Here is a 288,358-nt window from a genome sequence, read left to right as displayed (position 1 = left end):
AGACAGTCTAAGGTTAAAGTTTTTGGGGTTTGGGGAAGAAACCACAGAGCCAGGTAGAGTATTCCAAACATTGACCACTCTGTTGCTGAAGTCGTATTTTCTGCAGTCAAGTTTGGTGCGGTTAACCTTGAGTTTGCATCTATTGTGTGCTCTTATATTGTTATGATTGAAACGGAAGTATTCATTTGCAGGTAGGACATTGCAATGTATGATTTTATATACTATATTTAGATCGGACCAAAGGCAGTGTAGTTCTAGATTTTCTAGGTCTAGAGTTTCAAGTCTGGTGGCATAAGGTATTCAGCAATGAGTAGAGGAGCAGAGAACTCTTCTTGTGAAATATTTCTGGACTTTTTCAATTGTGTTAATATCAGATATGTAATGTGGGTTCCAGACTGATGAGCTGTATTTGAGTATTGGTCTAGCAAATGTTTTGTATGCTCTAGTTATTAGTGTAATATTACCAGAGAAAAAGCTACGTAAGATTAGGTTAACAACTCTTAATGCCTTTTTGGCTATGTAGTTACAGTGGACTCTAGCACTTAGATCATTAGAGATGAGTACTCCAAGGTCCTTGACAGAATTTGGATCCTCAACAAGGTCTTGATTATTTAGCTTGCATTTTATTTTCTGATTTTTTTTGCCAATATGTATGACAGAGCATTTATTTGTTGAGATTTGAAGTTGCCATTTGACTGACCATTCTGATACATAGTCAAGATCTTTTTGAAGGGTAGCAGTGTTGTCTGTGGTATTGAACAGCTTTACATCATCAGCGAAAAGAACGCAATTGCTCTTAATATGATCACTGAGGTCATTTATGTAGAGTATGAAGAGAGTTGGTCCTAAAACACTGCCTTGGGGGACACCACTGTTAACAGGTACATAAATTGATAGGACACTCCCAATTTTGACCATTTGTTGTCTGTTTGACAGGAATGCTTCTATCCAGTTACATAGGTGTCCAGAGATACAATAAGATTTTAGTTTTAGGAGTAGTTTGTTATGTACCACTGAATCAAAGGTTTTACAGAAGTCTATGTAGATTGCATCTATTGCATTGCCCTGATCGAGTTGTGTAGTCCGTATGTTTTTGCAGTGTAAGAGTTGCAGATTACAGGATAGTTTTTTTCTGAAACCAAATTGTTTATTAGAGAGCAGGTTGTTTGTTTCTAAGTGCAGGATGATGGATTGGTTAAGAATTGATTCCATGACTTTACAGGTGACGCAGCATAAGGAGATTGGTCTGTAATTTTCAACAAGGCTGGGGTCTCCCTTTTTGAAGATGGGGATGACCATGGCCTGTGACCATAGTTTTGGCAAGGAGCTGGTCCTGAAAGATTTTTCAAAGATTATGCTTAGAGGTTTGGCTATGGTAGTGGATAGCTTTTTTAAGAAGTAGGCACATATTCCGTCTGGTCCAATAGATAGAGATGGTTTTAGATTGCGTAGTGCTTTTTCAACATTGTCTTCTGTAAAATCAATATGTATTAGATCATTGTAGTTGTCTGTGGTTTGACTAGGAAGTACTGAGCTTGATCCATGTACCTGTGTAACATATAGTAGCTTCCAATAATATAGGGTATCCGACTGGGAAAAGCTGTTTTTTGCTCGTGACTTTTGTCCTGCAAAATAGCACTGAGCCATGGTTTAGCTACCTGGGAAGATTTGTGGTTTATTGAAAATTCCTATAAAAAGAACTCAGTCTCCAATTGATTTGGTTTTTCTGGATTTATTTTCTTAGACAGTTCTGTTATCAAATGGAACTACACTCAAACACCATTTGCAAGATGCATGTTTTAAATGATTACGTTTTTAGTAATCCCTTTATAAAGATAAAGCTTCTATTCTATTCTATTCTATTCTATTCTATTCTATTCTATTCTATTCTATTCTATTCTATTCTATTCTATTCTATTCTCATTCTCATTCTCATTCTCATTCTCATTCTATTCTTTCCTAATTTCATTCTATTCTATTCTATTTTTCCTAATTCTATTCTATTCTATTTTTCCCTATTCTATTCTATTCTATTCTATTCTATTCTATTCTATTCTATTCTATTATTTATTATCCTATCCATTCCATTCCATTCTCTAATGTAGTCTAGTCCATTCCCATATGTGCTGAATCAGGAAAAAGACATTTAAAACGATGGATTTGTTGAATACTTTTTAAAAAATTACAATCCCACTATTGTTTAAGGAATAGAGCTGTATATATCTGAACAATCGTTGACCATATTCTGTTTGATGAGCCAGGAAATCTGCCTCACTCCTGGTCTTTCCTATCCCTTAATACTCCACACAGCCCAAATTAAAATATTTCAAAGGACATCCTGTGCTTTCATTTCCAGCTGACTCCCCTGCCCCATTTGTTAAAGTGGGGAGTGCCACGTTTTCATTACTGAGAGACAGACAGCAAAAAACTGTTGCCTAAAAATCCAGCAGACAGATGCATTAACTCCGGTAATCCTTTCCCGTGGTTTAGGAGACGCCACCCAGATTTATTAATTAAACCCAGTTATCTGATGGCTACTGTGAATTAAGCATTTCCTTGTAATGGTTGTAATGAAGGCTCATTCATTAGTAAATGTTTCCATTACATTTGAGCTGAAGTGCTGCTGCTGGGATCAGAGGCTGTGATAGAAGGAAGAGGCAGATACCAAACATATAAACGAGTTAGGGAGTGAGAAAAAAATCTTGATCCTATTAGGAATAAGGTCTCTTGCTATGACTGTCAGCTTCTCCATGAATCTTCTGCATGGCTTTACTTTCTCCCAGTTGGTTCTCTTGTGCAATATGCAGAGAGTAACACCAGTTAATTGTGAACACTTGCTTTAGGGATCAAAATAAGAGCATTCATTGAGCAAAATTATAATAAAATTACATTACACTCACTATTGTTGAAACACAAATGCTGGGTTCATGGTAATCCACAACGTAGGTTGTTTGGCCTTCATGTGTTGTACAAGCCCTTTCACTATCCTTTGCAATCCCTGGTTTATGACTTAGAGTTCAGGAATGATGGACAACCCATCATTTGCCCCAAGGGCACATTTATTCTCCTGAGGGCCACAACTCTGGAGAATCCCCCCCCTCCATGTATCGTTACAAAAGTTTTTGAATGAATCAGAAAGGATTTCAGGAAAGGTATCATTTGTTTGTTTGTTTAAACATATGACTCAATAAATAAAAAACAAGCCATAAACATCACAACAAAATAATGTGATATATGACTAAACATAAATGAGATTAAATGGCTTTGTTTTATTGTGATTCAGAGTTACTTGCAAAAACAGCTACTCCATTTCACTTTGGACTTGAAGGGAAATGAAAGTGTTTTTAATTCATCAGAACATGATAGATAGATAGATAGATAGATAGATAGATAGATAGATAGATAGATATGATAGATATGGATGATAGATAGATAGATAGATAGATAGATAGATAGATAGATAGATAGATAGAGAGAAGAGAGATAGATAGATAGATAGAGATAGATAGATAGATAGATAGATAGATAGATAGATAGATAGATGAGATAGATAGATAATACATAGAGAGATAGATAGATAGATAGATAGATAGATAGATAGATAGATAGATAGATAGATAGATAGATAGATAGATAGATAGATAGATAGATAGATATAGATATACATAGATAGATAAGATAGACAGGTGGTAGACATAGATAGATATTAAGATCCTACTCAAAAGTATATAATCTACTAAAGCCCTTAAGAACTGCCCAAACTCTGCTTTTCATTCCTCTCCTGGCTAATCAGAAAGATGCTTTTTCCTCTCCTCTCCTCTCCTCTCCTCCTCCTCTCCTCTCCTCTCCTCTCCTCTCCTCTCCTCTCGTTTCCTTTCCTTTCCTTTCCTTTCCTTTCCTTTCCTTTCCTTTCCTTTCCTTTCCTCTCCCCTTCCCTTCCCCTCCCCTCTCTATTCTTCTCCTCTCCTCTCCCCCTCTCCTCCCCCCCTCTCTATTCTCCTTCCTCCCCTCCCTTCCCCTCCCTCTCTCCTCTCCTCTCCCTCCCCTTCCCCCTCCCCCTCTCCTCCCCTTTCCTCCCCTTCCCCCTCCCTCCCCTCCCCATCCTCCTCTCCCCTCCTCCCCTCCCTCTCCATTCTCCTCCCCTTCCCATTTCTCTGCATCTTTAGTTCTTCCCAAAGTTACATTTGTCAGAGAAGCAGATTATTTTAACATGCAATATAATTGTATACAATAAGGAGTGGGGGGAGAAATATATTTTACATGCAATAAATAATATTTTATAGGCTTTTCTTTGGCTGGCAGAAGAAGATCAGATTTGCTGAAGGTTTGATCAAAGCACAGCAAATCCTTGGAGGATTTGCAGCCACTTAATTTCTTGTGCAGATAGGAAAACTACTCTGTAAACAATTGCATTGATGCCTGCTTTAACCCACTTAAGAATATTACACTTTTTAAATAGGTGCCATTAAACTTTAATTATCTTCCAAGTGGATTTGCACAGCCTAACTGCAGATTAAGCTTGGAGAAATTTGGCTAAAAATGACAATTATGTTGAATGTCAGAAATGTGCCTCAGAGGTCATTTCAACTCTGTGCAGTCTTGGTCCACACATTGTATAAACCAAGATGTGATGTAATCCTGGTTTGTTGAATAAGCCACAATAGTTAGGATTCTAAAAGACGATAAGCTGTAAATCATGGTTTTCAATGAACTTGGTTGACCCCACATGTTAAGTGATACTTTTAAAAAGCAATTGATGCTATAATGGATAATCCACACTCAGTTCAGACTCTTCTCCGTAGCCCTGGAAAGTGGTTTTTTTTTAAAAATCTGCCATGGACTGATATAAATAAGCATGAAATATATCTTCATTTGTGTATTATGGACGTGCAAACGAGATATAATTTGAATTTGCAATTAGACTGAAATAGTTGGCTGGATTTGAATTTGTAATTCAGTTTCAAGAAGCAAGTCAAATGTTAAAAATCCATTCCATTAGTTCGACAAAAGTGTGTTCTGGTATGTGTCAAAACCAACTGACCGGGGGGGTGGGGTGTGTGCTGGTTTGATTCTGTTTGAAGATTCTGTTTCAGACAGACAAAGCCATTAATTCACCTTTAAACCAAAGCTTTGAATCCGAGTTCCACAGGGCAGTATAACATCTAAGAAATGCCGATTCACAATGGTTGTGAGCACAGCTGGAATTGCCTTGTTCACAGATGTGCACTCACATTCAAAGTTACAGATATGAAATGAATTTCTCTACAAACAGCTGGTCCATTTGGCAATTGGCTCCCTCTGCTGATTCAATGGTTAAACAGCTGTGCTGTATTCTGGAAAAAAAATGTCATCAAAACTTTGATCTATAAAAAGTGCAACTCCAAACAATCAAATCTAATCTCATTTCTGTTTGATTTCTTCACTGATTTCATAACATTAATTTCATGGACTTGGGAGTGATTCGTAACATTCAAACAAATTGTTTTCCTCAGGCAGAAAACGCAATGCATCCAGCTTCAATGATATGATATTATGTGTGTGTGTGTGTGTGTGTATCATATAATACACACACACACACAAATATGTGTATATGTGTATGATTTTTTTTATTTTTTAGTTATTAAATTCATATGTCATCTATCTCACTACCCACTACATCAGGGATCACCAACCTTTTGGACTTTAAGGACCACCAAACTCATAATTTTAAATCCTGCAGACCATGAATATGAATTTTGACTGACGGTGGCTTGCTGACGTTGGTGAGAAAGTCGGTCCCATATTCCAGAGTTGCAGTAGTCACAGGACTGGCCCTTTGGTCATCCCAGAACAGCTGCTCCTCCACCCGGGTGCACCGGCCTGCTATGGACTGGAGGAGCTGCTCCGGGATCACCAAAGGGCCAGTCCTGTGACTACTGCAGCTCTGGAATATGGGACCGACTTTCTCACCAATGTCAGCAAGCCACCCCAGTGAGGATTTCCCTCCCCCACCATTGGTCTTACCTTCCAGTTCCAGCTTGCATGGCTCTATTCAAGGTAAGGTTTGCACTTGGCTGTAGGGTGGGGGTCAGCGGGTGGGCAGGCCATGTGGGCGGCACAGCCTTGTGTTTCCACGTAGCCTGGATTAATTGCTTTGGGGGGAGTGCTTTGGAGGGGACATTTCTCTGCGGACCACCCACATTTTCTCAAGAACCACCAGTGGTCCCTGGCCCACTGGTTGGCGACCACTGCACTACATTGATAAAAGATAAATGTAAAAAATACATTTAAAAATTTAGAGGAAGGAACAAGATAAAAGAAAAACTGCAAAAAGCAAATAAAGAAACAAAAGATAATTAAAGAAGCAACTTCTGGTCCTACTGTATGCTCAATTTGTGAAGACAGGAAGACGATGTAATTTGTCTCGCACACAAAAGTGTGAATAGCATTTCAGAACTTCCTCAGAAAGGACAGGTGTAGCTTCCATAACTCCCGCCTCTGAGCATAGAAGCAGCCATTTCCGGCAACTGCTAGCTCTGTGTTGCTACTGAGGATTATAGGGTTTGGAGTAGAAGATTTGATTTCTTCTTAATCTATTCGTATCATCACCCATCTTATCTAAGCAACTAATTCAGTTGGCTTTTATACCCAGAATTGAGGCTGGGTGTGCAGCAGGATTATTAAATAAGCAATGATGAAGAAACATTGGAATAATCACAACAGAGAAATAGATTGTAAATATGACAGCAAAAAAGAGAAAATTGACCTGCCTTGTTAACCCAAAAGGTATTTTTGTAAAAGACTGGCAAACTTTGATAGACTTTTGGCTGAAAAATCACAAGGTGATTTCTGGATACGTTGACCGAGAAAAAAGGTTAAATGTAGGGTAGAAAGAATTTCCATAATGTAATTTTAAAACAAGAGAAGGGATCATAAGTTTGTTTATAACGGCTGTAAATACAGGTGAAACTTTTCACAATATTCTAATTTTCTGAGATTGTGGACTTGGGGTTTACATGAGCTGTAAGCCATAATCATCTCAATTATGACACATCATGGCTTGAACTATCTTGCTTTGCATGTAATGAGTCTACCTCATATATTAGGTTCACCTTTTAAGTTGCATTACTGAAATAAATGAACTTTTGAACGATATTCTAGTTTTTCGAGTTTCACCTGCATATAGAGACACATTACCTTTCTGCCCCCTGCAGGAACAATTCTTTCTCAGAAGTGCTGCAGCCTGTCAAGTAGTTTCTAAACCACCAGATGGCAGTATAACAATGGAAGAAATTTGGAGCCTGGAAAGGGATAGAAGCATTGGCCAATAACAAGTAGACAAATCCTCAAAGAGAGCTAAAAAGCCACTACAGAGATTTGAGTTGCTGAAGTCACAATGTCCCCCAGCTATCATTATGAGGACTAGATAGTTGACTTAAGGCTTTAGGATGATAATCACCTAAAGAGGAGGAGTGGGTAGAATTGGGATTAGAATATGGAGTAGAACCAAGAAAAGTTAGCTCATCTCAATGATGGGATTCAAATTTTTTTAATATAGGTTCTGTGGGCGTGGCTTGGTGGGCGTGGCATGGCTTGGTTTGCATGGCAAGGGAACGATATTGCAAAATCTACATTTCCACCCCACTCCTGGGGAAGGATACTATAAAATCCCCATTCCCTCCCCACCCCACTAACCTGCTTTCCAGCTCCATTCTCCTGCGCAGAGCAACAAAAGAAGACTCAGCCGATCATCTGGGACTCAGGAGGCAGAGAATAGATGGGGTTGGTGGGGCCAGTCAGAAGTGGGATTTGCCCGTTCTCTAAACTACTCAAAATTTCTGCTGCTGGTTCTCCAGAACTGGTCAGAACCTGCTGAATACCACCTTTGGCTCATCTCATCTCCATGAAGGAAAGCGGAGGTAGATGTGTTGACCTCATATTACTTGTACTGGCATTACGATTAGCAACCAGGATTTGGAATCTGCCACCAATTTGCAAGGGCTGGATATCTTTAAAGCTACCCAGAGAATAAGACTATTGAGAGGGTTTCTTTAACTGAGAATACGTGGCAAAAGGTTGGATCCTTCAACAGTGGGAATTGGAGTTGCCAACTGGCTTCTTCTTCTTCTTCTTCTTCTTCTTCTTCTTCTTCTTCTTCTTCTTCTTCTTCTTCTTCTTCTTCTTCTTCTTCTTTCTTCTTCTTTCTTCTTCTTCTTCTTCTTCTTCTCCTCTTCTTCTTCTTCTTCTTCTTCTTCTTCTTCTTCTTCTTCCTCTTCTTCTCCTCCTCCTCTCTTCCTCCTCCTCCTCTTCTCCTCCTCTCCTCCTCCTCCTCCTCCTCCTCCTCCTCTTCTCTTCTTCTTCTCTTCTTCTCTTCTTCTTCTCTTCTTCTTCTTCTTCTTCTTCTTCTTCTTCTTCCTCCTCCTCCTCCTCCTTCTATCAGGTTGGCGATCAGTCTTTCCTTGAAGGATGCCGTATTTTTCCGAGTGTCGCATCCCATGTCTGAAATAGTTTAACTTTTGCCTCTTTGTGATTTTGATGATTTCCCTTGGTGGCTTGTCATCTCCCCATTTCAGATTTTGTCAGCCCAGTTTATACGCAACAGCCACCTGTAAATTTTCATATCAAATGCTTCTAGTGTCTTCAAGTGGCTTTCTGTCAGAGACCAACTCTCTCTACCCTGTAGAGCAGGATAGAAAAGATGCAGCATCTAGCAAACCTGGTTTTCAATCTTAAGCTGATGTCGTGACTGCAGAAGACCTTTTTCATTTTGAAGAACGCTGTTCGAGCTTCCTCTCTCCTTGTCTTTACTTCAGGCCTCATGTCCCCAGTTTTCATGTAAATTAGAACCGAGATGTGTGATCCTTTCAACTATTTCTACTAGTATTCCTTCCAAATTTATCAGTGGTAAATGAATGGGTTGTTTGCTGAGGCTAAATTTTGAAAAGGGGTGGAAGGGAGAGTCCACTAGAGCAAGTCATCCTGGTGATTGTCCCAGATGACATTCTGCTTCCATGGACCCTGCAATCAGCTCTTCATGATTGACCAGTTGTGTACTCACACTTGGTTGACCAGTTGTGTACTCATGTTTAATTGAAATGATGGAGATAGGAAGCAAAACAGGCAATGCAAAGAATTCAGGAAGGCTCCTTTACAACGAAGTGACTCTCGCTTTACCCAAAATTTTAGTTGATAAAGACATTCAGGTCAGAGTAGAGTTGGTCTGAGTCTGTTTTCGTAACTTTCCCAGATTATCTGATCAAAATTGTCATCAGTGGTGAAAGTCTTCTTGGTGGTTCCTTGATTAGGCAGGGAAATACACTTATATATAAACAGAGGGAAAACCCCACTACGTTCTATTACTGATGAGGTTACCTAGCTGGGTCATGAAATGTCTGTAAGAAAATGGCCACACTTGGAGAGCACCAAGGACACCACAATTCAACCCTGAGCTACAAATATTCTAAGCTTAGTTGTTGCTAATCCTGGTGCATATCTGTGGAATCAGTCTAAACACCTATGTCTGTATCTTCCTTCCTTCCTTCCTTCCTTCCTTCCTTCCTTCCTTCCTTCCTTCCTTCCTTCCTTCCTTGACTCTTCCTTCCTTCTTTCCATCTCTTTCCATCTTTCTTTTCCTTTCTTCCCTCCCTGGCTCTTCCTTCCTTCTATCCATTTCTTTTATTCTTTCTTTTGCTTCCTTCCTTCCCTCCTTGACTATCCTTCCTTCTGTATCTTTTATTCTTTTTTCCTTCCTTCCTTCCTTCCTTCCTTCCTTCCTTCCTTCCTTCCTCCCTCCTCCCTCCCTCCCTCCCTCCCTCCCTGACCCTTCCTTCCTTCTCTTTCATACTTCCTTTTCCTTCCTTCCTCCCTCCCTCCCTCCCTCCCTTCTTTCTGAAATCAGGTCGAAGCCGAAGGCCTGCCAACCTAGCCTGTCAGTCCTTCATCACTTCTAAGCCAGTGCAGACAGAGCTATTGAGTCACTGTGAGGGGAGCTGAGAGTGACTCAGCCTTTTCTTCTCTGCGAGGTGAGAACAGTAGTGATGTTTTTACCTTTTCTTTTGGGCAGAAAAAGAAAGCATCTAAGGGGAATCAGAAGCAAGCTGTGCTGCCAGAGAAGCTGATTAGTAGGCTGGTCCACGTCCTTTGGACCGGGAGGGCTGTAACCAGGGAAATAAGCCATGCAGGTCCATGGCTTGGTTCATAAAGCAGGACTAATTCCCTCTGTTCTTCCCCCTTCATAGACTCGCTCACCCTTGTGAGTCTCTCTCTCTCTCTCTCTCTCTCTCTCTCTCTCTCTCTCTCTCTCTCTCCCTGTCACTCAAGGCTCCCTTCTTGGACCTGGGAAAGGATCTCACCCTGTGATGCAATTCTCAACAAACAAGTTAGAAGAAGCAGGATAGCTTTCTATTCATTAATGTAAAAATCCCAGGTTGCATGAATTCCAGGAGCAAAATTACTTGGAGATTTGATTCAGTTTTCCTGAAGTTACAATAAAATAAAAAAGGCACATGGAATTCTTTATTTAGCTGCCTATGGCATGTCAGTATATATATATATATAGTATTCAGCTTTGTTCAGGTATTTTCCCACGTGAGATTCTGCCGAAACGTTGCTACAACTTTAAAAGTACAACTACAATGACGTGGGAAAATACCCGAACAAAGCTGAATACCATACATGTAAGTACCCGCGAAAACTTAAGAAAACACAACATTAAGACAGCATTCTGCACAAACAGAAAAATATCCACCATCCTAAGAAACCCTAAAGACAGAATCGAGTTAGAAAACCAAGGAGTATACGAAATCCCTTGCACAGCCTGCCCCACCACATATATCAGACAAACCAACAGAAGAATAAGTGCACGCATTGAAGAACACAAGAACTCAATCAAAAAAGAAGAACCGACCTCTTCCCTGATCCAACACCTCAAAGCCACAGGACATGAGATTGACTTTAAAAATACTAGAACTATCACCAAAACCGAGCACTTCAACAACAGAATAATCAGAGAAGCCATAGAGATAGAAAAATGCCCACATAGCATGAATAAATGAGATGATACCTCCCGCGCACCAGCCATTTGGAAACCCGCCCTTGCTAACAAATGAGTACCTAACATGAAGAATGACACCAGACCCACACCCACGAGGGCCACACAAGATGCTACCACCACACCTCCATGTAGAAAGCAGACTCTCACCCACACAGATGATGAGACACGACCATGGACCAGAAGCGGTACTGCAGCTGCATCACTACCCGCTTCAAATCCCTCCGACCCATACATGAAGCGAACGGACGCCCACCATGAAGATGTGGCATGACCACGACCGTGAAGCCAAACAACAGGATCACAGCTCACCAGCTCAAATCCCCCAGCAACTAAGACTAACCTGAGCACAACCAAGCCCCCACCTGAACAGAACACAACCCCAGCCAATCAGAACACAGCCAACCCCCCAACCAATCAGATCACAGCCAGGCCCCCAACCAATGAGAACACACCCCCACTAGCAGTTAAAAGGAAGAAGCAGCTGCAAGCTCACATTACTCCGAGAAGCACAAAGCCGAAGACACAAGCCTGAAGGTGACGAGTGAGATTTCGTCGAAACGTTGCCAAGATACTTCCAATTTTACGTGGGAGAAAACCCGAATAACCAAAGATCCATACATATATATATGTATGGATATATACATATCCACAGACGAACACAATACAGAAGCCTGATGATGGCAGATGAGATGTTGCTACAACTTTAAAAGCACAACTATAATGATGTGGGAAAATACCCAAACAAAGCTGAATACCATAGATTTTCACAGGTACAGGTATGCAGGTCTTGGCATGTTTGGGTCTTTTCCGTGTAAGGTTTTAACCTTACCCGGGAAAAGACCTGAACATGCCAAGACCTGCATATACTGACATGTATATATATATATATATATATATATATATATATATATATATATATATATATATATATATATATATATATATATATATATATATATATATATATATTTTTCTTAAGTTTTCGGTACTTACATGTATGGTGTTCGCTTGGTTCGGTATTTTCCCACGCATTGTAGTTCTTTAAAGTTGTAGCAACGTTTCAGCAGAATCTCATCTGCCATCATCAGGCTTCTTATGTGTCCGTCTGTGGGTCAGACTTTACAGTGGTTTCAGATTTAAATTTGGGGCAGCCTATTGCTGTGCCGGAATGTTTTTCTTCATCCTGATTGGTTGGGAGTCTTGGTCTGTGTTTATTGGTCTTGGAGTTTGCTGTGTTCTGCTTGATGGGTGTTTCTGATATCTTCTGTCTGTTTTTGGCTCTTTTGTATTTTTGTATTTTATATATATATGTATGTATGTATGTATGTATGTATGTATGTATGTATATGTATATGTATATGTATATGTATATGTATATGTATATGTATATGTATATGTATATATGTATGTATATATGTATGTATATATATATATGTGTGTGTGTGTGTGTGTGTGTATGCGTATGTGTATGTGTATGTACATATATGTGTGTGTGTGTGTGTGTGTGTATTTTGCCTATTAATAAAGTTGGAAAAGGGGCTACCAGACTTCTCCTGATTTTTTGTTGCTTCCATAGACAAACACAAGCTCTCCTTCTATAATATCTCCCTCCCTCCCTCCCCTCCCCCCCCTTTCTCTGCCTTTGCTTCATGGCCTAGAATCCTTAACTGAAATTGAAATAAGAGCTGAAAGGACACAGATGGAAAAACGAGATGTTTCACAGAGAGTTGGGGAATATCAAAGTTACATTTCTTATTAGGACATCAACTGATGTTTTGTCTTTCAGACTGGGCCATAAGAACCACTGCTTGCAAAGGAGCAAACCTCTTCATTTTTAACCGATGCTGTTTGTGTAGGCTTCTGCCCATCCGTTAAACCAGGTGGGAATTCTTCCCCATTTCAAAAACAGGCACCCCAAATTTCCCACAGACCCATCAACACGGGCATCTCCTTGTCTATGCAGACTGCACCGTCTTCAAGTCAGAGCCACCATCTGATTGTTGGGCAAAGAAGGAGTCGAAGCTGTGTTTCAATTAAATATGAGTACACAACACTATGCCAGGCTTTTGAAATTATCCTCGGAGGAGGTTGTCTCTTGCTTCGGTGCTTGGCTCCGAAGCTAAAATATGTCCCCATTTTTATTGCCGGTGATCATTTATATATGTGTGTCTTTATTATTTTTATTCATAGCTGCTTCGGTAAAAATTTTCTTATAACAACAGCAACAGCAGTTGCTTTTTACAACGCCTCGTTAGCTAGTCCTTCATTTGGAATTCTTCCTGCCTCCTTGAGCAAGTCAAGACTGGTTGGGATTGGGACACGGAGCAGGCGGTCACACACAAAGACAATTACTTTCATTTTGGGCAGGGTGCTTTCTGGGATAGTGTGTAATGTTAAGGAGGATGGCATCAACCATGGGGCCAAGCTGAAAGTTCTTCTTTATAGGGATCAGTTCGGTTCACTTATGTAGGTCATCTAAAGCATGGGGTCTCCAACAGTGGTGGGATTCAATTTCTTTTTACTACCGGTTCTGTGGCCATGGCTTGGTGGGCGTGGCAGGGAAAGGATACTGTAAAATCTCCATTCCTTTCCCACCCCACTAACCTGCTTTCCAGCTCCCTTCTCCTGTACAGGGCAACCAAAGAAAACCCAGCTGGGACTCAATGGGAGGCAGAGAATAGATGGGGTTGATGGGTCCAGTCAGAGGTGGTATTTGCAGGTTCTCTGAACAACTCAAAATTTCCGCTACCGGTTCTCCAGAACTGGTCAGAACCGGCTGAATACCACCACTGATCCTGAGACTCTTCTGCCCAAGTTATTTCCCCATTCTCTCTCTCTCTCTCTCTCTTCTCTCTCTGCTCCCCTAGAGGAAAGTTATCTTTGTATGCATTTGGGCAACTTGTGGACTTCAACTCCCAGAGTTCCTCAGCCAGCATAGCTCCCGGGAATTCTGGGAATTGAAGCCCATAAGTCTTAAAGTTGCCAAGGTTGGAGACCCCTAATCTAAAGAATGCTGCCTGGGGGAATTCTGAGAATTGACGTCCAGAGGTTGTTAAGTTGCTAAGCTTGGAAATCCCTGATCTAAAGCGGGGGTGCCAAACTCAAGGCCCGGGGTGCTTAGATCTGGCCCGTGGAGCTGCCCTGAAAATAATGAAGGACCGGCCTGCAGTGCCTCTGCCAGAACTCTGTGTTAGCTTGCAGAGGTCTGCAGGAGGCTGTCACAGCCAAAATCGGAGCTTGGGACCCCGTTTTCACTGGCAAGGTACTCAGGTCACCACAGGCACCCCCAACACAAGTGATGTCAAGCTGCCCATGCCCACCCTGGACCCCCAAGGTCGAACACTAACCCTGATGTGGCCCTCAATGAAATTAAGTTTGACACTCCTGATTTAAAGCATGCTGGCTGGGGAATTCTGGGAGTGGACGTCCACACAGCTTAGAATAGTTAAGGTTGGAAAACAGTGACTTAGAGCTTAGGGGAAACACTCCTACTTCATGTGCTAATTCTAATCATTCATCATCATCATCCATTTTGGCTACAATCCAACCTTTTTCCACTGTGGGCTGCAGAGGACTTTACCAAGCATCTTTGCTTTCCTTTAGAGGCCAACCAGGAGCCTAGTTTTCAGCAAAACATTTTATTAGTAGACATGTCTTTAAATAAGTCACAATTAATCAGTGGAACGACTTGCCTCCAGAAGTTGGAAGTTTTTAAGAAGAGATTAGACAACCATTTGTCTGAAATGATATAGGGTTTCCTGCCTGAGCAGGGGGTGGACTAGAAGACCTCCAAGGTCCCTTCCAACTCTGTTGTTGTCCATTACTTTTCAAAAGCCTAGCAAGGGTCTTCAAACTTGGCAAGTTTAAGACTTGTGGACTTCAACTCCCAGAATTCCTGAGCTAACATGACTGGAGGAGGAATTCTGGGAGTTGAAGTCCACAAGTCTTAAAGCTGTCAAGTTTGAAGACTCCCTGACCTAAAGAGAAGGAGGCACCAAATACAAGGATCGTTGGAAGACCTTAAGTCAGGGGTCTCCAACCTTGGCAACTTTAAGCCTGGAAGACTTCAACTCCCAGAATTCCCCAGCCAGCTGGCTGGGGAATTCTGGGAGTTGAAGTCTTCCAGGCTTAAAGTTGCCAAGGTTGGAGACCCCTGACTTAAGTGACTCAGCCAATTTGGGTATTGTTTTCTTTTTTTTTGTAAAATTGCTTGTTTAGGGTTCTGGCTTCCTCAATCAAAGATCACTTCCTCCTCCCCTCTTTCTTGGAATGGCATGCTGAGGTAGCTATAATCACTAGTTATTTCCACCAAGCTTGGGAATCAATACTGCCCAGGGTCTGCCTCATAATCAGGGTGAGAAACTCCTTTCTAGCAATAATTCTATGGAAAGTCTATTGATTCTGACACTGCTGTCAGCTAAAAAGCTTCCCACCCACCAATTTTGACAGTATTGTGCAAACCCAACTCTCTTCTCGAAGAGTTACCAAAGCAAATATTTTGAAATCTGGCTATGGGATGAATGAGTACAAATGGAGATACCACCAAACTATCAAAGAGAATGAGATCTCTTTTCAGACTAGATGTTTTTTTTAAAAAAAACAACAACAACAACAACAAATTCAGGAATATTGAAAGATATGTTAGTCCTGAGTTTGCAAAGAATAACTTCATCACAATTGTTTCCACCATACATTTAGGGGATAATGGAAAACTGGCTGGGGAGGATGGGTTTGTGTGTGGAGGTGCCAGGGATATATAGCCACATCATAAATCCCACCGTGCCTTAGTAGTTCATGTTAGGACACAGAGAAGTTTATAGATTCTGCAGCTGCAGCTAGAAATATTAGAACCTTGTGGGTGGCAGCCAGGAGAAAGAGAGAGGTCTATTTCCAAATGTCCCAAGCCAACAACCACAAAAATGTAGGGATAAAAAGCCCATTGTACTGATATAAGCAATGCTGGGAAGATGGGGAGAGTATGTCATGCAGACCCTTGAACATTCTGTGCCGTAGACCGGTGACGAATGGCCGTAAAGATGGATAAACTAAAACCCAATTTAATAAACATTTAAAAGAGCAGCCCAATAATGGTAGAACATCTTGAGATCTTTGCTATCCGGAAGGCAGGAATTTATTTGGTTTTCCATAGCAACTGACCAGGATGCTACCCATCCCAGTGTTGGACAAGATGTAAGGTGACTACTCTCACCCATGGATGTTCAAGGGGTAACGACATACTCTTAACCCAACCTACATCACAGAATGATGGTTGAAGGACAGTTGGAAGAGGGAAACCTATGTACGCTGCACTGTACTTTTGGAACCTAGCAATAAATAACATGATGGAATCCAGTCATCTTCCATAACAATCTTGATCAATGGTGGGATTCAATTTTTTTTTACTGCTGGTTCTGTGGGCATGGCTTGGTCAGCGTGGCAGGGGAAGGGCACTGCAAAATCTCATTCCCTCCCCACCCCACTAACCTGCTTTCCAGCTCCATTCTCCTGTGCAGGGCAACAAAAGAAGACCCAGTCGATCAGCTGGGACTCGGGAGGTAGAGAATAGATGGGGTTGTGGGGCTAGTCAGAGGTGATATTTGCCGGTTTTCCAAAATTTTCGCTATTGGTTCTCCAGAACTGATCAGGATACCAGTTCTGGAGAACCAATATACCACCTCTGATCCTGATGTGGTGGGATCTGGTGATGAAATGCAGGAAGGAAGGGCTCTTTCCCAAGGAGCTAAAAGGCAGATCCGCCTCGAGTCTCTGGTTTGCAGAAAGAGGCCCAAAAGGGTCCTTCCAAAATCTTCACAAGATTGGTTTGATATTTATGTCTGGTAGGATTCCTGTCTATGGGCGAACAGCAATGAAGAAACTACTCTGAGCAATTCATAGCATTGCTCTTGGTTCCTTACACCTGACACTTATCTTCAGAGTTAGCAGGAAGCCAATCCAGGTACTGCACCTCCATTTTGTAAATAGAAGCATAGAATCAAGATCACATGAAATATTAATGCCATTTTTATGAAACCCTACTAAGACCACAAACTGGAATACTGTAACTGATTTTGGTCACCATACTATAAAAAAGATGTTAAGACTTTGGAAAAAGTTCAGAGAAGAGCAACTAAGATGATCAAAGGCCTGGAGACTAAAACATGAAGAATGGCTGCAGGATTTGGGTCTGGCTCGTCTAAAGAAAAGAAGAATTAGGGGTGAAATGATTGCAGAATTCCAGTATTTGAGGGGCTGCCACAAAGAAGAGGGGGGTTCAAATTATTCTCCAAAGCACCAGAAGGCAGGACAAGAAACAATGGATGGAAACTGATCAAAGAAAAAAAGCAACCTGGAATTAAGGAGAAACTTCCTAACAGTGAGGAAATTAACCAGTGGAACAGCTTCCCACCAGAAATCGTGGGCTGCTCCATCACTGGAGGTTTTTAAGAGGAGACTGGACAGTCACTTGTCTAAGGTTATATAGGTTCTCCTGCTTGAGCAGGGGGCTGGACTAGAAGACCTCCAAGGTCCCTTCCAGCTCTTCTCTTCTCTTCTCTTCTCTTCTCTTCTCTTCTCTTCTCTTCTCTTCTCTTCTCTTCTCTTCTCTTCTATCCTTTATTCCAATATTCTATTCTATTCTATTCTTATTCTTATTCTTATTCTTATTCTTTTCGTGCCTGCAGGGAATGACAAAGTCAAGACAGAGGCCCCAACAGCAGGATTAAAGTTTCTCCTAATTTTTATGTGCATTGTGATATGCAATACCCATAAAAAGCAAGTGGCATTTTCATTGCACTCTTTTGGCCATCACATTGTGTTTTTGGATCATACCCTGTGGACCCCCTCGATTTATTCAACCCATTTATCTCATTGTTTCTATTCAGAGAGGAGTTTCATTTTCCACCTGCCCTTTTTTCTTTCGTTAAAGCTGGCTTAGTTCTCAGAGGAAGAAAGAGAAACGAGGCCCGCATGGGAGACTCTCAATATTTGGAGGAATTTTAATCCTTATCTACAGGACAAGCTCTTTGTCCAATCGGCCTGAAATTTGGCAGATCTGAAGCTGGGAGAGGAAAGAGAATGCCTGAGAATTTCAATCCACGTTGGACAGAAAGATAAAAGGCAGCAATAGCAGAGTGGCTGGGTCAACCATTGTTTATTTTATTTTATTTTATTATATTTATTTATTTTTATTTTGTTTGTTTGTTTGTCAAGCATGTATGAGAAAACAAGTGTAAGTATGAACATAACATATAAACATATAAGTATAAACAGGTATAAGTATATGCATAATAAATGAGTACGAATAAATGGGAACAGTAGGACAGGGATGGTAGGCACGCTGGTGCGCTTATGCACAGTCCCCTTACAGACCTCTTAGGAATGGAGTGAGGCCTACGGTAGACAGTTTAAGGTTAAAGTTTTGGGGGTTTGAGGATGTAAAAACAGAGCCAGGTAGTAAGTTTCAGGCATTGACCACTCTGTTGCTGAAGTCATATTTTCTGCAATCGATTTTGGAGTGGTTTACTTTGAGTTTGTATCTATTGTTTGCCTGTGTGTTATTGCGGTTGAAGCAGAGGTGGTATTCAGCAGGTTGTGACCAGTTCTGGACAACCGGTAGCATAAATTTTGAGTAGTTTGGAGAACTGGCAAATCCCACCTCTGACTGGCCCCGCCCCCATCTCTTCTCTGCCTCCCGAGTCCCAGCTGATCGGCTGGGTCTTCTTTGGTTGCCCTGCAGAGGAGAATGGCGCTGGAAAGCAGGTTAGTGGGGTGGGGAGGGAATGGGGATTTTGCAGTACCCTTCCCCCAGGAGTGGGGTGAGAATGGAGATTTTATAGTATTCTTCCCCTGCCATGCCCACCAAGCCACGCCATGCTCATAGACCGGTTGTAAAAAAAAAATTAATCCCACCACTGGGTTGAAGCCGAAGTAGTCATTGACAGGTAGGACATTGTAGCAGACAATTTTGTGAACTAAGCTTAGATCAGACCTCAGGTTCTAGGTTGTGCAGGTCCAAAATTTTGAGCCTGGTAGCATGATGATAATGATAATAATAATGGTGATGATGATCATAATATCATAATATCATAATAAAATGTAATAATAATGATACCTCTCCCCTCAAATCATGATTACAGCTGAATAAAAAAATGAAAGAATTGAAATTATTTCCATTCCCCTGCCCACAACTCAGCTCTTCAGCCACAGTTCTAGATTAAAAAAAAAAAAAAAACTATTTCCAGAAGCCGGCACAGAATGAGCAAGTAAAAAAATTCAGTGCTCTGTGGTTTCTTTGAATTACAAATCTTGCTGGTAGATCCCAGTAAGATTGCATAAGGGGAAAAATATGCACCAGGATCATTTTGACTGAACTACTCTGCCAAACAGACAAACCAGAATCTAGAAAACAGGTTTTTTTTTTTAAAAAAAAATAAAACAATAAAACCAGGGGATGTATCTATCATGGGCATTAGAAAAGGAGGACAATACGATCCAATTTATTCTTAAAAATGGGTCCAAAGTATTCTGCTGAAACATTTTCCAGGGGATGGAAAATCCTTGGTTGGCTAAACATCGGGAGCTCGGTCTTCCAAAAAAAAAAGAGTTGGAAACAGCTGTTTGGAATCAGGCACTTGGCTCTGAGCGATGAGAAAAAGGGCCCATCATTACGTGAAGAAGATGCTGAACTTGGACTACGCTGCAGTTGGACTGGGATGTGAATGTATATGTGAACCAATAGAAACGTTTTACTTTGGGAAGATCACCAATGCAGAAGGTTTGCCAAGGGATGATCACTCCAAGACATACATTTCTAGAGGTATTAACTCACTGATGGAACCGGCGCCTTCATCGTAAACAAAACTTTTGAAATGCTTTTGTTTTTGAACATGTCTGACACGGAGTGAAGTTCCCTGTGATGGATGCACCTATTTTTTTATTTTTTTTTAGGAGAGACAGAGACTGACAGTATCTTGATATTATGGGGCTTCCAACATTTGAAATAAAACTATAGTGTCAGCATTCCAGCAAAACCAAACTCCAATCAAAAACTCAGAGACAGGCATTTTCTCGTTCCATTTTTTTAAAGTTGTCATACTGACACATCTGGGAAAACCCAAATGTGAGAGTTCCGGGTTTTCCCTCAGTAATTCAAAAAGCCACTGCCTTCACCCATCAGTTCATCACATGGTCCAATCACCAACCGTCCCAACTTGAGACATCTTCTAAACCAGGGGTCCCCAACCACCGGGCCCCGGACCGGTACCGGTCCGTGGAACATTTCCTACCGGGCCGCCGGTTTGCTGGGCACCGCCATCTTGTTTGATGAGAAAGTGCTTCCAGGTGAGCTTTTCTGGTTGGAAAGCGGCGTTTGGGTCCTGAAGGAATCCTCGCGCCTTAGTTTCATCGAAGGGGGTGGCTTCGAACAAACTAAGGCACGAGGATTCTTTCAGAACCCAAGGCAAGGCGAGCCGAGCGACCGTCCCGGCCGTCCCGGCGAAGCCCATCGACAAAGGTACAAAGGAGGAGTTGAAGGTGGCGGGAAGAAGCGGGGGATAGCTGGCTGGCCGGTCGCTCGGCTTGCCTTGCCTTGTCATGCGTGCTGATGCCGGTACCGGGCCGCAGATCATTTTGTGATGCCGGTACCGGGCCGCGGCACAAAAAAGGTTGGGGGCCACTGTTCTAAACCACTCCTCATCCAGGTGCAGGAAAACCATGGCCTTGACCGAAAAGAAGAATGCTATTATGTCTAACTACATATGCTCCATGAAACCCTCCCTCCCAATTTCCCAGGCACAGGAATGTGGTGGCATGGAAACTTCTGGTGTTAATATGGCTTCCAAAGCTGACATATAGATCATAGAATAATAGAGTTGGAAGGGACCTCAGAGTGTAACACAAACATAACAAAATCCAAAACGTAAATAAATGTCCTTTATTGCCTCCAACTTGGCCCCACTGTTCCATAATTCTCAGTTGGAGATAAAACATACTCAAAAATAGTTTTCAAAAGAAAGCAATACAGTCCGAATTTAATGAGCAGATAAAAGTGAAATAAAAAACCAAACAAACTACAATGACGAAATTTTCACAATGGACCAGGATAAGTAATTATCAAATTCAAGGAGATAACAAGGCACAGTCTGTTGGAAGGATGCCAACAGATAACTTCAGACCAAAATAAACACGCTTGCTTATGGCAATGCTGTGTTGTAATCGTCTCTCTTATATAGTAGTCTCCCCAGCTGCAACCAATGAGGAGGATCATGGCCGGTTCTTCTCTCGTAAGCCAAGTTGTTTCCTTCTCCATTCCTCCCTGCATGTCCTAGGATGCAGAGGGGATGGGCCTAGCTCTTCCTCTGACTGCCCAGCCAGCCTCAGGCCTTCACCAGCCTCCTCTACAACCTCCAGAGCCACACTTCCACTCCCTGTCGGCTGTTCCTCCTCTCCCTCAGAGTCCAAATCTACCAAGGGCATGGCACCTTGAAGTTCCTCTATTCCAACCCCCTGCTCTAGCAGGAAACCCAATACAATTTCAGCCAAATGGCTATCCAGACTCTTTTTGAAAGCCTCCAGTGATGGAGTACCCACAACTTCTAAAGGCAAGCTGTTCCATTGGTTGATTACTCCCACCTTTAGGAAATGTCTCCCTAGTTCTAGGTTGCTTCTCTCCTTAGTTGGTTTCTATACATCGTTTCTTGTCTTGTCTTTTGGCGCTTTGGAAAATAATTTAAATCTCTTATCTTTGTAGGAGCGCCTGAAATTTGGAACACTGCTATCATGTCTCCCCTGGTCCTTCTTTTCATTAGACTAGGCACACCCAACACACCCATAACTTATAGTAAGTCATCAGAGATCTGTAAAGGATGGAGTTAGGGATGAGAGAAGGAAGGAAAACAGGAAGACAGAATCTGGGATGAGGAGAAGGCTGGAACATCGCTAATTTGGGGAATATTTTTTTGCCTCTGGTTATACCATACTTCAGGAGAAATGTTGAAAAGCATAGCCCAACCTCCTACTTAGGTAAAAGGTAAAGGTTCCCCTTGCACATACATGCTAATCATTTCCGGCTCTAGGGTGTGGTGCTCATCTCTCTTACAAAGCCAAAGAGCCAGCGCTGTCTGAAGACGTCTCCATGGTCATGTGGACGGCAGGAGTAAATGCCGAAGGCGCACGGAACGCTGTTACCTTCCCACCAAAGTGGTTCCTATTTTTCTACTTGCATTTTTACGTGCCTTCAAACTGCTAGGTTGGCAGAAGCTGGGACAAGTAACAGGAGCTCACTCCATTACGCGGCACTAGGGATTTGAACCACTGAATTGCCGACCTTTCTGATCGACAAGCTCAGCATCTTAGCCGTTGTGAATGCAAATTAAAATAATATTGACAGAAGAACACCCAATCTCTGCTTAAGCCCATCTAATAAAAACATAATATATGCATTCCTAGATCATATTCCATAATGTTTTCCGAACATTAATTTTAGTGGAAAAAAGAAACCTTAAAAAATTGAAGAGAAAAAAGAGGGAAGGGGAAACCTCTCTCCATTTCCCTGAATACTTTCTCAGATTGTGCAAGATTTGTCCATTTCACTGGCTTTACTAATACAACCTGTCTACTTTGTGGGAATGAATAGTTTCCCTCAATTGACACAATGCACTGAATCATGGACTAACCAGAAAGGTTGGATTCGTAGACAGATGAAGAAAACAAAACGGCATCAAAACAAAACCAAGCTAAAGACTAACTAAACGTTGCATGTGATGTGGTTTTAATTGCTAAATCTTTGTCAGCCTTACGAGCGAAGCCAGGTCAGGGAACAGACTTCACAAGGCCTCCTAGAACATCCTAGAATCTAGACATGTGCTGAAAAGGGAGCACCAGTGGTGGGATTCAACATGTTTTACTACCAGTTCTGTAGGCGTGGCTTGGTAGGCGTAGCTTAGTGGCCGTGGCAGGGGAAGGATACTGCAAGATCTCCATTCCCTCCCCACTCCTGGGGGAAGGATACTGCAAAATCCCTCTTCCCTCCCCACCCCACTAACCTGCTTTCCAGCTCCGTTCTCCTCAAAGAAGACCCAGCAGATCAGCTGGGATTCAGGAGGCAGAGAATAGATGGGGGCGGGGCCAGTCAGAGGTGGTATTTGATGGTTCTCTGAACTACTCAAAATTTCCACTACCAGTTCTCCGGAACTGGTCAGAACCTGCTGAATGCCACCTCTGGGGAGCATGTGTGGGGGAGTGCTGGAAACCAGAAGAGTGCACATGTCACCTGGTCTTCCATTTTTTGGCACATGTGTGGACACAAAGACCAGCTGGGAGGTGTGCATGCGCATGCCGGAAACTGGAAGCTCAGCTTCCCGGCTTGCGCATGTGTACCAGGGAGCTGCTGTTCCGGTTTCCAGTGCTCCCGCACACACGAAGTCAAGCTGGCTGGCGCACACTGGAACCCAGAAGAGTAATGGGCAATGGCTGGTATGCCCAGAGAGATGGCTCTGCATGCAACTTCCAGCACTCGTGCCATAGGTTTGCCATCACGGATGTAAGACATGGAAAACAGCTAATTCATGTAAAAATCTGTAGATAAACAGATTACTAATAGATCCTTTTAAAGCTGAATAGATGGTCATTGAAATAGCCCAGTGGGACTAAGATTCTCCCACAGTCCTTGACTTATGATCCCAATTGAGCCCAAACTTTTTGTTGCTAAGTGAGACATGTGTTAAGTAAGTTTTGCTCCTTTTTATGACCTTTCTTGCCATAGTTGTTAAGTGAATCACTACAGTTCAGTTACTAACACAATTGTTAAGTGAATCAGGCTGGACTTTGCTTGTCAGAGGGTCACAAAAGGGGGTCCCACCATGACCTCAGGGCTTTGCAACTGTCATCAACAGGAGTCAGTTGCCAAGTATCTGAATGTTGATCATGTGACCACGGGGATGCTGCAATGGTCGTAAGTGTGAAAAATTGGTCATCAATCACTCTTTTCAGTGCCATTGTAATTTTTAATGGTCAGTAAATGAACTGTTGTACATCAAGGGCTACCTGTCATTCTTACAAAAATCTGTACACAACATTTGCCCCAAATAGTATAGCTTCTCCTGCTTCAGCAGGGGGTTGGACTCAAAGACCTCCAAGGTCCCTCCCTAGCTCTTGTTCTGTTCTGTTCTGTTCTGTTCTGTTCTGTTCTGTTCTACTCTACTCTACTCTACTCTACTCTACTCTACTCTACTCTACTCTACTCTACTCTATTCTACTCTCTATTTACTAGATACTTCTCTTCTACTCTGCTCTGTTCTCCATTCACTTTATTCTTCTACTCTACTCTACTCTAACCTACCCTACTCTGTTCTTATTCTATTCTGTTCTGTTCTGTTCTGTTCCTTCTCTATTCTATTCTATTCTATTCTATTCTATTCTATTCTGTTCTGTTCTGTTCTGTTCTGTTCTGTTCTGTTCTTTCTGTATTCTATTCTATTCTATTCTATTCTATTCTATTCTATTCTATTCTATTCTATTCTATTCTATTCTATGCTATGCTATGCTCTATGCTATGCTATGCTATGCTATGCTATGCTATTATTCTATTCTATTCTATTCTATTCTATTCTATTCTATTCTATTCTATGCTATTCTATGCTATGCTATGCTATGCTATGCTATGCTATGCTATGCTATGCTATGCTATGCTATGCTATTCTATTCTATTCTATTCTATTCTATTCTATTCTACTCGACTCTATTCTTTCCTAATTCTATTCTATTCTTTCTTTATTCTATTCTATATCAAACAGATTTGTAAAAAGAAAAAATCTCCTATCCAAAAGGAATCTGGAAATGAATTTGAAACGGTCAGAAGGAATAGGGAATACTTAGAAAGATAAAAACAACAACAACCCAGCCATGGAATTTCCATTTTCCCTTCAGCTCCTCCAGACAATAGACCCCATTATGCCGATTGGACGTGGAATTATTTATTAACTCAATCTTTCTTTAATGGCCCGGGTTATGCACTCCCTCTGATATCAGTGATGGAAAAAGCTGCTGCTTCCTTTGAAGTGTTAGGGCTGCCTCAGCTATTTTCTCATAGCTTCTCCGGCATCACAGAAACACACAGCGATGGAGCTCCCCTCTCTCGTTGCGGTGCTTCCCTCCAAGATCATGGAAGAGAAGGGGGGAATATGCCTCTTTAATGATCTTTCAGTGAGTCTGGCTGCCGAGGGCAGTCCTGTAAATTAAAATAGTTTCTGACATCGTGAAAGGCGCGGGTCTGGAGGATTTGCACCGTTGCCTTTTATCTTTTGACTACTACACTCCGTGGCTGCTCCTTCTTGTAGATGAGGAGAATTATCTCTATTTGCCAGAGGGTATGGTGTGTGTGTGTGTTTGGGAACACAGAGAAAAGGCCTTTCTTTCCTTTTTGGAATTAAGAAAAAAAAAAAAAGTCTTTTGAGAACAAGCTTTTTCTGGAGTGGGGGAAGTAGAAAATGACACTCCGGAGACCAGAATAAGTCAGAATGCAAAATTCCACCTTTCCTTGACCTTGAGAGGGTTCAATCAGAATACAGCTGGAAGGGACCTTGGAGATCTTCTAGTCCAACCCCCTGGTCAAGCATGAGACTCTATAAAATTTAAGACAAGTGACTGTCTAGACTCCAGGGATGAAGAACCTACAACTTCTGAAGACAAGCTATTCCACTGGTTAATTGTCCTCACTGTTAGGAAGTTTCCCTTTAATTCCAGGTTGCTTCTTTCCTTGATTAGTTTCCATCCATTGCTTCTTGTCCTGCCCTCCTGTGCTTTGGAGAATAGATTGAACCCCTCTTCTTTGCAGCAGCCCCTCAAATACTGGAATACTGCTATCATATCACCCCTAGTCCTTCTTCTTTTTTGGGGAAGATGTATGCATAAGAGTTGGGATCCTTATGGTGAGACCAAAGATCTGTCAATCTAGTATTCTGCAACCTTAAACATGACAGGCTACCCTGTCCTCGTAGTGGGATGGGAGGCACATAAGTGACATATCTCATGTTTTACAAAAGCTTCGTTTTATTTTACATGTCCACAAATTTATTTTACACGAGCACGCCAGCCTCACACCAGTGGTGGGATTCAATTTTTTTTTTACTACGGGTTCTGTGGGCATGGCTTGGTGGGCGTGGCTTGGCTTGGTGGGTGTCACTTGGTGGGTGTGGCAAGGGAAGAATGCTGCAAAATCCCATTCCCTCCCCACCCTATTAGCCTACTTTCCAGCTCCGTTCTCCTGTGCAGGGCAACAAAAGAAGACCCAGCCGATCAGCTGGGACTCAATGGGAGGCGGAGAATAGATGGGGCGGGGCCAGTCAGTGGTGGGATTTGCTGGTTCTCCAAACTATTCAAAATTTCTACTACCGGTTCTCCAGAACTGGTCAGAACCTGCTGAATACCACTTCTGTCTCACACCTAAAATTATTGCAGTCCACCTGGTTTGCGTGCCTTGCCATCTGATAAGACAAGCAGCTACGTCTCGGAGAAAGAGGAGGTCAGCCCTAAATCACTCGCTCTTTCAAGTCCATACAAGCCTTGGCAGCTATTATTTGGAAGGAATATCTGGAGTGTGTAAAAGCCTGGTGGGTTTTTTTTAGTCACAAACAAAATAAACTTGCAGAAGAGAATCAAATTGTGCTTTCAAAACATACTTTTAAAAAAATGCAGGGCATCATCCAGACTGATGAATGAAAGCAGGCCAAGGCCTTATCTAGGTCCAGAATTCTGGGTCCTTTCAATGGCTGGTGTGATGCAATCAGGGAATTCACAAGCAATCACCCCCACCCCTTTTCACTATCAGTCCTCAGTAATTGGGACTTAAGATACACTGCCTGTGCATCAACAGGTAATAAACAGTTGTTAAGATTAAAAGCCACTGATTGCTCGATCATCAAGACAGAATCTGGTTTTTGAGTCTAAATTGGTGGCCATTATCAAATCTTGATGACAGCAGCAGAAATCTTCCTGGCTGTGAAACAAGCCTCTCCTTGCAAGGGTGGGAGCATTTTTTAAAAACTTATTTAGAGATGCGCACCAGTGGTGGGATTCAATTTTGTTTTACTACGGGTTCTGTGGGCATGGCTTGGTGGGTGTCACTTGGTGGGTGTGGCAAGGGAAGAATGCTGCAAAATCCCATTCCCTCCCCACCTACGTTTGCTCTGAATATTAAGTGACCTGGTAGCAATGCATCAACAGATAAAATATGTTTCCAATCAAAGCTTTTCAATACACTAAACTGGCTCTGAGCATTGCCAACAATCCCAGTCAGCAGTTCTATCTGCTTTGGCTTGGAACAGCTATTAAGAAAAGGAACTGAAAGTTTCTGATTGTTATTTAGAGGGACACTCAGCCAGGCACTTAAAGCCTCTGTTTAAAGATGTCCACATCTCATTTAAATTTATCCGACAGCTCCATAAGTGTGACAGGACACTTGATAAAAGCAGAGCCAAGGGCTTTTGAGATGCAGGTTGCAGGGAGAGAATACAGAGCTTCCAAACAGATGACAAAAAAATTGTCAGCGTTCCTTAGCCGTGCACACTGAAGGACCAAAGTGGAGGCTTTGCCTATAATTCTTGATTTATGACCACAATGGGGAGCAGAATTTCCATTGCCAAGCCAGGGGGTTATTAACTGAGCCATGCTTGATATTATAACCCCTTTTTTTTTTCTTTTGGCCATGGCTGTTTAATGAATCATGGCAATTGTTAAGCAAATCTGGCGTTCCCCATTGATTTGTCGGAATCCAATTGGGAAAGTCACAAATGGTGATCCCAGGATCCCTGTTTTAAATACATGCCGGTTGCCAAGTGACCTAATTTTGATCAGATGACTTGAGGGTGGGTGGGGGAAGGGATGGGATGCTGTGGCAATTGTAAGGACCGTTTTGTAAGTCACTTTTTCCTGGGCTGTTGGAATATTGAATGGGCATTAAACAGATAGTTGTAAATCCAGATTACCAGGAGCAATTTGAGGCATGTGGAGAGATTGGCTGAGTCAATGTGAGATGCAAAAGTCCATTTCAAATCAGTGCTCACCAGAGTCCTGCTTCTCATCCTCCACAGCACACGTGGGCAACGGACATGTGGGTTGGGGATTATGGGAACTGGAAGAGGAAAACGTGGTATCTTTCATAGAATATTGGACTTGAAAAAGAACCCAATGTCCTTATCATCCCAGTTGAATAGCTATAGCTCAATTCTAAGATCTCATCTGCCCCTATCTAGATAGAGTCTTCCCAAACACGGTGAATCACTATAGGTGGTCCTCAATTATCTGGACATAAGTCAAGAACTACCTGTAGGATGTAGTGGTTGGAATGATGGACAAGGTTTGGGAAGACCTGGGTTCAAGTCTATTTTTGCCTTTTGTATCTGCCTTTCTCATTCATAACTTGCCTCCAGAAGCTGTGAATGCTCCAACACTGGAAGGTTCTAAGAAGAGATTAGACAATCAATTGTTTTGAATAGCAATAGCATAGACTTATATACAACTTCACAGTGTTTTACAGCCAGAGGTGGTATTCATGCAGGTTCTGACCAGTTCTGGAGAACCGGTAGCGGAAATTTCGAGTAGTTCAGAAAACCAGGAAATATCTCCTCTGGCTGGAGATTTTATAGTGTCCTTCCCCTGCCACGCCTGCCAAGCCACGCCCACAGAACTGATAGTAAAAAAATTTGAATCCCACCACTGTTTACAGCGCTCTCTAAGTGGTTTACAGAGTCAACTATTGCCCCCAACAATTTTGGGTCCTCATGTTACCCACTTCAGAAGGATGGAAGGGTGAGTCAATCTTGAACCTGGTGGGATTTGAACTGCCAAATTTCAGGTAGCCGGCAGTCAGCAGAAGTAGCCTGCAGTACTGCACTCTAACCACTGTGCCACTGAGACTCATGGTATACAGCAGGGGTCCCCAACCACCGGTCTCCGGACCGGTACCGGTCCGTGGATCATTTTTTACTGGGCCGCAAAGCTTGGTCGCTGCCATCTTGTTTCTACGGCGCTTCTGGGTTTTCGGTTGGAAAGTGCTTCCGGGTTTTCAGTTGGAAAGCGGCGTTTGGGTGCTCGCGCCTTAGTTTCGTCGAAGGGGGGGGCGGCTTCGAACGAAGAGCCATTCCGATGGCGGTGGAGTCTCGCGTTACTCAGGTACCGGTCTGTGGAAGAATAAATAATCGTGAAACTGGTCCCTGGTTCAAAAAAGGTTGGGGGCCACTGCTATACAGTTTCCTGCCTGATCAGGGGGTTGGACTAGAAGACCTCCAAGGTCCCTTCCAACTCTGTTATTCAGTATTCTCATTTTCTCTTAGACCAGCTTTCACCACAGGCTTATTGTTGAGAGAGAGGGTGGGGGGGATGTTCATAATCACAAGCAGCAAAACTATTCTAGTCATAGATCAAATCAGACAACATTACAGAGACATAAACTTTGTCTTTTTAATACAGACTCTGTTATAAATAAATCGAGATTAGTCATCTTGTCCTACGATGGTGCCTTTTTGATGGTGTGTCCTTGTTGCTAAGTAGCATGATTTAGCGACTCAGTAAGTGAGTGTGGGATCTGGGTCTTCTCTAAAGAAAGCTAAGTACAATTCCTCTGATTTACTAAGCAATTTTATTTTCAAAAGCAGCCAAAGCAGCTTTTGGCTCAGATAGGGATAGCGAAAACATTCAATTTCTCCTGATTCAAAGCAGCAAAGACTCTGCAAAAAATAAAATAAAATGGAATTTTGTTGAACCTGCCTCCAAAGTTGCTGAAGGAAGAGCATTAAAGCAAGCTGTAGAGAAATCCATCAAGAGTTATAATAGGGACGGAAATGAAGATATTTCACTAGAAGAAGCCTTTGCGTTTCTGGTCATAGTTCAGTGGATCTATACAATTTGCTTCAACTGATTTGGAAGCTCAGTATTGGTGAGCCAGTGCCAAATATTTCCTTGGCCTTATCCAGAACTGGTGTTAGCAGAAACACAAAACAAAAGCCACAGGAACGTCATGCCTATTATTTCGGTTTCTCAGGCAAAGGCCGGATATAACTTAGCAAACTGAAATACATAGTACAATGTGTTCCGAACTAAGCAAGCTCGTTGGCTTGCAATTCTAATAGTTTTCTTTCCACGACAGGTTTGTAAACCTGCACTTCTGATTGGCCCGCTGATAGTGGATCGTGATTGGTCGTTTTGGCTGATCTGATTGGCTGACAGCGGGTCGCCGCTGATTGGACGCTCCCAGCGCGGCAAACTCAAACCATTGGGTGTTGTGACAGCAGCCAGCTCTATAAAAGGAGCTGCTGCTGCCCAAGTCTTTTCGCTCTGTTCTGAAGTCACTAATAAAGAGTTGGAGTCACTATTTCGATGCCTCGTCTCCGTTCTTGCGCCCACGTTCCCAGACATAACACAATGAGAATAAGATGTGGCTGTTTTATATTTTGTACCTCGGAAATCTTGCAGGAAAGTGAGAGCGTCCCGTGGATAAAATGCATCCAGGTTTAAGACTGAAAAGATGCTTTTTCAAAAGGATGAAAAGTGAAACAACGTCCAGGAAAAACTAAGAAAGTCCAGTTGCCTCTTGAAAAAGCATCTTTGGGACAGCCATGACCCGGATGACTGAGAATCTCCATAGACACCTATAAGATTGGATTCATACATCATGCTGTGTCACAATTTGCTTAAGTATTGTTTGTTCCACAAGCCACCACCAGGGGTGGGATTCCAATTTTTTAACAACCGGTTCTGTGGGCATGGCTTAGTTGGTGGGCGTGGCTTGGTGGTCATGTGATTGGGTGGACATGGCTTGGTGGTCATGTTATTGGCTGGGCGTGGCCAATTCAATATCACTCACATCGAGGCACGCATCTCCTCGCCTGGCCTTTCATGACTGTGGGGATGCTGCAACTGTCGTGTGAAGAACGGCCATAAGTCACTTTTTTCAGTGCCATTGTAACTTTGAATGGTCCCTCCACACAAGCAAAGTGCCAGCAAAGGAGGAAAAAAAAACTCAAGAGAAGTTCCTGAGACAGGAAGTCTAGTTCTGCCAAGAATGTAATAAGGGTTAACGGAGAGGCAGTTTCTGTAAGCAACACCAGAATGTTTCCTTCCTGCCTTCCTTACAGGATTAGGCCAGTAATTTCTTCTAACAACCAGTTCTCCGAACTACTTAGAAGGTTAACAACTGGTTCAAGCGAAGAGGTGCGAACTGGTAGAATGCATCCCTGGCCACCACAATTACTTGAGTTCACATGTCAGACTGTGTCATGAGTGATGATGCTGTTTGAAAAAGTATTCAGTGTGGGAGTCCAGCATACTTCCATTTAATAGTGGGTGGGGTTTGCCTGATATTTTTGAGCAGTTTACTTATTTATTGATCATATATATGTAGCCATCCCTCTCATGGAATATGAATCTGGGCAGTGAACAGTGAAAACACCTCATAAAAAATAACCAAAAAGTATTTACAATTAAAAATGCCGGTCAGAGTGAACAATGACAGAGTAGCTGTCAGGATTGGCCATGCAACCATCTCACTAATTTACAATACGATCTCAAAGTCTGATGACACAACCATGTTTTAAGGCAGGGGTCTCCAACCTTAGCAACTTTAAGACTTGTAGACTTCAACTCCCAGAATTCCTCAGCCAGCAAATATGATTTGCAAATATGAGGAATTCTGGGAGTTGAAGTTCACAAGTCTTAAAGTTGCCAAGGTTGGAGACCCCTGTTTTAAGGGACTTCCAGAAGGATGGGAGAATTTGCCACGGCCAACTCGCCATGGGACAATTTAACCATTCAATTTAATTATTTCAAATAAATAACAATTTATCTTTAATTTTTGTCATTCCCATTTCATTCTGTCCCTTTTTTCATCTCCTTTCTCTAATGAGTCTAATCCCACCATTTCTTTGATATTAGTGTAACTTTCATCCTGCAGCAACTTGTCCTACGATGGATTGGCCATGGAAAGTGGGCCAGCAGTGAGTTGGCCACAGCAAGTTGTCTGTGGCAAGTGGGCCGAGGCACAGGGGTCAGGTTGATCATTTTTGGAAACACAGGTGGCACACTTTCAAAGATTCCAAAAACATTACCTTACACTTGTAGTTACGCATAATTCTAGAAATAGAACATATTTCACTTTGATAAGTTGACAGTCCTTCTGACCCAAATCTGGATCCCACTTCCTATTCAGCAATTAAGGAAGCAGTAATTAATTTCATTAAGTAATTAAGTAACTAAGCAATTTGCTGATGCAAATGTGAGGTCATGCCTTCCCTTTTTACTTCCAGTAATGGGTGGAAGACTAGCATGACTGGACAATTGCGCTATTATTTACTTTCACCTTGTTTACTCTTTCGATTTGGGTTGGGCAGCAGGTAAGGAGAGCTGGATATACAGGTAGATCAGGTGATTTGCTGTAGATCAGCAAGAATAGTTATTTAACAATGCTAGCAACAAAATTATATGCTTATGCTAAGAAAAGAAAGATACTGTTTTGGTAAATTACAATATTACTAGCTTGATACCCGTGCTTTGCTACGAAACTATGTGGATAGTTTTAGTTTTGGGGGAGGAAAATAGGGGGGGGGATTCTGCTTCTGTCTAGCATCCATTGCTATTCATCTGGCAATGTGTGAGAGAGTTGGGGGCTGTTTGCAAACTGAAACAGTATTTGCTTTATGAGCAAGAAGGAGACAAGGAGCCTCGGTGTGGCTTAGCTCAACTGTTCTGTACTAAAGCTGCTTGGTGCTGTGAAAATAAAACTGAAACTCTTCTGCTTGTGTTTTGCATATGGAATAGATTTCTTTTCAGGTGGGGAGTGGGAGTAGAACTCCTTAGTATCAGAGCATGTTAATAACAATAATAATATAGGATATACTAATGCTCTGATGGTCATTTCGAAAAATCCTTTCTTTGTGAGTACCTAGAAGCCAAGAGGAACATATGTGCCAAATTTTAAGTTTGTAGGCTTTACGGTTCTGGAGATTTTGTGATGATAAATGAGTAGTATTTCGCTTTTATATATATAGATATGGCTGAATGAATGAATTATAAATTATATTTATATAATGAATTATAACAATCTTAGGGGCCCAATTCTTTATTTCCCACTTTGGCAAGAAAAGTTCCTGTTTTACAATCCAGCAATCAGTCTGCATCTCTGACATAGGCCTGTTTTAGTAATAAATAAATATATAATGACATGTTTTTCCGTTTTTTCTTCTTTTGCTTTGCCTCTAGCATGCAATTTATAGTTCTTTTTAGTCACCCTTAAATGTATCTTAATTTCACTTTGCATATGAAAGAAAATCATTTAAGAGATGTGAGTTATGCAGAGAACTAAAACACAGAGACACAAATGCTGTTTTATTGAGCACCTGTCTACAGAATTAATCCATTTTCTAGCTTTACACAGTACATTGAATATAAAAACTAACTAAATGACCTGGATCTGCAAATCAAACTATATTACCATTCAATAACCAAGGATACAGCTAGCCAGATTTAACACAGGGGTGGGATTCTACCAGTTCGCACCTATTCCCTAGACCCGGTTGTTAACATTATAAGCAGTTTGGAGAACCGGTTGTTAGAAGAAATGACTGGCCTAATCCTGTAAGGAAGGCAGGAAGGAAACATTCTGGTGTTGCTTACAGAAACTGCCTCTCCATTAACCCTTATTACATTCTTGGCAGGACTAAACTTCCTGTCTCAGGAACGTTCTGGAGTTTTTTTCCCCTCCTTTGCTGGTACTTTGCTTGTGTGGAGTGACCATTCAAAGTTCCAATGGCACTGAAAAAAGTGACTTATGACCATTCTTCACACGACAGTTGTAGAATCCTCACAGTCATGAAAGGCCAGGCGAGGAGATGCGTGCCTCGATGTGAGTGATATTGAATTGGCCACGCCCAGCCAATAACATGACCACCAAGCCACACCCACCCAGTCACATGACCACCAAGTCACTCCACCAACTAGTACATGCCCACAGAACCGGTTGTTAAAAAAATTGAATCCCACCCCTGATTTAACATGTTGCACGATTGCAACAGGTTCTTAATTGATATGGCAGAACTTAAAGTGCATTCTGGCATGGTCATCTTGACATATCTTAGAAATCAAACACTGAGATCTTACAGAGATGCAGCCATTCCTCTTGAATCTTATGCTGTCACCTGTACATCAAGGTATTGGATCAACTGATTCCTTCACAGAGATCCAAGACAGTGCTCTAGACAGGCAATCTTGTTTATTGGACATGAAAACATTAATCATGGTTTGGCCAATATTAAAAGGAAGATGAAGTTGCACTGTGGGTGGGTTGCCGGTCTGTTTTAAATATGATCTCTCGAAGGCCAACAGTTGATTAACCGAAGTGGACAATCCATAACTTTACAGTCACTCACAGCTGGGGAGGAAAGGCATTAATCTGAATGTCTAGGGCAGTGGTGGGATTCAATTTTTTTTTTTTTACTACCGGTTCTGTGGGCATTGCTTGGTGGGCATGGCGAGGCTTGGTGGGTGTGGCTTGGTGGACGTGGCAGGGGAAGGATAATGCAAAATCTCAATTCCCACCCCACTCCTGGTGGAAATCCCCATTCCCGCCCCACTAACCTGCTTTCCAGCTCCATTCTCCTGTGCAGGGCAACCAAAGATGACCCAGCTGATCAGCTGGGACTTGGGAGGCAGAGAATAGATGGGGGCGGGGCCAGTCAAAGGTGCTATTTGCCAGTTCTCCGAACTACTCAAAATTTATGCTATCTGTTCTCCAGAACTGGTCAGAACCTGCTGAATACCACCTCTGCTGTAGAGGAAGCTTACTTTCATATTACAGCTGCATCTGTTCCAACACGATATAGATAGATAGATAGATAGATAGATATAGATAGATAGATAGATAGATAGATATAGATATAGATATAGATATAGATATAGATATAGATATAGATATAGATATAGATATGATATGATATAGATATAGAATATATAGATATAGATATAGATATGATATAGATATAGATATAGATATACATACATACATACATACTACATACATACAAGTATATATATTATGAGCAATGAATACACGAGTCATGAATAGAGAGGAAGGAAAGGAACCCAAATGAAGAAACCTGTTTTCTAGAATAAGCGAAGCAAAGGAAAACTGCTTCTTTCTTTTCCCTGCCGTTCCATGATTAATAGATTCTGTGATTCATCTTCATAATCAGTTGATGATCAGAATTACCCACCTCCAGCCAACATACCATTGCATAAACATTCCCTGGAAGCTTCACTCAGAAATTCTGTCACCTGCTGTGATAATGAAGAGTGACTTGGTTAGAAAACAGCATCTTCTTACACTAAGATACCATATATCTGTTTCCCACAGGGCTGGGCTGGCCTCATCAATATGGCAAAGCAGCATGATGTGGAAACACAACAAGCAAAGGAAGTAGAATTCTAGAGAATGGTATTGCCAAAGTTTCAGAATGGGGTATGGTCCTCCAGTGGTCCAGGAAATGAGGCAGAATAAGAGAGTTCAAAGGGACCTTGGAGGTCTTCTAGTCCAACCCCCTGCTCAGGCAGGAAATCCTATATCATTTCAGACAACTCTCTTCTTAAAAACCCCCAGTGTTGAAGCACCCACGATTTCTGGAGGCAAGTTGTTCCACTGATTAATTGTTCTGTCAGGAAATTTCTCCTTAATTCTAGGTCAATTCTCTCCTTGATTAGTTTCCATCCATTGCACTCTTGTCAGAAGTTTCCATTCATTGCTTCTTCTTGAAGAGAACAAGTGCTCACATCCCGTTTTTGATCTACCGTATTCTTAGGTCATTTCTCCATTATTACTGTGGGAAGCTCCACCCCTCCTAGAAGAATGAAATATTTTAAGAAATATTAAAACAGCCAGACTATTATATTTCCCTAAAGGAGAAACATGTTTTTAAAGACAGAAAGCAACCCCCAAGTCCTATTGTCCGATTGTCCCCATTTATTTGTACCTATTTCCTGTATTCTTACTCATGTTTATACTTATAGCTATTCTCTTGTAAATAAAATAATATCTTGACAAATAAAATAAACAAATAAAAATTTAAAAAGTCTTTCTTAATAGTCCCAGTAGGACTGGGCCAGCCTATCTACAAGAAAAAGAACTTAATTCCAAGGTGATGGGATTAAAACATGACCTACCAGGACACAATAGGATTATCTAGCAGCAGAGCTAGATCTCCATTGAACAATCTCTTAAGGATGTTACATAACCCAGCAAACTTCAACCAAACTTGACTCAGACAAACATGACACCCCATGGCCCCATAGAAGTCTGACAACAGCCAATAGAATACATGTTCTTGCACAGGAACAGGAAGCTCAAGTGCAAAGCCCAAGAGAAGGTGTATATACTCCTCACTCTCAATTCCATGTGATCAGCTGCCCAGAACCATGTGCTTGGTGTTCTGTTTCACCATTAAATCATCTTTCCAATCAGTCTCCACGCTCCCAGTGTCTTTATCCTGGCTTGAAACTGAACCAGGTGGATATTTCTTCCATTACCTTAGAGCAATGTTTTCAACTTTGACCATTTCCAAAGGTGTGGACTTCAACTGAAAGAATACTTATCAATGACCATGCTGGTGGTAGAATTCTGGGAATTGAAATTCACACACTTGGAAATGACCAAGATCGGGCAACACTGCATTAGAAACTCTTTTGGAGTCATTTAACCATTGTTGAGCCAAAAGAAAGATAATGAGGATAGCCTAACTCTTTGTCCATATCAACTCGTTCCATCTCATCTAAGCCAAAGATAGGAGCTGTGGTGGTGCAGTGGTAAAATGCAGTATTGCAGGTTAACTCTGCCCACAGCCAGGAGTTTGATCATGACCGATTCATCCTTGACTCAGCCTTCCATCCTTCTGAGGTTGGTAAAATAAGGACCCAGATTGTTGGGGGCAATATGCTTACTCTGCAAACCATTTAGAGGGCTTTAAAGCATTGTAAAGTGGTATATAAGTCTAAGTGCTATTTCCCTTTCTAAAAACTTGAATATCCTTGTAGCTATATCCTCCATATAAGGAATGACAGCTTATCACCTAAACTGGACTTAGGTCAATGTGTGCATTTGTTTTTTCAAATGTGCAAAAAAACTGGGCCCCTTCTACTTCTGACATATTTTGATTTATAATGTACACAAATCAGGGCAGATACATTTTACTGTGATCCTCACCCTTCTCTACTTTTAAGATGTTCTCACTGCAACATTAATCTCTTGTCAGCTTCTTTTTCTGCTAGTCTGAAGATTATTCCCCTATTCTAGGAAAGTAGACAAATCTTTTCAAGTATTGCTTACACCACAGCTGCGAACATCCATCATGTCATCTTTCAGTTTCCTTTCACTCTGCAAGTTGTATTAAGGTTGCTGCCTAATGCATCAGATTTTATTCCCTCTCTGCATATTTATCCTTTTGCTAGACTGGATTTTTTATTTGTGTTAATTGAGTAAGAGAAATGTCTGATTGTTAAAAACTTGCCCCCCTGAAACAGCATGGAGTTTGGTTTTGACTAGTAAGAGCAAAGACAAAAACAAACACATCCTCCATGTGTAAATAATTTTTATCAGGTTTTTACGGTTTACCAAAGTGACAGAAATAGCATATTGCTTTATTTTTGCTTAAATAAGCAGTATGTTTTCTGTTTACCCATTTCCGACCACCAAAACCTTTTCAAAGACTTGAATGTTTGTTTAATCATTATTTTGATATTTAGAAGTTAATGGTCTTACTTCGTTTTAATTTTTTTGCCAGACAATAGGTAGTTAACCTTATGCACAACTTTTCCTTATGCAGATGGAGCATTTGGGGTTTATGAAAAAATAATACAAGCATACTAAACAGCCATCTCTTCAAAACACTTGTCAATCACAGAGCACTCTGATGGGTGGATAATTTTCCCTTTGACAGTGACTTCTAAGAGGGTGTGTAGAAGTATATTTATTTTGGTTGGAATAATAAATTAGCAGGCCAGAATGAGGTTCATACTGTTAGCTTTTATACTCAGAATCCAAAACAGGTTTGATGGGAGAAAAAACACAACTAAAGACGACCAATTAATGTAGGGGGGGGCAGGGAAAGCAAATGTGAATTAGAACTATTATAGCAATAGCACTTAGACTTACATACCACTTCATAGTACTTTATAGTACTCTCTGAGCACTTTACAAATGCCAGCACATTGCCTCCAACAATCTGGGTCCTCGTTTTACTGACCTTGGAAGGATGGAAGGCTGAATCAACCTTGAACCAGTCAGGATCGAACTTCTGGCAGTGGGCAGAGTTAGCCTGCAATACAGCATTCTAACCACTGTGCCACCACAGCTTGTAGCTTATAAAAAGTAACTTATCAAAGTTTCTATTATAAAAGCTACTAACCTTTTAAAAAGTGGTAGGTTTACTTTCTGTTCAATCCTGATCCCAATGCAATCATATTTTAAAAATTTTGTGAAATCCTTCCTGCATGTGGCGTGGAAATCTAGGCAATGTGGTTGTTAGGATACAGAGGATGGATGAAATTGCTTCTACTGTATAGGGCAGGGGTCTCAAACTCAATTTACCTGGGGGCCGCTGGAGACAGAGTCTGGGTGAGGCTGGGCCGCATAAGGGATTCCACAAAAAACGTTGTTAAAAAAATATCATCAAATGTCATCAACAGTTAATGATTTCTCCAATACATGAACTGTCCTGAACACATGAATGGAACATTGAATGAAGATCATGAACAGTTCCTCAGAACATGGCTTCTCCAGCTTACTCCTTGCTGCCAGAGACTTGACAACGCTTCCTCTCACATATCTGAGCCACATTTGGCTTGAGAGAGGAGGCACTTGAGACCCTCAGTATGGCTTGAAGATGATCATCAGTAAGTCTGGACCTGTACTTGGGCTTCTTAAAGTTCAGGGTGGAGAAGAAGCCACGACGAGGAACGGCGGGCGGGACTTCCTTCAGAGGTCCATTCCCCCTGCGGGCCACACTAATATTATACTTTCATATCACGGTGGGGGCCACAGGATATCGTCCTGTGGGCCGCAATTGGCCCGCGGGCCGCGAGTTTGAGACCCCTGGTATAGGGTAACTTCAGGACCAATCATTTGCTAGGGGTTGTCCTGGGTGATGGGCTTTGAAGTCCAAAACATATTTAGTAGACACCAGGTTTTCTACTCTTGCCTTAGAGGTCATTGATTGGAATTTATAAACCAAGTTGACCATTCAAAAGTAGAGATAACTTCCCTGCAATGGAACGTGGTTGGAAATTGCCCATTTTTGACGGTCTACCCTAATTTTTTTTCTTTCGGTTAACACTTTTATTGAGTTATAAAGAAATATAAAATACAAAATGCAAAGTTAATAGGGAAGCAATGGGGAGGGGAAGGGGAAGGAGAAGTGAGGGAAGATGAGAGAAAAAAGAAAAGAAAAAGAAACTTTGACTTCCAACTCTCTCTCTGTTACAGTAAAATCAGGCATTAACATTGAATCACAACTTTTTCCTTTTTCCTAATGGTACAACAAGCCATTTCTATAAAAATCTACCAGTCTAGTCGGTAAATCCCAAAGTCAGAGTTTCTATAGAAAGAGAAGTATGGTTGGTCAGGGGATTTTATAAATCTACCACCACCTCATGTTCTCTGCTCTTTTAACTTTGCTGTTGAATACCACAATTTTTCCTAAGGAACAGTTCACAGCACCAAGGAATTATGAATCAACATTGTGTTCTAAATCAGGGATCCCCAACCTTTTCGACGCCGCGGCCCGGTTCCGACATCAGCTGGGCGCCGCGGCCCGGTACCGGCGTCAACTGGGCGCCGCCATCTTTTTATGACGAAAAGGCGCTTCGGTGACGTCACGAGCGCTGTTCATCATAAAAGATGGCGGCGCTAGCCTTCTGGTGAGCTTTTTCGGGTAGAAATGGCTTTCTACCCGGAAAAGCTCACGAGCGCTGCGCCGCCATCTTTTTTGACGAAAAAGCGCTTCCGGTGAGCTTTCTACCTGGAAAAGCTCACCAGAAGCGCTTTTTTACCAAAAAAAGATGGCGGCGCCCAGCAACCAGCGGCCCGGTAAGGCTTGTTCCGCGGCCCGGTACCGGTCCGCGGACCGGCGGTTGGGGACCCCTGTTCTAAATAATATCCCCCAGCCAGAGTCCGCAAACAACAAGCTTTTTATTTCAAAAGTGTTTTTTCTTCTCTCTCTCCCCCCCCCACTCCCCCCCTCTCTTTTAAAAAAGAGCTGTATTGGACAACCACAAAATAATTTCACAGGAAGGGAAATGTTTGTTTCCTCTTCTGGCAAATAGGGGGTCTTGGATTCAAAGAGGAGCAGTGATGAAAAACACCTGGAACTCAATGCAGATAATGATAAATCTTATATTTATGCAGGCCGGGTTAACCCAGTCTGCTCAAGAACTAACAGAAACATTTTCACACTGTGCTTAGGTTGTGCTAATCTTTTCATGGCTTTGCATATTGTGCAAATCTAACTTGTTTAATTAAATTATGGCTCAATACATTGTGTAAGGCCAGAAAATGGGTTATTTAATGACTAGTTTACCACTGTGGCATCAGTGCAGCTTAGGTACCGTATTTGCCGGCGTATAAGACGACTGGGCGTATAAGACGAGCCCCCAACATTTCCACTCAAAATATAGTTTTTGTTATATACTCGCCGTATAAGACGACCCCCCCACTTGGAGGCATGTTTTTCAGGGCAAAAAAGTCATCTCATACGCCAGCAAATACGGTAAGTTGTAACACTTGGGGTATTCTGGATATAATTCTTGATTGAATTAATCCGCCCCTTTCCCCCAAACTTACAAAGCCACCAAAATGCTTTAGAGAGGCAGCTTCGCCTTTCTCAGGCTGGCACTCAATTCCTCTCCCTTTCTTTGTGACAGCCCCCGCGTGCGTGCCATCGGGACTCCAAGGGTGGGGGATGGACAGCTGCCAACTCTCTCTCTCTCTCTCTCTCTCTCTCTCTCTCTCTCTCTCTGTGTGTGTGTGTGTGTGTGTGTGTGGTGTGGAGGGTAATTCCGGCTATCTCTGGCCTCCGTTCGGTTTTAAAGTCGCTTGGCCGGTTCCCAAGTCGCAAGCGCGCGCTGGCCGGGAGACGCGGCGCTGGGTGACAGCTCGGTGCAGAGGAGGCGGATCTTTCTCTCTTAAGCGAGGAGGGGACAAGAGGAGGGACGGGACGGGACAGGGGGCGGGAGGAGGTCCCTCGCCTTCTTCCACCGCCCACCGGACCCTTTTCTTCTCAAGGGGACCCTGGAAAGCAGCTCGGGAGCCGGGTGGCCCTGCCCAGCGGGGTCCCATCAGGAACTTCCTGAGGACACCCCCCCCCTGCCCCAAGCACAGCCCTCCCGGTCTTTCAAAGAGAGAGGGAGAAGCGGGAGGAGCAAATTGCCGCCCCCCGCCCCGCTGCCCAGAAGGAGGGGCGCCACAGTCCACCCCCACCACCTTCTCCCTCCCACTCCCCGGGCCATTACGCGGCTCGGGGCTGGCTGGGCGAAGCGGCCCCGCCAGAGACCCTCCCGCTCCACCCCCACCCCACTTCCAGATTGGCCTCCGCAAGCGCCCCGAGCCGGGCGGAGGGTGGGGGGGAGGAGGAGGAAGAGAGACTCCGGCTGGGCTTGAAGGGGCTTCGCAAGTTGCGGAGCCCCGCCCCCGTCGCTCTTGCACCGAGTGACAACGTATTTACCGGCGTATAAGACGACCCCCCCACTTGGAGGCATGTTTTTCAGGGCAAAAAAGTCGTCTTATACGCCGGCAAATACGGTATATGAAATGCATGTCTCTGTATTCAGAAGAATAAGTTGGAAAAGGCTTTTCTGCTTAAGAGTATCATGTTGATTGTTGATTCACTGAAAAGGCACACCCTTCCCATTCTTTGCCTGGGTTGTATTGGTATGTGATAAGTTGCATTGTAGCATGATTGCTTCCATGACAATAACTTTGAAGAGATTTAATTAGAGTTACTGCTGTAGTTCTAGGAATGCAGTGGCTCAGTGGCTAAAACACTGAGCTTGTCGATCAGATGTTCGAATCCCTAGCGCCCATAATGGAGTGAGCCAGTGGTGGGATTCACTTCTGACAGGGGAAGGACATTGCAACATCCCCAACCCCTCCTCACTCCTGGGGGAAGGTTACTGCAAAATCCCATTCCCTCTCCACCCCACTAACCTGTTTTCCAGCTCCGTTCTCCTTTGCAGGGCAACAAAAGAAGACCCAGCCAACCAGCTGGGACTCAGAAGGCAGATAATAGATGGAGGCAGGACCAACTAGAGGTGGTATTTACCAGTTCTCCGAACCACTCAAAATTTCTGCTACCGGTTCTCCAGAACCTGTCAGAACTGGCTGAATACCACCTCTGGAGTGAGCTTCCGTTACTTGTCCCAGCTTCTGCCAACCTAGCAGTTCAAAAGCATGTAAAAAATGCAAGTAGAAAAATAGGGACCACTTTGGTGGAGGTAACAGCATTCCATGCGCCTTTGACATTTAGTCATGCCAGCCACATAACCACAGATACGTCTTCGGACAGCGCTGGCTCTTCAGCTTAGAAACAGAGATGAGCACCACCCCCTAGAGTCAGAAACGTCTAGCACACATGTGAGGGGGAACCTTTACTTTTACCTTACCGTAGTTCTAGGCTGTGACAATCCAGAAGGTCATTAGATGGCAGCAAAGGGTGCAGGAAACTCTGCTGCCATCTAGTGGTCCTTTGGATGTTATATATATATATATATATATATCAACAATAATTCTAAGCAAAAAGCAAAATGCTTGCCTCAAATGACTCTCAGCTTATCTGCACCTGTTTGGAGGCCTTTCCCACTTTCCGTTTGTGCATGCATTTGCTGAAAGATCACCACTCCTCTGCTTTTCTTTTGTGAACAATGCACACGTTTAACAATGGCACTGAAAATGAGTCCAATTCTCTTCTCCCGAGCAGAGATCAATTTTCATGAATAATAGAATAGGGAGACTTGAGTCGGTCAGGTTTAGAATGGCATTATATATCCCTGGGAACGCAAGGCCTGGAAACTTGCTTTACTTGCTGGGCAGTAACAATCATTTTTGTCAGTAAGGCTGAGTCTGGTTCCTAGCCAAAGCAAGCAACAGAGGCAATGCTCCGAAATGTTGTTTCTCCTGAATTTGCTTGCTGATTAGTGAAGAAAAGTTGTTCAGCACGTTTTTATATTTATTAGTGGCACTGAAAGGAGGTATTTTACTAAGGACGATTTTCTAAACTGGAGATATGCTGATATGAAATTATGAATAGAGAATTTCCCCCAAACTTTAAAAATTGTCTATTTGTATTACAGAGTTTGGGGAAAAAAAGAAATGAGAACAAGTTATACTATGGCTCATAATAGCTATTAACCAAACCATATCTTAGCCTGTTGTGTAAATCAGGCCATGTTAAACCACAATAAGATTGATTCTGGCTTAGCATGTAGTAGAACACAGCTCAATTTTTTAAATAATTTTTTTAATGGTATTTTTTTTTTAATTATACATGCTATGCCAAAAAACTGAAAGAATAAAAAATAGAAGGTACCGAAAAGAAAATAACAGCAAAAATAAAAATATAGTAAAGAAAAAGAAAATTATATAAGGAATGACTTCCCCCTTCATTACAACAAATACAAGCAATTTTATGAATATTTCCTTCTCTTAAAATACCACTAATGAACTTCTCTTCTCATATCTCATCTTATCTATAAAAAAATTCCTTAAAACCTCATCATTTCAATCCTGATAAGCAAAAATCCATTACAGGTTACCAGAAATAATTTCATATGTGTTTTAACCTTGATCAAATAAACCAATTTTATATTCCTTCATTTTACTTTTAACAACATTGTTCTTTAGTGCCTTCAAAGAGTCCTAGAACTTGATTTTGTTTTTTTCTCCAACCCTTCTCACAAAACCCTGCATTCTTTAGCTGATGGGAGCATCACTTCAATCCAGCTGTTTTCTTGTAACAACTGGCTTGTCCCTTAAATTCATCCCTTACAATGTTGTTCAAACTACTGTTGTGGAGCCCATTGGTCAGGCATATCAGCCTCTCTGGCTTCTCAAAATAGTGTGAGTTTGAATGTTTAGCAATCATTTCTATTGCTAGGAGTCGAATAACCCTCTTTAACCAAATTCTGCAGCCACCAATAAACTAACAAACTGCTAGAAGTCAATGATGTTTTCGAATGAGTAGAATAACTAGTTTCTAAAATCACAATTATTCATGATCATTGGTGAGTTAATCAATCAGGTCAGGATGTTGTTCTCTTGTTTCCTTGTGCAACTCCAATCATTGCAAATCATGGTTTAGAGTAGGGATGCACACTAAAAAATGTGGTTCATGGGGTCCTTGTTTATGATTCCCAAAGGGACAGGATTAAAACATTCGTCCCTTTTCTTTTTGCATTCTGGGACTTTGGGGGTTGTTAAAAGGATTAGGGTCTGAGGGATAAAACTGTGATGACCCGTAGTCTCTCAAAATAACCCCAAACCCAAAACATATATTAAACTCCGGTAAAGCCTTCAACTTAACTTCACTGTTTTATTAGGCACAGTTTAAAGTCACAAAAGTAAATAATGAGGCAAACAGAAATCCAAAACAAACCGCATTGATGAGAGTTCTGAAGCAAGCCAAGATAACTAATTATAAAATCCAGAAAAATAACCAAGAAAAGTCCATGGGAAGAACGCCAGCAAAGATAAGCCTCTTTCAAGGTGAACACTAATTGACTCCTGCAATTCTAACTGCGCAGTTGCAAACTTATATACATAGCTCCCACCTGCAAGCCACGAGGAGGATCATGGTAATCTCCTCTTGAGTAGACCTCGCTTTTCCCTGATCCTCTCCTCCCTACGTGACCTAGGATGTATAGGGGATGGGCCTGGATCCTCCTCTGACTGCTCAGCCGGCCTCTGCCCTTCCCCAGCCTCCTCCGCCACCTCTGGAGACACACTCCCACTCCCTGTTGGCTGTTTCTCCTCTTCCTCAGAGTCAGACTCCACCGGGGGCATGACAAAAACATTCAAGCTAGCACTGTGGCAGATAAAACATTCAAGATGACCAAAGGCCTTTTATTTTATGGGTATCGTAGGAGTGACACATTTTAAAAAGGGATAGCATTTTAATTGCAGTCATGGCTACTATCTTGATTTTTTTTGAACCTCTTGCAAACATCCCAAAGAGTGCCTTCACCCTCCTCACCGTAGGATCCAGAGAATCCAATTCCCCCCAATATTTATGAACTGCAGCTCTCAACACCAGCTCTCCTTCTACAGCTCAATGTGTGGCTTGAACTCAGCCATTCTGTGGCCTAGTCAACTAATTAATTAAACAAACTGAGACCTCTCTCAGTGTTCACATTCAGGCAGGAAGTTAATTGCTCTCTCATGAAAATTCCTTTTGTTGTTATTCAAGCCTCCACCGAAAAACATCTTCCGATGTAGTCGGTGGTGACCCTTTCTTTCTCCCAGATGATCACTTAAAAGAATAACGGAAGATGACAGAGCCTGGGAAAAAAAAAAAGAGGAGATGCATATGGAAGTATCTCTAGCAATTTCATTCAACAAAGGTCCCATTGTCTGACCCTGTGGGATACTTGATTCGCGTAGCCATGGGGGGATTCTGACAAGCTACTGCAAACAAGGCAAGAGTTTGTACGGACTTCCGCATCCAAGAACGCCTCTCATTCCACCAACCACTTGAAGACCTTACAAAGGTTTGTGGGATGAACCCCTGCACTGATGATGCAGAAAGCTACAATTTATTTCTTTTCCTTGCTGGAATGGAGCACTAGGAATGTCTTACACTAATGGGAGTGACAAAACGGCTTGTTTCTGCTCATTATATGCAACTCTTTGGTACCAGCCACTAATGAGAAGTTGAAGAGGGAAACAGCTCAGTCAGAGATGGAGAAGAGTACTGAGGCATGTTCAGTGACCCCAAGCATTTTGCCATGAGAGAAGGAGAGAGAGAGAGAGAGAGAGAGAGAGAGAGAGAGAGAGAGAGAGAGAGAGAGAGAGAGAGAGAGAGAGAGAGAGAACAAATTAATACTGATTTATCTCAAGAGTTCTGCCTTCCCCTGTAATGCACGTGGACTGCTCAATGTGGCTTGCAATGGTTCGAATTAGAACAACCTTTGAAACCAGTAAAAAAGAGAGAATCTGCACAAATGATAAAGTAGGCAGGTGCCTAAAAAGAGAAGCAAGAAGATCTTCTCCCATTGTAGATGGCTGGTATGGAAGTTTCAAGGTTGCAACTTACAGTTTCTTTTTCCACGTTGCCCAGTTCACCTGTGCACTGTCTGTAAGAGAATTATGAGGGACTCACACATGCCCTGATCCAATCGTTTATTTCAAACCTACCCTGCGTAAAAGCTCAGGGCTGCAACCTAATGAGGACATCCTAACAGAACAGGGCAAAGCACATTTCCAGGTTCTCCCAAGACATCTGTAAATCAGCTGTGCAAAGTTCTGAACAGGAAAATATTAGACAGATTTTACGATGTGTGTCTTTCCCATGAGATCAAACGGCAAATATTACATGCAAAAAAAGGAATTTGTTTTGGAAGAGAATGTTTTAGAAAGAATAGAGCTGGAAGGGATCTTGAAGGTCTTCTAGTCCAGCCCCCTGCTTAAGCAGGAGAACCTATACTATCTCAGACAAGTGACTGTCCAGTCTCTTCTTTAAAAACTTCTAGTGGTGAAGCAACCACAACTTCTGGTGGCAAGCTGTTCCACTGATTAATTGTCCTCACTGTTAGGAAGTTTCTCCGCAATTCCAGGTTGGTTCTCTCCTTGATTAGTTTCCATCCAATGTTTCTCATCTTGCCTTCTGGTGCTTTGGAGAATAATTTGACCCCCTCGTCTTTGTGGCAGCCCCTCAAATACTGAAATACTGCTATCATATCACCCCTGATTCTTCTTTTCTTTTGACTAACCTGACCCAAAACCTGCACCCGTTTTTCATATGGTTGATCCTAGTGAAGGCAATAGACCAGGGTATCCAACCTTGGCAACTTTAAGACTTGTGGACTTCAACTCCCAGAATTCCTCAGCCAGCAAAGCTGGCTGAGGAATTCTGGGAGTTGAAGTCCACAAGTCTTAAAGTTGCCAAGGTTGGACACTCCTGCAATAGACAATCACACTGTTGCCAGAAAACCAGTCAGAAAAAACTATGTTTTTGTTTTTGTTTAAATCCTGGAAGGCTTACCTTAGAGGGACTTTTTTTTGTTGAAAGAAGAGATTTTGCTTGTTGGAAGCCAGTCGAGAAGATTGCAAATGGTGATCACGTGACTCCAGGATCCGGTAACTGTCGTAAGTACATGCCAGTTGCCGACGACTTCAGATTTGATCACGTGACCTCGGGGGCACTGTTAAGCATGACACCCAGCTGCGAGTCCTTTTTTTCAGCACTGTAACTTTATATATGTTGAAGACTATCTGTATGTATTTCTGCATAGTGGTGGGATTCAATTTTTTTTACTACCGATTCTGTGGGCATGGCTTGGTGGGCATGGCGTGGTTTGGTGGGCATGGCAGTGGGAAGGTTACTGCAAAATCCCATTCCCTCTCCACCCCACTAACCTGCTTTCCAGCTCCGTTCTCCTGTGCAGGGCAACCAAAGAAGACTCAGCTGATTAGCTGGGACTCCGGAGGCAGATAATAGGTGGGGTTGGCGGGGCCAGTCAGAGGTGGGATTTTCCCGTTCTCAGAACTACTCAAAATTTCTGTTACCAGTTCTCCAGAACTCGTCAGAACCTGCTGAACACCACTTTTGTTTCTGGAGAAATCAAACCCAGTGTGTTCAAGAACGCATTCATAGGTTTTTTTCTTGGACTTCCTCATGCAAGACACATCTGTTGTAGTGTTTCCCAAATGTTTAACACCAGTGACGCATGCTTGGAGAAGGGGTGCAAAAGAGCCATCCTTTGTAAAAAGCAGCCGAGAGCAAAGATGCCAACCCATCTGCTGCCTGCTAAATTGGCTCTCTGTTCTGCTGTCAGTTTTTGCAGTCACTCCTTTTCAGATTCATCAGGCTTCTTGGAGATGCGCAGCAGCCGAAGGCTTTTGGCGGGGCGGCTGCATTCTGAACTCCCCCCCCCCGAATTTCAGTCTGGAGAAACAGCAAAACTGCATGTGGGAACCTGACCTAAGCTCTGGGAAATATTAGTTTTAAAAGGGTGATGGGGGGGAGGGAATCCGGGGAATGAATAGGGTGACTTTACGCCCTCGGCTTCCGGAGAATCATGCTGTAGGAGGTCATGTCAAAGGAGAAAAAGGAAAGGAAAAAAAAATCCATGAACTTGTCTTCATCCAAATGCTTTCACAACTAGCTTCCAGCCTGCAGCTAAGATCGAGTTCTGCAAATCCTGGTTTCCTTCACGCTGCAATTGAAAACCACCCCAACCGTAAATTCTAGCGCAATGGACAATTAAAAAAAAAACAAAAACATTGCAGGCGAGTGAAGATTCCCCGCTGGCCTTTTATTCTGTATTCCATTGGCTTTTTTTTTTTTTTTTTTTTAAAAATCTCAGCCACTAGATTCCAGAGCAGGAAAAGGTCAGGGGGCAAAGGTCACGAAAGTCAGCTTTTAGATTGATTATTTTGTGCTATTGGCAGCTTCCTCCTAGGGACGGAGCCCTGGCATTGGCTGCTAAGACTGGAAAAGATAACATAAGTGAGTCTGGAAACATTACCCAGGAAATCTGAAGAACCATATTGGTGGGTGTAATTTGGGAGAAAAGAAGGCATGATTTCCAACACCCCTAAATAATTTTCTGGGGTAGTTTCAAGTCCTCCTTGGAGAATAGAATAGAATAGAATAGAATAGAATAGAATAGAATAGAATAGAATAGAATAGAATAGAATGGAATGGAATGGAATGGAATGGAATGGAATGGAATACAATTAGAATAGAATGGAATGGAATAGAATTAAATTAGAATAGAATTAGAATTAGAATAGAATAGAATAGAACAGAATTAAATTAGAATAGAATAGAATAGAATTAGAATAGAATAGAATTAGAATAGAATAGAATAGAATAGAATAGAATAGAATAGAATTAGAATAGAATAGAATAGAATAGAATAGAATAGAATAGAATAGAATAGAATTAGAATAGAATAGAATAGAATAGAATAGAATAGAATAGAATAGAATAGAATAGAATAGAATAGAATTAGAATAGAATAGAATAGAAGAGAATAGAAGAGTTGGAAGGGACCTTGGAGGTCTTCTAGTCCAACCCCCTGCTTAAGCAGGAAACCCTACACCACTTCAGACAAATGGTTATCCAACATCTTTTTAAAAACTTCTTTGGGGCCATGTCTCTGCAATTTCTCTGGCAAGACTTTTTAGAAGTGGCTTCCTTTGAGATGGAGAGAGAATGACTAGAACTCAGAGTCTTCAGGTTTCTATCCTGGTGCCTTAACCACTATTAAATCAGAGTCAGAATAGAGATGGAATGGATCTTGGAGGTCTTCTAGTCCAACCCTCTGCTCAAACAGGATACCCTACCTGGCCCTATACCATTTCAGACAAGTGGCTGTCCAGTCCCTTCTTAAAAAGTGATGGAGCACCTACAACTTCTGAAGGCAACTTCTGTTCCACTGGTTGAGTGTCCTCACTGTTAGAAAGTTTCTCCTCAATTCCAGGTTGCATCTCTGTTTGATTAGTTTCCATCCATTGTTTCTTATCTTGCCTTCTGGTGCTTTGGAGAATAAGTTGACCCCTTCTTCTTTGTGGCAGCCCCTCAAATACCGGAAGACTGTTATCATGTCACCCACAGTCCTTCTTTTCTCTTGATTAGCTATACCCAGTTCCTGCAACCATTTTTCAAGTTTAGTCTCCAAGCTTTTAATCACCTTAGTTGTTCTTCTCTGCTTTTTTTCCAAAGTCTCAACATCTTTTTTGTAATGCAGTGACCAAAACTGGAAGCAGTACTCCAGGTGTGGTCTTACTAAGGTTTTATAAAGCAGCACTAATACCTCACTACACTACAGTGAGTTCACTATACTAAGCTAGCTCTCAAACGCAATTTATAATCAACATTTTCCAAAGGAAATTGCATCTTTCCATGAATCTGAATATTTACTTGTTCACCATTTTTTCTAGAGCTGGAACTGGCTGTCTTTTTTTTAAAAAAAAATGCCTGAAAAGCAAAAAATAAAATAAAATAAAAATCAAACAAACTCAGATTAATTCTCCGATAAAAAGCCTCCCTTGTGAATTTTCCCTCATCAACTCATCCCCACATGGATGACCTATTTACAAAGTCTCCGGCATGGGAGAGGAAAAGCAGCCGTAAAACTTGGCTGGAATATGCACAAAGCAGAAGGATAAAATATTCTGTTCAGGAGCCATACGTGCACTTTAGTCTTAGGCAAATTCATTCAAAAGTATATGCCATTTATTTAAATGGAAGTAGCTTCTACATGCCAGCTTACGATTTCTGAGACAAAAAAGTCACTGTATTGCATGGGGTAGCTGCCTTACTTTTTCCTAAGGCAACCTTTGAAACAGGGAAATTGTCTAGCTTTCAGACAATTGGGCCCTTAAAATGCAGCATTTCAAACCATTTTGATTCCTTCCAGCTCCATCTCCCTACTGTACCAAATTCTTAGGATTAGCAAAGTACATTATATAAAGCTGTGGTTAAATCTTTTTTTTAAAATGACATGCAGAGTGCTTCCCTATCACGAAGCTGCTTTTCTTTCTTCCTTCCTTCTTTATTGTACTGCATTTGAGAAAAAACAAGATAATTTTCTATTAAAATTCAAGGTTTTATGACTACACCGCTGAGTGTTGTTTTACTGCCAAGCCGGCAAAATCTTGGACATCGCCAGTCTTAATTGCAAAGGGGACATGACGGAATTCCCAGAGATCAGGGGTTCCATAATTCATGAAAGGCACAAATGGCAATGTATTGATCTCATACAGAAATCCAGAGGCAAACCGCTTAAGCAGAGTTCAAGTTGAGTGCAGGAATTGGGAGCGCAGATGCTCCAAGTGTGTGTAGTGCTGGAATGGTACTAATCACCTTTGACAGCAAAGAGAGGAAAATAATACATGAGCAAGTTGCATTAAATAGAGTATAAAATATCATCTGGCAATATTATATTTAAAAAATATAATATTTAAAAATCCAAATGATTGCTAATGGTTAAATTTTTAAGTGATGACCAGTGGTGGGATTCAAATTTTTTTACCACCGGTTCTGTGGGCGTGGCTTGCTGGGTGTGGCAGGGGAAGGTTACTGCAAAATCCCATTTCCTCTCCACTCCACTAACCTGCTTTCCAGCTCCGTTCTCCTGTACAGGGCAAACAAAGAAGACCCAGCCAATCAGCTGGGACTCAAGGGGAGGCAGAGAATAGATGGGGGCAGGACAAGTCAGAGATGGTATTTGCTGGTTCTCCAAGCTACTAAAATTTCTGCTACCAGTTCTCCAGAACTGGTCAGAACCTGCTGAATACCACCTCTGCTGATGACCCTTTAATAGTGAAATAGTAGGTAATCCTGTCCATCAAACAGACATGCAAACAAACCTTCCTCAACATGGAACATTCTTTGTAGCTTTTAAATGTGAATGAAACTAATATATTTTCTTTTCTCTTTAATTGGCTTTTTATTTAAAGATTGTTGTTAATTTATGTATGGATAATAAAACAAAGAATATAGTCAAAATGGATTATGAGGATCCTAGTGAAAAGTCTAATCCCAGTTTCTATAATTAACTGAATAGATCAATATATTGAAAATAACAAATGATTTAGAAAGATATATATATATATATATATATATATATATATATATATATATATATATATATATATATATATATATATATATATATTTGTTTTCGAGGTTCTCGGTAGATGTGATTTGTATCGAAGATGAATCAGAGATAGTCTCATCATCACTCAGGCTTGGCTTCAGCTCTGAGAAGCACAGAGCTGAAGACAGAAGCCTGAAGATGATGAATGAGACTTCATCAAACGTCTAGATACTTCCAATCTTAGCGAGAAAACCCAATAACAAAGATCCACACACATATATATATATATATATATATATATATATATATATATATATATATATATAACACACACACACACACACACACACACACACACACACACACACACACACATACACATACATACATACATAATGTGACATAGTAGTTAGGAGATTGTTGTTATTAAACCAGAATGTGATAATTATATAATGATTATATTATGATAAATTTTGATTATGGATTAAAGGGGAATAAATTGAGGGATGTATAAGATAAAAGGGTGGCATACTCTAATTGATACTTTAAAGGGGAAATTTTTTGGAATTATTAGATTTAAGATGGAATTTACTGAATAATGAAATAAAAGTATGCCACAAAATTGCAAATGTGACAGATAAAAGTATAAAGGTATAATGAATTTAGAATTAAAAAATAAGAATGTTAGACTATAGAATAAGATTTGAGAACATTTATAGAAAAAGGAACTAAGATAATATATAAATTGAAAATGGATTTAATAAGTGTAAAAAAAATAAGAATAATGGAGAAAATTTGCTGGAAAATGGAAGTAATGATATGATATAGCATGGAATGTGAAAGATAAATATGTACTAAGGTCATGTTTGTGTTGAAGTGTAAACCTAAAACCACGTTGTTCACTGAAAGAAGTTTTTAATACATAAAAATAATAAAAATTTATTACAAAAAACAAAACAAAACATGGAACATTCTTAAGAATGGCTGACAGTCTGGGTTGACGTATCACAATAAGTCATGGTTTGCTTAATCATAGCTTGTTGACCAACATCAGCTAGGTTTACACACAGAGTAAGCATTTTATAAACCACAAGTGGTGTCTAAACTCAGGCCAGATGTTTTGGGACACCAATCTTTCATTTCACTGTGTTTTGAGTTCTAAATGTGGATCAGAAATGGTTTTGTATGTGTTGAGTGCTTTTCACAAGATTGCCATTCTTACAGTGAGTGATTTGAGTTAAAAGAGTGTTTAAAGCTCGGTGTATTTTCATGCAATCTTTGCCCCTATTTTAAAAGTCCTGAATATACGCAGTCCTCAATTTATGCCCATAACTGAACCCACATTTTTTATGCTAAGCGAGACATTTGTTAAGTGACTTTTGCCCCATTTTATGACCTTTCTTGTTCAGTTGTTAAGTGAATCACTGCAGGTGTTAACTTGGTTGGCCCCGGGATACTGCAACCATCATAAATATGAGTCAGTTGCCAAGCGTCCGGATTTTGATCATGTGTCGATAGAGATGCTGCAATGGTCATAAGTGTGAAAATGGTCAGAAGTCACTTTTTTCAGTGCCGTCGTAAGCTCGAATGGTCATTAAACAAACTGTTGTAAGTCAATGACTACTTTTTGATCACTTTTTGATCACTGGCCAAAATAATCTCTTTTTTTCTGGCTACATCAGAAAGAAGTGGTTGCTAGAAAAAGGGATGCAAGGAAGTCCACCCTGACTTTTTGGCTTTGGCCCTCTCATTGCTGGTATACAATACGATATTCATATATTACTATTTTGACAACAAACAAAACCTTTTGCCTACAAGTGATTAAAATCTTAACTCCGATTGTGAAGCAAAATTCCAGCTCGTACACAGAAATGTGATGCTTTTTTTTAAGTTCCAAGGAGGCTGCAAAACAACTGTGTCAGTTTAGTTCAGACTTGTAAGAATAGCTGTTTTGGATGTTGTGAATTAATAAAGCTGAAAGGGAGGGAAATGCCCCCCCGTTTTGCATTTGGGGTTTGAGATTAAATGAGGACGACCCTTTTAATCTTGGCCCAATATGTGCTTTTCCAAAAGACATCTAGACTTGTTTTTCTTTCCTTTTAGGCTTGGCATGTGAAAAATTCAGAATAGAAAAATAACTTTATTGTCACTTCGAATGTACACTAATCGGCATACATTAAAATGCGTCAAGAGTTTGCAGCAATCCAACCAGCACACAAGTAAATAATTCAGCAGGATTCATTTATAGAAGATACTTCTTTATATACAACAATATAAAGTATGATGCATGTATACAATACCCATGCAGCAGAAGCCAGAACCAGAACTCAGAATCCAGAAGTCAAAATCACAGAAGCTATATTGTCATGGTCCATAATAGGTGCTGCTTCTTAGTCACCAAACAGTTCCCATTGGCTGACTAGTTGTTATGGCTCTCCCAGGTCATAATCTCTTTCTATAAAAGCGAAATACCACTCACACGTCATCACAAAATCACCGGTACCTTGAAATACAGGTCTGTCCTTAGATTTTAGCCTTAGTGCCACCATGGCCACTCCAAAAGACCACCAGCTGCCATTCCCCGGGATGCTGTTGCACTTGCACCCAGCACTCCCAAGTGTTCACCGCATGGCTCTTACCTTTAGGCAATATTGCCTTTCTGTTGCAAGGGTGGGCAGTTAGTCTTCCCAAAGTGCTGAATGAAAAACTGGGGCTGTTGTGGAGAGCCGTACCAATAGGGCTGAGAACGTCTGTAGGCACACACATGCAGATACATAAATTGAAAAAAAAAAAACCTAGCAATAGTCTTCAAAATAAAAACAACGCACTTGTATTGTGTACACGGAGCATGCTTATTTACGTTTGATTTCCGATTGGCCTCACGTGGGCTGGACAGGAACTGCTCAAGGGCCGGATGTGGTTGTAAAATGCCCAGATATGTTCTGTTGACAGGTCCCTGCAGCTCCTCCAAGCCAGTCTGGATCACGAGGCCTCCACTTCTAATGCTGTTTCTGCAAATGCTCTTCTGTGCCTTCTGAAATCCATGCGAGAATAACAGAATTGGAAGGGACCTTGGAGGTCTTCTATCCCAACCCACTGCTTTGGCAGTAAACCCTAAAAACTTCTAATGATGGAACACACAACTTCTTGAGGCAAGCTGTTCCACTGATTAATTGTTCCCACTGTCAGGAAATTCTTCCTTAGTTCTAGGTTGCTTCTCTCCTTGATTAGTTTCCATTCATTGCTTCTTGTCCTGCCTTAGGGCGATTTGGAGAATATATGGACTCTCTCTTCTTTGTGGCAGCCCCTTAGATATTGAAACACTGCTATCATGTCACATAGAGTCCTTTTCATTAAACCAGACCTACTCAATTCCTGCAACTGTTCTTGGTAAGTTTTAATCTCCAGTCCCCTGATCATCTTTGTTACACTTCTCTGCACTCTTTCTAGAGTCTCAACAACATTTTATATCGTGGTGAGCAAACCTAGATGCAGTATTCCAAGTGTGGCCTTGCCAAGGCATTATAAAGTGGTAGTACCTAACATTTCATGCAGTGGTGGGATTCAAAATTTTTTACTACCGGTTCTGTGGGTGTGGCTTGGTGGGCGTGGTAGGGGAAGGATACTGCAAAATCTCATTCCCTTCCCACCCCAGTAACCTGCTTTCCAGCTCCGTTCTCCTGTGCAGGGCAACCAAAGAAGACCCAGCCAATCAGCTAGGACTCGGGAGGCGGAGAATAGATGGGGGCGGGGCCAGTCAGAGGTGGTATTTGCCGGTTCTCCGAATGACTCAAAATTTCCCCTACCGGTTCTCCAGAACTGGTCCGAACCTGCTGAGTACCACCTCTGACTTCATGTCATCTTGATCCTGATCTTGACACTTTGGAAAACAGTTGCTGTTAGTAGTTGGTGAACACTGGTGTGTCACCCCCAACACCCCCAATGTTGTGACATGTCATGGGTTTGCCATCAGGAGGACGTTGAGGCTCACACGGGCCACAAAGAGCAATTTTAACCTGCAATCGTTCAAGCAGCCCATGATACGGATGTCAGCAGTTCCTACTTGTAAACAAAACTTCCCCTTGAGCCAAAGCATAAGCTGTGGTTATTCAATGACTTCCTTCCACCTCATTCCGACACGGTATCTCTGGACTGCATTCTGACTCCGTGGTAAAAGAATTTTACTTCAGATTGCTGGTGATCTGACCGCTGCTAAGATTGCACATTCCTCCAGCAGAAACTCACACACCCCCTGCAAAGAAAACTACAGAAGAATTTTCCAGCTGTCTTCCTCATCTGATAATTTTCTACACATATATACTTTTTTTTTTTTTTGGCGTTAATTCCTGCAAGCTGTCACTTGCGCCTAAAATGTTCCAGTTTGGTATATTAAACGGGCTTGTTTTAGTCCCAAGCTTATTTTCTGATTACTTTAGCAAGACAGGACAGAATACAGAATCAAATACAGGATGACAGACTTGGAAGGGCCTTAGAGGTCATCTAGTCCAACCCCCCCACTTAAGCAGGAGATCCAATATCATTTTCGACAAAATGGTTTTCCAGTCTCTTCTTAAAAAGCCTCCAGTGTTGGCACACCCACAACTTAAGAAGGCAAAATGTTCCATGGGTTGATTGTTCTTGCTGTTCCTTAGTTCTACGAGGAAGTTATTCAAGTGTGGAAAAATCCACACCTCAGTGGCATTTATCATGGTGTGGGGAAATCAATACGCCCAATGACGGGAATGGGACCTGCTCAGCCCACCTTGTCAGTTTGTTGTGCTTTTATACTTCTGTAGTAAAGCAGGGGTCCCCAACCACCGGTCCGCGGAACAAGTCCTACCAGGCCGCTGGTTTGCTGGGCGCTGCCATCTTTTTTTGATGAAAAAGTGCTTCCGGTGAGCTTTTCTGGGTAGAAAGCTCACCGGAAGCACTTTTTCATCAAAAAGATGGCGGCGCCAGTGCTTCCGGTGAGCTTTTCGGGTAGAAAGCCATTTCTACCTGGAAAAGCTCACCGAGCGTGCGCCGCCATCTTTTATGAAAAAGTGCTTCCGGTGAGGTCACCGGAAGCACTTTTTCATCAAAAAGATGGCGGCGCCCAGCTGATGCCGGTACCGGGCCGTGGCATAAAAAAGGTTGGGGATCACTGTAGTAAAGGACGCATAACGGAGTGAGCTCCTGTTACTTGTCCCAGCTTCTGCCAAGCTAGCCATTCGAAAGCATGTAAAAATGCAAGTACAACAATAGGGACCCCTTTGGTGGGAAGGTTAACAGCCTTCCGTGCGCCTTCGGTGTTTAGTCACGCCGGCCACAGGACCACAGAAATGTCTTTGGACAGCGCTGGCTCTTCTGTTTTGTAACGGAGAAAAGCCAGAAACGACTAGCATGTATGTGCAAGGGCAGCCTTTACCGTTTACCTTTAGTAAAGGACTTGACCCACAAAGGAGGCTGGAAAATCATTTGTGTGGGAGCAGAAGATGCGAACTTAACCTTTCCCTGTGGGTGGACAGTGTAGTACACACCCCTAGTTTACAGGCCGATCCATATATAATTGTGACATGTGTTCATTAACCAGAGTTTATGGCTCGATGTACTGGGCAAAGTCATCCAGCGGGATTCCTTCCAAAAGCCTCCTTTACAAAGCCGGTCTGAGCCAAAGTTGACACTAAGGAACGCAAGCCACAAACCAACCAGCCACATAATGTGCAAGACAAACCCGGCCAGGACGCTTTACAGGCCCACACTGATGCCTCAGCGAGTTGCGGGTTGGCGTCTGAATCCCCTTTCCAAGCAGTTAACCCAGTGGTGGGATTCAAATTTTTTTTTGCTACCGGTTCTGTGGGTGTGGCTTGGTGGGCGTAGCAGGGGGAAGGGTACTACAAAATCCCATTCCCTCCCCACCAGGGGTGATATTCAGCAGGTTCAGTCCAGTTCTGGAGAACCGGTAGCAGAAAATTTGAGTAGTTGGGAGAAGCGGCAAATCCCACCTCTGACTGGCCCCACCAACCCCATCTATTCTCTGCCTTCCATTGAGTCCCAGCTGATCGGCTGGGTCTTCTTTGGTTGTCCTGCACAGGAGAACGGAGCTGGAAAGCAGGTTAGTGGGGTGGGGAGGGAATGGGGATTTTGCAATATCCTTCCCCTGCTACGCCCACCAAGCCACGCCCACAGAACCGGTAGTAAAAAAAAATTGAATCCCACCACTACCCCCCACCCCACTAACCTGCTTTCCAGCTCCATTCTCCTGTACAGGGCATCAAAAGAAGGCCCAGCTGATCAGCTGGGACTTGGGAGGCAGAGAATAGATGGGGGCAGGGCCAGTCAGAGGTGGTATTTGCCAGTTCTCCGAACTACTCAAAATTTCCAGATTCTCCAGAACTGGCCAGAACCGGCTAAATCCCACCTCTGGATTAACCACAATCCAGGAACATTGGAGTCGGTTCAACCCCTTTCTCTGTGAGCCCGTTTGGCCAGCCCCAAAGGCACGTAGGCCACCATTGAGTCCAACATTTCTGTGGCTGAGATATTCGTTAAGTGAGTTTTGCCCCATTTTATGACTTTTTTAAAAAGTGTTTTAAGTTGATAATTGAATCACTGCCCTTGTTAAAATTAGTTAATATGGTTGTTGGCTTCTCCATTGGCTTGGCTGGTCAGAGGGTGGAAAAAGGGGAATCACGTCAATTCCGGGATGCTGTAACCATCATGAGTTGGCTAACCCCGCATCCACATTGGGATCACGCGACCTTGGGGGCTGCTGCAATGGTTAAGTTGTGAAAAACGGCCACAAGTCACTTTTTTCAGTGATGTTGTAACTTCGAATGGACACTAAATGAACTGTTGTCAGTTGAGGACGAACTGTCGGGTTGGGGAGGAAAGTGGAGAGAAAAGGCCACCGCCAACAGGCTTCCCCAAGGATGCCATTGAAATTCACGTGATGCCCTTTCGCTTCCTTCCACCTCCCTTGCAGACGCCTTGTTGGAAGGAGAGGGGGAAAAACCGGCCGTTCCCCATTTGCATCCACAAAAGCAGGAATGCAGCTAGCTGTCTGTGAGCCAAAGCAGGTGACCCTATACAATCTCTCGCTCTCCCTCTCTCCTCTTCCCTCGCTCTCTCCCTTTTCTCTTCCGTCCCTCTCTTCCCTCTTCCTTCCCTTCCTCTCTCTCTCCTCCCCTCTCCCTTCTCCTCCCTCCCTTTCCCCCTCCCTCCCTCTTTCCCCTTCTCTCCCTCCCTCTGTCCTTCTCCCCTTCCTTCCCTTTTTCCCTTTCCCTTCTCCCCTTCCCTCCATCCCTCTCCTTCTCCCCTCCCTTCCTCCCTTCTCCCTTCCCTCCTTCCCTTCCCTTCTTCCCTCCCTCCGTCCTTCTCCTTCTCCCCTTCCCTTCCTTTCTCCCTTCTCCCCTTCCCTCCCACCCTCTCTCGATCTCCCCTTCCCCCCTCTTCTCCCCTTCCTCCCTCTATGTCCCCTTCCCTCCTCTATCTCTCCTTCTCCCCTTCCCTCCCTCTATCTCCCCTTCTCCTCTTCCCTCCCTCATTCCCCTTCCCTTCCTTTCTCCCTTCTCCCCTTCCCTCCCTCTTCTCCCCTTCCCTCCCTCTATCTCCCCTTCTCCTCTTCTCTCCCTCTTTCCCCTTCCCTTCCTTTCTCCTTCTCCTTCTCCCCTTCCCTCCCTCTATCTCTCCTTCTCCCCTTCCCTCCCTCTATCTCCCTCTTCTCCCCTTCCCTCCCTCTATCTCCCCTTCCCTGCCTCTATCTCCCCTTCCCTCCCTCCATCTCCCCTTCCCTCCTCTATCTCTCCTTCTCCCCTTCCCTCCCTCTATCTCCCCTTCCCTCCCTCTTCTCCCCTTCCCTCCTTCTATCTCTCCTTCTCCCCTTCCCTCCCTCTTCCCCTTCCCTCCTTCTATCTCCCTTCTTCTCCCCTTCCCTCCCTTTTCTCCCCTTCCCTCCCTCTTCCCCCTTCCCTCCCCTATCTCTCCTTCTCCCTTCCCTCCCCTATCTCCCTTCTTCCCCCCTCTCCCCTTCCCTCCCTCTTCTCCCTTCCTCCTTCTATCTCTCCTTCTCCTCTCTCTCCCTCTTCCCCTTCCCTTCCTTTCTCCTTCCCCCCTTTCTCCCCTTCCTCCTCTATCTCCCTCTTCTCCCTTCCCTCCCTCTATCTCCCTTCCCTCCTTCTTTCCCTTCCCTTCTCCCCTTCCCTCCCTCTATCTCCCTTCCCTGCCTCTATCTCCCTTCCCTCCCTCCATCTCCCCTTCCCTCCCTCTATCTCTCCTTCTCCCCTTCCCTCCCTCTTCTCCCCTTCCCTCCTTCTATCTCTCCTTCTCCCTCCCTCTTTCCCCTTCCCTTCCTTTCTCCCTTCTCCCTTCCCTCCCTTTTCTCCCCTTCCCTCCCTCTTCCCCTTCCCTCCCTCTATCTCCCTTCTTCCCCTTCCCTCCCTCTTCTCCCCTTCCCTCCTTCTATCTCCCTTCTCCCTTCCCTCCTTTTCTCCCCTTCCCTCCCTCTTCCCCTTCCCTCCCTCTATCTCTCCTTCCCCCCTTCCCTCCCTCTTCTCCCCTTCCCTCCCTCTATCTCTCCTTCTCCCCTTCCCCCCTCTATCTCCCCTTCCCTCCCTCTTCTCCCCTTCCCTCCTTCTATCTCTCCTTCTCCCTCTTCTCTCCCTCTTTCCCCTTCCCTTCCTTTCTCCCCTTCCCTCCCTTTTCTCCCCTTCCCTCCCTCTACCTCCCTCTTCTCCCCTTCCCTCCCTCTATCTCCCCTTCCCTCCTTCTTTCCCCTTCCCTTCTCCCCTTCCCTCCCTCTGTCTCTCCTTCTCCCCTTCCTCCTTCTTTCCCTTCCCTCCCTCCTCCCTTCCCTCCTCCCTCTCTTTTTCTCTCCCCAATCCTCGGAGCCCAGGAGCAGCGCCGCACGTTGGAAGGGGGGGCGGGGCTTCGGAAGTCGCGCGGCCCCGCCTCCTCCTGCCCCCCCCAACCGCCGCCCCCGCCGCGCGAGAGGGGGGGGCGTGGCCTGCGCGCGCCTGCGCCCTGGCCATCGCCCGCCACCGTTGCCTCGTTGCGGCTCCTTCTCCTCCTCCTCCTCCTCAGAGGCGAAGGTGGCGGACGGGCCCCGCGGCGCTGAGGGCTTCTGACCGGCGGGCATCCTTGGCCGTTTGCTTCCTCCCTTCCTTCCTCCTCCTCCTCCTCCTGCGGCTTGTCCCCATCGGGCACCCCTGCCTTCCCCCTTCGCCGAGCCCCGGCCCCGAGCCGGGATGCGCCCCGCCGCCCCGCGCTGCCTGGAGGCGGCCCCGGCGAGGAGGCGGCGCGGGTGAAGCAGCGGCGGCGGCGGCGGCGGCGAGAGGGGAGCAGCGCCCCTCGACCCGGCGGAGGTAAGGCAGGAGCCCCGTGGCGGGCGGACCTCGGTGCCCGTTTCCATGCGGCAGCCCCGCTGCTCTGCCCTGAAGGTCGGGCTTGGCTGGCTGGGAAGGGAGGGGGGGGGCTGCTGTAGGGGAGGATGGGCGTTGTAGTCCCGGGGTGTGTGTGTTTTTGGCTGCCCGTGGGGACCCTCCCGAAGCCCCCGACCCCCCTCGAGCCCTTATCAGGACCCCCAAGCCTGGCTAGTTCTTCCCCCCCCCCCTTTAAAAAATACCTTTAGGACTTTCTGGAGAGGTGTGTGTGGGGGTCTGTCATGGAGGGAGGGAGACCCCCAACCCTTAACGGTTGGGGTCCTTTGTCAGGCGGGGGTTCGTGCAAGGCAGCGGGTGAAAAGCGTGCTTTTGCACCCAGCCATTGTGTGTGTGTGTGTGGCTAGAGGTGGGGGGGGCGCGGGAGAAAAGGGGGAGGCAGGCACTACATGTCTTGATCCGCAGCCCCCTTTTCCGGAGCTTTCCGTCTGGGGACCCCTTCCCCACCCTCCCACAATGAGCCATGAGACCCTCCCCTCCCTGCACCCCCCCAAAAAAAACTCCTTTTGGGTCGAGATGGCTCGCCTCTATCCAGAGATGGGACTCTATTGGAGCATTAAGCTGGGTTTGGTGGCTTGATATTGGCCAATGTACCTGTGACTTTGCGGAGGGTCTCCCAGGGGAACCCCAGACCCCCCCTCTCTTCCCCCATGCACAGATCTGCAGCTTGGAAATGTGAGGGAGCTTGGGGAGGGGGAAGAGAAGGTGGAAGCTAGGCCTTGGGTTCAAAACCTGCAGTGGGGGTTGCTTTCTCCCTCTTAGTCAAAGGTGCCCAGGATTGAGTGGGATCTATGGGATAATCTTTATTCTTTTCCCTTTCTGGTTGTTTCACCCCCCCTCCCTTTATAAGGTTTGGGAGGGGGCTACTGCTCAGTAACAACCTTTGCAAAGGTAGGCTGGCCGCTCTCCCGCAGGGGTTTCCTTGAGTCAGGGACTGCATGGTGGGTTACTTTAATCAAACAGGCTTTGGCTAGGATGCTGCTACCTGGGGGTTGGGGTTGGGGGGGGGGGGAGACGGTTATCTACAGCCTGGACCAAGGAAATAACAAAAGAGACTCATGCGGCACCTCAGAGATTTTATTATGACGTAGGTTTCTTGCGGACGACACTCTACTTCATCGGACACATGGGCCGTTGTCGTGAAAGAATTGCGTACATAAAACCGTGGCTCGGAGCCGTGTTGCGTAGTAATGCTCGCCTTGTTCTGTGAAGGGCCAAGGACTTATGGCTTTGAGTGGCTCTTTCAGGATCTGAGTCCTTTGTGACTTTCCCTTGAATGAGCTTTGGCACATAAAACCTTAAGAGAGAATTCCAGATGCTTCATAGTGCTTGAACAGTGTTTGTTGGTTGTATGTTTCTGTGATTGGGTGGAAAATAAAAGACTTCCATGGAGTTGGGCAATCTTGTCTGGTGATGAGGATTTCAGTTAAGTTTGAATCAGATATTGCAGTTTTAAGGCTGCCTTGGAAGTATGGGCATTCAAACACCTCCCTTTTGCTAAATTGTGTTCAGCTAGGAACTGAAGTTCCGTGACATCTGGATCTCAATCATTCTATAATCCAGTTTTGCCGGAAATCTATTGATTAAAAATGACACAATAGTTGATTTCCCATACTAGCAGAAATTAGACTAGATGATAATTTGGTCTAATCCAATGTCATGTATCTCTTCTCTAGAACCTTAACATTAATTATATTGAAGTTGCATGCTTGGATCCCTTCTCCAGTCTTTCTCCTGCACATTAGTTTTTTTCCCCCTCCTGCTTTGAAGAAAGGATGTCTCTTACGACTTTCCCTAGAGTTCCAAATACAAAAATCTGGTCTGGCAAAAGGTATTTTTCCAGAAGGTGTCATGATGGGACAGATAAGGATGTCACATTGTGAAGATGTGAGCAGGGGTTAATTCAACTAGGTTTCACAGATATTTGGGTCTTGGGAAAGCACAAGGAGATTGGTTGTATACCTTTAAGGAAAGTAACTTCCCTGTTTTTGTTTTTTTAAGAATTTATTTTTCTGGGGTGAGGGATGGAGAACGATATCACTGGCAGTGACACTTGAAAGTTTTGTTGGAATAGTCATGAGTGGCTTTATGGTCCCTGGTGTTCTGCCAGGCCCTAAAATAAGGACATTGCTTTACAATCAAAGGACATCGCAGTATTGTGCTGTGATAATTCTAAGAAATTCTTGAGAAGCGCCTAGTTAAGAAAGTTGATGTAAGACTGTGACGGCAAGTGCTGAATGATTGAAAGAGAAGGGTATTCTAGAATGTGCTAATGCAGCCATAAAACATTATAGTTGTGGCTTCTATCGTGATAAGGCGAAATTCCTTCATAAGCAATTGTGTCGTTCATGAGTGTTGCAATGAACAGAGGCTAACAAAGGACCTGTGCCATTTCAGTCTAATTATGTGCAATGAGTGCAGGGTCTTGAACTGATGCTTTTTAATCTTTTCTGTTCAAGAAGCTTTACGTAAAAAAGTTATTAGGTTTCCAATGTAAGCATTGCAAACAGTCTGTTTTGTGGATGGATAAATAGAATGTTTCCATTGCTTTATTTTTTTGTTTTTGTTTTCTCGAAATGTTTAATGCACAGGGCTCCTTTTGAAACTTTGTTTCAAACGAAAGTTGCTTCCTTTTTGTTGTTTGGGGAAGAGAGTGAAACAAGGTTTTTAAATACTTTGTTGCTCATTTAAGCCTCTTAGCATCACATGAAATACATAAATATATTAAATGACGATGACAATGAAATATGTATAGTTACAATCCATAGAAAGTACGTTAGTATTCTGTGGTGGTTTGTGAAAGGGGAGCTTTTGATATTCATGATATATAATATCTAAAATTTTGTGAAAGGATGCATAGAAATAGATTTTGAACTAAATATATAGAGCATAAATGGAACTTTTATGTTTGGGCATCTTGTTACCATCTGGAAATAACATTCAACGTTGAGAATTTTGAATGGACAGGAATATCTATCTTATTAAAAGTCCATTCTGTATATATATTTCAGCAATTTTTAGTCTTGGCAATTATCAAATGCTAACTCATATTCACACACACACACACACACAGTATATGGATAAATGTGCAAATACATATACAAATACAGCCTCACTAGGACTGTCAGTAATACGTACCACTGATGGTTCAGGGAACTACATTTTAATAGGAAGACTCCTTAACTGGGTATATATTTGCAGACGTATAATAGTTTGCTGCAGCTTTATGGCTAAACACTTTCTCCATGCAATTCTTGTAGTATTTTAGGGATACTTTCACCAAAGCAATGGTGCTGATAGGCAATATATTTTATTTACTAATACTTCAGTGCTGCAAATAGTTTATGTGAATGAACTGTATCATTTTCAATGATTGTGAAAAAGAAAAAAAAGGGGATGATCTGGATTTCTGTTTGGAAGATTTCCTGTCAGTCGATAAGACATTAAATATTAATAGCAATAGCACTTATATACCACTTCACAGTGCTTTACAGCACCCTCTATGCCAGGGGTGGCAAACTCACAGCGTCACAGTGATGTATTGTGATTTTTTCCCCCTTCGTTAAACTGGGTGTGAGGGTGGCTAGCACGCAACTTGCATCTGGCCCACGGGCCGCAAGTTTGACAGTTCTGCTCTAAGTGGTGTACAGCAGGGGTCCCCAACCACCGGTCCGCGGACCAGTACCGGTCCGTGGAACAAGTCCTACCGGGCCGCTGGCTTGCTGGGCGCCGCCATCTTGTTTTGATGAAAAAGTGCTTCCGGTGAGCTTTTCCGGGTAGAAAGCTCACCGGGCACTTTTTCATCAAAACAAGATGGCAGCGCCCAGCTGATGTCGTGCACCGGGCCGCGCCATAAAAAAGGTTGGGGATACCGGGCCGCGGCGTAAAAAAGGTTGGGGATCACTGGTGTACAGTGTCAGCATATTGCCCTCAACAATCTGGGTCCTCATTTTACCAACCTCATGGAAGGATGTAATTAAAAGACTGTAAGTCTTTATTTGTTTTTTAAAAAAATATAATACTTTGCTAAGAGGTTAAAAAAAAAAGATTGAAGCTACGTGCAGCATGGGATAAATTCCTTGATATATTTATACATCTACAACCTTTTGAAACAAGGCTGACTCATTTGGGAAGGAGAAACACACCTTCTGCTTGCAGAGGTTGCTGTAGGTAGATTGAGATGAAGCCCAAGTCACTGTAGGTCGTAGTCCTTCAGGATCACAGATAGTTCTAAAGGATTCACAAACTTTCTCTGCTTGACATATGCGAGCCTAATTGTAAGCAATCATGATCCGTTTGGCTTTGTCTCAGCATGTCACGAACCACAATACTGTGGTTCGTGAATTATGATTTGAGTCATAGCATAATGTGCTAACCTAGCCCAGTTGTGGTTTTTTACATTATAGCAAGCCAGGTAAACTGTGGCTTTGCACAAAACCTGATCCTGATCAGAGTGATCCCTGCAAGAGGAAGATACGAAGGTATTTCGCTTGTTTTACTCCTCCCAAGTGAATCATTTGGGAAAGGGGAAGAGAGAGGGATGATCCTCATAAGGGCTTGTAGCATCTCTGTCTCTTTCGCTGCTGGAAACCGGAACTGAAGTTGTATGTCGGTGGCACATTAGCCACGCACAAGAATGCTGTTGTCACAAATATTTTATATCATAATCCTGTTTGTTCCTCATCCTCTCTTGCGCACAATATGCTGAGACAGTGAGAAGATGCCCTAGCCCCTGTTTTGGTTAGGCGTCTGTAGTCTTGGAAATAAATGGGGAATAATTATTGCCCGCAGTCTCATAATACCTTTCATAGATTTTTTATTTCCCCTCGAGGCAGAATCAACAGCTTTTGTGCCAACTAGCAACCGGTCTCAAATGCCCTTTTCCTGGGCAAGAAAATAAAGAGGGTGTTGGCTAGCTAATTGGCTGCAGACGAGTTTAGAGGAAGCAGATTTTGTAGGCCCATCTTATCCTGGCCTTGGGCCACAGTGCAGCATGGAAAGAGTCTTGACTGCTCTGATGCCCTTTTCCGGAAGACAAAGAAAGATACCATTGAGACCTCGGCATATTTTGTTGGAATCACTGAGAGTTGGAACAGGGTTTTTCACTTATTTCCATCGCTGCTAGAGGTTCATTACCAGGGAAGGTACATCTATTTTGATCTGAAAGATATTCATTTAAATATGAAATCTTGCTTATGAGGGCAAATACAGGGAACTATATTTAACATGCTGATAACTCTTGGTTTCTTGAAATGATGATAGGGGTGGATGATTGTAAGTAAACAAGGGATAAATCCTAATAGGCAGCCAGTTCAGTCTATTGGTGAAGGTACCAGACTAGGAACTGGGGGACTGTGAGTTCTAGTCCTGTCACAGGCATGAAGTCTGTTTGGTGACCTTGGTGGGCCAGTCATTGTTCCCCATCCCCAGGAAGAAAAAGGCAAAGTATTACTGAAAAATATAGCCAGGAAAACCGCAGAGGCTTTTCCAGGCAGTTTCCAGGAATTAACATCGATCTGAAGGTGTACACACACACACACACACACACACACACACACACACACACACACACACACTTCCTAGATACAGGGAGACCACTTTAATAAAAAAGTGGTCTCCCTGTATCTAGGAATTGAGAAGATATACTATTGTAATCAAGGTTCTCAGTTGAGGCTGTTACCAAGAGCACGGGTCAGCTTTGGCAAGGAATGCTAACCATCTAAATCATTTATAGCTGAAATAACTCTCTGTGAGCAATAAACTAGCTGCAAAGCCCCAGTATCAAGGTCATATTTTTGACCATGGAAGATTACAGGTAATCCTTGGTTCATGATGGGTAATTGGGACAAGAATTGCTGTCCCTAAGCCACATAGTTGTTATAGTGGGACGTCAAGTGATTGTGCATCAATTCTGATAGATCCAGTGGCATCCGTTAAGTGAAGCGCTGCAAGCTGTTAAGCAAGAAAAACAAGTGGCTGCCATTTGCAGTCTCCTGCCAACTTCCCCGTGGATTTTTATTTGATGGAAGCCAACAAAGACCAGATGAGTATGTGGGTATGCTGTGGCAGTCAGAACTCTGAAGACTGGTTGTAAATACCACACATTCAGTGCCATCACAAGCTTGAACAGTAGCTGAAGTTAAGCAAGGCTACCTGTATTGGATGATTTTGGACCAGTAAATTCCACAAACCAAGAAGCCAAACATTGCAGTTTTTGTAAATCGTTATATATAGTGTTGTTATTCATGGAGGAAATGCATAGCAGAAAACTACGGAGGGAGAATAACTAAAATAATATAAGGATGGTCTTAAAAATAAAGTGGGAAATTGGTACAGAATGCTGTTTTAAGGGAAGCTAAATGGAAATTGTATGTTCCTCGCTCTTAAAATGCTGTTTGTTCCCTGAAACTTAGAAGAGCTAATCAGTAATGATGATCCAAAGCTAGATAGAATTATGGTCTGATGGTTTTGTTTCTGGAATAATAATTAGGTTTGTATGTGGCCCAATTCTTAACAACTCTACTTGGGGTTTAGTTATTAAATAACTTTATTTCCTAACTTCCTGTAATATTTTATGCTATTTTTAAAATTTGTTCAAAGCATGAAGACAATTTTACTCATGCTAAATACGATGTAGTAAATATTTACATTAAAGCTGAAGAACAAAATGTTTCATGTACTGCAACTGTGAATCACTTATATCTGACTATTAGAATTTACTTTGCAAAGTACACTTTTTTACTTTGGTAAAATTGAATATAGCCAAACACTAAATCAGAGAGTCACCAATTCAGAATGCATAACTTCCAAATCATTAGTCCTTTTACTGCAGTGTAAATGTAAGTATTTGTGAAATGGCAAAATGTCTATTGTATCAGTGGCAACTACGTTAGATACTGCATTATCATATAAAAGCCCATCCATAGATAAGCTGACCCTTAAGTTTAAACCAAGATTTCATGAAAAATGTGCCTCCTGTGGATAAGCCAACCTGCGTTTTTCATATTATTTTGATTAGAAATTATGGTCTGCTTATCTGCAGATGGGCTTTTATGCAGATGTGAATCTATGCAGTAAATATGAGTACTTTAAAAAGGATTACCATATATGTTTGTGGATAAGCCCATCCACAAATAGGCCAAACCAGATTTTCTGGGTGCATTTTGGCATCTTAAAATTCTCATTTTATTTGTGGGTTATGTACATAAATCAAAATTAAGAGGATTATTCATATATTGTTGAGATAATTTCTCATATATATTGAAGCAATAGCATTCCCTTCCTCCCTCCCTTTCATTACCTTTGTTTTATGCATGCATTTTGACTCATTGTACATACAGCTACATTGGTTATTTCAAGAAAAATGATTCAGCACACATATCCAATTAGTAACCACACTTTTCTCTGCTCTGTTGATTAGTATCTTTGAAGTATATGAGTAATAATTCCCTGCTGTTGGAAAACGTTTTCCATGCTTCATAAATATTGTCATCTATGTTTGCAATAAATAATACGTATGTGGCTTGTTGTCTGTGTGGCTACCATCTTTTTTCATATTCTTCTGTAGGCTAGACGCCATCCTGAATTGACTTTTTACAAGAATGTTAAATGTTGGCAGAATTCCTATGACCTCAGACTTGCAACAAGTGGGAAGATGAAAACATTCTGTTTGGTGGTAATCCTGAAAATGAATTTGAAGAAGAGTGTACAAGTTCCAGCCAGTTTGTTGATTTGATGTAGCAAATCAAATTTAATTTAAAAAGTTTAATCAATGTAAGATTTGATTGAATACTTTTGAACTGAAACTTTACACAATCCTTTGAAAGTCACTGTCACATCTTTATTTTGATGGATGGAATTTGCAGATTAATTCATTAGTTTTAGAACTGTAAATAATTTTTCCCTACTGTCCAGTTCATGCCATACAGACATATTACTTTTAATAGCACAAATCAATCCACTTCAGGAAAAAGGCCTTGTCATTGAAGCTAATAGACTAAATCTACCATGATGGTCCAGTATGGATTGGTAGATATTTTTCAGCTTTCCAGTTTAGAGCTGAGAGAATGTGATTAGCTCAAAGTTACTCAGCCATCTTCACTGCCTAAGGGAGGATTAGAATCTGGGTCTCTCTGCTCATAAAGCACCAATTTCTCTCATTATACCATACTGGCTCTCATGTAATGGTATATGTACTTTAAAAAAGTGACTTGTTACCTTTCAGGTAGGTAAATTTAATTACTGTAGCATCTACCAATATTATATTTGTCAATGTGTATACAATTGATTTCGTGTGGTTCTTGCTTTTAAGAATTTTTGAAACAAGTAAAATATGATATGGCTTTCCTAGTATAATTGTATTGCTTGCATCACTCACAGATTTAAAGAGTGGAATGTAATATATGAAAAGAAAGTAAACTATCTGAAAGAAAATATGGTTCTTTTTTGAAGTATGGACCAACACTAGGTTCATCGGCTTATCTCTGTATAAGCTCTGAGAGATTTAGAACTGATGACTTAAAAACACAGAGGCTACGATGGTTCGGCCATGTGAGTCGCGCCAAGGAAGAATCCATCATCAAATCTGCGATGAAGGTGATTGTCGGAGGAGCGAGACCGCGTGGTAGACCTAAGCAACGCTGGATGGACACGATCAAGGCCGATCTAGAGATCGAAGGCAGACCCGACATACGTGGCAGACAGAGAGGCGTGGAAGCAGTACTCAAGGACATTAGCGGACCTCGCCAGAGCGCGAGACAAACGCTGAAGAAAAAGAAGAGAAGAAGAAGAAGACTTAAAAACACAGAGGAGATTCTAGGGTATTATCATTAAATGATGCATACACAAGCTTTGGATGTAGCACTTAATTATTGTAATGGATGCATCTTTGTTCCATTGAAAAAAAAGGTAACAAAGGAGTTGTTTGTTAAGTACCATAGAACTGGCCATAATAGCTCCAGTGACCTTTAAATCTTAGTGGCTCTGGATCTGCAGGAAGATTTGGAATAACTGCCAAGAGATGAGATCTGTTTTTCAATCCCTTTTTATTACTGTAATTTTCCTCCTGGAATATGTTTATGCCATGGACTTTTCATTTGGACGCAATGGGTGCCCTTTTAGTCAACAATATTCTAGCTTGACTATTGGCCCCACTCCACCCCAAAAATTCTCGCACAGAATATCTTTTAGCAAAAAAAATAATAATATTGCTGAAGCATTTTTGAGGAATAAAACATGATTCCTTCTGGTGGATTTTCAGTGGCAAATGTCACTTCCACATAAAGGATGTAGGAATCTCTATGGAAAAGTAACATGGTGTTTTCTTTTTTTTTCTGGATGTTGTGACAGGGATACAGGTTAACAGACTTGGATGTGACCTTGTAGGTCAGCTAGTCCAACCCCCGTCCCCTGCCCATGCAGACCCTACAACATTTTTGACAGATGGCAGTCCAGTCTCTTCTTGAAAGCTTCCACGGATGAAGCTCCCACAACTTCTGAAGGCAACTTCTGTTCCATATGTTGATTGTTCTCACTATCAGAAAGTTTCTCCTTATTTCCAGGTTGAATCTCTCCTTGTTCAGTTTCCATCCATTATTCCTTGTCTGGCCTTTGGGTGCTTTGGAAAATAGTTGACCCCTTCCGTTCTCCAATATTTGGCAGCCCCTCAAATGTTGGAAGACTGCTATCATGTCTCCCCTGGTCCTTCTCTTCACTAGGCTAGCCATGCCCAGTTCCTGTAACCATTCTTCATATGTTTTAGTCTCCAGTTCCCTAATCATCCTGGTTGCTCTTCTCTGCACTCTTTCTAGAGTCTCAACATCTTTTTATAGTGCAGATGCAGTACTCTAGATGTAGTCTTACTAAGGGTTTATAGAGTGGTATTAGTACCTCATTTGATCTTGACTGTATCTCTCTGTTAATGCAATTTAGGATTACATTGGTTTTTTTGGCTGCCACTGCACATTGTTGGCTCACATTCGTGATCTCGTGAGAAGTCATCTGAGTATGATCTCTGGCATTTTCCTAGTTCCAAAATGGGGAGAAAACAGAAGTTTATTGTATAATGTCATATAGTAGGGGTAGGAAAAATGCTATGCCCTTGGGGCAGAACTTTTGGAAAACCCAGGATTTAATTTTTCGGTTTGATCTTCCTAATCATTCCAAGGGTGATTTGGTAGTTTTCTAGAAACGAAAACAGAAGAGGGACTCTTTCTTTCTGCTTGACCTTAACTGCTTTGTAAACAGACTGTTAAAAATATTTTACTGTTAAATGGTGACACTCCCGTCCAATGCCAATTTAAGGTATGCATCCAAGTTTACAAATGTTTGTTCCCCCCATCCCTCCTTAGAAGGAAAAAAATTAGAGATTTGGGATTTAATTCATACACCTATTTTTTTTTTTTGGGGGGGGGGGTTGGCACATTTCCTAACTGTAACAAATCTCTACTGTATCTGCAGATATTCTACTTTGCCAAAAGATATATCCATTTGCTTTCCTTGTGAAAAGGGAAGTACTCTGAAGCTTTGAAAAGCCAAATCAAAGCAAGGCACTGTTTGGGGAAGAAACCTAGACCAAACTGTGAACCAAAGCACCTTGCTATCTAATGTGGCAGAGTAAATTCCAAGCCAGATACTTTTATATGTTCAGGTTTTGCCTCAGCCCACCAGGGAGATGGAGTTCCTCCCAAAATGGAAGGGAAATCAAAGCCTTGTAACTCTTGTTTAGAATATTTAACACTCCCCAAATAATGGTGCAGGTTTTCCAACCTTTCTAAATAATTTCCTGCAATTCAACTTGCTCGAGATTGTCTGGCTTTCATGCTTTTCAAAATCAAATTTTCTTCCCTGGGTATATTTGGCAGGTGGGTATAGTGGAGCCAGATCATTGCTTCTTCTGATTTTGGGTTTGTGGTCTTGAGCTAATATAAGTATGAGGTTTTGAAACTTTTAAAGTAATATTAATCACGATGGCATAGGTTCAGAGTCTGTTAGTTATCTAGGATTTAAGCCACATTCTTTGCTGAGAACCGTGCTCTTGTTTGCTCTATATATTCCTAATCAGATGGAACTCTGGTACATGTAAGGCTAAACCCTAAACCTGTTTTGTAATGGCTGTAGGCATTATTGCATAATTTCTATTCGCATTTCCTGGGAGATGTCTTTGCCTTAAATTAAATTCTATCTTATTATTGTTTGTAATTGCTCTTCCATAGCACTTCTGTAACCATTAAAACCCTTTGCTCCAGGTACTGTCTTTCTCGGATGGGGAGTTTTCCTCTTGACGAACAAACATTTCTTGCTCAGCTCATGAGAAGTTTCTAAAGTTTCTAAATAAATACATGGTAATTTGAAGAAGGAAAAAAATGGTTACATTTTTGGTTGTGAGTGTTTATGCATCTCTGCCAACAATAAGCTACTTCTTTGCTACTATTCAAAGATCCATTTGGGCTCTTTTCATGGTCTTTGCCTATTGGTTGAAAACGATGGCACTGGAAACTGACTTAAAACTGGTCCTCACAGTTATGACCATTTCAGCATCCCAGAGTTCACATGATCACCATGTACAACCTTCCAGCCAGCTTCATCTAGGAAAGCCAGTAGGAAAGCTGGATTCGCCCCATAATCGCAGCAAAATAAGATTTGTAAAATCGATTCACTTAACTGCCTCGCTTAGCAACTGAAGTTCCAGTCCCGATTGATGTTGTAAGCTGGGGACTACCTGTCAACTAAATTGATTCTCACTATACTTGCCTAGAATGCTTTAATGACTCTTAAAATATAGCTTAGCATAAGTTTGTGCTATTTGTGGGGATTTTGGTCAGTGTATACTCAACAAATCTGTGGTGTTAGGTTTATGAATCTGAATGCCTTTTAAATCAACAAATGGCAAAATTTTGGAGCAAATGAGAATTTCCTTTGAAGTATTGCCACACTCTAGTTGCTACTTTTGGAAAAGTGCAGGAAAGATACCTCCATGACTGAATAGTCAAAAAAAGTACATGGCATTTATGCAAACCACCTTAGAATGTCTAAATTAAAACTGCAGTGTCCTTCACTATTCACAGAAGTAAGAATAAAGCTGTGATCTCTACTTCTTTAAAGGAACTGCATTTTCCTGTCTGGTTGCCTTCTGCAGCTGCTGCCTGGTTGTGGGAAAAGACCCAACTGCATGAAAGAATAGCACACAGGTCTTTCTATCTGTGCCCTTGCGCCTTCCAAAGTACTTTTTTGAAAAAGAATCTAAACAATTGTGTTGCCTGTGGCAACTGGCAGCAGTACTTTCAGATTGTGTTCAGTGTGCTGAGCCATATTGCAGTTCGTCCCATTTTTCCTGAATGTGAATCAACGTGATTAGCAAACTGTATTTTACGATTTAGCATAACCTATGTGTGTGTTTTAATAAACTACAGCTGTTATGCTTCCTAGCATTGGATATTAGCTTTTAATTGTGACGATGCAGTTTCTGAAGTAAAAAGATGGGAGAGGTGCAAGAACTAGTGGCTATACATTAGACTCTGGTTGCACGATTAGGAGAAAGAAAGAGAAAACAAGAGGCATGTGAGATTTCCCATCAATTTTCTTCATCATCTAAAATTTTATATTCTTAAGCTTGTCTTCCATTCATTGCTTTTTAAACATCCGATTGCCGGTCTTCTGATAATATTGTTGCCCTTTCTGGTACTCTTACAATTCCTGCTTGAAATGTAGTGAAAATGGCCTTGGCAGTATAATTGTGACCTTCTTTAATGTGTGCGTGCGTCTCTGTGAAAGTGTGTTTTAGTGGCTACAGCACATTTGGAGGAAGCTTCCTTTAAACTCTAACATATTCTCAAGATTTCTTTACTGGGTACACATTATCAGCACAAGGGAGAGAGAAATATTCTGATTCAGTGTATCACTTTATAACTTCATCATTTTATAGATTGGAGTCATCTTTTTAGAATCAAATCTGCTACCACTAGATCTGGCTCCAAAATAGTGGATTGTTCTTTATTTTCAATAGCTCTGCCACCTACCCATCCATCCACCCACCCACCCACCCATCCATCCATCCATCCTGGGAGTTTGGAAAAGCACTTCCCGTATAACTTTAGAAAAGCTTCATATTTCTCACAGCTATTCCTTCATCTTGCAACATGTGGAATAGTAGTGGCTAATGATCCAGAGTTACTTGGACATACTGTCTTTGGTGTTAAATCTTCTATTTTTAATCTGAGTTTGTTTTTTTTTGCATCAAAGCTTAAACCATTTGAATAGATGTAAGTAAGTATTAATCATGTTTAAAATTGTGAGCTGTGTATGTGGCTCTCTTATACATAGGCTTTGAAATGTAGATTGAGACCTGGGGGTTTTCTTGTCCGAACTGTATTTTATATGCACGTTTAAGAAGAGGTCACTCCTTGAGCGTGAGAAAAAGAAGAATTTTGAATTGCAAAAGAGCGTCCTTGTCTTTTTGAAATGTTTTGTGAACAGCTGAACATGATACGCTATGTTCTGGTCAACTACTCCCTTGTGTTTGGGAAGTTCAACCTTGGAAATAGGAATGTTTCCTGCTGTTAATTAAAACAGTGATGATTTTGAGCATCCAGAAATAATTTAACATCATTAAAATGTTGAGGATAGATTTAAAACTGAATAACCACTGGAAGTTTAGGAAGTTAAGGTGGTATTTTAAAAAGAATGCTTTCACAATTTCTTTTTATGACAGTACTATACAAGGATAAATAGTGCTCCATATTCATATATGGAAGGAGGTAGATTTAAAATCTTTTATCCAAACTGGTTTCTTAGGCACAAGACTATTATCTATTATTAAATTCTCCATCAAACTGATGAATTAATTTCTCATTCAGAAATTTGTATATACTGCGTTGTTTTAAGAATCTCTAAAGTGGGAACTTAGCCTGTAAAGGAGGTTAGGCTTAAGTGCTTATAAGTGGCCCCAGTTTGTTCAATAAATTCTATGACCTTTGGTCAGATCATATCCAGGTCTCATAAATCCTCTTTTATTTCTTAAGAGTTACTATTCAGATATCAGAAAAATAGGTGTCCCCAGTTTTTTTGTTTAAGAAGGCCGTCTTGTTTTAAGAAGAAAAATTCACCCCAGCCAAGTTTATAAAGTCATTATTCACATGATGTATTGCTTGTATGTTGTTAGTAATTATAATGCGTTATAGGAGCCTATATTATGGATAAAATCTGGAAATTTGGGTAATATCAAAGGAAAATCAAACTATCAGAGCATTAGTCTATGGCTATGGAGTTCCAAATAACTTTTATCCTATTTTAGTTAGGGATTATTGCCAATTGAAATTGAGAATGAGTAAAAAACAACAACATCCTACCTAATTACATTCAGCTGAATCAGTCACTAATTTAGCCATATATATATTGGTAAAGGGATGCTTCTGACAAGCTTTCCCTCCCTGCTTCTCCCTGCCTGCACAGAAAGCTTTTTAGCACTGATCCCTGACATTCCCCATAAATTAACCTGTATGCTTTGGAACAAGAGGCCTACAGCATTTCATACTGAATCAATACATACATTTGTGTATAAAATGTACGCTCTTAAAATGACCAGGAATTTAAGGGGGCAGGGAGGAAATGCTGAAATAGCCTTCCTTTATAGATTTTATGATGTGAATCTGAAAAAAAAACATCATACTGTAAAAGGCATGAAGAACCTTTGTGACAATTGACATAATCATATAAGCATTAAAAGTGAGCGTTAAAAGCTTTATATAAGAGTAATGTATCCAAGGCATTTATTGAAATGAAAGTACCGTGCAACCACATAGAGCAGGGATGTCAAACTGGATTTCATTGAGGGCTGCATCAGGGTTGAATTTGACCTCGGAGGGATGATGTGGGCGTTGCCAGAGTGGGTGTGGCCGGCTTGATGTCACTCATGTCGGGGGCGCCTGTGGCAGCCCGAGTGCTCTGCCATCAAAAATGGGCTCCCGAGCTCCATTTCTGGCTGCAACGGCGTCCTACGATGGCCCCCTGCTAGCGAAAATGCACGCGGCCCTCCCAAGCTCTGTTTTCGCTGGCAGGGCTACCGCAGGGCTACCCTTGCTGTTTCCAGGATGGCCTCGTGGGCCGGATCTAAGCACAGAAACAAAACCACATCAGACCTGTTTAATACTTGGATGAGAGACTGCTGTAGAAGTGTTCTATAACAGTGATCCCCAACCTTTTTTACGCTGTGGCCCGGTACCGAATCAGCTGGGCGCCACCATCTTGTTTTGATGAAAAAGTGCTTCCGGTGAGCTTTCTACCCGGAAAAGCTCACCGGAAGCACTTTTTCATCAAAACAAGATGGCGGCGCCCAGCAAGCCAGCGGCCCGGTAGGACTTGTTCAACGGACCGGTACCAGTCCGCAGACCGGTGGTTGGGGACCCCTGTTCTATAAGGCTAAATATTCTGGAGTGAACCAGAAAAGTTTTTGAAAGAAGATAACAGCCAGAAAAACTGAATGAAATATCCATGGCATCACTAGGAGTTGAGAGTGAATTGAAGACCGCTTTGTCTTCTAAAGCAGGGGTCTCCAACCTGTGAGCCACAGTTCACAGCTGGACTGTGGCCTGTTGGCCACTGGGCCACATGAGTGGCTGGCCAGTGCGCCCGCTCATGTGTGCGCGCATGCCCCCACTTGGTCTAGTGACCGCAATAGTCTTGCGGGCGCTAGTGTCGCAACGAGCTTTGTGTTCATGCTCGCGGCTCTGTTTGTATCATGCTCATGGCCCATTGCATGTGCATGTAAAGGCACCTGACCCTGCATCCACCAGGCCACCAACCCAGAAAGATTGGGGAACCCTGTTCTAAAATGATCATTTAGCCGATATTAGAAAAAGAGACAAGAAATCTGGGGTAATCTAAAAGCATCATCACAAAACTCATGCATCATCACAAAATCTCCAGAACCATAAAGCTTACAAACTTGAAATTTGGCACGTATGTTCCTCTTGGCTTCTAGGTGCTCACTAAGAAAGGATTTTTCGAAATGACCATCAGAGCTTAGTATTTTGTATATTATTAGTATTTTGTATATTATTATTATTAACATGCTCTGATGCTAAGGAGTTCTACTCCCCCTCCCCACCTGAAAAGAAACCTGTTCCAAATGCAAAACACAAGCAGAGGAGAGGAGTTTCAGTTTCACAGCAGCAAGCAGCTTTAGTACAGAACAGTTGAGCTAAGCCACACCCAGGCTCCTTGCTGTCTCCTTGCTCACAATACTGTTTTACTTTCCAAACAGCCCTCAACTCTCTCACACACTGACAGGACGCTAGCCAGATGAATACCGATGGATGCTGGTAGGCAGAGGCAGAATTTTTTCCCTTATTTTCTTCCCCAAAAACTAAGCCCGATCATACAGTTTCGTAGTGAAGCACTGGTATCCAGCTAATCTTTAATAAATCGATATCTAGAATCAAGCAGCTATTTAGTATTCTCAGGTTCATGAATAAGAAAAGTGCTGTTGCTCATTGAAGAAGAACCCTGCTATTTGTCTTGCTAACGAGACATTGTTTTAGAACAAAATATTAAGGACTTCAGTGTAGTGAAATGGTCCTGGCTTGAGTGTAAGATTTTCAAACATTGAGCCTATACTTATTTGCAAGGATACTTGACATTTAATGGTATTTTAATTTTATACATAATAAATAAGACATCCTAGAGCAGATTCTAGCAAATAAATCCTTGAAAAGAACAGAGGCTGAATTCTCTTTCTCTTACTTTCAAGTGCTACAGTTTATGAATAGCGTTGAGTGACCAGAGATATTTTCAGTCAGGCTGGGAGCTTCATCCAAAGAGATTTATTCGTGTAAATCAAAACTAACCATGTAATTACACTTGTGTACTATGAAACTCTCAACAACTCTAGGTGACTTCCAACAACCAAAGAAATTGCAACCAAGTTAAAAAGAAATTAAAGATAAAAGATGGCAAGGGCTCATTCTCCCTCACCAAAGTCCTAGGTGAAGAAATTTCCAATTAAAAATTAGTTGTTGTGACTAAAGTATCCTGTTATTGGGTTAGGGTTATTGCTGGGTACAGTAATCCTGTTTAGTTTTAGTTAAGCCCATCCCCTCAAGCTGCGTGAGGTAACAGAACCTCCTTTCTGCTTATATAAAGTATCTCACACTGTGTAAACCAGGCTTGTCCAACCCACGGCCCATGGGCCGCATGCGGCCCAGGTCGGCTATGCGCCCAGTGCAATTTTTATTTTAGAAATTCCAAAGTTTCAAGTTACACTGCGGCGCTGCGGCAGTCGTCACAATGGTGATGCCAGCGCGCAGCTCGCTCACCCGCCTCATCCATTATATTAGCTCGAGAACATCTGCGGCCTGTGCTGAGTATGGGTGAGCGTGTCACAAAGTGCAGCGTGCCACTTTACCTGCCCCCGTCTATTTTAGAAGCTCCGACAGGCCACATCTTGTGGCCTGTGCAGAGTGTAGATGAGCCAGTTGAACTGTATTGCGCCGTGCATCACTGTCGCAGCTCCCACTGTTTTGGATGATCAGGTATCGTTACTGTTATTTTATTTTATGTGGCCCAAACCAAATTTCATCTTCTAATGTGGCCCAGGGAAGGTGAAAGGTTGGACACCCTTGTGTAACGATAAAAAAAAAGTTTAATTATTTGATTTCTTTCCTGGGTTGTAAACTTTAAAGAAAAATATTCCTCTGGTTAATTTGCCTGAATCTGTGAAGTTTTCCAAGCCCAAGAGACATTTATTCCCATACATACGATGAGATGGATATTCCTAGAAGCTGTTTGAACATCCTCCCAGTGGAGAATGAGGGTTTAAGTCCCAGAGCTTCACTAGGGGATATAAATGGTGGGAATGGCAGAACACAGTTTGCTAATGCATGTCCTCAGATTCTTCCTTATTTCCTGGAGCATCCATTGTATTATTTTGCCTTACAAATGAGATATCAACTTCCTAATCCTCTGTGCATTATCTTATTTTGCTGGATGTTAGTATTATAACAGATAAATGTTAGTATTATAACATTTATGTGAACATTGTATTGGTTTTTCATCTGTTCATATTTTAAGGCGTCCTTCCTTAATTTTTAAGACTCCTTCAGGCATTTTGGGTGTTGGTGTCCAGACTTTGAAGCCAGGGTGAGTTGCAATAGGAGTTCTGGGTGTTGACGTGTCAATCATATTTACAGCCATCAGTCTGGACAAAGCTGAGACTTCTTCATGTGTATTAAAATTAATTTGTTGTAGAAAACAGTGGTTGCCAACCAGTGGGCTGCGAGAAAATGTTGGCGGTCCACAGAGAAATGTCACCCTGAGAGCAACCCCCAAAGCAATTAATCCAGGCTGCGTGGGAACACAAGGCTGTGCTGCCCACATGGCCCGCGAGAATTCTTCCTACCCACTCACTCCTTACCTGGCAAATTTGCCTGCTAAATTGCTATTCCCCCCCGCCCCCGACCATCAGCTATTCTGCTGTGCCGGGAGATTTAGATTAGCTAGAAAGCAGGAAACCATTGCGTTTCTTGCTTTCTAGGTAATCTTTAGATTTTCGGTTCTGCTTTTAAGCAGAGCCGAACCTTCCTTAGGACTGAACTTCTATTATTCAGTGCAGACTCAGGTAGCCAATGGCAGAAAGATAGATCTCTGAATGGATCTCTGATTCTGTGAGCAACTCAATCTGCCTGCCTGCTTTGCCTGATTTGGGGTAAAAGTTGCTCTTTTTTATAAAAAATTCAATATTTATATAAATATTTATAATATTTACATACAAGCCATGCCCAGCCAGTCACATGACCACCAAGCCACACCCATAAATTAGGCCACACCTACAGAACCGGTGGTTAAGAAATTTGAATCCCACCCCTGCCTCTGTGTGTTTGTGTGTGTGTGTGAGGGAGAGAGAGAGGTTAGATCAGATCTCCCTCTCCCTTCCTCCCCCCTCTCTCCCACCAACGTCAGCAAGCCACCGTCAGTCAAAATTCATATTAGTGGTCCCCAGGTTTTAAAATTATGAGTTTGGTGGTCCCTGAAGTCCAAAAGGTTAGAGACTCCTGGTATAAAATATCTTCTGTGTTATTGTCTGGCATGAATAACTGCAGCAAATTGATTATCTTTCATCTCCCCTGGTTTGATCTGATAGTTGATGAGACATAAAGTTGACAAACTGAAATGTAGAAAATTCTAGTTTCAATTATTTGTGAAACAACCTCTTCTTTGTTTTCTAATATGCTATTCTTTTTTTTTTCTCTTACATGTGCTTTTAGGCTTTTCTTGATTAATTTAAATCAAGGTTTGTGTATACTAAATACCCATATTATAATGTTCTAAGTGTATTATAACTCCTTCGTTGGCTTTTATTGTATTGATTCATTCTGCTGTCTTGTCTACTTGGTTTCTCTGTGTTGAAGCCGACATCCTATTGAAATTCAGATTATGCACAGATGTCTTTCATATGACAATGTCCACTTAGTGCAGACTGGAGCACAAGTTAAAGTGGACAATAGTCATGAGACAGCTCTTCATTTGGCTTGGAATCTGTTTGAAATTCAAAGGTTTTTTGTTTTTTTTGCACTATTTGGGTAGCGGTAACTTCTAAGTTTCTGATTGCTGTGTCAATAACCATTGTCATAATTTGCAAGATCTTTATTCTTGTGTATTCTTGACTCATGAAAAGGTCTGTGGTGCCCTCTGAGCTTGCTTGTTCTCCTTAGAGCCGTTCGGATCATCCAGAGAGTGGGAGGTGCTTCAGTCTGCATCGTAGAAGGCTGAGTTGGCCGATTCAAGAACTGCTTTTCTTCAGAGAATTCCTTTATTCTTCAGGTTTGATTATTATTTGCCTCGGTTCTTCCTTAGCCTCTGCGCATTTGGGATAGTTACTATAGCAGGGGAGCGTGTTTTTTTGCCCCCAGGGGGGATAAAGAGCGGGCGGCTTTCACGCTGGGCGCCAATCCCTCCCCCCATTCGGTCCTCTTTCCTGCCGCTTCTCACGCCGCACTTGTAGCGGCTTCATTAGATCGCGCTGATAAAGCGCAGCTTGTATTGCTTGTTTTCTTGCAGATGTTTCATTACGCAAACTAGGGAACATCATCACTGCTACCATAGTAAGGAGTACAGTTTGCTATCCATTTATATTCTGGTGTATTGCCCTGTGTGGGGTAGTCTTTGAGATTCTTTGGTTGGGTTGTTTGCTGTTGGCCTCTTTGGCAGTTTCTTGATTGGGGTATTGCTTACTTGATCATTGGTCTGATGTTAACCTTGGAGTTAATCCATGCTGATCTAGGTGCTGATTGCTGGTGGAGAGGTCCTTTTTTGTTGTTTTTTGGGTTATTCTTGACCAGGGGTGTCAAACTCACAGCCCGTGGCCTGGATGCGTCATGTGCTGGCCACCCCCACCCCCAATGTGTCGTCATGAGTTTGACACCCCTGTTCTTGACTCCTGTTGTTTCTGATGTTCCAGAAATGTTAGAAAGAACTTTAGAATTATGCTATTCAATATTCTGCTTGTGTTATTTGAGATTGTTCTGCAGAATTCTCTGTTCAGTATAAGATGGTTTGTCATTTTTAGTCCAAGTAACTATTTATTTTCTGGAATAGAATCTTCTCTTTATGATAGTGTTAAAACCAATGGTGAGTTCCTAGTCATTAAATACACCCTACCTGCCAGAAATGTAACACATTGTCGTAGTGGCATTATGTAGAATGGTATTAAAATGCACAGGAGAGGATGAAAAATATTTCTAAGCTATCCAAAGGATGGAAATATGGCAGCTGCTCTTAATTTAGGGCAATGCAGAAACTATTTATCTTTTACTCTTTCGTCAGTGAAGCAAAAGCACAATGACTCTGAGAAGCCAGGATTTTAAGAATGTTGTGTCATAAAATGCAGGGTATCAGTGGTTATCTAAATCTGTGTCAGCAAGATTCCTTATAAATTCCAGTCTCTGGTGCTGTGTGTATATATTGAAATATATTTTAGATTGACACTAAAAATAATATGTAATGTGTTTCTTATCTGGTCTGTCTCTTAGGGTTCCTTTTTTTATCAAGATTTAGTTCTGTGTGAGGAGAGAATGAGAGGAAAGACAAATATTCCATTCTATAATTACTTATAAATACCTTTTTGGCTTATATAAAACTCTATTTTCATTGTTAATATAACAATAGGTATTATGGCGGTTTACTCTTGTAGTTGCTATTGTTTGTATTTTCAGGAGATATTGGTTTATTAACCTAAACCTGATGTCGTCTTTCAGGCAAATTCTGCAGGCTTTTTTTGGGGTGAACAAGAGGTTTTTAGAGCATGGGCTGCTAATGGAACAGATGGGTATTTTCTCCTATCGCGAGCAACCTTGAACAGCTGTTAAAGGCATTAAGATTGTTCCGCAGTGCTAACAAAGTATGAAATGCATATTTGCTCCTAATATACTTTTCAATAACGGCATAATGAATCTTAACCAATTTTAAACTCATCAGCCTTTTGTTTCCATTAATTTCTTTTTGAATCGGTGTGTATTCTAGAGTTTTACAATATTATTCTCTGTGCGATCTGCAATTTTTGAAACCGTTATTGGTGACGCTGTTCAGTGTTTATATGCTAATCTTACATTTGGTGTTTATTAAAGATACAACAAATGACAAATTTGAGTTGTCTTAATATTTCTAAAGAATGTTGACTAGAAAAGCCTGGTGTAACACAAATTAAACAAATGCTGAGCCAGGTTGCCTGTGGTCAGTTATTTTTTATTTTTCGTTTTTTGTTTGTAAGCTGCCTAGAATCATTGTTCAAGTTGGGTGCCCATATGCATTCTTTAAATAGATAAAAGTAAATTAAAATGTGTATTAACATTGTAAGCTCCAGTAACCCTTCTATGATGATACAAGAGGAGGAAGATAATTTTCTGAGCTACCAATCATTGTCTTTAACCTCAGAACCTTGAAAGCTGTAGGGAAACAAATTTTGAACATTAAGGAACAAAGATGCTTATAAATATACAAAGCTCTTGTTTTCCTTGAAGACTGCCTTACGGAGATTTATGCAAGTTAGCAGCGAAGAGGCAAAATTAATGATGGTATAATATTTTTGCAAATATGCTGAAGAAATTGGTTGGTAGTATAACAAGCTTTTTCACTGTGTGCAGCATTTCATGTTTTTATTATATACTTGCATTTTTATTCTACATAAACCAGTTATGTTGAGGTGATTGTGTAGTATATAAGCTTTTATAATAAATATTTTTTTAAAAAAAGATCTGACCAATTTGGGCTTTATTTCCTAGCATCCTTTCTCAGATTCTCACCTATATGGAACTATTTATACCTACTCAGGTGGACCAATTTAAACGTTAATATGTTTAGGCTAATTTGCATATGCCATGGAAGATGTGGTCGGGCTCAGTGGCTGAGAAGTTGTCTAGTTTTTTTAATTTCTCATTTTTATAGAAGTTGCCTTTAGTTTGAAGGGGTTTAGATGAAAGTAAACATTCATTAGATCAGGGGTCCCCAACCACCGGTCCGCGGACCGGTACCGGTCCGCGGAACAACTCCTACCGGGCCGCTGGCTTGCTGGGCGCCGCCATCTTTTTTTGATGAAAAAGTGCTTCCGGTGAGCTTTTCTGGGTAGAAAGCTCACCGGAAGCACGTTTTCATCAAAAAGATGGAGCGCCAGCGCTCGGTGAGCTTTTCGGGTAGAAAGCTCACCGGAAGCACGTTTTCATCAAAAAGATGGCGCCAGCGCTTCCGGTGAGCTTTTCTGGGTAGAAAGCCATTTCTACCGGAAAAGTTCATCGAGGCGCTGCGCTCTTTTTGATGAAAAAGTGCTTCGGTGAGGTCACCGAAGCACTTTTTCATCAAAAAGATGGCGGCGCCCAGCTGATGCCGGTACCGGGCCGCGGCGTAGAAAAGGTTGGGGATCACTGCATTAGATGATAGTATTTCGGCAATGACTGAATTTAGGAAAGATGGTTTAAAAAGAGATAAAAAGAGAAATGCCTGGGAGAGGAGGTTTTTAAGCAGGACAATCAGATATATTCAGTGGAAGATTCAAATGAACTATCATGCTGAAGTAGAAATTTTCAGAGCGTTTGTGTGTTATACATGAGAGGCTTTTGAATTGCCACCTGTGTTCATAAGAGCATTAAATAATCTTTCTTAGTTTTCTTTTAATTTCACCATTTTACATGAGGGTACTTTCACAAAATAGAAAAGCAAGTTGCAAGTTAGTGTTCAGCCTAGCAAAATGTATGTGATGGAATGAACAATAACTTAATTTTGATTATATCCATGACTGGAAAAGCAAATATCATACATTGCAAATTTATGTAAAGTGTTACCCCCCAAAATCACTAGTGATCTGTGGGTTGATAATTACTTCCCTGTAATTGTAAAAATAGAAGAAAACTACATCAACCGTAGTATATGATAATTGTGCTACAGAAATCTGATGTGTTATGAATCAATACATTATAAATTATGCTACATTATATATAAGAAATAAATATGTCTTTGAGTCAGATTTGACTCTTGGTGAATGCCTGAACACATCTATCCAATTTACTTGACCACATCGTGGAAGTGCTTTCATCAGCTACAGTGTGGAAACTACTAAAGAGTGTTGTTGGGTTTATAATGACTCCTAGGCAAATTTTGGTTCCTGTTTCTTCCCTGATAATAATCTTGTGCTGATTACTTTTTTTAGTACCTTTAGGAGTGAATTCTACAAATTTTTGTGTAAAGGAAAATAGCTGGGATAAATTCTGGTTGAAATATCGGGACCCCGTTCCCATTTTGCTGGGCTCAATGTTTGGCAGAGCAGACATATCCAGACAGAACAAATTCTGTTAAACATGTCTAAAGATCAGTGTTTAAGGTTAAAAAAAAAAAAGGGGGGGGGGACAAGAAAGCATGGTGGAATGTAGTCTGGGTTCCCAGGAAGGAAGGGCTGCATTCCAGAGAACCAAGAGCAAAATGTAGATAGTTTGGTTGGGAGAAAGTCAAAGTAGCTCCTCCCTAGAACTTCTTAGAGTATATTTCTAATGATGCAAGTAGTTGCTTTAGTTTGACAATATTTCTGTCTATAGGTGAGGAACAATAAAGGAAACTGCTTAGAAGTAACCGTGCTTTTCTCAGTTTTGGGGACCTGACAGGAAGGGATATTAAGAAAGTCAACATGTTCCAGTAGAAAGCCTACATTTCTGAATTTTTTCTCCTTATGATGCAGAAGAGGAGAAATAAGAAGTTGGAAGCAGCAGAAGAAACAAGAACAATTTTTTAAGGAGTCTTCCCCAATACCAAAGTATTCTGCCTTGTGATCCTGGAAAAAATCTTGACTGCTTTAAATAGTTGCTGACAAGAGCTCTATGGATGCTCAGAACTACAACCCCACATAGTTCTAAGTATTACTTTATCTGTTTTAAACTTTCTTAAATCATTTCTTTGTTAAGCTTTTTCCAAAGAATTCTTGAATCTTTCATTCTCACTTGAATGGGTCGGAGAATCCAAAGCGTGGGTAGTCTCTGCTTCCTTGCTTGAAGACTGAGTCAATCAAAGCTTAGTCCTGCCTCCCTCCACTGCGCATGCCCAGTTTTTGACTCAGTCTTCATGCAAAGAGGACACGAGAGAGTGCTCATGAAAATACTAATTACGCTATGTATTCTTCAAGTTCAGAAAGAAGGAAAGTAAAATCAGCGAACTGTGAGTAAAGCGCAAAGGGGTGGAAGCCTTGCACAGAATCTGGGATTTTGGGACATGCCAGGAGAGTGCTAAACAGCTGATTTTGGGACATGCCAGGAGAGTGCTAAACAGAGAAAGAGCCGCAGTGGCCCCAGACTTAGCAGCAGCCTCACAATCAGCCAGAAGATGGTGGACCAGATAAGCAAGTGATCAGCCATCCCGAAGCCACTGGGTGAAGAGGAAACAGGGACCACCATCAGCTGACGGGTGGTTTATGAGAAGCTGTGGCAGCTCCGAGGAAGCAGAACTAGCTTCAACCAAGAAGGGCAGGAAATAGCAGTAGGACCCTCATAGCCTCCAACAGTGCAGAAAGGATCCTAGGAAAATAAGAGTGGACACAGTTGCGGCTGAGCGAGCTCTGGAATCAATCCTTCAAGCCCACCCACTCAAAGGGGGGCTAAAGTCCATACTCAGTCTTGGCTGAGCATACTTTTGAGTGGTCAGGAAATAGCAGACCGTGCCAGCTGAGCTCCAGCAAGGGTGAAGCTGTGTCCCAGAGAACAAAGGGGACAACATGGCTGATTTCTCAGAAACGGAGTCAGGCTTGGAGGAGCAGGGATCACCTGGCCCAAGCCCGAATAGAGAGCAGGGCTCAAAGGGACCCAGAGAGACTACTAAATCATCAAAGATGGGAGAGGGAGAGAAACTACTCATCAGAATGTCCAAATCAGATGAGAGAGTGGCTTTAAGGAGACAAAGAGCCATTGAAAAGAGTTTTGCAAGGGCTGAGAAGGAAACAGAGAAGAATGAAAATTCCCGCGCTCCAACAGGCAGACCAATGGGAACAAAGCATCAGGAAAAGAGTGCCAGAGAGGTGACACCAGAGGGCACTGATGAGCAGTTTTTTCAACCAGTTCTTTGTGTAAAAGAAAATTCAAGTAGGTCGTACACCCAAAGTGAAACTTCAGTTTCAGAGGAGGATGATCAAAAAGAGCCAGCCTTTTCAGATGAAGAGGTAAATGAAACAGAAACCCCGGCATTCATTGGTCTATTTCATCAGCAGCTGTTTAAGATGCTGCTAGGGAAGGCCAAGATACATCCCAATTACCAACACACATAGAAAGTTCCTGCGAATTTGTTACACAGGAAGACGCTACCAATACAAAGCTCTACCATTCGGCCTATCATCAGCACCAAGGACGTTCACCAAGGTACTAGCGGTGATAGCAGCGCATCTCAAAACAAGACCCATACACGTCCAGTCCTACCAGGATGACATATTAATACAGTCAGCCTCCTTCCTAAGGGCAAAGGAAGACTTAGAGTCCACAGTACAGACACTACAGGAAGACGGATTCTCCGTGAACTTCGAAAAGCGTCATCTAGAACCAACAAGGCAACTGCAACACTTGGGGGCAGTCATAGACACCCACTCCTGTGCGGTTTATCTGTTGCAGGAATGGCAAGACAGCATAAGGGCGATGATAAGTCAGGTGGTCAAAGCTCTGGTGGTGGCCCTGGACTTGCCCTCACAGCTACTAGGGAAAATGATATTGTGCATCTTGATAATGCTTTGGGCAAGACTGCATGCAAGAACCTTACCGTGGTTTCTATTACCATACGAGAGAGTAGGCAAGGGCAATGCCAGGACCAAAGTACGGGTCCCATCCAGAGTGAAGCAGTCCCTCCAGTGGTGGAGGTCACAGGCCATGACAAAGGGATGTGGGTTCAAGGACCCAACCGACTAACCATTACAACATATGCCAGCCTAGTAGGTTAGGGGGCCCACTGCCAGACTCAGATTACACAGGGCCAGTGGTCCAAGACAGACTTCAAAAACAACATCAATTGGCTGGAGCTCAGGGCTATGCGCCTGCCTCTAAGGACTTTCCAGGCATGAGTATTAGGTCAGCACATGCTGATCCTCAAGGACAATGTGACTGCCAAGGCACATATCAACAGGCAGGGAAGGACTCACACCCTGGCGCTCAATCAAGAAGCAGAGGAATTAGTCAGTTGGGTGGAGAGACATCTATCAATCAGAGCAGAACATATCTCGGGGGCAGAAAACATGCAGGCAGATTGGCTCAGTAGAACAATGGTCGACCACTCAGAGTAGTGTCTGTACCCGGATCTGTTCAGGGAACTGTCACACTGGTTCGGGATACCAGTCCCCAACAAATGCACAACTCCTGAGATTTTTCTCAAGATTCCCAACATCGGGGGTGGAAACGGCCATTGCTCTCCAAGGAGCGTGGCCCAGGGATCTGCTTTACGCATTTCCCCCACTCCCGTTAATACCGAGGGTAATCAAGAGAGTGATAGAGGAAGAAGCGGAGGTCTTACTCATAGCAGCTCACTGGCCCTGGCAGTCGTGGTATGTGGATCTGGTGGATCTGTCAGTAGCCAGACCATGGAGAATCTCCCCAGACAGGATAGAGTTGAACCAGGGGGCAGTACAACACCCAGAGCCACAATGGCTTCAATTGATCATCTGGCACTTGATAGGGGCCACACTAAGTCGATTAGAATGCTCAGCTAATGTAATACAAACACTCCAGGCCTCCAGGAGACCATCAACTAATAGGATTTATGATGCTACCTGGAGAGCATTTGGAAGCTGGTGCTCCAAGAAACATATCGACTCAACCACAGTGTTAGTGACACAGGTGCTATATTTCCTCCAGGAGGGCCTGCCAAAGGGCCTGCCTCCCAACACCTTATGTAGGCAGGTAGCAGTGATAGCATCAGTATTGGGTTGTGGGACCTCGGAATCTCTTACATGACATCCCTTGATCCATACATTCATCAGAGGAGCAACCAATCTAAGGCCACCAGTGATACACAGGTACCTCACCTGGGACCTGACGAAGGTGCTGAGGGCACTCATGACAGAGTCATTTGAATCACTGAGGTCAGTTAGTTTGCTCTTGCTCACTCTTAAGGTGACCTTCCTAGTGGCTATTACATCAGCCAGAAGGATATTGGAATTAGCAGCCTTATCTGTGGGGGAGGATCTTTGTATATTCCATCAAAACAGGGTAGTATTAAGGCTGGATCCAACCTTTATTCTGAAGGTGAATTCCACATTCCATAGAGCTCAGGAAATAGTGCTACCAGACTTCTGCCCAGAACTGGTCCTGTTCTGACCCACGCCCTTTTCCGACAAATCTAACACAATCCAAAAGGAATAAAAACCTTGTAATACTTTTACAAAATAATTAGCTGTGATAAGCACAAGCCATGCCAAATTCTGTGAGGGTTGCCAAAAGATAACAGACAAGAAATAATTTGCAAGACAAAAATGTTCAAATCCAAACTCAGGATACTGGAATGTCCATGAGGCTGAGTTTCAAAACGTCTTTGCCTTCTGCAAAGCACGTTCATTTCACAGCTGGCTTTTATCTTGAAGGAGGGGCCATTACCTTGCAGCCTTACTCCCGAGTCGCCCATGCTGTTGTAACTGCTCTTTCCTACGAGCAATCCTGCGCGCACGCGCACTTGGCACAGGCTCCTCGGGAACCTCCTCATCACTGCTGCCAGCCCCCACAATCTAAAAGGCAGCAATCCACTCCCTAATGGTCCTGGCCCCTCATCTGAGTCCTCGCTCTCCTCAGCCGTCTGCACCTGCTGCCGGCTAACCACAACAGGTCCATAGTTTAGACAAGAAGTGGCATTCTTTGGACGTAAGGAGAGCAGTACGCATTTATATTAAGACAACAAGAACCATTAGGAAAACGGAAACATTGTTCATATCAATTAGATCTGGTTCTTCTTTAGGCCAAAAGGTTTCACCATCAACTAGGCAGGTGGATCAGAACATGTATTTCAAAGGCTTATGGAAGCCAGTCATTACAGCTGCCGGGTAGAATAACAGTACACTCGACCAGGAGTGCAGACACAATGGTGGCTTGGAATACAAGGCCCCGATTGAAGAGATCTGTAGGGCAGCAATGTGGGCATCACCATCTCTGTTCATCAGGAACTATAAGTTGGATACCTTCGCATCAGGGGAGGCAGCCTTTGGAAGAAGAGTACTACAAAGAGTTCACACGGAGGTGGGAACTTGGGACCAGAATATGGCCTACCCTTAGGACAACTGGCTTGGGTACTCCCCATGCTTTGGATTTTCCAACCTATACAACTGAGAAAGAGGTTGGTTCTTACCTGAAAAAACATCTTCTAGTTGTACGGGAGGAGAATCCAAACCCACCCAAGTATTGTCAGTCCCGAGTATGGAGCCATCAAGAAAGAACACCAAGAAATCTCCAAGTCAATCATTAGCCTTCATCAAAACTGGGCATGTGCAGTGGAAGGAGGCAGGACTAAGCTTTGATTGACTTCAATCAAATCAAAGCTTTGATTGACTTCAAGCAAGGAAGCAGAGACTACCCACGCTTTGGATTCTCCTCCCTACAACTAGAAGATGCGTTTCAGGTAAGAACCAACGCTTTTTCCTTAAAGTCTCTATTTGAGTAATCTAGAAAAAAGTTAAACCCACCAGTAGGAATTTTATCATTGCTGCATAGGGAATCTCTCTTTATCTATAGTTTAATTGCTTCCAAAAGTGGTGAAGAAATGAGGATGGCTGGACATTTTATCTATATAGATTCTTGTGCTTGCTGGTCTAATGGGAGAAAGTTATGACTCTTAGCTGCTTGATTCTTGAGCCAATTTTCATTTTTGCAGTTAGCTCATGAGGAGCAACCATACAGAGTACAAGTTGATTGTCTCACAATCTCTCTTTGATCCAAAGATATTTCACTGGCCAACAACTGCCCTTCAGTGGGCATTCTCTGCTGTAATGTCTCTCGACACCTATGGAGATATCTATCAGTCTGCCATAATCCTCACCGAAAGCAGGATTTCTATTTTTCTAAATTAAACATCCGGGAGTATATTTAAGCATTTGCTTATGGCTTCAAACCAGCCAGTTTTTCCTTTTCAATGAGAGGGTTTGTATGTTAAATTGGAAGTTGAACAAATTAGTGTTAATTATGATCAAAGTGAAGCCTAAAGTAGGTCACATATCTTTCCAGATGAAACACACTGAAGCATGATATTTTTTCTTGCTTGCTTAGGTTTGAAATATTATTTATATTGAGGCTTAGCTAACACATTTCAAAGGGCAGTCCCATAATCAAAATGTACTACTTTGAATTGTAGTGGCCTTTGTATGTTCTGGAAGGTTGTTTTTTTCCTTTAAAAAGTTAAGATTTATGTTGAATCGTGAAGCAACTCTGCATTCTACATGTTAATCACTACCAATCATGTGCACACACACACACAAACACATGCACGCTCAGACATGCACACCATCCTGTAAATTCTTATGTCAAAAATTTATTCAGTGATTGTTGTTGGTTGTTTTTTTTTTGCAAGAAAGTTCTTATTTTTTTCCCTAAGAACTGTAATGAAAGAAAAATGAGTGGCATTTCTATTTTTATAAATAGAATAGCAAATAATATGCTTATTGTTGCAGAATCCAGAAAGAAATGGATCAGGGAGCACTAAAAACAAAATGACCTGCAGTTCAACATTTTATTGGGAGATATTAAAGCAAATAGGAAACTGCTGCCCTGAAGGGGAGATCTGCGTTAAAAGAGTGGGATAGAATTTTTTATTTAAATGAATAAAAAATAAAAACAGTTCCAGTATTAGAGCATCCACAATTTCTGGAGACAAGTCTTTCCACTGATTAATTGTTCTAACTGTCAGGAAATTTCTCCTTAGGAATGGAATAGAATAGAATAGAATAACAGAGTTGGAAGGGGCCTTGGAGGTCTTCTAGTCCAACCCCCTGCTCAAGCAGGAGAACCTATACCATTTCAGGCAAATGGTTATCCAATCTCTTCTCAAAAACCTCCTGTGTTGGAGCCTTTATTACTTCTGGAGGCAAGTTGTTCCACTGGTGAATTGTTCTAACTGTCAGGAAATTTCTCCTTAATTCTAGGTTGCTTCTCTCCTTGATGAGTTTCCACCCAAACAATATGAGTACATTATATTGATTCAGTGAATGATCTCATTACTTCCTAATAGTTGTTGCCAATTCCCAGTTTTAAGCAATAGTGAAAGCAGCTTTGTTCATCCACAAGAGAGCCAGTGAGCTAGTTTAAATGAAATGCATTGTTTTAAATGTAAGAAAGGAGGATTAAATGAAGTACCCAGTTTTCTTTTCCAAAACAGAACCAGCAGTTGCACTGTTCTGGTTGACAGTGCTGTATCATTGTTGAGTGCTCTTTTCCTTATTCTTCCTTATTACCTTGTGGGAGTTGTACTGTTGTGTTATTTCACGGCTTAAATATTAGTCCCTTATGAATTGGTACATCATCTAAAATAAATACTTTCCTTAGTGACTCAAATTGAGTGATAATAGGAAGGGATCAAAAGTGGGACAGTAATAGAAAAAGTGTACACCACCCAAAGTCATTTGTGAGATGGATGGCTGTAGAAAACTTGAGTAATAATTAACAATAATTCCAGTCCAAGCATTTTGAATATATTTTATGTATGTAAATCGAGAGACTAATAAAATAAAAAACACTTCTAGTTCAGTAGCATAATATAATCCTTCCCACAACAAGTTGCAATGGTTTAGCTATGAAACTCTGTCTAGAAATATTTATCTGAGCCAGTTTTGAGTTTCAGACGCTTTCAGTAAATAATATTTTTATGGTGCATGCTTTCTTTTGGAACTAAATAAGCTTTAGAATGTTTTTGCAAATATTAAAGATGGGGAGGGGTGAATTGTATTAAACTATTTGTGTGTAGAGGATTTAAAAGTTCTAATTCCTGGCAGTCTAGTTGAAAAGGCAGAAGGCTCTTTGCTAAAGGGAGGGTAGATAACACTTTTCATACAATGCATAATTAATTTAGTGCTACAGTATTTATTTGTTCTGAACCTACTGCCAGTCACTTTAATTGGATGACCCTGAGATCCAGACTTAAGACAAAGATAAGGAGGGGGGGATATAACGTGGGTAAAGGGACTATTCATAGTTTCAAATATAACTGCACAATAAATTTTGGCGTTTGTGGCATTGTGATATTTGCAGTTAAAGTTTCAATCCTGGTGTTTATAATCCTCCATAGCGTGGAATTTGTATTTAAAAATATTGCTGCATTATATTGTCAGTTCAGTTAATATATTCACATCATAGTATGATTGTAGCCTGGTTAGATGAAATTTTATTTTATGTGAACTTGAAATATCTTCTCAAGGTCTGTTCATGTTGCAGGTACAGGACTTTGATTCTCATTTGCCATTATGGTTGGAGAGCTTAGTGTTCTGTCAGGGAGAATAAACTGCCTAATCTACATCCCTCCTCCTGACTTGGCTTTCTTGAAATAATTTCTGAGAAAGAAAGAAATTGTATGCATTGTATATCTTTGCCTAATTTTTCTCAACAGAAACATTCAAGAGCATAGAAGATATAATAACACCAACCAAATATGATTGTCATTTCAAGGTGAACTACAGCTGGTTAGATCAAATAATGTCAGTAGAAATGGATAACTAGAAAAATGAAAAATAATCATCCTCAGTTCAGTTCTGTTTCAGTTGTGTTTTTGTAAGCTGCTGAAAGATGGTAAGAGGGGTGGATAGCACATTCATTTTCTAAATATAGAAATTTTATCTTGGATCATACATACCTTGATACGTGTATTTCTAAAATATTGCATATTTCTGGCTTTTAAAAACTATTGAAAATATTACAGGCTTCCTTTTCGTGAATTTATATGAGTCTGTATTTAGCTAGGCATGGAGCCTGCTTTCTTTAGCCTTGCTAATAAAATCTGATTATCCAACTACTATTTTGATTAACAAAAAGTCTTGTGATAAATTTACTGGTACCCCATGATGTACTGGCAAAATCAGCATTTCATTAAACACACTGCTTATGATTTAGTTGCACACAGTGATGTTATTTCTCCATTATGATTATGTGGGTAATATCTGATCTCCTGAGCTCATTTCTATGAAGCTGAGAATTTTTCCATTGTATTTTTATATTATTTATTGGAGCTTAGAACTCTCCCCCCGACCTAGGGGACGCTGGGTTGCATGTATCTAGGTGGAGGGCAAGAAAATTCATTAAATTATTTGGTAATGATATAGCAGGCAGTAGTTGGAGTGATGTGGTGGCCTAGAGGTGGGGCTCTCGCCCTCACAATCAGGAGGCTGTGAGTTCGATCCTAGGTAGAGCAGATATTTCTCTCTCTGGGCACATATATCTGCTGAACAAAACTCTACATTGGCAACAGGAAGGGCATCCGGCCATTAAAACACTCTGGTAGCTTCATTTAGTTGCCCAAATTCCACCTCACAAGAGATTATGTGGCCATTAAATGAATATGATGATGATAGCAGGCAGTAGTTGTCATAGCTAGTTGTTGCTTTTAACTGTTGGCTTTTCCTATTCATAGGCTACATGAGCCAAGAAAAAGCAGAGGCACTTGTTTTAAAACTAGTAGAAAGACCTGTTGGTTTTTGCCATGTGTAAAGTAACCTTTATATAAGTGTGTGTGAGTGTGTGTGTGTGTGTAATTTACATCTATAAGTCACATTGTGATTAATTTCAATTTTTAGAAATTTAGAAAGCTGCCTGATTCTACAACAACTATGGGTGGCGTGTAGTAAAAAAACTATCAGATGGTACAAGAAAATAAGACCTCTCTATAGTAAACATTCCTCTCAAATCCATTTGATGTGCTTTCAGAATGTTCTATGCTTTTATAGTCTTAAAACACTTCATACTTTTTAACCATAATTTGGGGTTGCTGCTGTATATCTAATCCTGCTTTGTCTTATGAGAAAAGCACATTTTTAAAAGCCATTTTCTTTGTGTTGTACGATGGACTCTGTAGTCTGTGCCAATCATTCACGGAATTGCTCTCATTTCTGTCGTTTGCTTTCACTTATTAAAATGTTGCTATGTTTAAATGCCAGGTATGCCAGGGGAAAAAAAGTGGGGGGGATTCATTTGTTATTACTTAAACATATTTAATTCTTGAACATAAAATTGTTTTTTGTTTTTCCCCCCAAAAGATTGGCTTAGGAAAACTAAAACGGTAAACACAATTTCAGAGACAACTAACTGCCTATAGGCCACACATTCCTTTGAAGCCCACCTGGGGCTGCAGCATTTGTAGATTCATCAATTAAAGTCTGCAGTCCCAAGTTTTATACACTGCAGCAAATTTGAAAAGTGACATAAACATATATGTCTATATCTATCTATCTATCTGTCTGTCTGTCTGTCTATCTATCTATCTATCTATCTATCTATCTATCTATCTATCTATCTATCTATCTATCTATCTATCTAATCTATCTATCGGAACACATCATAAATATTAATTATCTTTCCAATGCAGCATCAGACTTTTATTATTATTTTTTAAGAGGAAGAGCTAAATTTCAAAGAGATTAAGTGACCTCCTGTTCAAGGTTAGATGGCATACTGTGTGCCAATTCAGTTCTAAAAGTCTTATTGTAATCAGATAGATTCCATGGAATCGCTTAACCTTCCCAAAAAAGGTTCATAGCAGATGGTTTTGCCTACGTTTGAATATAAATGTGTCATTTTACAGCGCTGGGAGAATTGATTTGTCTTCTTAACACAACCCAGTTCGGAAAGGGTTACAGCTGAATTGCCTGTAGCAGTCTGGAGAAAGTGTGAATCATTCAGGGAAGGAGGAATGCAAGCTACTTGGTTCTTATTGTCAGGATTTTCCCCCACCTCCACCCCAAGTTACAAGACTTTCTGTCAACTGTCAAGATGCTTGAGCACAAAACAGCCCGTGGACTGTAAAAATGCAGCTGTGTGTGTGTGTGTGTGTGTGTGTGTGTGTGTGTGTGTGTGTGTATGATGGGAATGTGGAGTGGGGGGAAGCAACTTTTTCCCCTTGGCTTCTTCTAGGCAGCTGCTTCTGCAGTGTGTATCTGCATGAAAACTGGAGCAATTGCTGCTGCTTTCCCTACTGCCAATTCATCAGCTTCCACTGCAGGGGCGGTAAGAACTGGAAGCTATGCTGATGAATCCAAAAGGTCAGTATTACCGATAGATCACCCACAGGAAGGTATTTGAGGTACGTTTTCAGCCACTTCTTGGTGTGTGTGTGTGTGTGTGTGCTTGTGTGCGTGTGTATGTGTGTAAATACTGTGATTTTAAACAGTATTTTTAAAAAGCATCCCAGTATTTGAGGGACTACCACAATGAAGCGGGGATCAACTTACTTTCCAAACGATGGAAACTAATCAAGGAGATAAGCAACCTGGAATTGCGGAGAAACTTTCTAACAATGGGAACAGTTAACCAGTGGAACAGCTTCCCACCAGAAATCGTGGGTGCTCCATCACTGGAGGTTTTTAAGAAGAGCCTGGACAGTCCGTTGTCTGAAATGGTGTAGGATCTCCTGCTTGAGGCTGGTCTAAAAGACCTCCAAGGTCCCTTCCACTTCTATTCTGATTGAACATTGATTGATCACCAGGAGTTGCCCACATGTCTCAATGAGTAGAAAACATTCCACATTCTGGTTTAGCTAGTGTTTTTGTCACAGAAATGCAATCCACAGTATTTAGAATAAAGCTTTTTCATAAGCACCTATTGCTTTTTAATATATAGATGAGTGAAGGAGATAATTCAAAATAAATCTCTCAAATATTATAGTGAAAAGCCAATTCTTCATATCTTTTACTTAATTATTTTAAATAAATTCATGTTTTATACTTCATAAAAGTTATAAGAGAATTCTGCAACCTCATTCTTAAATATAATTTAATGTTTACAATGGAACTACATTGAATTCGTAAGGATGTAATTATAGTATTTTTGAATGTTTCTATCTATATTCTATATGTGTTATCAAATCAGATGAATTTAGTTCCCAAAATCTAACCTGAGCCCTATTCGATTAAAGTTAGGAGAGTAAGATGGATGGGACATAAATTTAATAAATAAAATAAAATAAAATGCATCTGGGGTGTGATACCTTCAAGACAAGTCCTTCTTTTCATCTTGGCCTTAGATATTGTTGCTTTTCATTCGTTCAGCTCTCTTGTAATTTTCTTCCAGACAAAGATAACCAAGACATTTATTTATAGAGAACAAACAGGACAAAATTAAAGCGGAACCTCCTACCTAAATCTTTTTTTTTTTAATGAAGCAGTTTGTTTTGTAAGACCAAAAGTTATTTATGAGCATGAGGTGGGTGGTTCTAGGTTCTCCTCTTTCAGTTACATACAAATATATAAAAAGTTATGTGAACCCACTTGGTAGCAATAGCACTTAAACTTATATACAGCTTTACAGTGCTTTACAGCTCTCTCTAAGCGATTTATAGATTCAGGCTCTGGCCCCCAACAATCTGGATCCTCATTTTACTGACCTTGGAAGGATGGAAGGCTAAGTCAAGCTTGAGCCTGGTGAGGTTTGAATTGCCAAATTGCAGGCAGCCATCAGTCAGCAGAAGTAGCCTGCAATACTGCACTCTAACCACTGTACCACCGTGGCTCATGATCCTCTTGATGGTCTACAGAGAATGGAAATGGAACCATGGATGCTGCTCTTTTTTCTGCTTGGACGAACCACCTATGCTGAGTTTTGAGAAGTCCTGTTTTGTAGAGTAGAATTGCTCAGAGTTGTCCCAGAAGACAGGGAAGAAACGATGCAGCTAAATGATAAAGGAAGCTATTTTCTGCTGGACATGAGAAAAAAGAGCCGTAAGAGATGATCACCAGCGGAATAAACTGCCTCTGGAGGTGTTTAAAAAGAGACTAGATGGTCACCTGTAGTAGCAGATTCCTCTACAGGGCAGGAACTTGTATTAAAAGATTTCGAAGATTCTTTCCAAACCTTTACATTCCGTGAATCTAGTTTTCATTGGCCTTTTTCTCCCTCCGAAGGCTCAGTTTATACCTTTCTTTAGAAAAGTGTGAATCAGAAAATTGTACCAGTATGAAGTAGTGGTGATTTCCAATTGTGATTGATATTAGAAAGTACCCTCTTTGTCTTGTGCCAGCGGAGTTTGAATATTTCCACTCCCACTTTGTCAATTATGGATGGAATAGTTATTTTAGTGTACACATACACATACACTTATAAAATGTATTACACTAGAATATTACTATTGCTATTATTCTTCTCATCCTATTATGTATCTTCTTCCACTTATGACTATAACCTTGTTGCTTGTAACTTTATGATTTATATTGTTTTATTTAGTTTCCTAGTATGATTTGATTGTTTATTTAGTCTCCTATGACTATCATTAAGTGTTGTATCTTATGATTGTTGATGAATGTATTTTTTATGTACACTGAAAGCATATGCAAATTCCGTGTGTGTCCAAATCACACTTGGCCAATAAAGAATTATATTCTAAAAAAAAATATAGATAAGTTTTTATTGGTGAAAATGTGTAGCTATTTGATTATGCTTTTTCTTCCCAGGCTACACAGCATTTTATCTAAATGGCGTCCTTCATTCCCAAACTGCATTACTTACCTGCCATTGCTTATGTCCTATAGACATAAGCAATGGGCAGAATCTATTCTTACAGTGGTTGGTTTAGTTTTTTTTTTATCCCTTGGGTAGTACTGGAAAAGGTGGAAGTGGAAAATTTTTGATCTTTTACAGGGCTTCCGCAAACTTCAAGTGATTCTCAACATCAGTTTAAATAAAGGTGTTAAAAGCCTTTGCAGTTTTGGGATTCCTGTATTGTGCTACATGCTCATCTGATATTGCAAGAGTAAGATCAGTATAGTTTGTCTCCCAGGGTTGCCTTTTGCATATTATATCTGTCATTATATCTGTACATCTCTGTAGAGGCTTTCCATAAAAGTACAAGGAGAAAAGGAACTGGATTTTTAAGCGTTCTGCCAGCAGTAGCTCCTGCTAGCAAAAGGGAAAGATATTTTCATTGATTTTCTCTTTCCTTTACAGTTCTAAGGGACACTTCTTCTCTTATTCCAGAGTATACATCAAAAGTCCAAAGCTGATTGTTTTTTTTATAAAGTTTTTTATTTTTTTTAGAAGACAAACACTAACAAACACAAACATAAAACATCAACATAAAACCATCTTCCAAAATACAGTGTGTCGGTTGGTACATTTCTTTCGTGCAATGTCACAATATCTATGGTCTTCCCTTCCAAACATACATTCATATTACATAAGTCAACTATACATATTATATTACGTTATATTGTGTTATTATTGTATCGTTGTTAGACCCAACTAAAAATGTATATATTTCTTATCGAGCAAATCTCTATTTTAACAAACCTGGGATCATACAATTCATTTCCTTATATTCAATTATATAACATAATTACATCATATTATCTTACATATTATACTATTTCTTTCCATAACATAGTTTACTTCTCTATTTTCTTATCTAGCGATTGATAAAATAAACCCCAAATTTTATAATATTCTTTATCTTCTTGCTCTCTGATTGCTAATGTCAATTTACTCATTTCTGCACATTCCATCATTTTCTTAATCACTTCTTCCTCTGTTGGAATTTTTTCACTCTTCCAATTTCTAGCAAATACAATTCTAGCCACCGTTAACACATTTAAAATCAAATACGTCAATTCTCTACTGTATCCTTCAGGCAAGATACCCAATAAAAATATCTCTGGTTTCAAGTCTATATGCTGTTTTATCATTTTTTCAAGCCATGTATGAATTAGCTTTCAGTATCCAGTGAATGAATTAGCTTTCACTGTCCAGTATCTCTTAGCTTTCACGCACGTCCACCACATAGGATAATATGATCCAGGTATCTGATGATACTTCCAACATCTCTCCGATTTGTTCTTGAACATCCTTGCTATTCGTGCTGGGGGTAAATGCCACTGTAGCCCAAAGCTGATTTTGAGGGGCGGTAGAAGGGATTCCAGGGGAGGTGTGAATTAGCAAAAATTGCCGTTTTTCTTTTTTCTTTTCACTACTAGTGGGATTCCTACCTTGGAGCTGACATTTTATCTATATAGAAACCCTTCTGTTCTTGAAAGGCCAAATTTGGATCCAGACCATTAAATCTGTAATACTATTGTGCCTGCAGTTATATAATACGGATTCCTGTTGACATTCATTTCCTTTCATTAGGCTAGCAAGCCAGGTTACTTTTACAAAATGGAAGCTGGGAGAGAGATTATAGTAAAGAATGGGAAGCGTATCTGTAGCGTAGAGACAACGGTGATGCTTTTGGGGAGTTGGACTAGAAGACCTCTATGGTCCCCTCCCCTTCTGTTATTCTCTTATGTGGTTGTTGTGGAATTTTAACAGGGATGAAAACCTGCTCATGGTTAAAGATACTTTCTGTGGTGAAAGTATAGAATATCCTTAAATCCATAAAGTAATTTTATTTAAACTTGCACACAATTTATTTTGATCTTTCTGATTGGGTGTGGTCCATATATCACATAGGGTTGTGAAAATATTTCTGTTAGATTTGCTAATACATGAAGTAATGGCTTACACAAGCAATGCGTAATTAAGATCTTATAACTGTATACCATAAATCCGATGCCCTTTATTCTTCAGAATTGAAATTTTAAATAGAAGTTGCTTGGTACTTCATTCCTTATTATTTGGTTTCACTTCCCTAATGATTGTTTAACGATTTTTTTATTGTTATTATCATAGGCAGCTCTTTGCAAGCTAGAAAAGAAAGAACTCCTTGCTTAGCTAAGCTTGTGGGATGGACAGATAAGATCAGACATGTTAAGCAGTTCAGGGGAAGGCGTGTGCAGATTGAGACATGGGAAAAGAGTAGAAAGGGATTCCAGGTAAAGGAGAGGCTGTGATCGGAAATTCAGGGAAGTGGGAAGGAGAGAAGATAACTGCCTATTACAGGTAAGGACAAAAGTTTGGTTTTCAAACGATTGAAGCCTGATGGATCAAGTGAAAATAATTCAGAATTACTGAAATCATTTCTCTTTTTTTATTTACCTAGGATTATTAAATTTCTATAATTACTTAAATATACCATTTTGCATATGAAAGTGTCTGTAATATTTAAATTCAGTGCCTGGGGTTATGCAGTTCTTGGGCCTTTCATACCACAACAATTATTTGCATGCAGGCAAAAGGGGCTGAAACGTTGCTACTTTCACTTATTTTTATGACTTACTTTTGGGTTGCTGCTTGGGTGACATTTAATGAAAATAAGGATTGAACCTAGAACATTTTATTTATGCATTTATCTATGTATCCATGTGTTACTTTTAACATAGTAGTATGCTTTTATTATAACTCAAAGGGGCGACTATACCCAACACACCCTACTGTGGTTATCTCCACAACAATCCTCCGAGGTGGTTGGGTTGAAAGAGAGTGAGTGGCTCAAGGTCACCCAGTTGGCTTTCATGGCTAAGGCAGGACTAGAATTCTAGAACTCCCGGCCTCCCGGTTTCTGGCTTTTTACTTGCACAAAAGGACAAAATCCATATTTTGATTTGAAAACTACGAGAGAATAATGTTTAAAGTGATGCTTGTTTGTGCCAGTGGGATAATGCTAAAAAGTTTATTTAGGTCAAAAATATCAAATGTGGTATTTAAATACAGTTTGTCTAAGTAAAACTGTCTGCCACTCTTCCTGAACGGTACTTCTAAGATGGAAAAGAAAAGAAGCAATATTAGCCCCTCCTTTTTAAAGGTGAATTGAAACTATTGAAAGGACTAATTTTTTTTCTAAAAAAAAACCAATATTATTGATAAACATTTTATAATATATTTTGACCTTGATATTCTGCCCGGATTTGTTGACCTTAATTTTCTTCTTTTCAGTGTTAATTGTTACCAAATATGCTCCGCTGTGCTTCTGACCTCTGTGTTTTGCTGTGATTGACTTGATGCTGAAACATTATTTGCCCTGTGCTTTCTCAGTGTTGGGCTCTGATCCATGCAGAAGTAATGGCAGGTAGTCCTCAATTTACGACCACAATTAGTGAGCAATTTGTTAAGTGAGTTTTGCTCCATTTTATGACTTTTCTTGCTGCATTTGTTAAGTGAATCACTGCTGTTGTTAAATTAGTAACCTGGGTGTTAAGTGAATCTGGATTTCCCAATGACTTGGCTTATCAGAAGGTCGTAAAAGGGGACCACAATGCCAGGACACTGCAACAGTCATAAATATGAACCATTTGTCAACCATCTGTTGACATAAATTGTTCTGACCTAGGTTTCCCAAGATCATGAAGTAGACTCCTTGTCCCGATAAAATCCCTTTTATTTAGGTTAAAGTAAATTCCTTTCCAACAAAGTCTCGGCCAATAGTCTTTCTTAAGATATCACAGCTACAGACCTTTATCAGGCTTGGAGAGTTGCCAGGCCGATATCTGACAAACGCCTGTTGTAGCAGCAATTACTTGGCAAGAAGTCAGGAACAGATCTTCACTCTAATAAATTGACCTAATTGTCTCCTGCAAACACCACTCCCCTTTTGCTCCTCTTTATTCCCTATGGGAGGGGCCATTCACTGTCCACCTGAGCCTTTACTCCTGAGTTGACCCTTTTTCTTTAACTGTTCCCTTCTCCTGGCAGCTCTGTGCATGTGCACACTTGGAACAGGCTCCAGCTGCTCTTCTGCCCCACTGATCTCCGACTCTGAAGGCAGCTGATAACCGTCAGGCAGCCCTGGCCCCATCTCTGCTTCTGGAGCAGAGCCCTCATCAGAGCCTTCCCCAGACTCCAGGACTGGCCCATGTTCCTCCTCATCCTCCTCGCTGTCTGAGTCTGCTCCCAGCTCTGCTATCCGCTGGTGGACCACAACATAAATATGAACCAGTTGTCAATCACCTGACCATTTGAAAGCGGCAAGGGTCATAAGTGTGCAAAATGATCATAAGTCACTTTTTTCAATGCCGTTGTATCTTTGAATGGTCACTAAACAAACTGACATAAGTCGAGGACTGCCTGTACTTTTCCTTGTTCAGCTGCTTGAAGTAATGTTACATTTCCTTTTTCTTCATAAAAGAATCTACTCAGCGGGTGTTTGACTTGAATATGTCAAACATTGTCCATGTCCGAAGATCACATCTTAGATACTTAAACACACCAAATAATCACATAGGTTGCATTTGAATGATGACTTTGTATTAAATTGAGTTGAATGGAAAAGTCAATTTGTAAGTAGAATCAGAGGTGGTATTCAGCAGGTTCTGACCAGTTCAGGAGAACTGGTAGTGGAAATTTTGAGTAGTTTGGAGAACCAGCAAATCCCACCTCTGACTGTCCCCGCCCCCCCCTATTCTCTGCCTCCCAAGGCCCAGCTGATTGGCTGGGTCTTCTTATGTTGCCCTTCACAGGAGAACGGAGCTGGAAAGCAGGTTAGTGGGGTGGGAGGGAATGAAATTTTGCAGTATCTTTCCCCTGCCATGCCCACCAAGCCATTCCCACAGAACCGGTAGTAAAAAATTTTTTGAATCCCACCACTGAGATTCTATGTGACAATTTCGGTTATGCTTTGGTCCTGGAACGCACACAATTGGCTGAGCTTGGAATGAAATGAGGCCGAGTATACTTTGTGCTAAATGATGATTTTGGAGGACACACAGATTTTTGGTAAAAGATGGGCATTATGATTCCACAAATCTTTTTTATTCAAGCTTTTGGAACTCTTAAGGTTCGTATTTAAGGCTGAAAAATTCTTCTAAAGCTATTCCCCCCCCTCCCCAATCGGGATATGAATATTAATAAAACATGACTTTTTTTTACTGTTAATTGTGTTCAGATTAATAAATAGGAAGTCGGCAATTTTCTAAACTACAGTGGAATGAAACAGGTTTGATTAAATAGCCACGCTCCTTGTTTTATAGAAGATACGTTTCAGCAGACTTCAAACTGATTGAAGTCTGAACGGTGTAGAATTTGATTTCCATTCTGAGGTGCCAAAGGGCGATTTAAAATTCATCTTTAGTTTTGTACAGACTCTTCTGTGTGACAGGTAACTGAACAAGAGGAAAGCTACAAAATGGAACTTTTCTATGAAATAATAGCGCCAACTTCATGCTTTTTGCTACGTTTAGCAGAGAAAATTATTTTTGGTTACCAAAAACATTTTTGGAGAGGACAAGATCTGAAAAATATATGTTTTATATAGATATTGTGTGTACGTGTGCGCATGTACGCATGCCATATTAAGAAAATATATTCAGGATAAATGAATATTAATTTGAATATTCTTAGCTGCTTGCTGTGTGCTTGGTAAACTATATGGATGGACCTGCCAGCTGGAAACAGTTTTTTCTTAAGCACTTTATTTTTAAATGATTGTTAAGCAGGTTAATGTTTTTGAACAAGCAACTCCCAGAAGAGGACAGCAGATTTAGGTTTTATTCTGGTATTGTTCTGAAGAGCTAGAGTGGTACAGTGGCCTAGAGATGGAGCTCTCACCTCACAATCAGGAGGCTGTGAGTTCGATCCTAGGTAGAGGCAGATATTTTCTCTGGGCACAATGTGAATATATCTGCTGAACAAAACTCCACATTGGTGACAGGAAGGGCATCCAGCCAGTAAACACTCAAAACTCCATTCAGTTGCCCAGACTCCACCTCACAAGGGATGATGGGGTCATTAAAAGAGGATGATTGTTAGAGCTAGATCCTATGCAGCATGAAGAGTCCAGCCTGAAGTTGCTGTTCCATAAATGTTGAGGAGAGATTTAAGTCCAGTAAGACACTGCCTTTTACATTCATTTTGTTCCATTCAGGTTTATAGATGACAGTTTCAGTGGCTTAGCTATAATTGTGAAGCACAACATCGCATGTGTGACAGCCTTGCCCACTCTGTACACCTGCTACAGAGTCCTTTCGCCTTTGAACAGCTGAAAGGACTGTCCTTCCAGTTCCAGAGTTTCTGAAAGTTCCTTATCTCCATTTTGTCTTCTTCTACAAGAAATAAATCACCAGTTTTTGAAGTGCCTAACATTGTAGATTGCTGTATTTCACTCATGCTCTATTATTGTAGCTGCAGTTTTGGGTATTGGACATTTGGTTTTAACATGTCCTATTTTTAAAATGAAAAAGTGACATGTAACTCCTAAGTAAGTATCAGTAGTTGTGCTGCCAAGATGCTACCAGGGGAAGACTGACCCAAATTTCAAAAACTTGAAATGATAAATTGTTGGATTCTAGGGAGCTCTCCGCATAGTACATCAATATAGGCTCTTGTTATTTGTTCCAAATAAATTAAAGAGAATAAACATTGAAAGCTTATAAATGCATTCCCCAAAGACTAATATTACCAAATAAATTATTCCTTCCTTCCAAGAGTCTCATTAGTAGGGGTATGCAATAAAATAATGCACATTAGCGTTTTAGGTTGACATTGGGAGATTCTATTATTTTTTTAATCTTCTAAATCGGGGATTTATTAAGACAGCAAAAAAACCCTCGTTCTTTTATAATTACTTTTCTAGAGTTGCTAGAAATTATGCCTCTAATGCATAATATGTGTTTCATAAGGATTTATGCAGAGCCATCATTTGGAACAATACCTGCATCAGTAATCATAAAAGGAAACAGGTAAGAAATAGTTCAGCCTGTGTATTTATTCAAACTCTTTTGCCCCTAGGCTTTTGGGAAGTGATCCCTCTAATATTTATTTACTTTATTTACTTGCATGATTATCACATCTGAAGAACAGCGCGGTTTTTTTTTTGTGACCTGTATTTCATGGAAAGTAGAATTAAACCTTGAAATGTGTGTTGAAATGATAAAACGAAGGAATTTTGTAATAAAATGAGTGGAAATATTAAGGAAACTCAACTCGGAGAGAAATTTTAGGAGCACTAAATAGTTTTGATAAACATACCTTAATCCTTCAGATGCAAATAGCTAATAGGAACAGGATTTTTTTTTTAACTTTGAAATCTCTGCTGTGTTTTCCTTTTTTGCTACAATTGCTGCTTTGTAGGAGTGACATAATTCAACAGAACTGTAGACATTTTACATGGGAGTCGTGTGATTCAACTGAACAGACAGCATAATACTAGAATAAACTTGAGCGACTGATTCCAACACTTTTAAAAGAAGTGTCTGTAGTACCATCTGTTGAAAGTTGCCAAAGTAACTCAAGTTATTTAGCGCATGTCATTAACGTTATAACTCTTTAAGGTGTGATAAATACAGCAACAGCCTTGACAGAGGGGAGAAGTGAAACATAGCGAAAGTCATCATATTATTACAGGTAATCCTCAGCTTACGATAGCAATTGGCACTGGAATTTCCGTTGTTAAGTGAGGCGGTCTCATAGTGTGATGTTGCACAACCCTCTTACTTTTAAAAGCGTTCCCAGCACTCCCTGTTGCCGTGTTAAACCAAACTCATTAGCCAAGGAGCCTCCCTGAACCAAGCCGTAGTTTGGTCTGTCTCAGTTCCGAGCCTCCCTTCTTCCAAGGTAAGGGACCTACGTCAGAGGTCTCCAAACTGGGCATCTTTGAGACCTGTGGACTTCAACTCCCTAAGGGCTTCTTGGCACACACTGTGGTTCTAGGCTGCAGCTCCCGCACAAGCCCCACCCCACCTCAGCTAGACAGCACAGTGCAAGGCTAAAGACGCCGTGGGAAACCCCAGCCTGGTCCAGCAGCGTGGTGCAAAGCCCCAGTTGCTTCTTAAGACCCAGCCAGCTGTATTTTAAAACATCTGGAGAGCATACTTTTTCCCCCTGTTACAGTTTTGGTACGTTATTTAGAAAAAGCTTATTACAGACAATGAATAGTCATGAAAAGCGGTACCCATGGCTCAAACTGCATTACAGTTTAGAAGGTTTAAGAATTATCATGATTTTATGTTTATGAAGCCTGCAGTTAAGAGAGTTGGAAGGGACCTTGTAAGTTATCTAGTCAAACATCCTCCCCACCCACCCAAGCAGGAGACCCTACACTATTTCTGAGAGATAGCAGTTCAGTCTCTTCTTGAAAACCTCCAAGGTTGAAGCTCCCACAACTTCCAAAGGCAACTTCTGTTCCATTGGTTCTGTTCCATTGGCTCTCACTGTCAGAAAATTTCTCCTTATTTCCAGATTGAATCTCTCCTTGTTCAGTTTCCATCCATTATTCCTTGTCTGGTCTTCAGTTGCCTCTTCCTCCCTGAGGCAGCCCTTCAAACATTGGAAGACTGCTATCATGTCTCCCCTGGTCCTTCTCTTCACTAGACTAGCCAGGCCCAGTTCCATATTGATATATGTTATTTCTCAATTAGCCATTCATTTCGTGGAATGGACTGTTCTCTGTATAGTTTTGAAGATTTCCCCATACTTTAAAAAACAAACAAGGAGCTTGAAAGAAATTGGGGCTGCTGATTAATTAAGATTGGCCCAACTTGCTTTCTGTACTACCTCACTTTCTGTGGAAGACTCCCATAATGTTTGTTATTTTCTTTTCTTTTCCATTAGCATCAGTACAACAAGCATCAAGTCATTGTGGTTATAACCACTACTCAGTTTGGAATAGGGATCTTTTTTCTCTAAGGCTTATGCCAGCGTCAACCATGTCAGTTACTAGTTTACACATCATACAACCATCCTTTCTAATGAAATTATTTTTTGTATCCAAGGTCTATTTTGTACCCTAGCATTTTTTTTTTTTTAAAAAAACCCACTCCGAATTGAGTTTGTGGAGGTAGAGTGATTTTTGGAAATTCTTTTTAATTTTGTCCTTAGGACAATTTTCAGTAGTGTAACTGAGGAATATTGAAAGATTGTACTGAAATCCTTCTGGCCTTTGCTGAATATTGTTGATTTTAAATGTTTGCGATATCGATCCTTCTTTGCTAACAAAACTAAGTTTTCACACATGCCATTGAAGAGTTGTTTTGGAGAGTCACTTTCCTTTTTGTGCAACATAGGGAGAGCTTTTTTGTAAAAAATTGCAAACTTTCTATGATTTTTGATCAGTATAAGGTTTCTGTTTTAAAGTGGAGGCTTTAAAAATAATTATGCCAAAATAATTTTGCACTAATTTGTTAAATCTTTCTTGTGCTAGAAGAAAAAAATTAAGAAAAATATATAATTTGCTGCTGACCTTTGCTGTACCTAATTATCTTTTCACCATTAATTCCTGTTATGCAGAGAAGGGTATTTTCATTTGCAGAACTTAATGTTTTATCCTTTATGGGGCAAGTTTATGTTGGCAGGAAAGTTTAATAACTTTCATATTGTGCATTTTTCAGTTGAAGTCAGAATGTGATCATCTATATCCACTTTGTGCTGACCCTTATATCAGACGTGGTTGTCTTTTTACTGCTTCCCCTCCATACTAAATATTGGCTTGAAATTGAGGTTATGTGCTTTTTGCTAGTGGATTGTTCACTTAGATTTCTAAGAACATTGGTAAATTCTATTTAGTTATGATTGCTGAAAGTACTGAAATATGCCCAGGCTTGGATGGACTAGCTATTTAGGCCTTACGTAGAAGATAAACAGCATTTAATGCTTTTCACTAACTTTTGTCCTTCTGCTATGTTAAATTTCTCATTTTATTCTGTTGCCTTATATTGTATTACTGTGTTCTTTTTTATTTTCAGCTGTGGATCAAATGCACAGATAAAAATAAGAGCTTCTTAGTGAACGGATCTATTTATTGTGGTATGTGGGAAAGTAACTAAGGGGAAATGTAAGCTTCTAAATTGGTGTCAGTTTTGCACTTGTGGGCACTTGGTGCAGTGGATTGCAGCTAAGTATATTGCTAATAACAAATTTTCTCTGGAAATTAGATGGTTTTCGCTTAGGTTAAGTAAAAGAAAAATACAAGCTAAGATTTGTAGTCAACTAAAACTAAGCTATTTATTAATTGCTGCAGTATCACCTCATTTTCCCATAAAGATTAAATGGAATATAAAGCTTGCATCATAAAAGACTTGAGGTATAGTAATTAATATTGACTATTGTTCAGTAGACTTGCCCTTTTAATCTTTCTCCATGAATTAATGAGTGGCCTTGGGATTAGAAACACAAGTTGTCTGGCTCTGAGGCACTTCTGTATCTTCTGGGGGAAAAAAAACCTTTTCTATTTAAAAAATTAACCTCGAGAGCCTCTGTTTGCTTTTATAAAGACCACCGGTAGATTATCTCTCCCTTTGCAGGTAGTCCTTACATAACGACTGGTTGCTTACATAACGACCATTCAGAGTTACAGCAGGGCCCTCAAAAGCTACTTGACAACAGGTTCCAGTGTTCTGATGGTCACAACAATGGCCAGTTGCAGCATTCCTCAGTTTACAACTTTTTTGATGGTTGTTGACCTTTCTGGCCTTTCCAGCAAAAACAACAACAACAACCACCCACACCCAGAGCAACACATTTACTCAGTGTTTGCTTTATGACTGTGGGGTTCATTTTACGACAGCTGCCTAAAAAGGTCGTAAAATCGGGTTGGTTGTGTGGGGTGCCTCAATTTATGACCATCGTGACTTCTGATGGAAATTTCGGACTTCCTATATTGAGGGCAGTGGTGTGTACTAGTTAAAAATGTTATAGTTGTCTCTATACATTTAATTTTCTGCATAGGATTGTAGCTAAGACAAAATGGAAGGGTATGTAAGGCCATAAACATCCGCTTTTCAACTTGTAGATTAAATAAAACTATTGAACAATTATTTTGTGCCTTTCCCTCCTGTACACGGGGTTGGGGGGATTCTACTGGTTTGGACCGGTTTGGGTGCACCCCTATCTCTGAAGATCAGCTGGGAGCGAACCGGTTCACCCCTGCGCTGTACTGACCTTTATTGTCCCAGCTGATCAGCACAGAAGAGCGGATTGCCACTCCTAAGCTGTGTTACTCCCCTGAAGTAACATAGGTAAGGAGTTTTGCATTGCTGTTCTTGCGCGCGCAAAGTGCAAGCTCACTGAACCGGTTGTTGTAATAGCAGCATCCCACCCCTGCCTGTACATGTTTCCTTCTGTCCATGAGGTCACACAAAAGTATGTCCTCCTAATTTACCCTGTCCCAAGAGCCAACATCCATCTTGCCTCCATAGTAAGAATGTCAAATGATGATATCCTAACACCATAATATACTTTTATCTCTAGGAGAGGATAGAAAAGCATCATACTCTGATTAGAGATTTCAGGAGAAATTCTTTTTTTTTTTTTTCATTGCAAGGAATGAGATAGAGGGATAATAAAGGATGGGCAAAAGATACAAATATAATGATTTAAATTAAGATGGATTGAATAAGATAGAATTATGAAGAGTGAAATGTGTGGAGAAGTATATATAGAAGATACAGAATGGCAAATAAAATAGGTAATGATCTGTAAAATGAGCATGAATATAATTAAAGCCCATATAAAGAGAGGCACTGGGGGCCAAGTTACTTTACTAAAAGATTTTTTATATGTTTGTTTGTGTCTGTTTATGTTTTTGAGAAGTATTGGTGAAACCTTCTAGAAACACAGGAAGAAAATGACGATAATCAAGTCAGAAAGAAATAGAGGACAAGAGATGTTTTTATGCTCATTTAGAAATGGTTTAAAATAGAATTGTATTGTATAAGATAAGGTTTTATCTGACTTGTAAAATTTATAATGGAAAAAGGTTCAAATATGTAATGGTTGATGATGATTTGTTTGTTTCTGAAACTAATAAAACTTGTTTAAAAAAATATATATATACTTTTATCTCTTATTGATTTTATTGTAGTTTCTTTGTCTTGGAATCATCTAGATTCCCTGAGACTAAGGCTGTCGAGTACTTTATATTATTATTATTATTATTATTATTATTATTATTATTATTATTATTATTATTATTATTATTATTATTATTATTATTATTATCATCATGATTATTATTATCATCATCATCATTAAATCTTTAGTGGGATTCACAGCCTTTGGGGCTGGTTGGTAGCTCAACAGCTCGAGTCCTAACCAAGGACCTAGGAACTGTTAAGGTAGCATCGGAGGATAATAAGCTGTTCCAAGTAAGGTGGTTTTTTGCAGAATCAGGGTATTCAAGTCTGATAAATTCAGAATTTCCAAATAGCGAGGTAGCCCTTTAGGTATTGCTCCAAGGGCTCCAATTAAAATTGGAATAACACACACTTTCTTTTTCCAAAGTCACTCAACTTCAATTTGTAAGTCCCGATACTTTGTGATTTTTTCTTGCTGCGTGTCTTCAATTCGTGCATCCCCCAGGTATTGCAATGTCAATGAACCAACCCTTTTTCTTTTCAACTATTGTTATGTCAGGTGTGTTGTGGGACAAGTGCCTGTCCGTCTGAATTCTGAAGTCCCACAAGATCTTGACTTTTTTCATTCTCCAGAACCTTCTCAACCTGACATTCCCAGTAGTTGTTACTATACTCAAATCCAAACTTTACTATTGTTGTTGTTGATCACACTAAGCCTGATGTTTGGCATTTATATTCACCTATAAAATGGAACCCAGGATAGACAGACGATCTTTGATGATGTTAAAGTTATTGCTGCAGTATGTAAACTATTCCAAGTAAAGCTATCTTTTGCAGTTGGCTGATAGTGATTTTGTCAGTGTCAGTGGTGTTCAAATGGTGCTCCCATTGTTTTGGGATTATTATTATTAGCTAAGGGAAAAAGTGATAAAAACATCAGAAGGAGGAAAACGAGAGAATGATTTTAATAGCTTATTTCAAGAATTCCTCCTCCCGATTGCCATAATCACACAGTGTTCCCATATTAACTCAGATTCAACGATATAAATTGAAAACAGGTTTTGAAGTCGGCAAATGTCTCTGATTTTTACATTATTAAATTAGCAACGAGTCCTGTTTTAGATAGCAATTTCAGAATATTTGCACATGGGACAAAGCCTAGTTGTTCCACTTCTGGCAAGTTGAGAGCTTTCTGGTCTTAGCATTACGATTGAATTAGCATAATGTCATGGTTAAATTAGATTAATCACAGATGAATTATTCAGTGCCACTGAAGCAACTTTTCTTCTTTAGCCAATCTATTTGGAAAACCATTCTTAAATAGCAGGCAAAATGATGCAATATTTGGAGTACTTTGTTTTTGATCCTGACAGGGCTCCAAGATGACTCAGCCTTCCATCCTTCTGAGGTCAATGAAATGAGGACCCAGATTGTTGGGGGCAATATGCTGACTTTGTAAACCACTCAGGGTGCTGTATATATAAGTCTTATATATGTATACTTGTATATAAGTATATAAGTCTAAATGCTACTGCTAAGTGCTAAAATATTGGTATCTAAATCTCTATCATCATCTTTTTAACAACCCCATAATCCCTTGCGGTCTGGAGTCTGGGCAACTGAATGGAGCTAGTAGAGTGTTTAATGGCCAGATGCCCTTCCTGTTGCCAATGCGGAGTTATGTTCAGCAGATATATTTTCGTTGTGCCCAGAGAGAGAAATATCTGCTACTACCTAGGATGAAACTCACGGCCTCCTGATTGTGAGGCGAGAGTTCCAACTCTAGGCCACTGTACCATTCCTATCTAAATCTCTTTATACTATCAGAATAGAATATAACTTTATTACGGTCTTAGACCAGCAATAAACATCACTATTTACAATATATACATAAAAAATACTGACACATTATAATACATTAATAGTGGATAAAAACATCCGTTAAGAAAATACATGTTCTCAAACAGTTAGGGGCACTCCCTGGTTTATATGAGTGGAGAGCCAATAAGTATGCGCGTAAATATCATTTTCCAAAGATTGTTCTATCTCCAAAAATTGTCACAAATTGACAGCTATAATTCTGTAACCAATTTTTTTTCTTGTAGACATTGCAGCAACACAGAATTTTGCCACTACACGCGTAATAGCTGGGTTTGAATCTTGGAGAAGAAAGTCTACATAAAAATTGTCTGCCCTCCCTGGCAATCTCTCTAGTAAGGGGAGAATATACAATGACCTATAAACTCTGTATAACTCGCAGTAGAATAAAACATGTGAGATATCTTCAGCTTCTGCTTTACCACATATACATACCCGTTCTGCTCTTGGTGTTTTCTTATACCTGCCCTGACGGAGTGCTGATGGGAGAATATTAAATCTGGCTCTGAAGAATGCTATTCTTTGTTTTGGGAAGATCAGATCATTTAGATATCTTGCTGATTCCCACATATATACTGTCAATATTGCTAGGCCGCCTAGTATAAATCTTCCAAATGTACCCAAGAGGGGAAAAAAACTACGACTGAGATAAGATAAAAGATAAGGATCTCTATTTCTGTTAAGTGATCTGCACATTTGGCATTTTGTAAAGATGGATGCGGTTGAAATGGCAGATGGGATTGACTTTGGGAGATAGGAGGAAGAACTGCAGCTTAGACAATAGTCAGATAAAATTTGAGCCCAAAGGAGGAAGCTTCTTCCTGAAGCTTCTCAGAAGAGACACTTCCTAGTTTTGGAGAGAGTAAAAGTGAAGGAAGGGAGGGGTAGTTTCAAACTTTGCAAGATTCTGTTAATGTAGCCCTTAAAATAAAGTTAATGCTAGTAAAGTAGTCCTCGTTAGGCTTTTCATCTGATCTACCTAGATCCGTGATGGCGAACTTATGGCACGCGTCCCGGAAGTGGCACACCGAGCCACTTTTGCTGGCACGCGAGAGGTTGCCTGGAAGAGGCATGCGCCACTGCCCAACAGCTGATTGTCGGGTATCTGGCGTGTATGTGTGGGGGGACACGGGAGATGCACGCGCATGCCCAGAGATGTGCGGCGCACGGGGGATCGCATGCCCAGAGACGCATGACACACGGGATCGTGCACGCATGCGCAGGGTTGTTGCCCCCCAGCATGCATTGCCTTCTGGATGCTGGCGTGTTTGTGCGTGTGTGTGTGTGTGTATCATGGGAGCCCAAAAAGGCTAGCCACCACTGGCCTAGGTAGTAAAAGTGATATCAGGCATAAAATGCTTACAGGTAGTCCTTGACATACGGCAGTTCATTTAGTGACCATTCAAAGTTACAAAGGCACTGAAAAAAGTGTCTTGTGATGATTTTTCACGCTTACGACCCTTGTAGTATCTCCAAGATCTTGTGATCAAAATTCAAATGCTTGGCAACTAGTTCATACTTACGACTGTTCCTGTGTCCCAAGGACATTTGATGCCCTTTTGACAAGCAAAATCAACGGGGAAGCCATTTAACAACTCACTAACTTACCAACTGCAGTGATTCACTTTACAACTGGGGCAAGAAAGGTCCCAGTTGTGGGGGAAGCTCACTTAATGAGTTTTCTCACTTAAACGACAAAACTTTTGGGCTCAGTTGTGATTGTAAGTCGAGAACTCTCTGTATTTCCCTATGCGTGTGACTATCCGTAACTCTGGTTTATCTTTGCCTATTTTGGTAGATAAATATACTTCTGTACAAACCACTGGATTGTAATAACACATCTTTTTATTTTCTAAGAAGGCTTCTGAGACTCAGTAATATTACTGGAAAATAAAGATGAAATTGAGGCCAACATTTTTATTTTCAGCAAGCCAACTTTAGTTTAGTTTATTGTCATTGCACCTCACACAACAACATTAAATACCATTTTCAGTGTAAATTATGACTGAAAATAAATGCACAACCACACATCCTTCACATTCTGTACATTAAATTGAAAACCCCTGATACTGCATTAATACTGCGCTATAGAGTAGAATTCAGTAGAGTTACTGCCCTGGGATAGAAGCTGTTCTTCAGCCTATTTGACCTTGCTTTTATTATCCTGTACCGTCTGCCAGATGATAATCGTTAAAGAAAAAAGGGTGCCCAGGATGAGATGGATCTTGGAGCATGTTTTGAACTTTCTAAACTTGCCAAAAACTTTTTGAAGCTTGCTGTTAACAAGGAATGGTTAAGGAAATAAGAAGGAAAGTCAGGTGGAACAAGGGAGCTGGTGTGCCTCAGGGAAGGTGCCCACCGAAACATTTGTGCCCTTAGCCAGGTGTATTGGGGAGCAACGATAAATGCTTATGAATTATTAAGAATTATTAAAAAGTGTTCAACTTACTCAAAAGATTCAGTTTATTTATGAGTCCATCTTTTTCTTCAAGAATGATGAAGTCCTCTTTACATGCAGAAGAGGATGATTTTGTGCCTGAGCTTCACAGAAGTATCCATCCCCGTGAAAGACCAGATTGGGAAGAGACCCTCAATGCAATGGTAAGGCATTATTAACAATATTATTTGGTACATTCTGCTTGTAGTTGCCTAAACGACCTGAGACGTGTAGAATTTTTAAAAATGCGCTCGTTACTGGATGAGCTTGAAAATCCTAAAATGTTTCCTCTTGGATGCACTCCACACGTAGGGGGAAAGATGATGATGTGCCCACTGAGTGTGTACCATTAAATCATCTTAGATAGCAGAGCTTGTGATAATTTATTGTCAGTAATGCTGCAGTGGTTCTCGGGCTTCATTAATTTCCCCTTTAGCTACGATCCACAAAATGTGATCCTGCTCCCTGAGGAAATTAATCTTACAAGCCTACATATTTACTAGCCTTATGATAATGTAGTCTGGAAAATCCTGACGACATGAATTTAAGGTCGTCCTCTTTTAGTGACCACAGTTGGGACCAACAAGTCCTCCATTAAGCAAAACTGAGTGGGGAAATCCCGTGGCCAAGACTGTGGTCATCAGTTTCACACCTTCAGCTTTTTGTCTTCTAATCAGTCCCCTGCCCTTTGGAATATTTACTCTGATGCTGTGATAATTGGCATGAAGGGAATTAATGTTTGTATTTACATTCATTGGTGAGGAAAGGATTACAAGAGAGTAAGTAGGCACACAATGGAAAATAGCGTGTTAATCCTGACAGTCATGAGTGCATTACACAAATACTCCAGTGTATTCCCCGTTGTGTGCTTACTTATAATCCTTTTCTCTCCAATCTCCCTGCTCTGTGAAGTAGGGCAAAGAAAGTATGTTTGTGTATATACACACACATAGGGTGTAGGTGTATGCAGACATCCATAATATTGTGAAGTGGTGCCCACCGAAGCGGGGGGGGGGGGGGGGGGGGGGGGGGGGGGGGGGGGGGGGGGTTGGGGGGGGGGGGGGTTTTTGGGGGGGGGGGGGGGGGGGGGGGGTTTTTTTTTTGGGGGGGGGGGGGGGGGGGGGTGGGGGGGGGGGGGGTGGTGGTGTTTTTTGTGGGGGGGGGGGGGGGGGGGGGGGGGGGGGGGGCCCGGGCGGGTTTTTTTTGGTGGTTTGTTCCCCTCCCCCCCGGGGGTGGGCATGTAAAAAATGGCTCATTTTTTTCTATACTGCCTTTCAATGCAGAAGTATTTTCATTGAGTAGATCTCATTATTTGAAATCTGTAATGTCTGTGGGAAGGAAGAATTTTGAAAATGCTTAAATTGTAACGCTATAATTATGCAGTAATGTGGCTTAATTGGAGTAATGTGAATATTAGTTGAAGACTTGTATGTTTACTTACAGTAGCTCTTATCACTGCAGAATATCACTGTCAAACATTATTGTGATGATTGCTTAAGGAGTATCTCTCTGGCTAAATTTGTCTAAGCTTGGGTTTTGTGCATGGACATGAAAGACCAAAGCATCAACGGGGTTATAGAGATGAGACGGGAGGAAGGCACTGTAAACTACTTCCTATTATTGTCAAGAAAACAACATGATTGTGTCCATACAGTTGCTAAGAAAGAATCAAGCTTGACTTCAGGACATTTTTACTTTTAAGAACATTTTCTTTTCTTTTCTTATGATGCTAATGCCTTTTATTTGCTTTTGTTATTCAGCGATCATTAGGGGGGAACCCAAGGGAGACTGGCAGTTTTTCATAGTGAGTTAGCTATTAATTGGTATAATAGCTAAACATCTTCTGTTCAGATCTTTTCCTGGTGTTTTGAGGTTGCTCTGCTTGTTTTTCTGGTTGATAATTAAATGACTGTTAAAATACATTTTTTTTTGTTCTTCCTATTTGAATGCAGAAGCTTTAGTAATTGAACTACTTTACCTTTGTTGCAATTTTGTTCTTCTGAATTACTTTGTTATTTTTGTTTGTGCAATACCGGGGACTGTTTTTGCAGAAGTGGTGGTGGAAAAAGTGTTTTCTTCCTTAGGAAGACTACCTTGAATACAAATTTTATACTATTTCAAAGATGTAGCGGTTTGTCATTAATAGAAAGTACCAAAAATGATTTGCTTGTTGTTGCTTTTTTTTTATCATATGCATTAAATACAATATTACTTTTTTGGGGAAATACTTTGTTTTCCCAGAAATAGCAACTTTGGTGTTTGATTGATCAAATCTACTAATATTAGTTTAGTGAACATACTCTCAAGTCTTTTTTGTTTTTTCCAGCTGGAAATCTGCGATTTTTCCTTACATTGAATACCATAAATCTGGAATATATGGCAAGTTTTTAAGTGAAGGAACAGTGGTGGGATTCAAATTTTTTTACTACCAGTTCTGTGGTTGTGGCTTGGTGGGCGTAGCAGGGGATTCCCCCCCCCAAAAAAAAAAAGTTAAAACAGGTGTTTGTAGTGAAACTTATCAAAATTGCACGTATTTAAATTCTGAATGTGGGATCGGTCATTGTGAAAGGCGTCAAATTGCGGAAGTCCTTTCTGCCACAGCAAAATTATAGGTTATCTTATCAACTTGCCATTCTGCTATATTGTACTTTGCAAAAGGCAGCCTGATGTGAAAATCCGTTCAGTGGTTACCTGTAAACAAATTGTGGTTGGACAATTGGTAATGGGAAGGAGCCAGCAGATGTTTTCTCACCAATTAAGCTGTTTGGCAGCTGTGGCCATCAAAAGATTTTCAGACTGTCAACTGTGTCTCAGACTAAAATACCTCATAAGATTTCATTGTAGGGGAGAATTGGATGCTTTGCAGCTGAGGAGAGGAAGGTGTAACTGTAGGGGTAGAAGAAATTCCACCAATATAGAAATTGCTATGCTTGTTTGGTCAGATTGTAGGCCAGTGGACTGTTCATTGTAGACACCTTGTGAAGCAAAGAACCTTGATTATCTTTTATTTTTCCCCTGCATTCATTGTTTTTGTTTTATATTTAGTTAAAACTGCTGAGGACCTGTTCTCCGTAGAACTGCTGCGAGCATCCAGAGAGTGGGAGGTGCTCCAGTCTTCACTTCTCACAGGCTGAGCTATAATTGAGGAACGCTCCTCCTTCCTCCACGTGACTCCTCCCTGCGTTCCCCCAGTTTTAGCTCAGCCTTCGAGAAAGACAGGCAGCTATTCTACTGTTCCTTGGCCGTTTCAGGTTTTTTGCATTTCGCTGTGTCAGGTTTGCTTTGATGTGCCTTGAAAGTGGTCCTAAATTTCTAATTTCTGTTGATGAATCAGATCATTTTTTACTAAAATTTAATTTTTTTTTTTTTTTTTTTTTCTTCTTCTTCCTTGCCATTTAAATTACTTTCTAGCCCGGATTTATTTTTAGCAAAGCTAAAATAAGGTTGGTTAGTTCGATATATTGGTGGAATTTAACCATTTTTATCATATATTTTATCTATTTATTATTTTATTCTAGAATTTTTAATTGTATATTTATTGAGTGTTTTTATTTGTTCTGGTCTCTGGTCTATAATTGTAATAAATTCTGATTGGATTTGATTGAATTTAACCATTATCTTAGTATGTCAGGTCATAATATTAAACATTTATTTGTGTACAAGACTTCAACATGTGATTCTGGATGGTATACAATCTAACAGTAGCAAAAATAACATTTAAAAAAAAAATAGCAATAGCCAATATAATACCATTCTACTGAGGTCTGATTCAGAACACCACCAGACATAGAAATCATTGCACAGCTTGCTGAATATTCTGATTTGTGGCTGGGGAGAACAGCCAGGTTTTTAAGGGTTTGTGGAAAGCAAAAAAATAGAGTCATCTAAAACTTGCTCCCTAAGGCAGGCACTGTGACAGAGAAGGCATATCTTTGGGGTCCTGCCTGGGTCAGATTTGGTGGGATAAGCAGAAATGATGAGAGACAGGTGGTCCTGTAAATTATTTGGACCCTTACCAGTGGTGGGCTTCAAAACTTTCAGCAACGGGTTCTCTGCCTGGTTGCTGGGTGGGTGTGGCCATGGTGGGAGTGGCCTAGTTGGCCTCCTGCACCACAATGGGGCGGGGGGCATTTTCACCCTCCCCAGGCTCCGGAGGCTTTCCTCAAGCCTCTGGGAGGGCGAAAACGTCTTCTGGGCTCTGGAGACCTTCCGGAGGCCGGCAATGGGCCCGTTTCCGCCCTCTGGAACTTCCGGGAAGCCCATTTTTCGCCCTCCCCGAGCCTCCATGTGGCCTCTGCACTTACCTTGCATCCAAAATGGGCCACGTGGAGACTCCTGGGAGTGGCGGGGTAGGGTGGGGTGGGCTAGGCTGGGCTAGCCAGGGGTGGGATTCAGTGGTGGGATTCAAATTCTTTTACTACTGGTTCTGCGGGCGTGGCTTGGTGGGCATGGCAGGGGAAGGATACTGTAAAATCTCCAGTCAGAGGTGGTATTTGCCAGTTCTCCGAACTACTCAAAATTTCTGCTTCTCCAGAACTGGTCAGAACCTGCTGAAGACTACCTCTGGTGGGATTTGGCAGTTCACCGAACCAGTCATAATGTTAGCTACAGGTTCTCCTGAATCTGGGAGAACCCGTAGCAGCCCACCCCTGACCCTTATCTGTAACACATGCCATGAATACAACATTGTGTTTTGTTAATTTAGATTTAGTATATTGTGTACACCAAGCTTTCCTATACGCAATGAAGTTCTAATGCAAAACAGCACCTCCTATTTTTGTTACAGTCTTTTAGATGTTATGATATTCTAGTTCTCTTTTACCTCTAGAAATCTCAACCAGTTGATAAATATCAACATGGAGGAGTGTTAGAAACTGGATATTCTTTTCAAATGGAGATATGATATGCCTTTTAAGTCAAATACTGGTGCTGAAAATTTTCTTAGAGTCATTTAAAACAAAAACAAAAAATAACAGTATAAGGTGCTCAGGAGTTGTGTGTATGATCATTAAGACCTGACTCCTGCAGCTGTCAAATTTCCCATCACCCGGCTTCCTAAAAATAAGATAATGTTTGCAGCTGGCTTTTATTTTCCTCTCAAATGAGTCCTGTCACTGACATATTCTGACAGCTCATGCAAAACTGACATTTTATATAAAAAAAAGTTCTTTAACTTTCCTAAATTCAGTGGTGGATCTTATCGTTAGGCAGCTAAATTAATAAAAATAATTTGAAGATGATGCTGGCATAAAAGGCCATTCTGTGTGGAGTAGACGGAAGCTTTTCAAACAATAGTCTTGCCAAAGCTTGTTTCTTAGTGTTATAAGGCAGTAGGTCCAGAAGCCTTTTAGAATTCCTCCCAAAAATGCTGCCAACGTGAGAAATATTTGAGGCGAAGAAGATGGCCATGTTACATCCAAAACTCAGTTGTGATCGGGCTCCAATTATATACAAGGCTGGGAAAAGTGTAGCAAAAAAAATCAATTAGTAAGTCGGGTTGAGAGAAAGGCACCTGATTGAAAGACACACAGATCACACGTATGGCTTGATTTCTGCATTCTGCAGTGGCTGATCTTATGAGTACTTTGCAACAACACATTTATCTAACCTTGCTGAAGTCTTGAAGGTTCCGTTAAAATTACTGAATGTGGGGACTGAGTAGCTGAAGATTTGTGAATCAAGTGCCTACATGAAGTCTGGCACAATGAGATAAGCAGGATTGATTCCAACAATACAAGTCGAGTTGTTAACCACCTGGAGTTTGCTTATAGCTTGAATTCATTTTATAAAATGTTTTCAAAAGAGCAATTTTATCAGTGCCATCCTAGGGATGGTAAAAAGTTTAGCTGCGGAGATGGCTCGCTTTCCTGATTCTCTCATTTCAACCTCAAGGTCAGAAGGAGGCACAGCAGCACTCAAAAATCAGAATTAACAGAAGGATAGGAGTCCATGATTAATAATCTGCCATATTCCTCAATAGTTATGACAATGCCCACAGAGAATTGTATTCATTATTCCAGCTTTTTAGTCTCTTGGGTCAGAACTTGATAGGATGTTTTTTTCTTCGGGAAATTGCTATAACTTGCACAATGGATGTATGATACAGCAGTCATTTAAATAAAAATGTGTCTCCGGTTGATTCACCGTGTGAGGAATGCACTTCTTTCTATATATGAGATTCTCTTTGCCTTGGAACTCATTTATTTCATAACAGATTTCATGAATCACTGTAAGCTTCCTTACAGATGCATCATCATTGCTCTATGATTGCTTTATTACTAGCTATGCAACATTTTCTCCCCCAGCTCTTTGACTTGCCTTGCCGATCAAATGCAAAATATCGCCAATAGCTATGAGAAAATTGAAGAAGTTCTTGTCCCAATTAACCGATTCATCTTCATTAGGCCAGAGCAATTTCTATTATGGCTGCTAACAGGGACTGTTTGGAAATAGGTTCTAAATGAAGAAATTAAGATATAATTAGTTACCAAACTTCTGGCAAATCTGGTGGACCTAAGAATAGATTCTTGACCCGTTTATTTAAAAACAGAATTTCTCTTTTGAGACAGAATCTTTTCCCCACAGTAATTATAAAGAAAATAGCTTCTGTCTATTTTTTCCCCTTCCATTCTCCCAGTTATATTTGATGGGAATTGGGTGAAGATGACTTTTGCAAAAATGCCTGCTATCTTTATAATGAGTTCATCCTGCTCAACCTGGCACTTCTATAAAAAATGCGGCTGCTAGTATTCCTCTGCCATAGTTCAGCTGAATACTTTGTGCAGTGCAGTAACTGTGTAGAGGGATAAAGCATTCAATAGCTGGAGTTTTGGATTATGCAGAATGTGCCCTGAGGCTGTAAGAGCCTGGATAGAGAACTGGCTGGATCTCAACTCTAACAAGACAAGTGGCTTTAGGTTTTTGAGCTCCTCTCCATTGGCTTATCATTATTGACTCTGGATGGAGTAGCATTCCCTCAAGCAGAGTTGGTGTCCAGTTTGGAGGTCCTCTTTGTGTTATGACTCCTCCTGAAAGAGCATATGGCAGCCATAGTCAGGGAGAGGCTTTGTGAAAATTAATACTAGTTGTCAGTTGAATCCATTCCTAGATCAAGATGCTTTCCTTGCAATCACTCTTTTCACAGTCAATTATTAGTCACTTCCTGACTGCATTACTGCGACATCTTCTGCCCACCTTGCTAGATCCAATATTGAGAGTGTGCTCCAGGTCCCTCCCCTTAAACATTGTTATCTGGTAGAACATCAGAGATGCACCTCTGCTACTGTAGTTGCCACAACCTCTTGGACAGTCTTTCTCTGATAGTTGGAGGTCCCCCCACTCTCTTAACCTGCTGGAAGGTTGGGAAAGCACCTCTATCTTAGCCCTTAGCATTGGACTAAAATGGAGATGAGCCAGTGGTGGAAGCTATGGTGGAAAATGTGATGCTAGTTTGTATTGGTGATATGATTGTTTCACTGGTTTTGTTCCAAGAAGTATTGCATAATAGATGGATGGATGGATGGATGGATGGATGGATGGATGGATGGATGGATGGATGGATAGAGAGAGAGAGAGATAGATTTCATTTTAGAAAAAGGAAATCAAATCAAATGTTTATTGTCAGTGCACAACATGTGTACAATGAAATTGAAAAGAAGAGAACAATACGGAACTTCAGAAAGGACCTCATGTTTTGATTTGGAAACTGTTCAAGATTCAGCCAGTGGAATACTTCAACTATCAATTTAAAGGTTTAAAAAAAAAACACCACAAAAAAGATATACCATACACAAGTTCCTTTTTATGAACTGCACAAATTTTATTCAATTCTTTAAAGAAGTATCAAAGGAATAATAAACATGTAATTTTTTTTACACAAAGGCAATTATTTTATCAGTAGTCACGTTGTCTACATAGAAAACAATGATTTCCTCTTTTGAGAATGAGTCTATTTTCTTTCCAGGTTCATATGATTCCTTCCCAGTGGGGTATTAACATACTGTTTCCGCTTTTTGATTTAATTGTAGTTTAGGCTGTTGTTTGAAGTGTAAATTATAATTAATTTTACCTATTTTATTGTAGTTATTAATACGATAATTATATGGGATGAGCTATATTCAATCATTAAAAAGGATGAATTATGCCTAATTGAAACGGAAAGCAATAGCTTCTAAGTTTCCCCATTTAGCTAATAGACCATCAATTGTTGGGGGTTTTCTTGGCTGTGAGCTCAGCTTCTTTGGAAAAGATTCTCCAATAGTAATAAAATGAATCCATAATGAATGACCTTTAAATATCTGCCTTAATACTGCTCATAAACCTACAGTCTACACAAATTTATTCTGAATCATTGTCAGAAGTACTGAAGTCCTTTATAGAGTTACTTTGCCCGTGACATTTTAGTAAATGATTAGCAATTAACTATCCCAAATATGGGTACAGTTTTCATTCAGAACAAACAGCTTTATTCAGTTGCGTGTATCTGGGTGACAAAAGTTTAAAGACGATAGCATTTCCATGTATTACCTGTGCCGAGCCATAAAGAGGAGAGTAGCCTGCAGGAACAGCCCCAAATAAATGCTTTTTGAAAGTCAACTGGATTTTCTTGGTTTTTTTAAAAAACTTGAAAATGTTTCGCTTCTCATCCAAGCTTCTCATCCAAGAAGCTTCAGAACTGAAGAAAACTGTTTTCAAGGAAAATGCCTAAGAAAGGCCAGTTTCCTTTCGAAAAGCACCTTTGGGACAACCATAACCTATAATGATTGAGAATCTCCATAGACGTCCTGCAGGAACTGCTTTCCCATGGGCAGCCACGGGTCTTGCTGTACAATTCAGATGGCTTTGGAGACCCGGAACACCAATTGTATTGATTAAGGCGAAGATGTTTGATAGCTGCCTCCCAATTTCTTGGATTTACCACACCACTTCACCTCATGAAGAAGTCAGGGAGAGGCGGACCAAGGCATAAGTTGGAGGTTAGAACATAGGGATGAGTAGTTGGAAATGAAAGTGTGAGGAAGAGGATAGGAATTAAATGAAGAGTGGGGTAGTTTGTGGGATGACCAGGCCCTTTTGAAGGTATGGAGTAAATAGAAGACGTTTGAAAGGGCTTGGACGTATAGAATATGATTCTGATGTGGCTTTGTGGATGGGACAGTAATCTTAATCCATCTGTCAGAAATGGTGTAGGGTCTCCTGCTTGGGAGGGAGGGTTGGACTAGAACAGTGGTCGCCAACCAGTGGGCCAGGGACCACTGGTGGTCCATGAGAAAATTTTGGTGGTCTGCAGTGAAATGTCCCCCCTAAAACAAATAATCCAGGCTGCACAGGAACACAAGGCTGCGTCAGCCACATGGCCCACGGGAACACAAGGCTTGTGTCGCTTGCATTGGGAACAACATGAGGTAGTGAGGGGTGGAGGGAAAGGGTGGAGGGGAGGACTTGCCCCACTCGCCCCACGTGCCTGGCCTGGCCATAGGGCTGCTTCTTTCCGCTTCTTTCTTCTTCTGTTTTTGGCTGCACACAAGGAAAGCAGCAAAAGTCTTTCTTTCTCTCCCCCAAACTCCACCAGAAATGAGTCTTTGGGACCCTGCAAGGCCTCCTGCTCCAAAAAGGCTGTGCCGGATTGACAAGTCTCACAAAGACTCATTTCTGGCGGAGTTTGGGGGAAAGAAAGAAAGACTTCTGCAGCTTCTGCTGCTGTCCTTCTCTCCCTCACGGAGAACGGAGCTGGAGATGGGATCCTGCGATCCCAAATAAAGAATGATCGATCGGTAGGAAAACAGGGTGGAGGATTTTCCTGCAGACCTTTTGGGGGATTTTCCCAGGGTCTCTGGTCCACGGGATTTTAAATGATGAGTTTGGTGGTCCCTGAGGTCCAAAAGGCTGGTGACCCCTGGACTAGAACACTAGATGACCTATAAGAACCCTTCCATCTCTGTTGTTGTGTATTCTTTACTGAAAGTCACTCTTTATGATTCTCTTATTCCTTCACCATTCCCAAGCCAGGTTCACATTTGACTTTAACCAAAAGTTCCAAGAAGTGATAGGTTTATATTCCTTTATAGGGTAGGGTTCTTAGTTTCCATGACCACCATGGAGGTAATACTAGGTCTAACTCATTTAAAGCAGTTTGCTTAGGAACTAAAGATTGAGTGGCTCTTCCCCATCTTCTTTATTCTTTTAACATTTAAATGAAGCCTCTGTGAGAGAAATCATCCATTGTTTGAGGGTGCAGTTACTACCAACATGCTAATGTTATCCAGATATACAGCTGTAATTGGAAACTGCCTCTAAGGGAAGTTTGGAGAGGATTGTTGTGTCCATGTTATATCCTGTAGTAGAAGGAGATTAAAATTGCCTATTGGAAGCTGAGATGATACCCTGCATTTTCTACAAGGGTCATCTATCTAGTAATTACTGAGTTATGAGCAGGTGCTTGACAATGATAGGAAACAGGATAACAGTTCCCCCCTCCTCCCTCCCATGAACTGTCTTCTACTTACAGTTCCTTCTTCAATCTGTTGTGTCCAACTCAGGAATAGATATTGCTGCAGATCAAAAGATAAGAACTGAATTTAGTATGTGTCATTTACACCTAAGTTAAAAAAAAAGCATCCTGCCTCTTATCTCTTTTAATAAAAAACATTAAGGGATTATAGTTATAATACAACAGCCCAACTAAGTTTAAAATACATTTCAAATAGTATCTGTATTCATTGCTTCTCAAAACTTGCTCAGAAATGCACATATTTTCTTATTTTAGATGTCTGGACACATAATTCACATGGTTAAAATATTTGGTACATGTAGAGACAAGTCACGTCATCCACCTGGAAATGTAAAAGGTTATACAGATGCTTAAGACCATCAAACCCTATGGTAGCAGCTAATTCATAGGTAGCAGAACTGGTGTCTTATATATTTACTGAACATGAATTAAACTGCTAAATCATCTATTTTTTTCCCCTTTCTCTCTTTTTGCAGGCAAGAGGAGCAGACATCCCTGAGATTTCTGGAGAGTTATCCTTGCGTACCTGCGGCAGCACAGCTAGCATGAAAGTGAAGAATGTGAAAAAGTAAGATGTTTTGTTTCATCCTTGCAAACTTCGGTGACATTCTTGGTATTCCTAAATGTTGACTCCCAAGATACTGGTTGACTTGTTGTCAATACACAGGTGGAATAGGTAAAATTAGTTCCTGTTGCACAAGGGCAATAGGAGATAAAAGGTAAAGATTTCCCCTGTCCAGTCATGTCCGACCTCTAGAGTGTGGTGGCTCATCTTTGTTTCTTGGTTGAGGGAGACTGTCATGTGATCACCATGGCACTACATGGGGGTGGGGTCAAACTTGCAGCCCACAGGCCGGATGCGTCATGCGCTGGCCACGCCCACCCCTGGTTTAGCGAAGGGGGGAAAAGTCGTGATACCTCATGTGATGACAATGTGGCACCACAAGTTTGACACTCCTGCTCTGAACCAAAGCCTCACAGAACACTGTTACCCTCTGACCAAAATGGTACCTATTGTTCTCCAATGAGCTGCTCTGAGCATCCAGCAGTGGGAGGTGCTTAGACTTAGCTCGGATAGGCTGGGCTTGATTGATAGGACGCTCCTCCTTCTTGACGTACTCTTCCTTAGCGTCCCCCAGTTTTAGCTCAGCCTTTGTGAGGTAGGCAGCTTGGTTGTTCCTTGGCCGGACTAGGAGGAATTAAACAGGTTTAAACTACAACTTAATAATCAATTCTAAATTCTTTTCAAACAAACATTATTCTGGTGGCAAATTGGCAAAGACAGCCATCGGAATACAGATCGGCTCCCCAGGGAGCTCTCAGCTGCTTCCGCGGCGATCGGAAAAGCTCACAACCACTTGACCAAAATGGTACCTATTGATCTACTCTCATTTTGAACTTTCGAACTGCTAAGTGGGCAGGAGCTGGGGCAGGAACGGGAACTCACCCCATTACATGGCGCTCAGGTCTCGAACCCGGCTTGCAGTCTTCCAGCTGACAAGCTCAGTGTCTTTAACTGCTGAGCCATTGTGTCCCCTCCCCCTCTTCAATAGGAAATATGCTCACTTAAACAGAAAGCCTGCCCACATTGTCTGCTTCCCCCTCCCCCTTTTTAACCTCTAGAAACCAAGGCAGGCCAAGAGCTGAAGTGTTTTACTGCTTTATTTTTCCTCCTTCTATTACAATTGTGCAGAACTCTGAAATTAAAATGGCTGATTTCTAAACTGGTTAAGGGGTTGGGAGGGAACCATGGGATTCTGTGCTGCATCCCAGCTACCAGAGTAACTATCATTAACAGATCTCTGTATCAACCACTGTTTAAAGCCAGCTCATGTCTACTTTCATCTTCTGTGCCCTCAGGCTGCAGTCTTTGGTGTAGTGGCTTCCACAGATAGAGAGAGCTTTATCTTAACTGCAACCTTGTCATTGGGATGAACCAACTCTTATCTCATTGCTTTTGATTTTGGTAGCAGAGCCTCATATCTCAGATCAGACATCAGGACAAGCTTTAGATTAGCTTCTTTAGGTTTATGTTTTCTCTTGATGGCTAGCTAAATCAAAGCACAAACTTTCTATACGTAAGGAGAAAAAGTGCCTCCAACTATCACTTACAGGGAAAGTACAGTGAAATGTGTACCTTAACTATCACAAGTTTGAGAAGGGCCTTTTTTGAAGTGAGCTTCACTTCCTTTCTTCTTCTCTAATCCCCTCTGTTCCAATTTAATCTGCTGGTAGGGTGGACTTGTATTCGATCCATCTTTGGCTCCAGTAATGATTTGAAATTCAGAAAACTGTCCAGGAATAGATTTGTTCAGAATTCTCATCAATCATGTGCTGATTCTGCAGGAGAAGCTGATGACCCTGTTTTCTAGTGGGGAAAGACCAGGTGCTAAATCACATTTTTCTTTTAAAGTCCTAAGGGAAGAATGAATGATGATCAAACACTCTTTGTTCACCACCAAAAATGTGCTCCAGGACACTAAAACAGTTTCTGCACTGCTAAAACATATCTTCAGCAATACCTATCATTTTGTAACCTCAGGTCAAAGCCAGAAAATAATTAAAATACATGTTTGGTTCCCAGATCTACCAGTATAGAACTGATAGACTCTTAATTATTTTCACAGATAATTTCTGTCAGTTGGGATAGATATATGAGGTTTATTTATGTTCCTTGGTTGGTTCTCTATCCTTCAATCTTCTAGCTCTCTTGGCACTTGCCTTCATATTTCATTTTCAGGTGCAGACTCTTTTTAGTTGGAATCGGTCTTCTAACAACAAATAATACTTGTTAGTTTGCTTTCTTCCCTAGAAACCTTTTCTTTATTGTTTCTTTGTGTTACATAGACTATACTCCATGTTTCTGTGGGATTCGGAACAATAAGACATTCTGACGACAATGTCAGAATGACATTGATTTACTTGATTAAAATGTCAGTTCTGATTTCTGCAATAATATAATCCAAACTTGTTCCCTGTCTTTCAGATTGTCCTTCACCAAAGGCCATTTTCCAAAGATGGCAGAATGTGCACACTTCCATTATGAAAATGTGGACTTTGGCAATATACAGGTGAGAATGTTAAATCGGGTTAAACTCTTTCATGCGTTGTCATGGAGATGCTTTGTCTTTAGCACATATTTTCTAAACCTCACCTAATGGTCCTGTACTTTTATCTTCTGCCTGTTTTGCAGTCTTGCATTTAATTTCCAAACTTCCTGCTTCCACAGTGATTTATAGAACAGCAGGCTCTGTTACTCATGCCCATTGCATCACATACTGTCAGTCCTGTTTTGAATCCTTAATCTTTCCCTGTATTTGAATGAACACAATCATTTCTAGAAAGGACGTGGTGGCTCAGTGGCTAAGATGCTGAGCTTGTCAAAGAAGAAAGGTCGGCAGTTTGAATCCCTAGCACTGCATAACGGAGTGAGCTCCCGTTACTTGTTCCAGCTTCTGCCAACCTAGCCATTCAAAAGCCTGTAAAAAAGCAAGTAGAAAAACAGGGACCACTTTGGTGGGAAGGTAACAGCGTTCCGTGCGCCTTCGGTTTTTAGTCATGCCAGCCACATGACCATCTCTTTGGACAGCACTGGCTCTTCAGCTTTTTAACGGAGATCAGCACCGCCCCCTAGAGCCAGAAATGACTAGCACATATATGCGAGGGGAACCTTTTCCTAATCATTTCTATTTACATAGACACTGGGGAATAATAATGGAATTCTGCCCAAGTGCTTCATAAATAAAATCAGTTGCCTTCTTTGTTAAAAAATAAGAGTAGACTAAAGGAGATATGTATACTGAATCATAAAATCATATGGCTGGAAGGGACCTTGGAGGTCTTCTAGTCCAACCCCCTGCCCAAGGCAGAAGTCCTTATATCATACCGGACAAACGGTAGTCCAATTTTTTATGGAAAAATTCCAGCGATGGAGCATCTCACAACGTTAAAAGTATATTCATACTGAAGCTAGTGTTGTAATAAGAGTCAGTAACCAGATTGACACAAAAGTTATTTAAATGGCTTACGTAAAATACAGTCTAAAAAAACAAAGCAATCTTATAAACATCTATTAATTTTTTATTATTCTTTATTTTAAACGCTTAATGCTTTAGCTTAAGTTGGTAACAAGCTCTGCGTCAACTCGTAAAGCATTCCTGGCCTGCTCTTGAGTTGCCATAGGCAGGAGGGGGGGAGAACTGATGGAGCAGCTCGGTTGCTATGACCAGAAGCACATTCCACGCATACCTTTCTCCAGATTGTATCCCAGGTTACTAGAGCCAGCCGGAGAGATGTGAAGTGGGGCAAAGTTGAGTGCACTTGGGAAAAGTGCCGAAAGTGTCGCTCCTAATAAATAATTGGATTTCTTTTGAAACTTGGCTGGAGGCTCATGAATTAATTAGGGCATCCGTCAGAACCCTGACACTCTGTTTTTATATAAGCATGTGGATAGTAACTTCAATAAAGAGCTGATCATGTTTTGCTAGTTCAAATGCTGAGTGTCAGGCAGTCCCATTATAGTGACCGGCCAAACCTCTATCATTTTTTCCCCTTCCTGCTAGATAACAGCACATGTTCTCTCACAGATGTATTTTCTTAAAAGCCAGTTTTTCAGGCTAAGGCTGTGCTAAAAGTAGCATAGCTTTCAGTGCGGTTTAACGGGTGGCACAGTATAGAGAAAATGGCAGGATTAATCGGAGGCCACCATGCAAGGCAGACAAACCTGTCCTATCAAAATAGTTTCTACAGTTGACAGACTCCTGCTGGTATATAGTAAGTGGCTGTGTTTATTAAAATATCACTAGCCTGCCCTGTGTAAATTTTAGGGCAGGAGGTAATGATTAAAACAATTCACTGACGTTAAGCAGAAGTCACAATCCAGCATTGATGATGAAATAAATGCAGATGTATGTATTCATTAATGGTGTATGTGGGATGGGGGTGCGGAATGAGCCACACTTGCTGAGCAGAATAGGAAAAAAAGCAGAATGGTAACAGATATCGACTGCTGAAAGTGTGGATTAACCCTTCTAGTTTTGTTCCTTCCTTTTCTCTTCCTTTCTTCCCCCTCCTTTTATTTTCCTGTTTCCAATGGAAGCGAAGGAAAGGGTGACTTTGTGTGCCAGTGTAGCTTGTATGTAAGAGAAAGTTATATTGGTAGCCAAATAAAATTGGGTCCTTTATTGGCAGTTAATTTGAATTAGTGATTTGATGAATACAACTTCAAATGTATTTGCTTTGGGAGGGATGGATGGATTCTGACCAGCATACATAGAGACATGCACATGTGCCACAAATGTAAATATGTCACAGCACATTAAATTGAGGAGGGAACCTCCAGAATTAATGTCCAGCAGGAGGCAGATTGAGAAAGTGGACAGTCTGAGCATTGCACAGGATTTTTATTTCTGTGTTTATTGTTTCCAACCCAGCAAAATATTGGAAAGAGAGTTGAGACTCAGTGCATGGTAGGCCAACCATTCAGAACCAAAACTGAGCGGGATCACTTCTAATGTTGGTAGAGAAGCTAACAACAAGAACAAAGGTTTAAAAATTGGGCTGAACCAGGCTAGGAGCTGCGAAGGGGAAAATAAATCTAGAATGTTTTTTTCTCAGTCTGTCTCTATGGGGGAAGCAGCCTGGCCCCGGGGACGGGGGGCAGAGGGGAGAAGATTGAGAATGCTTTTCACTTCTCTTTCTGAACATCCCACTGCTGATACATGGGTTGGAAAGAATCCCACAAGCCATCTTTTGCGTGCTTTCTTCCTCCTTTTTAATCGTCTCTTTCTAATTCCCTTCTTTTGGAATAGTTTTCTGTTCTGACCAAGGCTTCACAAAATCACAAAGCAGACTCCTCGTCCCGACAAAACCCTTTTTTATTAGGCTAATGTGAATTCCTCTCATTCACATCCAACAAAGTCCCGGCAAACTGTCTTTCAAAACTGATTTACAACCACAGACCTTATCAGGCTTGGAGAGTTGCCAGGCCGATAGCTTCCAAGCGCAATGCTGTACCAGAAAATACTTGGCAAGGAGTCAGGAACAAATCTTCACCCTAATTAAATGAACTAATTGTCTCCTGCAAACACCACTCCCCTTTCGCTTTTCTTTATTCCCTATGGGAGGGGCCATTCACTGTCCACCTGAGCCTTTACTCCTGAGTTGACCCTCATTCCTTAGCTGTTCCCTTCTCCTGGCAGCTCTGTCCATGTGCACACTTGGAACAGGCTTCAGCTTTTCTTCTGCCTTACTGATCTCCAACTCTGAAGGCAGCTGATAACTGCCGGACGGCCCTGGCCCCCTCTCTGCCTCCAACGCAGAGCCTTCGTCAGAGCCTGCCCCAGACTCCAGGACTGGCCCGTGTTCCTCCCCAACCTCCCTCATCGTCCGACTCTGCTGCCAACTCCGCTGGCTGCTGGCGGGCCACAACATTTTGTTTTCGAGGAAATTCAGTAATCACAAAATAAAATTTTGCTGAAGTGCAGTCGACAGGACCTTGAAGGTTTTCTAGCTTATCATAAACAAGACAATGCTGGTGCCATCTGTACCTCTGAAGACGGAATAGCGTCACGTGATTGACTTCCCTCATTCCCCCCCCCCCCACACACAGAAAAGAGCTCCTTTTAGCAGACTTAAACGCACAGAGAGAAGCCTCTTCAATTATCGAGACCCTAAGCAGTGGTGACTTTATAACATCTTTGTCACACCTTCTGTCTGAAAGCAAACTAGGACGAGGCAAGATAGCTTTTTTCTTTCCCTTCAACAAATGTCAGCCCTGTTATCGCTTTCTTAATACCTTGACCCCAGAGGGACGTTGGAGACCAGCCAGTGTTTCTTTTTGTTCCAGGGAGAACTTGTCTGAATGGTTGACAATATTTCTTAAAAAAAAACCACCTGTTTACCAATCCAAAATGAAAAATGAGTGCTGAGTTACGTTGCCTTTAATGCATCAGCCCATATATCCTGGCAAGAGGTATAAAATGCTTGCTCACAGTGTGAATCGTGTTGAATTCAATTTGAGAGAAGATAAAAGGACCAATGTGCTACATAGACTTTCTTTTTGCTAGAGCTGCGGAATAATTTTTGTTTGCATTTTTGTACAAGAAATATCTGGTTGATAAGGTTTGCGACTCGTTAATGTATGTATTCATCTTTGATGAATTATGTTGACTTACCAAACGAGCTTGCGTTGTTTTTTTTTTGCTAGTGACAATATTAGCTCTGGAGTCCTTGGAGCTTTTTGGCGTTGGTTGTTTACAAACCCCTCATTCCCCAGCACTGAAGATATTACCTAGTCAGGTAATGAAATGACTTCAAGCAAACAACCAAGGCCAGAGAGCTCCAAGGATATCACAGTCCAACCCTGAGCTACATATATTCTCTTCTCTTGGAATATTAGCTTTGCTAATGAAAAACAAATAAACAAAAAAGTAATCCTTATTTAAGCAAATTAGTGTGAAAAAAGTTAGTTAGCAAGCAGTTAACAGTGAAATGGATTTTTATTTTGCTGTGAAACGAAGGAAACACACTTTTAACAATATGTTGTGTCTGAATTGGGACACTCTTGTATTTCATGGGCTTTTTTTAAAAAAAAAATCTGGCTGGTTTCTCTCTTTCTCTGTAGCTTCTTAGCAACAAAAGCAGAGTTGTTGGCATTCCCCAGAAAGTTGGGGGAACCCCCCCCCCCGCCATTCTTTATATATTTCACGTGACCCAATTTCTCTTCATCCCATAGAGAAAGTAAGATTCTTTAATAAAGAACTTCATGTTGGTTGGGCCTCCCAAGTCTCCTGGCACACCTAATAAGCAGCCCTCAATTTCACCAATGGAAGAAGAGCTGAGAATTTAAATTACCCCTCTCCTCAAAGTCAAAGGACTGGAACGTGTGCAGTTTTGTAAGAAAGAGATTTGCTGCAGAGCAGTAGTGTGGACACGGAAAAAATAATTTATTTCTAGCATTATAAATGTTTCTCTTCTCAATGCTCGGTAAATCTATGCAAGGAGATCCTGTTGGAAGCACAAGTTGACTCCGTCAGATAATGTCACACGGTTATAAATAATTCTTTTATTCTTGGCTTGTAAGTATTAAGCTCAGCGAAATGGCTGCTGAAAAGGGCCCAGCCAGTATAAAAGGCAGAAAGCAGCAAAGAGGGAATGGGAAGGATGAAAATTCCAATATGTGATGATACTGCAGGAAAAAAAAAATGCAGTCAGACTGGGCCATTTAATTTCCCTGAATTCATTTGAGATATTTCCACACGGAATTCATTCCTTGCTTCCTCAGACAGCAATTTCAGTATTTTCTGTTAGCTTAAAAAGGAAGAAGAACTTTCATCTTGAATGATTGACATTTTTTCCTCTCCATTTATAGACTCTGGTTATTCTTAACAATTGCAGTACATTTCATTCTTAATTGCTAAGAAAACTGGTGATGTCTAGCTAGAAGTGAAGGATAGTTATATCTGGGCTTAAACGTAGGAGAGTGATTCATTCTGGTTGCATTCTTCATAAACTGTAGTTGTGTCAAAAGGACAACAAGTAAAATGCAAGTCATAGAGGAGAGAGTGGAACTAATGTAAGAGTTTTCTTAGTAATGCTGTTGGATGAATAGTGTGGATGAAGCTGAGAATCAATGCATCTGTTACTTTCATTGTTCTCAAAAGCTGAACATATAGACCAGACCTGGGCATTTTACGCCCCCAGGGCACATCTGACCCTTTGACTGTTCCTGTCTGGCCTACATGAGGTCAATCAGAAATTAGAAATCAGATGTAAATAATATGCCATACATACAATACAATTGCATTGCTTTTATTTTGAAGGCAACTCCTATTTTTAAAAAAATTACATATATGTATGCATGTCTACACACCTTCATAGTAATCAAAACCACATAATTTACTGCTTTTTATAAAGCGAGATAATTAATAGTGAGCAGAATTCAGTTCGGTCTATTGGTTCGGACCTCCATAACAGTCCACGTTTCCCATGTAGCTGTTTGGGAAAATTATTGCCCACCGCGATATAGACTGAGGCCAGTTGATCTCAGGTTTTAGACAGATTGACACAGATGTAGTTGACCAAACCTGAACCATTTGGGGTTACCATGTTTAAAAAGAACAAGTAGCACAGTACAGTTTTATGTAATCTTAACGAAAAATTTTTCCATTAGAGCAAGTGGCTGGATTGGGAAGCCATTGTGATTTCCTCATGATCTTAAAATTCAGTCCCTTGCATTAATCCATCTTAGATTTCTTTGGCATATGGATCTTTGTGGCAAGTCAGCATCTAGAGGGAGCTGTTGCTGGCCCTACCAGATATTTTTTGGCGTCGACTTTCTCAGTCAACACTGGATCCTGCAGAAGTTCTGAATGGTATACATGATCCTTCAGATGGAATATAATGCCATCTGTGATAGTGTATAAATGTCTCTTCAGACTGATCTGTTCTTGTGCTTAATAGCAGAGCTATCTCATCTGGACGGTTGCTCCTGGAGAGGAAAGCTATGGCCAATCTAGACAGCATACTAAAAAGGAGAGACATCACCCTGCCAACAAAAGTGCGTATAGTCAAGGCTCTGGTTTTCCCAGTTGCAATGTATGGCTGTGAAAGTTGGACCATAAGGAAAGCTGAGCACCAAAGAATGGAGGCCTTTGAACTCTGGTGCTGGAGGAGAAGATTCCTGTGAGTCCCTTGGACTGAAAGGTGATCAAACTGGTCAGTTCTAGAGGAGATTAACCCTGACTGCTCTTTAGAAGGCCAGATCCTGAAGATGATACTTTGGCAACCTAATGAGAAGGAAGGACTCACTGGAGAAGAGCCTAATGCTGGGAATGATTGGGAGCAAAAGAAAAATGGGACGGCAGAGAAGGTGGTGGCTGGATGAAGCAGTCGGTGTGAGCTTAAATGGACTCTGGGGGATGGTAGAGGACAGGAAGGCCTGGAGGAACTTTGTCCATGGGGTCACAATGGGTTGGACACAACTTCGTGACTAACAACATCATCTCATCTGGATTAAGCCTTACCCTGTTTTTTTTTCATGTGTTCCAAAACTGCTTCCTAAAATCTTTCATGGATATTGCAGACTTCCTGCTTCCTGGGATGAAGAGCAGGTTATGGTTGGCATTTCATCCTAAATCTCCAGATGGTGATTAATGTCTGTAAGTGGCACAGTTGTGCACCAGATAGTAGGTGAAACCAGTATAGCAATCCTTCCATTGCACTACTAGAAAAGAGGAGTGGATCGTTTCCATAATGATCTCCATTTTTATATCTCAAGATACCCAGAATATCCTACTTTGTTTTTTGCTCAACAATGATCAGAATAGAAAATGTGTTTTTCCCCCAGGTAGCAAAAAAAATGCTTACTGAATCACTTTCAATTCAACATATCATTTTTGCGATGTTAATTTTTGCTTTGCACGTGTCTATTCTAATGCGTATTTAAGGAATTAGAATACATGATTTATGTTTTCCCCGCATCCAGCAGAAAAACTTTTATTCTTTGCCCTAGACTGCCACCCAGCGTTGAGAAAGCAGATAACTCTTCCACAGAACTAACTCAGATTTAAGATTTATTTGTTCTGTAAAAGGAGTTAGCAATGGGTTTTGATTTACTTTTGCAGAAAGAGAAGGAATTGGTGTGATTAATATAATCGCAATCATGTTAATACAGGATCCCAGGTAGTATTTAGAGACTAAAAACAGACTGAAAAAGACACAGAACAGATTTCAGGTACTAACATAAATAGATTATCTTCAATATCCAATCACAATGGGGATTGCAATTTCTGTCATACATCATCATAACTTGAGTCGGACCTAATTTTATAACAGTTTTTACAATGGGGATTTTTTTTTTAAGCAAAACATGCAGTCATTAAGTGAATTTAATTCCCCAATAGAGGGTTTTTGTTTGTTGTTTTTGCCTGAAATCAACAAAACAGGTCGCAAATTGCAATCACATGACTGTAGGATGCTGCAACCAGTGGTAAATGTGAACTGGTTGCCAAATGCTTGAATTGAGACCACATGACTCTGAGGGCGGTGTGACGGTCAGAAGTCTGTTGTAAGTCATTTTTCCCAAGGACCATTGTTACTGAACCATTGTTTAAAAAAAAAAACAGTTGTAAGTTGAGGATCATGTCTACGGAGATAACTTTCAGGTTAGAAGAAGGCAGAAGTTAGTATAGGAAGGTCATGCTGCCATTCACTTTTTGTAGATCATTAAATAAAATCAAGTTGCTGGACCTGCAACTTGTTTTGGGTTTTATGGGTGGGTTGGGAAGTAATTGAAATCAGGCCATTGTAAGTCAAGTTTTTTAGGTATCATATTTTTTTTTTTTGCAAAAAACAATAGCTTTATAGCCTTCTCTAAGCGGTTTACAGAATCAGCCTATTGCCCCCAACAATCTGGCTCCTCATTTTACCGACCTCGGAAAAATGGAAGGCCGAGTCAACCTTGAGCCTGGTGAGATTTGAACTGCTGGCAGTTGGCAGAATTAGCCTACAATACTGCATTCTAACCACTGCGCCACCAGAGCTCGTGTAAATATACCGTAGCAGCCTGTGAGACACAGATTGTCTCACTTTTCAGAATTTTTTTTTATATTGGCCTGATCTGCTTGAGAAACTAAACCACGATGGCGGATTTTGGGCTTCATAAATATGTTAACCATTCTGGTTTAATACCATTATATGTGAACGAGGCCACAGCGTCCTCCTTGTACCAGGGGCTTTTCTCATGGTTTTATTCTGTTATCTCTGCCGTTTTGTTGGCATCCAGTCAGCTGCTTTCCCCCTGTTGACCCTCCTAGCAACATTCCTCTCTACATGAAAGCAACTTAAATGACTTCCAGGGTTTTTTGGTGTTTTTTTTTTTTTTTTTTTGTAAATGAAGTCTCTAAAGGTCTGTACACAGTTGCTGAAGCTAGGCTGCATTTAGTTCTGGCAGCTGCTGTGCTTTCCCCCAGAAGGAGCAATTGGGATATGGGCAACTGCATGAACTAATTGGTTTGAGGAAAAATAATTGAGGGCCTGCTTTGACCTCAACACTTACTTTCCCCAAAGCCTTCTGTGATCTTGAACAGCCCAAAGAAATAAAGGGAAAAGTAGTCTGCCCTTTTCTCCATGGCACTTAGCTGCTGCTGCTGCTGCTAGTGTGTGTGTGTGTATGTGTGTGTGTGTGTAAATTTATGGCTAATTATATTTCTCTGAGTCACATGGCTGATTCAGTTTGAGAGTTTGAAGCGATCTTTGCCTATTTTGCAAGCTTCAGGGTTAAGTTTGGAGGTGATGGGCTTCTGGCAGTGTTCCTTAGAATATCGGTTTCCATAGTGATGAGAACGATAATTGACTACAGGAAAGATCAAGAGAGTGCCTGCACTCATCCTCCTGGACCCTTGTGATGGAAATATGCTATTACCGTAGGTGGGACTGAGTAACTGTTTGGATGTAGTTGCTGGAAAGAGCGTTAAGAATTTATTAGCTCTTGGGAGATGCATCTTATTTAGTGGCAGGAAGCAAACCAAAACATGTTAGCTGAGGGACCAGTGGCAATTTCTCTTTGTCTGTATGGCTAACGGACTAAAAGAATTCTGGTACTGAATTTTGGGGAGTATGGAAAGCATTGCCACAGAAATAGTAACATTGGTCATCACATAAACATTGTTGTCACGGTGATAGGCAGGCATACATCCTGCATCTTCTACATATTGCTTTGCATTCATTATTTTGCTTATCTATTTTTTTCCTCAGGTCCACTCGATGCTTCTTTTCCTCAGTGTAAGGAGTCATATTAATAAGCAATTTTTGTTGATAACTTTCAAGGGTAAATATTTATTGTCAAGCATGCCCTGTAGACATACTCAAACAGATGCGTCATTCAGATCCTTGAAAGGACCATATTTATATGGCTGCTGAAATCTGAATAGTATTTCCTGTGGAAATAGGGCTGGTGCATGGGCTGTAATTTTCTCTATGTGGAGCAAGTTTCGTGGATAAAACGATTTATGGAGTGTTTGCTTGCATAAGTATGTATATACACATCCCATGCCTTCTACTTCATTTGGCTTTCAATGTCTCTTACAATTTTTAACATCTTAACTTCTATCATTATTTTAGGATAGTTTTTTTTTTTACTTTTTAATATGTTTTAACTGTTTTTAGCTGTGTTCTATACCAACCTGAATCTGTTGTTTGCGAGAAGGTGGCTATATCAATTGATTTCCTAAATAAATAATAAATTGAAGTCAATAAGAAAAATGCAAGATGAATGTGAAGCAGTGTAGAAGTCAATGAAGGCATAAAAGCAATAGCAATAAGGTAAATTATACATAGGATATAAAGACAAGTGTCATGCAGATAATATGAAGTGAGTAGACAGCATAGTGTTGATATTTTAATATCTTGCGAATAGGTAACATTAATATCTACAAGCTACATTTTCTTAGGACAGAAGGAATCAAACGACTGAATTAGAATAAATAAATATAGCTTTTAACAGGCCTCTCTTGTAGATGAGACAACATTTTCTAGATCATTCTCTTGGTTTGTCATTTGTATTCCCCTTTTAATTTAAAACTTCGGCCAGTTTCCTTTGTACATCCAGCAAAGATTGCTTTTTCAAATCATTCTCTTGGCCTGTCATTTGTAATTCCAGTTTTGGTATTTTCTCTGTCTTGTCAAACAAAATTTGTTCCACATCAGTCATTGCCTTCATTAATATCTTGTAGTCTTATCTCTAGAAGCAGACTTCATTACTGACAGCATTCATATTGCAGTTTCTAATTTGTGGCTCCATTCTTCTGAGATCTCATTTAATATTTCCAATGTTACAATGTTTTGTGTCATTTTGTAAGTCCCAGTATGAACTGACATTAACGACGGGTGTTCTTTCCCCCCTTCTGCTTAGATTCTTTTGTCCCCTCTTGTGCACAGATTCTAAAATCACTACCTTTGTTTCGACTTGCAATAAACAATATAGCCAACATTAAGGACTTTCCCAAATTGAAGCTTTTTATTTTTTACAGTTTATTCCAAAAACCTAGAGTAAAAGACAATATTCCAAATTTATCTGGACCCTAAATCAATTTATCATTTTCTTAGACAAAAATCTTTTAGGCTTTTTGTTGTTTAAAATTATCTTTAAGTCCTTAAAATCATAATTAATTTTCATTTTATTCAGAATTGAAGATAAACTTATCCAGTGAAGACTTTTAAAAGATCTTTAAGAGTTGTAAGATGGTTCATCGGTAATTTCTGAAAGTGATTAGAAAGCGAGGTTTGAAAACTTAATGCTCTTTAAAGACTCTGCCACAGTTGCAAGTAAGATGGCTGATCTTGTCATATCCCAATGATAAAACTCATAGAAAACCACTGTCTTGCAGTCTTCTCATGAGGAGCAGTTAACTGGAGCGCATATGGGTGATCTCCATCCTTTGGTTCCAAGGAACTGGTTTATTCATGATTGGTCTTTACCACAATTATCAGCTCTGCTGTAGCAGAGCCACCTTCAATTTTACCATACCACTCTCAGAAATCTGGACCAGACTAGCGTATGCATGGTGATTGTTAGATGCCAGGACCATAGACTAGACTGGGAAGTAAAAAAATAATAATTATGGGAACAGGCAGTTCCGAACCTCTCCCAAAAACTTGTACATGGCGCTGTCTATGAAATAATTGGGTCAGACTTGATAAAATGTGGCCTTACCTTTCACATGTAATCTTCTCTGTTTCTACAGCTTCTTAACTGTCACTAGGAGCCTGTTCCCTAATAAGAGAGTGCAGACCCCGGGGTTTTTATGGAGCAGAAATCTGAGAAGCATAAAATCACTTCTCCAAATACAGCTGGTCCCCTAACTAATTTCCAATTATATCTTGAGGCTCAAAAGTCAATTAAGGGATAATGGGTTAATCTTTACTTCAACATCACAGTGGTGGCTTGAAAACCTGCAGTTGGTCATAGCATACTGTGGAAACTAGACAGGTGATCAAATCCTGAATGTGGTAATTGAGATTCCAGTTGATTCAATAAAGCGACATCACACTGTGAAGCCTGTTTGTTTAGAATAATGCCTGGCTGAATTCATAGGGGCTTCCTTAGGTAAAATGTCCATTAGAGGCTGCTGTCAATAATTGGAGAAAAAATATATTCAGTATCCCAATATGAAGTGCATTTCTTTGGGAGCAAGCATTACTTTCTATAATACACATTTTTTTTTTTTGAATTTACGACTATGAGATTTCAACCTGGAAATTATTCCATGTGGACAAACCTAATATTTCACTTTAATTATGGAGGATAATTTGAACACTGCAACTAGGAGGAACTGGATACCCCACCCGCATCCCAGAATTTATATTCTGAAATATTCTGGTTCAGCTTGATGTGGCTACACTTAGGTTTGGGGCTGAAATGGCATCTCTGAGTCATGCGGATTTAACAGGGAAGAAATGAATGCTCACTTAAGGAGGCAGCAAGGGGAAAAAAAAAAATTTCCAGAGTCTGAAGACGTGTACAGTAGCTGTTTTTAGATCTCTAAAGGATCTCCTGGAAAATCTAGATTTTTGCAGTTTAGCATTGCTTCTTTTTGTATATTCATGTAAATACCCATAACCATCTCTGCTCAATAATAAAGAGATTCTGAATTTAAGGCAACCCTCTAAGAAGATTATACAGGAAAATTACTCATTTGCCTCTGTCACCATATTCTCAATGAATCAAGAGATGTTTCTCTCTTTCTAAATCGCTTTTGGGGATAGGGAGACTAGTTTTCCTTTCATGTACATAATAAATATCTAGGGATGTTCATGCGCAGACACATCCAGACAGAAAAATATTTCTGAGATGGGAGTTGCTTGATATGTTATTGCTGGTTTAGAATGCTGAAGAAATATACAAGTGAGCTTGTTTTAAAAAACAACAACACTATTTTGTCTACTTAACCTCTTTATGGAGTAACATTCTCAGATGAACCACAAGATAACACAGCAGAGTTTCATTGAAGTAAATTCCTACCGAAAAGTCATTGTAACCTAGCAACCACTTCAGACCTGATTTAACTGCCTCCTGGATGTTAATGCAGAACCTTAATTTATACCCAGAGAAATCAAATTCTGATTTTAAGTGAGCCTCACTTCTGGTAATGGGAGAGTGGGGAGTATTTAAGCATATAGCTTGGGGTGGGTGGGTGCTGTTCTCCCTCCCCACACCCATATAATTTTGTAAGTCTGAGATGTTGAAAGATTAGCCAGCTAAATTTGCATTTTTTATATTTTTTTTACTGACGATGATGTTTTACTAAAATGTACAATTGCATCAATGATACTTTGGGAAAGGAAATATTAGAAAACGTTTTTGCTTATTTCCTGACGGAAAAGATCAGCCATAGAGACTGGTTTGGACAAAACTGAGTATCACTTTTTCGTGTGGCTGTTGATAAAAATAGGATCTCCAACATGATCGCCAACGTCTGATGACGGATATGGCATAAGAAGAACAAGAATAGGTCCCATCATTCCAGGTTATCCTGATAGATAGGAAGTTGTAATTTTATGGGTGAAAATGAAGATCAGCTCTGCAATTCAGTTGATGACCTTAAATTTATTTCTGGGTTTCTGCTTATATCTTTAGTAAGTCTAAAGTGGGGAAAATTCATTTAAATCATGCTTATGAAATTCTGGCTGGATAAAACTCCCAGAGGACAGCATATTTGGTATTTGAAGACCATGACATCTTAAAATTAAAAACACAGACATTAGACTACTAATTAAGACCAGCCCAAGCAATAAGCTCTTATAAGATTTTCTCTTGGTCTTTTAAATTGCCACTCGAAGTGCTTTCATTCTATGAAGTAGTTCTTTATCAAAACATCTGTACATTTTTAAATGAAAAGGGGTTTGCAGAATTGTGCATTAGCCTTCTGAGCAATCAGAATGAAGGGCAGTAGATCAATGCAGTGTTTTTGGAGAGTACTCAGACAAAAATTAAAATGTCTTTTTAATTGAAAAGTCTGTTCAATACATATAGAAAGGGATGAAGCTGGGTAGATTATTGCTTCTGCTTTGTAAATCATTTGATGTTTTTTTTTTTTTTAAAAAAACTGTAACTACTTAATTAGAGGGCAATGCATTACCTCCGGAGTTACAGGAAAGAAAGGAAAATATTCAAGAAATATATTTGGTTGTAGGTCTGCCTCAGAGGCTTTTTCTTCTGAATCCACCATTCTTCTAGCTGGTGGTTAGTGTCCCTTGACAGGAACAGCCGTGGGATCCATTTTGGAATAGGCTGCTCAAGAAATTTTATCTGGAGATTCATATCTTTCTAGTGCCAAAATAAATATATATATTTTTTAAAAAGGCAAACTTTCAGGAGTTTCTTGAGTTTTTGTTGATTTTAAACTTATGCCCTGATACTTTCTAGTCAGTCAGTCAGTCAGTCAGTCAATTAATCCATTTGAGTTCCCATAAGGCTATGGTTAATTAGAATAAGAGACCAATTGTATCCATAATGGGAAAGAAAGGTTTTTTTATTTCAAAGCAAGAAACATCGATTTTTCAGTTCTCAATTTTATTGTTCTAGTTTTAGTTACATCATGCTAAAATATTGTCTACGAACTGTTAACCATGATCGGGTCATATTGTGGAAGATCCTATTTCTGGCAGCTGTTTGGATTTCAGCCGCAGAAAAACCCGACCTTCCAACGTTATTAATTTCTTTTCCAGTAATCTGTGAGGCGGCAGTAGTGCTTGCTTTTTTCCCTTTTTCTTTCTTTCTTTTTTTAAATGGTGAGAACGTTAAGGCCCGTCAATACTGGCCTCAGTTGCACTCTCTTCAGCCTTCACGATTTCAAGGGATTTCGTTGGCTTGCAAAGATGGATCAGGGAAACATCAAGAGAAATGAAACAGGCCTTGGAAATGGAACAGAACGAGATAGTGCTTTTTAATTCCAGGCATTGGATGGTAGTTTTGTTTTTTGTTTTACTTTTTTTAAAAAATTGTAGCAGCCAGTTGAACGTCTAGCCCTGGAACACTGTCCTGCATGTATCTCCTCCCTCCCCTTGTTTCTCTTGGCACCGTTAAGCTACATGGTTCATCTGGCCGGACCTTTTCATAGCAAGAACGCAAGTGAGGGGGAAAAAAAAAGCCCAAAAGGAACTGCACCGATTTCTCCACAGCGCAAATTCAGCATGAAATGGGCAGCTTGGAAAAGGCTAACTGGGGGACCCAGGGACATCTCTGTCCCTCTTCATAGGTATGTTCATCCCAAGGGACACTGGGAACTCGGGAAAGGGGCAGCTGAATGGAACGTGAGGTTTTTAATTTGGGTTTCATTACCGGCTGGAGTTCTTGCAATATCGGAGCTGATGCTTGGAAGGGTATTTCCCCCCATTAGTTGCTGGGACTGTCTTGGAATTCACAGGCCTCGGTTGAAATTCCAGCCATGGAAATAAACGGTCATTGTAGCAAAGATAAGCGTAGATTGGATGGGAAGAGTTGCTTTTAAAAGCATCTTTGACGCAGAAGTCTTTTCGCAGCAAAGGATCTCAGCAATAGAAGCAGCAGGGACATATTTTGAGTGTGGCAGCATTTAAAGGTGCCTTTTACAAGAATCAATACATTTTATTAACTTCCATATGTACTTTTACTTAGTGTTGTAGCAAGAGCTTTTTTTAATATGAACCTCAGCTGTAAAAGCTGAGAGGGGAAAAAAAAATCCATTTTCTTTCCTCTCTTTGGTTTGAAGATTAACCTTTTGATGACTGATTTTTTGATGCACTGAAAAGTTGGTGCCTATAGTCAAAGTTATTGATAAAATACAGAGGTTATCAATAAAATTAATATCAGGATTTCATATTGCTTCCAACAGTGATATCAGTTTTTCTTAAACTGCAAAGAAATGACAGCATTTGGAAGCCTGGCTAAGTGGAATAGTATTTTTACATGTAATTTTATTTACATTTATTTCTAGTACCCACATGCATTGATATGTATTATTAAATGCCTTATGCATATGTTCTATCTGTTTGTATATGGTAGTACAGTTATAAAAGCAAAATTTGTTGGAATCAAGCTACAGAAAAACTCTGACATACTGTAAGCGTGTACCTCAATGTTTTTATTGGAGATGAGCCTTTGAAAAACTATGATTGCTTTCAGACTGTGGACGTACAGAAATAAAGCTGACAACAAGGAAAAGGCCCTTGTGTAGATGAGAAGGAAAACTTGTTTTGAATCATAGATCCATTTTAAAGGCACTATTCCAGGATGACTTACGAATATAGATACAATGAAAAGTATAACATGAACATAATAATAAAAACCATTATACCATCATGGTTAAAATATTGAACTGCACAGAGCAATAAAGTCAGTTCAGGAGACTGTTTGAGCGAAAAGTGTTAGGACTTGATATCCCAGATGAAACTGGTTCCTTGCCTATAGGACTACTGCAGAAAAGGCCCTTAAGAAACCTGGTTAATGGCATTTTAAAGAATGGTAAATAAGAAAGATGGTAAAGGGAGAGTAGCAGATATAGAGGTATATGCCCAGGTATTAGTGCTTTAGACAGTCATTTACTTAGAGTCTTAGGCCTTTTGTAAAAATGCGCTGTGGAACAATGCAGTAATGAGAAACTCTTTTTAAAATATTGTTCTACCCTAATTTTCATGATCCATTGTATAATTAGATCTTGTAAAGCTTTGTCAGAAAGATTCCTGTTGTAAAACACCACTTCCATCTACTAGCTATTTCTACTGTCAGCTACTTTGTATTGTGATTGGTAAAGTGTTTCTAAAATGTATGCAGTAGAAAGAAACAGTTTTGGGTAAATAGAAAATCAAATTTGTGGAATTTGTTCCTCGTAAGTATAGTTGCTGTCTTTCTGCTGGAGCTGAGCTGTCAGTTCCACATAAATCACACAGATCTTTCTCAGGCTGTTAATAAATCTTTGACTCTTCCAAGATTGCTTGTAGGAAATATTTTTAAAAAAATATTCTTTCCTCCCTCCCCAAGAGGAGTTTCCTTTATGTGGATTACCACATTTCTTCTGGAGAGAAGTAACAGCTTTGCTCCACTGTAGATGTGTCAGAATTTCTGCTTTTTTTTTTTTTAAATGCTGAGAAACATTAAACATTTTATTCTCCTTCCTTCATCTGAAGTAAAGTAATCCCAGGAGGATTTGTGCAAGAAAGCAGTCAAAGAAGATGGCCGTTTTTAATGTTGGAGACCTCATAAAATAAAATAAAATGCCAGCTTCATAGTAACAAAATCATGTTGGTATCTCCTAATCTTTTTTGACACACAGTGCCCAATCATTCATAGCTGGCTGGATATTCATTCAGTCCTTAGTCCCTTGCACAATGTCCTCTCTAGTTAGGACAGATCAGTGTTTATTTGCTATGTTAACAAGATAATAGCCTGTTGACAAACGGTGGGTTTGGATCCAGTAATCAACTAGAGCTTGGCCTTTATCTTGGAAAGGAAACTTTAAATTAGGGAAGAGCCTCTACAGCGCTCTGATTTAGAGCACATGCTTTGCATGTGGAAGATAAGCCATTCCCCTCTTAACAGATCCAGATAAGGCTGGTGGTGGAGGGAATCCAGCCAGTTTTTGCATAAATTAGGGTTTGCAGTTTTTCAGATGTTGCTGAGTGTTAACTCCAGCAGTCCCGGTCAGTGGAAGTGGATGCTGGATAGTGAAATGTCCCTACGTATAGAAAGGTTACCAAGTCTTAGTTGAAACTGGCACTAACACAGAAGGACATAAGATTTGACTTGATCAAAAGCAGCTTCCTGTGATCCTCAGTTTCTGTCCAGCTTGCACAAAATGTTGATGTCAACTTACGTAATACATAATAGGTAGTCCTTGACTTACAGCCAGTTGCTTAGTGACTGTTTGAAGTTACCCTGGACCTCTCCGGGCTACGTATAATCCAGATTCGAAGCTACCTACTTCTCCTTCTCCCTCCCTCCGCCCTTTCTCTCTCCCTATCCCTCCCTCCCCACTCTTTCTCCTTCCCTCCCTCCCGCCTCTCCCCCTCTCTCAGACACACACATTTGTTGCCAAAAACAGGCCATTTACTAGCCTCTCCCCCCTCTCCGACTTTTCTCTCTCCCTCCCCCTTTCTCCCTCCCTCCTCTTTCTCTCTCTCCCCCTCCTCCCTCTCATGCACACACATTTTTGCCAAAACAGGCCATCTACCAGCCTCTGCCTCCCTCTCCTTCCCTCTCTGCCCTTTCTCCCTCCCTCCCCTCCTTCTTTCTCTCTCTCTCCCTCCTTTTCTCCCTCCCTCCCCCTCTCACGCACACACATTTTTTTCTAAAACAGGCCATCTACCAGCCTCTGCCTCCCTCTCCTCCCTCTCTCCTTTCTCCTCCCTCCCCTCCCTCCTTTCTCTCTCCCTCCCCCCTCTCTTCTCCCTCCCTCCCCTCTCCCCACCATTTTCTAAAAACAAGCCATTTACCAGCCTCTGTCTCCTCCCTCTCCTTCCTTCTCCGCAATTCCCTCCCTCTCCCTCCCTCCCTCTCCCCTCCTCTCACGCACAGACCCTTTTTTGGCCAAAAACAGGCCATTTACCATCCTGTTTTTTTTTTGGCTGCAAACTGGCATTGTGAACCGTGAATTTGCTTACTGATTGTGACATTCGCTTAGCAACGGTCGCAAAAGAGATTGTAAAATTGGGCATGATCACACCGATGACTTGCTTAACCGCCATCTTGACTTAGGACCAAAATTCCGAGCTCAGTTATGATTGTGAGTCAAGGATTACTTGTGGTACACAAATCCCCACATTACTGCTTGTCACAAATGTGTAATGGCTAAGGGGGCATTTTGCCTGTGGCACAGCTTGTCCATTGGGGCATCTGACAGGGCCGTGGTGGCGTAATGGTTAGAATGGACCATATTTCAGGCAAACTCTGCCCACAGCCTGCAGTTCGATCAAGGTCACCTCAGGCTTCCATCCTTCCGGGGTTGGTAAAATGAGGACCGAGATTCTTGGGGGCAATATACTGACTCTGTCAACTGCTTAGAGAGGGCTGTAAAGCACTATGAAGCAGTATATACGGTAAGTCTTTAAGTGCTATTGCTATAGATGAATGTTATATTAGTAGCAGTGAAACTGAATTTGCTTGATCATCTTGAGAGATCATTCTGTCTGAATCCTCCATAAGCTTGATATTTCCCCTCATTTTAATAGTGTGGGGTATGTGCCTGGCTATTCTAGAATCCAGAAGACAGGAAAATCTACTTCTCTGCAGCCCAGAGTTGCCTGGGTTGGTACTTTGCAGACTTTCTCTGTGGTATATTTGCAAAGGATGGCGTTATTTGCATACTTAATATGTATAATGTGCCTTGTGGTGTGACCTTTATTGTCGGTTAAGAATGTGATTATAATCTTAAATTTCCTTAGGCAATTCTTTACTGCCTTTACCGTGATGGCAACATCTGTTTTGCAGTTTGTGTGAAAGCACAACAACTCTTCCACAGCCATTGTTCAATGAGCATTTTAATTGAGCTGGAAAGTCAGCCATTAATATGGGAAGCCATATTTTTTTTCTCAACCAGAGAAAAAGATATGTAGGCCAATGAATTCTAGTAGGGAGAGGTGATACTGATAGGCCTCTATGTTGAATGTGATAGGATAGGATAGGATAGAATAGAATAGAATAGAATAGAATAGAATAGAATAGAATAGAATAGAATTCTTTATTGGCCAAGTATGACTGGACACACAAGGAATTCGTCTTGGTACAAATGCTATCAGTGTACATAAAAGAAAAGATACATTCGTCAAGTCAAGAATCATAACATACAACACTTAATGATAGTCATAGGGTACAATAAGCAATCAAATCATACTAGGAAACAGTCAATATAAATCGTAAGGATGCAAGCGACAAAGTTACAGTCATACAGTCACAAGTGGGAGGGGATGGGTGATAAGGAGTGACGAGAAGGTTAATAGTAATAGTAGTGCAGACTTTGTAAATAGTTGGACAGTGTTGAGGGAATTATTTGTTTAGCAGAGTGATGGTGTCTGGGAAAAAACTGTTCTTGTGTCTAGTTTTTCTGGTGTGCAGTGCTCTATAGCGTCGTTTTGAGGGAAGGAGTTGAAACAGTTTATGTCCGGGATGTGAGGGGTTTGTAAATATTTTCACAGCCCTCTTTTTAACTAGTACAGTGTACAGGGCTCAGTTGAAGGCAGTTTGGTAGTAATTGTTTTTTAAGTTGATAAACTATTTGCAGGAAGTAATGAACGGAATATGTCTCTACAAGTAAAACATGATATTTGTTCCACAATGTGTAACTTGCTGGTGGGGGATTCAAATTATGGCAGTCTTTTTGAGCCCCTGTATTCAGTAGAAGTTTCTGAAATGTCTGGAAAAGCAGCACAATGTACAACAAACACATCATGTGATTGGCAAGCATTAATTGTACCAGCGCTGAACAATCTCAGGTTTGGTCAGGTTTTCTCTTGACCAGATTGTAACCTGGACCAAACCTAAAAAACATGATGAATCCGCATAAATGGGAATGCAGCTTTATTCAGCTTCAGTTCAGTCCCCCTTCAGATTACCAGGTTTCCCCACTCATAGTAGCCCTCGATTTACAACAGTCCATTTAGTGTCCGTTCAAAGTTACAACAGCAATGAAAAATGTGACTTATGACCGTTTTTCGCACTTACAACCATTGCCGCATCCCTATGATGTCACATGATCAAAATTCGGGTGCTTGGCAACTGACTCGTATTTATGACGGTTGCAGTATCCCGGGGTCATGTAATCCCCTTTGGTGACCTGACAAGCTAACTCAATGGAGAAGGCAGATTCCCTTAACAACCAGGTTATTAATGTAACGCCTGCAGTGACTCACTTAACAACAGTGGCAAGAAAGGTAAAATGAGGCAAAACTCACTTAACAAATGTATCACCTAGAAACATAAATTTTGAGCTCCATTGAGGGCATAAGTCAAGGACTACCTGTCCATAGTCTTATTTGGACTAAGCTTCTGTTCGGTTATTCCGTTTAATCCAAAATCCATGTCAAAGCACCCATTTTGCCTTTCTACTTACAGATTCATTTTAGAGCCATCTGAACATTTGTTTGGCATGCTGATTAGCAAGCTTACATTCTTCCCTTTTGGAAAAAAATAGAAGTTTCCACAAGCTATTTGATGGAAGAGGATATTTATTGCCAGAGAAAGCATCAACCTTTCCGTTAAATTCTACTTTTGGTTACACGTTACTGGCAATTGCATGCCCACAGAAAGTAAATCATTCAAACAGGAATAATCCCATCTCTTAATGTTGGTTAGTCTCATGGTAAGGTCCATTGTATCAGTGTGAAATGACCAGTGAGCAGGAGTTACCTTGGGAAGTTAAAACACAGGAGGAATTGTAGCCAAGGAATGGATTAGAACTTTTGATCAAAGGGCCAAGAGACCATGCCAAAAGTCCCGCCAAAGGCAACCAAAGGGTATGTGGGAACATATCATAGATCAGGAAGACTTGTTGTAGGAAACCATTTTGCATTTCTTTACTTCTGTAAGTATTCGATGGGCCATCCAGAGCAAGTCTAGGATCTATTAGAACTAGTGGATGCTGAGGTTTTTTTTTTTTTGTTGTTGTTACAAAGTTTTAGTTAAGTTGAATGCCTTTTAAGCAATAAAGCACTATATAAATACAAATTATAACGAGATTGAAAACTTACACTGTATAGTCAGTAGGACAGAAGCTCTGGGAGAGACAGAGCCTAGAATGGGTAGATATACCTTTTCTGCCTCTCTGCCTTCCCATTCTAGATGAGGGATATCCCAACTTGCCCACAGTAAGACCTGTGGGCTTCAATTCCCAGTCGTGCTGGCTGGGGAATTCTGGGAGTTGAAGTCCAAAAGTGTTTAAAAAGTTACCCAGGTTGGGTACCTCTGCCCTAGATGATGGAAAATTCTTACCAGAAGGATGATTGAATAAAGCATTTTGGAAGACTATTCAAATTTATTGATTTCTCTTACACGGTATCATGTATATGCACATATATTAAAATATATGACTAACAAACCCAAGCAAATTAGAACTCTGAGACTTGGCTCCTTCTCAAAGGTCTTATTTAATGAATACATATCGGCACAGCTTCAATAGAAAACTAAATCTAATTTTTTCCTGCGGTTTCAATATAATTAAACTAAGAAATGTTGGCCAATTGGGTTAATTGGTGGGCTCTTCAGGCACTCCTTCCTCAACCTTATCTATTGCCAGTAGAGATGACCTTGATTCTCAAGAGAAAGCTCTCTGTTGTGTCTAGTAAGACATTCCAACCTCCTTCCCCCCTTCTTCTGTGTGGCAACTGAGGAACAGAAAAATGGCTGTGGCCAGGTTCAGTTTGAAGTTTATATATATATACACACACAGACATATATATATACACACAGTAGATCACTGCTTCCCCCTAACTTCACAAACCCAAGACCAGCAAGAGCAATCTACTTCAGTTAAATTTTCTTTAATGAGCAGTGATCATCATCATTTTAGCCATTGTCTATCCACTGCAGGATGAATGCTTCTTCTACATGTTTCCATCCTATATGGTCCTGAGTTTTCTTTTGCCAATTGGGCCTGCAATACTGTATATTGGCATCTGGAAATGTTTTATTATTTAATCTTTAAAGATGATTAAGGTGTCTAGATAGAAAATTTCCCTTAAGTATTGATGGATGGTGGAACTGTTTCTTATGAATCCAGTACTAAAACTAGGAATTTTAAGTTCTAAAACTTACTTGAACAGAATTGGCTTTTTAAGAAGTTTGATGTTACAAGAGGCATGTTATTGGATTGACACCAGAGTATAAAATATTACTAAGTTGTTAAGCCAAAACAACCAGCCCACATTATAATAGTTGTTTCTTTGATAGAAAATGCATTTTGAAGCAAGTTGGATTTAAATGTTCTACTTTTTATATGTTCGGCTTATCTTGTTAACTGACCTAGTCTCTCTTTATCTCTCTTTCTCCTCCCTTCCCCCCTCCCCGGGCCCTCGGAATAGCTTTCACTCCCCGAGGAACAGAATGAAGTAACAAGAAATGGCTGTGAGTCCAAGGAGCTTGTCTACCTGGTACAAATCTCTTGCCAGGTAAATGATATGACCCTTCTTCCCTTGATTATATGAACATGCATGAGCCGAATGATACTTGGCTGATTCTTTTTCTCCCTCGTTTCCCACTGTTTATAATACTTGAAGATAATATTGGGCTTCAGGAAACACCCGAGTAACTCAGATAAGAGGTAGAAATTAGATAAAGAAAGATCATTATTATCTGTAAGTAAAATATGAATATCCATAATTATAAGCATGCTAGTATAATTAATAGGATCATCAATAAGCTAATATAATTATAAATATGGTTATAATTATTATGTGTATTATTATTACTATCAGTATATCTGTTATTTCCCCCCCTCTCTTTTGTAAAATTGAAATGCCTGGATAATATACTGTATTCCAAATACTTATATACAGTATAAATAAAAAACTTGACTTAACAAAAAAAAAAAAAAAAAGGAGACAGCTGAGTAACTACTAAATTGGTTCAATTTATCCTGGAATCACTTGGTTATTTTTTGTTGGACCTGCATACAATGAGAAATTCAATTAGGTTAAGGAGTATCCAGGAAGTGATGGTTCAGGCTTTACTCAAAATGTTTCTGCCACCCATGCTAACATATTAATAACTTGCACTATTATACGTGTTGAATACATGATCACCACTTACGACCTTCCCAGCTGGCTTCCGACAAACTCAGCAGTGGAAGCTGGATTTGTTTAACACCCATATGATTCACTTAACAATCATGGCAAAAAAAAAAATGTAAAATTGGGCATGACACACTTAACACTTAACAATCACCTTATTTAACAACCGAAATGCTGGCTCCAAACTATGGTCATAAGTCGAGAAATAACTGTAGTTAGGCATGGCTCCCATATTCAGAAAGCCATCACTTGAGACAGGGAGGGTAAGTGGGTTTTATGATAAAATGATGATAAAAACCTCAAAGGAGCTTAATTGCAACCTTAAAAATGTATGTTTTTCCACAGTTCGTGCTAGAAGCAGAAAACAGCTTTAAAAGTTTAGAATTTTAATGTTTGTACCGCAGGGCAGAGAATTCAAGAATTTGTGCTTGGTTATAAGGGCCTTTGTGGATTTCAGCTGCAGTATTCTGCATATCCCTGAGCTCAGGCACTGAGATATACCTAGTGGCTAATTATGACAGGTCTTTTGAACTGTATTTCCAATTACAGAATATTCTTTCACCTACATTTTCATTTGCCAGAGTCTGACAGGTTGGTTTTTTTTAGTCCATCTCATCCTCTTAACACTTTTATTGCTATGAAATTTTCTCTCTCTCTTTTTTTTAAAGACTTTCTAGAGAGGACTGTTTTAAGCTCTGCTGATTTTAACAGAAATATGGTTTTAATAGTTTTAGCTTATTAATCGTGGTGTTCTTTATCTATCTTGAATTTTGTTTCTGTTCTTGTTATTTACAGTCCTGGCAGTTATCAGTAACAAATACACATAATATGCAGTTATTGTCCACATCCGGAATACTGCATCCAGTTTTGTTCACCACATTAACAAAAAAATATGTTGAGACTTTGGAAAAATTGCAGAGAAGAACAACAAAGATGGTTAAAGTCCTGGAGACTAAAGCATAGGAAGAACAGTTGTAGGAACTGGATATGGCTAGTCTAGAGAAAAAAAGGACTAGAGGGGACAAGATGGCAGTGTTCCAGTATTTAAGGGGCTGCCACAAAGAAGAGGGGGTCAACTTATTTTCCGAAGCACCAAAAGGCAAGACAAAAAACAATGGATGGAAACTAATCAAGGAGAGATCCAACCTAGAATTAAGAAAATACTTCCCAAGAGTGAGAATAATTAACTAGTAGAATGGCTGGCCTTCAGAAGTTGTGGGTTCTTCATCACTGGAAGTTTTTAAGAAGAGACTGGACAGCCACTTGTCTGAAATTTTATAGGGTCTCCTGCCTGAGCAGGGAGTTGGACTAGGTCCCAAGGTCCCTTCTAGCTCTATTCTGGTTGATTGATTGACTTCACTTGTGGCAAACTTAAATATTGCCTGTTCCCAGGTACCCCTTTCCAAGCACCCAGCCAATTTGATGGGTTACAGCCTACCTCCTCTTTTAGGAAGGAAAATCTGTGTGTGTTCAAGGCCCCTTTGCTAGGGCTCCTGTGTCGTCTGGCCTTGAACCAATGTTGTTGTTCCTAATGGAGACAAAGGTTGACATTCCCCAGTCAACGTGTATGCTGCTTTCGAAGCAGTAATCTACACGAGGACAAAGAAGGCCATGGCATTGACAAAGAGGAAATCAACATGGCTACTGAACATAAAGAAAAGTCTTGGGCTTGTTACCCTTATTTATAAAATCTGAAAAACCAAAATGTGCCTGTGGAAGACGGTCATTGGTTAAATCGGATCCAGAAATTAGCTTATTAGTTTGGCATCTATCCATGTACTTTTCAAAGGCCTCGGCAGCTTAGAAGCAATTTGTTGCAAATAAGAGGAGCATTGTAAAAAGCAAGAAAAATGAGTCATTCTAGCAATAGCCCGTTTGAAACTTCTGGACTGGAAAATTTGTTTCTTTCCCTTCACTGAGTAGCTCGCTGAATACACTTCAATTTATCAACTTTGTAAGCAGATAAGTAGACTTTAAAAAAAAAAAAATCATGGCTTTCATACACTCTCCCTTTAACATGGCCTACTTGAAATTCTCTGACTTTTAGTCCCACTAAATATCTGTGATTCAGAAACATCTTTCGTGTGGAGGGAGAGGAAAGAGTTCATAATGAGTTTACCTCTTTTTTTCTTTCTTTCTTCATGTTCACATGCTATTTTTAAGTTATCGATTTGAGGAGGATTTTTGACTAACAAGACAACTGTTGTTTTCCCACTCAATCGCCTAAGATTAGGTATGAGGGAGAAATTCTACTCCTTTTCCTGCTTTTCCTATGTATCACCTCATTCTATCACAACGGCCCTAGAGATAAACTGGTGAGAAGACTTTTAATCATCATCATCTCCTCCTCCGCTTCCACCATCACCCCACCACCACAAAATAATGATAAAAAGCAATGTTCGGGCTTTGCATTGGGTGATTAGATTGGATTGGAAAATGGTACAGTGTGTGATTGTATACTGAAAACTGGGAAAGATAGCTTCTGTTAGGGAGAGAATAGTAAATAAATAGCTAAAAGGTAAATTTTGGATTAATTTATTAGATAAGCAAGGTTGCCATATTGGTTATTTCTCCTGTTGTCCTGATACAGCACGTCCGCTTTCTCAACAGATGAATGAAAACAGACAAAACATCACGAGCACATCAGTTGTTTGTCTCATGTCTTTTAGACCTTCTTTGCAGGGGCTGCACATTGAAAAGCCTTTCTGTTACTTAGCTGATCTAAAACTTCAGATCAGGCCTGCTTGTTAGATTTTCCTTGTTTTCAGCACACTGAACAATGTTTTCAGCTTTGGTAATTGTAGCCATTTGTCCCAGCTTGGCTTTTCTCTCCCTTTAAGCCTGAAAAGATGTCAGGCAATTCCGTTGAGAGACTGGACAAAAGACCGGCAATTACAGTTTCAGTGAGTGATGTACCTTGGCAGTTCTTTCTGTTTATCATGGAGCAAGGTGCTGTTTTAACTGTAAATCGGAGAGAAAGGTTACACCTAACTGAATACCCCTGACACATAGTACGGTAGGTGTGAAAGTAAAAGCAAAGTCTGCCTTCTTGGACTCCTAGTATAACTGCATGGATATGCCCAAGTTGTTGCTTTGGGGTCAGGGGAGAATGGTTCACTGTTGCTTTCTTTTTGGTAGTAGCTGTAAATGAACTCAAAATCCATTTCCAGTTTTATTCCCCTCTTCTATCAATGTGATACTAGATGTAAATAAACCACAGTCCCCAAGACAGTTCTTTCATGTGAAACTTCTTCCTTTCAAGTCTTTAAAGGAGCCCCGTCTTCATAAGTTCATAAGTTCTTCCTTCAATATTCATGAGGAGCTAACTGGCTAGGGTTGAAAAAATGGCATGCACTTTACCGATGTGGTTAGGTGGAACTGTCAGATGGGAAAGATCAGGTCTACACAAAGGTCCAATTAAACTGATTTATTGCTAGTCATGCTTATGCACAGGAATCTTCTCAAGTAATGGTTAACACCTGCTTGGATTTAGATAAAGGTCAATGAAATTCAAAGGAGGTTGGTCTTCACTTGTGGCTACGTTCTATTCTAGGCTGATTGCTGTTTTAACTCCGCCACAGTTTCTGCTTTTCCATCTCCTACAGTGACCAACTATTTCCATCTAAAGACTTCGATACTATTTGATATTAGGTCACATTTTCACCCAGAGGTGCTTTTTTAATGCATTTGAGCCATGATTGCTAGAATTGCTAACATGTTCTTTTGTATGCCAATTCTCGGCTTAATTTAAATGGAGAATACTACCCTAAGAGAGGCTGTATTTAAATTATAGAAATGCTGAGAGGTATCAATCCAGATAGTTTTCAACTAAAGGTTTTAATGAATCATCCGTGGTAACATGAGGGAGTTATCAGTTCCCTATGGTTTTTTAACACTAACCAGAAAGTCTCCAATGGCAGGTATGAAAAAATCCTGTCTCAAATTTTTCCAGCAGAGTCTTCATACTATTGTGATAAAAACTTTTTCTCACCCATAAAAAATCATTCCAATGCAATTGCTTATAAAGAACAGGAAAGCCTTGCTGATTAATATTATCTGGAGTATTCTCAGTGTGGCATACCTATTAGTCAGAAATGTTCTATTACTGTATCTTTTTTGAGTAACCTTGAGTAACCTGCTTACCACTCTGAAACAGTCATGCTCTTCGTCAAATAAATTTATCGGCACTGAGAAATTCTAAATAATTTCAGTATACATAGATGGAGGATGATATTAAACCAGTAAGTAACATATTTAACTGGAGATGCTGTCATCGAGAAAGGAGAAAACCCGTTCATTATATTGGTCGATGATTCACACCCCCATCCACAAAAGAAATACAAATCCATTTCCTTAGCAGTTTTCAGTTTGGCTGTTAAGTATTTCAAATATAGTACCGCTAAGAATGCTGCATGCTATAGATTTATGTCTGGGTTTTGCACTCAATATTCAGTATACACCAGAATTGCCAGCACTTTTATCTCAATCTCCTTCCCTCCCTCCCTGACCTATTGTACTTATATGTTTTACATGGAAATGTGACTGATAGCAAATTGTTTAAATTAGAAGTTTGTAAAGAGAGACTGGAATGTAATAAAGTGTTGAAAGCAGCAAATCTCTTTTCAAATAGACAGAGTCTTAAGCTGTATATTTTTCATCCTGCCATTCAGAAGGAGATTTAATCAAGAGAAATAGCCGAGCACTACAATTTTGAATGCTAGAAACCTCTTATTATTCTTCGGTTACCTGTTTATGTACCCTTTTTCCTTTTTCACACTTCTTAATCATAATTTGTCTCAGCAAATATATTATTCAGATACTTATCTGCCATTGAATGTGCTTCCAAAGGACTGGCTTGAAAAATTAACACGAGGAAAGAAGGCATCCATATTTGGGAGTGGGATAAAATGCATTAGTAAAATACATCTACCTAAGAGACTTTGTGAGGTACTTTGTCATAGTTATTGCTGGTGTTAAATTGTTTTCCTGATTTGTTTGTTTGCTTTTGGGCTGTCTACACTGTTTGACATGATTTGGAGTGTTTGAATTCAAAAGCTTTTTATGGCAGTATTTTAGTTTTCAAGAGAGATTACCTGTTGGAGATTGCATCTCCCCCAAACTATTGTTGATCAAGTCAGCATATTTCAGATGCAGAATAGTTTCTTCAACTGCCATTAACATTTTAATTCTGATCTCAGAGACTCCAAGGAAGATGGTGCTTACCTTGTCACGTATTATTTTGGTGTCCTTTGTGGCCCTGTTGTCATTGAGTTTGAATAACTACTAAATATTCATGCCAACTTCCGTTCTAATATCTTAGCATTCAAAGAGGTACTTTTTTTTTTAAACTTCTGTTAAAAAGGGTCGCTGGAATTTATTTAATTTTACATATTAAGGCAACCCAGCCCATCTTCTAATATTGTTGCTGTCATCATCACCATCACCACCACTCCACCCTCATTCTAGCCATTGTCTATCCACTGCAGGATGAAGGCCTCTTCTGCATGTTTCCAACCAATAGTCTTAGCTTTCTTTTGCCAGTTGGGCCTACAATACTTGGCTGATGTTGTCACTCCATCTTGTTTTAGGTGTCTTTTGTGGACACTTTTTATCAAGTGGAATCTATTGTATGATTGCCTTGGCCCACCTGCCACCAGTTCTTCTTGTTATGTGACCAGTTCATTTCCATTTCAATTCTTTTACTCTTTTGATGGCGTGGTATATTTTCATTTGCTCTCTAATCCATGTGCAGATCCTTCTATCTTGTCTTGTGATGCTGTGCCATCTTTCCATGGCTCTTTGGTCCACTCATAGCTTTTGTATTGATTAGTTTTATATTGTTTTGTATTGATTGTATAGTATTGTATTGATTGATTGAGGTTAGCATCCATGTTTTTCAGGCAGGTAGGATGCATTGATTGAAAACTTTTCTTTTCAGGCATAGTGGGGAGGTTGTTCTTGAAAATTACACTTAACTTGCCATTCTAATATATTGGTGTTCATTGAAAGTACTATTACACAGTGACTTAAGGAATCTTAATTAGAGGTTGAAATTGATTAGCAAAGCCTGGTTGAGCGAAAAAATATGATTATTTGTGGAATGATGATAATAATCAGGTTCACAGAGTCCTTGCACATTTATGAATGAGTGAATTAAATGACATTGTAGGTTTTTTTGGTTTTTTGGTCTGCAGGGCAAGAGCTGGATTGTGAAGAGGAGTTATGAAGACTTTAGAGTGCTTGATAAACATCTTCATCTATGTATTTATGATCGACACTTTTCTCAGCTCTCAGAGCTACCCCGTTCTGATGCCCTGAAGGATAATCCGGAGGTAAAACAATGAAGTTTTGTTGCTAGCAGAAAAGTACTAGTTATGGAATAATTTTTTGGAGGGGAGGTATCTCTTTTCATTTAACTATTTATTTATATCCTGCCTTTATTATCCTTTACAAAAAACTCAAGGCAGCAAACATATTTATATTCTCCATTCTCTCCTATTTTTCCCACAACAACAACCATAGAGAGAGGGGTTGGGCTAGAAGAGAGTGACTGGCCCAAAGTCACCCAGCCAGTTTTAATGCCTAAGATGGGAGTAGAACTCGCTGTCTTCTGATTTTAGCCTGGTGCCTCTGAATTCTATAGAGAAACATATATGTCTATGTCTATATCATCTATATCGATATCTATATCTATCATCTATCTATCTATATACATAGACACAGAGAGAGGGAGGGAGGGAGGAAGGATGCCCTGCATAGGTAGAACTATCACATTTTTTCCCCTCATCCTTTGCAGCTTGTTACCCAGATGCTGATGGCTTACCTGTCCCGACTCTCAGCCATTGCTGGCAACAAGATAAATTGCGGTCCTGCTCTCACATGGATGGAGGTACAAGAGCCCACTTCACCTTCTCCTCAGTTCATCAAATGCTTTGTATCTACTAGCAGCAGTCTGCCAGCAGCAAATTGAAAGGAAATAGGGAAGGTTTCTACATTAGAAATTGCCAGTCAGGCCCTCTGCTCTTAGTCTACCCAAGATAAAAGCAGGAATAGGTCCTCATCCTTAATTATATCAATCCTCCTGAATCTAGCCACCAACCAAAAAGTCCTCTTCACTGAGATTACGACCCATATAGACTACCATGCTAGTCAAGTGTATGTTGGTAGATAGATGCTTTTCAGCTTCTCAGTCTGCAGTTGAGAATGAGCAGCTGAAAATTTTAAAGACAATGGTACAACACCTTGCAGTAGTCTGGGTGAAGAGTAATTAGGGCATGAATCACTTAGCCAGGACCTCAGATTCCAGGTAGAGCTGCATCTGGCACATGGCTGGACAACTCTGCTCCCTCCCAACCCCTGATTGCCCACTTGCCCATGTAGTAGTAGCTATGAGTCCAAGATGTCCTTCAGTTCACAGACCTGTTCTTTGAAAGGTAGTTGCCACCAAAAGGCAACCCTGGAGATGTCAGAAACGTCTTCCAAGAAAAACCAGAAAGTCCAGTCGCCACTTGAAAAAGCATCTTTGGGACTGTAGTGAACAGCTAACTTCCACTTGCAGGGGTTTAGCTATAGGTTGTTTTGCCCTGTGTAAACCCACATAGCCCCTAGAACCAAGTCAAGTTGATAGCACCTCTTGCACAGTTTAGGATAGCAGTGGATAATGTGTTGATGATATAGCTAAGTATACTAATCATGACTTCCCTCAGTGGCTTAAGATAAATGTTAAAAAGTAGAAAAGAGAGGATGAAGCCTAGAGTATTCCAGAAAGCAGAGGCCAGCTAAACTGATTATTATTATTCCTCCTCCTCCTCCTCCTCCTCCTCCTCCTCCTCCTCCTCCTCCTCCTCCTCCTCCTCCTCCTCCTCCTCCTCCTCCTCCTCCTCCTCCTCCTCCTCCTCCTCCTCCTCCTCCTCCTCCTCCTCCTCCTCCTCCTCGGAAGTAGTGAAACCCCTATAAAATAGAACTCTTTCTGCAGAAGTTGGTTGTACTGCCACAGTGCCCATAGACTCCTTCTGCACTTTTTTTCAGCAGGAAGCTCCATTTTCCCCTGCTTTCTTTACAAATCAACATGAAATCCTCCTCCATAAATTTGTTTATAAAATAAATTGCTCAAGGCTGCACGTCCTTGGCTTTCTCACCATCTACCTTGCATTGCAGATTGATAATAAGGGGAATCGCCTCCTAGTACATGAGGAGTCATCCATTAATGTTCCTGCTATTGCAGCTGCTCATGTTATCAAGAGATACATTGCCCAGGCAGCAGATGAACTCTCCTTTGAGGTAAATAACAGGATAAATATATAATTATTTCTGTGTGTGCCCAGAGAAAGGCAATGTTTCATTGTGTTTTCTTCAACTAGCCAAAGAAGTTTTTAAAGGTCCTCTGGCAGCTTTCCGTGTTGCTTGTATAATTGTATATTCTATTCTATTCTATTCTATTCTATTCTATTCTATTCTATTCTATTCTATTCTATTCTATTCTATTCTATTCTATTCTATTCTATTCTATTCTACCTTATGATTCTCTGCGAATGAATCTTTTCTTTTATGTACACTGAGAGAATTTGCACCAAGCCGAATTCCTTGTGTGTCCAATCACACTTGGCCAATAAAGAATTCTATTCTATTCTATTCTATTCTATTCTATTCTATTCTATTCTATATTAATATTATATTATTATATTATATTATATTATATTATATTATATTATATTATATTATATTATATTATATTATATTATATTATATTATAATTATATTATAATTATATTATATTATTATATATATTTACATGTGTGTGTATGTGTACAGTACAGTACATTTTCTTACTATATTGTTAATTCGATAAAATAAATTTGTCATTCTATACTTAATTTTAAGAATGAAGACAGAGAAACTAGTAGATAAGGATCTATGGAGATTCTCAGTCATCCAGGTCATGGTTGTCTCAGGAGTGTTTTTTTTCCAAGCGACAACTGGACTTTCTGGTTTTTCTTTGAAGACATTTCGCTTCTTGCCCAAGGAGAAGCTTCTTGGATGAGGAGCAAAACGTCTTCAAAGAAAAACCAGAAAGTCCAGTTGCCTCTTGGAAAAACAAACAAACACACTGGGACAAATAGATAAGTAAGTGCAGATTTTTAAGTAGAGGTAATCCTTGACTTATGACCATAACTGAGGCTGGAAATTTGGTTGTAAATCATGCCGGTTATTAAGCAGGTCATCACTTGATGGACCTGAGGTGACATTTTTTGTGGCAGTCATTAAGTGAATCACAGTGACCATTAAGCAAACCCATTGTCTACAATGGGCATTTTTTGCAAGGAATCAGAAATGAACGCCGGTTTTCAGCAAAAAACTGTAAATCGTGGTCACATGACAGTGGGAAGCTGCCAACAGCCATAAATGCAGGCTAGTTGCTAGCCATAAATGCACCCAAGATATGATTACATGACCAGTTGGCCATGATTGGGGAATGTCTGTTAGAATTTAGAATCTAGGATGTAAGTACCTTTATTTGGCCCGTTGTAACTTTAAATAGTCACTAAGTAGCCAAGGACTACATTTAATTAGTTTGTTCAATATTCTTTCCTTACACACTTATATTTCCAAAGTGGCTATATTTTCAGTTTAACCAGCAGCCTGTTTGGGGTTTTAGCTGCTATTCTGCATTTTCTTTCTATGAATGAATAAAATGTCTACTGGGTAGCGCTCATAATGCATACTTAAATTCATACGTGCATATTTAATAGGCAAGGACCAGTGCTATTTATTTTAAAGGAGTTTGTATTCCCAGCCCGATAAAGTAAATATTTTTTTTATCAAACCAGATAGTGCTTTGAGTCACCATGAGAAAATATTTCATTCCTTAATTTCCAGGTTGGAGATATTGTTTCTGTTATTGATATGCCTCCGAAAGAATTGACCACTTGGTGGAGGGGGAAACATGGATTTCAGGTATGTCCAGCTATTAGGTTGGTTAATACGGCAGGCTCTAAAAGTTGTGGAGGATGGATACTCATTCTAAAAAAAATTACTCCCTAATATGTTTACAATGCATAATTTTTCGGGGGTGGGAGGAATAGAAAATCCTCCTGATCAATGCCAAGTTAAGAGAGAATGGAAGAGAATGAGAATTTATAATGTCTATCGAGATTCTCAGTCATCTAGATAAGAAGAAGAATAGAATAGACCTGGAAGGGACCTTGGAGGTCTTCTAGTCCAGCCCCCTGCTCCAGCAGGAGAACCTATACCATCTCAGACAAGTGACTGTCTTGTCTCTTCTTAAAAACCTCCAGTAATGGAGCTCCCACGATTTCTGAAGACAAGCTGTTCCATTGGTTAATTGTCTTCATTGTTAGGAAATTTCTCCTTAATTCTAGGTTGCTTCTCTGTTTGATTATTTTCCAACCATTGTTTCTCATCCTGCCCTCTGGTGCTTTGTAGAATAATTTGACGCCCTCTTCTTTGTGGCAGCCCCTCAAATACTGGAATACTGCTATCACGTCATCCCTAATTCTTCTTTAAGTCATGGTTGTCATTTTTTGAGATGCAACTGGACTTTCTTTGTTTTTCCTTGAAGACGTTTCACTTCTTCAGTTCTGATCAGCTTCTTGGATGAGAAGTGAAACGTCTTCAAGGAAAAACAAAGTCCAGTTGCCTCTTGAAAAAAAAAACATTTTGGAGAATTCATAATGCTATTTTAGTCCTTTGAAACCTCTCAAAAATGTGGACACCTGATTTTTTTTTTCTTTAAACCCCTTGTCTGATTTCACTGAACTCAAATCAAATGTGTAGTTCTTGAAATAGTACTATGTCTCTGTCTTCGGAAGCTGTGGACAGGCAAAATAGCTAGAATAAAATGAAATCCAGGCTAGCAAACTCCTTCTCTATTCACATGTAAAACAGGGGAAGAATGTTCTTTTTATTAACACTATCTTGCAAAATCATCTGGATGTGTTCTTATTCCATGATTCTGTTAAAATTGTTTAAATGCCCTGTGGATACAAGCTTCCTTTTTTCTATCTTTGTATGTCACTATAGGTGGGATTCTTTCCTAGTGAATGTGTTGAACTAATTAACGACAAAGTCCCTCAGTCAATGACCAATTCTGTACCAAAGCCAGGTATGTTTGTTTGCTTTTCAAGCAAATGTGCATAATATCACAAAATGCTGATTTAAATTCTGTTCTCTTACAGTTTTTAGTATCTTTGCTATGTTATAAAGTTATTTCATTGCATTCATGATTCATCCATGCAAACTTATTTCATTGTTTAGTTTGTGCTGGTCAAACCTTTCCATTTAAACTGATTTCTTTAATGTTTTGGGTGGGAAAAGAGATTTTTGGTAACCATTGTCACAAATAATTGCTTGGTCATCATAAACAGATGCGCCTGTCAGAGTTACTCTATAGAGGAAGTTAATTTCTTGCCAAGTAAGACAGATGCAAAATATAATTTGCTTTTTCTTCCATTGAATTTATTCCCTGCATTTCAGACTCAGAACTGATTCATTGCTGTGCCTATTTTCCTCTTATTTCCTTCTTTCTATCTGCTAAAGAAACTCTGTTGAACTAAAACCCATTGCTTATTTTTATGAATTTATATGCTGACTTCCAAAATAATAAAAAAAAAATCTCTGCCAAAATAAAATAAAATAAAACACCTACATGTTTTCAGGCTGTTTCCTAAAAGTCAACAATTAAACCGAAACACCCATGCTAATAATGAAGAGCATACAAGCAATAATTACCGAATGTAACTTCCAGTTTGTGTGAAAGTGTCCTTTAGAAAGCAATAGAGTCAAATCTAATGTTTGATGAACAGTATTTCAGAAGTTGTTTTGACCTAGGACTGATTTTCCTTTGTGTAGTCTAATGTTGAATGAGTTATGGAATAAGGGAAGAATAAACATTATGTGTATCTTTTATCTTCCCAGTCTGTGAATGAGATAGGCATTTCTAAAATGTGATTAATAAATAACATTTGCTTAAATTAGAGAGGATTTTTTTTGAAACTTTACGTTAAGGAAAAATATTGAGGAACATATGCATTGTGAATCTTCTTTACAGTTTAGATTAATAACTAATTATATTGTGGTTGAGGTCAATTCAGGTGGTACTGTTGTCATCACTTTTTAGTTGCTTGTGCTTTCTCAGAAGGATCAGGTGGATTTTTGGTTTTAAGACATTCAGATACCACCGTTGCAAAGCATATTATAAGATTAAACAGACATGAACATGAATCTTGTTTCATCATATACCCGAAGGCAGAATTATATTGATGGAAAATGAGAGTCAGCATATCAACATGGGTTCTCTCAAATAGATGAAGCAACAAATTAGCTGTGTTCCCTTCAATGCTAGCTTCACTCTGTGGTCACTGAAAACAAGTTCTCAAATGTTTTGGGGTTGCAAAACTTGTTAGTTCTGATTTTAAAGGATCGTCCAATTTGAGATACTTGGGATAAGAGTAGACTTAGATAAAGTCCACAGCTTACTTTCTCTCCGAAACTTATTGCCTAATTCCAAATTGATTTGCAAAATCTTCTAGATCAGTCTGTTGCAATTTGGGTTAAGGATAAGGAATAGTTTTTTTTTTTTTTTTTTAACAATTGGCATAAAACTTCTGTGAAGGAAAATGCAATGTTCTCCTCCTCCTCCAAATATTTAAAATCAGGAGTGTAGGACTAAACATCTATGTTTTGGGAAAATGCTATATGTATTCTTTATGATATTGAGTAGTTGTAATAATGTGTACCTTGTAATTTCTAAACGTGGATGTGGCCTGTTCCTTTGTGGTGTATAATTCCATTCTTAGTTGTATGAATCTGAATGACACCAGTCTGTTGAATAGTGCTATAAAAGAGAAAGATGGAACTGATGTTTCAGCTCTCCCTACTTTATAAAATCATGCAATCAGGTATCTTCATCGTTTATTGTTCTCTTCCGATTCCTTTTCTTTTGGTTGCCCTCCATATCATTCGGATTGGTTTTCATATCACTGCAGGTCTTTCAGAGATGCCATCAACTTCATGTGAATGTTTTGTTTGTCAGCTTAACCTCATGCTTTTCATCTCATTTTTACATGTGCTTTTCTGATGTTGCCTAGGAAGTGCTTTTATTAACATTTGAGATTCTACAAATAACACTTTAACAAAATAGAAGATGTGGATTGAAGTTGCTTGTCTAGGAAACACATGCTGTTTAAAAAAAAATCTCTTAACATTTGTGCCTTTTCTAAGAACTTGAAAACATTGCTAATACTATTATGCAAATGGAATTCATCCTGGCAGCGCCTGGATAATGTAATCCTATTTTGTGGGATAAACTACAATAGCACATGAATCTGATAGTCTTAACGTGGCTTTTGTTTTAAATCTCTTTTTAAAATAATAGTTTTTAAAAGTGTAAGAGTTAATGATACCCCATTATAGCATATACAATAGAAATCAAGGTTACCTAGGCAACTTATACAGGACTAGGAAACTTGGCAGCCATTTTGAAACTATTGAATTGGTGGGTTCCAATTGTTCCACATGTTGTCCACAGCCATGGATAATATGTACCATTACAGATGCTTGCAAATGCTGGATTTGCTGGGATAGACACAGCACATGACAGGCTGCATATAAGCAGAGATCTGGTACATAAAATAATTCAAGCAGTCTCCATGAGCCAAGTGGTTGAACTGGCTCACAAGGAAGTCTGTGTTGATCTAATTGACTTTCATTGAACTTGAAAATGGTGATAGGTGCACAATTCAGTAAATACAGTTTCCGAAAGCCAGGGATCATAAACCTTCCTTTCCAAACAGATTTAAAATTGTCCGAAAGGAGAAGGAAAGCATATTTCAGATTAATAATACAATAGGCTCTCAAAGAGACTCTTTGTCTTTTTAGTTCCTAATTAATCCATTGAGCACTTACCAGCTTATAGGTTGGTGTTTGGTACTAAATAAACCTCTGTGAAATTCTTTGGCTATTTTTATAGCATCGTTCTGCGGCCAGCCAAGAGGTTATCCCAGGATAATGCTGGAATGGATGTATATATAAAGGAGACATAGTATTGTCATTCAAAATGCATTTGTTTTTTTTGTTTTTTGTTTTTTTTGGGGGGGGGGTTAGGGGTTTTATAAATTATTTTTTGCAGTTTTTGCAAATTGGGGATGGCTAAGGGGAGAGGGCTGCAAAAGCAGTGCCCCACTCAGGTTTATTTTAGTGTGGGAAATGATGCAGGTTGATAATTATTTCCACAATTACAAAAAAGATCTTCTGTGTCTCTTTGCACTGATGGCCAGTGGTTAGCCAGCTGCAGAATGGTAACTCATTCTCTAACTGAATCATTGTAAGTGTTTTGAAAGTAAATACACCCTAATTACAAAGTACTGCTGAATAATACACACTTCCATTGATTTTCAGAAGAGGTTTGGGGCGTGTGCAAACAATTGTGGAAATCCTCAGCACATGCAGAATTAGGTTCCTGTGTAGCATTTAACTCTTTGCACAATGTTAAAGAAATGGGTGCATGTCTTTTGAAATGAAAATGTTTTATTTTTCCAGGTGGATGTTCCTGTTAATAATGTGTTTTCTTTTAAATTGTACTTTCCCAGTTTCCCCTGCCCCTGGAGCCCGTCCAGCATCCTGGAGCTACTTCCCCCCTTGTATGTTTTCATTTATTCTTTTTCCTTTTGTTTCATCATTTTTCTTATTTTCAGCTGAATTTGTAATTGCATTCATATGCAATGGTAAACCAGAATGTTTGTTACCTCCCATTTGAGCTCTCAAGGACAAGTTCTGTCTTAAGGTTTTTGGTCATAGTTTATAAACCAGAAACTATGCCATGTTCCTTTCTGGACAAAATAAAACCAAACATGAGAATTTGTTCATACCTTTTTTACTCTGAGAATATCACAACAAACAGACCATGGAAAATGCTGTCTGGGATGATGTGAAAATGATTGATCAAGATACTTGCATGTGCTGTTTGTTTCTGAAAAAGTCAGAATTCTGGTATACTGTTGTATATTAATGTACTCAGTATCCGAGGAATGTGCAGTGACTTTTCCTTGTAATTTTTTTATTTCACAACTTGCGTTAAAATGAAATCTACAGTAGAAGGTAAATAAGGAAGAAGAAAAAAAATGAGCTTGAAACTAATTTTTAGGAGTAACTAAAATTGCTTACTATTTATTTATTACACAAGCAGTATTTGTAAAATAATATCCCAGAGTAAGAGATTGCATAATCTTAAAAGTGTATGCTTTGGAAAAATGTTGATTTTCCTATAGAGTTGCATTAAGGGTTATTTTTATTTTTTTTGTGCACAGACTTACACATTTAGTGTTTTCTACAATTAATTCCTAGACTGAATTTTTGAATTGCATGGAACCAGAGAATGAGAATTACATAAGCATAACAGTATAGTATTAATAATTTTCATGACCATCTGTAATACTTTTCTTCATTGTTAGCATCTTTAGCAGTAGTGGAAGCACATCAACTTTTTCCTACAAAACAACCTGTCACAAAAGGAAAGCATTCCTGTGCAGTAAGATTAAATATTTTAATACTATTTATATTTATAATGGAGACATATTATACTCCAACATTACAGCGAAAAAGGGTACAGAAAAAGGAATGGCAAAATATATTGCCACCGAGTCTCCAAAGTATATCTGGAAGAGTACAGTTTCTTTCCCTCACTTCATTTGGACCTAGCCTTTTGGAGAAACCTACACAGATATGAGATGTGCTTTGAGAAATTTCATTTGGGGTAAAAGGAAAAGCAGTGGAAATTACAGCTTGCTGTTCTTGTGATATGATATAATCTTAGGGAAAAATATAAAGCGTATATGACTTTCTGGCTTGCTTCGGCATAACATCATGGAGGACAGCTCAGCTGCTTTTTCATTCCTTTCCGATTCCTTCATTAGACAGATAAACGCACTTGCCATTCTCAGATATCACAGCATATGGCCCGAAAAATATTTTTTGTGTGTTCCATACTAGACTTGCTTTGCAGCAATATTTGTTCAACGAGTCTGTCAGTTTCATCACCACATACTTCGAGCATATGCTGTCAATTTTGTTCAGTATACTATTAATAAAACAAAACCATGGCAGCGGAGAAATCGGTAGGTTATTTTGAAGGCCCTGGCAGGTGGTATACGGAGATCCAACATGTGACCGACTAATGGGAGAGCTTTGCTGATGTTCTTAGCCTTCAGTTGTAATATGCTCTGTAAGGGTTGCATTAAAAATATAATACAATACCTTCTAGCCCCTAGAAAGGGATCCATTTTAACCTATCTATTGTTTTCTTTAAGTTATAATTGAATTTTCACATTAAACAAAATCTTAGCAGACATTAATAAGAATAGTCTTGACAAACCAGCAATTGCCATACTTTCAGGTAGAAGGGAGCAAATTCCAATCAAGAGTCACATTTGTTTCATGTTTCACTTTTTAGAATGTAACTGAGCAGTCATTTAAAATTAGAATTTCAATGCCTTAGAAAATCAAGGTGCTCATATCCATCGTTAAAAATAATAACATTTTTATCCTATTTTGCTCCATTTTCCACCCTCCACAACTGCATCCAGATTTGGAGATGGATAGTAATGGTTCAGCATCTATTTCAGAGCCTTTGAACCAATCCCAACTGAGCTCAGGTAGAATGGATTATAGTTGATAGTTTATAAACAGACTAACCCATAGTCTAACTCTGTACGTTGTAGTAATAATGCCAACTAATGATTACTTGAGTTTGTTTAACTATTTGTCTGGTACAAGGTAGAGTATAGTTCCAGTTATACCCACAGGCTTGTCTCCTAAAAGCTAGAAAATATCTTTATTGCTATATGTGTATGTAAAAATATTTATGTTGATGGATATATGTAATGCCAAAGAAATCAATGTGGTAACCAGAATTAAGGTGTTTTTTTTTCCAGCATTGATGCCTGGGATGTATGACTTACAAGTTGGGAGCCATCCATTTGTGTCAACATCATTTTAAAAAAAATCAAATTTAACCTAATTTCCTATTTCTAGAGCTTTCATATACATTTCATGTACATCACTGCTGTTTCTAATTAGGTACAAGGGAATGGTGTAGAAAAAACAGAGAACAAAGGGTAAATGTTGAAATCATATTTTTAAAAAAACTGAACAGCCATATTATATACAAAGCTGCCAAGGTATCACTAGAAGCAACTATGGTATAGTTGTCATAGCTACATTGCAAGAGCTTCAGATGAAGTTCATTTATTGGGATAAAAATAACCAGAATATGCTGATGTGGTTAGTGTATGTTGGGCAATGTCCCTGCATTAAAATGGTTATTTTAACAATCACTGAAACACTTGTTGTTGCCTTTTGTGACTCACTCTATTTGTCATCATAGCCTAGAGAATGTAGGCTGGATATTACTAATTGAGTCCTGGAGTCTATAGATAGGGGCATCATATATTATTCTAAGAAGGAGGCTCAGGAAGTCAGAAAATCCAAGTTATGTTTATGTGCAAAACTACATGTAGAAATCCATGCCAGATTTGGTCCTAATAGCTAAAATCCATTCCTCTGACTGGAAATAGGAAAGGTAATAGTGAATTCCTTGCAATGAACAAACTATTCACAACCACTCTAAAATCTAGTGTCTTTGTTAGACTTCTAGAAAGGGCTTTTATAAAGAGGCTTAACATTAAATGTTCACTAAATGGATCCTCCTCCTGCCTGCAGGAAGCCAAAATTAAATTATATTTCTGTGAATTGAAGCAGTTAGTCTGAGGATATGGAATGAGCGACATAAAAAGTAGGGTAATAGTAATTAGCAGCTCAGAGTCTATGGGAGTAGGTGCCTATAATGAATTTAAGTGAACAACAGCAGTAACAACAGCAACAACGAGTCATGTCTTCTCTCAAATTGTTACTACTCATGAGTCATTGTGGAGTTGGATAGCCTTGTAAGTCTAAATTATATGTTCGTGCATACTAATTGCCCACCTAGCAGTTTGAAAAGCATGCAAATGCGAGTAGATAAATAGGTAGTACTTCAACGGGAAGATTACAGTGTTCCATGCAGCCTTGGCAAATAGCCATGCTGGCCACATGACCACAGAAGTTGTCTTCGGACAACGCTGACTCTCTCAGCCAAGAAATGGGAAATGAGCACCGTGTCCGACAATTGACATGACTGAGGGGGAAACCTTTACCTTTTGTATACTGAGCAATGTTGGGTCTCAATTAGATGGGCTAATCAAGTTGAAGTATCCAGACAGTCAGTGTGGAAGCCAGCAATCCCTGCAAAGATGGTAACCAGAGTCCAATCCATAAAGTAAAAAGGAAGGCAGCATTTGAGTACAAAACAGCCAAAATCTTAAGACATCTATCCAAAAGTCAGGACAGCAGGTCAGAGGAACATACATAGTACTGGCATTTCCCCCCCCAGCATCGCAGTAATCACATATGGGAAGTTCTACATAGAAAGCTTCAAACTTCCAATACAACACACAAGAAGGGCACACTGCTCACTCATAATGCAAGGATACTTGAGGACAGCAATGACTCATGATTAAATTGTTACCCTGAAGGAGCACTTCTTTGGAAGTCTTTACTGTTCTGTATCTCTCTCTCTGTGAGATGATCCCATGGAATGTAGCTCTGAGGTCACAGACCTCCAAAGTCCCTTTCAACTCTGTTTATTCTATTCTATTCTATTCTATTCTATTCTATTCTATTCTATTCTATTCTATTCTATTCTATTCTATTCTATTCTATTCTATTCTATTCTATTCTATTCTATCCTATCCTATCCTATCCTATCCTATCCTATCCTATCCCATTCCTAGGAGGTAGGGTCTTCCATGTATTGTGTGAAAGTGGATGCGTCTGAAGTCATATGCTACATTCATCAGACCACATTCTTCTGCTCCTAAATGTGTGACACAGGAATACATAGCTTCTTATTTTTTTCAACATGGCATACAAAACAGTCTAAAATAATAATGAGAGTAATGTATCAGCATAGGTAATCAGTTCCTTGAGGTACTGATTGTCTATGGAAATTCTCAGTCATCCAGGTCATGTGTCAGCATTCCAAGTAACAACCTCCAAAACAGACAACTCAAAGACAATTGTCTTCTCAAAGTTCCACTTTATTAGAGATGTCATATTGGCACATCTGGGAAAACCTGAATCTGAGAGTTCTGGGTTTTCCCTTCCCAAAAGAGAAATTCAAAGATCCATCTCCTTCCTTCATCAGTCCATCACATGGCCCAATCATGTCTTCATCCCATCCAGAGACTGTCTCCAGTCCCTCCCCTCCAGGTGCAGGATGACACATCCTTAACTCTCTTGGTAAAGAATGTTATTGTGGCTAATCACCCACTGCTCCTTAAATCACCCTCCCAAATTCCCAGACACTAAATGTGGCAGCCTAAAAACTCCAGGAGAAAAATGGCTTCCCAGGCTGACATCATGGTTGTCTGAAAGGTGCTTTTTCAAGAGGCAACTGGACTTTAGAATAGAATAGAATAACAGAGTTGGAAGGGACATTGAAGGTCTTCTAGTTCAACCTCCTGCTTAGGCAGGAAACCCTATACCATTTCAGACAAATGTTGTCCAATCTCTTCTTAAAAACTTCCGGTGTTGAAGAATTCACAACTTCTGGAGGAAAGCTGTTTCACTGGTGAATTGTTCTAACTGTCAGGAATTTCTCCTTAGTTCTAGGTTGGTTTTCTCCTTGATTCATTTCCATCCATTGTTTCTTGTCCTGCCTTCAGGTGCTTTGAAGAATAGCTTGACTCCCTCTTCTTTGTGGCAGCCCCTGAGATATTGGAAGACTGCTATCATGTCTCCCCTAGTCCTTCTTTTCATTAGACTAGACATACCCAGTTTCTGCAACCATTCTTCATATGTTTTAGGCTCCAGTTCCCTAATCATCACTGTTGCTCTTCTCTGCACTCTTTCTAGACTTTCAACATCTTTTTTTACATCGTGGCGACCAAAACTGGATGCAGTATTCCAGGTGTGGCCTTAACAAGGCCTTATAAAATGGTATTAACACTTTATGTATTCTTGATTCTATCCCTCTGTTAATGTAGCCTAGAATTGTGTTGGCTTTTTTGGCAGCTACAGCACACTGCTGGCTCATATTTAAATCGTTGTCCACTAGGACTCTAAGATCCCTCTCACAGTTACTACTATTGAGCAAGGCACCACATATACTGTACCTGTGCATTTGATTTTTCTTTCTGGCCTCTTCAAAAATCACTTTTGGGGCTACTGGTAGTGCAGTTCTCCAACCCCCTCCCTCCCCACTGCAGGATTGACATGCAGTGTGATATTAATAAAAACGTTACCTTTTGAAACAACATCAAACTATGCTTATTCTTTTTTTTAAACATATTTATCTCCTTGTAAGCATCTTTTTTTTAAGCTACCCCATACTGAGTACCTTAGAAGCTAAGGATTTCTGCATTAGATGGGAGATCCCTTCCAATTATTAGATTTTTGTTATTGTTGTTAGCTGCTTGTATCTCTGCCCATACCTACTGGTTTCCTTATTAATTAATTAAGTAGTTTAATAGTACTTTGAAGTTACTTAGCAAATAATACACTATCAGAAATCGTTGCTGAACGTTTGTGGTTTAACCTGAATTCGAAGCATGCTACTCCTTCATTCACTGATCCCAAGATAGTCCTTGTATAGTAGCTACAGCTTGATAAAGATTGGAATGACATGGATGGATGGATATGGATGGATGTATATGGATGGATGGATATATATATATATTGATGTTTTCTTAAGGCCAAAAACAGCAGAGTAGCCCAATCAAGAAAACCGGCCATAACCGACCAAGCTCCCAACCAATCGGTGAAAAAACTCTGGATAGGTCATTTTGAACCACAAGTCACTACTTTCTTTGGTTTCGGGTTTTCTCCCGATGGGTAGGCGGAAGTCCTTCTCTCTCAGGCTTGTCTTCTGCTCTGTGCTTCTCTGAGAATATATATATGGCATTCGGCTTTGTTTGGGTATTTTCCCACGTCATTGTAGTTGTTCTTTTAAAGTTGTAGCACGTTTCAGCAGAATCTCATCTGCCATCATCAGGCTTCTGTATAGTGGGGCATATATAAAATACCGAACAAAGCGATGCCATACATGTAAGACCGCGAAACTTAAGAAAACAATACAGAAGCCTGATGATGGCAGATGAGATTCTGCCAAAACGTTGCTACAACTTTAAAAGCACAACTATAATGACGTGGGAAAATACCCGGACAAAGCTGAATACCATACATGTAAGTACCTACGAAAACTTAAGAAAACACACACACACACACACACACACACACACCACCATTCTCAGACTTGGTTGAAACCTAGAAAAGAAGATATTGTGAGCTGTAATTTTTAAGGCTGACTCAGACTGAAGTCATTTGCGTTTTAGAACTATTTCTTTTTCTGTCTTTAATCTGAATACTAAGGCAGAGAGATCTTTCCCCAAGAGGGAAGATAGACTGCCATGAATTTAATGGGGTATAGCAGCTACAGAAGAATGGTGGAGGGGACGGACCCTGTTTCCCTCTGGTAGAGTTCACTGGAAGATCTTCCTTTTTTCCACATACTCTATGCCACAAGAGTCATTTTCTCTTTCTGTTAGTTTGTCCAATGTATGTGGTGAGGCAGGCAGTGCAAGGGATTTCATATACTCCTTGGTTTTCTAACTCGATTTTGTCTTTAGGGTTTCTTAGGATGGTGGATATTTTTCTGTTTGTGCAGAATGCTGTTTTAATGTTGTGTTTTTGGAGGATCTTGCTGATTTTGTCTGTAGTGCCTTTTATATATGGGAGGATGCCTCACCACATACATTGGACAAACTAACAGAAGAATAAGTGCACGCGTTGAAGAACGTAAGAACTCAATCAAAAAGAAGAACCAACCTCTTCCCTGGTCCAACACCTCAAAGCCAATTTCTTTTTCTAGTGTGGATAAGCATAAAAGAGACAGAAAGTTTGGGGAACAGAGAGGTGGAGAGACATTTCACAGATTGCATATATATATTCTCTCTCTCTCTCTCTCTCTCTCTCTCTCTCTCTCTCTCTCTCTCTCTCTCTCTCTCTCACACACACACACACACACACACACCTCTCTGTGTGTGTGTTGGTGTGTGTAAACCATAGCACAGTGCAGCTTCCCCAGCTTATTCCAGATACATGGGACTATATCTGTTATCATCCTCTGCCTATGAGCTATTATCAGATTGCATTATTTACTGAACTGGGACCTCTGAGTTCCTGGAGACCATTATATATATATTAATGTGTGCCCCATTAAGCTATATTTTATTCTTCTTTCTATGCAACTGCTGTTAGGCATGACAGGCGAGCAAGCACGGCTGAATATACCAACCTCAGACAAGCCCATTATACCAACTCAGTTCAGGTGCCTCCAATGGATAAAAGCAGTTTTTTTATGAAGAAAGGATGGAAGAGAGATTGTGTAGGCGATGACAATCACAATTAGGGTCATTTCCTAGCTAGAATTATTCCAGCACTTGGTGCATCTTGCACAGCGGGCTACCAAATGAGTTGTCGATAGATAAAAACAGTCTCCCAAACCTCATGTATTCCTCTCATGTTTGTTGATGTGAATGTCAAGCATGCATGAATTAGGTTTCCACCACCGTTGATTTGATTTGACAAGACTGTATGCTGACAGGGAACATGTCACCTTTTTTAAAAAAAAACCTTAATTCAAATAATGACATTTAAATGGTGGTGGGGATTTCCTTTCTCCTCAAAGATAACCGAAGAGAGGGGGGAATGCTAAGATTCTGCATTTTCCTTTGTCAATAGAAATAATGCTACTTGTTTTCCACAAGCGTAGCTCTATTACCCCTTGTTACAGTTAAATATTAAGGACAAATTTATTCAGTCATCTTTCATTAATTTTAAACATGGTGGGCAGTTGTCAAATTCCATGCCGGCTGGCCTCTTTGCTGTTTCAATGCTCTTTTTCTGCCTATAGTACCTACCAATCCTCCTTTTTGTAAACGGGATATTTGGAATTCTCACTGACAATGTAAGTGTTGGCAGGTTGCGAGATATTCAGTATTACCCACTTTTTTATTTCCAATGCAAAAAATTCCCATTTGGTCTGAAAAAAGATAATCTTCTAAGATCTCGAGAGGACAAATTATTTCAAGATCGAATCTGGTTCAGCTACTGGGACCAGAGATTTACTCCTCTGAGCTTTCAGACTTTTGCAGGAGCCCATCTTCTACTGCTTTGGGCTATTCCCTTGAGTCGTATTTATGTGGTGCTTTCTTATTGGTTGATTGGTGTGTTGATGACTTGCAATTGGCTGTTGTTTCCTTGTACTGCGAAGCCCTCATCTCCTAAATCTGTGGTAGTCAACCTGGTCCCTACCGCCACAAATGGGTGTTCCAGCTTTCATGGTGGGTGGTAGGGGTTTTGTCCCCTACTTCAGGTAAACCACCTTTCGCGGACCGGTGGGCAGTCCGTGGAACAAGTCCTACCGGGCCGCTGGTTTGCTAAATCTTGTTTTGATGAAAAAGTGCTTCCAGTGAGCTTTTCCGGGTAGAAAGCTCACCGGAAGCACTTTTCATCAAAACAGATGGCGGCGCCCAGCTGATGCCGGTACCGGGCCGCGCCATAAAAAGGTTGGGGATACCGGGCCGCGGCATAAAAAGGTTGGGGATCACTGCCCTACTTTATAAATCACCTTTACTGTGGAACTGGTGGGCAGTTAGAGAAAATTTTACTACTAACAGAGATACAAAAGTGGGCAGTAGGTATAAAAAGGTTGACTACCCCGACCTAAATACTTGATAAGCAAGTGGTAAAAGGTCGGCAGTCACTGCTGTTAAGTGACAAGGGGCCCATTTTCCAGGCTTCAATGGGCCATTTTGGGCCCCTTGTCAGTTAACAGGACTGCCGATTTACCAATAGCTTATCAAGTATTTAGGAGCTGAGGGCTTCGCAGTACAAAGAAACAACAGCCAATCGCCAGTCATCAACATACCAATAAGCCAACAGGAACATAAATACGACTCGGGAATAGCCCAAAGCATGTATTCCAATAGAACAGGGGTGTCAAACTTGCAACATCACAACATTTGATGTATCATGACTTTTCCCTTCTTCGCTAAAATGGGGATGGGCGTGGCCAGAACATGACACATCTGGCCCATGTGCTGTGAGTTTGACGCCCCTGCAGTAGGAGATGGGCTCCAGCATGAGTCCAAAAGTTCGGAAGAGTAAATCTCTGACTAACCCAGATTCGATCTTCCAACATTATTCTGGGACACGTATGTTTGCCTTCAATTCGTGAAAGGTTGTTTCCCCTAATGAGAAGTTCATGGCAGCAGAGTGGTGGGGAGAACTGAACGAATAAATGACGTGCAGTTGTGGATAGTCAGTGAGACCGTCTCTTCTTTAGCTTTTTTTTTTGCAGGAAACAGAATGTGGCACATAACTTGTACTTTGACCCTGAGTATCCCAACTAAACAGAGATTTGAACTCAAGGTTCCCTCTTCCTGATTCTTACGTGTTAAGAATGCTTTTTATGAATTGGGCGAATTTGTTTCTTGTGAACTTTGTAGTCCTACTGTGGGTACGTTCATTCTGCAAGTTTAAACATGCTCCTCACTTTGCCCGAAGACCTTGCCGATCTCGACAAAAACAAACAGTTGAAGTCAAACCCGTATTTTTGTTTATTGATTGTTAGATGTAGTTCCTACCTTTATTTTGCATAACTCAAGTTGCTTCCGCTTGTTTTCCCTTCAGCAACAGCCCTGTGGTGGGGTAGGTTGGTCTGAGAAGGACAGTCTGGCCCAGCCAGCTTTCAAGCCTAAGAGAGGACTAAAATTCACAATCTCCTGGGTTTTCTAGCCTGGTGTCCTGGTATCTACACCAAGTGGGCTCAAACCCAGTGAAATTACATTAATACCTCTTCTAAATATATCCCCTCCTTTCACCATCTGCAGATTTTGGCATATCTCCATAGTTGCAATCAGGAGCTAAGGAAGAAGGAGGGGTGGGGGGAGTGTGGGAAGACTTGTTTCTAGCTTAAGGAAACTGCTAGGAAGCATTAACGTTTACCATGAACATATCTAAGCAGCTGAAGAATTATTTGACAGGATTCCAAAGCAGCAAAGTTATCCTAAATCATCCTAGCTGCATTTGCTTGTCCTGCTTAGCAAATAACCCTAGTTAGTCTTATTTAAATCAGTCTTAATCAGTTTCCCCAATAACTTTATACCGGATGCCTGGGAAGGCATAAAACTAGAGCTGTCTCCTTTCGTTTTCTTCTTTTTTACTCCCTGCCCATGATAATGAAGACTCGCCCAAAGGGATAAAAAAGGGCAGTGGGCTGCCTTTCATTAGCCCCCCCTCTCTCTCTCCCCTCCCCCCACGTTCATTTGAGCCAAGGGACAGAAGTGCTTTCATGCAAACTCCCCGGATCTCCCTTGCTTTGAGTTTGCCCTGTCCACTGAGTCATCTCTGCTTTTATGGCTGCTCCCTCCCGCTTCCTGTTGCTTGGTTGATGGACTAGAAATGACACAAGGCTTTGCAAGGATGGGCTGGCCTCTGTTCAGCCGCTAAGAGTCACCTGAGCGGAGGCGTGGCCCGGTGCGCGAGGTGGAGCTGGGCAAGCACACCTTGCTTCACAAAGGTGAGAATCTTGGGAGGGGCATCCGTGGTTGTAGGCAAGGCGGAACCAGTGGGTGCCCCAAGGAGGTGCTTAAGTTCCCCTTCCCTCCAGATACAAAGCTGTGCAGGAAGCTACTCTTAACTGGAGGGGAGAGCTCGGCTTGGAGGGTGGGAGGGGGGAATGGATTGTGTGTGTGTATGTGGTGAGGACTTTGTGCCGTGCAGTTGATCTCTCCCACTGCAGGCTCTAATTCCCCTGAATGCCAAGCCAAAGCTGATCAGCGAAACTCCTCCACCGGTTTCTTTATTATACAACTAAGCTGTCTGCTGAGTTCTTCAGGACTGATCGACTTGGGGCTTTATCATTGCTATTATTGTTTGTGGACAATAGGGGACAGAAAAGGTAAGACCGTTCTGCTGATTTGTCAGGTTGTCCAGGGTTTGTGTGTGTGTGTGTGTGTGTGTAGGTAAATACATGTAGACATTCTTCTTTTGCTGATTTTATTGACTTGTTTCTGTGCATCTAAATTGATGTAATGCGGTGTGAGACATAGGCGTTGATTAAAAAGAATCCTCTGGTGTGAGTTTTACTTGGTACTTTGGGGAGGCTGTTTTGTTTGTTTGAGCCCGAGGAGTTTTGGTAAGTGCTGTCAATAATGAACTGAGTAAACGTGCGTCGGAAGATGATGGGAAAATGGAGTGGTTTGTTTTATTGGCATCTGTCATTTCATTCTTTCCTACATGGGGAAAGAAACACAAGAACCTGTTACTCAGGAATATTCAAATGTTGTGAGTGAGATTGTAACTGTTGTATCTAGAAAAACTAGTTTTGTTGTGTTATAAAGAGTAGGATTGTTGGATCTGTGCCCTACAATCATTTGCCTGGCTGGGAGATTTCTTGTCAAGCCAATAAAAGCCTTTTAAGAAGGACAATTTCCCCTCACTTGTGTTAATTATAGACTAGACATTGTTGTGATTATTTGCCTTTTCATAAATATCAGTCCTTGGGTCTCTTGAAATTGTAGGTATGTATTAACTCCAATATGTGGGGGGGGGGGACGGACACAAAACTTTATTAAAGTAGACATGAGCTCATAGCAAACCACTAGAGATGTTGGAGATATTGGTTACCACTTAAATATTTTTTATTCATGTGTATGAAAAGTATTAGGGCAAAAATTCAGACCAGGAAAGGACTCCCATCATTTCTCGTCCCCATTTCCTTTCTTTCCGCTTTCGGCTATAGAAGATTTAAAAGTTTCTGAACAAGTCTTTGTAGCTTTGGATCAGAACAGCTGCAACACAGTCCTATGATATGCTAAAACACCTCAAGAGTAGCTACATTTATTTCTTTTGCATATTGGATTGAAAACACATTAAATCTATTGCTTCCTCCAATTGTCATTGTTTTGATAAATTGCTTTTTAAATTTAAATGTAAACGTTTAAGCAGTTCTTGCTTATTTAAAAAGGACCCATTGTTTCTGTTTCTACAGTGACTCTATTAGCATCTCAACATTTCCTCGGAGGGTTGCTGGATAAAAATGCGTTTGTAGATAGTTTTCATATAGTGTCAGTTTTTTAAAACTTTTATATATTCTCTTAAAAATCACATTATTTAAGTAGTGGTCATAGCTAGATATTTCTAGTAAGTACTGAAAATACATCCTACAAGCTATACCTCAACATGATTTTTTTTAAAAAAACCCAATCCTAGTGGTATTCAGTGGTATTCTGCTTGAAAAACATTTTCTAAAAAAGTTGAGTTCTTTTTCTCCCCATTCTTTTCCTGAACCTTCAGAGTGGTTCCACTTGAGTGAGATACATAATGCCTCATATTTACTTGTTTGATTTCTGTTTTTGGGAAAATGAGCAAATTATGCAAAGGCAATATATAAGAACACAGTGAATAGGGTTTTCTGTGCTATATTTGTTGAAATTCTGTTAAGAATTGACAACTTTATAACATTGAAGTTGCCATGGAAACAAATGCTGCATCTTAAATATGTTTTTGTTTAGTACACTAGGAGAATTCTAATGCTGGAATAATCTAGGTCCATTTCGTCTGACTGCAGGTTCTCCATCCAAACCCCGACCTAACCAGGCATCACACTAAACTCAGAGGTGGTATTCAGCAGGTTCTGACCAGTTCTGGAGAACCGGTAGCGGAAATTTTGAGTAGTTCGGAGAACCGGTAGTGGAAATGTTGAGTAGTTTGGAATACCACCTCTGACTGGCCCTAGCCCCATCTATTCTCTGCCTCCCATTGAGTCCCAGCTGATTGGCTGGGTCTTCTTTTGTTGCCCTGCACAGGAGGATGGAGCTGGAAAGCAGGTTAGTGGGGTGGGGAAGGAATGGGATTTTGCAGTAACTTTCTCCTGGAGTGGGGTGGGAATGGAGATTTTACAGTATCGTTCCCCTGCCACGCCCACCAAGCCACGTCCACAGAACCGATAGTAAACAAAAATTGAATCCCACCACTGATGAAACTTATATCCAAAGTCCAGTGTTGTGCTCAAAGGTTTTGCTTGGGCAGTTCGTGAGGAATCATGAATCTTAACCCAAACTACCTGAAGTGTGTTTAATTTGGGGGTGGGGAAATAAACTGAACTCTTGATGAGATCTAGCAGGATTTTTTTTTTAATGTCCCTACTTCTAGATCTCTAGAGAACCAGACCTTTCAGAGATTTAAGTGGAAATTTCAGTGGAGGTTGAGTGTGGTTTTCAGTTCCTTTTAGGAAACATAAAATGTTCTTGCTGATTGCATGGACACAACCATAGAGGGTCCCCCCCCCCACTCTGGCAACAGTATATAGTTTGCCAACACTGTCTTCCAGGATAATTTTGATGTTACCTACAGCCTTGGAATTCCCAGGCTATCTCTACTCAAGTACCAACAAGTCTGATCTTGCTTCCATGCCCAAATAAAGTTGGCCAGGTGAAATGGTTGAATCCAAAACATGTCATTGTGACGCTGAAGCAAGATCAATGCTTAGACTCAAAGCCCAACTTCGCTATGGACTTCATTGAATATTGTTGTCTTTATTTGAGTGAGTCACTATCTCGCCATCTGGTCAACCGGACAGAGCAATTGTGAAGACAAAATAGGTGTGAAAATATATGGTATCATTAATTTTTCTGAGGAAGCATGAGATGTGCTAAACTTGAGTGTATATTCAAGCCACACAGATTGAAAATGTGGCCATAGTTGATTGGATTAAATCAAGTCAAAAGGTTTCACCATAAAAACAATTTATATTGATCTCCAAAGCAATTACGTACTTGATTTTAGTTTAACTTATTCAATTAACTGATAAGTTTATGTTTAATAAAATAACTCTTTAGACCAGGAGTATCAAACTTAAGACCCGTACCCCGAATCCAGCCCACAGGGCTGCTCTGGAAACAGTGAAGGAATGACCCGTGGTGTCTCTGCCAGCAAAAATGGAGCTCCGTTTTTGCTGGCAGAGGATTGCAGGAGGCTGTTGCAGCCAGAAATGGAGCTCGTGAGCCTGTTTTTGCTGGCAGAGTGCTCGGGCCATCACAGGTGCCCACAACACAAGTCACATCAAGCTGGCCATGCCCACCATGGCCACACCCACCATGCCCCCCCCCCAGGTCAAGCACAACCTTGATGTGGCCCTCAATGAAATCGAGTTTGACACCCCTGCTTTGGACAGATTGGTTTGGAAAGCAATCTTCCCCTCACCTCTTGGCAGTCCATTCTACATTCTGGTATGTAGGAGAGTAGAGGCTGTTTTAAAAGTAGATGCCTCGTCATTACTGCTTAGAGACTATCAATCTTTAAATTCATTGACCCTTCTAGGGTCAATGTGTATTTGTAATGAACATTATTTCATTATTGAAACAAGGTTCAGAGCAACTTTTAAAGTGTTGTTTTCCAGGCAATGCTGGAAAAACGGCTCCAGCAGCTGTTGAGCAACACAACTTTACTAGAAGATATTAAAGATACTAGAATTGGTTCCATATGGAATATTACTTCATCAGGCTGTGGAATAACAGAGCAAGAGGGCTTAATTAATCTTGCTTATTTTTTGTCCTCTTCTCTCTCTCCCCTCTCCCAACCCACCATTTCCTTTGTTTTATAATTTTATGGGCGAGAAAATTGAGAATGTCTTGGCTGATTTTTCATTTATCCAAGAAATGATGCTCATATTCTGAGATAGTATCTATATTCAGACACTGCCGTAATCCACATTATGTATTTTATTGGACTTTAAAATGATAATGTAAGTTAATATAAATCGGATTACGTCCGTTTTATTCGGTTTAAAATTTAATCGTGCCATGCTGCTGTTTAAAACAGTTCACCCTGCTAAAGGTAGAGGATGCATCCGACAGTGTGGAATGTCACAATTTCTCATTGAAGTTTTTATAGAAATATAGAAAATTAGAACCAATAAAGGCACATCCGAAGTATTAAATAGTGCTTATTTGAGCAAAAGAATATCAAAAAAATTATTTTGTACAAAATACAGAGCAATCAGGCTTTGATGTAGATCTCCCTCCCCACCTCAAATAACATTTCCTTAATTCTGCCCCCCTTTTTTTCCAATTATCTGAGCACTTTTTAAAGGGAGAGTTCAAGTTAAAAAAAAAAAAAACTGGATTCCAACTGCCAATAATTTTCTTCTTGCCAAACATTTGAATTGTTTAATGCTGTTCCCTGACATGCTAGTTTGTATACTGTCTCTTATATATGTATACACTATCTACATAAAGCAAGAGAAGAAAACCTGCCTATTGCCAAATAATTACATTCTCACATTTCACAATCATGACTGTAACTGCATTAATGTCCTCCTTAAAACAAAGATCAGTACTGTACACAGAAACAAGTTCTATAAACATGCTGAAATGCATCTAGTTTCTATGTTTTCCACGTCGATACACAAACATGTTCAGTTTTGGTCTTGACAGTTATGTAATTGCTATCCTATTAGTACATTAAGAGTGACATAATTTCCTATGTATCATTTAAATTATCTTGTAGGACAGCAATTTGCACTGCATGATAAAAGATAATACATATGTGTGGACAGGCAGGCATTTTATAATGAAATTATTCACTGCTGGCTAAGTAGTACGTCTATCATCCCGCATATTCCCCAAATCGGCTTTTTAGCTCTTAACTCAAAAGCCAGACTGAAATTAGTATTTGCAAGGTTAGTTTGTCACGTTGATTTCTCAATGTCATTCCAACTAAAAATAGAACATTTTTGTTGTCCCCCCCCTCTAAAAATTAGTTTCACCCATGCACATATCTAAGTGGAATAATGTGCATCACTTATGAAATTCAGACTTTTTTATTACATGTTAGAATAGCCCCATTTAAAATGTACTGGTTTAAATTTCAGTAGTCCTTGTATAGCTTAAATAAGTAACATTTGTTAGATGAATAATAGATAAATAATATTTTGAACTCTTTTTTCTTTCGCTGCTTCAGTTTTGTTATCAAACTACCATTATCTACTTAAAGTGATGCAGTCACATGATCTAGTGATTACCCATAATACAACAAGAGGGGACAGCAACATCCTTCATGGGGAACTGAACCAACATGCTGATAATGAATTGAAAATGTGGGTCATTCCCTCTGCACATAGATGTATCTGTATTAGCACAGCCATCGCATCTAGAATGTGGGAGATGAACGCTGTTTACATGCATTTCCGAAAGCCACAATTTGCTACAATGTGCCTCCCTTTAATTTACATACTCTTGCAATATTGTCATTGGATCTCATGAGCTGACTGTAAAAGACACAACTGTTTTCAAAAGCACTTTCTGTGGGTTTTTGTGTGTGTGTGTGTGTGTGTTAAGAAAAATGTGTGAATGTGATTTTTGACAGCCAGCCAGTTAATTCTGTGGGGACAGCTACCAATAATTTCACTCTTCGTTTAAGATGGGAACTTCATTTCTTTTTCTTCAATCCTCCAGTTTATCCTGTTGGATTTCTCAGAGATCAGAGAAAGAGGCTCTAAAATGAACCCTTCAAAACTCTTTGGTGGAATTGATTCGATTTGGTCTTGGAGACTTACCTTTGCGCTTGTATTCAAAGTCTAACCAGTATGGAATTGGATGGAAATCTGTTCCTTCCTTCTCTGTCTTAATTTGGCTACTGTGTTGGTGGGAATGTGCTGTCATAACAGATGCATCAGCAATTGAAATCTGCAAATTAAAGCTGGCTTATTTTGAGTGACGGAGCTGTGCTTTTGTGTTCTGCTGCTGGCATAGTCTTACAGCTCTTCAACTGACAGATCTTGGGTGTAAGAATGTGTAGTCTGAACATTTAAAGATCGTCACGCCCTTGAAAAAGATGCTTTTGTTCAACAGAGGTCCAGCTACATCCACAGTCTTCTTGCTTTTTAAGCCAAAATGGATGCTTTACTTCAGTGTCTTGCTTTCTTTCCCTGGGGTTTCATCCAGTACCTGCAATATTTACAAGTCATCTCAAATAAGTCTAATTTATTTACTAATCTCAAGTAACTCATCTCAATCTTTTTATGTTGTAGAAGGCATTATGAATTCATCAGACCGAAATGTGTGATGTAGATTGATCTAAATATAATAATAAGATATTATTATAATATCTATCTAATTATAATAATAATAGATATTATTATAGATATAATAATAATAATAATAGGCATTGCCTATTATTATTATTATTATTATTATTATTATTATTATTATTATTATTATTATTATTATTATTACTATTACTATTACTATTACTATTACTATTACTATTATGCAAAGATATTCTGATTTATTTTGTTCCCAAACTAATTTGGGCAGGGCATATTTCAATGAATTGTAAATAAAACTTTTAAATCAGAAATGTTCTCTTATAAAGCTACAATACCTGTACAGTTTTTTATTGATGGCAAAGTCCCTGAATAGGATTTTGAACTCCTCAGGGTAGAAAAATAATAAATTCCATTAGTCCACACCTACTTTTGTTTGCCAAGTGATATCCTGTAAGTTCCGAAAATCAGACGTCTGGTAGCACCTGTTTCTGATTAATTTTATTGCACGGCATAAACGCAGTTCACACAAGGATGTGCCTTTCAATAAAATTTATTAGTCAGGCAAGGTGCTACCAGACTCCCATTTTTTTAGCTTCCGCAAGAGTAAATATGTTGAAGTTTAATTCTAAGAAAAAGATAGCAAAGCTGCTTTTTCAAAATGCCCCTTTTGAAGGTATGGACGAACCTTCATGTTTTCTGTTTGTTCTGCCTTTGTCATGGTCATAAAACATCTAGACTAAAGGTAATGCTTGTAGTCAGCCAAATCTCAAAGAATACAGTCATGCTTCTCATTTAGCGAGGTTCTTTTGTCCTTGAAGGCTATTGTGCTCCGTTGTTACAAAATCCATTCCATTAATAAAGGTTCAATACGGTGAACAGTGAAGAGAAATTATTAATTACTACACTCATTGAAAATCTTGGGCTGCCCCAAGGAAGTGGGGGGTCAAGCTATTCTCCAAAGCCCCTGAGGGCAGGACAAGAAGCAATGGATGGAAATGAATCAAGGAGAGAAGCAACCTAGAATTAAGGAGAAATTTCCTGACACAGTTGGAACAATTAATCAGTGGAACAACTTGCCTCCAGAAGTTGTAATTCTCCAACACTGGAAGTTTTTGAGAAGAGATTGGATAACCATTTGACTGAAATGGTATAGTGTTTCCTGCCTAAGCAGGGGGTTGGACTAGAAGACCCCCAAGGTCCCTTCTAACTCTTTATTCTATTCTATTCTGTTCTGTTCTGTTTTGTTCTGTTGTTTAGAACTGTTTTAGATGCAGTTCCTGTAACATCCAGACTATGACTGAAGCAGTTGTTTCTTGCCTTAAACTACAGCTTAAATTGAACACAGTCCCCTAATTTCAGAGAATATATAATAAGAAACCTCCCAGACTTTCGTTTTAGAAAAGCATTATTATTAAACTGTAGTTAAGCTTTCTTGTAGGTTGTCAGATTATTCTCTTGGACAGTTCTATTAATAATCTTTTCATTTTCCATGCAATTAGTTAGTGAGATTAAACAGCAAGTTCAAAGAGAGGCAGAAAAGCTCCGTCCACATCCTCTCATCCGGTGCCAAGAATGAAAGTACCATGTCAGCGCTGTCCCTTCCAGGGATCTCAGCGAGGACGCAAATAAAGAATGGATGAGCTTCAATTGCATTGACGGGGCCACCATTTCAACATTTTTTTTTTTATTACGCCCTGCCGACACCCTGGTCTACAAGTCAAGATCAGGAAAGTGAGCTCTCAGCAAACCACCATACTAACCGAAAGTAATTCAATCCAGTGTATTCATGAAACCAGAGGGTGTGATCAAATTTGAATTTTTTGTGATGTTCCTAAGTGAATATCAGCAAAAACTACAAAGAGAAGCTTATTCTGAATTAAGCAAGGAGAGCTCTCTGTAATGGCATATTTTTTATTCTCTGAATTTCATCCACGTACCTTTTCTCTGTGTAATGGCATATTTTTTTATTCTCCGAAGTGTTTCTGTAAGCACACTGGCGTTTTAACAAAGGCTGTCATGTTTGCCCCATATTCCTTTTGCAATTTTTTGCCATAATAAAAATATCTACCGTGGTTCTAGCTTATGCTGAGATGTTAAAAAATGGGAGCTGATAAAAACAAGGAACATGGGGAAGTGCTAATGACTTGAACTTTATCCTGAATACGGAAGGAAAGGAAGGAACCCCATGTCCTTTGTCATCAATCACTTCCCTTGAGTTTACACTGACATTGCGTGCCTATCAGTGGCACTTTTCACAAACATTTGCATGATTGTGATTCCCCCTCCCCCTCTTTAACAAGTTGAAAATCTGTTTAACCACCCTGTTACCTAATACAAATGTCTTTGCCTAAGAATTGTCTATGTCTTTACCCAGGGTTCAGTTATATCAAATAACACACTGTGTAATTACTTTGAAATTAATTCAGGATGCTTTCCTCACCTCAAACAATCTCTGCTATAGTTTGATTACCGCAACAACCTGTTTCAAGAGTGAATGATTTTCTCCTTTTTTTGCCTTGAAGGAGGACAAGCTCAAGTAACCTAACTACTCATACTACTAAACAGTTAAACCTTGATAACTTCCTGATACTAAAAAGTTGGAGACATAGGAAATCCTTAGACCATTTGCTTCATATTTTGGCTTTTATTTCAATAAAATATCCCTAGAGATTTGCTTCCAAACAAAGGCAATCGGTCTCTTTTATAGGCCAGTTGCTTTTAAAATGTATTATTTTCTCATTTTGTAGCCATATATTACTTGCATATTTGTGGGTTATGAGGATACGGTGATACCTTGATACTCATCATTAGTTGGTTCCAGCAGGTGCAATGAATACCATAAATGATGAGTATCAAAAAATGTCCCCCCATAAGGAATAATATAGTGAGTCATATGACAGCCAACATTGACAAGTTCTAGATTGTGCGTTGAGTACCAAACAAACAATGACTTCCAGGACAAAATTTTCATGTCAAAATGCATTGAAGACCAAATTTGATGAGCTTTAAAGCAATTGACTATCAAGGTACTACTGTACTTGGTGTATGAACACTCAAGGTTTACGCTTTTAAAGATCCCACCCACTAACACACAATTAATAATCCTGAAGAAATAGAAAATGCTCTTGAGTTTCTGACTGATTCCTGATTCTAGGAGCAATTTTCCATATATATATATATATATATATATATATATATATATATATATATATATATATATAGATATAGATATAGATATAGATATAGATATAGATATAGATATAGATATAGATATAGATATAGATATAGATATAGAATATATATATTACTACCTTTGCTGGCTATCTATTTTATTGTCGTACTGTCCAGGATAATATCTTTTTTTTTCCAATATCAACATCAAAGTTATGAGAATATTTCCTGTTGAAGCTTGTGCTTCATACTTCCTTAAAAGGGAGGCATATAGCATCAAAATTGTATCAAGAGGAATACAGAAATAAAATAAAAAATCAAAACAAGTGAATCACCCAGTAATAAAATGTTATAATAGCTGAGCACTAATTGAACAGTAATTAAATGTGATGTACAACTTTCTCCAATTCCCTATGGTATAAACATATCACCTGAAAGAGAGTATGTAGGATGTGTGTGTGTTTGTATACTCCCTGTCATTAAAGGACAGCCATCGAACCAACAATGATGAGTTCAAAAATGGGAGGGCCAGATATTCACCTGGCTCTAATCAGTCCTGTTCTCTCATCGGGTGCCTGAACTTCAAATGATCTAATTGTATATATTAAAAAATACCAAAGATTCTGAAGAATGTATCCGTGCTAACAACCAAGCAAAAAGCAAATCAAAATACACCAGCTGTGTTTGCACAAACTAGTCAACTCATTTTAGTTGGGAGTTATGTTGTGGGAACTCTTGTGTATTTAATGTGTCATGTAAACCCAAGAAACCCAGATGTAATAGTTTGTTTAATTGGTAAATGGATTGTGCAAACGTAGCCATCAATTGCTTATCCATCAGTCAGTACTGTAAGTACTGTAAATGGCCAGGATTCATTTTTTGTTGACTCTTGCATTATGGAAGCACCATAAATGAATAAATAAAATAAGCAGCATTGTAGAAGCTTACCAGCCCTTTAATTCATTCCAAAGTTAAATGTTTGTGGTTTCTCAGAAGAGGCTGAGAAGTTTTTAATCCTGTTGGGGGAAAATGGATTTGGATGCAGGCTGGGGAACAATGTAAGTCCTGTGGTATAGCTGAACATAGAGGAATGGAGCGTGTCATTTCCCTTCATAAATGGTTAACCCAGTGCTTAGTTCTGGATTTCTGAAAGTAAATAGGAAAACTATGGGACAAAATAGGGATCTACATCACCTCTTTTTATGCTGTCTTTCCTTTCCTGTCAGTTGCCTACTGCTTTACAAGTATATGGAATTTGAAGCTTCTCTGGGGGTTTCATTTTAAATAAATCTCTTGTTACAGATTCCACTTAACCTTTAGTTATTTTTAATGATAGTGGAAAAGGGAAAAAGAGATGATTGTTTTAAACTGCCAGTAGAACAACAGGTTTGCTTCTTATTGACTGGACCCATATTAATAAAACATCTTCGCAATTATCTTCCCCTAAAATGAATTTTCTGTTTCAATCTGACAGTGTCTAAAAAACACGGCAAGCTTATTACTTTCTTGCGTACATTCATGAAGTCTCGACCAACAAAGCAGAAACTGAAACAGCGTGGGATCTTAAAGGAGAGGGTGTTTGGCTGTGATCTTGGAGAACATCTTCTCAACTCTGGCCACGATGGTAAGAAAAAACAAACAATGTTTGTTATAAACATTTTGTTTTTAAGAACCAGCATAGCACCACTTTTGAAAGAAACTTGGATTTAATTGTAACTACTTCTGTATGACCATTAGAATATTCCATCTCCAGTACTTCAGTAATGATGAGTCAATAAACATCCAGTTGATGTCCAATTAGTGCTTCAGTTGCCTGATGGAAAATTTCTTCTGGCCTGGCCAGTTTACCCACATCTTCTCCAGGAGAAGAAATGAGTGGTGTAGGAGACGAACAATAAATTATTGCTTGAATGAAACTTTGCATACACATAATTAGCTATAAGTCTCAATGTCTAAGACGTCCTTCAGTTGATAGATCATATCTGAAATATTATTACATGCAGGGTTCGGTCTTAACACCACAATTTTGTGTATTGTATATTGAATCCACCCTGCTTGTAACTTTGTATTTCGACATCAGAGGTCTTTTGCCATTTTTGTAATGTTTGTTTAGAAAAGAACCAGTCTTGAAATTTTCCCAGAAAATTTTGATATCAAAAAAACTAGTTCACTAAAAGGTTTTGGTATCTTTAATTAAACTCTCCCATCCTGTTCCCCCTCATTCTTTAATTTTTGCCATTACTTGGGAAAAAGTATCTTAACATAAATAATACCCTAAGAAGTTGATGCATCATGTGTCAGAATGTGTGTTATTGTATTTTCCAGCTTTTGCTTTAAGATAAAGGCCTATATGGTATATATTTATATGGTATATATTTATATGGCCTATATTTATCTATATAAGATAAGTGGCGTATACAAACTTGAGATGGGCAGCTATACAGACTTAATAAGCAAACAAATATATATAGCAATAATTGAGTTCCATTATACTTTGGCATTTGTATGAATAAGGAATCTGGAACTACAAACAAACATAGTTAAAGGGGTAAGAGGAACTAAAAAGTTACTCAGATTGCTATGCTGTGCTATGCTATCCTTGGTCCCCATTATAGAATTACAGCATCATGTGCAATTTGATATTCAGCAGCCTGGTTTAGAAGAATTCACCTCAGGGGAAGGAGGAGCAGAGTAATCCTCTGTAACATTCCTTACATATAAGAGAGGATCATTTGCTTGGCATATCAATTTTATTTAAAGTTGGGTGACTGTCTGGTGGCACAGTGGTTAAAGTGCATTATTGCAGGCAAACTCTGCCCACAGCCTGGAGTTCGATCCTGACAGGGCTCAAGGTTGACTCAGCCTTCCATCCTTCCGAAGTCAGTAAAATGAGGACCCAAATTGTTTGGGGGTAAGATGCTGACATTGTAAACTGCCCAGAGACTGCCGTAAAGAGCTATGGGACAGTATATAAGCCTAAATGCTATTGCTATTTTTGTCTAGTAATCTAGGACTATTCCATATTCCCATGTCAGACTTTACCAAAACATTCCTCTTGAGTATGTGCTACTCTGGTGATGGTGAATTAAACCTTGGGGAAGAAATAGAGTTCAGTTCAAACTAGTCTTGTGAGTTGTTCCTTAAGATGTGACATTAAGATGTCTTAATGATACTGTTATTCCGTGTTGTTTCTTGCCTTCTTCTGAATACCAAATCCCTTACCTAGACTTCATTTCATCCTGTGGACATTTTGTGTCAGGGCATCACCCTAGATTTAAGGCTTATGCAATTAACACAAATCATTTTTTTTGCTTAATTATATAATGCCCCAGGAGGCATTCAGACAGGTTTCAAATTCCTCGTGCCTTTCTTTTGGCTCAGGGCCTGCTTACATTCCACAGGTACTTTTAAGTGTTCAGTTGGGTGAACACCTGTACTATGATAGCTACGGAAAGCAATAAAGGTACCCTAGTTGACTCTTTGATGAAAGGGTATTTCCTGTAGTTCACCTTGGACGCGATAAGGAAAGGAACTTAGGGCTGCAGTACTTTAATCACTTTTATTTGGCTCTTCCTGCCAGTTGAAGCAATTAAGCAAACAGTGCACCATCTGCCCATGGCTTGTATAATATTATGTCTGAACTGGAGGTTCAACTATTTTCTTTCTGAAGAAGCCAAAAAATCATAAAATAAGAATAAACCATGACGTCGCCTTCAATTGTCCAAGCCATGCAGAAGACTTCAGCATGTATTTTATAATTTGTGGCAACAGTACTCGTTTCAGGAAAAAAAGATAATCCTTTGACAAGAAATACAAGATCAGAGTGCCTATTTAGTGGTTTTTCATGGTGAAAATCCTTTTCTCCATTAGTTCTAAAATCAAGGAATAGAAATAGTTGATCTTCTTATTTGCACGAGGATGACATTTTGCGGTGTCCTTATTACCTAAACAGGAAAATCGGCTTTTCTGAATCCCCTACCATGTACAATTAGTCCTCCATGTACCACCCCAATTGAGACCAGAATTTCCATTGTTAACCAAGGTAATTATTAAGCGAGTCATACCCAATTTTATAACCTGTTTGCCATGGTTGTTAAGTGAATAACTTAACAGTGAGTAACAGTTATTAAGCTAATTTGGCTTTCCTAATTGGTTTTGCTTTTGGAAGTTGACTGGCAATCAGATGATCCAAAAGCAGTGCGTCCATCATCAATACATACCAGTGGCTAAGCACCCAAATTTTTATCCTATGACCGTGGGAATGCTGCAACGATTGTAAAGTGTGAATACCGGTTATAAGTCACCTTTTCCAGTGTGTTCTAACTTTGAACTGTCACTCAATGAATGTTGCAAGTCAAGGCCTACCTATATTGCTGTATTTTTCTTAAAGCAGAATTGTTTCACACCTGCCAGAAATGTGATCATCAATGACCCACACAAAAAGTTTTTTTTTTAAATTACCCATGCTCTATTTTTCATTTTTGGAGATTTGTAAATAATAAGTATCAGAACGAAAGATTTCTGATTCATCAAAATTGTGATAGGCAGCATGAAACGGCTTGAGCAACTCAAGGCAGGCAGTCTGAGTTTAGAAGCCCTGTTGTCTTTGAATTAATCGTGCCTAACTGCCAGCTCTAAAGTCCATCTGTGCATCAAAATCTACACAACACCAAAGCAATCACTGTCAGTTGGAGTTCGGCAAGACGTTTTAAAACATTTCTCCTGTCACTTACAATTGCTTAACAAGCTGCAATATGTTTTTGTTATTACCCAAATTATTGTTAAGGTACTTTAGGGCATTTTAAGCAAATAGATATGCATATTAATTCTAAAAGCAGGACTGAGTTTAGGATTATCAAACAGTAAACTAACCAAGACTAATTTCAGCGCTACCTCTTCTGTTACAAACTTAAGCGGATTGTTGGATAAAATCTCAAAGGTGTTAAGCATGGCTAAATTCAGTTGGTCTATGACAGGGGTGTCAAACTCACGTCATCACAGAGGCGTCACATGACGTATCTGGACTTTTTCCCCCTTCGCTAAACCAAGCAGGGCATGAGGCCAGTACGTGACGCATCCAGCCCGTGGGCTGTGAGTTTGACACACCCCTGGTCTATGACATTGAGGTGTGTATAGGTCTTTATTGCCATTGATTTTCTGTGCCCAGATATTCATTTTATGATATCCCTGATAACCCTGAAGCTGCTTTCAAAGTAAACAGGATGGGCAGGATTGACTTGGTGGAATTGGCACAGCTGTAGAACTGGATGGGAGAGACACGGGAAGATTGGTTGGAGACATGGAAGGAGGCATTTTCACAGAGAGGATGACAGTAAGAGGAAGAATTGCACTACAGTATTTAATGCAGGTTTTTACTTTGGACCAGTTTCTGTCCAGGGATCTAGAGATTGTGTTGCTGGAAGGTTGGTTTCAGACTATTATTGATAAATAGCAATAGCACTTATATACCAGTTTCAGTGCTGTACAGCCCTCTCTAAGCAGTTTACAGAGTCAGGTTGCCCCCAACAATCTGGCTCCTCATTTTACTGACCTCCGAAGGATGGAAGGCGGAGTCAGCCTTGAGCCTGGTGAGATTCAAACTGCCAAATTGCAGGCAGTCAGCAGAAGTAGCCTGCAGTACTGCGCTCTAACCACTGTGCCATGATGGTGTTGTGGTCCCCAGCAGCCTGCGGAGCTGGCAGCAGATTCAGATAGTGGGGAGGAACATGGGCCATTTCTGGAGTCTGGGATGGGCTTGGACGAGGTATCTGCATCCAACACAGAGATGGAGCCAGGGCCGTCTGAGAGTTATGTGCTGACTCCGTAGCCTCCAGAATCTGACACCAGCGAGGCAGAGGAATAGGGGGGAGCCTGTTTCCAGTGTGCACTTGTGCAGAGCTGCCAGATGGCAAGAACAGTTAAAAGGGGTGACTCGGGAGAAAGGCTTGGAGATGATTGGCCCCTCCCATAAGACATAAAGGAGGAGGAAAGGGACATGAGCCTTTGCAGGAAGCAACTTTGTTTGTTCTGGTTGATTAAAACTCTGAAGCTCCGTGTTGACTTTGTGCTCCGTTTGGCCTTTTACAGCTAATTGGCAATTTCGTTGTTGGCAGCATTTCAAGGGTGATAAAGGTGGATGCTTATCAGGCTTATCCCAAAAGACTGTGGCAGACTTCTGTTGGACTATTCATAAACCGTTTGGGACTCATTACGTGCTGGAAATGCATATAATGCACAGCCATTGAAATAAAACAAAAAGTTTTTGGGAACAGGGTGTGATTGTTATTGTCTCAGGAAGCCTTGGTCAGAACAGGTGGCTTATAAGGCCATCTTCACATAAAATAAGATCCATGGGGGTAGAGGAGGACCTACAGGTATAATGGTATGTGGGAATGACTTTGGGAAATGGAGGAAGATATGTTGCCTAGGGGAGTATCAGATGTGGGGGATGGGAGCCCGCAACTGCATAACAGACTGGGAAGTAACTCAGAAAGGATTCTGCCTAACTTAAAAAGATAAATGTTTCCCCCAACTAGTCATGTCCGATTCTAGGGGATGGTACTCGTGTGCTTTCCTAGCTGAGGGAACTAGCATTATTCAAAGATTATGCTTCCGTGGCCTTATGGCTGGCATGACTGTTACTGCAAGGCTCACAAAATGTTGTTATTAATCTCCCTAACTTATTAGGCTGTAAAAAGAGATGGCGGGAAATTTGTATTTTGAGACTTGCAAGATTGATGTGAACCTTCCCCAGTAGACCAGACAGGAAACACAACCAGATGAGCTAATTATACTTTATCTGTTAGACTGCCTTAACAGACTCTTGAGTGGTCCCGCTTTGGGCAAGAATCAAGCTGACTGATCTTGGGCCAGTCACATTCTCATAGCCCCTGGAAGAGGGCAATGGCAAACCAGGCAGTCTCCCAACAATTGGACACGCTTGAATGGGATAAAAAAATTATGTGTCCATTTGAGGATCCTAATTAGGTAGTGACGATGGTGTTGCTTTGCCTTGTCCTCATGGCCTTTGAGTCCATCAGCTGCCAGAATACCATGTAAGAAAGGAAGGAATCTACATGACATTTCGGCATTGACCAATTGTGCCAGTTCTTCGGTAACCAAATGTGAGTGCCTTTATGTTCCCACCTGAGCTTGTGACTCTTAAGATGGGCAGAAGGTGAGATAGTGTTGAGAGACGTCAACCTGCAAGCCCTAGATATGGGTCCATTATGCTGAGATTTCATGTCCTCCATGGGACCCACAGCCTTGTCCCTGGTTAAATCAATCTAATTGCATTCAGTCAGGGCCCAGTTCAGATTTAAGTCCTGAAGTGAAGGAAAAATCCTGAAATCCCACCCCCCAGAAGCATGATGTCCCCTGTGGTGTTGAATTCCACTAGAAATGGCAGGACTAGTTTATAGGATGGGCCGCTTAAGTTTTTACAGTTGAATATGCACTTCTATTTTGCACTTCTATTTCTAGAACGTAGAATCATCCTTTTGGCATTAGGAAGAGGAAACACAAAGCGGCTCGCTTTATCTCTCAACAGGAGATGTTTATTGTGCTCAGCACCCTACAGCCTCATGGTGGTTAAATATACCGAGGTTTCTGCAAATCAGGAAGTATCTAGGATACATGGATGGCAGGTTGCCTAGAAACTGAAGGTCTCAAAATAGCTTCTCGTTTGATTAAGCATTGTTAATTGCGATTTCATGTATAAATAACTTAAGATGTTCCAGCATTATCAGCAATTCACAAAAGTCAAAATTGCGTTCTACATCTTAGATCCCACTATATCAGGGAAGCCTCAGCATAATATTCCGTTTCATCTACTATAATTAGGATATGTTTACCCCAGTAACTGATTTTCTGAGAAGTCCCATGACAGCTGATGACATCTGGCAGAGATTGTTCTGGGCTTGACAGATACACCTGTAGTACAAAAGGAACATGAAGTACCATTTTTACAACAAATGTAACATCTCCCACTCTTGCTTTTTCCCCCCTCCTGACCTTTTTATGTTTTCAGACTTGAGTACCGTACTCATGTCTTTTTAACGAAGTGGGAACTTCATACCTTAAAAACAACAGCAGCGTAGACTTATGAGATAAAATTCCTAACTCATGAATATTGTGCTTTTCACATTTGTAAGCTAACCTTGAAGTATTATTAAAGGATGTTTATATAACCATCAGTAATACACAAGGAAGCATGGTATTTTGGGGGAAAAAATGCCTTCTATCGAGATCCAATTTACTAGATCTGAGTTGTGTTGGTTCAAAGAAAGACTTCAGATATTTGACCGAAAGGAGTTCGTTCCAAAAGGAATTTTATACATAAATATGAGAATATTCTGAAAGACAACTGGATGGGAAGAGGGAAATTGGAACATTACTGTATCAAAACATGGATAATCCTTTGATTAGGTATTTTGTTTGGAGAAACATGTCCATTTTAAAAGATACCATGAAACTTAGTATCCCAAGAATACCATTCACATTAATATCAACATCCTTCTTCATAATATCTAGAGTCCAATCTGTCAGTCTAGTATCGAACCTGAATGTAACATGAGAATCCAAGGAGATTGCGGTCTCAAACTGACAATTGGCTACGTCCATCACCTACAGATACATAGGAAGAACCATTAAGGTGAAGGTTCCCTGATATCATGCCCCTGTCAGAGTCTGAATCTGAGGAGGAAGCCGAACAGCTGATAGGGAGTGGGAGTGTGGCTCCATTGGCTGTGGAGGAATCTGGGGAAGGGCAAAGTCCAGCTGGGCAGAGCAGGGGAGGTAGAACAAGGAAGAGGGAGTTCAGAGGAAGACCCAGGCCCACCCCCTCTTCATCCTAGGGCATGCAGGGAGAAACAGAGAAGGGAGCAATGTTGGTTGCATGGCTTGTGGGGGAGGAAAGGGCCCTGATTCCCTTCCTTAGCCACAGCTAGGATGAGAGTTAAAAGAAATGCATGCTGAGTGCGGCAGCTGCTGGGAGTAAATGTGAGTTTATCTTATGTTGACTTTAGTTATCTGTGTTCTTGGCGTCTTCCCAACCGTGTTGAGTTATTGCTGTGCCTTCACGTCTGGAATTCTTGTTCCTGCCCTGCTGAACTAATTACCTCATTTTGCCTTGATTGGACTTATGGTTACAGTTTTTGTTGACCACATTTTGGACTTGATTCTCTGCAGCCAAGGAGAGTTTTTTCTCCAGCCAGAAGGTAACCAGGACATTGGGGGGACAAAGTTGAAGCTAATAAAGGGACTCCTACTGATTAGACTTTGTTGCCTTTGTGCTACGCCCCAGGTCATCACACCTGATTTGTTCAGCAATTGATATCCAACTAACTGTGATCAGGAAATAAGCACATTTGTTTAATCATATGCAAGCAGTTACATTTGTACTGTAGATTTCTTAATTGTGGCTATAATGTAATTAATTCATGTGAAAGATTTTAATTGTATCCTCATACGATGAAAGGCTTTTGAATTAGACATTCTCCGGCACAGTTGCATGGTCAAAAGAAGTCCTCTTATCCATTTTGACAGGCAGACTAGAGAATTAATGTGTCTCTGGAGGACAAATAGGACTGTTAAATGTTTGGCCAACTTAGTGTTCCTCTTCCTCCTTTAACAACATGGAAAATGACTTTTCGAAGTTACAACAGCACTAAAAAAAGTGGCTTATGACCATTTTTCCACACTTACGACTGTTGTAGCATCCCCATACTCACGTAATCAAAATTCAGATGCTTTGGGAACAAACTCACATTTATGGCCGTTTCCGTGTCCCAGGGTCATGTGATCTTCCAACCAGCCAAAGTCAATGGGAAAACCGGATTCACTTAAGAACCTTGTTGCTAATTTAACAACTGTAGTTCTTCACTTAACAAATGTTTCACTTAGCGACAAAAACGTCGGGCTCAATTGTGATCGTCAGCCGAGGACTACCTGTAGAGGGTTCCAACAAAGTCTTTGGCGCTAGTTTCCACAATGCCGATGCCCCAGTAGCTGGACTGGGAATCTTTTGGGTTTGATACATCGTGAGATAAACACCTGAATCTGTTTTACAGGTTTTAAAAATCTTTCTATCCTTTTTTGGAGGGGAATATATGTACCCTGATCCCCACCTTCATGTACATTCAGTGGCACAGACGCTGATACTCACTTTTAATGCTGCTTCTACTTTTTCAATTTGTAACATCAAAGACTTATCTATGCGTACCATCTTAGAAAAAATCTTTGTCCCCTCTTCACTTTTGAGAAGGGGGGTTGTTTTCTCTTTTACCTGGATGTTAAATGTCACAGTGGGATGTTCCTAAAATTTAATGATGACAGATACAGCCCTCCCTGACGCTGTTTGTTCCAAGGCTGGAAAGCTCCAGGAGACAAAAGTGAAGGGGAACCTGCTGAGCTTGTTCTCCGTATCCATTGTTGTGCCAATAAAGCAATTCAGAGGGGTGACAGTGGGGATAATGGGGATCATTGAGAACCTCTGGGTGTTTTTGTGCAGGGCCTAAGGCAGGGATCCCCAAATGTGGCAACTTGAAGACTTGTGGACTTCTCCAGACTCCTAGAATTCTTCAGCCAGCTATGCTGGCTGAGGAATTCTTGGGAGTTGAAGCCCACAAGTCTCAAAGTTGCCACATTTGGAGGAGACCTCTGGCCTAAGGTCTTCCTGGAGGAGAATGGAGTTAATGAAAGACAAATACAAATGCCATGCTCTTTACAAATGAATACATCAGGACTGGTTTCATGGAAGACAATTTTTCCATGGGGGGAGGGAATGCTTTTGAGATGCGTGTGCAGATGAAGCTTCGCTTGCTTGCACGATCCGGTTCCTAACAGGGGTTAGGGATGCCTGTTTTAAACTATTCATTAATGGATTAAACCATTGGCAAATACAGATGTACTTATGATTTTTTTGGGGGGGTGAGTGTTTCTTCTTGGTTTTGAAAACTATGTTATGCTTTATTTGAGTCAAATATTTAGGGGACCAGTTTCACTAGGAATTAGGAGAGAAAAGTTGGGGTTTTTAAATTGAAGAGGGAAGACGGATGGATGGATGGATGGATGGATGGATGGATGGATGGAGAGAGAGAGGGTTTATTGTTTTCATTTTTTAAAAGTTATATTCTTATGATTTTGACACAGTAGACCTTTTCACATCCTTTCATGTTAGCAGATCCTAATACCTAAAATGTGGGCTCCTAATGAGCATAGCAATTATATTCTAAAAAATGCTTGAGCACAGACTGATAAAAAATCCAGGATTTTTTTTTTAAAAACTCAGTAACAAGCCATTGTTTCTGGAATCTATAATTTAAAAGGGTAATTGCTACAAGTTGAGGTTGATGGCCCAGAGAAGCAAACTTGCAAATAGCCAGGCAGTGATTTTTGTGAATTAGTTAAGATTGCAAGAGAAACCTTCCTGGCTTAGGCCAAATGCCTGTTGTGTCCAGCAACCTGTCTCCCATCATCACTAACTCAATTAAAATAATCAAGAAAAATACATCTGTCCTTGCAAAGGGTTTGTATTTAAAATGCATTTAAAATATCTTACTGCCAAAACTGGGTTTGAGCTTATAGCAAACAGAGCAAGTTCAGTATTGGGCTTAAGAGATCTCTGTCTTCCTGTCTTGGGTCTCCCTTTTACATTTTTTTTTTTCTTGAGCATTCCTTTTAATAATTTTTGGGATGTTCCAACTCAATAAGAACCTAATTGTCCAGGAAATCTAGTATTGTAATTGTTCCCTGAGACAATGCTATCTGCTATATACAGATTTGCTTTTAAGAACTATTCAGTATACCTTCTCAGTTCTCAGTTTATGTGAGTTGGCAGATTAATACAAATAGGTTTTAAACTCTCCAAAGAATCTTTCAAAGTTATCTAGTCATGGTATCTGCAAGGGTTTAAATGTGTGTGCTTGTTATGTTTTAACCATGGCAAATACCAGTTTTAAGTGGTATTTAAGATATTCGCCATGAAATCTGTTTTACTCCTTTGGAGGCCGAAAGTATATGAATTGGCTGTTTCGAATGGTTTGCTGTTGGATTGGTTGGTATGTTAGTCTGAATGTTAACGTGTGCCTAATGCTAGCTGCTTTTGAATTGATCCTAATCCGCGTCGCTGCTTTTTCAGTTACTGATTAACTTCATTTAATGCTGTCTTCTGGAAACTGTAGAGGTGGCTTACTTTCTTTCTATTCCTCTGATTAATATGCTCAAATATATATCCTTACACATATAGCAACTTTTAATAATTAACTTAAGAGTAACTTGTTGTCTGGTTTGATAATCTGAAACTGTCTAGGTCAAGAGGGAGTGGGCTAAAGGCCAACATTCCTAAGCTGATTTTCTTATTTTTATCCAAAGGCCTTGGGATCTTCTAGCTAGAGCCAGTTAAGAAACAACAAATCCAAGAGCAGAACTATAGCAATATTTAGCTGTCTTTACAAGTTAAACAAAACATTGCAATCACTAGGAGCTCCAATCCTCCATGGGATGTGTAGTATTGTCCCTGAGCATCAGTATGCCTTAAAAACGCAGGGCAGGAGTCATGGGCATCAGTTATTATTATACTGCAGGGTTAAACTCCTAGCAGTTATTTAAACCCATCCTCTTTACTGCCTGTTTCTATTTATCCCTAGAAAGAAAGAAAAACATGCTGGGTGACAATGGATGAATAATCATCAATTAGCAACTAACCTAGCGAAAATATTCCATCTGCTTAATGCTGTCGATTAAATGGTACAAAAAGTAGATTCACATATTACATCTAAACAATTTTGTTTAATCATGGCCTCTCGACTAAACCACAGTTGGTTAGGTATGCATTACAATATAAGGTTGACAGAGACCGATATCGGAATTTCTACAACATATAAAAACTAAAATGAAACTTGTGTTTATGTGTGTGGGGTCTTTGAATTTGTATGAATTCTGAATCAATGATTGTTAGTAAACAGTACCGTAGAATGTTGCCATAAATTCAGTTACTTATAGTTTAGGAGTGAGTTTAATATAAAGGCTAGGAGTTCCACCCTGCAGTTTAATAAAGCTGATAAATAAAGTAATATCTACAATTTAGAAACAGATCTCAGTGGTACTTATCTGAGGCCACTTTTTGATTTCAGTTAGGATCTATAAACGAATGGGATAAGCAAGAGTTTTAAGGAAAGCGTTGCCTGGGAAGAACCCTTTTCATGGATAAATCTGCCAGGATGCTGTTGAGAATATCTGATGGTCCATTAATACTTCTTACTTTTCCTTTTAAGTTCCCCAGGTCCTCAAGAGTTGCACTGAATTCATTGAAAAACATGGTATTGTGGATGGAATCTATCGTCTGTCTGGGATCGCATCCAATATCCAAAAGTTACGGTAAGGTTGTATGCATTATTTGTGAGTTTAATTCTCTGCTGGGTGCCCTTTTTCTAAGACCTGATTTCTCCTTCACTCCAAAGCTGCCTTTTGGATTTTAAGATTCTTTTCCTGGCTGAACAACCAAAGTACATAATCAGTTAGGATAGAAAACAGATGGGTTGTTCTGGAGATAATATCTGACTCCAGAATGTTCAGTAGGATCACAGGTAATATAGAAGCAAGTTTCAAAAACAGTTGTACTTTGTTTTGTAGGTATAGGGAGGTGTTTTTTTCTTATATAGTTTGCATAATAAAACTTTTTTTATAGTTTGGATAATAAACTCACAAGGTTCTGGTTTCTTTGGCTTGTATATGGGCTGGGGGTGGCTTTCAATGACTTTATTTCATTCCTCTCACTCCTCTTTCGCTCTGTAGGTTTGACAGATGGGTAATTTAGCTAAACAGGAAGCTGTCATTTAATACTTAATGTGACTCTATGACATAGGCCACGTATCTTACAATTATTTATGTAATTGCCTCATCCACTTTACAGCTAGTAGTTCTTTCTGAGCAAACTAATTGGCTGTAAGATGAAACTGTCAGAAAACCATCTAAAAAACACCCACAGCTTTACAAAACATCAACATGTGTTTTAAGTTGCTTTTATATTTGACTTAAAGGCAAATCATGTTTCCTTCTGATTGTATATATTCTTTTTTTTTATGTATCCTCATCCCCTTTTGTTTTTCCCTCCCTTCAGGCACGAGTTTGACTCCGAACAGATCCCCGACTTGACAAAAGACGTCTATATTCAGGATATACACTGTGTGGGTTCACTTTGCAAGCTCTATTTTCGAGAGCTCCCCAATCCTCTGCTCACCTACCAGCTCTATGAGAAATTTTCAGTAAGATTGTTTTTCCCACCCTTATTATATGGGTATCAGGAGCTGTGTTTCAGAGATTTCTTAAAAATTTTCTATGGATAATTTGGAGAAACCAGAGCATGCTTAAATAACTGGCATATTCCCCATATATCATTGCTGTGTATGCTGTATAAAATATATATGAGAATCTATTCGATCTTCCATTATATTATAGAACATGAAGTGTGGGATGGCATTTCTCTGAGGAAAAGAAGCTTTAAGCTTATTTAGAGTGGTAGTGAAATCAATTGATAGATAGTGTCATGCTCCTGGTGGAGGCTGATTCTGAGGGAGAGGACAGGGAGTGGAAGTGGGGCTCCGGAGGTTGTGGAAGAGGCTGGGGAAGGGCAGAGCCCAGTTGGGCAGTCAGAGGTGGACCCAGGCCCATCCCCTCTCCATTCTAGGGCATGCAGGGAGGAGAGGATAAGGGAGAGATGTGGTCTACTTGGGAGGAGACGGCCTTGATCCTCTTCATGGGCTGCAGACGTGAGAACTGCATAAGAGTTTGGACCTGCGTTCTGACCAACGCTGGAGACAAAGTGTGTTTTGTTTTGGTTTGAGGCTATCCTGGTTGGCGTCCTTCCAACAGACTGTGCCTTGTTATCTCCTTGAATTTGGTAATTACTTATCCTGGTCCCTTGTGGAAATTTCATCATTGTAGTTTGTTTGGTTTTTTTATTTCACCTCTATCTGCTCATTAAGTTTGGACTGTATTGCTTTCTTTTGAAGACTATTTTTGAATACGTTTTATCTCCAACTGAGAATAATTGAACAGTGGGGCCAAGTTGGAGGCAATAAAGTACATTTATTTACGTTTTGGATTTTGTTACATTTGTGTTACACTCCGGGTCATCACAGATACTAAGATATCTATTGCTTGCAGACGTTGTAGGAAGAAAGCCATGGTAGTCTGTTTGTTCATGTCAGAAGCATCACAATTCAAATACGTTACACAGAATTTAAAATATAAAATGTAAGATTAAAAGATTAAGATTAAAATATGTAAACATTAAACAGATCTTGCCCAGAAACTAGCAACTAGGTTTAGTTGACAATGCCAATGTCAACTTAGCAACTAAACTAGGTTTAGTTGAGAATGCCAATGTGGATTTAAGAGATCTCAGTTCAAGTTCCAAGAGATGCAAGTAAGTGAATAACTCTCACAGTTATTTTGCCAGGAAGAAATATGGGGAAAACTCCCATAACAGAGGCGTCCAATCTTGGCAACTTTAAGACTTGTGGACTTCAAGTCCCAGAATTCCCCAGTCAGCAGGGTTGCAAAGTTGGACACCCCTGACCTATACATTGCTGTATACTGGAATTGCTACAGAATGCCAAAGTAATATACTTAGCTAGGCATTTATTTTTGCTCTGCATTATGATTTTGATAATATTCTTCTGGAAAGCTTTAGGGGAAAAAAAAAGAAAGAAACAAATGTGCTAGGTTAAGACTTTGGGATTTTTTTCCTCCCCCTTTCCAGGATGCTGTATCTGCTGCTACCGACGAAGAAAGACTGGTGAAAATCCACGATGTCATCCAGCAGTTGCCACCACCACACTACAGGTCTGCCTACATGGATTATTTGCACAATTATTTTGATTGTGTTTACACAGCCGGGTGATTATGTTATTTAGGAAAGAACCCTGGGTGATTTTGTGGAAGCCCATGTGCTGTTTTCCCTGCAGACATAGCAATATGCCTCCCTTAAAACTAACGTAGCTCCACCCTGTTTTACAAGCAATCTCCTCTCTGCCTTCCTCATTCCATTGGTAGTTACAAAATGATCCTTGAAAGACTCTGAAGTTCTTGATCTGTTGAGCAGGTAGGCTGACTTGGCTTTGGCTACAGGGCTAAGCAGAATCTTGCCTGGTTAGCCTTTGGATGAGAAATTGCTAGGGAAATGTGGGTTCTGCCTTAGGCCAGGGAGTGACTCATATTTATGACGGTTTCAGTGTCTTCCGGGCTCACGGAATCCTCTTTTCCGACCTTCAGACAAGCAAAGTCTGGAGTGAGTGAGTGAGTAAATAAATAAATAATAAACAAACAAAAACAAACAAACAAACAAATCATAAGGCTGTACAGGTAGTCCTCCACTTAAGACCACATTGGGGCCCAAAATTCATGTTGCTAAGCGAGACATTTGCTAAGTGAGCTTTGGCCGATTTTACAACATTTTCCCCAGTCGTGAAGTGGAATCACCGCAGCTGTAAAAGCAAGTAATCACGGTTGTTAAATGAGTCTGGCTTCCCCATTGACTTTGCTTGTCTGAAGGTCGGAAAAGAGGATTCCGTGAGCCCGGAAGACACCGAAACCGTCATAAATACGAGTCAGTTGCCAGGCATTGGGATTTTGGATCAGGGCGACCCTGGGGATGTCACAACGGCCCCTAAGTGTGAAAAAATGGTCCCAAGTCACTTTTTTCCCCAGTCTTTTTGTAATCTTGAACGGTCACTAAATGAACTTTTGTAAGTCGAGGACTTGCCTACATGATGAGGTGGACCTGCCTGTCCTATAAGTTGCTGGTTTACTGAGGATCCCTTCTCCCCTCTGTGAAATTAAGCCGCTGAAGTGCACATCCTGAAAGATTTAGGATGACCCGAGGTTGACTTCCACTTTATTTAGCTCGGTCCGCAAGACAAATAACGCATCGGTGACCTCTTTGCTGTTCCTGTATGACAGGGGTGTCAAACTCGCATCGTCATGGCATTGTCATGTGACGTATCGGGACTTCCCCCTTCTTTTGCTAAACCGGGCATGGTCATGGCCAGCGCGTGATGCATCTGGCCCGCAGGCCGTGAGTTTGATAGCCCCGCTCTATGAAGTGGGCGTGGAGGCATTGTGCAAAACTCAGCATGCCTCGTAGAACGTTTAAAATCCAGGGCGCGAAAGGGGAACAAATTTTTAAGAAATGATGGGCTCTTATCTTGCCCTTCAGGCGGAATTGTCAATTAAAAATTTAACGGAATTGAAAAATGCAAACCTAACTCTGTGCATTGTAGCAAGAGAAAGCAGATGTGCTGCAGAGTCCGTTGGGAAGTAGGACAGCTCATCTTGATACAATCCACATTAAGGATTAGATGCGAATGCTGGCAAAAGTGAGTCAGACAAGATCTGGAAAACATTTAGAGATCCTCTTGTAGCCGGCTTGGGGAATGTTGCCGTTTGCTGCATACCCTGTGTGGGCATCCGGCATCAGAGGAAGGGCATGGTGTGGTTATGGGAAACTTGAGAAGTTAATCCTTTGATCAGATGTCTAACTCAGCATGCCATAGAAACTGAACATGAAACCCATTTCGGGATGGAAAGAAATATATCTTACTAAAGCCTAAGATTTCTCGCTAATTTTTAGCACAGGCCACGTAGAACATTGAGGGTTGCTGTATCTATTCCTATACTAGCTCCTTTGCTTCTTACAGCCATGTAGAATTAGGAGGTCTGGCAGTTGTTCTTTTCCTTGCCACATCCCCATATCCATCACTGTTTAGAGCAAGGGTCTCCAACTGTGGCAACTTTAAGACCTGTGGACTTCAATTCCCAGAATTTCCCAGCCAGAATTCTGGGAGTTGAAGTCCACAGGTCTTAAAGTTGCCAAGGTTGGACACCCCAAGTTTAGAGGAAGTAGCAGTCTACATTATTTCTTAAGCATGAGCCAAATGGGCTCAGGCCTATTTGAGCCATGGTGGCGCAGTGGTTAGAATGCAATACTGCAGGCTACTTCTGCTGACTGCTGGCTGCCAGCAGCTTGGTAGTTCAGTTCTCACGGACTCAAGGTTGACTCAGCCTTCCATCCTTCTGAGGTGGGTAAAATGAGGACCCAGATGGTTGGGGGCAAGAGGCTGACTGTAAACCTCTTAGAGAAGGCTGTAAAGCACTGTGAAGCGGTATCTAAATCTAAGTGCTGTTGCTATTTGAACATTTGAGTCATCGGTTGTGGGGGGGCTGAAAGGCTGGGTTTCCACCTTGTTTTATACTAAAATTGGATTATCCAGTTATAGTGCAATAAATGCATGTGTTTTATGTCTCTACATTCAGGAAAGCATCCCCTTGTTCGTCAGCAGACACTAGAGTCCCATTATATTTATTTCTTTATTATTCATTTTTCTTCTTTTGATTTGTTCTACCTGTATTTGGCACCACACTCACCTAGCACATATAGCAAAAGATTTGGTGTTTCACCTGGCTTGTTGCAAAGCCCCAACCTGCTCAGAGCTGAGAGGGAAGGATCGGCCCAAGGATCAGCCAGCTTGCTTCTGTGCCAAAAGGAGGACTGGAACTGCCTCACTCATATCCAGCACCCTGGTCACTACTTCACATTGCCCTTCCCTTAATTTTTCTGTTAATTACATTTAACATCTCAGCAATATTGCTTTACAATACCTTTCAGAACTCCTCTCCATTAAATCCTATCATTCTGTTTCTTTCATCTTAGGCATGTCGTATTACTGTTGAACCAAAGTCTGTATTGTATATTAAATATTCCCATGCAAAGGATTCACTGGAACTTTATGTGTATATTAGATGTCATCCTAAATCAGGGAGCAGAATCCAGGGGAAATTAATTGTGCTTTGTTCTGAAATATCTGTAGAGTAAAGTAGATGTAGAGTAAGAATAGAATAGAATAGAATAGAATAGAATAGAATAGAATAGAATAGAATAGAATAGAATAGAACAGAACAGAACAGAACAGAACAGAACAGAACAGAATTTCTTTATTGGCCAAGTGTCATTGGATACACAAGGAATTTATTTTGGTGCATAAGCTGTGACAGTACATAAAAGCTATAAGTGATAAATCATAGTCACCACAGAAATACATTTATCATAAATCATAAGATACCACACTTAGTGATAGTCATAAGATACTAAATATGCAATCAGCATAAATCAGTCTTAGATACTGATACTCAAAATATCATTCATTTTTAGAATTTCCATATTTGAAAGGATCCATGTGTTCCTTCTGTACACAATATCTACTAACAAAGGTTTAACATATTTTTATTGGTCGGTTATGCAATCTCTTGATGCCGCTTTCAACATCTAAACTTGACATTCTCTCTCTTTCTTAGCTGCACAGGGAAAATGTACAGTTCTTTAGCTAGATAATGTGGTTGAGGCTCCCTCTAATGGTCATCAAAGATGGCAATTGCCATTTAGTAAATAAGTCACCAGTAATGGAATATCTCACACAGTAATGGAGTGCCTATATAAACCTTGATTGCTGGCTTGACTGCTGGAGACATCTAGCACTATGTTGATCCACGTGCCATATAGTTGTCTTCCTTTGGTTTTGCAATGCAACAAGGAAGCAAAGAGTTGGCCATTTTTCAAAAAGCAAAATATCTCCTTTAGCTTGTTTTTTTTTAAAAAAAACAAACCATAGGCTAATTTATCTGAAATTCTTGTCTTTTTTCCAGGACCCTGGAGTTCCTTATGAGGCATTTGTCATACCTGGCTGAATATTGTGCCATCACAAACATGCATACCAAGAACTTAGCCATTGTCTGGGCACCAAACTTACTAAGGTATCTATCGATTGCAGACATTGTAGGAAGAAAGCCATGTTAGTCTATGGTAGCCAACAATATGGAGATTTGTTTGTTTGTTTGTGTCATAACATAGAATTTAAATGATCAAATACAATATTAAAATCTGTACAAGTTAAACAGATCTTGCCCAGAAACTAGCAACGTTAATTGCATTCCATGAGGTTCTCACGTATATGCTGATCAGCACACAAAGGGCAGGTATACATTTGTGTTGTTGTCTGCATGTCACCACAATTGCAAAGGGTAGAAGCCACCAGATAGCTCTATTTGTTCAGAGTTATTTTGGATCTTATTGTATACGGAGATTAAATCACATTTGTTGAACTGAGCTCATGACAGCTTACACCTTTTAATAACATTTGTTAGAAAAGTTCTACCAGCACCTTTTATGTTTAAAAAGCCTTTTGAAAACAAAAGTATTTTTCTGTAGTGTGAGAAGTGGCTTATAATATTTTACTTTTTGTCAGAGTTCTTTTTTTTTTTAAGGAAAAAATGGAAAACATTCATGGGGGAAATTGGCACCAACTAGGTAATTAGGTGATTACCAACTAGGTGATTTGTGAAGAAACAGCAGGATAGGTTGGGTGAGAACCAAAAAAATAAGCTTTACTTGTTTTTACTAGAAAGAAGCTTGTCTCAGATGTTACACCTGTGGCTTTGCCAGGAATTAGCTCAGTGATAGACTAAGCTTTATTCCCTGTTAGGGAAAACTGCCACAACTAATAAATTCTCACAGAGGAATTATGCACCCCTCTTTCGCAAGAAAGAGGTGAAGGATTCTTCCTAGTCAGATAAAAAGTTCATATGCGGTAACTGCTCTGCATTATATTATGGAAGAGAGAATACACAAGCTGTCTACTTATGTCAACCATACTGCATCCAGTTTTGGTCACCACACTATTAAAAAGATGTTGAGAGTCCAGAAAGAGTGCAGAGAAGAACAATCAAGATGATTAGGGGACTGGAGGCTAAAACATACAATGAACGGTTGCAGGAACTGGGCTTGGCTAGTCTAGTGAAGAGAAGGACCAGGGGAGACAGGATAGCAGTCTTCCAATATTTGAAGGACTGCCACAGAGAAGAGGGGGTCAAGCTATTTTCTAAAGCATCTGAAGGCCAGACAAGGAATAATGCATGGAAACTGATCAAGGAGAGATTCAACCTGGAAATAAGGAGAAATTTTCTGACAGGGAGAGCAATCAATGGAGCAGAAGCTGCCTTCAGAAGTTGAGGGAACTTCATCCCTGGAAGCTTTCAAGAAGAGATTGGACTGCCATCTGTCAGAAATGGTGTAGGGTCTCCTGCTTAGGTGGGGGTTGGAATAGATGACCTACAAGGTCCCTTCCAACTCTGTTAATCTGTCTCTGTCTCTGCAGCACTGTGTGTGTAGACTTCACACTGCGACCACTGTGCAAATATTTATTCCTGTGAAAAAGGGAAGGCATTCAGTTGACTTGTCTGTGTACACCAGGAACTGTTAGTGCTGGCTGGAGCGCTGGCTAACATTCACGTTCTTTTCCCCTAGATCAAAGCAGATAGAATCTGCTTGCTTCAGTGGAACAGCAGCTTTTATGGAAGTGCGAATCCAATCCGTGGTTGTGGAATTCATTCTCAATCACGTGGATGTCCTTTTCAGCTCTAAACTCAGCTCTGTCATTCGAGAGAGTGCAGGTACGTATGTCAGAAATAAACTAAAACAAACATGGAAAAGCGAAGGCAGAGCAGTGTCAAAAGTTTTCGTTTTTCTGCTTGCCTGACCAAACAGAGAAATGCAGCTTAATAAACAACCACCTCACATTCATAGGAGGCTAATGAAGCTTAGCGGGTGTCCTGCAACAGATGTCCATCATGAAAAATGGTCCCTCTGTTACCAGTTGGGTACCATGCAGAGCTCTCCCAACTGTGGAGCATCCAACTCTAAAAGCATTTTGCTATTCAAGGCTTTGTACCAAGCCTTCGTTCCACCATCACAATCGTTAAATATCCCAAAGGTTTTTGTTTTTTTTTCAAGAGGCAAACGGGACTCTCTGGTTTGTCTTTGAAGATGTTTCGCTTCTCATCCAAGAAGCTTCTTCAGGTCTGTGCTGATGAAGCTGAAGAGGCTTCTTGGATGAGAAGCGAAACATCTTCAAAGACAAACCAGAAAAGGCATCTTTCGGACAACCATGACCTGGATGGCTGAGAATCTCCATAGTAAAATCATAAAATGTGTTTTCCCCCCCCCCTCAAGTTGGGGGAAAGAATGGAGTTAAATTATCCATTGTTTTGAGTGACAGCAGTAGTCTCAGAGTTCAGCAAACATTTCCCTGACTGTCACCGTTCTGGAAAAGTTACATTTCTAGGAAATTCAACAAACCGGAAAATGAACTCAGTTGGTGTTAAACCATGCCTGCCTTCCCCGTAGAGCAGATAAATACTGAATTTACATATTGCTCCTTTTTTAAAAAAAGCCATTACTTTTTTAAAAAAAAAAACACCTCTAAGGACATATAATTGGGTGGGTTTCCACAACACATTAAGTTGTTAACAATGGCTTAAAAGTCACAGTGGTTGAATTCACACAACATACCAAGGCAAAACTCAACAGACGTGTTGTGGATTGGCCTGATGTATATTCCCAACCTTTTCAGCACAGTTGCCATTCCGAAGTAGCGTCTGCTTGTTTGATGCTCTTGACTTGTTAATTACTGTCTTCAAAATGTAAAAAAAGTGCTAAATATGGTGGAATTTCTCCTGTGAGTGTTTTTTTTTTTTTTTTAAAGAAATGGCTTTTGAACTCACAGGGTTTAGCAGTATCTCTTCTAGAAGGTAGTCGGTAATGTTTAAGCATTTAAAGCCAAATACAATCTTAAAGCAATATTTTCTTGAATTTAAATTGGGAGTAAAACTTACCAACTCCTTCGGCGAGGAGAAATGGCATTTTGCAAAACATTTTATATTAATGAAAGAGCTTGTTACAAGAAGGCCATTATGCGGGAAAAGGGATGCCTTTTCAAGTATTTATAGAGGTGAAATTATAGAAAGTGAAAAAGAAAACTATGAAGCAAAATTGAGTCCTATTACGTAGCGAAAGGAAGGAGAAATAATCTGATGGAATGTCCATCATGTTAAACCCAAACTTTATTCTTTCCTTGGCAGACTTTGCTTGGTAAAAGCATAATGTGTTTTGAAGATTATCTGCATTAAGTCCTGCAATAAAGGAAATGTTGGGCCCAGTGGTGGGATTCAATTTTTTTTACTACCGGTTCTGTGGGTGTCGCTTGGTGGGTGTGGCAGGGGAAGGATACTGTAAAATCTCCAGTCAGAGGCGGTATTTGCCAGTTCTCTGAACTACTCAAAATGTCCGCTACTGGTTCTCCAGAATTGATCAGAACCTGCTGAATATGCCACCTCTGGTTGGTATATCTGGTATAACTGTGGTATAACTGTTGGTATAACTGTGATATCTCTGCTTCAGGAATATCTTCCTTCATGGGCTCTCGTCACTCACATCGTTCTCCTTTTGCTTTGCCTTGTGTTTCTGTGGCAGGTCACAGTTCCTTGTCACGACCTAAATCTTTGCTGGTGTCCTCCCCTTCCACAAAGCTGCTCACCTTAGAGGAGGCCCAGGCCAGGACTCAGGCTCAAATAAATTCTCCAGCCCTGACAGACAGCAAGTACATCGAAGTAGGCGAAGGACCTGCTGCTTTGCAGGGGAAGTTCCATACCATCATAGACTTTCCATCTGAAAGGTAGAAGGGTCTGTCTGTCTGTCTGTCTGTCTGTCTAATTCAGGAACCTCCAAACTTGGCAACTTTAAGACTTGTGGATTTGCAACTCCCAGAATTCCTCAGCCAGCATAGCTCCACAAGTCTTAAAGTTGCCAAGTTTGGAGACCTCTGGTCTAATTGCATTGTCCCACACTTAGGTTTTCCATGGTTGCATTGGAACAGTTTTGAAATTGAAATATTCTTTCTTTTTTCTCTCAGTGCATGTCTCTAAATGTCGCTGGCCTATATAAAAGGATGCGGGCTTATAGCTTCTTAACAGTGTGAATTGCTAATGCTGCTTTCGGAGCCACCCCGGTGCATTCAATCCTTTTTTTCTTCTCAATGCCAAATCTTCTCTTGCTGTAGAAAGAGGCCTCCCAGTAAGATGAAAAAATCCCCCGTGGGCAGCTGGCGTTCCTTCTTCAACCTGGGAAAATCATCCTCGCTTTCCAAACGGAAACTGCAGCGCAACCCAAGCGAACCATCCGAAATGAAGGCAATAGCTCTGGCAGGTAAGGGCGCCCTGTATCCAGGACAGCAAGGTGTTTAAGGAAGAGACAGTGCTGCAGAGCTGAGCTTGGATGCTTCTGGCTTACTCCACATGGGCTGGTTTTTTTTTTAATTATTTCAAAATAAATCAGAGCATGCTCTGTTCTGAATGTAATTCAGAAAAGCCTGAATTCTTCCAGTTCCACAGAGGCATTTATACACAGGGGCATTGCTCTAATTTCTTAGCATGCATTGCTAAAACAGCCTTTGTTGGCTCAGGGGCACTCCTGTGGAACTGAATTCCCCTCACTGCAGCCTGAAAACATACCTTGTTATATGTTCTTGGTCAGTCCACTATGCTCTTGCATAATATTTGACCAGTCTCAGCTTCATTTGATTCATACAGTGATTGTTTTCAAGACTAAAACTTCAACCCTGTAAAGAATTTGACATGTTCTTTTAGTCCAGTGTTTCTCAACCTTGGCAACTTGAAGATGAGCGACAGTCTGTAGCGATTCTCAGTCATCCAGGTCACGATTGTCCCAAAGGTGCTTTTTCAGGAGGCAACTGGACTTTCTGGTTTTTCTTTTGAAGATGTTTCACTTCTCATCCAAGAACTTTCTTCAGCTCTGACTGGATGGTGGGGAATGGAAACTAAAAACGAGAAAGCCCAATTGCCTCCTGAGAAAGCACCTTTGAAGACGAGTGGACTTCAACTCCCAAAATTCTCCAGTCAGCATGATATCGCATAGCTGGCTGGGGAATTCTGGGGGTTGAAAATCCATTCATCTTCAAGTTACCACGGTTGAGAAGCACTGTATTAGACAAATCAGTTTTCATCTCTGGGGGATGTATGGTCAGATTTTAAATATAGTCCATTGTTTTGTTTCTGATCAGGTGGAAGAGGAGACAGTGGAACCTTGCGCTCCGCCAAGAGCGAAGAATCTCTCTCATCTTTGCATGCAATAGATGGCAAGTTGGCTTTTATTTGCATTTTCCTAAGAGCTTCTTCTAGAGATTCTCAAATTTTTATTTTTTATACAAATGTATCAATCTGTGACAGACCGCCGCCGCGGCTCCAGTCCCGCATTGCCTTGGGAAGGGAAAGGCAAAAAGGAAGAGCCGCGCGGCGCTTTGCAATAGCAGCAGCGGCACCGGAGGCTCAGGCGCAGCAGCTCCTGGTTTTGCCTTTCCCTTCCCGAGGCAACGCGGGACTGGAGCCACGCCGGCGGTAGCAACTCCTGATAGCCCCAGCCGGACACCTGAGCGGAGCCTGGGCGGTGCGGCGGAGGCCGCTGAGCGGCAGGAAAGGGAGCTGGGCAGCCACGGACCATCCGTCTCTCCGTGCAACATGCCACCACCCGGCCCTGGCGAGGAAAGCAGCGGGCGCTCCCAGGGCGGCGGCCTTGGCCCCACCCCCAGCTCTGGAGCTGATCCACACGTGACCGGCTGGAAAGGAGGGGTGTGTAGCGTTGGTGTTGTGTGTGCAATTTCTTGGCTCGCGCGCAGGGTCTCTTTTGGCGGCCCGATTTTTTTTTCAGAGGGGAATATCATGCCCGGTGTGAACAATGTAGCACCTGAGTGTCATCCATTTTAATGCAAATAAAATAGTATTAATCATATTTGTTTCATTTAACAAGCTTATATAGTTCTAGCAATACACATATTTTTATTAAATTATAATCTTTCATTATTTAGTTATTCAACATTTCAATGTGTCATTTTTATGCCAATCACCCTATTCTAAAGTGTCATACCTTTGAATACAAATATAATATTATTAACCATATTTATTGCATTTAGCAAGCTTATATAATTCTAATAGCAATACAAACATTTATGTTAAATTGAAATCTTCCATTATTTTGCTTATTCAACTTACAGTCCTTCATTATTTGGTTATTCAAGAGAGCTTCTTCTAGAGACAGCAAATGCAGACTTCTGTAAACATCACATCTACAAAGAATTAGGAGGCAAAAGTGTCAGGAAGCTTGTTTGTATCTGCATTGAGTGAAGGAACTTGTCCTTTTTACTCCTTAATAAGTCACTTTTTATCACTACCCTTTTTGGTGCAATTTTTTTGGGGGGGAAAGGAATCTTTCCATTAAATAATATGCACAGAAACCTTGAGAGGTTCTTTCTTATTTCCCAGTCCTAGCAGGAAAAACAAAGCTGTGAAGACATTAATATGGATGCGGGAAGGTGCATGAACCTTAAAAGACCAGGCTTAAAAGAACATCCTGTATTCTAACTGCAAAGTCCCTATATCAAGACAACTTAACCTTATGTCCATCCAGAACCTGAAAATAACATTTAACACAGCACAGTACTTAAGCAAAATGGTTCGGTTGAGATTGTGGCATATGTGGGACTGATTGGGATAGATTGTAAGGGGTGACACCGAAATAATAACTGTATCATATTTTATCTCTGTGTTAAATTATTGTATTTTATTCCAATTTCATTTTAAACTGTATTTTATTCCAATTTCATTTTTAAACCGTATTTTATTCCAATTCCATATTATATTATTTTTATCAGATTTTATTAATAATTTGTATCTGGAACTCTGCAATTTGATATGGCCCAAGGGCTAATCAATAAAGTCAACTCAAAAATCAAACAAACAAACCACCACCTCCAAACTACAAAGAAAATATATCCCTGTATTTTTTTTACAGAAAACCAAAGAGCAACCGACCCTTTCACACAAGGGGAGCATTTACATAACTGAGCGAAGTACTAATGACTGTCTTTCCTCTTTTTCTTTTTCTTTTCTTTTGGCCAGGTGAGTCTAAACTGTTTCGACCCCGAAGACCAAGATCAAGCAGCGATGCTTTATCAGCTTCTTTCAATGGGGAACTGTTGGGGAACATGAATCGCTGCAATTCTTACGACAATCTGCCCCACGACCAAGAAAGCGACGGCGACGAGGGGCATCTACAGGTTCCTGCCCTCATTTCTCCCAGGTCGGCAGAGGACGTCGACCTGAGCCCGCCGGAGATTGGGGTGGCTAGCTTGGATTTCGACCCGATGTCCTTTCAATGCAGCCCACCCAAAGCAGAATCGGAGTGTCTCGACAGCAGCACTTCCCTGTTGGAATCTGTGGACTATAACAAGGATAAGCCAAGCCTCTTCAAGAAAGAGCTAGACTCGGGCAGCCAATCTCATACGCCCTGCAGTGCCACCAGCTCGGAACCAGTTTCTCCCTACCAAGAAAAAAACCCAAGTCCCTTCTTCAGCCTGGATTTGAGCCCATCTGAAGAGAGACCATCAAAACTCCTGTCTTTCTCCGAGAAGCTCACCTGTGCCTATTCCCCCAAGTCAGGTCAAAAGCCAGTCAGATCTCCGCCACTCGCTGCATCAGAGCCCGTTCCTTATGCTGTCCCCAGCCGCATGCCAGATGTGGTTATTGGAGGCGTGTCAGAAAGTGTTGGCCCTTTGGATTGGGCTAAAAAAAACGTTGACAACAATGAAACGTCCGGCATGTCCCTTTCCCAGCTCATGGTATCACCTTTGAGGAGCATTGAAAGTAGGCATGATGAAGAACACCAGCAAGAACTCCAGAACGCCGGAGATACCAAGAAAGTAGAGCTTCAAGAAGAGGTTGCGCTCAGCAGCGGCCAGAGTAAGCCTGTACCTTCTGGACTGACACAGCCAGGTACAGTGTGTTTTCCTCCATTTTTTCTTTAAGTTCACCAGCCGCCAAGCTCTCGCTTCTCTGCACGCCTTTAAAAAGAGGGGGAAACACTGGTAATAATGATAATAGTAGTAGTAATAATAATAATAATAACAAAGTTATGTGTCTTCCAGAGCCTATAGAGGCTGCTTCGGTCCCGATAGCGAACATTAAAAGAACCTAAGCTTCTCTGCAGCTTCCTTGTGTCTCACACACACACACACACACACACACACACACCACAACCCTGTGAATATTTTATATAGCCCCGTCTCACTTTTTTTCATAACACGAGATGATCTCATCCGATCAGAATGCTTCCTGATATATATTTTTTAACTAACCATATAAATAAATAAATTGGGCTGCACTCGAAGAAGGGACCGTTTTTTCCTGGCCCAAAGTAACCCGTGATTAAGTTGTGTGAAAGATCCCATCAAACGACCTGGTGTTGTCTTTCTTTCTGCCTACCGCTTAGTCTTTAGGACCGCAACAGGAACTTTTACACAATCTCGCGTCGGCTTTTTCACACCGAACTGCTATCCCCGTTTTGCATGCATGAGAGAAGACGCCCTTTGGTGACGCCAAGGAGTTGCCACTGTGAAATGTTGGACTATTTTTTAAAAAAAAAAAACTTATTTTTTTTAATTTTTTTATAATGATCTATAGGAAATTGTTCACTCTCCTTAACGGGGTAAAGTAAACCAATCTCTTTTGTTTTCCTTTTGTTTTGTTTCCACTCTTCTTCTCACTAGGAGCTGTTGCCCTTGTCACCCCCCAGGATTCTGTTCCAGTCAATTCTGTTTCTGTTGTCCCTCCTCCACCTCCGAAAAATGCCGCCCGCATCCTGGCTCTAGCCCTGGCCGAATCTGCCCAACAAGCTTCAGTTCAGTCCCAGAAGAAGCCAGATATTTATTCAGACTGTAACAACTGTGAGAGTGCAGGAACTCTAGAAAAATTCCACCCATATCCCAGCTCTTCTTCGGAAAAGCTCCAGTTCTATGCTGCTCTTCCAGAGAACCCGCTCACTTTTCAGATGATGGGGGATCTTCCGAGAAGCGGGTTGCCCTTAGTTCAGGGCCCCCAAAGCAGTGGCACGTCTGAAGGCGACAACCAACTCCATGTTGGCATGTCTGAACATCGGGACCTCTCCTCTTTCTCAAATAACATGGCAGGAGACCTTCACGGAGGTACTAACATGGGCTGGGATCACTCTCACTTCTATCCATGTACAGTGGGGGACACGCACCTTCTTACTCAGTCTTTTACCTCCGAAGAACAGAGTCATCTTCATGCCTGTCCTGGACGAACTGTCCAGGCCGAGTCATCTACAGCGGAGATACCACTAGAAAGTCCTCCACTCCATGCTGGTGTCCCGTTGGATAAGAACCCAACCCAGGCCACCAAGATTCATCTTCCCCTCTGTAAAGTGGAGGACAGACTACCTTTTCCTTCAGTCCCTCCTGGGGAGAAAAACGTCCCCGCAGATCTGGCCTGCGTAATGAAGAACCACCCAGCGGCTGCCAAACCTAATCCTGGCATGTCCAGACAGAATGTCCCACCTCCGCCTTCCACGGTCACCAGCAACATTACGTGGGGGGAGGCAGCTCTTCCTGCAGGAGGCCACCAAGTTCTACCCGTGAGACCAGGGGACCAGCCAGCCGTGGGACAGACTCCTCCCAAGAAACCTTCAGGAGGCTTCAGTCAGGTAAAACTTTAGTAGGCTCCATGCTCTGTTCTCTTTTTGTACATTATAATTCAGGGAAAATTTCTGTCCAAAGTAACATGACCTCTACTCTGCTCCTATCCCCCTGCACCTCAGTTTTACTTGATTTTTACTTGGCTTCCCTTTTCTATTTCAATTAACCGTTTTTCCTTCTGCCCACGTTCCTTAAGGCGAGCATAGGTGCTCGGGCTTTTTCCCACGGTCTTTTAATGGATCCCAGGAGAAAATGGAACGTTTGAGACTTTGGTTTCCAATTTCTCCTGAGAAAATAATAGTTAGCAAGGATGGAACATTTCGGTTTCCATTGGATGAAGTTTAGGGTTGCCATAACAACCTGAAGCACTAAATTAATTGTTAGCAGTAGGTGGTGCTATTCTGACACACATTGGCTAGCTACAGTAAGATGGTTCATAAGCAACTATTGTCGTTTTCAGCAGGGACCACCATCCTGTTGACTATTTGGTCCCATTTTCTTTAATGATAGTAGTAAGCTAATTCATGCTGTATAATTAATGAAGGATATTTGAACATTGCTAAAGATTCAGATTTTAACATTCTCCCGCCTATAGGCATGGAAAGTGTTACATATGAGCAATAAGTAGTAGCTGAAGACTTGAAAAGGCCCACATTTCTATAAGGTCACCCCAAATTCGAAGTATTAATTCTCAGAAAGGGCTTCGCTACATCTCATTACATTTCCCGTTGAAGTGATGTGAATGGTTGATGTCTTGGCCGCCAATAAATTACCTGCCATCAAAAGTTGTACCTTTTCCCCCTGCAAAAGCTCTGTTGAGTTGCTAGTTTTAAAAACTAGTTTGGTTTGCAAGTGAAGTCTGTGTTCATCTCAGCAACCATTTTGGGATTTACAACTAATCTTTGTGTTTTCTTCTATCAGGTACAAGGAGAGACAACTCCAGCCAAATTGCTGGAGCCGAGAACAGCTGAGCCGGCTCCCGTCTTGGGTGCTGAGGCCAGCGCTACAATTCAGTGCACTTCAGCCACCCCAGTGGCTCTGTTTCATCAGGGACATTTGGAGAAACCCCGAGAAAATGCCAGGGCGCCACCTTTACAGATGAGGTCCGAATCTGTCCCAGCTCAATCGTCATACGCTTTCATGCCTCCAGTACCGCCTGTGAGGACAATGGAGAGCAAACTTGCAGCCGCCATGCATTCCAACAGCACCGATACGATAAACCCTGCCAATTTCCATGCTTTTATGGCCTCTTCCTCATTGCCACTATCAGCAGAGGATGCGTTGGCAACCCCTACCCTGTCTAAACAAGCATCCCTTCCATCGGCGTATTTCCTTCCCTCCAAGTCGGAAAGCATGCCGGAGCCTCCAGTGCATCCCAAACCCTCATTGGCTCACCAATACAGGGCTGAAAATAGCCAGCCCCAGCTCTTTCACAGCAAGTCTGAGCAGCATCCGGGCTACCCTTCTCTGTCAGAGACTCCCCCTTCCTTGGGGTCCCGATATAATGCATACGCCAGTCAAGGAAAGAGCTCGTACGTTCATTACGCCAAGCCTCGCAGTCGGATCGAATATCTGTCTTCCCTAAGCCCAACGATGAGGAGCAGCAGCTGTGCGGAGGAAGCCCCACCCTACCCCACCATCCGGAGGGTGCATTCTCTGCACGTGTCCACCCCATCCGCCATCCGATCGGTTCCCATCTCCCGCACTGAGGTGCCTCCTGATGACGATCCTCTTTACTGCCCTAGACCCCTCCTCCAGTACAAGCCATATCAGCCCCATGGAGATTATCATGTCACTCAGTTGCAACCTTATTTTGAGAATGGCCGGGTTCATTACCGATACAGCCCTTACTCCAGTTCCTCCAGCCTTTCTTGCTACACCACAGGCGAGGGCGGTTTTTACGACTTGGACCCTTATGGTACAATGAGGTTGAGGCAGTTCCATCCTCCCCCAGGCAAGGAGTTTCCCTCCTACTCCAAGTTACCGACTAAGAACCTCTATCGCTGTCCTGGTTTACCACCTTACTCTCGAGGAGGCCTTCCTGGGCACCTAGCAGGCAAAGAGCACAGTTTCATTAGCAGGGATGTGCCGCCTGCCCCTGACGTCAAACCCATGTATGCCTCCTGGGACTTGGAAGATATGGAGAAATACTGCATGCAGTCCATCCGCCGAGAGAGCCGTGCCCGCCAGAAAGTCAAGGGGCCGGTCATGTCCCAGTACGACAATGTAGCCCCTTTGTTGCAAGAGGAGGTACGGGCCACGGACATTGTTCACTTGCGTAGCAAATCTGATCCTGGGAAAACTGGACTCCTCACTGTTGCTGACGGGAAAGAAGGGAGATACCTAAGCAAAGGAGGGGCACCCGAGGGAGAGGAACGCTACTATGGACCGGAACCGGACATCGACAGAGCCCATTACCGCGGGGGTTATGGGACTGGACAGTCGGAGAAACCTCTGCTCCCTCAGAAGCAAAGCAGTCTCAGGAGCAGGAAACCGCCCGAGGTCGGTTGCAATTTCACTGAGTACAGAATGCACCTTGCACACGAAGCGGCCCACCAGCAGCCGCCGGATGCTAAAAACGCCCCTCCCTACCCCGATTACCGACCAAAGGGCCACCCGTCGGAACACACAGAATCCCTGATGTATCAGCACTCAGGTGGGAAATACATCCCGGCCAACCATGACGTGTTGAGACTAAACCACAAAGAGGCGAAGCTGGCCGAGGACGGAGAACGGGCTCGATCGAGACACCCAGCTGCTCCAGCTGAAAAGCACTCCAGAGACTGCCCTAAAGAAAGCGAGCACTACGGGCAGCCTCCGGGCCCACCGCCTAAGCCGGAGCGGAGCCATAGCCTCCGGTTCCAGCACTCCGAGATTACACAGCGGGATGCTGGTCTCCTGTACCCATACCAAACCCTTGGCAAACGCCAAAGTACAATGACTGTGGTATCCCAGTATGATAATTTGGATGATTACCATGCCATGCCTCAGCACCAAAGAGGGGGATACTCTGGAGGAGGGGGAGTTGCACCTTCTTTTCCTCATCCACATAATAGTAGGACTTACGCCACAGCTTTGGGCCAAGGAGCATTTCTGCCATCCGAGCTTTGCCTTCAGAGGCCAGAGACAGAAGTCCATGCAGAGTGAGCTCAGGGGGGGCCCGAAGGGGTAGAGTGTTAGCAGCCTCTGCTGGACAGTGGACTGGTTTTATTTTTTCAATGATGCACAAACATGCACACGAACACACAAAAGCAACTCCTTCCATTTGCCCTGTTGAGTTTCTGCTCTGTCCAGTCCTCATGCCGCTTATAGGGGACTACTTCTTCTTTTTAAATAAACACTAAATGTATAGTTTTATCCCATCGTTTAAACGTAGCTTGCAGCAATCACACAGGCGCTTTTTTTTTGTTGTTGTTAAAACTTGAAGACGCAACCGGTCTCCAGGAAGAGCAGCATTAAGGACGAAGAGAGGCGGGTCGCGCTGTGAATGATTCTCAGTTTCCATAGATTTCAACTCATGGTGTTTCTCTTTAGCGGTCCCTGTCCTTTAAAGCCACACGCATGATGTACGTATTGATAGGCTAACACAGACGTTTCTTCTCCAGGCAAAAGTCCCCTTGTATGTGATCTTTTAGAGGAAGTTTTACGGAATGCCAAGCTTCAGTAAACATTTTAACTTGGTCCTTTCGGGTTTTACGCCTCAAATTCTAGGGGGAAAAAAAGATTTTGCATCGTGTGTTATTCTCCCTTTAGTTATACCGCCACTTCTTAGATCTTTTTTCACCCTCAATTTTGCTTTCCCTATTTGTCAAGGTGCAAGCCAGTCGCGTATTGGGCGACTGGTATCGGTGAGCTCTCAGGCATGTTACCTGGTCTATTTCCCCATGAAAGAAATATATAATAAGCTGCTTCATATATTTGAGAAGGGAGGGGTGGGTGGGAAGGGAACCTTTCATACATTATAAACAGGAGTTTTGCTTTGCCAGGCCTACAGGCTGTGCCTCTATTCTCTCATAAAGGGAATCATCTTCCTGAACATCTTTTCCGTAGCAAATGGCGTATCTTGCAAAAGCTTCTGAACAACAGAATATCCAGGGATTTTTCTCCTGAGTTGAGAGCCATTGAAAAACGCGATGCTGGGCTCCTCTCCCCCCAGTCACGGATACAAGAGAATCGTGATGCGTTTCATCGTTTTAGCAGTGTAAATTTATTTCAACGTTATTAAGTAGCCTTGTGCGTAGCCTAACCGACAGTGGTCTAGAAAACAATTCCACATGTCTTTCCGATTGCTCAGTTGGTGCTGCTGATCAACTGATCCTGGTAAGGCTCATCATTATGACGTGGCGAAGGTACTACAGATGTAGGAACATTCCAGTTGGTTTGAGGTGAGGGACGGCAAAACATGTCCCAGTATGCAGGCACCTGTCGTGTAGTGTTGATAGGAGAGCAATAGGTAGCCCTTAGCACTTACTTGGACTCTCAACCTTCCAGCAGTCCTAGCCAGCATGATATTGAGAGCAGGCAATGGAAAATGGTGGAGTGGCAAGAAGTGTGTGAGGGAGACCTGTGTGCAGTAGATGGCCTGTTGGGTACGCAACTGTCTCTCTCACTTTCTAAAGTGTTGTTTTAGGATGCCTGTTGAAAGGGGAAGCTTTGACTTGCTTTTCTGGAGAAGTTCTAAATATGCACAGCTCTTAATCCTTGTGTCCTTGCCACAGAACTGGACCGCAGAGGGATCTTGGGTTTTCATGCTGCCTTAGGCTAGCTCAAAGAACATGTCAATGTTCCGCTGTAAAAGTTTTCCAAAGTGGCCGGAGTCCATCCCAGGAATACAGTGCTTTCTTCTTTGAGGTCACCACAACAATGTAAAGCTAGAATGAGGCCCATGGCACACATCTGTGTCATTTCTCTGTGTCTGGGCCCTTGTTCCAGAATCATTGATGGGCATTAACTTAGAATACTACCTATGTCAGTTTTCCCTCGAGCAACATCAGGTAACTCACAAGGGTAACAAAAGCTTTTCAAAACCAGCAAACTACCAGTTATTCAGATTGTTCCCTAACTACAGTCAAATTACATTCTTTTGGTTATTCCAATGCATATTTCTTTTGAAGTTCCGATTGTCTTAAGTACAGATTTTAGTGGTCAGAAAATTCACTGTGGTTTAAGCTTGCATCTGTTGTCCTCCCCCTTTTTTTAAAAAAAAAAAACCTATTTGTTTGTGTTTGTTTATGCTGCATAAATAAATGTGAGAAACAGAGGAAGGGAGATTCCAATGCACTAATGTCTGGAGCAAGCAGATTTTTCCTCTCTCTTTTTCTTAGGGTCTTTCCTTGCTCCTTCTAGCAAGCCCAGTTGTAACCCACAAATGGCACATGGCCATTGTAGCTTCCGGCCTTTTGATCTCTTGATGTTCTGTTGGTGGATGATGAGTTACATGGTTCAGTTTCCCTCTAGAATTAGGACAAGGATATATTATCCATTATTCTTAGGGCAGTTAAGGTTCAGGTTGCAATACCTACAGTTCAAACTTGTATCTTCACCAAAAAAAACAACCACAAAAAAAAACCCCTCTCCATTTTCCTTCTATTCTCTCCTTACATCAGTCTTAAGCTATCTGCTGCCCAGAACCAACCTGATTTCTTTCCATGTCTGTAACTCCTGTTTTTTTGTCGCTTCTCTAACTGAGCTGATGATAATATGATCTGATCTCTTTTTTGGGGGGTGGGGAGAGGAAGGGGAGGAAGAGCCCACTCCACTTAATTTTTAAATACCGCTTTCATTTATTGCCATAAATACCTGAGCTGCATCCTTGGGCCCCTGGCTTAAAGCATTTAACCCAAACAATTTCAACATGGAATTGAGCGTTCAGTTCAAATACCTGTTGCATATGGCCTCGGCGTGGTTGAGAAAGGGCTGTGCAAGGTTTCAGCTCATTAAACCCAAGAGTTTAATGGCAGCAATTAAATTCAGCAACGTTTTCCTGAGCTTGAAAGAGCTGTGACAATCGCTCTGTCCCCCCTATATTTCTATCACTACTTTTTTTTAAAAGCCCTGTTTCCTTCCCACTCCCATGAAAGCCATAGAATTAACTATGCAGGCCTGTTCATGTACCCTGGTTAATTTTGGAACATTTGAGCTTTAAAGGGGACACACACACACACACAAACACCCTCTTCTTTAACGAACCCAAATCTAGACTCCACTTCCACAGTGTAGGAAGAGTAAGCATTGTTCATCTTTTTCTGTAAACGCTGAGGTTGTGATGGTTAAAATATATATGCTCATCAGATCAGCCATAAAACCTTAGCTGTGGCAACTGGCCTTCAGGTCCCAAGCAGGAATCTGATGATGCAAACCATTCCATGGTCCCTTCGAGTTTCTTGTCTTTTGTGAATGAAACTTCAGATTCTTACTGTGGAACGTGCTCCCATCTCTATCAAGGTTTGTATGTGTGCTTAGAGGAAAACCTTTCCTCCCTTGCCTAGCTAAATTAGCAGGCCTTTGTAGGGCCTGCATCCTTGTTCCTAACGTTAAAACAAATTTTTAATCAGGTGTAAAAGTTTATGCAGATGATAGTGAAAAACATTGTGCCTACGTCTTCGCAGACGTAATCTGGGGAAGGGGGGGGTGGCTTACCGCTTGGAGGGAGGGTCACAATGAGAATTGCACAGTTCTGGCAGAAACCGCCACACGCAACCAAAATTCGTTTGCTTGAAACGACGTTCCCCCTTCATCCCAAGAGACAGGTACCCCTCTGTATCTGTTCTTCCCCCGGACGCCCCGTTTCGATTCAATAGGTTGATGGCAAAAAATGTCAGTGGACTGCCAACAGGACAAATAACAACATTTGGGAATGGTATTGTAGACTTAGAGGATTTTTAATTTTAATTTTTCAAGGTGGCTTCGGCATGACATTTTCTCCAGAATTTTGTCCTATGGGAACTGATGCAATGGGCATGGTACACTTTGAACATGTGCTCCGTAACTTCAATGTCTCCAGTACGTTTAATATTGTACAGCTCCATTGCAAAACGAACAAGAAATGATTGTTGTGTGGTTTATTTTCCTGCTGTGGAAACTTGAGTCGTCTGTTTGAGCCACATGAGAGGCTCCTTCTCCGAAAGATTGGGGGAGTTCTCTAAGTGTTCTCTTTTTAATTTATATAGTGTCTTATTTTTTATTATTTTTATTTTTTACTCTTGTGTGTAAGAACTGGTATAAAATGTATATGCCGAGAAGCTCATGTTCTTTTATGTAAATATTTTTGTGCATTCCACTTCCTCCCCTCCCTTGTAAATATTTAGATTCTCATTTCTCCGCGCTGTACGGGGGCAGATGTGTTCATTTAATATTCTTATTTTTTAATTTGTACTGTAATGCTATGACCAGACTTCAGGTGTCTTGTGCTATTAAAAACAGAACAACCTAACAGTCCCACAAACCTCAGATGTACAACTCAGCAATTAATGAAGCCAGGTTAAAGTCTATGTTGTGGTCTCTGTTATTTTTCCTGCATTTTCATTTATTTTACAGAGTTTATAGAGAAAAGTTGTAGTTTGGAACATTAAAACTGTCCATGACAGATAACACCACCATGATTTTCCAAACGTAATGATTTATCTCTTATCCTTAATACATAAGTGATTCTTACAAACACCAAAATTAACAATTGCACCTATAATTTCCATGTAACACGAGAAAAGTACATCACCATCGTCCCACCAACCTTTTCTACTTCATGAAGAGTGTTCAGAGTAACAATTTATCCCTTATCTGTTATAGACTTGGAGCACTTTTTAAAAGGGCAAGTGAAGTTCAAGGATCCCACAGTTGAATTTACAATTGAGAAAGTATTGCGTTAACACAATAGAAACTAACGTTTTTTTGCAAAGCAAAACCATTCTTGGTTCTGGGTTTTTTGTTTTTGCATATTTTTAACATTTTAAACATTTCCATTGCTTTTCTATCTTTTTGGGTTCTGTAAGCCACCCAAAGTCACCCTATCAGAGAGCTGGGCAGCATCTAAACTTAATAAAACAAATAAATAAAAGCAGCTGTCAACAATAACAATGAAGTACAGTACTGAAGCTTTTTTAAAAATTTCTAGACAAAGCAATTTTTCCTTTGTCTTTATTTCACTACCATACAATCACTTTTAAAAAATGGAAGCTATGGAAACACACATCAAGGGATACACAAAGATGCTATTCAATTCCACAGTGCTCCCCCCAAAGCAGAAATAATAATTAAAAAATTGTCCAGCTTTCAGCTCGAAGCTTCCTACAGTTTTTGTGGCTCACCGTTGCGACTCCTGGGAAATTTATGGGATTCCTCAAATGGGGGAAGGAAATATTAGGCAGAATAAGAAGAACTGCCAAAATCCACTATTTCTGTTTTAACATTTTGATGTAACAAATTTAACAAAACATGGTTTTAAAAAAAGAAAACATAGGGATATTTTCAATTCCAGAGCATTAGACAGGATAGCAACATGAATCATAACTGCTACCTCATTGCATCTATCTTCAGGGGTATGATATAGTAATCTGGTTGTGCCAAGTAATTATGTACTTCATACCTAAGCCATCATCCTCCAAGGAGGAATTGTTGCCTGCTATTTACGTGAAGGAAATCAAAACACTCCTGTTTGCAACCAGCTTTTATTTGAAGCATATTTTATCTCTCACTTCAGCCCAAATGCTCCCCAAACAGCGTAAGAATAGCCGGCAACAGAATAAATTGGTGGCTGCAAGTTTCCAATGCAGAAGTTTAACAGGGAAGGGCAGAAGAAAGCATGACTTTGGTCACTGGTATATTAGTTTTTAATGAATGGCCTGTATTTGAACACATTTCTTGCCCTTCTTCCCCAAATAAGCTTGTTCATATTATCCTACAAAGCCATAACTCCATGCAGAGAAGGAAAAAACATCATCAATCTGCTGGCTAAGATCACAAAATAAAATAACTCGAGTTAAAGGGCCGGTTTTGGTCTAGTGTTAAGCAGTGGTGGGATTCAATTTTTTTTTACTACTGGTTCTGTGGGCGTGGCTTGGTGGGCGTGGCAGGGGAAGGATACTGTAAAATCCCCATTCCCTCCCCACCCCACTAACCTGCTTTCCAGCTCCATTCTCCTGTGCAGGGCAACAAAAGAAGACCCAGCCAATCAGCTGGGACTCAGGAGGCAGAGAATAGATGGGGGCGGGGCCAGTCAGAGGTGGGATTTGCCGGTTCTCCGAACTACTAAAAATTTCCACTACCGGTTCTCCAGAACTGGTCAGAACCGACTGAATACCACCTCTGGTGTTAAGGTACTAGGCTAGAAGCTGGGTAACCATGGGTTCTAGTCTTGCCTTAGCCATGAAAGCCCACTGGCATTGCCAGTTGGCCAATCACTAAGAAAACATGAGCTCTAATCTCTCCTTGATCATGAAAACTGGCTGGATGACTTTGGGCCAATCACTCGGGGACTGTGAGTTCAAGTCCTGCTTTAGCCATGAAAGCCAGCTGGGTATCTTGGGCTGGTCACTCTCAGTCCAAGTTGTGTGACAGGGCAGCTGTGAGAATAGTAGGAGGAAGAAGGTATATTAGACATGTTTTCCACTTTTGAGTTATTTGTAAAAGTAATAAAGGCGGGGTATAAATAAACAATTGGTGCTGATTTGAGCAATCCCCAAATTTGTAATTGGTAATAATAGGAGCAGTCCCCAAATCCAGCTATTCTGCTGGTGTCTTTCTATTGCTGCCAATTGCTATTGTACAATAACAAGCAGATATTCTGCCAGGTTACCACTTAAAAGTGAATTTGATTAAGAAGGACTTTGGAAAACAACGTACAACTGTAGCGATCTAATCCATGCTTAGAATAATAAATTTTGTACAGTACCAGCTGGGCTAGAGAGAAAAAAAGGCAATACTCATTATTCCCAGTAGGGGGCAGTAATTCCCTTTTGAAATTCTTCACGTGATGCACAGTGAGGGCCCCTGAAACTCCATGGAACTCATTAAAATTCGGCCTATGCATTTTGTAGTTTGGGCTTTTTTTTAACGAATACAAGTGGGTTATATGCAGAAAAGTATGGTTTAAAATTTTAATGGAGTGCTCTGTCAAATCCAACAGCTTTCTGAGTGTCCTGTCTAAAACCAAAGGATAGCGTGAAACCCTTCCTTTATTCTTTCTGTCTCTCATTCTCTTTCTGTTCATCTTAACCGTCTGTGGGGCTTCTCAGTCATCCAGGTCATGGTTGTCCCAAAGATGTTTTTTTTTTTTTCAAGAGGCAAATGGACTTCTTGAAAAAGCACTTTTGGGACACCATTTTAACTTCTACTTGATTGTACCAGTGGAAACACTAAAAGCTTTTGCTATCACTAAAGGACACACAAGTGGATTACTTAATGCCTTAGTAAGGCCACACCTAGAGTACTGCATCCAGTTTTGGTCACCACATTATAAAAAAGATGTCGAGACTCTAGAAAAAGTTCAGAGAAGAGCAATCAGGGTGATTAGGGACTGGAGACTAAGACATATGAAGAACGGTTGCAGGAACTGGGCCTGGCTAGTCTGGTGAAGAGAAGGACCAGGGGAGACAGGATAGCAGTGTTCTAATATTTGAGGGGCTGCCCCAGAGAGGAGGAAGGGGTCAAGCTATTTTCCAAGGCACCTGAAGGCCAGACAAGGAATAATGGATGGACACAGATCAAGGAGAGATTCAACCTGGAAATAAGGAGAAACTTTCTGACAGTGAGAACTATCAACCAATGGAACAAAAGTTGCCTTTGGAAGTTGTGGGAGCGCCATTACTTGAGTGGACTGCCATTTGTCAGAAATGGTGTAGGGTCTCCCGCTTGGATGGGGGGTTGGACTAGATGACCTATAAGGTCCCTTCCAAGTCTGATTATCTGTTATCTACTAATGTGGGCAGCTTACCCAAACCAGCCTCAACTCCATTCTTTGCCTCCAACTCCAGAAAATAATTGTGAGCATCCTTCCATTCCTACTCCTATATGGAAGGACTTGGGTGGGTTTCAGAGCCGTCCAGGATGATAAACATGGTTGCAAATATTTATTCCAATGGTTTTTATAGCCTGGTTTTTGAAGATGGATGGCCTCTCTGTGCTTCCTTTCAGTTTTACAGTCTAGGGGAATTTGACATTTGGATTAAGAATTCCCCCAAATTTAAATTGGGATGATACTAATGGGGAAAACCAGGCTCACCTCGTTGAGTTATCATATGTCTTTTGCAAGACACCAGCTTGAATCATCCCGGTGCTTAGTGATCTATACAATGTTGTCACTTTGCGAGTGTCACAACAAAACGAGCTGTCAGACAGCAGGCTTGTACTGGCTATTAATAAGCCTCTCAGCTGAGGTGATGGTAAGAGGCTGAAGATGTTGAGTGTGGCTGAACCGCTGATACAACATTTGCTTTGTGGCGTTGGAGATAGTTTCTTTGTCACATGAAAGAGGTGTGGGGTTGTTTTTTTTCCCCCTTTTCTCCACTTGGATCATAAAGAGCCAGACTGAAGTTCAAAATAAGTGCTAGAACCAAAAGGCAACTTGGAAGGGGGATTTGTGATACCTTGGCTTTCCAGTCCTGCCACCCCCTCCACCCCCAAGCAAAAGCTGTGACAAGGGAGCACACATCCATAATATCTAGAAAGCAGCAGGTTGTGACCTGTGCGCAAGGAGACTTGGATTTGGAACGCCTGTGTTTTTTAAAATCTCTCTCCTTGTAGCTGGCTTGCAACAAAGCAGAAGCTTCATTAGTATTCTTAGGAAATGCAAATGATAGATAGAAGCGGCTTGGTATTTCTGATGGAAGTGTGCTCACCTCATCCATAAATGGCAAAGACAGATTTGACTGGGAATGTGGGGGAGGCTTCTGAGTGGAAGAGAGGGGGGGAGAAAGGAAAGAAAGAGGAAGGAGGGGGAAGGAAGGAGGAGAGGAGGGAAGGAAGGAAGAAAGAAAGAAAGAAAGAAAGAAAGAAAAGAAAGAAAGAAAGAAAGAGAAAGAAAGAAAGAAAGAAAGAAAAAGAAAGAAAGAAAGAAAGAAAGAAAGAAAAGAAAAGAAAGAAAGAAAGAAAGAAAGAAAGAAAGAAAGAAAGAAAGAAAGAAAGAGAAAGAAGAAAGAGAAAGAAAAGGAAGGAAGGAAGGAAGGAAGGAAGGAAGGAAGGAAGAAAGAAAGAAAGAAAGAAAGAAAGAAAGAAAGAAAGAAAGAAAGAAAAAGAAAGAAAGAGAAAGAAAGAAAGAAAGAAAGAAAGAAAGAAAGAAAGAAAGAAAGAAAGAAAGAAGAAACCTTACTGGTTTTCTGAGTGACCGACCTGCTCTGGCAAGCCATTTTGTGCTCCCAGAGGCCTCGGATAGCAGCCATTTGTCCGAATGCCCACTGACTCAAAAGGAGGACTGTACTTGCAAGTCCTCCCAGGCAGGAATTTACCAGCATTAAAAGAGCTTTATAAAATTAATTGGTTACCAATTCCAGCCTCCAAAGCCTTGAACCAGAAGGAGTAAATAACAAGTGATATAGAAGATTCTAGTTTTAGACACGTAGAAAGGAAATTGTTTGAAAAAACAAGTCCCCAGTTGATGAACCTCAAGCTGTAGGAAAGCATCAAGCAGACTGCTCGTGCTCGGTATTCAAAAATTGGAAGGTGGAAGATGAAGCAGGCCAAGACGTCTCTTCGCCCTTGATTTCCTTCCTTCCTTCCTTCCTTCCTTCCTTCCTTCCTTCCTTCCTTCCTTCCTTCCTTCCTTCCTTCCTTCCTTCCTTCCTTCCTTCTTTCCTCCCTCCCTCCCTCCTTCCCTCCCTCCTTTCTCTATAGCAGCCCATCTCAACCAACTCCATACTATATTTCACAAATGGGTCTTAAAGCAGGAGTGGGCTGCTGGGGGTTCGCAGGGGTTCGGGACATCCTCTAGCTAAGATTCTGTACAATTCGGAGAACCCCCAAATCCCACTCCTGGCTGGCCCCACCCACCCTGCTCTGCTCCTCCCAGGAGTCCCCATGCTTTGAATGCAGGTAAGGGCAGTGCGTGCCGGAGGCTCAGGGAGGGTGAAAAACAGGCTTCCCGGAAGTTTGGGAAGGCTGGAAATGGGTCCATTTCCATCTTCCAGAGAGCCTCTGGAGTCCGGGGAGACTGTTTTTGCCATCCCGGAGGCTCGAGGAAAGCCTCCGGAGCCCAGGGAGGGCAACACCCACCCACCCCGCCGTGGTGCAGGAGGCCGACTAGCCCACCATGGCCACGCCCTCCCAGCAACAGGGCAGAGAACCCATTGCTAAAAAAAATTTGAAGCCCACCCGTCTTAAAGTCATATAAGCTGAAGGCTAATGTCATGCCAATGAGTTCCATAATTAGGGCTGCATTTCAGTAATGTTGGAGATGGGAGAGGAGAGGAAATGCTTTAATCCAGGAGTGTCACACTCAAGATCCACGGGCCGGATGTGGTCAGATCCAGCCCATGGGGCTGTCCTGGTCTACCCAGTGTGAAGAGGAAAGATCAGGCCAGCATAGCTTCAGCCCGATCTATACAATGCGGAGAGGAAACATGCCAGCAGTTTGGGGAGTGGTGTCAATCTGGCCACACCCACCCAGTTGACCATGCCCACCCAGTTGGCCACACCTTCCCCCCCCCCCGAGGTCACCCACAGCCCTGATGCAGCCCTCAATGAAATTGAGTTTGACACCCCTCCTCTAATCCATTTGTAGCAACATCTGAGCACTACATTTGCTTCACTCTACTTTAATCCCTTTCTCCTCCATTTTGCCTAAGCTTTCACTTTTGTGTCTCCCTATACTGAAGTATCTCAATTCTTTCATAAGATGCTTGGTCCAACTGCTGGTCTCCTGGACTGCACTTTTCCAGGTGTAAAATAACCATTCTCTTTTTAAATGGGGCATCCAGAACCTTTTACCTATTAACTCCAGGAAATCATCATCTCATTTCTGGATCTTCAGAAAAGCCTTTTTTGAAAATTTCGAAGATTCCTTGCCTAAAAAAGACATGAGAGGTCATATAAGGAATGGCAATGCCCCCTCAAATTATTCTGAATGTTATTTTTGCATCTGCACTAACTGTCACATTCTTAACAGCCTTGGAAGTGCTGCTGTGAAGGCATTTAATCTCTTCTTTAGAAAGGTGACAGCACACGAGGGTGTTCTCATGCTTTCGAAAGCCATCAGGAGGAGTTCATAATTCGATCTACTTTTTCCTCTTTGCCTTTTAAAAATATTGATGGCCAAGATCGGTACATCCCAATGGCTCAGCTTAATTAGATGTTGGAGACGTTTCATTCAGCCCTACCAAATTGTTATTGCAAAATAACGTTTGCAAAATAATGTTGAAACTGTGTAGTCGGGGCTCCAAAAAGCTGAGTGATGGACCCCCCAAGAGCCCCACTCTTTCCTCCCACTCTAAATCTCGAATTACATTTGAAATGATTTATTGGTCCAATTACATTATGTTCCCTGCTCTTTCCAGGGTAAAAACCGGTAGCAAATGTTTCCTGTACAGTAAAATAAATTGTAGATATTTCCCAGAGTAGTGATGTTTTAGTGGCTTGGGAGGGAGGGAAAATTTGCTGTGTCTTTGTCATATCTTCTCTCTCTCTCCACTGTATTTAATGTTTGCCAAGTCAAAGCCACTCCTTTAGTTCCACTATTAGTTCCTCTTCACAAGGTGTTTTACACCAGCAACTGTTCAGACTACCAGAAAACTGAATCTGCTGTGGATCCAGCTGTGAAAAAAGGTTCTCATGCTGTGCCAAACCATGGTCATCTTAGCTACAAATGGTTGAGAGAACCACGACTGGCTGAATTATGTGAATTGTTTTTAAACTGCTACATAGATTGCTTGATTTGGGTTTAGCATATCCTGTAAATCCAGCTATTGTAGCTTGCAGACTACAATTTATGTTTTAGTGCAGGGGTATCAAACTCAAGGCCCGGGGGGGGAAGATCTGTCATGTGGGGTGCTTAGATCTGGCCCACGGGCCCATCCTGGAAACAGCGAAGAACCGGCCTGCAGTGCCTCTGCCAGAGAAAACAGAGCTCGGGAGGCAGCCCTTCCAGGCCCTGTTTTTGGCCACAACGGCCTTCTGCAACCCTCTGTCAGCGAAAGCAGAGCTCTGTTTTCACTGGCAGAAGGCTGCAGGAGGCCGTTGCAGCCAAAAAATGGGGCTTGGGGAGGCACAGGCAGCCCACCAGAGCTCCGTTTTCACTGGCGGAGGCTGCAGTAGGCCAAACACAGGGATTGGGAGCCCGTTTTCACTGGCAAAGTGCTCGGACCATCACAGGCGCCCCCAAACACGAGTGACGTCAAGTTGGCCATGCCCACCCCGGCCCCCAAGGTCAAACACAACCCTGATGCGACCCTCAATGAAATCGCATTTGACACCCCTGTGAACAGGTGGGGCTGATTCAGTGAAACACAGTTAAGCAAACTACAGTTCCAGTGTCCTGTGTGAACCAGGTCACTGAGTTAATCAATTACAAAAGGGAAGAAAGACTTCCGCAAAAAAGTAAGAAAATAAAAGAGGGATCTGTGGTTGAGTAAATGCTTTGCAGGCTGAAGATGGCAGGATCAGCCCCAGACAACTTTAGTTAATAAGAAGAAATCATCCTGCTGGAATAATAATATGGGGCCACGTGGACAAATAGCCTGAACTGGGATGAGGCAACTACTATGTTTTATGGACTACCAGAGTAATGGACACATAACCAAAGTTAGCCTCAGCCTTCTCATTTTGTTCTTGAGCAGTTTTCTAAGCTAACCCTCTACAGATGGATGCAGCCAACAAGCAGCAGAGTTATGTCCAATTCTTATTTTCGACTTTTAGTTGCTTGGCTTACTTATTGCAAGAGCTTTGTCTTGATGGAAGGAAAACTGACTGTTTAGGGAAAGTTTTTGTGCCCTTAAGGAAGAAGGGCGGTATGGTGAATTGTGCCTTTGAAGGGGGAGGTGGTGTGATGAATTACAATGAAGCAACAAGAGGGCAAGACAAGAGATAACACAGCCAGGAGCTGGATAGGAAAGACAGTAAACAGCCACTCCCTGGAATCTCCAAGGGTACGTCTGCTTGGGTGAGAATAATATAGATTTAGTCTGGCAAGATTCTGTCCATTTGGTGTGAACAAATCAAGAATTGAACTTTGCCGTCATTCTTTGGCTGGGCCTGACAGATGTAAAGCTCAGCAAGCCAAATTTAAAGGGCTTTCAACATATCCCTAAGAGTATCCAATTAACAAGGAAATGCTGGAGACGTACGGTTGGTTTTGCTAAGAGAAGGCTCCATGAACTGCAATCTCTGGCAAATGCCTGGCTCTGAACTGTAGGAATTCATCTCCTTGTGATGATAGTCTTGCTTAAAATAGCCATTGGCTATTGGCATATCCCCAACAGAAGCTGGAACAAGCTTTAAAGAGCCAGGTGGGGGAAAAGAATCTATGAGCCAAACTGAAACCTTAAAAGAAACCTAGTTTGATCAGCCACTTTCTCCGTGTTCAAATCCCCCCCCTTTTTTTGAATAGAATTAAGCTTGAGAATTGGGGATTGTTTCAGGTGGGAAGGGCAATTTAACACAATGGGAGTGCATAGATAATTGATTGATAATTGATACGTCCTCGGAAAACATGCACTCACTGTATCAGACTAGCAATTTGGCACTCTTTTTCTTCCAAACGGCAAGCTCTTGGCACAACTTCCACTGGCCAGAGATCGCTGCAGTTCTCTTGTTATCAGCGCTCTGACATACCAGTGAGATTTGGGGATATTTTTAGATGGGTGGCTAACACGGGCAAGTTACCAGGCTCCGAATGTGTATTGAAGTGGAAAGATGCTAAGATCAAGACAGCTCAAGTTCAAAGAATAGTCTTCTCACACCCATTTTATCTGTAGTGCTTATGGAGACCTTATTCTAAAAATGCAGGGGCATATTAGTGAAGGTAACATGGGCAAAATCATGGCACTATTTCCTTTGAAAGTAGCTAAGGCTTTCAAATAGTAATTATTTCCTGAATACATTACTTCTCTGGGCCCAAGGGCATCTGTTAATTTTCTTTCTTGTACTTGTGCAGAGATGCTTGAGAGATAGCTTGCTGATTGATGCAAGAAAAATGGCTCAGGAGCAACCAATTACACAAATTACATTAGAGGTGGATCCATAAACCTTGAGTCCTTTGAATGGTGAGATTTAAAAAAAAAAACAGTAGTGGATTGTAAATGGATATTGGAGGACAGTCATGGAAGATCTTAGCTACTGATCAAAATCTTCTGCTTGGGTAAGGTAACACAATATTTCTATTTGTGTTGATTCCTTAGAATCAACACAAATGGAAATATTGTGGTCCATCCAAAGGTTTAAGAAGAATCTGCATAGGCCAGATGTAGCTAATCCAACATTCTGCTCCGAGTGACTGCATTCATGTTGGTTTTAGCATGGTTTGTCACTTAGCCTGATGTGTAAATCCAGCACAAGACAATCCAAAGTAATCATAGTAACTAATTCAACAATCCTATCAGAGATGGTATCCACAGTCAGTTTTAGTCAAATGCATGATTGAATAATACTGGCTTCAATTCTGAAAAGAAAGGAAGGCTAGGATCTGTAGTACCTTGGGGAAAGAGTGTTTCACAGAGCAAGGACTATTACAAAGAAGCCTTAACTTGTCTGCAACCTGTCTTGTTCTGTAAACCATGGTTTGTAGCTTACCATATGTAAATCCAATTATTAGCTTCATATGCCATGGTTTTGGCTTAGCAATATGTATAACTCCAGCATATTGTGCTTGACGTAAGGCACAAGTAACCCATGGTTTAAGCATGGTGTGTGAATTCAGTCAGCAATTACAAATTTATATGTGATCAGCAGTTCTCCTGAATTTCAGATGGGAGCTTTCTCAGTCTCGGCTCAAAAAAAATTAAATTTAGGATTCCCTGTATGTAAGATCAACATGAGGGGCATTTCCCCCCCTCAATATTTCACTGAATATATGACACTGCAGTATCATTAATGGATATTTATTCTGTCCATCAGCACGCAAAGTATAACAAAAAAGCAACCAATTCTATTCACCTTAATAGCCATCACAACCATCAGCCTGGCTTGCAGCACTCCAGTTGACCACTAGATTGAAACAAAGAGTTAGAATTATCTGTATAACTTTGCTACCATCTAGCAGTTGCAGTTCACATTTGCTATCAGACTGTTGGATTATGAAGTCAGAAAGGCCTGGAGCAGAATTCAAACACAGCCAGAATGTTTTTCCCCCTCTCACAAACAATTAATCAGATTATAGAAACCTTGGAGACCAATAGATTTTTCCTGACAATTCTTCTCCCAAACTTCATTCAACGGGAAACATCCTTTGCCCTCCTGAAAACACCAAGAGGAACACAGATCTCAGCCTTCTGGCATTTTGACATTGTGTGTCCGTATGTGCAGGATGAAGCTTCAATACGCAAAGCAAGGAAACAGTGAACGCAGGTGGGGTGAGTGGAGATCAGTAACCAAGGAAACTGAGAGGAAGCAGATTTCAAGGCTAGAACAATGCAAGGCAAGAAGAAGTGAGCCCAGCATGGGTCTTTATGCAACGGTGGCTCTTGTGAGACACAATTGCAAGCCACATTGGCTGACATCAGATCTGGGGGGAAAGGGGCGCTATCACAAATCCTTCAAGATCAACCACCAAAGGTTTTCCCACTGTACAGGGATCTGATGGCAATATTGACTCAGCAGGGCAAACATTTCAAAAGAATTACTAAGAGGGCTGATTGGAGAAAACAACAAGGCTTTCCCCTATGAGATGAGGTGGCATCAGCTAGGGTTTAGCAACATGTCCAAGCTTTCACCTGTGATAAAGAGGCATGGAGAATTGGAACAGCTTTGCTCCAGGTTTTTCACCGTATGCACCAATTAGATTGCAAAATATATGTGCATTTTCCATCTGAAAAAAAACTTAAGATGAATCAACCTGGGTACTGTATCATTATGTATGCAAGCCGTATGTTAACCTTTGGCCTGCTTAGTTATAGTTTGTTGGATAAAGCACGTTGCTTGTAAATCTTATCAGCTGGAGTCCTACAATAAAGTATGTAACAAACAAGCAAATCAGATTTGAGCCATGAATAAGGTACAAATAAAGGAGAATGGAAGATGAAAAAGGTCCGTACCTTGCACTAAGTTGATTTGTTCAAAGATCAAATTATATTCCACTAAGAATATCCACTGCACCAAGCTATAAACTGCAGTTTCAATATTACTGGGATCATGCAATTTGCTAAGAAAACAAACCATATTTCAGCTTAGCGCAATATGCAAATCCACAAGCTAACTGCATCCAAGCTGGCTAAAGCAGCTTGTTAGATGAGGTACAAAAGCCAAGTATGCAAATTTCCCATGATCACATTTAAAAAGGCCAACAGTAAGATCAGCAGTAGCACGAATATACTTCAGTTATGAAAGAAACAAGGATATGACTGGCTTTAAACAGTCTTCTATTAACCAACACCCTTGAATGGCAAGATTTTATAGTCTAAACCAGGGGTGAGATTCAATTTTTTTTACTACTGATTCTGTGGGCATGGCTTGGTGGGCCTGGCAGGGGGAGGATACTGTAAAATATCCAGTCAGAGGTGGGATTTGCCGGTTCTCCAAACTATTCCAAATTTCCACTACCGGTTCTCCAGAACTGGTCAGAACCTGCTGAATACACCTCTGGTCTAAACCGGTGTGTGTGTGTGTCCAACCTTGGCAGTTTTAAGACTTGTGGACCAACTCCCAGAATTCCCCAGCCAGCATTGAGTATCAGATCTCAATGCCTACTGCATTAAGAAGACCTGTGATTCTTGGATGGGCTGTGCACTTCTGAGAAGAACTGCCTAGGTTTGCCTCCTTTCAGTCCATCTGTTCATAGGACTAAGCATGCAGGTCATGTTAGATTCTAAGCCTGTGCATTGCCCTTTTTGTGTACTATTCACAAGGCCTTATATGCAGGGTTGGTGGGCAGAACTATGCGCCTTTTATACTTCTGTAGAAGTCTGCAGTGCATCAGGCGGAAGTTCTGCAATGTTGTACCTGTAGTCAAGTGGCTAATAACCACCTAATTCATTTTGGAAACAATAGAAGAGAATGTTTGTAGCTCAGGATTGAACTGTGGGATCCTTGCTGCTCTCTGAGTTTGGTTGTTTTCTTGATGACATTTCATAACTGAGCTAGGTAACAACATCAGTCCTAGAAGAGAGTGGGCTGTGCTCTCTGGCTTGCCCTGTCGGTGTGGGTGAGAGTATTTTTTAATGGTTCCTTGATTAGGCTGTTGTTTACTGTTTGATTGTTTGCCTGAGCTTGATAGTTCCTTGGTTGGAAAATTGTTTACTGCTTTTTGGAAAATCAATATTTGGATATTTTAGGAGAGAGAAAGAGGCTCAAGATTCCAAACTTTAAAAGTAATGCTGTTCTGAAAGATTAACCGGATTAAATCATTAGGTGTGCCAGCTCTAATGGCTTAGGGGCCAACTGTTGCTTTAACACTTCAGCACCATGGAGAGCAACTAGCAAGGCATACTTTTTTCTCCCTTCTTCTCTCCCAAGTCATGGTTAATTTAACACTTCTAATTGAAATGGAAGTTAAACGAGCTCCTTGTTTTCTTATTCTAGTAGTGGCGCCTGAATGTAAGATGTATCTTTTGCAGATACAGTCTAAGGGTAGAATTGGTAGAACTGTTGAAAACTGGGTGCTAAGGCAGCTTGCCCATTTCCAAAGTAGTTGCAAGGAACCAATTAAAAACACCCATTTCCCAGACATCTAGTTCCCATCCAACTTCTCCTCCTGCCATGCTTACCTTTTCCTTTTGTCTGGGAAGGTGGATACATATTTTTTAAACAAAGAATTGAGCATCAACCAGCTTTTTTTTTTTTAACCTTTAAGAAATCTTATGTGGTCCATTCAAGGATGAGAACCAATTTTGGAAATAAAAATAATGTTAGAAAAAGATGCTTTACCTGGAGGCCAACCATCTTCTCCATTTCCCCCCCTTTAGTTAAAATAAACTTTCAAAATACAAAAAGACAAGGGGAATCGAAAACTTTGGAGGCACGAAAGAAGATGCCTTTGGTGTTCCATGAATTCTCTTCCCTGTTTTGGATTCATGGTTGGGACCATGAAGATGCCATTATTTTTATGTCAAGCATCATTTCCTTATGCTCAACTCTTTTTATTGCTTCTGACATCAGAGCTGCAACTTCAAAGAGTTAATATTGTAGGGGGAGGTTCCCATAAAGCTGGAAGGGAAAATCTGTTTTCGGGCCTCTTCCTTCTCTATCTCAAATATATATATCGTTAAATCTATCTCAAGCAGTGGCCGTAAGTTGGAAGCCTTCATTTCTTAGGAACGAAATATCACCTCTCAACAAAATCCTATCAACCTTTCAGGTGAGAAGGTTTCATTCCATTTAATACTTTATCTGGAATGTTTTTATCTAAATCCCTTTCCTATGTTTCACTTGATGCATTGGCTATCTTCCCTTAGTTCTATAGCTGCTTTAATAATCCAATTGTCTCATTTTCTTCCAGTACAAACAGATATCTCACATCGTCTCTTAAAGATAAGATCAAAGAGCTGTGATAATTACACTTTGAAAACTTGGCTCATCCATCACCTCCATTAAATTATCAAATGATTTTAAAATTCCATTTACCACAATATCTTTTAAGTATTACAGCTTTTTTTCCCCTTCCAAAATAGCACTAAATGTACTTTTGCAAACATCCACCAATGTTGAAATATTTTTGATATTACACTGTAAAATTTTGTTCTGAGCAGCTGATGCCTCCCTTGGTAGAGATAGTTGCCACTTCGTTCCACAACTGTTCTTCCATTTTATGACATATCACATTCTTTTCCATATGCATTATGATGAATAAACAATTTTGTGGATGCATATTTTATGGTAAAATCATTATGTTTTCTGTAGTAGAACAAATATGGAGCATTAATCAGGAACAGTTCACACTGCCAAGATTGCCTAATTTTTGAAGCAACTCATCTGGAAGCTTCATAAGATGACTGGTTTTGATTAAAATCTGTATAGACCAACATTTTTGTGGCTCTGTACAAAGTGAATTTGATTTGGAAGTGATTCAACATGTACCAACATCTTGATTCAATGTTAATTTTTTTTCAAAATGTGGCAGAGGAAGGAAGGAAATGTTTCATAATTTCATCAAAGCATCCACATTCCTTTTGATGGTAATAATCCGATCGTGGTTGGTCCTGGTTTAAAAATGAATAAATAGAATAATAATCTGTTTGGGGATGCCAAGATCAGCCAGGATTGACACAAATCATATTTGCCTGAATGAGAATTACGAATCCTCTTGGTTCACATTATCAGTCTATTTTGGTGAAATCATTTCTTAATGCTTATTTTTCATGTTGATGCATTGAAATCTGTGAATCTTTCAGTTATGAAAACTCACCCTAGTTTCACAGTTGTAGCAGTAGAACCATAACCAAAAGCATATGCATTATTAATTCTGCAGTGGAAAAAATGAAGTTGCCTTTTCATTTTAATTTAGTAGTGCTGAACTAATGGCATTTTAGGGCTTATTATTTCCACTTTTTCATAACTATGGCCAAATTTTGAGTGATAATCAGGGGGTTGTTTGCAATGAGAAGCTGTGCTAATTTGCATATTATGGAGAGCTACTGGAGAGAGCTGTGAACAAACATGTTATGTTGCCTATTGTTAGATCAATCATGTACTTCAGGCATGTAGCAGTTTCTTGTTAAATTAAGGGAAATTCTAATGTGAATTACAGTTGAAACAATACTTGTGAAGCTGATTCAAAGCTGGTCACAAATTTTATTGCAGGTAAAGTCTGTTATCAGGACATATGTCCATATAAAGTCAGGTATGAACAATCAAACCCTTCATATGTGAAAAGTTAGAGCTAACTACTTTATTATGTTCTGTCTACAATACAGGGATCTCCCCAGACTGACGGCTTACACTTAAAAGTGTGGGACCAGTTTCCCCTCTCCAGTCATGTCCAACTTTAGGGCAGCATTGACTCTAAAGCATTGACCAACATTTCTGGCTCAGTGGATCGGCGGAAACAAGGGGGAAGGGGGATGGTTTCATCCATGCAAGCACGCTGCTTCCACAAATGCAGCTGCATGCATGCGTGCATGCTCACCCGCCACTTCTGTGGCACAGTTCTGAACAGGCTGTGGTCCAGCACTGGGCTGTGGGCTGGAGCTTGGGGACCTCTGCTCTAGAGGAAAATGTTCATCTCTGTTTCTTAGCCAAGGGGGCCAGCATTGTCCAAGGCCAGCATGACCATATGCCAAAGGTGCACAGAACACTATTACTTTCCCACCCAAAGTAGTACCTGTTTATCTACACATTTGCATGCTTTCGAGCTGCTAGGTGGGCAGGAGCTGGGACAAGTAACAGGGGGCTCACCCTGTCGCACAGCGCTCACAGGGTTTCAAACTTGGGCTGTCAGCTTTCCAGCTGATAAGTTCAGCATCTATCTCAGAGTTGGCTATCTGTCAGGATTCCGGCAGTTACTCCAACTAAATCATGAGCCTTGAGCCATACTGCCAACACTAAAGAGGATTTATTTGAAGGTAACATTCTATGTCCGGCACTAATCTGGGCGTAGCCAACTCTGAGATATGTAATTCACTGTCACCTTGATTCTGCTTTTCCCCCCACCCCTCTGGGTGTATCATCCAATGAAAAACATCCATAGCCAAGAGTCATCAATCATGCCTCTCCAATTAGATTTTTTCATGGCAGAAGCTTCAGCCATCTAATCAGTCTTTGAAGAAAATATGAATGGAATGTACTTTCGATTCCACACTGCTGCCTGCTTTTTGAAACTCCCCCCTTCTTTCTGTTGTCAACTATAAAACGTGTACACAAAATGTTTTATGAGTTGACAACTGAGCCACTACACCCCCTGTAGCCTGCTCTTCGGAACAATTAAATAAGGCTCCAAGAAATGTAGGGTCCTAGCCCTTTCGTGGTTGCACAGTGATTGCAGTCTAACTCCGCTCTTGATCCCTCTTCCCTGCCAGGCTGGGTGCTTCCCAACACATAATCAGGCAAGGTTAACAAGGTTAAAAAAGAAACTAATCTGAGTTCCCCCATGAAATACTTAGCCTCACTTGGGAATGAATTAAATTAGGACTGAATGAACATATCATTGACAGCCTCAACTGAAATTCATTTGTTGATTCTCTCTGCGCAGGCCATGTACAACAAATAAACTGAAAGAACCACAAAGACATATGGTAAACATATTGAAAAACAGATTCACGGGGTAAACATCCCGGCTAGAGCTGATGTTAACTATTGTAAAATAACTGATTTTACGCCGAATTGATTTTACAGACCCGAAATGGGGAAAGTTGGGACGTTCCCCAAATCGATTCAAATTTTTTGTGGCAACTGCAACAATGATATTAATCTGCATTCAGGTTTCGATTGCTGTTCGACTCTTTTGGAGGGGGGGACAGCTGCCCTTTGTATACGGCTGTGCATATTGACATAGGCTGTGAAACCAGATGGAAATCTGTAGTCACAGCCATAAACTAGCTCTGGGCAGGAAACTACTCAACATTTTGAATTATTAAGATGTAAATCCAGAAATGTCATTTCGATCCATAATAATCCCAGCAGCAGCACATTAATAATTCATAGTTTAACCACAACTAAATTAGCAAGAGCAAGTAACCTATAAAATCTTTAAAATCTCCAGACAACTCTCTGGAAACCGTCCATTTTAAAAAGCTTTTACCTGAGAGATAATGGAAGCTGGGGGCAATGGGTTCCTATTCTGGTGTTCTCTATGTGGAAACTTCTAGCTCTGTGGCCTTCCTCTTACTGTAAGGCAGACAACATCTCACCGCATGGGAAAACAGACGTGCAAGGAATCACCTCACCATCAAAACACCATGTCCCTCGTGTTCCCATCAGAGATATAAGGAGGAGAATTGAGGCGGGTAGTTCAAGTTAAAAGCCCCTAACTCAAATACATCTTCTCGGGGGGAAATAAAACTACTAATTCAGTTATCTGTGTCAAATTGAGAAATTACTTGAATTGCAAAAAACATTTCCCAAGAAAGGACACTGTAAAACATTCAGAAGGTCGAGAATCAGTTGGTATAGTGGTTAAAGTGCTGATCTAGAAAACAGGAATCTGTAAGTTCTAGTCCAGCTGAAAGTCAGCTGGGTGATTTTGGGCCAATGACCAGGAGATAGAGAGTTCTAGTCCCACCTTAGGCTTGAAAGCTGGCTGGGTGACTTTGGGCCAATCACCAGGAGAGTGTGAGATCTAGTCCCATCTTGGGCATGAAAACCAACTGGGTGATTTTGGGCCAATGACCAGGAGACAGAGTTCTAGTCCCGCCTTAGGCATGGAAAACTGGCTGGATGGCTTTGGGCACATCATTCTCTCTCAGCCCAGCCCACCTCACAAAGCTGTTGTTGTGGGGAATATAGCAGAAGAAAGGTGTATTATGTGCTGTATGTTCATATCTTGAAGTATTAAAGGTGGAATAAAAATCAAATCAAATAACTAAATAAAAAATACTGGGAGATGAACAGAGCTGAGGGAAAGCAAAAGAAAGTAACTCTCTAGAGGGAATAACTGTCTCCTTGCTTTTTGAAAACCCCATTGACTTTGTAGTCCTGCCCCATTAGTCATGGGTACAGTCAAATTACCTCACTAACCTCACTAGGGCACATGATACATTACAGCCAATCAAATACCCGGCTGCAATATCCAAATGCCTGCATCTTCTACTTTGCATCAACCTTTTACCAGTTGAGGCAATTTTTCTCTCCAGTGCTGTCGACAAACCAATTTATATTTCAGTACAATCTATCCTGGTCTCTAGTTGAAACATACCTCTTAAAAATTCTAATATTATCTTATGCAAGACCATGGAGAGCCTTTTCGATGGTTGCACCAAAGTAACTGCGCCAGGCACGCCTTAAGCAACTCTTAGCCTTAAACTGTGCAGAAACATACTGAAAACGTTGTTGTGTTCTTTGGCCGTTGTATGACAGAAACTGGATTAGTCTGGCGCCTGGCAGGGTCCAGTAAAACTCTTAATATATTCCTACTAGGATAGCTTTTCTCTTTGCACTTATGGAATGGATATGATTAAGTGTGGATTGCACACGCTGTACATTGTTGGTGGTAGATACAGGTAGTCTTCAATTTACCACAGTTGATTTAGTGACTGTTCAAAGTTACAACGGCACTGAAAAAAGTGACTTATGACTATTTTTTTTCCGCACTTGAGACCGTTGCAGCATTCCCCTGGTCACGTGATCAAAACTCAGATGCTTGGCAGCTGGTTCATATTTATGACGGTTTGCAAAGTGCTGCCATTATGTGATCAGCTTTTGCAACCTTCTGACAAGCCGTCAACTATTTAATTTGGAGTAACTGCCAGAATCCTGACACAAAGTCACTGGGGGAAGCCAGATTCATTTAACAACCATGTTACCAACTTCACCGCGATTCACTTAACGACTGTGGCAAGAAAACTGGGAAAGTGGGCAAAAATTCACTTACCAAGTGTCTCGCTTAACAACAGAAATGTTGGGCTCAATTGTGGTCATAAGTCAAGGACCACCTGTATTACTTTTTAAAAAAAATGCAGAGATATAGGGTAACTCTCTCCCTACTAAGGATATGTTTTCAAGACTTAAAGATCCATATTTAAATTAATTGAGGCTCCACTTCTGCCACGATGCCTGAAGTCAATGTACAATGGGTTTGCTCGTATTGACCCAGTTTTAATAAACTGTTATTAAAGTCTACTTCTGCTCAGCATATCAATATGAAGAATGTTCCATTATCAACCGGATAATGTGATGTTTTGCAGGCTTCTCAGCGGCGTCTTTTTCATCTGTTCTGGCAACAGGAGGTTGGACTTAATAATTCCTTACAATGCAATCTCACAGAAAAATCACATTGAAATAGCTATGGTTGAGAATATTAAGGCCTGCTTCTGCAAGCAGCGAGCAACAAAGAATTTGCAAGCTGTAGATTAATTGGATAAGAATAAGATTATCCCTTCCCTAATAATGCCAGATTTCTGGATTAGAATATTGGATATGAAGATAGTGGAAAGGGATTTTTAAAGCATAGTTATCCTGTGTTTTTGGCAATATAAGAGATAGTTATGACACCAATTTAAGCAGCCTAAGAGTTTAGAGCTGAGGCTACTGGAGGCTATTAATTGTGATAGCAATAGCACTTAGACTCATATATTGCTTCACAGTGCTTTTACAGCTCTCTCTAAGCAGTTTACAGAATTAGCATATTGCCCCCAACAATCTCGGTCCTCATTTTACCGATGTCGAAAGGATGGAAGGCTGAGCCAACCTTGAGCCTGGTGAGATTAAATCTGTTGCGGCCCCGCCAGCTGCTAGCAGAGCTGGTGGCAGACTCGGACAAAAAGGAATTTGGGGAAGAACTGGGGCCAGTTCCGGGGCCGGGGAAAGCTCTGATACAGAGGTGGTATTCAGCAGGTTCTGACCAGTTCTGAAGAACTGGTTGAAGAAAATTTGAGTAGTTTTGAGTATTTTGGAGAACAGGCAAATACCACCTCTGACTCTGTATCCTTCCCCTGTACAGTATCCTTCCCCTGCCACGCCCACCAAGGCACGCCCACAGAACCAGTAGTAAAAAAATTTGAATCCCACCACTGCTCTGATGGATGCTCTGTGTCAGAAGCAGAGATACAGCCAGGGCCATCTGACATTTCCCAGCCACTGGAGAGGCAGCTGCCTTCGGAGGCTGAGATAAGTGGGGAGGAAGAACAGCTGGGGCCTGTTCCAGATGCATGAATGCGCAGAGCTGTTAGGAGAGGAGAACAACTGAGGACCAGGGGTCAACTTGGGAAGCAAGGCACATGAGGACGCTGAATGGCCCCTCCCTGGCTGGGGAATAAATAGAAGGAAAAGGAGAGTGGTGGTTGTAGGAGACAACAGTTCAGATTTTGGAAGATTTGGTTTATCGTGTTTCGTGCCTCAGAGACTGCTTGCCGGAACTTAATTTACAGCTTTGCCTTATGCCACCAGACTTGAAATTCTAGAACTAGAAAACCTTGAACTACGCCGTCTTCGGTCTGATTTAAGCATGGTATATAAAATCATACATTGCAATGTCCTACCTATCAATGAATACTTCAGCTTCAACCATAACAACACAAGAGCACACAATAGATACAAACTCAAAGTAAACCGCACCAAACTTGATTGCAGGAAATACGACTTCAGCAATAGAGTGGTCAATGTCTGGAATACTCTACCCGACTCTGTAGTTTCTTCCCCAAACCCCAAAAACTTTAACCTTAGACTGTCTACTATTGACCTCACCCCTTTCCTAAGAGGTCTGTAGGGGGCGTGCATAAGCGCACCAAGGTGCCTACCGTCCCTGTCCTATTGTTTCTCTTATTCTTCTTTTATTTTTCTTATATGTACCAATTTCATGTATTCACAACTATGTATACACTTATACTTATTATCTTGTAAACAATTGGCAAATCAAATCAAATAAATAAATAAATAAATAAATAAATAGATGGAAGCTCCAGACCTGGCAATTATCTCAAGGAACTGATAAGGTCTCTTACTACAGTTAACTCTTTGATGGACTATTGCCTGGACTTTTCAGTGTTTGAATGCCATTAATTCATAGGAGATAAATAAAGAGGGTTTTTTCGGGGCAAGAAGTCTGTTTCTTGTTTCTGCTAAGGCCTGGGTCAGAACACAAACTGCCAAATTGCAGGCAGATGGCAGTCAGCAGAAGTTCTGCACTCTAACCACTGTGCTTCTGCAGCTCTTGATGGCTCTATATGTCTGCTCACCCAATGAGACAATATGCCTCTCAACATGGGGCATATGTTGGTGAACTCAAGTGGAGGTGCCTGCACATCCACATCCTGCCTGTGGGCCTCACTAAAGCCTCTGGTTTGTTCCATGGAAACAAAAACTGGATGCAGTAGGTCAGGGGTGTCCAACCTTGGCAATTTTAAGACTTGTGGACTTCAACTTCCAGAGTTCCTCAGCCAGCAAAGCTGGCTGAGGAACTCTGGGAGTTGAAGTCCCACAAGTCTTAAAGTTGCCAAGGTTGGACACCCCTGCAGTAGGTCAACCTTCCCAATGCACAATAAGATGATGGCCTCAAGTGGGAGATGCTTATACACCCATGTCCTTCTGGTGGACCTCCCTCCAGCATGGGGTTGGTTTTGTAGTGACAGAAAACTGGATTAGATAAGCCACTTTCCCAGTCATGCAAAAAGATGGTGGCCCCTCATAAGATGTGCTGTAACTGATTAATTGTTCTAACTTGTCAGGAAATAGTTTAGGTTGGTTCACTTCTTGATTATTTTCCATCCGTTGCTTCTTATTCTGCCTTCAGGTGCTTTGGAGAATAGCTTGACTACCTCTTCTTTGTGGCAGCCCCTGAGATATCAGAACACTGCTATCATGTCACCCCTAGAACATCTTAGTAGGGGTGGACATGTTACATCCATGCCCTGCCTGAGGGATTCCCTAAAGCATCCAGTTGACTTTGGGGGACAGAAAACTGGATGAGGTAGTTCACTTTCCCAAACATTGTCTTTGTTAGTTGAAATAATTAGAACAGAAATGAAAGAGGTGGGAGGAGATTGGATGGTCACTTTGTTTTGATCCAACATATATGACCAAGAATGCAGAAAAGCAAACTGTCTAGTCAAGAGGGCTTGAACCCAGGGCTTCCTGGTAACAACCAAACCTTAGCCACAAAAGCTATCACAACATTCTCATCCTGAGGGAAGAACTCTGAAATTTCATTTTACTTCCAGGAGGGGTTCAAATCAGAGGTGGTATTCAGTAGGTTCTGACCAGTTCTGGAGAACCTGTAATGGAAATTTTGAGTAGTTCGGAGAACCAGAAAATCCCGCCTCTGACTGGCCCTGCCCCCATCTATTCTCTGCCTCCTGAGTCCCAGCTAATCGGCTGGGTCTTCTTTTGTTGCCCTGCACAGGAGAATGGAGCTGGAAAGAAGGTTAGTGGGGCAGGAAGAGAATGGGGATTTTACAGTATCCTTCCCCTGCCACACCCATCAAGCTACGTCCATAGAACCGGTAGTAAAAAAATTTTTTAATCCCACCACTGGTTCAAACGAACAAAAGCTCCATATATGTTCTCACATGTTTACCTGCATTGATAACAGCAAATGAACAACATTCATATTTCAGAAGCTGCTTGTGTGTCGCCATTTTGGTTCCTTCTTTTTTCAACAAGATTTTTTTTTTTTTTATTCCGACAGGCTGTGAATTTATCACAGTGTTCCCTTCCCCCACCCCCACATGATTCTTTCGCACTGGGGTTCTTTTATTTAGGTATCATTGATAGGAATAGCATAATGATGTGGGCTTAAACCTGTCTGGAATAATCTACGACTGAAATAAGGTTGCATTTTGGAGAAGGACGACAGCAGCTTTTTAAGTTTCCAAGAAGCCCTTAAGCAAAGGGTAACTAACAGATGAATCTGAGCAGTGATATTCTCCACTGAAAGGCAAAGAATTTCATTTCTCTGTCTGGATTTGGTAGACAGCGTCTGTGTAATATATTGTAGATATTTGACTTATGTTACACATGCTTTTTTTCCTCCTTTTTTTTTTTTTAAAAAAAGTCCTTCGCTATCTTATTGTTCTGTAAATACCATCAAAGCGGATAGCGATTTAGCCAGACTAGAAATTCCCTTGAAGCCTGGCCTTTTCAGTTTTCCTTCTTTCTTTCTTTTTTTCTTTTTACCATTTAAAAGTGGTTTTAAGGCTAAAGACTAGTGGGAAAAGGGGGAAAATAATTAAAAATGACTCAGAAATAGGGCAGCTCGGGGACACTTTTTAAATGATGCTGTCGCTTCCACTTCTGGGCTCCTAGGGAAAAGGTTGCTAATGCAAGCTGTCAAATATGGAAGGTAAAAACCATTTAAAAAAAAAAAATCTGTGTCAGGCTGTTGATGAATAGCCTGCCAAAAAAGGGTATCTCATTGGTGTCAGTTCCTCACCCTCCCCTGAAGGGTATTTTGGCACAGGCAGTCATGTGCCTCTCAACCATTTGGAGCACAGGTATGCCTGCCCGTTAGAATTATGTGCAAACATCCATATCCATACCAGGTAATCCTCGATTTACAGGATCCGAGTTTCTAGTGCTAAACAAGGCTATTGTTTGAATGAGTTGTGCCTGATTTTATGAACTTTTATTACCACTATTGTTAAGTGAATCACCACAGCTGTTAAGGGAATCACACCAGTGGTGGGATTCAATGTTTTTTTTACTACTGGTTCTGTGGGCGTAGCTTGGCGGGTGTGGCTTGGTGGGCATAGCAGGGGAAGGATACTGCAAAATCCCCATTCCCTCCCCACCCCCACTCACCTGCTTTCCAGCTCCGTTCTCCTGTGCAGGGCAACCAAAGAAGATCCAGCCGATCACCTGGGACTCGGGAGGCAGAGCATAGATGGGGGCGGGGCCAGTCAGAGGTGGGATTTGCCGGTTCTCCAAACTACTCCAAATTCCCACTACTGGTTCTCCAGAACTGGTCAGAACCTGCTGAATATACCACCTCTGGATGAATCCCTATGAAATCAGCAGCAGAACTTCAAGGATGTTTTTTCATGAGTCTTGACAAAGACTCCCCTCCCTCCCTCCCTCGCCCCCCCCCAAAAGCCTAATGTGTCAGTTTAATCCCAAGGCTCCTGCAAGAGGGCTGTTATCAGAGGTACTCAGGTATATCAGGCAGCGGTAAGAAACAGGGTGGTTCCTTTACCCTCCGAAATGCACTGGGATCAAGAGAGCAAGAAGGAACGAGGAAAATGAACCCGCACAACACATCAGTGTCGATCTACTTTATATTTCCTGCCACTCGAGAGATCTCTGCATGTCCCTTGGTTTTTAACAGGAAGATTTAGGTCAGGGGTGTCCAACTCAAGGCCCTGGGGGGGCCAGATCTGGCCCACGGGGTGCTTAGATTTGGTCCATGGGGCCACCCTGGAAACAGCAAAGGACCAGCCTGGGGTGCCTCTGCCAGCAAACACAGAGCTCCATTTTTACTTGTAGATGGTTGCAGGGGGCTGTCTCGGCCAAAAACGGGGCCTGTGGGGGGGGGTGCTGTGCTCCCCACCCCGAGCTCCATTTTTGCTGGCAGAGGGTAGTGGTGGGATTCAAAATTTTTTACTACCGGTTCTGTGGGCATGGCTTGGTGGGCATGGTGTGGCTTGGTGGGTGTGGCTTGGTGGGCGTGGCAAGGGAAGGATATTGCAAAATCCCATTCCCTCCCCACGCCACTAACCTGCTTTCCAGCTCCGTTCTCCTGTGCAGGGCAACCAAAGAAGACCCTGCCAATCAGCTGGGACTCAATGGGAGGCGGAGAATAGATGGGGGCGGGGCCAGTCAGAAGTGGTATTTGCTGGTTCTCCAAACTATTCAAAATTTCCACTACCGGTTCTCCAGAACTGGTCAGAACCTGCTGAATATACCACCTCTGACAGAGGGCTAGCAAAACAAAAGAAAAGGAGAAATGTTTCCCCTTTTGCATTTGGGACAGGAAAGGAGAAAGAGAAACAGGAAAAACAAAGAAAAAGAAGGAAAGATGGGAAAAGGCAAGGAAGGAAAAAGAAGGAAACAGGGGAAGGAAGAAGACAGGAGAGTGAAGAGGGAAGAAAAAGAAGAAAAGGAAGGAAGGGATATTATAACGAGAGTGAGGGAGGGTCTGAGGGAAGTCCTTCCTTTGCACTTGGCCACCACAGGTGCCCCCGACATGAGTGATGCCGAGCTGGTCATGCCCTCCCCCCGGCCACACACACCCTGCCCCCCCCCGAGGTCAAACCCAATCCTGATGTGGCCCTCAATGAAATCAAGTTTGACACCCCTGATTTAGATTTTTTTTTTTTGCAAACATGGGAAAGAAAGGCACATGTGCAGGTTTCCATCAATCTCTGGGAGAGTCCATCGCCATCCAACTCCACCCTTGTGCATCATTGGACCTCATGTCCTTGTCTTTACATCACACGCATAGTTTCCTTCCCCTTTGTCCCTTCCACACACTGTGCTAAGCTAGGTTCTGCTGGATTGACACATTACTGCTGAGCTATAAACCATGCACAATAAGTTTTATCACTGGGTTCACCCAAAACGTTACGTCGTAAATCATGACTTTAAACCAACAATGGCCAGCTTTGCTCAGTGCGTTAAATAAAAAAAAGCAAGATGCCTTAGCAAGGGCTATCAATCTACTCTTCGTATTTTCCATAGCCAGCCAGCCAGCCAAAGATTTCATGTTCCTAAATAATCACAGACCTTCACTACATGCCTCTTTACAAGGTTGGACAAGGATGGGATAAGAGCAGGGGTGGGATTCTACCTGGATGGACCGGTTCTATAGAACCGGTTGTTACAATTCTGCACAGTTTGGAGAACCGGCAAATTGCGCCACTGGCTGGTCCTGCCCCTCCCTGCCCTGCCCGCTCACTCCTTATCTGGCATGCATACCATCCAACTTGCCTGCATTGTGCCTTTGCCTAATTTTTGGTAAGTTGTATTTTTTTTTTCCGACCAAATATTATAAATTTGCTTGCAAGCAAATTTTATGTGACAGACTCAGGCAGCAGATTGCAGAATGGTAGATCTCTGAGTGAATCTGCTTCTTGGAGTAACTCCATCTGCCTGCCTGTTTTGGGATAAAAGTTGCTCTTTTTTAAAATAAAAAAATCAATATTTACATAAATATTTACAATATTTACATACAAGCGACGCCCATCCAGTCATGTGACCACCAAGCCACGCCCACCCACAGAACCGGTTGTTAAGAAATTTGAATCCCACCCCTGGATAAGAGGGAAATAAGACCATGCAAAATAAAACTTTCTACGTACTCCGTATACTTCCAAATATTCTCCCTCTGCCCGGAATGTTTGCACCCTCCAGTTAAAGATTCCAGATGGGCTATGAAATGCTTTGATTTTCGGCCCACTATAGAAGAACAACCGGTACTCTGACTAAATGCACCCTTGGTCCAATTAACACAAAACAGCTCTGGATATACGGCACACCTTGTGCAGGGCCAGATGCCATGGAGTTAGATGCTGCTTTTTTTTTATTTTTTAATGAAAGTTTGTTTGTTTTATTAGCTTTGAAACTCACTCAGTATCCCAGGAAACCAGAACAGGAAGTTCATTCCTCTGGTTTGCTCACCTGGGATCAAAGCTCAGCTGCTCCTTTCAGAAATAAACAGACTGTAGAACAAGCCTAAATGGATGCACAGCTTCCCCAGGGCTCCTGCAGGCATTTTGGGTGGTTTTTTTTAAAAAAAAGCAGAGAGTTTCCTCCCTCGCTCGCTTTCTTCCCCCACTATCCATGTTCTCCTTTGCCTGCTGTCACTCATCTCTGGGTACAGCTCCTTTCTGCCCTGGTAGAGGGAAGGTCCACATGTTAGGTGGAGGGAAGAGCATCTTCCGCCTGGAAAATACACTGAGGGTAAATCTCATCCACACAGAGGATTTTTTTCTTTAAAGATCTGTCCTAGGGTATACCTTGATCAAAAGGATTTGGCGGAGCAGCGCAGGAAGAATGTTGTTCTGAACAAAGAGCCTTATTCTGTTGCTTGCTCAGCTTGCTTCTTTCTCTCTTTCTCTCTCTCTCTCTCTCTCTCTCTCTCTTTCTCTCTTTCTTTCTTTCTTTCTTTCTTTCTTTCTTTCTTTCTTTCTTACTTTCTTTCTTTCTTTCTCTCCCTCCCTCTTTCTCCTTCTCTTTCATTTCTCTCCCTCCCTCCCTCTCTTTCTTTCTTTCCTCCTTTCTCTCCCTTTCTTTTTTCTTCCTTCCTTCCCTTCTTTCTGCTTCTCTCTCCTCCTCTTTCTTTCTTTCTTTCTTTCTTTCTTTCTTTCTTTCTTTCTTTCTTTCTTTCTTTCCTTCCTTCCTTCCTTCCTTCCTTCCTTCTCTCCCCCCTCCCTTCCTCTATCTCTTTCTCTCCCGCTTTTCTCTTTCCTCCTTTCCCCTCCCTTCCTCTCCCTCTTTCTTTCTTTCTTTCTTTCTTTCTTTCTTTCTTTCTTTCTTTCTTTCTTTCTTTCTTTCTTTCTTTCTTTCTTTCTTTCTTTTCTCTCACTCTTTCTTTTTCTTTCTTCCTTTCTTTTCTCTCCTACCTCCCTCTCTTCCTTTCTTTCCTCCTTTCTCTCCCTTTCTTTTTCCCTTCCTTCCCTTCTTTCTTTTCTCTCTCCTCCTCTTTCTTTCTTTCTTTCTTTCTTTCTTTCTTTCTTTCTTTCTTTCTTTCTTTCTTTCTTTCTTTCTTTCTTTCTTTCTTTCTTTCCTTCCTTCCTTCCTTCCTTCCTTCCTTCCTTCCTTCCTTCCTTCTCTCCCTCCCTCCCTTCCTCTATCTCTTTCTCTCCCTGCCTCCCTTTCTTTCTTTCCTCCTTTTTCTCCCTCCCTTCCTCCCCTCCCTCTTTCTTTCTTTCTTTCTTTCTTTCTTTCTTTCTTTCTTTCTTTCTTTCTTTCTTTCTTTCTTTCTTTCTTTCTTTCTTTCCTCCTTTCTCTCACTCTTTCTTTTTTCTTTCTTCCTTTCTTTTCTCTCCCTACCTCCCTCTCTTTCTTTCTTTCCTCCTTTCTCTCCCTTTCTTTTTTCTCCCTTCCTTCCCTCCTTTCTTAGCTTTCTTTCTTTCTTTCTTTCTTTCTTTCTTTCTTTCTTTCTTTCTTTCTTTCTTTCTTTCTTTCTTTCTTCTTTCTTTCTGTCTGTCTTTCTGTCTGTCTGTCTTTGGGCATTGTGTTTTGAGCTGATTTTTTTTTAACTGTACACCACTCTGCAATTGCCCTGGCTGATCTTACCTCCAGATTGGAAAGCATCCTTTGAAATGGAAATGTAGGCAGTTAAGAAGACTGTTGTGGCCTGCCAGCTGCCAGCAGAGCTGGTGGCAGACTCAGATGATGAGGAGGTGGGGAGGAACTTGCACATAGAGACAGAGCCAGGACTATCCGACAGTTCCCAGCCACCAGAGGGGCAGCTGCTTTCGGAAGCTGAGATAAATGAGGAGGAAGAACAGCTGGGGCCTGTTCCAAATGCACAAATGCACAGAGCTGTTAGGAGAGGAGAACAACTGAGGACCAGGAGTCCACTTGGGAAGCAAAGCACAAGTGGATGCTGAATGACCCCTCCCTGGCTGGGGAAAAAAAATAGAAGAAAAAGGGGAGTGGTGGTTGTGGAAGACAACCATTTGGATTTCTGTCAGAAGATTTGCTCATTGTGGTTTGTACCTCAGAGACTGCTTGCCAGAATTTAATTTGCAGCTTTGTGGCTGGAAGCTCCCGGCTTGGCAATTATCCCAAGGAACTGATAAGGTTTGTATTTCAGTTAACCTTTGGAAGGATTATTGCCTGGACCTTTCGGTGTGTGAACGAGGTTTTTTTCAGGACCAGAAGTCTGTTTATTGGTTCTGCTAAGGTTGGGTCAGGACAAAGATAGCATTCATTGTCCTCTCAATCTCCTTCTTAAAAGAAGTCAGTGTAAAAAAATCAGAAGTAGTTTCATCAAAACAAGAAAAAGATATCCCTCCCTCCCTCCCTCCCTCCCTTCCTTCCTTCCTTCCTTCCTTCCTTCCTTCCTGCCTGCCTGCCTGCCTGCCTGCCTGCCTGCCTGCCTGCCTACCTACCTACCTCCCCAAAGCATTTTTGCACAGCACTTCTTGTGCTTCACACTGTTAATGCCAGTATTTTCTAGACATTGTTAGTTACAGACTGTGTTATTTGGATGACAAGAAGATAAGATATGAGAACTGATTCCTGGCAGGATCCAGTGGTTGTGTGCAGCTTTTCTCTGACTTCCACCCACAACACCAAAAGTTAATTTGATATTTTATTGCCGCTCTTATCCAGACAACCAGCAATGCTAAATCAAAATTGCCCACCTGAGATGAACAGAGTAGCCTGCATGAGCCTAACAGCATTTCACTCAGGAGTCCTCGTCTGTCATCTGAACACTTCTGTTTTGGCCCAGCTTTCTTTAGAAGTTCATCATGTAGCAACTCCCTTCAAGAAATTAACCAATGTCATGGTCTTTTAATCAGTTTAACCACAAATCCTTAGTTTTCTCCTCCAAATTTTTTGACGGGGTAGAAAGTGGCAAAATTTACAGGAGAGTTGATCAATGGACTTCCCATTGACCCCATTCAAATCAATTTTGGTGATTCCCCTGAGCCTACTCACTTCTTTCGTCCCAGCTTTAATAATGCACTGAAATGTACATCTGGCACATTATTGAAGGGTAGATGCAGCCCTGGACTTAAGAAGATTGTGCACCCCATCTTAAAGTCCTCATGAGACCCAATCTAGGGTTGAATTTATTTGGCATTTGCAACCTAGACCTGCTTACAACTATTTTTTACCGGGGTTTAATACTCATGGAAAGTTTGGCCAGCGCCTTCTTGTTCACACTTAATTTGCTCTTGACTCCTCTTTACACCTTCCTCCATAGCTGTCAAGGACTTTCCAATTTAGGAAACACATGGTCTGATAAGAAGGGTGAAAGGAACTGAAGAACAGCAGTCCTGTTAACACCTCAAAGACTTCCAGGGATCCTCAGTAGACCATCTTCATGTTGATATCCAAAGAATGTTTCTTTGAACACATGCAAAAACAACGTGCCTGAGTTGTGATGAACTGGAAAATTGAGTGGACTGAGAAAACCATGAAAAAACTGATCATCTATAAATGTATTCCAACAAACCAGCGTGACACGAGGCTTCTCTGTTTCTTCTCTAAATATAAACAGAGAGAAAACCCCACTCCTTGCAAGCACTGATGATGATACCTAGTTGGGTAATGAAATGTCGTCAAGAAAAAAATCAAGCTCAGAAAGCCCTCATTTTAACCCTGAGCTACAAATATTCCCCTTTATCAGTTCTCTGCCTCTCTTGATCATCACAATGCCAGGCTCTTTTCTCGTTTTCCTTTGAAAAAAAAGTGACCGTGTGTGTGTGTGTGTGTGTGTGTGTGTGTGTTAAGAACTGACATGGTGACATTTTAAAGGAGAGGGAAAATCCAGAGAAAGTGATCCTAGACTTACCCAGCACTGGCTATGGCTCTACCTGATCCTGGCATGGAACGCTGAAGAATTACACTGAGTGAGAAGAAAATCTACTACCAAAACTGCTACACTATGTAATAATTCCAGCAAATACTTCTTGAAAATAACTGCTTCTTTGCCGTTATTCTCAGCCCTGAGCTGTAAATCCTGCTCTACTTTGCACACCCCATATATTAGTCTGGCCTTCTCAATCCAAAGAGTTTACAGTCAGGAATCCTACAGTATTAAATTAGTTTCGACATTGGGTTTCTATTGCTACCAGGTTTATAGCAAAATTTGGCAGAGGTAATATCACTCAGATTTCCCTCCCCCATTCCAAATTGTTTTGGGGAGGGGGATTCTCAGCTGTATAGAGCTGAGATCATGTTTAGCTTGTAAACATGAAAAATGGTCAGAATTGCAGATTGCTTTTATTCTCTTGAACATATCCATATTTCTTTGGGTGGGAAAGTATTAATCAGAATGGAAGGCCTTGTCTGTATTTGCGCATATCTGTGTCAGTGCTGCTCATTTGCAGCACTAATCAGAAAGTTTACATGAGTCTGTATAATGTATTATATTACACAAACAAGCCCTAGCAATTGCTGTAGCAAAATAAATTAGTAGCTGTTGTAGACAGCCATGAAAACAATAATAAACATGTTATGAGCAAGGCAAACCTCTATTGTGTTCAATCTCTCACTTGAAAATTAAGTGCCTACAGATGTATTACATAAGCCACCCTTGACTTTCCATGATAAAAGAGGAAGTTCATAAATATACTTCAGAACAACTTCATTTTAATTTCCCCTCTCTAATCAAAGCCTCATTTACTAGTGATTTAATGCATCAAGTCTGTTGGTTGTACAACCCTTTTAAAGACCTCAGAGTTTATTTATCTGTCAAATAATTGAGGTTACACAGCATGTTAAATCATAATTTGCTTTTGCATAACTGAATATCTATCTATCTATCTATCTATCTATCTATCTATCTATCTATCTATCTATCTATCTATCTATCTATCTACTTACTTTACTGTCATTGCAGCTCATACAATGAAATCGAACACCATCTTCAATGCACATCATGACCATGAAAATAAACACAAACACACATCCTTCACCCTCCACACATTGAATTGAAAACCCCCAACACTGCACCAGTGCTGCACTATACAGTAGAATTCAAAAGAGTTACTGCCCTGGGATAGAAGCTGTTTTTTAGCCTATTTGTCCTTGTTTTTATTATCCGGTACCGTCTGCCTGATGGTAATAGTTTTAAAAAAAGGGTTCCCAGGATGAGGTGGATCTTTGAGAATGTTTTGAACTTTCTTAAGGCAGCGGGAGCTCTAAAGCTCTTCCAAAGAGGGGAGAGGGCAACCAACGATCTTCTGGGCAATGATGTTAACCCTCTGGAGTGCTTTCCTATCTGCCCCTGTGCAATTGGCAAACCATACAGAGGTGCAGTAAGTTAAGTTACTCTCTATGGTGCAGCGTAGAAGGTCACCAGCAGTTTTTCATTCAGTTGTTGTTTTCTGAGAAGTCTCAAGTAGTATAATCTCTGCTGGGCCCTTTTGACCAGTGCTACAATGTGAGCAGCCCAGGTCAATCTATCTGGATTAGCAGATGTCAATTCTGAATCGAGCCTGGTTAAAGCCATCTTGTGCCACTTCACAGTTGCCATGCATTATGGGGAGAGAATGAAGGGAAATAGGTAGACTGTCTTGTAGACAAAACAAAGAGTTCTCCCGTGGGAACCAAGGTCATCCCAATAGGTAGCAGTAGGAGGAGGAGCAGAAGTGATTGAGGGAACCCACCAACTGCTTGGATTGGACCATGTGGCCAGTGACACCTGGGGAGGGAAACTTTTCCTCTTTTAATTACGTAGTAACCGCGGGAAACTTTTACAGTTGGTTTTCACCGGCTGTGCTGATACGATGTGTCTGTCAACTCATAAAATATTTCTATGGTCTTTTTAGAGTTGCCAACAGAAAGGGAAGGGAGAGCAGTGGACAGCTTGCATTCCATAAATGTTTTCAAAGATAGTTTCTAGGTGACCAAAGTTTCTGCCACACAAAATTCTAACTGGAGACCATGATTGATGATTCTTGGCTATGGATGTGTCCCATTGGAAAATACGAATTACGATACACGTAATTACTATAATTATGGGGTGGGGGAAAACCAGGGTCAAGGGTGACGATGAATGATGTGTCTCAGAGTCGGCTACAGATTATCTCCCAATAAATCTTATTAAAGTTTTGGAAGTTTGGCTCGAGGCTCCTGATTTAAATGGGGGTAACTGTTGGAGCTCTGACAGTGTCCAATAAATACGTTCTTTGAGGAATGTTCCTGCCTTGGAGTTCTGATTTCTTTGGATGAATTACTCGGAACACTGACAGCAGCTTTAATTGATTCCTCACTTATATTAAATTTAGATTATGGAAAAGATGGCCTGATTAATCAAATGCATTTACTGAAGTTACAGTAATAGTAACTTCAGCACTGGCTTCCTGTCAGTGGCCAGAGCTTTCTGTCCCAGTTGAATGTCTATTCCCTTTTCAAAGGCCATGTCAAAAACATCTTAGTAGTCTAAAGAGGATACGATTAAGCTATGAGTCACTTTTGCCAGATGGCATTTGTCCAAGAATGAGCACAATTGGAACACTAATATTAGTTACAGAAATACATTCTTGGCCATAGGAAACCCAAAACATTCAGCTTCAGGGATGAATCCAAAACTACATTCAAACTGTGGATGTGAATCTACCGGCCAACTGTTGAACTATCCAGCTAAAGTTGAATCCTTTTTCCTTTCTCTGTCTTCTGACTTTATCAATTTGCTCTTTTTATTGAACCTAGAAATGAATTTTCAAGTTGAGCCCTCCTCCGAGGGAGGGAATATGAAATGTAAATAAATAAATAGTTTCATTGGATTTTGATAGATGAGGGCTGTAAACCATACTGTTTTTTGAACCATATTTTTTCCATTTTGATCCCTGTGAGTTATTTTCCTCATAGAGCTAAACATTTTCTTAGATGATATCAGGATAGAAAATACAGGTAGTCCTTAATTTATGACCACAATTGTGCCCCAAATTTATGTTGTTAATTTGTTAAGTGCATTTCTTCTTAAATTAACAACATGCTTGTTAGATGATGATGATGATAACAGGGTCTTAGCAACCATACAGAGACTGTCTCCAGAATGTTTTGTCCTTAAGCTGACTTTTGAAGTCTCCCAGTGATATATTTATTATTATTCTAATTAAATCCATCCATCTTTCTGGACATTGTTGGTTTTTTCTTTCACTTTTTCTTGCATGAAGACTCCCCTAAAGTATTTTGTTGTTGTTGGACAGAGTCCACCTCACCATTACATTGTCCACTTTGTATCTTGAATTCTATTATACAAAATGAAGATTCCAGGAATAGTTGGAAAATGCTCATTGAATAGAAATAAACATTCTAATGGCTGCATGTACCAGTGCTCAAAATCAAGAGAGAGGAATAGACTAGACTAGACTAGATAGAATAGAATAGAATAGAATAGAAATTAGGAAAGACTGAAAAGAATAGAATTAGGAAAGACTAGAATAGAACAGAACAGAATAGAACAGAATAAAATAACAGAGTTGGAAGGGACCTTGGAAAGATCTTAGAACAGAACAGAATCCAACCCTTTGCTTCAGCAGGAAACCCTACACCACTTCAGACAAATGGTTATCCAATCTCTCCTTAAAAACTTCCAGAGTTGGAGCATTCACAATTTCTGAAGGCAAGCTCTCCCACTGATTAATTGTTCTGTCAGGAAATTTCTCCTTAGTTCTAAATTGCTTCTCTCCTTGATTAGTTTCCACCCATTGCTTCTTGTCCTGCCCTCTGGTGCTTTGGAGAATAGTTTGACTCCCTCTTCTTTGTGGCAAAAACCTGTAGGTTGCATAGAAATACAAAATATCCCCCCCTTAACCCCCGTACAATATAAATACAATTTGAAGCTTGCATACGTAGTCCATCCCTTTGGAATTTTTTTGATAAAAACATGACAAGCCATTGAGAAAAGTGTAGGAATAGTCTCCTATAATCAAGCTTTGGGGAGACAAAAGAGGTCAAGTATAAATAAATAAATCAGCAGGCAGGAAATCAATGTTAAATGCAACCTTTGCCAAAAGTCTTCTAAAGGTGGTGTGTAAGCCAGAAAAAACGGTTTAATTAAAGGAAGTGATGCCTTTATACGGACAAGCAATAAACATGGCTGACAGTCGGAGCCCAGCTTTACGATTTGAGGAATTGAAAAATTTGTCCTACTTTGCTAGAAACCACAAACCCAAACCCTACTCACCTTCTGTTAGTTGTTAGTTAAGGACCATAAAAAGTTATAGGTGGTATTCAGCAGGTTCTGACCAGTTCTGGAGAACCGGTAGCGGAAATTTTTAGTAGTTCGGAGAACCGGCAAATTCCAACCTCTGACTGGCTGGGTCTTCTTTGGTTGCCCTGCACAGGAGAACGGAGCTGGAAAGCAGGTTAGTGGGGTGGGGAGGGAATGGGGATTTTACATTATCCTTCCCCTGCCACGCCCACCAAGCCACATCCACAGAACCAATAGTAAAATTTTTGAATCCAACCACTGGCCCGCGGGCCTTGAGTTTGACACCCTTGACCTAGGTGAACTAGCAGGAGGCATTTTTAAGGTAGAAAGCCTTGCTTGAGATGACAATAATGAGGAAAGAACAATACATGTGGTTTGAAAGACATTCACAAGAACAGAATGGATGAAGGCGAGGATACGCCTGTTCGCTGTGTCTGAAATATTCTAAATTTGTGATAGCGGCTCCGGAACTAGCCCTTGCATGACATTTTCAGGATTGCTGAGAGTCAGGTGGTGTACCAACACAATAAACATATACAGGATTTGGGGAAGATATTCTTTGAATATGTTATCTTTTAAATTCTTCATGTTCTACTCTTAAATAAAACCCATATTTTCCCATCGCAATGGCAAGTTTTCCTTCAAGAAGGCTGGGAAATGATATTACATCTCTGTTTTGATATGAGAACAAAACTGCCAGCATAAACTCCATTGCTGTTCTTGGCCCTACAGAGAAGAAAAAAAGTCTGATAAAATATGGAAAATAAATTGGAAAGGTTAGGGGATGAGATGTGTCACAATTACAAGTAGCAATAAACCTCCAAGCAACATTGATGGAAAACCCTCTGAACTCTAAATTTTAGCACCAGAGAATGAGATGATTAAATGTATAAATTTGGACAATAAAGAGAGTGAACTGGGATTTTTCTCAAAATTGCATTTAGACTCACTGCCAGAAGGTTTCCTAGATTTTAAGGAGGGATGCGGGGAGGGAATTAACTTGTGTGACCCCTGTTCTTGGTGCTGAACTATATGAAATTGGCAATTATGCTGAAAGACAAGGAAGATTGAGCCTGGGAACGAAATGAAAAAAAAAGTATTTTTTTTAATGAACTACCCAGGCTGAGTTCCTAGATCTTAGTTTTGCATTTTAAGAAGAAAAGAAAAAAATACATTAAATCTGTACACGTGTGCTTGAGAACACTTCGGCACAGTGGCCCAAGCAACAGGTGAATGCTTCTTACAATAATTCTAAGAATCCTCTTGGAAATCTTTTGTCCCAAAGGTGCTTTTTCAGAAGGCAACTGGACTTTCTTGTTTTTTTTTCTTTTGAAGATGTTTCGCTTCTCATCCAAGAAGCTTCTTCAGTTCTGACAGGATAGTGGGGAATGGAAGGATTTATATTTCTTGCAGACAGCTGGTCATTTGCATCCTTTTTAGAGGGTAGCACCTTTGGGACAACCATGACCTGGATGACTGAGAATCTCTGCAGAGTTTTGGAAATCTTTTATTCAACCATTTCCTGGGAATAGAAAAATGGTCCACACTAGCAACTGATACAACATGAAAATGCTGCTACTTCCAAAGTTTCTGCGGATATTGAAATAAACGCTTGAATTAAAAGGGGCATTATGTCTTGTTAAGGGGCATCTTTCTTCTGTTATTCTGCTCTTAGTTCTAGGTTGCTTCTCTCCTTGAGAAATAAAAAAAACCTATTTAAAATATATAATTTAAATGATATCAAGAAGCTTAGAAAAATGACATCTGGAATGTGTGTGGACAGGGGTGTGAGATGTTGGAATGTGTCTGCCTGTCATACGCATTTATTACCGTGTTTCTCATATAATAAGGCTGGGTCTTATTTTTTTTGAGCCCGAAAAATGGCTAGGCCGTCTTTCGGGTGACTTAATTCCCCCTTGCATCTTCAGGCGGGTGGGCGGCGACTTGGATGTTGACCTCGGCGTTGGTGGGGCACTTTGTATCGGGTCAACACAGGCAGCACCATATCCGGTGTGCAACAAAAGTACTTCCTAACGGCAAGCCTCCCCACCATTCCCCCATTTCGCATGTTTTAGTATAGGCCTTAATTTGGGGGGAGGGGCTTAATTTCATTTCATGCCTATAAAACATGCTGGGACTTCCTATTGGGGGAGGCCGTATTGTTGGAGAAACAGGGTAGATACTATCTTACTTTTATTTAAGGTTCCTCTCACACATACGTGCTAGTCATTTTCAGCTGAGCTCCGCCCCCTAGAGCCAGAAACAACTACAAAGTCGAAGAGCCAACACTGTCTGAAGCCATCACCATGGTCATGTGGCTGGCATAATGAAACATTGAAGGCACACAGAACGCTGTTACCTTCCCACCAAAGTGGTCCCTATTTTTCTACTTTAATTTTTCACATGCTTTCAAACTGCTAGGTTGACAGAAGCTGGGACAAGTAACAGGAGCTCACTCCATTATGCTGTGCTAGGGATTTGAACCACCAAACTGCCGACCTTTCTGATTGACAAGCTCAGCGTCTTAGCCACTGAGCCACCATGTCTGTTAAGCTCACTCTAGTCTCAACATTTGTCCATTTTTCCCACCCAACATCACTCTCTCTTCTATGGGCAAACTATATCAAAGCCATTTGAATACAATGGTTTATATACTGGGCATTGTTGGAGTTCAGGATTTAGTGACTGTGATGTAGACGACAGATTTACTGAAATTTTGCTGGCAACTGTGATTGGCATCTTCAGAGATAAAGTGATCCTCTATACAAACTACAAACAACAGGGGCTGACTGGACTTTTGTCTTTCTAGCCAGGTATCTTATCAGCAGACAGGTCTGTAGATGAGTGGATTTCTGGAGCAAGTTGATGAGGGCTGGTGTAACTGGTATGCCAGTATATTGATTTATATATCAAAGAATATTTGTAGCTCAGGGTTGAATTGTGGAGTCCTTGGTGGTCTCTAAGCTTGGCTGTTTTCTTGCATCTGCAAGAAAACTAGGTAATGTCATCAGTGCAAGAGAGGAATAGGATTTGTTCTCTGTTTATATACAAGAGACTATGTAATAAATGTACGGTTGATATATTTATGTCATCTACATCCCACCCAGGCATGTCAATAGAGGTGCACAGTAGATTCATGAAAAATGAGTCCTATCACATTCCATTTGTTGAAGTTTCCCACTTGAAACGACTTCAACCTTGATTGCAGCAGAACATGTTGACATTTCTAGAAAAAGTTGTAATAGATTGCCCTGAAAATACAAGTGGCTGCTGGCTTGAAATACCATCCAAAAGGGCTGTTCAATTTTGAGTGTTTTTTCATTTGGTGCAGGGAGATGGGAGTCAGTTAATCTAGGCCATTTATGAAGGACCTGTAATCTGAGTTTAATCAGTTTTCTAGGGAAGGAGGCTTTTAAATCTGTCCCTGAAGTTTGAGTTGATTAATGTGCCAGCTGATACCATAAAAGTGCAACAATTGGATCCTGTTGGCCATAATTTATTGTAACTTGGTAGGCAGGAATATGAATGATTTGTGGAAAAGCTATTCAAGGTCATTTCCAGACACACAGGATGAGCATGAAAAAAAACCTTTGTTCGGTGGTGAAAAAACCAGTCACGACTCTGATGAGTTCATCTGTATGGATTAACACCTTTACATGTACCTTTCATGTTTGCTTAGAACATGCTTGGTTTAAAAATATTGTTAAGCATGAATGTTCCCCTACAGAAAAATGGAATTTATACATATCCATTGCTAAGGGTAGACATGAATCTACCTAGTGAGTTGAGCCCTGTTTTTTTTTTTTTGCTGTTCGAACTGGGGGGGCTTTCTGCTAGAGTGAGAGGTGGAACTAGATGACCTCCAAGGTCCCTTCTGACTCAGGGATTCCATAAGGGTCTCCTGCTTGACCAAGGGGTTGGACTAGATGCCCCCCGAGGTCCCTTCCAACTCTGTCCTTCTATGAATCCATAGAGGCGACATTGGTAGAAGGTAGGAAAGATATTCACACCTTATGAGAGAAGCACAAGCAAAAAAAAAGCTTACATTGGTGCCATGTTCATCTTTAAATCCACAAACTCTTCGTAAAGGAAGCATGTTCTACCAATGTTCTACCAATCTGTGATCTGCTTACTCTTGTTTTATTAACGGACCAGAATTAGCCAGGTTCATAAGAGGGTGAGTTATATTACAACCAGAGTGGCTGAGGCCAAACAATTCACTAAATTGGAACCATCAAACCACATTTTATTTCATGATTTAAAATAAAATAATGGACCCAGCTCCCCCAAATCCTCAAAAGGTTGTGTAGCTCTAGCTGGAATGGGACTAGTGTTAAATCTGAGCTTCAGTAGCCTTTAAGAGAGAAATCTCATTGCATATATATCATTCCTATTACTATAATTGAAGAAGAAACTTTATGAAAAGTATTCGCTGCCAGGTTTTCAGTGAATCATATGGCCCACATGCTATGGGTTGCTCATCATCTTGACCTACAGATGCACATTTCCTCTCTAGGATCAGTGGTACCCTATGAGTGCCATGGACTTGTTCTTATGCCCTCACCACATACATTACTTTGCTGCATCAGTAAGTTTTGGGGGAGGTGTTCCTTCCCAGGTGGATTCCAGCAATGCAGCTTCTGCACTTAGAGTAGCTACTGGAATGGTGCTCCCAGTTTTTGTCACCACACTATAAAAAGTTGTTGAACTCTAAAAAAAAAAAAAAAACTGCAGAGAAGAACAACCAGGATGATTAGGGGACCGGAGGCTAAAACATATGATGAACGGTTGCAGGAATTGGGCCTGGCTAGTCTAGTGAAGAGAAGGACCAGGGGAGACAGGATAGCAGTCTTCCAGTATTTGAGGAGCTGCCACAGAGAGGAGGAAGGGGTCAAGCTATTTTTCAAGGCACCCAAAGACAAGGAATAATGGATGGAAACTGAACAAGGAAAGATTCAACCTGGAAATGAGAAATGTTCTGACAGTGAGAGCAATCAACCGATGGAACACAAGATGCCTTCGGAAGTTGTGGGAGCTTCATCACTGGAAGCTTTCAAGAAGAGACTGGACTGCCATCTGTCAGAAATGGTGTAGGATCTCCTGCTTGAGTGGAGGGTTGGACTAGATGATCTACAAGGTCCCTTCCAACTCTGTTAATCTATATCTGTATTCTGTTTTGAATGAGGTTATGCTTGTTTCACTTTGCTTGCAAAGTGTCCTGCAAAGAGGCAAGGACAGCCCAGCTCCGACACTTCAGTTCTCTTTCATATGGCCTTGATTTCAGGCAGTGGAGATGCTGTTATAAATAGCTTGAAAGCTTTTCAATTTTCCTTGCTTCTTAATTAAGTTAACCTCCCAACCACGTGACAAACTATGGCTTTTGTCTCTTCTGACAACGTGTCGTCTTGTGCCGTCCTGTTGGCTCCAGATTCCACCAGCAACGAAGCACAGGAAGCTTCTCATAGGATATTCCTTTTTCCCCCAGAACATTTTCTGTAGTCTCAGCTCTGTAGTTGCTAATGAAAATGCTAAATAATACATGAGTGATAAGAAGCAGTGAGAAGTATAATATCTGAGGAAGCAAGAAGGACTTTCTGAATTTAGAATTAGCTATAACAGAATAACAGACCAACAGAGTTGGAAGGGACCTTGGAGGTCTTCTAGTCCAACCCTCTGCTCAAGCAGGAAACCCTATACCATTTCAGACAAATGCTTGTTTAATCTCTTCTTAAAAACCTCCGGTGTTGGAGCACCCACAAGTTCTGGAGGCAAGTTGTTTCACTGATTAATTGTTCCAACTGTCAGGAAATTTCTCTTTAGTTCTAGGTTGGTTCTCTCCTTGATTAGTTTCCATCCATTGTTTCTTATCCTACCCTTGGGTCCTTTGGAGAATAGATTGACTCCCTCTTCTTTGGGGCAGCCCTTTAGATATTGGAATGCTGCAATTATGCCACCCCTAGTCCTTCTTTTCATTAAACTAGACATACCGAGTTCCAGCAAGCGTTCATCATATATTTTAGCCTCCAGTCCCCTAATCATCCTTCTTGCTCTTCTCTGCACTTTTTCTAGTCTAAACATCTTTTTTATATCATGGTGAGCAAAACTGAACGTTATATTCCAAGCAGGAGTGGGATTCTACCAGTTCGCACCTATTCGCTAGAACTGGTTGTTAACATTCTAAGCAGTTTGGAGAACCGGTTGTTAGAAGAAATTATTGGACTAATCCTGTAAGGAAGGCAGGAAGGAAACATTCTGGTGTTGCTTACAGAAACTGCCTCTCCGTTAACCCTTATTACATTCTTGGCAGGACTAGACTTCCTGTCTCAGGAACTTCTCTGGAGTTTTTTCCCCCTCCTTTGCTGGTCCTTTGCTTGTGTGGAGTGACCATTCAAAGTTACAATGGCACTGAAAAAAGTGACTTATGACCATTTTTCACACTTACGACTGCTGCAGCATCCCCACAGTCTTGAGAGGCCAGGCGAGGAGATGCGTGCCTCGAAGTGAGTGATATTGAGTTGGCCACACCCAGCCAATAACATGACCGTCAAGCCATGTCCACCCAGTCACACGTCCACCAAGCCACGCCATCAACTAATACACGCCCACAGAACCGGTTGTTAAAAAATTTGAATCCCACCCCTGATTCCAAGTGTGGTCTTACCAAGGCATTTGCTTATCAAAGCAAATATATCTTCATATTAAGACTGGATTGTCCCATTCTGTAGAAAAAGGCATAAGTACGAAGCTGGTTGAACCATTTTTCAGTGCCTCCCAATGCAAAGACTTAAAATCTTCGCATCTTGAAATGAAAGTTTCAGTATCTCAAACCATCAGGATGGCTTGTAAAAAAATTTTCAGTATCTCAAAACTTCAGGATGGCTGTTGTAAAAAATTTAAAACCTGATGACACCATCAGTAGAATGCTGATAACATTCTGCTGTGGGTGGTTCTATAGGAGATGAGATTATCCCCAACGTTGTAAATTACGACAGACAGGGTTAGCTAGAGGACAAAAGACAACTGGAGCCAGTGAGAGTTGAAAGCCACAAGTCATAAAATTGCCAAGTTTGGAGACCTCTGTTTTAAATTGTTTAATTCTATATATTGTTGAGGAGGGGTTGTGCAGGGGAGTGGAACTACAAAAGAAAAAAAAGAAACAACGTTAACTGTGATTTGCATTTTGGACTTGACAAAGTTCACAGAACACATGTACCCCAACAGTATTTCAAAAATAGCTGTGAATGGCACTGATGCCCTTGTTATAGGTTCATACAATCCATGTTACCAGGAGATTATCAAATTGTAGACCAAAGCATCACAGGACACAAGTTTGGAGGAGACTGAGATAAGGCTGAGAATCTCCCTATGCCAAAGTCTTACGAAACTCACAGGGAATTAAGCGTTTTTAGGATAGTGCTGAGGCTTACAGTGGCTCATGTGGTAGGATGCTAGGTTGACATGCAGCCCACGTTCGAGACCCAAGTGCTGCCATGGGGCAGGGTTGAGCTCCCATCCCTCACTCCAGCTCCTGCTAGGGATCGGAAAGGAGTTCCCAGATGGGCATCCCCTGGTCAACAGTGATGCCACTGGCTAATCCTTTCAACCAGGAAGCACCTTGGAGCTTCTGTAACTAATGCTATGCTAGGACCATACTTTATCATAATGGCCAGGTTTCATGTCATATCCCCTCCGCTCCAAAGCAATAATCTTTGCAAGAGGAAAAAAAAATGTGTAGGAACAAATGAGAGTCAGTTCTGCCAGAGATTTTCTTTACAGAACGTTTAATAATATTCCCTTTCACCGACTATCTGTTGTCACTTCAAGATTCCAGACAGATTCTGGATTCCATTTGTGTGGGTTGAACGTCAAGCAAAGGAAGAGAAAAACAACGGAATTTGATTGGAGCAGACCAAGGGCAATATGACAAGGTGGAAACAGAAGGGTGGAAAGAAAAAGGGGAAATAAATGTGTGAATATACAAGCTGCATCTGGATGAACACAGTCTGCTTCTCTTTATTCTTGATGGCACACTTAGCAGTCACATTCAGAATCAAAACATGGATAAAAATATGTATTGTGAATTTTCTGGAAACTCACTGCGGAGCGCATTCAAGGGTGTGAGAAAGTTCTTAGTGGGTGAAATTTCATTCAGCTTTCTCGGCCTCTTATTCCTAAAACTACCAGCCGCACAGTGGTGGAATTCAAAATTTTTTTTACTACTGGTTCTGTGGGCATGGCTTAGTGGGTGTGGCAGGGGAAGGATAACTGCAAAATCCCCATTCCCTCCCCACCCCACTAACCTGCTTTCCAGCTCCATTCTCCTGTGCAGGGCAACCAAAGATGACCCAGCTGATCATCTGGGACTTGGAAGGCAGAGAAGAGATGGAGGCAGGGCGTGGTATTTTCCAGTTCTACTACTCAAAATTTCCGCTACTGGGTCTCCAGAACTGGTCAGAACCTGCTGAATACCACCTCTGCAGCCGTGTCTATCCATACGGTTCTGTCTTGTTTGGAAATGATGGTGTCATTTTGTTCAAAGGAAATTTGATACTAGATGCCTCTAAATAATAAAGTGAATAATGTGAATACTGGGATTTGAGAAAAGGCCACAACATCTATATCATAGGAGGCACCAGAAGAATGTTGCAGACAGTATGACGAAATTGCTAAGACACACAAGTTCATTCAAAGTCCACTTCAGTCTTTATTATTTTTTACAAAGTAACTGCAAGGAAGTTCTCCCCACTTGAAAGTCTTTGCTGTAAAAGGACCATGTTCCACATGGGACTATTGACAATGCAAGGAAGAAATTGCATCAATGCAGTTGGAGATTTTTTTTAAACAGCATTTGAGAAACAGATGGTGCAATGTGTGTGCTGCTGATCAGGTCTTTCGCCTTTTTATTCTTGTCTTCCAGTTCCCACCATTTCAGATCTTTCCTATCGGGCCGCCAATAATTGGCTAAGGTCTGATTATACAAAAATAAATTGATTAACTGGGGAAAGGTCTTATATCAACCTTATGCTTTCCGAAGACAACTGCCCTCTTCCTCTTACGGATGCAGTGACAATCTAGCCAATGCACTGTAGATATGATGAATAAACCTAACCTTAATTATGTTTAATCGTGTTGACATTATAATTAATATAATAAAATATAAACCTTGAAAACCAGACTCGATAGACTAGACTTCATGCGAACATTTAAACCTTCATTTTGTGGTTCAAGTCCAGCTTCAGTGATTTTTGTGAGTTTGGAACCGATCTCTGTTTCTCATAAGGCAACTCAGAAAGTAGGTGAAAGTGTCTGTGGAATTGTTGAAGGAGGACATATTATGGATGGTAGCTTGAATACCTGGGGTTAAGGCAGGATATAAATCTAAGAAGTAAAAAAAAAAAACACCCTGCTTTAAAATGTCCTTTAGACAATCCAAAAGCCAGTTGAGTTCCTTATTCATTTAAAGCTACTATATGAATTATCCTTGTTTAACTACTCTCACAAAAACCATAACAGGCAAACCAAACTCCTAACGCTTCAGAAAATGAGTTCCTTTCCTCCACTAAATGATATTCTTTCATATTTTAGCTGAATTCACAGTAGACAGAACCCTCAAAGATAACTAATCACATCTATATCCCATCACATAGAAAGATACAACACACAATTTGGCCAATTTGGCCTGTTCCCGACCCCCCCATTATCCTTTCCCTCTTTTTATTCATCAATTAGCATTTCCAATAAATCAAGGAAGGGGGGGAAAAAAACCTCATAACTACATTTGTTCCATCAAATCGCCCTTCCTCCTTTAAAAAATGTGCAGAAGAGGCACATTGCAAGAAAAAGAAAAGCCAACGAGCTTCAAGATATGTGATCATCTACAGTGCCATTACATCTCCTTAAGCTGGTTAGTTTTCACGTGTTCTCAAAACAGTGAGTAAAAATCCTTATAGTCAATCTCCAGAATGGAGTTGGAGAAACTCAAATTATATGGAGGGGTACAGCGCAATCCAATACTATCCATGTGAGTGAGAACATTATCCTCTGGTTGTCCCATGTCTTCTTCTGCCTCCTCGGTGGCAAGGGAATCTGAGTTTTCTATCATTCTCAAGACTCAATGTTTTAAAAACAGGCTCTCCTTCATCTCGCCTGCTGTTCCATTGTTTCCGTTCAGTTCAATTGCCTCTAGGCCTTCATTCCTGTTGTCATCTTTCTCCATCCCTTCCTGCTGTTCTTTCCCCGCTTCTGCTTCCTCGGTTTCCACTCCATTCAGGAGGTTCGTGGTAGACAGGTGGCTGAGAAGCCGTCCTTCTTTGAAAGACTCAGCCAGTTCTTTGGCACAGCAAGAAGGTGTATTGGTTTCATAGGTATTGTGAAAGCTGTTGTAGTCAACCTCATAAAAGTCCTTCTCTAGGGTAAGGACAGGGGTGAAACGATGCCCCCAAAGCACTTCTGTGTCCATGTAGGAACTCCGAGCCTGGCAAGTCATTCCTGTATGAGAGAATAAAAAAACAGAGATTTAGTAGATCTAGGGAATACTAAAAGAGTAACTTTCCCTGATACTACAATGGAAAAATATAATATGCATTTCCCTTTCCTTCCTTCCTTCCTTCCTTCCTTCCTTCCTTCCTTCCTTCCTTCCTTCCTTCCTTCCTTCCTTCCTTCCTCCCTCCCTCCCTCCCTCCTTTTTTCTTTCTTTCTTTCTTTCTTTCTTTCTTTCTTTCTTTCTTTCTTTCTTTCTTTCTTTCTTTCTTTCTTTCTTTCTTTCTTTCTTTCTTTCTTTCTTTCTTTCCTTGGACCAAAACATTTTACCACTGCTTCTCAAACTTAGACTAGAATGACGGAGTTGGAAGGGACCCTAGAGGTTTTCTAATCCAACCCTCTGCTTAGGCAGGAAACCCTATACCGCTTCAGAAGAAATGGTTGTCCAACCACTTCTTAAAAACTTCCAGTGTTGGAGCATTCACAATTTCTTGGAGGCAAGTTGTTCCACTGGTTAATTGTTCTCACTGTCGGGAAATTTCTCCTTAGTTCTAGGTTGCTTCTCTCCTTGATTAGTTTCCATCTATTGCTTCTTGTCAATGGCAAACTACTTCTGAAAATCCTTGCAAAGAAAACTGCAGGGTCCAGTCACCAAGGATCAGACATGACTGAATTGGGGGGTGGGGAGAGATGCCTATGAGTCTTGACATAATAACATCAAAGGTGTAGGTGAAGGAGAGAAAGAGGCTGGGGGTGGAGGCAAGAGAGGAATCAGCCTAGAATCATTACATTCCCACAAGCAGTCTGTGTCCAGCCTCTCTTGAATTCGGTTAATTCTTATTTAGCGTCAGTTGAGCACTGTTAGTTGACTAGATTCTCGTGTATAGGCAAGAACAATAAATTAGCTCAGCTGGAACCTAACATTTGATCCTGATTCTTTGCACCTGACAAGAGACAGGCAAACTCATAGTAAGGCCCTTGCTGTAATATAAAACCGATTAATGTTTGCCTTTCTTTGCCATCCAAAGAAACCCTCCAAGGAGTTAAAAACCCTTACCAAAAGTCTGTATTCCAAGGCCATTATTTGAAAATTGAAAGCAATAAATCTACGAGTGGCCAATTGTCAACAGAGACTGTTCTGAAAGCTTGGAGAACAGCAAACAATAGCTGCCCAAAATTATACTTTTTAATGTTCTGTAATTGAATCAGCCAATGCATTCATTATGTAACTCAGACAAATTGGAGCAAATAACTTAGACAAAGGGGAGCACACAAAGGGCACACACAGCCTCTTTTTGTGTGTGCGTGTGTGTTGTTTTGCTTTTACAGGTAGTCCTCGACTTCAGAACCACAACCGAGGCCAACATTTCTGCTGTTAAGTGAGTTTTGTCCCATTTTGTGACCTTTCTTGTCAAGCGAATCACTACAGATGATAAGTTATTAACCCGGTTGTTAAGTGAATCTGGCAATCTCCCCATTGACTTTGCTTGTCAGAAGTTCACAAAAGGGGAATCATGTGACTTTGGGACACAGCGACTGTCATAAATATGAACAAGTTGCCAAGCATCCGAATGTTGATCCCACGGCTATGGGGATACTGCAACGGTTATATAAGTGCAAAAAGTGATCATGTCACTTTTTTCAGTGCCATTGTAACTTTCAATGGTCACCAACTAAACCACCACTAAACCAACTGTTGGAAGTAGAGGACTACCTGTATAATATCTTTTTCACCACCCTTCTTTGTAGGGGCTTTTCTATTTCCCAGAAAACCACGAAGACAAGTGAAGTCATCAAATGTCAACACACACACATTCACAGACTTTGTTAAAAGATGTCCGTATTCCAGACGAACAGAGATTTCGAGACCACTTAAATATTCCACAACAAAGCTTTGCAAATTTGCCTTCGCTGAAATCTCTAAGTATTCTTTGGATGGTCAGATATCTGGCAGATCATCTGCCTGCTGACATTCAGATCCAGCATCTCACTAACATGATCTTCAAGGGATAGACAGCATGTGTGAAGTTCTTAAAGGGAGTAATTGGCACACAAAAATGATCCAGTAAGTGACTTAAGAATCCTCAACACGGCACAAAAACCCATTTTCACTCCAAGGTAAATCCCAGTGAATCCAATGTGATTTTTCTCCTGGGTAAATTATATAAGACTTCAGCTTTAGTTCACCTTATGATTATACATTCATTTAAATAGCCTGGAAAGCTTTCTTTCCAATTACACTTCAAAAACATGAAGGGCAGATTTGAGAAAGCTGATTCTGAACAACAAAATTAGAAAATGCATCCGCCAAGATTAATTTAAGATTGTTTTCTTTCTGACTCTGACATACTGATATAATGGTAGGTGGGGGTATTTCCACAGGACTATTGTTTGCATTCAAAGCTGTCCTGAGTGGACTTCTGCAAAAATCAAAATATTGAAATCCAATCATGGTTTAAGTCTTGATGACCAAGAGAAGAATGTAAAAGAAGTCACCCAATCAACCTTGCTTCCTTGGCTATTATTCATTCTGGAACAACAACATTTCAGAGAATTGTTCATTAGATTTACAAATCAAGGAAAATAATATAGCATTCTTTTTTGAAACAAGACAATACATAATTTCCAAGTTAAACCTACTACTGGTTGACCTTTTCTGTATTCCTGGACATGGAATTATCCAAAAACTTCAGATAATGAAGGTTTTAAAAATCACTCAGAAGTAAACCAAGATTGAAACGGTTTCACCAAATAAAAGGAGAAGCAGCTGTCAGGACTGCTAAGAGGAGTCCATAGTTTAATCACTTATCACCAAAGACAGGCAGCTCAAGCTGATTCCAGCAAATGTCAAAGATACAATCTGCAATTAATGTCATCAGCAGACAAATGTTTTATTAATATTCCAGAATTCTAAAGAAATTAAAGCAATTGCTTTGGACATAGCATTAACCTCTTTATGACCCACCCAAAAAAGTAATCGTGAGTTACAAATAATCTTTCTGAAGGGCTGAGTTATGAACACCTTTGTTAAATAAATGGCTGATTTAATTTAGAATCCTGTTTAAAATAATGACCATGAGATGGTTCTACATTACGCACAAATAGATGTATCTTCTAGCTCATCCTAAAAATTGTTGGTCTTCACCAACCAGTAGACTGCCCAATTCATTAAATTAAATTTCAGTTCAGTAATGCATGTATGGCCAACAAAGAATGTTCTTCACACATTCCTACTTGGCATGAAATTATCTGTCTAGGATCATGAATACCTAGAACTAGGTTAGATATCTCCACAACTGTTTAGTGTTCCCTAAAATGAGGAAATGAGGATGCTCAAATGATAATGTCCATTCCAATTAGCACTTTCCATTACTGGCTGAAGCCATGGTTGATTGAATTGAGCATGATACAGGAGTGTTTTTGGTTTGCAAGAGCTTGTCTTTGAAAAAGCCTGAAAACAAGAAATTTTGAGGGGGAAGATCCAGTGAATAAGTATAAATAGCGGACCAGCTAATCACAAGAGTAACTGTCTCAATATTTGTGATGGTAGGTGGAAAAGACTTTTAAGAGATGGGACGATGAGGTGTTCCTTAGAGAATAGTCAGATAAGGGAAAGCATCACCCATGATGGTGGGGCAAGGGTCTCAAAAGAGACCGTCCCCAATTTCTTGAGCTATAAAAGGACAGTGGGAGAATTGTACTTTCAGACATGCAAGATTCTACTAATGTAGCTTTGCAATAAAGTAGAATTAGATTATCTGGCCATGCTTCCTGCCTAAAGTTCACAATATTACTATTCTGTTCATTTTGGTTGACATGTGGCTGGGTTGGATTTGGCTTTAATGCCAGGAGAATGAGAGAGATGGGTGGTCTAGAAACATGATAGATAGATAGATAGATAGATAGATAGATAGATAGATAGATAGATAGATAGATAGATAGATAGATAGATAGATAGATAGATAGATAGATAGATATGCAGGCAGGCAGGCAGGCAGGCAGGCAGGCAGGCAGGCAGGCAGGCAGGCAGACACAGATGATAGATAGATAGATACCTAGATAGATTATAGGTAGCTAGGTAGGTAGGTAGGTAGGTAGGTAGGTAGATAGATAGATAGATAGACAGACAGACAGACAGACCTACAGACAGACAGACAGACAGACAGACAGACAGACAGACAGACAGACAGACAGACAGACAGACAGATAGATAGATAGATAGATAGATAGATAGATATAGATAGGCAGGCAGGCAGGCAGGCAGACAGACAGACAGGACATGGAGAGATAGATAAAAAAAATGTGGAGCCATTACAAAAAGATATCTCAGTCCTAAGAAAGTATAAAGCAGTTTGAGAAACAAAAGAAAACACCAAATTCAAAACAAGTCCCCCCTGGATTGTGAATCGAAATGGAGAAAGGCGTTGTCAGATTTTAAAGTTTCCATTACAATACATTAACTCCAAGATGACTCTAAACAGCTTCAGCAGTTAAAAGAAACAACCATATATAAAAACTGTCATCTATGGAACAACATCACACCCAATCAGGTCACATCCAACTCAAGGCCTGGAAATTCTCTGGTACTAACCAAAGCCCACCCTGTTTAGTTTTGGAGATCAGTGAGGGGTAGGTTCTGCCTTCTGCAAAGCCAATAATTGACCATAAAGGTAAAAAAAGATAGTGTTTTAGTTTATTAATGCATTATTGTGATGCCTCCCTGTCAACTAAAAAGATACGCCTTTGGTCTTTTTAGCTGCCAGAAAAAGGGAGTGGAGGGGAACAGTGCATTCCTTAAGTGCCTAGATAATCACCCGGAGTGCAAAAAAAATTACTGGAGCATGATTGATGACTCTTGGCGATGGATGTGTCCCATTGGAGAATATACATCCAGGGGGTGGGGGGAAGACCAGGGTCAAGGGGGAAATGAATGATGTATTTTAGTATCAGCTCCATCCAGCCAACACCAACATGGCCTCTTCCAATAAACCAATTTTCTTTTCTCTGAGATGCGGCTAGAGAATTATGATTTGAATGGGGGTGGATTTGTCAGAATCCTCACACTCCCAATCTCCAGAATCTGACCATTATCAAAAAGCATTCCATGAAACACACATATCATCATGCTGGCCATGTGACCACAGAAGGGTCTTTGGACAACGCTGGCTACCACAGCTAGGAAACAGGGATGAGCACTGCCCCCCTAGAGTTGGACACCACTGGACAGGGGAAATCTTCACCTTTACCTTTTAGGAAAACCAGTCCCCACTGTCTGAAGCTCTTACCTGTTGCTTCCACCATTCCTTCTAAAATGACGACAATTTCAAACTCTTCCTTCTCCAGCTGGGCACGTGACATCTCCCAAAAGGGACTCTTCTCATTGATTTCATGCGAAATGATGAGTGGGGATACCAAAAACAGCCTGTCATCCCCTGTGTCAAATCCCACATTGATGTCCGTTTGGTTCAAAGGGATGAATTCCCCTTCTTTGGTCTGTTTGGATTTAATCATCTTGGCTCGAATAGATGCTTCTACAATGTGGGAATTCCTTAGATCCCCAACCCGAAACATGAGACACAATTTCTCATCCCGGATTGAAATCACAGCATTGTAGGAGAACATGAGAGTCTCTGCCCTCTTCTTTGGTTGACTGATCTTCACAAACATGCACCCCACCATGAAAGCATTGACTATGGAGCCCAGGATTGCTTGGACCAAAAGCAATATGATGCCCTCAGGACATTTCTCAGTGATCACCCTATGGCCATAACCAATGGTGGTCTCTGTCTCAATGGAAAACAGAAAGGCAGAGACAAACCCACTGAGGTTGTCAACGCAAGGGATCCAGTCTTCATCTTCCGCATGGTCTAAATCTCCCCGGATGTAGGCGATGAGCCACCAAATGAAGCCAAAAAACAACCAAGTGATGGTGTAAACCATGGTAAACACAAGCAGGTTAAAGCGCCACTTGAGATCCACCAAAGTGGTAAAAAGATCACTGAGATATCGGTAGGTTTCCTGGACGTTTCCATGATGAACGTTGCACTTGCCCGTTTTTTCCATGTACCTCTGGCGTGGTTTCTTGTTTTCAGCTACCAAAAGACGCGTTCGATCTGTGGCAATTGGGACATCAACCCGGGCTTGTTTGGGAATCTTCTTTTGCTCTCTGGGGGTGACGCCAATTTCCATATCTTGGTTCATGAAGATCCTTGAATCTCCGGCCATGGTTGGGCTACAGAACAGGAAAAAAAACATTATACAGTAACTCTACCTTATAAAAATAAGTAGAATTCTTTTCCTCAGCCTACTTGTCTCTTGATATTTGTGACTGCAAGCCACGTGGGCTGATAATGATGTGAACTGACATCCAAAACATTTGCAAAACAGAAGTTCAGGCAAAGTGGATCCACATCTTTTGATGAGTGTTCTTGGGTGTTTATAGTTCATTTTCATGGGCACATTTTCATCACCATGATTCACTTTATCCATAAAATAATCTCCACCTCCCTGTTTTGGTTCCTTAACTTTACCAAATGAAGTGTCAAAATTACCCCCTTTCCCCCACCCCCCAAAAAAACCCTACCCAGATTTATTCAGTAAAGTTGCACGAGACATTTGAAAGAAGCATTTTGCAAAATGCATTAGCCAGAACAAAACGTATCTCAGAATTTTTTTTGCAAAGATTGAATGGTGGCTTTGAAAATTCTTCCTAGTTATCTCCACGGGGATGTACATGGATAGGCACTTTGCAGCATTGTTGGTTCCAATGGAAGTGCTGTCTATGCACATAGGAAAGCATATGCTCATGCATATCCAGCTATCTACTATCTAGCTATCATCTACCATCCACCCATCCTTCCACCCAGTCAATTTGTCCATATAAATTGGAGACAGGGGTCTCCAATTCTCAGTCCGTGGATGGCACTGGGCCTCCGCATGCCAGAAATTGGGCCATGAAAACAAGTGAAGCCCCATCCGTGGGATACAGGCAGTAGATGAAGCCACGCCCCCTCCGGTCCATGGAAAAACTTCTCTCCACGGAACCGGTCCCTGATACCCAAAAGGTTGGGGGCCACTGCTCCGAGAGGCAAACAACCATAAAAATAATTGGTAAACAGTTAAAATAGAATGCAAAAAAGAAATTAAATAGAATTAATGTCAGTTCTTTGAGATAGGCCAAATCAAGAAAGAGACAGCAAGGATTTTAAGAATGCTGCTTTATTGCTATAGGGTTATTTTGAATTTCTTTCTCATGCTTTGTCCTGTCCCTGGACTGTTTCTTTTATTTTATTTTTCTGAACACATTCTTCAAACTTATCTTATTTATACACAAGATAGGTGCAAATGAATGTTTAACTCTTCCCCCACTCCCGTCCATTTCTCCTCCTGTAAGAGAGCAGTGTTTGAAAAAAAAAACAGGAGATTTTGCACATTAATGGAATCCTTTTATTTTTCTGATAAAAAGAAATCCTGTTATGAAACCTTTCATTTATCTTTGGACAAAAGTGCAGCTCCTGTGGAGAACTACTCACCAGCCCCCATGTACTTCACACACACAGAGAGACATTATGGATATACACAGACACACACACACACACACACACAAAGAGCACAAATCCTAGGAAAACCTAACCAACTCTCTTAATTCTCTGTCTTTGATCTTATAAACTTATGGCTAGGATTCAAGATGAAGCAATATAACTAAGCTGCATAAAATAATATAATTATAGAAATCTATTTTTGAAAAGTACAAATAAATACCCAAGTCAAATGGTAGAAGAACCAAGGAGAATGAACAGATACCAGTGTATCTCACCAAAGTCAGAACTAGAAATAAACCTCAGGGCCTCCAAAAGAAGAGCAAGCATTGGTTTTAACCCAACTTCTTCAGTTTATTGAAACTTTTCCTTTCAAAACCTAAAGCCAGGAAATTTTCTATTCATGCTTAGCTTTCTTAGAACCAGATTTTCAAAAGAACGCAGAGATTTGGTAAGATATTTGTAGCTGAATTTCTTCTGCACCATTATTTTCAGTGGGATAAAAATGAACTTTTCCCTCCCCCCGTTTGGAATTATGGCAAGAAAATGAATTTTGTTAAATTGCTGCTGGGAATTGTGGAATTTGTAGAACTTCAAATTATTTGGAGGAGCCCAGAAGGGAGGACGAAAGACTCGAGCTGTTTGTCACTATTTTTTTACTTATTTTAAAAACTGAGCTATGTAACCACCCCAATATTGCTATTACGGAGCATCAAAATAGAGTTGGAGAATTGCTGGAGAAATCAAGAGAAGACACGCCGAGGAAGGGAATGTATTGTCCAGCTGCCATTTTATCAGGCTGCTTCATCAGCTTCCTTAAAAGCCCAGCAAATGTGTTATCATCTCTTCAATTTAAGCTGATCATGAGCTGGACTGCAAGAATTGCAAAATCTTGCATTGAATTGTGATGGATGTCAACTGCACAGCTTCCAGCAAGAGCTAAAGTCCTTTCCCCCCCCCTTCTTTTTACCACCCTGTAATCCCTTGCTTTGGGATGGTGTCAGGGTGACTGAATGGAACTGAGCATTTACTGACCAGATGTCCTTCCTGACACCTGTCCTGGGTTTACAGCAGATATTTTATCTTTGCTCCCTGATAGAGAAACATCTGCCGCTGCCTAGGATTGAATTCTCAACCTTCCGAGTAAGAGATGATGTCTTCAACTCTGGGCCACTGTGTGGCTCAAGAACTGAAGTCCAATTGCAACATCAAGGAAGGATAGTACAGATCCTGCAGAAAACAGGATCAGCAATTCTCCAACTACATTTTGCTCGGGTTAAAAAGAAAACCTTGAAAAACACTTCACGGTAAAATAAGTTCCCAATCTGATTTGAAGTGAAAAATTGAACTGACTCTGAGAGTAAAATGCCAGGCAAAGTATATAGAGAAATATTCCTTACCTCAATATGAGAGGAAGTGTGATACAAGACATAGGATATTGGCTTAGTCTTTTAAACTCCTGAATTTTCCGCTTGTCCGAGTCATTAAAGTTCTAAGTAGACTTAATCTGATCATTCCTTCCTTAGCCTCACTTCGGCGGCTGCGAACACAAGAACAGGAGATTGCAGACTCTTAAAGAGCTGGACACAGGCGCTATTGATTACTGAACCTAATGTCTGAGTGTGTAATGTGCTTTGATTCCTCACATAAAAATAATTGAAGTGTGAAGCAATACCAGATAAAACAAATTGGATACAAGTACATAGAAGATAGAGACGAATGAAAAAGAGTCATGCAAGAGATAGATTTCATTTCTTTTTAACAAGCCCTGTGTCAGCCTATCATTTCTGGTTAAGAAATGCCATCTGATCACCAATGACTACTTCCTTTGAGATAGAAGAGCAGAATGTTTTTGGCTCCAATAAGCCAGTCCTTGCTTCGTGATCGATCTCTTAACATCCACTTGAAGTTACAGTGTAAATGTAACTTGTGGTTATGGAACTTATGACTCTGTGCCGACATACTGGCCCTATGTCAAGGATCACCTGTACGGAACAATGTTAAGAATTCTACTTCCATAACCTCTGCAAAATTGAGGTTTCCCACTTATAAATGAAGTCCTTTAAGCCTGTGCTCAGTTACCAAGGAGAAAGCTCCCTTACATACAGAACGATACAATGGTAACTCGTCGTGGCTCAGTTGGTAAGATGCTCAGTTTGTTGATCAGCAAGGTCAGCAGTTTGGCAGTTTGAATCCCCAGTGCCGCATAATGGAGTGAGCTCCCGTTACTTGTCCCAGCTTCTCCAACCTAGCAGTACAAAAGCATGTAAAAATGCAAGTAGAAAAATAGGGACCACTTTGGTGGGAAGGTAACAGCGTTCTGTGCACCTTCAGTGTTTAGTCATGCCGGCCACATGACCATGGAGACGTCTTCAGACAGCGCTGGCTCTTTGGCTTTGTAACGGAGGTGAGCACTGCCCCCTAGAGCCAGAAATGACTAGCACGTATGTGCCAGGGGAACCTTTATCTTTACCTTAGCTCCACTTAGTAGATGAGGTTGACATGGGGAGATCCACATGGCCTTCACGGTGAACCATAATATGATTTGATTTGTTTGAGCATAGTTGGTGACACAGAGACATCAACTGACTTATGTTCACAAGTTTATGATGTCATGGATCTTCCTTCGGGAACACATGCACAGAGCTGAATTTTAAGTTATCGTGCCAACTTTATAAAATGCCAACTTGTATTTTTCTTGGGTTATTAGTGGTGATCTATTATGCAGCTCACTTCAGGGGAAGGAAGGATATTTGTCAAGTTAATTAATCGGTAAACAAGCTTTGATTTAGTAGAAGCCGATTCAAAAATATTCTCTCTCTCTCCCTGTTTTTTTTCCTCCTGGGGAAAATCTGATTGCCAAAATGATGGACTGATTTCCCAACCCCTTTTGATATGAAATGCAGGGGGGGGAAAGGGAGTTCCCCCCCAAAAGATTATAATATATCAGGCAATCTGTGAGCCTGTTTATTATCATGCAGAATTCATCAACCGCAGAGGTTAGTTGTTGTTTTTCTGAGCCACTCCTACCTTTGTAATGCAGAATAGAACAACGGAATAATTATATCACTTTTATGCACAAAGTCACTTGTTCCTTTTGGACGGACTGCAAAATTGGCAGTAGCTGAAAATGGAGATGGGAAGGCCAGTTTTCTCCCTCTTATCAAGAACACAGAGAGGGTTTTTATCAGCTTTCCTCCTATCACAACCCTCCTTACTCGCATTCCAAAGGGGGTTGTTTAGGAATGACCTCAAAAAAGGCCCAACATTTCATTCAAGGTGAATGAGCTAAATCCAGATGGAGCTGCTACTGGTCCATCTGTGCGGTTGCAGAGAAAGTTCCAGCATTTAGACCACTGACAAAAATGTGATCCCAATGATAATAAGCAGACAAAGATTCAGTTGGATGAATTATTCTCTTCATACTTAACGGCCGTCTCAAACCTGCTGCCAAATTGCAAAAATTAATGCAATTTAAGAGAGGAAGTAATTAAATATATGGAGAATAATCATACTAGCTGGAGCGCATTTACAAGATTCAGTTTGGATTGAATCAAATTTAGACTCTGTCAACACCTTGCCCCTATCTTGAAGAGCGCCTGTCTCTCCCAGCACCACAGTCAAAAACCAAATGTAGCCCTTAGTATGACAAGCAGCAGATCCTTGGCATGAAAAATAATGGGCAGCAGACCATGGGCAGGGCAGAAACCCAAGAGACTGTTTTGCAGGGAGGTTGAATGTTGGGCCATTATGGTTTGACCAGTTCTCAAAGGATCCAAAACTTTCTCAACTTTACTTGGAGAACTGATGTCAGACTTTAGGCAAGGAAAAAACGGTACACTTTTCTCCAGTGGTAGTGTTCCAACTAACAAACTCCAAGTGAATAAACTCTGAGACAGGCATTTTCTCAAAGTTCCATTTTGATAGTTCCGGGTTTTCCCTTCCCAAAAGAAAATCAAACATCCAACTCCTGCACCCATCAGTCCATCACATGGCCCAATCAAATGTCATCCCAACTGTAGACTTTCCTCCAGTCACTCCCCTCCAGGTGCAGGGTAACATGTCCTTGACTTTCTGAGAAAGAATGTTGTTGGGTCTAATCTTCCACCTTTCTATGAAATCCCCCCTCCCAAATTCCCAGCCACTGAATGTGGCAGCCTCAAAGCTTCCAAGTAAAATATGGCTTCCAAGGCTGACATCCAGTGGATTTTCTTCTGTCTAAAAAAAAAACCCCACCCAAGAATAGCAGATTCAGGATCACATGATATTAAGAATGGGCGGAACTTTAGTCCAAAAAATATTCAGCCAGGACAAAAATCAACTGATTATCTGCCCATGGTAACCTGGATCAGTTTTATAATGTGTATGGAACAACTAAAACTTACTTCTTTGAACATCTCAGAAAAATATATTTTGCACTAATTAGATTTTGTACGGTAATTATTTCACATATAATAAATGAACTTCTTTTAAATATACTCTACTGAGAGTTGAGAAGCAAAAAAATCTGGCAAATTTATCCCGTTTTGGCAGTGGGTTGAAAAGCTGCCATATTTGTTCTGACCAGTTGGTCTTTCCAGATAAAATCAACTGGAATTTTAGAGTTGGAGGGATTTCAGGGACAATTAAAGATGATCTGGAATATAATCAAAGCATCTCTCTCACGTGGCTGTCCAGCTTTGCTTACATACATCCGATGAAAGACTGCTGACTGGTTTTGGTACAGCGGAAGTCTGTTCTATTGCCAAACTGCCCGTGCTGTTTGAAAATTGTGTAAAAATTCTCTGCATTTCTGTCCTTTTGAGCAACAGAACTAGAGGTGGTATTCAGCAGGTTCTGAGCAGTTCTGGAGAATCGGTAGCAGAAATTTTGAATAGTTTGGGGAAACCGGCAAATGCTACCTCTGACTGGCTCTACCCCATCTATTCTCCACCTCCTGAGTCCCAGCTGATCGGCTGGGTCTCCTTTTGTTGCCCTGCACAGGAGAATGGAGCTGGAAAGCAGGTTAGTGGGGTGTGGAAGGAATGGGGATTTTGCAGTATCCTTCCCCTGCCACGCCCACCAAGCCATGCCCACAGAACCTGTAGTAAAAAAAAATTTGAATCTCACCACTGAACAGAACAGAGCTGGATTTTTATCCTCATTAAAGAAGGCACTCATGGACGTTTTAAGATCATAATCGTATCTCTTTTGATAGTTTCTTCTCAGGCTAAAACTAGGATGGCAGCCTTTGGGTGGCCAACAACCACACTGTTTGGAAGAATGGGCACATGTTTTTGTGTGAACGCAATGACATAGAGTTGGTGAGGATCACTTCACATTTGTGGACAAGCCAAGACAGGGTTCAGGATAGCCGGATTCCTGCAGCATGCTAAACATACATGGATCTGCTTGGTTCCAGCATCAGCTGGTCATTACAATTTGTACCTAGCTGCTGCGAATAAAATATCACCATTTAATAAAAATAGGAGTGCTCAATTATGGGATGCAACAGAGCAGAATATAAGAACCTTTCCACTTTCTCTGCATAATTTCTAATTTGCCAATTCTGTGCTACCTTTTGTACAATGCACCATACCACGAATTAAGTTTGGACACTAATTCCTTCTTATAGTATAGTTTTTATGCAGTTATATCTCTTGTTTTTCTGTTATAAGGATATATGTCATAGTTCTGGGGTGCGATGGCTCAGCGGCTAAATGCACTGAGCTTGTCAGCTGGAAGTTGTAAGCTGGAAGCTGACAGCCCAGGTTTGAGACCTGAGTGCTGCACGACAGGGCAAGTTCCTGTTACTTACTCCAGCTCCTGAACACCTACCAGTTTGAAAGCATGCAAATACGAGTAGATAAATAGGTACCACTTTCGTGGGAAGGAAACAGTGTTCTGTGCACCTCAGTATATAGTCATGTTGGCCATGGAAGCATCTTCGGACAATGTTGGCTCCCTCAACTAGGAAATGGATGTGAGCACTGTCCCTTAGAGCAGGGATCCCCAACACCTGGTTCGTGGCATGCCACAAACTAGGGCATGCAAACAAGCGAATCCCCACCCATGGGATGCAGGAAGCACACAAAACCTCGCCTCCTCAGATCCATGGAAAAACCTCTCTCCGTGGAACTGGTCCCTGGTGCCCAAAAGGTTGGGGGCCACTCCCCTAGAGTCAGACATGACTAGACAGCGTAAACCTTTACTTTTATGCCATAGTTCTCCTATTAGATATTTTACGGTATCTGGTCTTATGGCTGTAATAAACTGATTGATTGGATTATAGTTTCTATTCAGAATTTAACCTTGGTTCAGAACAAAAACTAATGGAAATTGCTTCAAGTCCATCTTTTAGAGCTTGTTGGGATTTTCTTTGTTTGGTTTGTTACCTTGGTAGTAGCAGTTTCTGAAAGAGGAGAGAGACAAGTGAATGCCAGCTTACAATGAAATCCCAGGTCTCACAAAGAGTGGAACTGACTAAAGCAGCCAGGTAGTCTCCCACCTCTTTTAATAGGACTCCAACTGATAAATGCTGGTTTCACTGCAATGTGACACAGGTGGTTTTCAAGTTACGACCCATAATTAAGACCTGAAATCATATCATTAAGCGGAGCAGTCGTTGAACGAAACATCACATTCCCTGCCAGTTTCTCCATAGGCTTTGCTTGTTGGAAACTGGCTGGGAAGGCTACAAATGATGACCCCATGTTTCCAGGATGGTGTAACCCTGGTCAATATGAACCCGTTTCCAAGCGTTTGGATCACAATTGCACGCCTGCAAGAATGTTGCAGCATAAATGCAAGGACTGGTCATAAGTCCCTTTTTCTCCATGTCAATATTGACAATACTCTGAATAAACAGTGATCCTTTGCTTTAATCTGCTCTTTCTTCTCTCACAACACACTTTTGACCAACATCTTTTGCTGTCTCTGCTGCAAATTCCACAGAATGTTTAGTTCAAAAGAGACCTTTTACACCTCCCATCCTTTTTGGCTAGTTTAACTGTGCTCCGAAAGATTCTTCTGGACTGGATTATCCCAATAAAAAAAGGATATTAATTTCAATGGGATTTAAGTAGCACCTCCCTAGACTAAGCAACAATTCATTTCTTCAACTGAAAATGAGTGGGACCTAAATTCCGCCTCCTGATCTGCAAGCGTAGGAAACACCAAGTGTATTTTCACCACATTTAGGTCAGCCTTTGGCCATTAACTCACTGGCTTCAAAGCAATAGATTGGTCCAGCTGGTGAAAAAGCCAACTAGCACTACATGTGGGCTGCAGTGGACACCCTGCTGAAGAAGATCCCTTCTTGATAAGTGAAAGAGATAAACCTATCTTAGATGCACAAGGCCGAGGCTTTAGATCAGGGGTGTCAAACTTGATTTCACTGAGGGTTGTGTTTGACCTCGCATCAGGGTTGTGTTTGACCTCGCGGGATCAGGGTGGTGTGGCCAGGATGGGCATGGCTAGTTCAACGTCACTTATGTTGAGGGTGCCTGTGGTGGCCCAAGTGCCCTGCCAGCAAAAATGGGCTCCTGAGCTCTGTTTTTGGCTAGGATGGCCTCCTGCAACACTCTGCCAGCGAAAACAGAGCTCAGGAGGGCTGTGCTCCTGAGCTCCATTTTCGCTGGCAGAGGCACCATGGATCGGTCCTTCCCTGTTTCCACAGTGGCCCGCAGGCCAGATCTAAGCACCCCATGGGCCAGATCTTAAGTCTGACTCCCCTGTTTTAGATGATGCAATGGGTTGTGTGGGATGTTGAGGCACAACTTCCCCTTGCAACAGTCTTGACCCATTCACCTGCTTCTTTGAACTTCAGGTGTGCAGCTTTCTCTGAAATGGTATCTGTGTGCCCAGAGCCATTTTGGTACCACAGAATCAGGCCTAGAATTTGGCTACCAAGATGGCCTTCTTGATGAGATGCATGCTGCTATCACGGGCTGGATGCAGTGGCTCAGTGGCTAAGATGCTGAGCTTGTCCATCCAGAAAGGTTAGCAAGTTCAGCGGTTCGAATCCCTAGCACCGCGTAACGAAGTGAGCTCCCGTTACTTGTCCCAGCTTCTCCAACCTAGCAGTTCAAAAGCATGTAAAAATGCAAGTAGAAAAATAGGAACCACTTTAGTGGGAAGGGAACAGCATTCCGTGCGCCTTTGGTGTTTAGTCATGCCGGCCACATGACCACGGAGACGTCTTCGGACAGCGCTGGCTCTTCGGCTTTGTAACAGAGATGAGCCCCGCCCCCTAGAGCCAGAAACAGCTAGCACATATGTGCGAGGGGAATCTTTACCTTTATCTCTCATGGGCTGGAAGAAGACTAACAGGGAGCAACAGATGTTTCATCTGCCTCAAGCACAGCCTTCCTTCAAGTGTAGGTCTTTTTGATCACTCTTGACAGGTAAGGCCAGAATGGAGAAGATAGAACCTATGAACATGCTTCAACGCTTGTCCAGGACTAAAGCCACTGCCCATGATTTGGTATCCTCCATATGTGCTGGAGCTGAAACTTCCTAAATTTCAGGGCTCCACTACTTAATAGATGGACCTAGGCTAAGGTTTTGGATAGTTGACTATGATAAAACCCCTTATTAGTGTTTATAAAGCCACAGTATCTAACAAAATAGCATGGAACTGTCCATAACAACAAAATGCAGGTAACCTAATAAAACCAGCATTTCACAAAGAAATATTACTGTACAAGTCACTAAAAGATTTTTTTTTTAAGGAAGGAATTCTCCTCCTGAGATATTTATTATCAGATTCTAGTTTATGATGACAGAAATGGTGAGTTTTCCCCAACTATAGATAAAATTCCCTGAATTCTGGCTATCCACAACTGAAGAGAGGAAAACCATCTTCTTGCTGTGGGTAACGCCTCATTAGATCTTCCAAGGCAGGGTTTGTTTGTTTAGCACAAAAGAGGCATTTAGAGGCTGCTGATGCTTCCTATAGTTATGTGACCTCTTTAAAAAAATTTCCCCTTGTGCATATTAAAAATATATCTATTTTTCTAGGCATGTTTACCAGAAGAAATACCCACACAAGATGGAAGTTATGGGGAACAGACTTGTGGGGTTTAGGAATGTGGGGTTTAGGAATTCCTTTGATTGGGAGATGCCTTCTTTTTTTAAAAAAAAAATAATCTAATTCTCCTATATGTAATTAAGGAAGACTTGGGTTCAAACAAATCGCATATGTCTGTGTAATGCTTGATATTTAAATTGGGCCAGTTTTGAGGCATGGTTAACATGGAACAAATGCGAAATTCAAACAAGCAATTAACAATAATTTCATCAGTGAGTGTGAGAGCATTCAGGCGAGATCAAAAGCAACATGGAAACATTGGGTCAAAGAGACACTTGAAAACATTCTTGAATGTCAGTTTGAATTCAGATATTCAGATTAAAACATTCTTTAGGCCAGAGAGAAATTGCCATGGTCCTTCCACTTCCTTTCAAAATGAGTCAAACTTGAATAGAAAATTCATATCCCTACACCTTGTCCAGAATCTACAACACTGACCTCATCTTGCAGGCTTAAAACAAAACAGAATATGTGTGATTCCCATTGTGCAAAAATTGCATCTCACCTAACACGTTGCACATTTCTCATTAAACAGTAGCTGCATTTCAAACCCACTGACCGCACCCCCCGCCCCTTTCTTCACTTACCCCCATCCTTTCTCCAAGGCAAAATCCAGAATAACTTCTGATACTTTTCACATCGCTTGCCCTCCCCCACTCCAGCACCCTCAGCCAGAAGTTAGATGTTCTTCTCTTTCTTCTTTTTAAGGGGCTGACCAGATTCTCCTCTGACAAGTGGACAACCTGAAAGCAAGATCCTTGGTATCTTCTACCATCCTTCTCTTGTTCTTGGAATCGCCTGTTTTTCTCAACCTCCAGAAACATGAAATCAACCCCAAACAAGGGGGTGGGAGAAGCCAACTTACCTGACAAGGAAGGTAACGGAGGAGACCCTCTGGGGGCAGCTCTTGGTGAAACCACTGGAGAATGAAAGTCCAACTTATTCTGTGAAGGTCTGACCCATGCCATGGTCGCCAGAAAGGCGTAGGGGTCTTCCCATCCCAGCCTCTTCGTGGCCTTCCCTCTTTCTCCCTGCTTGCTGTAACAAAAGATACAGGCAGAGCCTCTGTGCACGCCCCCTCTTCTTAACCATGCCTTGTTCTCTCAGTTGGAAAGGTTGGGCTTCATCTCGATCGTCTGTTAAATTTCCCTCCCTGAGCCTTAGTAGCTGCTGCTGCTGCTACTTCCCTCTCCATCTGGTATAGTACAAATGAATTCTCCGTGTATTACAGCTATTTAAAGGGGTGGAAGGAAGAGAAGGAAGGGAGATGGGCTCCATGTGACCGGAGCATCATCTGTTCTGAATGAACAAGAAGGGAGAGGAAAGGTAGAGGAAGAGAGGGAGGGAAAGCAGGGGAAGGAGGGGCTGAGATAGATGCTTAAGCTTGGCTTCCTGGGCTGCACAAATAGGACGAATATGGGGCAGGCAGCACCAGGAGAGAGCAGCATCGATCCCCCTTGAGAAAACACAGATGCCTATTCTTTCACGTGGAGTCTTCCCGAGAGTCAAGACTTGCATCTTCAAGCACCTCCAACCATCTCCTTCGCTCTGTGCTGCCCAGCTCTAGTTCAGTTTTCTTTTGACAGCGGTTGTTGCTTGGCTCTACTTAGCAGGAGAGTCTGTGGAAAAAAACAAAGGAAAGGAAGGAGGGGAAGCCGAAGGCTTACACGGTGCACGGAAAAAGAATAGAGATCCCCACTGGTTGCTGCAAACCACCCAATAAAAGAAGCCCAGGCAAAGAGGAAAGGAGGA

The 288,358-nt window shown here is 41.0% G+C and overlaps 2 protein-coding genes across 6 annotated transcripts; one reads left to right on the top strand and one right to left on the bottom strand.

The window, feature by feature from the left end:
* Window positions 1–60,882: 60,882 nt before the first annotated feature.
* Window positions 60,883–224,516, top strand: ARHGAP32 (Rho GTPase activating protein 32). Of its 5 annotated transcripts, XM_087970081.1 has the most exons (24): window positions 60,883–61,215; window positions 114,973–115,081; window positions 125,904–125,995; window positions 128,414–128,498; window positions 151,474–151,560; window positions 158,376–158,513; window positions 158,978–159,070; window positions 160,339–160,461; window positions 162,058–162,135; window positions 163,222–163,303; window positions 166,788–166,838; window positions 168,780–168,848; window positions 189,051–189,200; window positions 200,851–200,953; window positions 201,696–201,840; window positions 203,340–203,422; window positions 207,278–207,385; window positions 208,935–209,080; window positions 210,939–211,140; window positions 211,525–211,670; window positions 212,545–212,619; window positions 214,436–215,308; window positions 216,082–217,034; window positions 217,948–223,070. In XM_087970081.1, exons 2-24 carry the CDS (start codon window positions 114,974–114,976, stop codon window positions 220,171–220,173), a joined length of 6,216 nt encoding a protein of 2,071 aa, XP_087826207.1. In that variant the 5' UTR covers window positions 60,883–61,215; window position 114,973; the 3' UTR covers window positions 220,174–223,070. The 5 variants fall into 5 exon arrangements, with proteins under 5 accessions (XP_087826207.1, XP_087826204.1, XP_087826205.1 ...); XM_087970078.1 differs by lacking the exons at window positions 166,788–166,838; window positions 168,780–168,848 and having other exon boundaries at window positions 217,948–224,516; XM_087970079.1 differs by lacking the exons at window positions 60,883–61,215; window positions 114,973–115,081; window positions 125,904–125,995; ... (1 more) ...; window positions 166,788–166,838; window positions 168,780–168,848 and adding an exon at window positions 143,520–143,684 and having other exon boundaries at window positions 217,948–224,516.
* A 43,304-nt stretch (window positions 224,517–267,820) lies between these two features.
* On the bottom strand, window positions 267,821–288,220 carry KCNJ5 (potassium inwardly rectifying channel subfamily J member 5). Its single transcript, XM_026681209.2, has 4 exons — window positions 287,472–288,220; window positions 278,937–279,076; window positions 275,284–276,230; window positions 267,821–270,007 (listed from the first exon to the last, which is right to left on the bottom strand). The coding sequence occupies exons 2-4, from the start codon at window positions 278,966–278,968 to the stop codon at window positions 269,631–269,633; spliced, it is 1,356 nt and encodes a 451-aa protein (XP_026536994.1). The 5' UTR covers window positions 278,969–279,076; window positions 287,472–288,220; the 3' UTR covers window positions 267,821–269,630.
* Between the last annotated feature and the right edge of the window lie 138 nt (window positions 288,221–288,358).

Source organism: Notechis scutatus, chromosome 7 (assembly GCF_049901735.1).
Source record: "Notechis scutatus isolate UNSWTSFEM ecotype Mainland chromosome 7, rNotScu1.2, whole genome shotgun sequence".
Taxonomy (NCBI): domain Eukaryota; kingdom Metazoa; phylum Chordata; class Lepidosauria; order Squamata; family Elapidae; genus Notechis; species Notechis scutatus.
This window is presented reverse-complemented; position numbering and strand designations above follow the sequence as displayed.

Coding starts and splice junctions, on each gene's coding strand:
- KCNJ5 (XM_026681209.2), bottom strand. CDS start 278,968: ATGTCTTGTATCACACTTCCTCTCATATTGAG. Junction 276,231..278,936: donor ACACTTCCTCTCATATTGAG/GTAAGGAATATT, acceptor CCTGTTCTGTAG/CCCAACCATGGCCGGAGATT. Junction 270,008..275,283: donor AGGAATGGTGGAAGCAACAG/GTAAGAGCTTCA, acceptor TCTCTCATACAG/GAATGACTTGCCAGGCTCGG.
- ARHGAP32 (XM_087970081.1), top strand. CDS start 114,974: ATGATGAAGTCCTCTTTACATGCAGAAGAGGATGATTTTGTGCCTGAG. Junction 158,514..158,977: donor CCCTGAAGGATAATCCGGAG/GTAAAACAATGA, acceptor CATCCTTTGCAG/CTTGTTACCCAGATGCTGAT. Junction 209,081..210,938: donor TGTCATTCGAGAGAGTGCAG/GTACGTATGTCA, acceptor TTTCTGTGGCAG/GTCACAGTTCCTTGTCACGA.